Source organism: Gobio gobio (genome assembly GCF_949357685.1).
Source record: "Gobio gobio genome assembly, chromosome: 13".
Classification (NCBI taxonomy): Eukaryota; Metazoa; Chordata; class Actinopteri; order Cypriniformes; family Gobionidae; genus Gobio; species Gobio gobio.
The window spans coordinates 17,763,641-18,044,641 of NC_137106.1; the positions used below are offsets into that span (position 1 = coordinate 17,763,641).

At 38.1% G+C, this 281,001-nt stretch overlaps 10 protein-coding genes across 12 annotated transcripts; 4 read left to right on the forward strand and 6 right to left on the reverse strand.

Moving 5' to 3' along the window:
• The first annotated feature begins 25,345 nt into the window (after positions 1-25,345).
• On the forward strand, positions 25,346-26,884 carry cinp (cyclin dependent kinase 2 interacting protein). Its single transcript, XM_079833547.1, has 4 exons — positions 25,346-25,743; positions 25,845-25,977; positions 26,055-26,184; positions 26,402-26,884. The coding sequence occupies exons 1-4, from the start codon at positions 25,577-25,579 to the stop codon at positions 26,602-26,604; spliced, it is 633 nt and encodes a 210-aa protein (XP_079689673.1). The 5' UTR covers positions 25,346-25,576; the 3' UTR covers positions 26,605-26,884.
• Positions 26,641-40,223, reverse strand: znf839 (zinc finger protein 839). The gene is made up of 7 exons (XM_079833546.1): positions 39,175-40,223; positions 37,444-38,331; positions 37,180-37,362; positions 33,907-33,999; positions 33,620-33,766; positions 33,403-33,537; positions 26,641-28,345 (listed from the first exon to the last, which is right to left on the reverse strand). The coding sequence occupies exons 1-7, from the start codon at positions 39,979-39,981 to the stop codon at positions 27,680-27,682; spliced, it is 2,919 nt and encodes a 972-aa protein (XP_079689672.1). The 5' UTR covers positions 39,982-40,223; the 3' UTR covers positions 26,641-27,679.
• A 3,184-nt stretch (positions 40,224-43,407) lies between these two features.
• Positions 43,408-50,642, reverse strand: vsx2 (visual system homeobox 2). Of its 2 annotated transcripts, none has more exons than XM_079832581.1 (5): positions 50,116-50,642; positions 49,614-49,698; positions 48,778-48,901; positions 45,659-45,839; positions 43,408-44,395 (listed from the first exon to the last, which is right to left on the reverse strand). In XM_079832581.1, exons 1-5 carry the CDS (start codon positions 50,534-50,536, stop codon positions 44,022-44,024), a joined length of 1,185 nt encoding a protein of 394 aa, XP_079688707.1. In that variant the 5' UTR covers positions 50,537-50,642; the 3' UTR covers positions 43,408-44,021. The 2 variants fall into 2 exon arrangements, with proteins under 2 accessions (XP_079688707.1, XP_079688706.1); XM_079832580.1 differs by having other exon boundaries at positions 43,408-44,332; positions 50,116-50,615.
• A 10,167-nt stretch (positions 50,643-60,809) lies between these two features.
• lin52 (lin-52 DREAM MuvB core complex component) lies at positions 60,810-87,049 on the reverse strand. The gene is made up of 6 exons (XM_079832721.1): positions 87,001-87,049; positions 86,361-86,435; positions 86,130-86,167; positions 85,972-86,038; positions 85,635-85,718; positions 60,810-61,190 (listed from the first exon to the last, which is right to left on the reverse strand). Exons 1-6 carry the CDS (start codon positions 87,017-87,019, stop codon positions 61,135-61,137), a joined length of 339 nt encoding a protein of 112 aa, XP_079688847.1. The 5' UTR covers positions 87,020-87,049; the 3' UTR covers positions 60,810-61,134.
• A 1,731-nt stretch (positions 87,050-88,780) lies between these two features.
• Positions 88,781-104,169, reverse strand: pomt2 (protein-O-mannosyltransferase 2). The gene is made up of 21 exons (XM_079834000.1): positions 103,653-104,169; positions 103,487-103,571; positions 103,281-103,385; positions 101,319-101,427; positions 101,125-101,233; positions 100,872-101,031; positions 100,233-100,339; positions 100,051-100,133; positions 99,853-99,962; positions 98,059-98,125; positions 97,915-97,975; positions 97,757-97,835; positions 96,716-96,867; positions 92,789-92,880; positions 92,615-92,691; positions 92,470-92,541; positions 91,027-91,086; positions 90,843-90,948; positions 90,632-90,772; positions 90,319-90,430; positions 88,781-90,125 (listed from the first exon to the last, which is right to left on the reverse strand). The coding sequence occupies exons 1-21, from the start codon at positions 103,922-103,924 to the stop codon at positions 90,020-90,022; spliced, it is 2,265 nt and encodes a 754-aa protein (XP_079690126.1). The 5' UTR covers positions 103,925-104,169; the 3' UTR covers positions 88,781-90,019.
• Positions 104,170-105,162: 993 nt separating this feature from the next.
• On the reverse strand, positions 105,163-106,342 carry dtd2 (D-aminoacyl-tRNA deacylase 2). The gene is made up of 3 exons (XM_079832934.1): positions 106,056-106,342; positions 105,897-105,966; positions 105,163-105,771 (listed from the first exon to the last, which is right to left on the reverse strand). Exons 1-3 carry the CDS (start codon positions 106,167-106,169, stop codon positions 105,449-105,451), a joined length of 507 nt encoding a protein of 168 aa, XP_079689060.1. The 5' UTR covers positions 106,170-106,342; the 3' UTR covers positions 105,163-105,448.
• nubpl (nucleotide binding protein-like) lies at positions 106,312-115,238 on the forward strand. Its single transcript, XM_079832933.1, has 11 exons — positions 106,312-106,703; positions 106,854-107,001; positions 107,128-107,162; positions 107,275-107,365; positions 107,471-107,510; positions 108,449-108,539; positions 108,772-108,865; positions 109,155-109,240; positions 109,380-109,500; positions 109,671-109,753; positions 113,960-115,238. The coding sequence occupies exons 1-11, from the start codon at positions 106,575-106,577 to the stop codon at positions 114,020-114,022; spliced, it is 981 nt and encodes a 326-aa protein (XP_079689059.1). The 5' UTR covers positions 106,312-106,574; the 3' UTR covers positions 114,023-115,238.
• A 6,595-nt stretch (positions 115,239-121,833) lies between these two features.
• Positions 121,834-171,437, forward strand: arhgap5 (Rho GTPase activating protein 5). Its single transcript, XM_079832680.1, has 7 exons — positions 121,834-122,132; positions 125,722-129,611; positions 130,143-130,296; positions 161,580-161,657; positions 164,660-164,791; positions 168,967-169,072; positions 170,232-171,437. Exons 2-7 carry the CDS (start codon positions 125,895-125,897, stop codon positions 170,545-170,547), a joined length of 4,503 nt encoding a protein of 1,500 aa, XP_079688806.1. The 5' UTR covers positions 121,834-122,132; positions 125,722-125,894; the 3' UTR covers positions 170,548-171,437.
• A 4,913-nt stretch (positions 171,438-176,350) lies between these two features.
• On the reverse strand, positions 176,351-188,456 carry abraxas2 (abraxas 2, BRISC complex subunit). 2 transcript variants are annotated; one of them, XM_079833756.1, is made up of 9 exons: positions 188,353-188,456; positions 185,827-185,917; positions 185,004-185,040; positions 182,759-182,825; positions 182,414-182,604; positions 182,099-182,218; positions 181,109-181,193; positions 178,073-178,190; positions 176,351-177,990 (listed from the first exon to the last, which is right to left on the reverse strand). In XM_079833756.1, the coding sequence occupies exons 1-9, from the start codon at positions 188,422-188,424 to the stop codon at positions 177,530-177,532; spliced, it is 1,242 nt and encodes a 413-aa protein (XP_079689882.1). In that variant the 5' UTR covers positions 188,425-188,456; the 3' UTR covers positions 176,351-177,529. The 2 variants fall into 2 exon arrangements, with proteins under 2 accessions (XP_079689882.1, XP_079689881.1); XM_079833755.1 differs by having other exon boundaries at positions 182,099-182,221; positions 188,353-188,444.
• Positions 188,457-189,151: 695 nt separating this feature from the next.
• eef1akmt2 (EEF1A lysine methyltransferase 2) lies at positions 189,152-195,027 on the forward strand. Its single transcript, XM_079833138.1, has 6 exons — positions 189,152-189,269; positions 189,514-189,579; positions 193,684-193,798; positions 193,915-194,022; positions 194,130-194,346; positions 194,420-195,027. The coding sequence occupies exons 1-6, from the start codon at positions 189,163-189,165 to the stop codon at positions 194,515-194,517; spliced, it is 711 nt and encodes a 236-aa protein (XP_079689264.1). The 5' UTR covers positions 189,152-189,162; the 3' UTR covers positions 194,518-195,027.
• Positions 195,028-281,001: the final 85,974 nt, after the last annotated feature.

Genomic DNA, 281,001 nt, shown 5'->3' on the forward strand with positions numbered 1-281,001 from the left:
GTCCCAGACAAGTCGATCCCTGCCCCAAATACTATACTTTTACATATTCTTCCATTATTGAAAAAAGTTGCTTTAATGACCTTGAACAAAACTGAAAATCATTTAGCAGATGTTTGTATCAAAATATAATCAATACTTTTAACGATTCTCGTTTGCTACTTAAATCTACAACATTTCTAAAAACATCAAATATTAGATCAAATTATAGCAATCACCTTTGTGCTGCTGCCTGCAATGTTTTTGTGCTATCTAGTGGTTTAGAGGAAAATAAAATCATTTTACCCCACCGTGCCTTTAGCTCCATTGTACCCTATATGCATATTCAGTATATATTTATAAAATAAACAGAAATGCAACACTGGAAAATGTTTGTTTCTCAAAAAAAAAACAAAAAACAACAACAACAATAACATTGAATTTTTATTTCTAAGTGATCAAATTATGTATATTTACACTACAAAAAGAAACAATGCATTTTGATTTCTAAGTGAACTAAAGTGAACTGATTTCTATTTTCACACATGACCATTGGGTGCAGGTAATCAGTAAATGAGTGCTATTGAAATGCCAGTGAGCTGTTATGTTTTAAGGTGTTTGTCTAATGTAGAAAACTGCATTTTGCAAAAAGTTAGTTTTATAATTGCAAACGGTGTTCAAAGCAGATATAAAACATAAAATATAAACATTAATTTCATTTTTTTTATTTTTCAGGGACTTCTGGAACTAAGGCAGCCAAAACAAGGAGCTCTGGTACTGAGGCAACCAAGACAGCGATGACAGGCGCCTCTGGGACCCAGGCACACATCTCTGGGACCTCGGACTCCTGGGCAGCCATTCCGAGAACCATTGAAATGTCCATGGCCAAAAGAGAGAGCACTAGGACAGCCAATACAGGAAACTCTGGGATCAGGACACACATACCTGGGAGTTTGAACTCCAGGGCAGCATTTATTGGTTAACATTTGGGGAGCTCTTGTAGCAGGGGGCCCAGACAGAGACTTTTAGTGCAGCCATTACAGGAATTTGTACATGGCAGTAATAGGAATGTCTGTAGTCGCCATGACAGAAAATTTTGGTGCAGGCTGAAGATGACATGGAGCTCAGAGACCAGAGCAGCCATTGCAGGGACCTTTGGGGAGCTCTTGTGGTGGGACAGCCAAGATGAAGAGCACTGGGACAGGCATGACAGGAGACATTGTGACCCACACATCACTGGGAGCTCGGACTCTGGGGGCAGACATTACGGCAGTGGTCTTCACTTTTTTTTTTCATGAGAGCCACACTGATAGGACAAAATCAAAATCGAGCCACTTTTACCGCAAATTATCAAAACAGCCAGTCATAAACAGCATGTCTGCTTATCAGTCTGTCATCCCTGAACATACAATATGCAACGAAATAAATACAAAAGGTAGACAGGGTATATTTCTGTTTAAAACACGTTTTTAATATATTTAATAATGTCATTATTTCACAATAAATCACAAAAATAATGGAGAAAAAACAAAGATAGTATATTTTAAATATTTGTTTAATAGCATCTTTTTATGAACGAAGGCCAGTTTCACTGATACTAGTAGTGATGATGTCTCTGATTTTCCTCCTAATTTTAAACATTAATTATAGCCATTCAATATTACAGTGTGATTGAAAGCTTTTTAACATTTATTAGGCTTCAAACTTATTATGAATTGAATATAGATTAATCATTATTAGGGGTGAAACGGTACACAAAACTGACGGTTCGGTACAGCAGTTTTACAAAATTGCATTTTATTTATTTTTATTCAACAGTGGTTTAATGAAAAAATCGTGTCTGTCCTTAAATGAATTCAATTATAACTAACAGTTTCTTAAAGATAAAGCCCTTACACATTACTATAATATTAAAGGTTAACAACAGAGCCCAAACTATTAGCCTAAATTCAGTTGCTATTTATTTTTAGATATAATAATCAACACTCATAAGCTTCACATAAGGCAGTTTTTGCATTCATTTCTAAATCTAATTATATATACAGTATTTTTCTGGACACTGAACTGTGAACTAGTGAACTAACAGCTGTGGACACTGAATGAATGACTTCTGACTCTGAGCTAACAGTTAAATCTAAATGTGATGTTACGTGACATTGTTTATAAGCTGTTTTATTGTCTTTCCGCCGTTGAAACACAGATTGAGTGATTACACGACATATGATACATTTCTTTAAGTTGTAATGTATCCTCAACATACCTTAAGAGATATTCATTTATGTATATTTTTAGGAAGAGATGATCACGCGCCGCGCTGCCGCTTGAAGTGCCGCTTGAAACTTTACATTTCACTGCCAGTTGTATATTGTGTATATAACTGTGTATGTGACAAATAAAACTCTTGAATCTTGAAGTTGAACTGACGTGTCTATACAGCGCCAGTAAATATTAAAGTATTATTTCATACTTTATTTATAATTAATAATTATTTAAGTATTATTATAAAGTATATTTAAATATTAAAGTAAATATTTCAGTAAATATTAAACTTAAATATCATAAAGCAAGTTTAAATATCCTTTCTAGTCTGTATTTCTATCTTGTAATGCCGCTGTTTTGGGGTATTTTTTAAATATAAATTACTTGTAATAGAGCAGACACTTTGCGTTTTTAATGGGTTATGTTATAGCCCTGCTTGTTTTTATGAAATATATGTATTGACTGCATGATCATTTCACCGCATTTACTGCCATGCAAGCCGCAAATTAAGCTGGACGAGCCGCGCAATGAGTAACACTGCATTACGGGAACCATTGAGGTTTTTGGGGAGATCTTGTAGTGGGACCAACAAATTATGGTGGAGGGTGGACATGACATGGAGCTCAGAGACCAAACCAGCCATTGCAGGAATCTTTGGGGAGCTCTTGGACAGCCAAGATGGAGAGCACTGGAACTGAAGCAACCAAGACACAGAGCACTTGGACCGGCATGACAGGAGACCTTGTGACCCACTCCATGAAGACGAAAACTCTAGGACCTGGGGCACACATCACATGGAGCATAGCATTAGGAAGAGCCTTGACTGAGCAGACATGAACCTCTCTGAGTGGACATTACTGGAACCTCTGGGACCCAGTTTACATCACAGGGAACTCGTAATCCAGGACAGTCTTTTGAGAGTGTGCACACATGACAAGGAGCTCTGAAACAGGTACCCACTACAGGAAGATTTGGTACCAGGTCAGCTGAGACTGGGAGCACAGGTGGAGACTGAGAACAGGGTTCCCACTCTTTTTCAGCAACCATTTTCCAGTACTTTTCCAGGACATTTTCAATTTTACTACGGCGGGAATAAAAGATAAGGATCATGCCAAATATTGCTTTCTAAGTCTTTAAACGCCGTACAGTTTATTGCCATTACTTAACAATCCATCATTTTTCAATATGAGCTCTTAATCATACATTATGAGTATGGAAGCTTGTTTACTCCACAGAATTGCGATTTTACATATTTGTGATATAAACGCGAAAATTGTTGCAATTCTTTTTTCCTCAGAATTTGACTTTATAACTTGCAATTGCAGTTTAGATCTCACAATTCTGAGAAAAGAAGTCAGAATTGCAAGATATAAACTCGCAACTGCACAAAAAAGTAAATTGTGAAGAAAAGACTTGCGAGTTTATATCACGCAATTCTGACTATATCTTGCAATTCTGACTTTATAACACACAAATGTGACTTTATATCAAAATGATGTGATTAGGTAGCAGCTTACGAGTTAACATTCACTGCATACATTTGAGCAGTTAATAGCATTAGACAACAGACAACAACAAGATTTTCCAGGACATTTTACATTTTCTCTAATCTTCCATGTGTTTTCCAGGACTGGAAAATTTGTCATCAATTTTCCAGGTTTTCAAGGTTTTCCAGGACGAGTGGGAACCCTGTGAGAACTCTGGAACCGGACAGACATTATGAAGAGCTCTGAGATGAGGATGGCCATTACCTTTGAGCTGGCTGTGGCAGGAACCTCTGGTGAGCAGTGCAGATAAGACAGGATTGTGGAGACAGTGACGGGACATCTGCATGTAAAAAAGACAAAAACAGAAAAACAGAAAAACTATGTACATATATGCACATCCCCAAGCAAGCAGTACCGCCAGACGCAAATATCGCTGCTTCAAGCCATGGCGCCAGACGCAACCATGGCCTGCCTGCTCCGCAAGACGCTGAGGCATAACAGAGGGATGGAAGGTCTTCCTGTAAGCCCGCAAGACGCAAAGCTGACAGAAGACTGGAGAAATGTCTGGGGTATCCTCATCTCCACAACTTATATGGGGACCTGAAACAGAAGAGAAAACAAAACATTAGCCCAAATACATTACTCTTGACATTGTAATTTCTACCCATTAAAAAGGGAATGAAATCTAATTTTTTTCGGCTCAAACTTGAAACCAGTTGTGGCGAAGGATCTTCCCCAGATCGCGCCGCTGCTTAGGCTTGTGCTGCAGGAGGCTACAGATCAAGTGGCAGCATTCTGTGCAGAAAGATGAAAGAGACATTTGATTATGACCATCAGCTTTTACATCTGCTCTATTCATTCTAGTCCTTAATATCTCATCTGGAAGAACATGTGTAGACTTCTTGTGGTGAAGATCTCACCTTTTGACAAGCCAGGCTCTGACCAGAGGTGTAGATCGGCCTTGTGCAAGTCATCGCTGGCTGGAAAACGGCCGCACAGCATTGTGAACAACATCACCCCCAGAGACCACGCCACTGCAGACTTCCCATGGTACTTGCCCTTGAGCTTGTACTCAGGAGGGTAGTACTCCATGGTGCCTAGAGGAAAGAGATTTCAATTCATGTGTAAGTTTGCCTTACCAAAACACGTCTGTCAGCTTTGAGGGATAATACATACCATACAATGTTGTGTAAGCTGATTTCCTCATGATGTTTCCACAACCGAAGTCAATCAACTTGACCTGAAGGGTGTCCTTGTTCACAAGGATGTTTTCCAACTTGATATCGCCATGGAATACACCACGGCGACAACAAGTGAGAACTGCCTGCGTTGCCTGCCGCATGATCTGGCGCACTAGACCCTCATCGATCCTGCCATCATGGCCATCCATGTAACTAGCCAAGTTCTCGCAGGGTGACGGACACTCAAGGACCATCACGTAGTTGTCCCGACGGTCCTGCCAGTCCAGTAGCTTGATAATTCCTGGCACGTCCGGTCCCTTGTTGGCCAGGATTGTGAGAGCAATCTCCAGCGGTAGGGGGTTTGGATGATTAGGCTAGAAAACAGATTTTAAGGTGGTCTTGAATTTGTTCTATTGAAAGCCATTTGTAGTCTGTGATTATTGTTCATTAAAGGCGGGTTACACTGTTAAAGACTTGGATTCCCATGCTAAACATGGCCAAAGTTTAATAAAAATAAGTTGGACGTTTGATGGAGTATTTCTGTGCCTGAAATACTCCTTCCGATTTCTCACAAGTTTCGGAAAGTTTTTTTCCGAGTATGGGCCTATGTGACGCCAACAAGGGCGGAATATCCTTGTACGGGCCGTACGGACACTTCTCGGAAGGGCGCACGCACACATGTCGACCAGGGAGGGAGCAAAAGCAGGCCCAGGAAGTAGTCGGTTGCGCTGCACAGTGCACAGGTCACGTGACTTTACAAAATCCCTGTTCAGCTTCCCAAAGAACCCAGCGTTAAGGGGACAGTGGATGGAGTTTTTTTTTCTCCGGAGCAGCAAAGGAGTTGTGCAAGTGTTTTTGTTGCACATCAAGTAAACATGAATGTATAGTTAATTTATCAACGGAGCATGCGATGTGTGTGTTTAAATACAGTTGTTTAGCTGACCACTAGAGGCGTTATTATAAAACCACTCAAAACAACAATATACAAAAGAGTGGGAAAATATGCTGAACTAAATCAGTTATTTCTTATTAAACCTTATTAAATCACACAAAGCGCTTCTTCATTCAAATGCGCTGCTATTCCATTGTTTTTCTATGTAAACACACACTAGTCTGACATGCAAAACCGTTCGTTAAGTCACATACACTAGTCCATAAACCAAATCATGTCCTCATAAACCATGAGTAAACACACACAAATGTTGTAAAACTCGCGCATGACATTGTGTCCTAAAACCGCTGGGCTCAAGTTAAAACCATTTCAACTTTGAAAAAAACTGGTCTCGAGACCTTGCGTTATTCCCCATTACACAAGCCGCTAAGCAGATACAGTTACAGTACATAACGTTACACATAGAGACGTCCTGCTGTAGTCGTTGTTGCCGCTGCTCCTCTTCAATTTCAACCTCTGAATCTGATTTTGGGTCATATATGTCTGGCTGAATCTGATTGATAGCCATCGTTTATTTAGGACAACGTTTTTTCCACGTTTTCTAAGGATGTTACAGCTTTCAGACGCTCTCAACGCAATAGCTGCACGCGCTCCTGGCTCTTTAGCCCCGGCCACACGATACGCCTCCAGCCGCTCGGAGATAAAAAAGGAGGCAATACTACCCTATAGGAACTCAAGATTGACATTAGATTGACATAAACTGTGTGTGACCCCCACCCCACACACACACACACACACACCATTTAAGATGTTCTAAATGAAAAAAGTGACTGAGAGGAGAAAACAGAGAAAGTGCAGCTGACTTACAATTGTTAGGTATTCCATGTCTTGCGTCTTCATGACATCTTTAATTGCCACCTGATAAAAAACAAAACAACGATTCACATGTTTGCAGAGGTCATTTCATTCCACTCATTAAACCTGAACAGGACACAGTGAAAGGATGAAGAGAACACAGGGTAAAAACTATTTGATACAGCTGCATAAGTCCTCATTTATTTGTACTTACTTTAAGGCCATCCTCCACACGACAAGCTTCATGAACGACGCCAAACCCACCGACCCCCAGGCAAACACCAAGCTCGTAGCGGCACATAATGTGATCTATTAAAAGAGAAATAATTGCAGTTTACACTTTTTATAGTTATTTCAGGGGAAAGCCCAACATAGAAAATTAACATCTTATAATACAAGGAAATAACACTGGAGACTAAATAAAAATAGGTTTAAAAGCTCATCATATTTTAAAACCATTTTGTTGGGGGTGTTTTTTTTTACCATTAATGGATAATTAAATCTAGGAGTAAATGTGATTTTTTTTGTTCATACATTCACTTACCATCATTGTTGCTGCCTGGAGATGGTATCTCAATGACATGCACCTTATTCTGACCCAGGCGATTCAGACGTTTTCTGACAGCTCTGAGGAAAGAGTTCAGACTCCAGTTCCAGAACCTCTTTTTCCTCTCCTCCTCCTCCTCCTCCTCCTCTTCTACCCACACCTCCTTCCTCTCCTCCTCTACCCACACCTCCTTCCTGTCCTCCTCTACCCACACCTCCTTCCTGTCCTCCTCTACCCACACCTCCTTCCTCTCCTCCTCTACCCACACCTCCTTCCTCTCCTCCTCTACCCACACCTCCTTCCTCTCCTCCTCTACCCACACCTCCTTCCTCTCCTCCTCCATCCTCTGGCCGTCTCCCTCACCACTAGCATCAACAGGCGTCTCATAGCACGGAGGATGTTGCTCCGCCGTGTCGTTGCCGGGTGTTGGGAGGGGTGTAACGTTACTTCGATGGTGATCGCACACCTCGCAAGCATCGCTAACTCGAGAACTTCGATGTCCCATAAATCTGATAAACGCAAATCACTTTCGTCTTCGCTACTACAAACACACACAATGTTTCACAGATTTCCATGGATACACTCGCGCACGCCACATTCAAAACTTTCAAACGTCAATATTTTTATTTAAATATTTTAGTAACACTTTACAATATGGTTTCATTAGTTAAAGGGTTAGTTCACCCAAAAATGAAAATAATGTCACTTACTGACCCTCATGCCGTTCCACACCCATACGAACTTCGTTAATCTCCGGAACACAAATGAAGATATTTTTGTTGAAATACGAAGGCTCAGCGAGGCCTCCCTCCATAGAAAGCAAAGCAATTTACACTCTCAATATCCATTAATGTACTAAACACATATTTAAAGCAGTCCGTGTGAGTACAGTGGTTCAATATTAATATTATAAAGGACGAGAATATTTAAAAAACGACTTATATAATGATAACCGATTTCAAAACAATGCTTCGGAGCGTATCGAATCAGCGAGTCGATTCAGTTGTTAGGATCGCGTGTCAAACTCCGTAATAAATGACATTATTTTCATTTTTGGGTGAACTAACCCTTTAACTACTTTAGTTAACATGAACTAACAATGAACAATAGGCCTACTTCTACAGCATATAGGCCTATTAATGTTAATTTCAACATTTAGCTACTAATACATTAATAAACTTCAAATGTTGTATTTGTTAACATTAGGAAATGCACTGTGAACATGAACAACTTTATTGTTATTAACAAAGATGAATAACCTACTGTTACACATGTATAGCTCATTGTTATATGTTACATTAATGTTCACAAATATGACCTTATTGTAAACTGTTACCAATATTTTTTTTAACAAAAGGTAGCCTATAATATGTATATGCTAGTCAGGTATAATGTGTATTTGAAAAGTAGAAAAATTGTGGAGACTATGTATTTAGATTTTTTTTAAAGAAAAAAAAAGAAAGCTAAACCAGCAAAAAAAAAGAAAGAAAAAAAAGGGTAAGAATAATAAACAAATCATACAGACAGTACGCCTATTAATTATATTTTGAAGCTGCTGTCCGTAACTTTTTTTGTGTTCAAGATTTACAAAAAATATATAATGAGAATGTAGGCTACAACATGAATCCATTTTCCAAACCGTGTTTTGCCGATTTGCCTACAGTTTTTAGACAAACACCATGGACGTGTGTTAATTTAGTTACCGTCCGAAACCACATCTCTGAGTTTTCAAAAAGAGATCGCTTCAAAATTCACCAATCAAATTAATTAATTTAGACTGAAAAATTACGACTGCATTAAATAATGTTATGAGATTTGTATTTTTGAATATACAAATAAGAAATGTTTAAACATGAGACTAAACCACCAGTAGGTGGCAGCAGGTGACCGTCTTAATGAGTGAGTCATTGAGCCGATTCATTCAAATGATTCATTCCGATGGCTGATTCATTGAAGATTGAGGCAGGCCCTGTCCCAAATGGAACCCTAAACCCTCACGGTCTTCCTCTGAGTCCGCACTTTCACGACGTAATGTCGCTTTGACTGTCGGGCACACTTCATGTGCACTTTCGGTCTTGTGGACTTACAATGGCCGCTGCGTGTGCGTGTCCGTTAAGTCCACGAGACCGCAGGGTGTCCCATTTGTCATTTTAGGTCTCAGAAGGGTGCTCACGAGCGCCCCCTTTGAGGTCGATATGCGCCCTCGATGCGCACTGGTGCGGGTTACGCAGCGGACTTCTTCCCGACAGTCAAAGCGGCATTACCTTGTGAAAGCGCGGAATCAGATGAAGACCCCGAGGGTTTAGGGTGCCATTTGGGACAGGGCCTAATATGCCCTTCACTTGCTAACTTCCCTCCGTCTCGTTCACTCGGATGTGCGTCATTTCTTACGTTGCATGAGTGCTCCATTGTACCCTATGTGCATATTCAGTATATATTTATAAAATAAACAGAAATGCAACACTGGAAAATGTTTGTTTCTCAAAAAAAAAAAAACAACAACAACAAAAACATTGAATTTTTATTTCTAAGTGATCAAATTATGTATATTTACACTACAAAAAGAAACAATGCATTTTGATTTCTAAGTGAACTAAAGTGAACTGATTTCTATTTTCACACATGACCATTGGGTGCAGGTAATCAGTAAATGAGTGCTATTGAAATGCCAGTGAGCTGTTATGTTTTAAGGTGTTTGTCTAATGTAGAAAACTGCATTTTGCAAAAAGTTAGTTTTATAATTGCAAACGGTGTTCAAAGCAGATATAAAACATAAAATATAAACATTAATTTCATTTTTTTTTTTTTTTTCAGGGACTTCTGGAACTAAGGCAGCCAAAACAAGGAGCTCTGGTACTGAGGCAACCAAGACAGCGATGACAGGCACCTCTGGGACCCAGGCACACATCTCTGGGACCTCGGACTCCTGGGCAGCCATTCCGAGAACCATTGAAATGTCCATGGCCAAAAGAGAGAGCACTAGGACAGCCAATACAGGAAACTCTGGGATCAGGACACACATACCTGGGAGTTTGAACTCCAGGGCAGCATTTATTGGTTAATTAATTTGGGGAGCTCTTGTAGCAGGGGGCCCAGACAGAGACTTTTAGTGCAGCCATTACAGGAATTTGTACATGGCAGTAATAGGAATGTCTGTAGTCGCCATGACAGAAAATTTTGGTGCAGGCTGAAGATGACATGGAGCTCAGAGACCAGAGCAGCCATTGCAGGGACCTTTGGGGAGCTCTTGTGGTGGGACAGCCAAGATGAAGAGCACTGGAACTGAAGCAACCAAGACAGAGAGCACTGGGACAGGCATGACAGGAGACATTGTGACCCACACATCACTGGGAGCTCGGACTCTGGGGGCAGACATTACGGCAGTGGTCTTCACTTTTTTTTTTCATGAGAGCCACACTGATAGGACAAAATCAAAATCGAGCCACTTTTACCGCAAGTTATCAAAACAGCCAGTCATAAACAGCATGTCTGCTTATCAGTCTGTCATCCCTGAACATACAATATGCAACGAAATAAATACAAAAGGTAGACAGGGTATATTTCTGTTTAAAACACGTTTTTAATATATTTAATAATGTCATTATTTCACAATAAATCACAAAAATAATGGAGAAAAAACAAAGATAGTATATTTTAAATATTTGTTTAATAGCATCTTTTTATGAACGAAGGCCAGTTTCACTGATACTAGTAGTGATGATGTCTCTGATTTTCCTCCTAATTTTAAACATTAATTATAGCCATTCAATATTACAGTGTGATTGAAAGCTTTTTAACATTTATTAGGCTTCAAACTTATTATGAATTGAATATAGATTAATCATTATTAGGGGTGAAACGGTACACAAAACTGACGGTTCGGTACAGCAGTTTTACAAAATTGCATTTTATTTATTTTTATTCAACAGTGGTTTAATGAAAAAATCGTGTCTGTCCTTAAATGAATTCAATTATAACTAACAGTTTCTTAAAGATAAAGCCCTTACACATTACTATAATATTAAAGGTTAACAACAGAGCCCAAACTATTAGCCTAAATTCAGTTGCTATTTATTTTTAGATATAATAATCAACACTCATAAGCTTCACATAAGGCAGTTTTTGCATTCATTTCTAAATCTAATTATATATACAGTATTGTTCTGGACACTGAACTGTGAACTAGTGAACTAACAGCTGTGGACACTGAATGAATGACTTCTGACTCTGAGCTAACAGTTAAATCTAAATGTGATGTTACGTGACATTGTTTATAAGCTGTTTTATTGTCTTTCCGCCGTTGAAACACAGATTGAGTGATTACACGACATATGATACATTTCTTTAAGTTGTAATGTATCCTCAACATACCTTAAGAGATATTCATTTATGTATATTTTTAGGAAGAGATGATCACGCGCCGCGCTGCCGCTTGAAGTTGAACTGACGTGTCTATACAGCGCCAGTAAATATTAAAGTATTATTTCATACTTTATTTATAATTAATAATTATTTAAGTATTATTATAAAGTATATTTAAATATTAAAGTAAATATTTCAGTAAATATTAAACTTAAATATCATAAAGCAAGTTTAAATATCCTTTCTAGTCTGTATTTCTATCTTGTAATGCCGCTGTTTTGGGGTATTTTTTAAATATAAATTACTTGTAATAGAGCAGACACTTTGCGTTTTTAATGGGTTATGTTATAGCCCTGCTTGTTTTTATGAAATATATGTATTGACTGCATGATCATTTCACCGCATTTACTGCCATGCAAGCCGCAAATTAAGCTGGACGAGCCGCGCAATGAGTAACACTGCATTACGGGAACCATTGAGGTTTTTGGGGAGATCTTGTAGTGGGACCAACAAATTATGGTGGAGGGTGGACATGACATGGAGCTCAGAGACCAAACCAGCCATTGCAGGAATCTTTGGGGAGCTCTTGGACAGCCAAGATGGAGAGCACTGGAACTGAAGCAACCAAGACACAGAGCACTTGGACCGGCATGACAGGAGACCTTGTGACCCACTCCATGAAGGCGAAAACTCTAGGACCTGGGGCACACATCACATGGAGCATAGCATTAGGAAGAGCCTTGACTGAGCAGACATGAACCTCTCTGAGTGGACATTACTGGAACCTCTGGGACCCAGTTTACATCACAGGGAACTCGTAATCCAGGACAGTCTTTTGAGAGTGTGCACACATGACAAGGAGCTCTGAAACAGGTACCCACTACAGGAAGATTTGGTACCAGGTCAGCTGAGACTGGGAGCACAGGTGGAGACTGAGAACAGGGTTCCCACTCTTTTTCAGCAACCATTTTCCAGTACTTTTCCAGGACATTTTCAATTTTACTACGGCGGGAATAAAAGATAAGGATCATGCCAAATATTGCTTTCTAAGTCTTTAAACGCCGTACAGTTTATTGCCATTACTTAACAATCCATCATTTTTCAATATGAGCTCTTAATCATACATTATGACTATGGAAGCTTGTTTACTCCACAGAATTGCGATTTTACATATTTGTGATATAAACGCGAAAATTGTTGCAATTCTTTTTTCCTCAGAATTTGACTTTATAACTTGCAATTGCAGTTTAGATCTCACAATTCTGAGAAAAGAAGTCAGAATTGCAAGATATAAACTCGCAACTGCACAAAAAAGTAAATTGTGAAGAAAAGACTTGCGAGTTTATATCACGCAATTCTGACTATATCTTGCAATTCTGACTTTATAACACACAAATGTGACTTTATATCAAAATGATGTGATTAGGTAGCAGCTTACGAGTTAACATTCACTGCATACATTTGAGCAGTTAATAGCATTAGACAACAGACAACAACAAGATTTTCCAGGACATTTTACATTTTCTCTAATTTTCCATGTGTTTTCCAGGACTGGAAAATTTGTCATCAATTTTCCAGGTTTTCAAGGTTTTCCAGGACGAGTGGGAACCCTGTGAGAACTCTGGAACCGGACAGACATTATGAAGAGCTCTGAGATGAGGATGGCCATTACCTTTGAGCTGGCTGTGGCAGGAACCTCTGGTGAGCAGTGCAGATAAGACAGGATTGTGGAGACAGTGACGGGACATCTGCATGTAAAAAAGACAAAAACAGAAAAACAGAAAAACTATGTACATATATGCACATCCCCAAGCAAGCAGTACCGCCAGACGCAAATATCGCTGCTTCAAGCCATGGCGCCAGACGCAACCATGGCCTGCCTGCTCCGCAAGACGCTGAGGCATAACAGAGGGATGGAAGGTCTTCCTGTAAGCCCGCAAGACGCAAAGCTGACAGAAGACTGGAGAAATGTCTGGGGTATCCTCATCTCCACAACTTATATGGGGACCTGAAACAGAAGAGAAAACAAAACATTAGCCCAAATACATTACTCTTGACATTGTAATTTCTACCCATTAAAAAGGGAATGAAATCTAATTTTTTTCGGCTCAAACTTGAAACCAGTTGTGGCGAAGGATCTTCCCCAGATCGCGCCGCTGCTTAGGCTTGTGCTGCAGGAGGCTACAGATCAAGTGGCAGCATTCTGTGCAGAAAGATGAAAGAGACATTTGATTATGACCATCAGCTTTTACATCTGCTCTATTCATTCTAGTCCTTAATATCTCATCTGGAAGAACATGTGTAGACTTCTTGTGGTGAAGATCTCACCTTTTGACAAGCCAGGCTCTGACCAGAGGTGTAGATCGGCCTTGTGCAAGTCATCGCTGGCTGGAAAACGGCCGCACAGCATTGTGAACAACATCACCCCCAGAGACCACGCCACTGCAGACTTCCCATGGTACTTGCCCTTGAGCTTGTACTCAGGAGGGTAGTACTCCATGGTGCCTAGAGGAAAGAGATTTCAATTCATGTGTAAGTTTGCCTTACCAAAACACGTCTGTCAGCTTTGAGGGATAATACATACCATACAATGTTGTGTAAGCTGATTTCCTCATGATGTTTCCACAACCGAAGTCAATCAACTTGACCTGAAGGGTGTCCTTGTTCACAAGGATGTTTTCCAACTTGATATCGCCATGGAATACACCACGGCGACAACAAGTGAGAACTGCCTGCGTTGCCTGCCGCATGATCTGGCGCACTAGACCCTCATCGATCCTGCCATCATGGCCATCCATGTAACTAGCCAAGTTCTCGCAGGGTGACGGACACTCAAGGACCATCACGTAGTTGTCCCGACGGTCCTGCCAGTCCAGTAGCTTGATAATTCCTGGCACGTCCGGTCCCTTGTTGGCCAGGATTGTGAGAGCAATCTCCAGCGGTAGGGGGTTTGGATGATTAGGCTAGAAAACAGATTTTAAGGTGGTCTTGAATTTGTTCTATTGAAAGCCATTTGTAGTCTGTGATTATTGTTCATTAAAGGCGGGTTACACTGTTAAAGACTTGGATTCCCATGCTAAACATGGCCAAAGTTTAATAAAAATGCCTAAAATACTCCTTCCGATTTCTCACAAGTTTCGGAAAGTTTTTTTCCGAGTATGGGCCTATATGACGCCAACAAGGGCGGAATATCCTTGTACGGGCCGTACGGACACTTCTCGGAAGGGCGCACGCACACATGTCGACCAGGGAGGGAGCAAAAACAGGCCCAGGAAGTAGTCGGTTGCGCTGCACAGTGCACAGGTCACGTGACTTTACAAAATCCCTGTTCAGCTTCCCAAAGAACCCAGCGTTAAGGGGACAGTGGATGGAGTTTTTTTTTCCCCGGAGCAGCAAAGGAGTTGTGCAAGTGTTTTTGTTGCACATCAAGTAAACATGAATGTATAGTTAATTTATCAACGGAGCATGCGATGTGTGTGTTTAAATACAGTTGTTTAGCTGACCACTAGAGGCGTTATTATAAAACCACTCAAAACAACAATATACAAAAGAGTGGGAAAATATGCTGAACTAAATCAGTTATTTCTTATTAAACCTTATTAAATCACACAAAGCGCTTCTTCATTCAAATGCGCTGCTATTTCATTGTTTTTCTATGTAAACACACACTAGTCTGACATGCAAAATCGTTCGTTAAGTCACATACACTAGTCCATAAACCAAATCATGTCCTCATAAACCATGAGTAAACACACACAAATGTTGTAAAACTCGCGCATGACATTGTGTCCTAAAACCGCTGGGCTCAAGTTAAAACCATTTCAACTTTGAAAAAAACTGGTCTCGAGACCTTGCGTTATTCCCCATTACACAAGCCGCTAAGCAGATACAGTTACAGTACATAACGTTACACATAGAGACGTCCTGCTGTAGTCGTTGTTGCCGCTGCTCCTCTTCAATTTCAACCTCTGAATCTGATTTTGGGTCATATATGTCTGGCTGAATCTGATTGATAGCCATCGTTTATTTAGGACAACGTTTTTTCCACGTTTTCTAAGGATGTTACAGCTTTCAGACGCTCTCAACGCAATAGCTGCACGCGCTCGTGGCTCTTTAGCCCCGGCCACACGATACGCCTCCAGCCGCTCGGAGATAAAAAGGAGGCAATACTACCCTATAGGAACTCAAGATTGACATTAGATTGACATAAACTGTGTGTGACCCCCCCCCCCCACACACACACACACACACACACACCATTTAAGATGTTCTAAATGAAAAAAGTGACTGAGAGGAGAAAACAGAGAAAGTGCAGCTGACTTACAATTGTTAGGTATTCCATGTCTTGCGTCTTCATGACATCTTTAATTGCCACCTGATAAAAAACAAAACAACGATTCACATGTTTGCAGAGGTCATTTCATTCCACTCATTAAACCTGAACAGGACACAGTGAAAGGATGAAGAGAACACAGGGTAAAAACTATTTGATACAGCTGCATAAGTCCTCATTTATTTGTACTTACTTTAAGGCCATCCTCCACACGACAAGCTTCATGAACGACGCCAAACCCACCGACCCCCAGGCAAACACCAAGCTCGTAGCGGCACATAATGTGATCTATTAAAAGAGAAATAATTGCAGTTTACACTTTTTATAGTTATTTCAGGGGAAAGCCCAACATAGAAAATTAACATCTTATAATACAAGGAAATAACACTGGAGACTAAATAAAAATAGGTTTAAAAGCTCATCATATTTTAAAACCATTTTGTTGGGGGTGTTTTTTTTTACCATTAATGGATAATTAAATCTAGGAGTAAATGTGATTTTTTTTGTTCATACATTCACTTACCATCATTGTTGCTGCCTGGAGATGGTATCTCAATGACATGCACCTTATTCTGACCCAGGCGATTCAGACGTTTTCTGACAGCTCTGAGGAAAGAGTTCAGACTCCAGTTCCAGAACCTCTTTTTCCTCTCCTCCTCCTCCTCCTCCTCCTCTTCTACCCACACCTCCTTCCTCTCCTCCTCTACACACACCTCCTTCCTGTCCTCCTCTACCCACACCTCCTTCCTCTCCTCCTCTACCCACACCTCCTTCCTCTCCTCCTCTACCCACACCTCCTTCCTCTCCTCCTCCATCCTCTGGCCGTCTCCCTCACCACTAGCATCAACAGGCGTCTCATAGCACGGAGGATGTTGCTCCGCCGTGTCGTTGCCGGGTGTTGGGAGGGGTGTAACGTTACTTCGATGGTGATCGCACACCTCGCAAGCATCGCTAACTCGAGAACTTCGATGTCCCATAAATCTGATAAACGCAAATCACTTTCGTCTTCGCTACTACAAACACACACAATGTTTCACAGATTTCCATGGATACACTCGCGCACGCCACATTCAAAACTTTCAAACGTCAATATTTTTATTTAAATATTTTAGTAACACTTTACAATATGGTTTCATTAGTTAAAGGGTTAGTTCACCCAAAAATGAAAATAATGTCACTTACTGACCCTCATGCCGTTCCACACCCATACGAACTTCGTTAATCTCCGGAACACAAATGAAGATATTTTTGTTGAAATACGAAGGCTCAGCGAGGCCTCCCTCCATAGAAAGCAAAGCAATTTACACTCTCAATATCCATTAATGTACTAAACACATATTTAAAGCAGTCCGTGTGAGTACAGTGGTTCAATATTAATATTATAAAGGACGAGAATATTTAAAAAACGACTTATATAATGATAACCGATTTCAAAACAATGCTTCGGAGCGTATCGAATCAGCGAGTCGATTCAGTTGTTAGGATCGCGTGTCAAACTCCGTAATAAATGACATTATTTTCATTTTTGGGTGAACTAACCCTTTAACTACTTTAGTTAACATGAACTAACAATGAACAATAGGCCTACTTCTACAGCATATAGGCCTATTAATGTTAATTTCAACATTTAGCTACTAATACATTAATAAACTTCAAATGTTGTATTTGTTAACATTAGGAAATGCACTGTGAACTAACATGAACAACTTTATTGTTATTAACAAAGATGAATAACCTACTGTTACACATGTATAGCTCATTGTTATATGTTACATTAATGTTCACAAATATGACCTTATTGTAAACTGTTACCAATATTTTTTTTAACAAAAGGTAGCCTATAATATGTATATGCTAGTCAGGTATAATGTGTATTTGAAAAGTAGAAAAATTGTGGAGACTATGTATTTAGATTTTTTTTAAAGAAAAAAAAAGAAAGCTAAACCAGCAAAAAAAAAAGAAAGAAAAAAAAGGGTAAGAATAATAAACAAATCATACAGACAGTACGCCTATTAATTATATTTTGAAGCTGCTGTCCGTAACTTTTTTTGTGTTCAAGATTTACAAAAAATATATAATGAGAATGTAGGCTACAACATGAATCCATTTTCCAAACCGTGTTTTGCCGATTTGCCTACAGTTTTTAGACAAACACTATGGACGTGTGTTAATTTAGTTACCGTCCGAAACCACATCTCTGAGTTTTCAAAAAGAGATCGCTTCAAAATTCACCAATCAAATTAATTAATTTAGACTGAAAAATTACGACTGCATTAAATAATGTTATGAGATTTGTATTTTTGAATATACAAATAAGAAATGTTTAAACATGAGACTAAACCACCAGTAGGTGGCAGCAGGTGACCGTCTTAATGAGTGAGTCATTGAGCCGATTCATTCAAATGATTCATTCCGATGGCTGATTCATTGAAGATTGAGGCAGGCCCTGTCCCAAATGGAACCCTAAACCCTCACGGTCTTCCTCTGAGTCCGCACTTTCACGACGTAATGTCGCTTTGACTGTCGGGCACACTTCATGTGCACTTTCGGTCTTGTGGACTTACAATGGCCGCTGCGTGTGCGTGTCCGTTAAGTCCACGAGACCGCAGGGTGTCCCATTTGTCATTTTAGGTCTCAGAAGGGTGCTCACGAGCGCCCCCTTTGAGGTCGATATGCGCCCTCGATGCGCACTGGTGCGGGTTACGCAGCGGACTTCTTCCCGACAGTCAAAGCGGCATTACCTTGTGAAAGCGCGGAATCAGATGAAGACCCCGAGGGTTTAGGGTGCCATTTGGGACAGGGCCTAATATGCCCTTCACTTGCTAACTTCCCTCCGTCTCGTTCACTCGGATGTGCGTCATTTCTTACGTTGCATGAGTGCTCCATTGTACCCTATGTGCATATTCAGTATATATTTATAAAATAAACAGAAATGCAACACTGGAAAATGTTTGTTTCTCAAAAAAAAAAAAACAACAACAACAACAACATTGAATTTTTATTTCTAAGTGATCAAATTATGTATATTTACACTACAAAAAGAAACAATGCATTTTGATTTCTAAGTGAACTAAAGTGAACTGATTTCTATTTTCACACATGACCATTGGGTGCAGGTAATCAGTAAATGAGTGCTATTGAAATGCCAGTGAGCTGTTGTGTTTTAAGGTGTTTGTCTAATGTAGAAAACTGCATTTTGCAAAAAGTTAGTTTTATAATTGCAAACGGTGTTCAAAGCAGATATAAAACATAAAATATAAACATTAATTTCATTCATTGCACGACGCAATGTCGCTTTGACTGTCAGTTTTGGGTTGTGACCTTTTCATCAAACTTGAAGTCAACCTTTGTATATCTATTTTATTTGTGTGTCTTTGATAAAATAACCGTTCCTATCCTTTCAAAAATATGGGAAAACTTTTTCAAATTTTTTTTTCAAATTTTTGTTTTAAAATAATATATTGAGTTTTATGTTTGAGTGACGAAATTTCCTCTTACTGAATAGCCAACCGCGTCCCCTTTGACGCGATCGCAGGCAGCAGCGCAAAGTTGATTCTGCACTCATTTGATCTAATATTTGATGTTTTTTTTTTAAATGTTGTAGATTCAAGTAGCAAATAAGAATCGCTAAAAGGCCCCTGCTTGTCAGTTTTGTTCAAGGTAATTAAAGCAAGTTTTTTTTTTTTTTTTTTTAACGGAAGAATATGTAAAAGTATGGTATTTGGGGTAAAAGGAACCCCTGCTGTTGAGGCAAAAGGCACCATATTTAACATAATAAACAGCTTGCTGACTTTTCCATGTGTTGACATTACATGGTTAGATTCAGATTGTAAGTATCATGTATAAAGGGTGTCCACCTTAGAGATAACCAACATATTTATAATTAAACCATATTTAAAAATGTGATATTAATCGTATCATATAATAAAATATAAGTTATTGTTACTACTGTACATCTATATTAAATTATTATGGGATCTCCTTCAATGCTTTCAGAATATTTACTTTTTTGAACTATTTTGTTTCTATATTTTTCAGATATATTTCTATATTAACATATTTTAAAGAATATTATTGATCAAAAATGAATTATTTTATTAATCAAAATAAACAGAAAATAGTTTTGATTGTTTTGAACAAGTATTAACTTAGACATTATAAAAAACATTATTTTAGCAAAAGTATTTACTCTACACCCCATACATCTTTAAAATAAAATAAACCACTTTTATGATTTAATTTCACAATCTGTTGCTCCTTAAATGTTCAATACAAACATATATATTTTTTCTGTATATCATACACTATAGAAGTAGTGAAAAGCACATTTTTCATAAGATGTGCCTTTAGCCCTGTTGTACCCTACAGCTCTGTACATCAAAAAGTATCTTAATCATTTGCACAAAATCACACATTACCCCCCCAAAAAAGGCTGATCAAGTACTTTATTCCCCGACATGCACTGAATGTTTTAATAGATGAAACAGTTTGAACTTTTCAAAATTTCAACCAGTCAAAAGTATCCCTAAATGAAGAATTAATATGAGTATGCTGTATTTCACTTAACAAGCTTTTGGTTGATATTCCTCTCTTTAGATCAGACTTCTCTATAGGACATCATCTGTAATGTAGAGGACAATGATCATCAGAAGCCCCCTCCACTGTCGAGGACATCCGACCTCAAGATCAGGACAGTCCAGTGAGTCCGTCAGCTGGGACTGTGATAAGATCATGAGTATCGAGGGTGAGTTTACTATCAAAACCTACAATATATCATTTTCTGTGTATATGTTTAAGTTAAAGTGTATGTTTTACATATAGTACAAATATTCCATATATTTCTGAATGAATATGAGGTCATTAAAAGTACAATTATAAGAGTGATATGAGCGAAGTCAAAATAGATTTGGAATATGTATCACATGCCACACTGCTTTCACGAGTTCACACTTACATATAATTTATGGAGAGAAGTTTAACTGCGTATTTGGCGTGCTGTCCGGGGGAGGGCTTCGAGCTCAGAATTTGGCCCGAACCCAGAGTACCCCCCGTATATGTAAGTGGCTGATAAAATAAAAGGTGGAGAAGGGGTGGTGGAGGGATGCTAGAAAACTGTCAATGAATGGAGGTAAGACTGCTGCGTGTATATATATACCTCTTACTGTTGATTAGATGAGTGCTCTCCACCTGTGTCAATTATCTGAACGTGCTCCTCCCGAACTATGTTTATAAAACATTATTTATTAGAAAAATCTACTATTATGTTTAAATAGACCACATCTGCTGGAAATATGCCATCGGAAAGAAGATGGGGGAAGGAGGATTCAGCTCTGTCTTTGAAGGGACCCGTTGCGAGGACAGCCTTCAGGTGGCTATGAAAGTCATAGCGAATACGGAGAATGTGCAGTACATCAGCCTTGCAAGTCAACTGTACTCTCTGTGCCATCTCCTCTCAGTCACTCTTTGTATTTATAACATAATTAATGTAAATCTCAAATATTTCAAAATGGGCTAAATCCTTATTTGAAAAAAAAAAACACTTCTGTCTAACCATTATAAAAACCAACTTTCTTCTAGCCTGACCATCCCAGACCAGCTCCTCTAGAGGTGGCCCTGACAGTCATGGCCAATCAAAGCCAGAGCTTCCACTACATCATAGAGTTGGTGGACTGGCAGGACCATCCAGACCAGTAGATCATGGTCAGCCCTCGCCCTATGTTGACATGCACCGTTTTTGGCAGCATCACAGCGAACTCTTCAATGAGGAGCTGGTGCGTCATTTCATGTGGCAGACGATTGACGCTGCTGCCTTGTGCTGTTCCCGGGAGGTGTTCCATCGGGACATCAAAAAACTAAACCTCCTCATTAACACTGAGAACCTGGAGGTCAAATTGACAGATTTTGTGTGTGGAGACCTCCTGAAAAGCTCTTTCCACAACACCATCTCTGGAAGGCTGTGTATCATCTCCCAAACATGTACTTTGGGACTTAAATTCTAGTGGCCAATTACTTTGAGAAGGGCGAAAGTACCACAGCAACCAGGCAACAGTGTGGTCGCTGGGGTGCTGCTGTTTGCCATGATCACCAGCCTTTTCCCAGACAGCAGTGATACAGATTTGATGGACGCTGATGTTTGGTTCCAGCCAGGCTTCTCAGATGGTGAGAATTTCATTACAGCAAAGGAGGACAATTGCAATTCTTAATCAAACAAAACAGAAAAAGCAGTGGCTTTAAAAAAGACGGCCTTATGGATATGTAGGAGTCTTTCACAGCTTTATAGCAGGTGTGAAGTTGAAGGTAATAATCAGAAATCTCTTCCATCTTTCTGCACAGAATGCTGCAGGTTCATCCGGGTTTGCCTGAAGAGCGACCCAGCTTCATCTAGAGGAGATGTTTTTCCATGACTGGCTCAAGTAAGATAAGATAAGCTAAATGATTTTCATTACATACTGACATTTGGTTTTTTGTTCGTCTATTAATTTTTAGGGCTTTTTGTTGGTTTGGTGAATATCGGAGTATGGACATCAGCTTCCTTACTTTACCATTCAATACCTGCTGCAACATTTTTATTTTAATTTAGTCAGTCCTCATATACTGCAATATACTAAATACTTTATGAAATATTTTTGTCTAATTTGTACACTTTCTGATTCTGTTTCAGGTCCTACAGTAAGTCATGGAGAATAGAGCCTTGTGTCTGGCGGGCTGAGCTGGATGAGGCCCTCCATCTCTCCAGCCTTAGCGTCTTGCGGGGCTGACAGACCTCGGCTGGTGCCTTGGCTTGAGGTGATTAGTTTTAGTGTCTTGTGGAACGATTCGCCTAGGGATGTGTACATTTTTTAAATAGTTTAGATTTAGTTAGTTAAGTTAGCACAACCACCATCTCTCCAGCCTTAGCGTCTTGCAGGGCTGGTATCTGCCGCCTTGGCTTGAGGCGGTAGTTTTAGCATCTTGCAGAACTAATTGCCTAGGGGTGTGTATCTTTTAGAAATAGTTAGTTAAGTTTTAGTGCACTACCATCTCACCAGCCGTAGCGTCTTGCGGGGTTGACAGACCTCGGCTAGCGCCTTGGCTTGAGGCGATTCGTTTTAATGTCTTGTGGAACTATTCGCCTAGGGATGTGTACATTTTTTAAATAGTTTAGTTTTAGTTAGTTAAGTTAGAACAACCACCACCATCTCTCCAGCCTTAGCGTCTTGCGGGGTTGACAGACCTCGGCTAGCGCCTTGGTTTGAGGCGATTCGTTTTAGTGTCTTGTGGAACTATTCGCCTAGGGATGTGTACATTTTTTAAATAGTTTAGTTTCAGTTAGTTAAGTTAGCCACCATCTCTCCAGCCTTAGCGTCTTGCAGGGCTGGCAGGCCTCGGTTGTGTCTGGCGTCTTTGCTTGGGGCGATAATTTTTGCATCTTGCCGGAACTACTATTTGCCTAGGGATGTGTATACATATAGTTAGTTGTTAGTTAAGTACTGCACCATCCAATCATCCAATAATGGAGTCACTTAAAGCTACCCAGAGTATGGTTATGGCCCCAGCCACATAACTCTCTTGCTTAGCTGCCTTGGGCCCAAGGTTCCTGTAAGGGGCGTTGGGCCACATGTGGCGAGGAGGACATCCCGAAATAAGGGCCACTCCAGAAATCACCCTAAAGTTTCCTGACACTGCTACTCCTGTCTGAGGTCAGGTGACAGGTCCCTGTCCAGGCCTGGAAGTTCCTACTGTGGTTCCTGACATGACCGACTCTCTGCCAGAAAGGTTCCTCCCATGATGCTGCAGAGATTCATGGCAAAGCTGCCTAAAAGGTTCCAGCGAAGGCCCACAGAGGATCAGATGAATCTCTCACAACCCCAGCATTTCCTGTCACCGGTGTGATTCCTCCAAAAAGCGATTACACCTGTGTGCAACATTAAAAACACCATGTTTGTGAAAAGAAAAGAAAAAAATTGTGAAAGAGGTTTACATTTATAAATCTGAATGTTAATTTGAACAATGAACTCACCAGATAAGTAACTTTTCAAAGGGAGGTACATTATGTGGCCCTCCATTTACTATCCGAAGGCCAGTGTATCAGCATGTTATTCAGCCGCAGACAGGGTCCAAAATTAACTGTTAAAAAACAAATGGCTTTGGGGAGGAAATAAAACTGTTACATGGCAGATGCCTTTACAAACTACAACAAAATATTAGATTTAAATAAAACTTAACTTGAGTTAAGTGACAAGCAATTCACATGGAAGACATACAAACCGCCCACTAAATGAAAGGTACAAAATGTCTCAGTGGCAAACACAGATAGTTTTAATGTTAGAAGCAATTATTTTACCTCTGTTACCTTTATATAATATTGCCAATGTAAATTCATTTTAAATATGGGATAATGAAACAAAAAGTGACTACTTATTTGAACTAATTATCACAGTAAAATACAGTAGCTAGCTATAACAATGTGCCTTCAGAATACAGTGTTAGTTTAAATTGTTTTTTTTTTTTTGTTTTTTTTTTTTTTAAATGTCCCCCAAATGCAGTGCATTAATAAATGTATACACATTTCAATACTGCTTTGTCATGGTCATGGCAGTTATTCTGTGTGGCAAATACCTTGATTATAGACAGGTGTGTAAAGGGGCATTGGGCCACATGTGACTGGACAAGCTAATGCTCTGATGCTAGGGAACAGTAGCGCAGTGGCGAGGAGGACATCCCGAAATATACAGTTGACAAGACCAACATCATACATTACAAATTAGACGACGTGTCTCTTGAACACACTCAAACCTACACATACCTTGATATAAACAACAGCAACACACGAAACTTCACCATGCAAGGCTGTTAATGACCTAAGAGGCAAAGCACAAAGCTTTATTACAAAGTTTGTAAAGAGAATGTAAAACATGATTAAATAAATTATTAAGATTGACATTCCAATCATCTGGCTCTAGAACCTGCTCTGTGGGTGCGAGGTCTGGAGTAACGTTACAATAACAAACCAAGAGTTCACTAAATAGTAATAGGCTGCACTAAAGATTTAAATAATTGTATAACTCCTTTAAAAAAAAAAAAAAAAAAGTATAGCTCCTACCTGCATTCAATCAAGTGTAGGGATCAATGGACTCAGGAGGACTCTCAAAATGGCGGCTCGAGACAGGCAAATGTCCAGACCAGAGGAACTAACTTAACTCCATGGAGACGATAGCAGTGTCTCAGGCCACAGCTAAACTTCATTGCCAGAATCCCATTGTGTTTATCTAGAGCTTCTCTGTGACGCAGATGACCATATCTGGCTAGGAGGAAGAGCAGATACCGCACCAAAATCCAGATTCAATATTTTAATACGATTTCATTATCCTCAATTAACGTGCGCTTACCGCTAAATACTCAGTAAGGGGATTGTAATAACATGTAATGACATCTCTGTTCCACTAGATGGCACTAACGGACTCTGCAATTGTCATAGCATGAAACGGCAGAAGTAGAGAAGAGAAGAAACACGTGAGTTCTGCGATGTTTTTGATTGTTACGAACCAAAATTCTTGGATTGAATGAGGGAATTAAATGACAACTATACAGAGGAGACGAATTTGCAAATAAGTAATTTGCTCGCAGTTAATATATTACGATATGATGAAAAGCACAACCTAATTCAGCTGCTGTTGTTGCATTGTACATAATAATAAATGCAAAATGTCGGAGTCCACGACCCCAGGAAAAAAAGGCAATTTGACTGGAAGTGCAAGGAAATTAAAGGACAACGCCGCAGATTGGCATAATCTCATCCTGAAATGGGAGCGGTTAAATGACGAGGGCTCCACAATTGCGACTAAAATTGTTAATCTGGGACTAAACAAAAAGTAAGTTGAATGTGTCTATTGAACTATAAATATAAATAAATGGTAGTATACATTCAAATATTTGCAAGCAATCATCTGTTTCCTGTCATCTCTGTTCCCAGATCAAATATGGAGTCTGATATGGTGATGGAAGGAAGCAGTTTGACAGCTGGAGACCTTTCAGAGAATCTTAAACAGAGCAACAAAGAGCTTGAGGAAGAATGTGTGAAGTTACAAGACGTTGTAGATAAAATGGTACATTTTTGGAGAAGGAACATTACCGGTATTTTCTTTTTGACCAGTTTTATGTAGTCTAAATTGTTTCACCAAAGGCAAACATACTGTCAAAAATGGAGAAGATGGTCCATGCTGACCGTGGGATCTGTGAGCTAGAAGCATTCCAGTATGGAGAGAAAGGAAGAGCAGAACCACTGTTTCACACTTGGCCCACTCAACAGTTTGGTAAGAGAAAGAAAGGCTAATAATTACCTGTAAACTTTAGTAGAATTCGTTTGGTTCTAAATACTGATTAATATAGGAGTGCAGTCATCATCTGCTTACCCTGCAAATGTAACCCCTGAAGAACACCATGTCTAATCATATTATTTGCAAAGATTAGTATCTGAAATACACATAAATGTAACTTTTTAAACGTGTTTCTTTGTCCTCTTCATGGCAGCTGAAGTATCTTCTAAGCTTTACGAGTCATACAAGCAGGAGTTGGCGCTGAAGAAGACCATACTACAGGAATTGGCCCACACTTCTAATGCTGATCTTTCAATGGTCTACCTGTCATCTTGGCTGTATCAACCCTACATTGAGGACAGTGGAAAACTGCTGCTAGAGAGTTTGCTATTAGAAACAGGTCACAGACCTTTGTAATCTATGCACGAGGACAAATTAAAAGCATATCACGGCATGTATATAGCTTTAATCTGTTTAACCTGCTCTCAGAAAAAAATAAAATGCTCTTTTTATACTGTAATACTTTCTCGTTATAATTACCTTGTAACCATACAAAGTCTTAACTCCATAAACTCACTCACAAAAGTTTTAATGTCATATTTGAACATGTCCCTTTGTATTAAAAATGCTGAGATGTTTCAAAAACACAGAAACCAGAGATTATATAAAAAGTAATAAAATAGTGCAACAACTTTTCAAATGACTTGCACTAGACAAACAACTAAATATAACGGAAACCATGGAACATCTGAGGCTGCAGTTTTAAGATTATAAGCACCTCAAGTCTCAGTTTGTTTTACAAATCTAGAGCATTTTCTCACTGCTTAAAGCGGCCTGTTATGAAAAACATCCCGTTTTTGGCCAGACCTCTGGGGAACGACCACTTTCAGCCTCAAGAGTTCATTTTCGAACAAAATGTTTGAATAAATAAAAAAATGTCATGGGGTACCAATTTAAACTGTATTAGAACTACAGCCTGGGTTTCTAACATAAAGAAACGGTTATGTACAGATTTCACCGAGTGGACACATCACAAAAAAATCTTACCACAGCTTTACTGAACCTTGCTGGAGTCCACAACTTAGTTTTGGCAAATAGTATTTTCTTTCCTCCCATTTGTGCATGTTGTGAAAGAATCATTTTCCAAAATGAAAAGCACTGGATTCCCTCCAAAATTTAGTGTGTTGTCACATATGCAAAGCATTTGCCACCGCGTCGTCACTTTCCCCATGAGACACGTAACAAGCAGCTACATAATCATTGCCTCTGAAACCAATAGTTAAGATATGCCAACATAAGTGAACATTGTCTAAAATTTGAAATGAACAATGACGTTTGTTGTATAAACAGAAAAAACACTATTATATAATAATACTGTTTTTATACAAATTTACAAAGAATGCAATAAAAGTTCATTGAAAAAACACCAGTACACAGAACATATGTATGGTGTGAATAATGGACAAAAACAGGAAGTGAAGATGCGACTCCATTAAGTCTTTCTTTCGGTTTCGATGCCCAGCAGGGCATGAACGGTCTCTAAAGGAACCCCTTCAGGTGCCTCAATGTGCATCATTGTGCCATCGGGCCCGTTGACAATGACGATGCCTTTGGCGGCTAACTCTTCTGCGCTCTGCATGACAAGCCCCTCTGCTGTCTGGATAACAACCGGAGATTCTTGCTGCACCACCTCGCTGGCCTCGAGTTCTTCGAGAGCGTCGGCCTGGTCTTCTTGAAGCTCTTGCTGAGCGGGTTCTTGCGAGTTCTTAAACTCCGAGTCAGTGCTCAGAGCTTGTTCCAGCTGTTCCATCTGATCCGCGATATCGACGGCTACGGTGCTGTTCAGGACCTTGGAGATCTCTGGATCTTCCACGGTTTTTGTAGCATCAGAATCCGAAGACGGCACTTCCGTCTCCATAGGCTCTTCCTCTGTCCTCGGCGAGCTGGCGTTTTCTGCGCTCTGCGTTGTGTCGTCGGCCGTTAGATCTACAGAAGTCAAGTTCTCCAGTCTGGTCAGCACCACCTGAGGCTTTCGCAGCACAGAGCAGTCAACAGTCTCTTCTTTCTGGATGCCATTCTGATTAACTTGATAGCCGTTGGTTTCTTCATTGCAGTTTTCTATTTTAAATCTTTTTGCAGGAGGCAGCATTTTGGCATTCTAAGGATAACATGAAGAGTAGATAAGATTACCATACAGAGTCAACAGTGTTTTGTCAAGTATGACGAGTAGCACACAACAGCTCAAAGTGGAGAGGTAATGTTATGAATCTAGGTAAATCAAAAGGCTGCAGGTTCAAATCCCTCAAATTATGATAAAAAGGAATAAAAGCGTCTACTAAATTAGGGGTCTTCAAACACATTGGAACATGCAGTCCATGGATTGTTTAAAAAAATAATTAATATTGTTATTCAGCAAAACTCATCAAGTTGATCAAAAGTGTCAGTTAAGACATTAATGTTAAGGCCTGTTCACACCGGGACGATTTTCGCACGCGTTTATCGCCGACGTTTAACGCCTCGTGACTAAACAATGGGCGCCAATGTGAGTGTGCACACCGTCGCGTAAAACGCCAGGCGTAAAAGCGTCATTTAAAAAAAAACGCCTCGGGTTCGTTTTTTTATTTTGACGCGGCGCGTTAAAAACTGGCCGACCAATGAGATCAGCGCTTTTGTTCACGTGCCTGGAGCTGCTGAAGTGACAGTAAAACACGACTTGGTGGCGCTCAAGCACAAAACGGTCTTGCCGAGCACGCATTGATACGAAGAAGTAGTAGTAAGTAGACAAAGAAGAAGTTGGGCTGCTAATGCCGCTTGCCAGTTAGCAAAAAGTGTGTGAATGGTTTTACCATAGACATAATATATCTGTGGTTTTGGCAAGCACATAAATACTGTCTCTCCTTTTCTTCTGTGTGACAAGCGAGTGTCAGAAGCGTAAGTGCCGCAGCACCACCTTGTGTACCGGGAGCGCATCTACTGAATGTGCACGTTCACTCGGCGCATCGCCAGTGGAAATCGCTTGGGTGTGAACACTCAAGACGCGCCGAAAAACGTCACGAAAAACGCTGGCGATAAGCGCGTTCGATATTCGTCCCGGTGTGTACAGGCCTTTAGACAGGTTTATTATTTCAAATAAACGCTGCTCTTTCTAAATTTCTATTAATCAAAGAATTCTGAAATAAATTTGTCATGGTTTCCACAAAAATATTAAGTAACTGTTTTCAATATTGATGATAATAAGAAATGTCTCTTGAGCAACATATCAGCATATTAGAATGATATCATGTGACACTGAAGGCTGGAGTAACTTAGCTTTGCCATTACAGGAATAAATTACATTTTAAAATATATATAAAATACAGATATTTTAAATTGTAACAATTACTTTTTACTGTATTTTTGATCAAATAAATGCAGCCTTGATGAACGCAAGATGCTTTTTTTTAAACATAAAAAAAAAAAAATCTCAACTCAACTTTTAAACAGTTCTGTAGACAAAAGATGATTAGCACAACTTTAACCATGTTAACCCTATTTGATATTACATTTAATTTTGCTTTCTAAAGGCAGATCAAAAATCATGAGATTAATCAAGATTATTTACTAAAAGTAAATAAATAAATAAAAATGTTTTGTATTTAAATGTTTATCTTACATTACCCAAATACTGGGCATAAAAATATTTAAGTCAACAATGTAAATATTGTCTTTATAAGATCACAATTGCAGTTTCTCTTTATACATGAAAATGGTTACACTATACAATAAGGTCTCAATTGTTAACATTAGCTAATGCATTAAAACATATATTTGCTTTATATAATATATTCGTTAACATATAATATATTTTTACAGAATTTTTAACCTTTGTTAGTGTTAGTTAATAAAAAAACTAAATGTATTTATGTTAGTTCACAGTGCATTAACTAATGTTAAAATCCACTAGTATATTCTGAGATTAAGATTATTAAATGCTGTAGAAGTGTTGTTCATTGTTGGTTAATATTAAGGCCCCTGACTAGCAACTAAAAAGAATGATTATTTCTGAAAAATACCTTTAACTGAGCAATGTGACTTCACTGGAATTAGTGACTTTAAGCAACAGCTGCTGATGGAACAGCAACTGCGATCGTAAACTGTCATAGCCAAAGAATGCGAATGCAAAAATCACTAAGCAACAATAAAGAGGATGGTGAAACGAATCATTTAATCATTCAACAAACTAAATTTTAAAGCAAGAAAGGGGTTGCTCTTGGCAATAAATTATTTACAATAGTCTGTGTTACTGGTGTTCAGCCCATAGACTGTTAAAAAATAAAAAAATGGACGTAGTGTCTGTGACGTCACCTATAGGTTTCCAAAGAGCATTTTTTTAAGCCTAAAAGGGGCGGAGCCAGCCGTCACCATCTTGGCAGCACGTCACTCTTGGAAAACTGAAAATTAGCAAAGAGGCAGGATGTGGGTGGGGCTGAGGTGCCTGGTTGCTGAAACCACGCCCGCCAAGCTTGACAAAAGTGGCAATCCACCTGTCACTCAAGTGGCCACGCCCTTAATTATGCAGAACCAGACCTGCCAACCTTGAAGAAACTTTATGAGTACACCCCCCACCGCGTGCCCCCAGCGCACCCGATAGCCCACCGCCAATGTACGCTCCACCGTTGTCCACCCACCAGTAAGTAATCTATGAGATACCTAACACTAAAATACATAATATACACAATATACTTTCACCAATTACGATTTATTAGTTACTCCATAACCAAATACAAGTAGACCATAAATGTTATACAGTTACTGCACACCCATCATTGTGTTCAGGATATCATATACAAAAAAGGCTGATGATGGTTAAACGTCATACAAAAATAGACCCAAAGACAGATTAAACACAAATAGTAAGATTAATAACAAACTACCGTTTTCAATAGCAAAAGTGTTTGTTTTCCAGTGGATGGCAGCAATCTTCCACTAAACTATGGCACATTTCATATTTTCACTATGAATGAAACTGAGTAGTAGATATTTTATTTGAATTTGACATAAAATGTTGCTATTATATAAATAGACTATTATTACTAATTTACATGTACATTTAATTTAATATTTAATCAAATTAAATATGAATTTTAATTAATAAATAAAAATGTATATAATTTAACACAACTACACAAAACTACACAACTGTAGAGTAAAAACATCAATAAAAAACTGATATTCCATGCGTTTAAAAAAATCTGACAAGATTAAGGTAAAGTCACACTGTCTGGTGCCTCTCTAGACAACCCAGCACAATTGTTGGCATAAAGTTTAAGGTAAAAATAACTGCCATTAATTTACTAGTATCTTAATACTATGCAATTAGATAAACTGTTCCTTCTTTACATCACTTTACCTCTGTCTTTATCCCCATTTTTCATTTTCCCAGCATCAGAGGGCTTTGGTCTTTTTGATACTGTAGGGTAGGCTATGGGAGACTATAATGCTAATTTATAATGTGTCATGTGAATTCGACCATCTGTCACAATCAGGTAACTTTTTGTCTACTGGCGCGAGTTAAGCACCCTCAAACGAAAGCAATGCTTTCTACATTGAATGTGGCAAGACGCGACGCAATACAACACAACAGTTACGTCAATTCATTTTATACCAGCAGGTCAAACAAAATCATACAAGAAACTAATTATGGAGCTTTGATATTACAGAAACACCAACTCTATTCATTCATTAAAATTCACTGAAAGTCAACGGAACAACTGTGCAACGTGCATGTTCACATTTTAATTAGCCATAACAACCCAAAACTTGCCCGCTTGCCTTGCACATCTGCTAATAAACGATGGGCAAAGTTTTTCGACTATTTTTTTACCTTTTTTTTTTTTTTTTTTGCTATGGATGTTATTGAGCTTGTAGAAGTTTAGCTCTTGGGTTCTTCTGAACATCTCGCGCTGCCATTGCCCGATGCCATTTTATATCACTCCATAATCTGTCTATGTTTTAAATGCCTATTCCCTGAGGGGTAGGCTACAACGACTGGCTGTTTTAAAATATCTATGAGAAGTAACTTAGCCTAGGCCTCCATACTGACAGCTGGGCTCATAGCTTGCAGGTTTGCTTAGTGCACTGTAACAATATTTAAGAATGCATATATTTTTTTCCATTTGATTGGTTCAACCGCCACTCGCCCAAATTTATTTAAAATATAATTTTTCGTCAAGTCATCCGCGGCTGTAACCGCCAACAGCGTATCTCTGTGAGGCGGTTCAGCCATGGCATGCAAGCCTGCAGTTATCCGGCCTGCCTAGCTTGCTTGAGGCACTGAAATGAAACGAACGCGCGCTGCGCGGACTCGAAGCATTTGTCTAGAAGGGGCGGGCATGTAAGTGGAGGTAATGAAGCGCTCTGATTGGCCGAAAGCTTTTCACTCCACTTTCACGCTGTGGCTCAGCAGCAGAATCAACGTCATAGATTGCACTGAAACCGGCGAAATGCGAGATGCAACAAAATGCGTACATAGAGAGCAGCGAATCGTACAAGCGTACCAAAGGGTCAAAATGCGTGCCGAGTACGAAAAATGCATACATGTTGGCAGGTCTGCAGAACTTTAAGGCTTAATATAATTTAAACGGATGAATTATATAAAATATATAATTTTATATATTTTAAATATATAATTTAAAATAAGTTATATATTTAACGGTGCCCCCCCTCACAGTTGTCATGAAGGGCAAATTTTGAACACATCATTCAAGTAATTCACCCCCAAATTGCCACTAATTCTAAAGTGAACGTAAAATGCACACGACCGCTCGGGCATTCCGTACGGGTGGAGCGAGCAGAGCGAGTGTCTTCTGTTCATTCATATGGAAGCTCAACTTCCATAATAGAAAATACTCACGCTGCTCCACACCGCTATGAATGCCTGTGTGGCCATGCTTGTTTTACTCTCGGGTTAAAATTAGTGATTTAAAAGCCCCCGCCGGTGATCGATTAAACAGTGGGAAAATTCTCACCGTCACATCCCTAATACAGATACAATTAAAATGCCACATAATATTTACTTATCGGTCACATATCAACGACAACGGCAAATCAGCTGTTATAGTAGAACGTCACGAAGTAGCAGTTAAAGTCATGCACGTGCAATAGAACACCAGAACCCTGTTGCATTCAATCAGAAGCCGTTGCTTAAAGTCCCTATTATTTGTGCACAGAACGTACCTCAATACCCCGTAGACTCTTGGTGGCCTGGTTTGTTCTTGGCTCTGACTGATTTGTCTTTTGACTTTGTTGTCCCTCAGAGGAAGTCAGGAGTTTCAGTGCATTGGGATCGGTTATACCCAGAGATTGTAAAACCTGGATCAACAGTACATTTTTATGGCATGTACTCAAGTTTGATCACAAAGCTGCAATGATTAAATATCTAGCAATTACTTACTCCCATGTTGTTGACCTCTATAGCTGGCCGAGAGGCTGGTGAAGTGTGCAAATATTCCAGGGCCATCATCTTCACTTGACTGTGTAGTTGCTCAAATTCATGGTACACGCTCGGGAACTGTTGCTTTGATGGGTAGCCCTTCTCCACCTAAAGAGACAAGGACACTGTAAGCGTGCATGAAATGCTAGCACACATAATAACATGGTATTTTACATTTTGATTCAACAGTGAGAAATGGACAAAGCGAAATTCAAAAATTTATCACATTTCAGAACATCCAAACATACCTTCATCAGCACAAACTCCCATACAGTCATGACTCTGGCCAGACGGGGAAGAACAATCTCCATGAGATCTTCATCATCATACTGTTTAATAAACTGGAGAAAGATGAAAGATACTCAATACCCACAGTATAGTATTAGTGATTTAATTCAGTTTTCAGTTTTTGGCAGCCATGAGAATATTTACCACTGCATTATAATATAGTAGAATAAATGTTTCACTTTAAAAGCTTAAACAAAAAAAAAAGTAAGAAATGATCTTCAGGCAAATGCATTTTAACTTCACAGTCGGGGGGGGGTCATAAGTGTCAAACATACAAAAGTGTCAGTTCTATCTAAACATTCAATAGGGTTTAAAAGTATCAGTTCACACAGAAAATCTAGCAGTTAAAATCTAATATAGACAGTTAATGACTTAAAATATTTATGTGTTATTCTAGATCCTCAATTAAAATTTGATCTGCATATAATGGGTTGTGTAGGACCATCAGAACAAACTTGAATTGTTTTTATTTGATTAGGCCGTATATACCCCTAAAGGCAGCGAAGTTATACATGCATGCAATGATCTTTTCACATTTATCTTATTGTGTGACTGTCTGGAGTCAGGTTTCTCAATAGACTATCAAACCCGTTACATCCCTATATAAACAAATGCTAAAAATCTTGGACAAGAAACCAGTTAGATGGCATCTTTGTAATATTTTACAAAAGTATAATCTGCTTACCTTTGAAAATTTTATAAATTTGTCTCTTATTAAAATGTTTTTTAAATGTATAAACAATCTTGCTCCAGATATCACATGGCAATTAGTAACAAAACAACATATTAAGAGAATTGCAATCAGAATTGCAAAGTACCGAAGAGGAAAACTAAATTTGCACAATCCACATTTTCGGTTCAAGGTACACTGCTTTGGAACAGCCTGCCAGTTGAACTAAAAATGAAAAATGAGTTAAACATCTTTCAAACAAATATAAAAAAGTGGATCAAACAAAAGCAGGTTTGTGAACATTGATGGTTATACACAGTCTTAGATTTCTTTTATCATTGTTTTTTATACATACATTTTTTGTTGTTTGTGCGATTGTTTTATTGTTGTTAAAAAAGCCTAAACAGGGACTGGGGCTGAAAATTAGCCTTTGGCCAGAAGCCTATATGTGGAGCATCGGCTGCTTGAAATTGTAGCAATGTCTTTTCTGCATTGTCCCTGTCAAATAAACTAATAAAAAAACATGGAAATATAAACAAAGTTATAGGATTATAAAAAATGTGAAAGATATCATGAAGCATTTCAGATTCAGGACCATTTCGAAGTCATTTATCAAATAAGCAAATTTGTAACATTGATCATGTGAATTTGTTTAAAAAAAATTTAAACATAAAATGAAAAGACTAATAAAAGAACCTAAAAGGTGTGTTTAAACTACGAACAATAACTATAAAGTTTTAATAGTAATTCTAATTTTATGAGAATAGGGAAGTCAACAACACAACTATAACGACACAGAATCACTCGTTGGAATCACTTCCAGAGCGATTTCATTTCAGCTAATGAATAGGGTTGGGTATAATTTGGTTTTTTTTACGATACCAGTGCCAAATTTATACTTTTAAAACGGTAACGGTGCCTAAAGGTTTATTGTTTTATTTTTTTAAAGAGCCACAAAACGACAGTGGGTGACATTAAAGAATGGCTTTTTAATTTGAAAAAAAAATCTTTAAATTGAACAATTTATTAAAAGTTAAGTATACTTAAATATAAATAAATACAAAACCTAAAATAAAACCTAACCCAACTATAATAGTCCTAATTTAACACTAAATAACAGTAGTCGGTATTCTTGGTATGCTACAAACCAGCTTCAAGTTTCAGCAATTATATTGCAGAAATAAGACCATATTGCCTTCTCTGGCTAAATATTTTAGAACGCATCGCCTTTATATTTCCATGGCGAAGCGTCATGCTTCTCAAGTGACACACCACAGCCACAATAGTGCTGTATGACAGATGTATCGCTTTTTATTTATTTTTTATTCAAAATATTCACAAACTTGTTAACGATGTCATGATCTGATATTCTGATTTTCAAATATGTGTAAGCGAATGTGTTTTGTCATTTAAAACCCTTTATAATGATCATGTTAGTTGATCTATAATGCGCAACGGGTGCCGCCATGTTAGTTTGCGCCACAATTCAGAGAATCGGATCTGTCGGATTCTCATCACAAATTCATCCACGTCTCACAAAATACATGAAAGTAAGTGAACTGGGAGAAGAATAGAGTAAACTATAAAGTTACATATACAATGTGTATCTGATATAAATATTTTTCTACCACTGCATTATAATATATTATTTGTGAAGATAGGAGAATAAAAGTTTCACTTTAAATGCTTAAACAAAAAAAAGTAAGAAATGACCTTCAGGCAAATACATTTTAAAATCACTGTCAGGGGTAGTCAAATTATAACTGAAATGATTGTTATTGCGCTTCCATAGACATCAGTGTGTATTTAACAAACTATAAATGTATTTTAGCTAGTACTTACTGTATGTGCATCTAAATGTCTGAAACCTAAAATAAACATTATGTGGTTGAAAACACTGAATAGCTGTGATGTGTGACAAGCGCAAAGCATGTTTGAATTTAAGTGGCATGGAAATGAGGCACCGAAATCTGCGTACCGATTTGGTCCAGTTACATACTGGTTATATATGTACTAGGTATGTGAGGTAGGGTTTCAGTACCCAATCCTATTGATGAACACTAAAAACATTGACAGCCAATCAGAATCCATTCTGCTTTAAAGAGCTCAAGAGTTTAAAGCATCAGACGACATAACTGCAGTGTGCTATTAATAAACAGCATTATTGTGCATTAGTATAGATGCTAATATAATTATCATACTTGGTGTGAATGGGCCACATAAGACATTATGGAATTTAAGTCAATTCAAACTTCACGGTTTCTTAATTTGTAATAAAAAAAAGAAGCATTTTCACAAGTGGACTTTTGCACCCCACTGTATCAAGCAAAATACTGTTATAACATTATGTTTATATCACCCAGCCCCCACCATTAGCATTTTACTCAGTAGTTACATAATGCCACTACCTCATAAGTGGAACGCATCAAATATTTGAGAGTACAAACCACAGAAATAATGGTGAAAAATCACTAAAACAAAGCATTATTTTTAAAAACACCACCTAGAATGGAGGTCTAAATAGAGCAAGCTATACACAGATGTATAGCAATCTAGATCATACTTCTCTTAGCCGATTTCTCTGTCTTTGTGCTTGCTGCTCCAAGCTCATTCCTCTGGGGTACTTGGGTGGCCTTCCTGGTCGTCCTCTCTTAGGTGGCCGCCCAGGCCTCCTAGGACGGCCAGGCCGTACTGGTCCCCTGGGCCGCCCAGGTCTCCTGGGTTCTACCGTGCCAATTTCTTGAACCTGAAATATTGTTAACATGCGATTATTTGATGAATCGGAAAAATACACCAAGTATCAGGCAAGCAAAACAAATCCTCTTACTTTTTGAGTAATGAGTGTTTTCACATGACTAGTATCGGTAACTTCAGTTCCTGAAGGTTGTTCGTCTCTAGTTTTGGAGAGGTCTTCTGCTTGAGGTGGCGTCGGGTTCTTGTCATGTGTGGGATTTAGCTTATAGTGTCTGTTCAAACCGGCGACGCCGATGTATGCTTTATCACAGGTGTCACATTTAAAGGATTTGTCACGGAGATTGAGGGTTACATCTGAGCTCTTCTTCCGGTGTTCTTCTCCTTCCTCATCCTCCACACTTATCTCAGAGTAGTCATCTGAATCGGATTGGTGGCTTTCTGCCAAGTCCTCATTCTTAATAAACTTGTAGTCCTTCACCTTGTGCTTAGGTGGTCTAGACACCCGACCAGAGCGGGTCTGGATTTTTTGAGGCTTCTTCTGGCGATTCTTAACTTTCTGTGTGTCCTTTTCAACGGCTGGAGTTGAAGTTTTTGTTTCCACAGTAATAACTTTGGTAGGCATTGTTATCTTGGCTGGAGGAGATAAAACTTTCGGAGACGGCACGAGGATCTTTGGGGTAGGAACAACTGGCTTGGCTGGTGGACTCTTAACTGTGGCAGGTGCAGGGACGTGAACCTTGCTAATTGGGACAGAAATTGTGCTAACCACAGGAGTCGGTTTCTGAAGGAGAAGCTGGATAGGAGGATCGCTTGGGTTTTGTAAGAAATATTGCTGCTGTCCAGGCACAGGGGTGATGTGGATGATCTGTGGGCTGCTTAATGTGCCTACGGTTGAAACCTTTACCAGAGGCTGACCGGTTGAGAGATTCTGTGACTGTAAAATTGTTATTGGAGTTGTCTGCCGTTGTTTATTATCTTGCTTCAGAGGTGCCTGCACTTGAATTTGGATGGGCTCAGCTGCCTGTGAAAAACAACATTGGAGATAAATGGCTAAATAATTTGCTTACAGTCTGTGGACTAATTCAGTTCACGCATATTAGAATATCTGACTGATTTTATGCAGAATACTAAACAGAAGGTAGGAGGACGCATTTGACATCATAATATTACAAGAAGAAAGAATTGGTTTGACTTACAAAAACTTAGTAACCATTATTTCTGCACAAATACCACAATTATTATACAACAGTGGAAACCAAACCAAAAAATTAATATAGGATCTCATGCCAACAGTCTGACAGGATCTTAAAGAACTTGATAATTTGTATATTTTCTCTATGTAATACATATGTATGGAAGGAAAGGAAGACACAAAAGGGAGCGAGGGAGTACAAGGAGGAAAAACTTGTGTAAGAAAAAGTATTCAGAAGTAAATGCTTGTGAAAAAAATGTACAGAGAGACGTATGGAAGGAAATCTGAGAGAAAGAGAGGGAGAATTTACAGGAGGACAATTTTGGAAAAAAAGTATAGAAGGAAGCATGTGCTAAAGAAAAAGTAGTACGCCCACATAGAAGCACTGAAAAAGTAAGTACAGAACGAAATACTTGTGGAAAATGGAAAGTATTTTTTTGTGCAGAAGAAAGGAAGTACGTGTGGAATGAAGTAGAGAAGGAAGGAAATGCAGAAAGAAGGGAATCCTTGTGGAAGAAATGAATATACATGACAGGAAGTAGGTAGGAAAGGAAGGAAAAGGAACTACTTACTTAATAGATTTACTGAGAAACCCTTCAGTCCCATTTGTGCACTGTAAATAATTGAGTCTTGTCATACAATCTCTCTGACTTATGAAAGACTCTATCGTACCTTCTGGGTGGTCGTGTTGGCTCCATTCTGCGACTGCTGCAGCGCGACCTGTTTGGCGACGCTCTGCAGCTGCTGCGACGCGTTCTGCACGATACTGACGGGCTGTGGCTGGATCGCTGTCGCCAACTGCAAGTTACTGGATTCCAGTGTAATGTAGGACGTCGGTTGCGCTGTGACAGATCTCTGTAGTATCTTCGGGGTAGTTGTATGGGTCGTAGCTGGCTCTGCCTGGGCGATCACCTGTGCTTTACTCACTATAACCTGCTGCACGTCCACGATAGGGGCAGTGGAGGGTTTAACAACTGTCTCAGTCCCTGCCACATGGACTAACTGTTGTTTCGATAGTTGCTCGATTAATTGCTGCTGCTCCTCGGCCGTTAAGCCCGAGCTTTCCACGAAGCTGCCGTCGGGCTGAACGTAAATGATGGTGGTCGTCGGTGCAAGAGCGTTTAAGACATCGCCGCTTACAGTGGTGCATTCTGCCGTCATACCGGCCTCTGCGGTAGCCTGGACGTAAGACGTTATGATGCTCTGATCGGTTATCACCTCACCGCTCACGATCTGCACCTCCTGCGTACCATCCACAACTCTGACATCCAACGCCGACTCGCTGTGCATTAACTCGACGAGGCCTTGATCAACGCCCCCTTCTGCGGTGGACGGCGTGTTGCTGGCGTCTTCTAGATTATTTTCCCCTTGGGCTTGTGTCGTATCGGGCTGCGGCGGGGGTTCGCTCGCGTCGAGGTTTTCCATTTTCGCTGCAGCAGATTTGGACGCAGAATTAATATCGTTTTCATTGTCCGCCATTTTGTTTACAGGAGCAAAACTTGCTAGCTGACGTAGGGATCCTCACAAGAGCGCGAAAAGAAGCTGTTTGCCTGCAGGCGATTAATACTCAAAATGTGAGTAATATGTGTGAGATTGATTCAAAGCCCGGCCCAAAACATTTCTAATTTGGACTACGGTTATAATCCAGAGACACTCACGAAGGTAACGGTAGCCAGGCAATTGGTTTTCTCGTCCATGCCACCGATGACGATAGCACGGAGGATGGGTAATAACAAAATACGTCATTTCCGCTTTTAGCGCGCCGTTCTCTTTTTTCTCTTTTTAATACGAAAAATGTGATAATCTTTTATCTGGTTACCGCGCTAATATTGTCCTACTGCCTTTACACTGGAAACTATGAAAAATATATTTTATAATATTTTTTTTTCATTATTGACTGATGGAGAAAAAAATGTGAGAAGTATTAAATAACTTTGGGACATTTAGTCAAAAATCCCTTTTTACATTTCGTATTCCATGCACAAAAACTGCTGTATTATACTTATATTATTGTATGAATCGTATGTAGCCTACATATCCTACACATTTTACAATTTGTAGCCTATCTCCATTTTTTAACCCAACATATGCATTGGAAGCCCGTTTCCGCCACAGTTAAGTTAAATATGATTCAGTAAATCATAAAAGAGAAATGTTCTCGTAACGATTAAATATCCCATAATAATTAGAAACGTTCTCGTAATTATATAGAATAGGCTATATTTACCTCAGTAGCCTACATAGGCTAATTTGAGATGCGTTGGATGGTGTTCTTGCTTTCCAGAAGAAAAAAAAACAGAATTCACTTGTACCTAATACACGTATACACACTGTTGGACATTGTTAGTGAAAAAAAAGGATATTAATGAACAATGAGAGTGTAAAAAAAATCAGTTGAAGAATAACCAGAGAACGCCGTTTTGGACCTAGGCTCCGCACAATCCCTAAAGAAATCCCTACATTCATTACCAAAGAAAACACCAGTAGTGTAGTGTTGGTGGGTGAATCAAATTATGTATTTCCTATGGAGTAAATTTACCTACATATTACAGCAAATCCCCAGCAGAGGGCAGGAAGGGACCACTTTTACATTTCTTAATCCACATTTCATGGTCTCTTTTGTCATGCTCAATCACTAATAGGAAACTCCTTTTTATCACATTATTGCCATTATTTTAATGGTCCAAAATACCCCCAAACCGAGGAACACCTATAATAATAATAATATAAAAATCATCAAGTCCACTGAACAAACGATAGGCTATTATTCAACCTTTATCATACATTAGAATGCTATTGAGTCACAAAGACATTACAGTATGAAACAAAGTAGCTAATGCACACTAAAACACCTTCGAGGTGGGAGAGAGAATTTTCTTTCAACCTCAAGCACATATTGAATGTCCCAACTGTGCGACACTGAGATAGATTGTCATACGTGAAGAGTTTATCATGTCAGCAATGTTTTGATCAATGTAAACAGAAAATCATTTTCTAGTTAATTAAAATAATTCTCAAAGGCCTGGTTTCACAGAGAGGGCTTAGATTTAGCCAGGATTAGGCCGTAGTTCAATTAGGATATTTAAGATTTTATAAACGTAGTTTAGAATAAGCCTTGTCTGTGAAACCAGGCAAAATAGTTTTCAAATAATAATACTGATTTATAATATTACATTATTTTTAATGATCATGCATTCATTCATTAATTCAGCCAAATGTTATATTATTCACATTTTGAATTTATATTAAGATTATTAGTAGACTGTGGGCCAGCATGAAAAGATTAAAGGATGCAGAAATCAATTAATAATTCAAATCAGTTTGATGGATATCAGAATGTTTGACTAATGTATGATATCATCCTTTCTTATTTTACTATTTTATCAAACCCCCTAATTACCTATGTCGCTTAACGTGCAGAGCAGCTTGGTGATCACCACAATCTGATTAAGAAATCACTCAAAGACAGCATGGATTTGCCACTAAGATAAATGATAATCTTCATATCACAGATAAATCCAGCTCGTCCCTCAGTCAGCCCTCTAATGGCCACCATTAGTGACATTGTGGGATTAGCCTGCATGAGTAGATTCAGGATTCTCTTAGTGAGAGTGCCTGAAGCCTGAGAGCTGCGATACGTCCTAAACAAAGAAACTGGTATCGCCACAAACAGCTCACTCTGTCACTCTATAGATCAAGATCTAAATATCTATTAAAATACGTATCACGGCATAAAAACAGTGAGTTTATTTCAGTTTTTGAACAACATTTCCTTTTTTAAACCATAAAAGGCTAATATGCCTGACAGGATCAGATGGGTCACAGAGATGTCAGAAAAGCGGATAGAGATACAGTATATAGCCTAGCCTTATCACCCCAGATGTCAACTAATTAATTACGCAGACACTAAGTAAATTAAATTACAGTGCGTATCAATAATCTGTTGACAGGCCTTGATAATAAGGGCATGGAAAGGATCAACAACCCAGATGAAATAGAGAGCGTGTGCAACATCCTTTTGGACGGTTCTTCTAATCAGCACAAATCCTGATTGATTTCATAATTTACAGATTAGCCAGACGAAGACCTATATATTTTCATTTATTAGGTTTAAGGGGTCATCTTTATGGCTAATATTTAATTATGTACAGTTCTAAGATAATTAACATGCTTTTCTCTATCCTGTTATGTAAGGATTTTTAAATGCTAATATCACCCAGAATGACTGTAATCCTGGGTCCTGTTCATTCAAAATATCAGTGCAGTAATTCTGGAGAACTAGATAGATAGATAGATAGATAGATAGATAGATAGATAGATAGATAGATAGATAGATAGATAGATAGATAGATAGATAGATAGATAGATAGATAGATAGATAGATAGATAGATAGATAGATAGATAGATAGATAGATAGATAGATAGATAGATAGATAGATAGATAGATAGATAGATAGATAGATAGATAGATAGATATAGATAGATAGATAGAAATAGATAGAGATAGATAGATAGATAGATAGATAGATAGATAGATAGATAGATAGATAGATAGATAGATAGATAGATAGATAGATAGATAGATAGATAGATAGATAGATAGATAGATATGCATACAGAACCAGCCTCAGTGAGAGCGCCTTATCTAGGGCTGCTTTCATGCTTTCTCCCATATGTCTGTTATGCATCAGTCCTGCTGTTTAATCTGCCCAGATTGAGTCCTCTCAACTGTGTCGGATTACACTCAGTGACACAGAACCGTTTGGGCTACATATAAATGATTGTTACTCCAGGCTTGATAGAGCAAAAACATTGCAAAATGCAACAAAGAAGTACTGCATTATTAGCGTCATTTATGACATACCATTTAACTGATGCTGAATGTAAAAAAAAATCAGTTTGTTAAAATGCGTTCTCCTTTAATTACGATTTAAAACACAGTTGATGTAAAACAGGTTAGCATTGTTCGTCCTTTTTTTTAATAATTTGTATCGCATTTTACATGTTACGAAAAAAGCACATAATAAGACTACAGTACATTGATGTATAGTTCAAACAATACTGTAGCAGGCTATCTTAATTTACAATATATACAGCAATACATTCTATTACAACTTTTAACCACTGAGAGTTTGACGGGGTTCTGTACAAAATGAACAGGAAAACCACTGAATACTGTTATTTCAAAGCTCAGGTCTTGGCAACATAGTAATCTTTTGATGATAAAGGGGCCCTATACTTCACAGTATTCATAAGAGTCTGGAATTTTTGTAGGCCTATATTTAAAAAAACAAACATTCTATCAATCACTGGCATGATGGACTGATGCTACTATCAAAATACTGGGAATTTTAAGTGGTTTTGCTAAATGAAATAAAATGCAGAGTAACACTGAGAATCAAAAGTCCGGTGTTATCACGGAAACAGTGCAGGAATATGAGGAGGAGAAAATAGCCCGGATATTTTCACACCAATCCTATTTTATGGCATTACGAAGAGATGAATTACAGTGCATAATCTAAGAACTCTTTTCCTCTTCTTTTGCGTCTGACTGTTCGCTGGACTTCTCCTCTGTCACCGACGTCTCCATTTTGTGCTCTAGTCTCTCGGAGGAAACTGTTCCCAGCACTTTGGCACTGTGCTCCTGTGCTTTTGCCCTGAGAACGGCAATACTGTTCTCCCTCAGTTCCTCTTTGGACATAGGTGACTCTGTCCTCCTTTCCTCAGCCTCGGCCTCATCCGGCTTGGGATTGGTCGGTTTCATCTGGGTGACATCTGACTTCTCGTTTGGTTGGACTGCAGCAGTCTCCATGGACTTCTTGTGCATCCCTGCAAAGAATGGTGGGTATTCGTGTTTAGAAAAGCAGCTGGTGGTAGGAAAACCATCTTGAACTGGAAACAGCAAGAGACAGATTTTAGATTTAGTAACAGCGTATGACTAATCTGAGCCATGAGAGTCACGAATCGCATCAAAAATAAATGGATGATAAGAAAAAATCCTTAGTATTTTATTTTAAATATTAGAATAGCAAGCTTACAGAGACTTCAATTTAATGTATTTGCTGTCTTGCTTCCAAAAATGAAATGTGACACTGGACCACAAAACCAGTCATATGTTGCACGGGTATATTTGAGGCAATAGCCAACAATACATTGTATGGGTCAAAATTATCGATTTTTCTTTTATGCTAAAAAATCATTAGCATATTAAGTAAAGATCATGTTCCATAACGATTTCTTGTAAATTTCCTACCGCATATATCAAAGATTTATTATTAGGAGTAATACGCATTGCTAAGGGCTTAATTTGGACAACTTTAAAGGCGATTTTCTCAAGATTTAGATTTTTTTGAACCCTCAGATTCCAGATTTTCAAAGTTGTATCTCAGCTGAATATTGTCCTAACAAACCATACATCAATGGAATGCTTATTTATTCAGCTTTCAGATGATATATAAATCTCAATTTCCAAAATTTGACCCATATGATTGGTTTTGTGGTCCAGGGTCACAAATTATTCTTGGTTTATCAAATATAAGGGTCAGTACACCATTTTTGTAACACATAGATTTGTATCGTTTGTGTGTGTCTGCTGTTGTATTTTGTTCATTTTATGTATTGTCTGTCTTTAAATGTGGACCCTCAGTCTGTAATAAAGTTTGATGATGATAATGAACAAATTTTTGTTGTTATATTATTGCAATAAAGCAAATCATTGCTTTAAAATAGCTAAATGCAATTTAAAACATTCCTTGAGCTATTTGCTAGGGTAATTGATTTGCTAAAAAAAAATTAACATTTGAATTATGGACTGAGAACATTATTGTAAATGTAGTCAAACTGCTGTTAAAATTCAAAATCCATGTACTGGTTAGGCAATTTTGCTACTCTCTAGCTACTTGCTAATATTTCTACTCTCAGTCGTTTTGATTCATAGCGTTCATGCATAATGTTGAAATTCAGCAGTGCTGGGTGACAAATGAAATACAGTAGGCTATTCAGAGTTTAAGCAAGGAGAGAGGACTAAAGATTTATAAAAGAGACTATAAAAACATTTTCTTTCTTTTTTAAATGATGTCATTATGTTATGATGCATGATGAGTTATAAAGGTCAATTCAAAGGAAAATAAATTGTCTTAATCTGCTCTGGCATACCTAGAAGCCAGGGGGCACAGGAGTCCATGATGCCATCTTTAGCAGACTTCAGTATGGACTCGGGCAGCGGGATGGAATGACGCACCATTGCGCCGTAGAGCCCGTACTCCGCCATCACGCTGCTACGACCCCAACACTTCTCCCGCTTTCTCCACTTGGCTCTCCGATTTTGGAACCACACCTGTACACAATTAAATGGGATTTGCATATAGTTTATTAATAAAGACGGTCAGAAAGTAGTCTGTAGTATCTTATAGGCGGAATGACAGACATTCATTAGGAAAAGATTGAAAGTAAAAGGTGAATTGGGCTGTCAGTGATAAATTATTAAATAACAATTTTAATTTTTGGGTGTAGTAACCCTTTAAATTAGTCTGGAAAGGATCATCAAACAAACAGCATGCAGTTTTTTTTTAAACAAATAGCTAGCATTTAAATTTCCTTTCCAAAGTGTGAAAATGGAAATCAGGCTAATTGTTATGTTTAATCCAATGGTATGATATCAACTACAACTGACTATCACCTATCATTTGCCATAATGTAGTCATATGTGAGCCTGTTACATGATAGAGCAAACAGTTTAGGCAGATTGGCACTTTTTCAGGCTAAACGACATGACGCGTAAAGTGCCTGCGGTTCAGTTCTGTCACGACGCGACGCAAACGCAGGGTGATCAGCAGTTAACCAGCAATTGCCCTTCACTAACACTATAGCAGAGCTGACGGGGGAGAGGGAGGAGGAGGAGGATGAGGAGGAGGAGGGGCTGTGGGGTCCAGAGAGGCCAGACATTGGATAAGAAATTATCAAAACCATTTTCCAATCTTTTCTGGTAATGCCGATGATGATAGCCCTCATTTCATGCACGATACTTTTTGAGTTGAAATTGGTTATCGGGCACTCAAAAGAAAGCGAGTGGAGACAGCGATGAGAGACGACCCCAAGGGCACGCAGAAGCTGATTGAAAAATAAGTTAATTTCGAGCCCAATCGATGGTGGACAGGCGGGCAAATATCACGGGAAATTAAACGAGCAGGACCCAAGAGAGCAGCGCCATTGACCCGTGCTAATAAATTCAATGTAGTTATTTCATTTGAACTCCCCACATCTCGCCACATCCCTTCCCTTGGAACACGGCGGGCCTTTCTCATTTAACTAATTACACTCGATGAGAAAATTAGATGTTAATTTTACTTTGGATTGAAATAGAATTATTTATTTATTTCCTTATTATTTATTCACTGAGAGGCACCGTAATGAGAAGGAAATTAAAAGGCGTGCCAGCAGATGGATGGTTCAGGTCACACAGTAATCTTCTTCCGCCTTGATTGCTTGATTAGGTCGTTAGCGCCTCTCTCTCTCTCTCTCTCTCTCTCTCTCTCTCTCTCTCTCTCTCTCTCTCTCTCTCTCTCTCTCTCTCTCTCTCTCTCTCTCACACACACACACACACACACACACACACACACACACACACACACACACACACACACACACACACACACACACACACACACACACACACACACACACACACACACACACACACACACACACACACACACACACACACACACACACACACACACACACACACACAGCAAATTGTTTCACATCCAACTGAGGCTGATGAGATATTATCTGTCCGAGTGTGATGCTTGATCGATATAGTCAGAGTGCGAATTGTACAATGACTTTTGGGGTGGTCGACTATTTTAAAGGGATTTCCATGGGCTTTTTTTTTTCTTTTTTTTTTTACAGTATTAAACATCTTCCAAATTATTATAGCCAATAAATAGTCCATTGAAGGTTATTTTCGAGGCGCCATTTTTAGGTGCGAAAATTGTATATTTGCCACTAGGCTACGTCTGTTATATAAGATGCTTGGGATATGTACATTTTTAATAAATAGATAAGCGATAACCTAGTAGACTATTTGTCATGCTTTATTGACTTAAACTGAACTTGTAGATTAGGCCTAATAACTTGAATAAAAATCCCCTCTTAAAAATAAAGGCTCCTTTTTGGTTCCATAAAGCTACATTCAACATCAATGGAACCCTTTAATTCAAAATGTTATTTTAAGTCGGAAAAAAAGTTCTTTAGATTTTTTAAATGTTCTTCACACTAGAAAAAAATGGTTATTTTTAAGAACTGTTCACTGAAAGGTTCTTTGAGGAACCAAAATTTGTTTTATATTGCATCGTTGCGAAACCCCCCCTTGGGAACCTTTGGCCTTTTAAGAGTGCAGCATGGGCTAATTAAAGTGCTATAACTCCCATAATTCGCACCACTGATACCTTGTGCTGCTGACCTCAACAAAACTAACCCTTACACAAACCACTAGCCGATTAACTCAATACACGCAACATACAGAACTACAAACGGAAAATATAGCCTATAGGCCTATACTTCATGCACAATTTCCTCAGATCACCCTGGCAGAACCTCCTGGAGAGGTCAGTTCTCTGAGGAACCAACAAGTTTCTGCACGAACTCTAAACACTAATGCATCAACAATTGGTCATGCGAGGAAAGGTTTTGAGGCACTTCAAAGTTAAACAGGCCCACAAAAAGCATCTTCAAAAAGGGCATCTCTGAAGGCATCTGAGGTACCTTAATTTTTTATAGCATGTAAAATATAGATTATCATATGTTCAAATAATAGAGACCCATATTTATCAAAAGATTCATTTATTTTATTGCATCAGTCCTTTTTTTGTGCTCAATTCTGCTTTTTTTTAAGTGTTAAGGTTATTATTTTTTTTAAGTAATTTAAAACAATATGTTGATACCCAACTAGTCATAGCCTATTGATGTGAAATTAGGAAATGCATCAATTTTGCTAAAGAAAGAAAGAAAGAAAAGGTTGGCGTATTTGCGAGGAATTTTACAAAACAAATCTTAATAAAAAAATAAATACAATTAAAAACAACAGTCATAACAAATAGGCTTGCCTATATTTATGTCAAATAACACAATAGAAAAAGATCACATAGGCCTACGCCCGCATACAGCAACAATTAGCTATAAGAATCTGGCTTTTATATGATAAATAAAAGCGCGTTCGATTATTGTCGTTCCGTATTCTCATTTCATTGAAACGGCGAGTGTTCGTTCCTCACCTGTATTCTGTCCTCGGGCAGCTCGGTTTTCATGGCCAGCATTTCTCTGGCGTACACATCCGGATAATGAGCCTCGTTAAAAGCCTTCTCCAGTTCTTCCAGCTGGTAAGATGTAAATATTGTTCTACAAAAGAACAACATTCAATTGTCATGGGAAATCAATATTAGAAACATCACGCATACATTGTATTTCAATAACTACTCAAATCGAGTGGACCAATGTCGAGTAGCCTACATGTTTTCGTTTTAAAAGAAAGAACAAGACAATTGTGTGAGTGAATTAATTCATTAATGTTGTTTGAATATTTAAAATAGTCTATTGAAAATAATAATTAGCTAGATATTAACATTTCTAACAGTAATTGAACCAGATCTTTAAAAATAAGCTATAATAAAATACAAATCACAACGACAATGTAGGCTGTTATTAGCCTATTATTATTACTATTATTATAAAGAAAAATAGATAGGCTCCTTGCTTTATAAAACCATCGAACATTTAATTAACTCGTTACGAAACACACACACACACACACACACACATATATATATATATATATATATATATATATATATATATATATATATATATATATATATATATATATATATATATATATATATATATATATATATATATATATATATATATATATATATAGGTATAATTAGCTCTCAAAAAGGGAAAAAGATGTTATTTTGGTATGAAATCTTGCCAAACCATCGAGATAATTTTACAAATTCCTGTTTCAAATATTTCTTTTCGGAGACCACAGAAATAATGCTTTAATTTCTGTTATTTAGGCTAAATGAATTGTTATTAGCGTTCAGCCTACCTGTGTCGTCTCTTTTTTCTCTTCTTGCTCTGGCTCAGTGAAGACTTTGATATTTTCCTTTCACTTGAAGAGACATCCTCTGAATCTGTAACATCGGAGGAAGTGTTATTCAAAATGGCTGAGACATTAAAAAAAAATGTAAAATAGCCTATTTTATAGCCACTTAATAGCTCTTTCATTTGAAAAACCCAGGCCTGTTTGACGTTTTCGACAATGATGATAATCACTTGAGATTGGGAGGAAAATATAATGTAGGCCTATTAGCCTATTTTAAATAATGAAAATAAAACAGGCAACAGCAGACTTTTTATTGCACATTTCCATCTTGATAAAAATTGCAATAATAGCAACAACCAAAAATACTATTGAGCCTATTATTATTATTATTGTTAAGGCCTTTTTCCCTTGACAGGGCACTAAAACAGCAATAAGAATTTGGACATTTGTCTTACAAAGCACAAACCCCGAGCGGGAAGTAAAAGTGAATTTGGCAGGCCTATACCTGAGCTGGCAGACTGGTTATTTTCCAGCGGGCCCACTGTCCTATTGAGCGGCTGTAGATGGACGTTCTGCGCGTCTGACAGCACCTCCAGAAACGCGGGCTGGCTGTAGAACGACGGAATACCTCCATGGCCAATTAAGCCCATCCCGACCCCGACACCAACACCAGCCGGACCGAGCATCGACCTGCTGGCTAGAAGGTGCGCCCCGGCAGGGAACGAGTCCAGTGTGCTCCGCGGAGCCGAGGACGGCTCTTTATTTAGTCCCAGGATCTCCTGGATGCCGAAGCCCGTGCATTTGGGCGGATGTGTGCTGCTGCTCTTTGACAGATGTGGATTGTTATTTCCCCCGTTCTCAGCGGCGCACACCGATTTTGATTTGTTCAAACTTTCCGACAAAACAGCCCCATCCTTTCCTGTCATGGTGCCTCTGAGACTATTCCCTTCTTCACATACGAGTCGGTCCCTTGTGCACAGGCATCCACGGCGCAATACGCATGATCCCTCTAGAAATTCTCCTTTTATCCAACAGGTCCTTCCCAACAAGGGTCAAAACTCAACAGCCAATCAGCGGCGAGTAAGTGATTTAGAATTCCAGAGGATACAGGATGCTGCTCTCCCCGTTTGTCATGCATGATATCATTTCATTCACATCACATTTTGCTTGCAATTATGTGTTAATCAGACATTCAACCAAAATTAGCAAATAAAATGAGATCACTAAGAAATTATATTTCGAATTAAATTCACATGTAATTTAAGTAATAATAGGCTAATAATATTAACAATAATAATAATAATAATAAGCTAATCTTCGATACTCAAATGTTTTCTGTTTGCTTCAACATTTTAGAAGTGTTGTCTATTATTAACGGCTTTAGGAATCTGTTGCATATAGATGATAAAATAAAGGAAATACACAAATGTCTGAAATCAAAAGGACACATGGACAACGGAATCGCACAGCCTAGACACATGCACATAGACTAATGTCGTCAGCAATAGCATTACAACAATTGTTGTGAGGCAGACACTAAATCAAATAATGAATGAAATGATCTATTACAAAAAAATCAACATTTGATGATAATAATAATACACCGTATAATAATCTTATAAAACTATAATATAATAATATATCTTATAATAACCTACATCTAATAAAACTAATTTAATCATTAAAGATCGAATGTGTCTAGTTGAGATTGCTTAGTTTTAAAGTAGGCCTACTCCCGTTGCAAATATTGAAGGGTTCAACAAAGAATGCCATGCTAGAACGTGCGAGGATTTCCAATTCCTGTAGATCGCTAAATATTCTTTCTTTGCAACAGATAAAATCCCTTCTAGGTTTAAAATAAAAGGCTTATAATAACAACACATTTTTTAAATAATAAATACAATTACATATATATATATATAAAATAAATAATAGATTTAAAATAAAATAAATAATATATATATATTCTTATCACATGACAACAAAATGGCTTCCTGCATTGCTTTTGGGGATTTTTTTTTAAAGACATAGTAATAAAAGTTAACCTACATTTTTTCTAGAAATTCAGCTTTTTAATGAGTTTTTTTTCTCTTACTTCAACCCCCCGAAATCGCAAACATGTTATATATACTATAATATAAAAGGTGAAATTTAGCATTTATTCATCTTCATCTTATACCAAATTTTAAAAAAGAGCCCCACTGACCAAAATATAAGTGCACCTAGACTCATCATTCATGCACTTAAACAGAGGTCATGATCACATCACTGTAAAATTTCAGAAATCAGCTTAATATAATGCATGTAGGCCTACAGCATGACCTGGCTTAATTGTAGAATATTAAATTGATATTTAATTAATCTTGGTCAATCGTAAGGAGAAAGCCAGCAAGTGAGTGTCCAATATTAGCCTATGTCCACAATAATGTATGCTTAGCTTATATAAAAATAAATGCAAAGACGTTTTTGGGTATTTAGTGCATCTTCCATTATTCTTCATTATTTTTCAGAACTGTTAGCGGTATATAAAACATAGCTGTCCCGATCTGAACAGACTGCAAAATATAGCTTATTCTAATTACATCCAAGTTTCTTTAATACACCGAGGTCTAATCAGCTATTACTAAATTACAGTGGGATTTTGATTCGTTTTGCAGATAATTTGTGGCACAATTTGGACATCTGGACAGATAATTACTGGGAGATAATTTATGGAAATGAGCAGCGAGCCGTTGATGGAGACAGAGATAACACCAATCTTATCAAAGTGCCATGTGCTGATGCATAAATAAACGTCATGATTCATACAACACCAGCAGAACGTCAGGCGCGTGGCGTCAGACACACACATGAGGGAAAGATTCCGAGCGCGCGCTCCCGAGAGACAGCGCCTGATCTGTTGCTTTTCTGGCTAATTAATAGCCACATTGAACACTTGGAGATGTTTTTATCGTGCCGAAGTGGCCTGATAACAACCGTGCCCTGAATTTTACCCACAAAGGTGCACCGTAATCCACGTTGAACAGCTTAAAAATAGGCCTATACAGAAAAGCCATGCGATGTTGTGGCCTTGTGAGACATTATTCAATTACCGATCCATGCTAATTCTTTGTTGGCCTGGCTCCATGGCAATTACATGAGATGATCATCAAAACTGGCAGCCGCACAAAAGTAAAGTTTAATTACATATAGGAATAGCGCAAACGAGGGATGTGCACATTTAGACACATTGAGAAAACAAACGCGCAAGTGGGTGCAAGAGAATGAAACTTCACGGAAGAGTTTCCGCCTCTCTTCAAAGCATTAAACTCCTCGCCGCTGAGCTAAATATTACAGCTGCAATTACATGAGCACCAGTTGAAACTAATTAGAAGCCATTAAGTGGAAATTTCATTAAGGGTAATGAAGAAATCAATGTTATCAAGATATGCTAATGACACATCACCCGGTCTAGATAAACCCATCTATTCACAAGACTCGCGCTCTGTCAAAGCAGCCTGTCAATTACAAACTGCTTCCTGCCCTCTCGTAGCCACCGCTTCTGCTGTAATCTGTGCCGGGCTTTGTTGTTTATTGTGAGCTGGGAAAAAAACCCACTCTCCCTCCACGGCTTTTAATAATCCATCTACATATGAAAATGACTGCATCCTGATTTACATGCATAAGAGGACAAACTAATAAGGCTGTAGATTAAGGAAAGATTTAGTTCAGTCATTCGTGTAGATTGGGTGGCCTATCAAAGACTGAAAGATCTGATGGTGGCAGATTAAAAGGCAAACAGCTGTTGCAAAATTTGTTTTTCTCCCCTCTCTCTCTCTGAATATTTGGTCTCTTGTGGGCTCATGCCTATTGCACTTATTTAAAGTGAAACACGCCATCTCCATCATTCAAACACAAAGCTAGAGGTTGAGATACTGAAAAAACGATTGTGTTAGTCAAACAGATGGATGGTAAATTGCACCGTTGCCTTGACCTCTGTGCAAAATGGGACTCAACACTTGTGTACTTTTTCAAAGCATGCTAAAATGAGAGTTTGTCCAAACTCGTAACAATTATAGCGTAATGCGATGCATACAAATGAAGACCTCTCTTATATTGAAATGCTTGACGGCTATTTGTCTTTACGAAGAACTTGGAAGGTCACCGCAAGGTAATGAGCTTTAGATGGGGCTGTATTAGGGACATTGTATTGCATTAGTCCGGCCCTATACACAGATTGCTGGTGCTTGATCTTCTCATGCCAGGCAATCTAAATGAAGAATCACTTGTGCTCTTCTGGTCATAATTCTGTATTTGCAATGTATTGGAAGTGATGAATTGTTTTTAATGTTGCATTTTGTTTTTGTACACCAAGCACACACAGTCTGCGGCATAGAGGAGTGTCTCTCAGACGCACACCCCCGAAGACCCACTCAAGAACCCCTTCATCCAAAACCTCGCTGATATTGTACTTGATATTATTCAGCATTAATCTTATTAAAGTGTCCATTATTACAATAATTCAATCAACAGAAAACAATCAATACTCTGCCTGAATAGACTTATGTTGCTTCTCCTCCCTTTAATGACATATCTGAGCTTGTAGTCTTAGGTTTTCATGGTGAAAATGCAATACAGTTAAGTCATCATTTCTGTTTTTATACACTACCGTTCAAAAGTTGGACGTTTTTTAAAAAAAGAAATCAGATTTTAAAGGCGCATTAAATTGATAAAAAGTGACAGTAAACTCATTACAAAAGATTTCTATTTCAAATAAATGCTGTGCTTTTGAACTTTCTATTCATTACAGAATCCTGGAAAAAAATGTATGATGGTTTCCATGCATGCACAAAAATATTAATCAGCACAACTGTTTTCAACATACAAGGGATAACTCACCAAAAAAAAAAAAAAATTCTGTTATTTACTCACCCTCATGTCATTCCAAACTTGTATGACTTTGTCTTTCAAACAATGCACAAAAAAAAAGATGTTCAACAGAATGGGGGACAATGAATATGCTCCAAAAAGAAACAAGCCATGGTCATGATTCAACTTAAATTCTATAAAAAACAACTTGGACATTCTGTCACTCCTTGTGAAAAAGAAATGTGCTGAACTGTATTGAATGCCCACTTGTAGAGTACATCAAATGTTAACATTCAGTACATTTTTATGTTTTAGTATCTTGTCAAACTTGAAAGTAGTATACTTATTTTGATGTGTTCACTAGCATATATAAAGTACTTTATATGTTATTTGATTAAATTTAAAGTTAATACATTTTAAAGGTACTAAATTACAACATAATTTAGTTAGGCATTAAATGCTTGTCAGTACATAAAACCGTTATTTTTTTTTAAACTATATTGCAAAGACAATAGAAGTAATAATTCTTGAGCAAGAAATCAGCATATTAATGATTTAAAGGAACATTTGAAAGCTATACATTCTATTTTAAAATATATTCAATTATGCAAGTGATTTTAAATTGTAATAATATTTCAAAATATGATTGTACATTATTGTATTTTTCAAATAAATTCAGCCTCGGTGGGCTTCTTTAAAAAACATTTATAAAATCTTTATTACCAACCCCAAACGTTTGAATGATATTCGTTTAAAGTAGTGCTGGGCAATCGATTAATCAGGATTAATCACATCCAAAATAAAAGTTTGTTTTCACATAATATGTGAAGAATAATAAACATTTATATATTAAAAAACTAAATAGATACATAAATTATATAAATATATAATACATTCAAATGTATATTTAATATAAATATATAATATAAATTTATACATGCAAACATTTCTTACATGTACACATGAAGGAGTGTGTATTTATATATAAATCATAATTATACACAGTACACACACACGTATATTATGTGAACACAAACTTTTATTTTGGATGCGATTAATCGCGATTAATCGGTTGACCGGGTGATGTGTCATTGGGTTCAATACAAGTTAAGCTCAATCAACAGCACTTGTGGCATAATGTTGATTAAAATGTAGCTTCTTTGCTTTAAAAACAGCAACTTTACAATATGAAGTAATTGTTTGTGTGGGGGAAAAATCACTTATTAACCTTTTCAGGGTAAAGTTACACCCAATTTTACAACTTTGCTGCCATGACAAGACAGTGCCATAAACCCTAAAGCAACAAAAATGACAACAACTTTACGTAAGCAAGAGGATGTGCTGTATTGTGAATAAGTCACGGCTGAAGGGTGTTTGCCTGCAACCCCATCAGCTGTGACTTATTCACGATACAGCACTAGTCTCGAGGACACTATTGCTTTTATACTACAGTTACCACACAATACAAATATAAAAGCCACAAAATATAAAAAAAAAAATTTTTACCTGACGGTGAACAGCAACAGAAGTTATATTATTACGCCATTATATAGCGGTAAAGACTGTCTTTATGAGTAAGTCGCTCAATAGCGAAGACTTTTATATTGAAATGACTGAAAGTTGTGAACACGGGAACAAGACTCAACTGACAAATGCTTTGACTGGCGCTGTCAGTGTCAGGACACGGGAAAACCCCTTAAAACAATTGTCAAAACAAACTCCATTCACAGGAAAACAACTAAGAACGCTGTATCCTGCTGCCAGGCCATTAGATGACCATGAAACACTATAGACTGTATACGTAATACACATGTGCATGACATCGTTTTCACAGATTCGCGTTTTTGTTGTTTACACAGAGACATTTTGTGTTTTCAGGCACCCAAAACGCAGTTGTCGTGTACATAAAACGGCCAAAACGCATAAAAAGTTTTACGTTTTTAGATGAAAACGATGTGTAAACAGCCCCTAAATCTCTCACTCACAATACTCTTCTACATAATACAGTATTTATACTTCAATGAACAATATCAATTGAGAACAAACATATGTGTACGTTGCTAAGAGTGGTTGCTAAGGGTGTTGTGCACTGATACACAGAACCTTGGGTCAAGCGGTCATAGTATTTTATCATGAATAAAACACAGCTATTGACCAATCAGAATCAAGGACTGGTACTAGGGCTTTTATAAAGCTCAAATAATGCACAAGCTTTACCTGAAGAATTATTGTAGGTGATTTCATAAAATGATAAGCTTCACGTTTCCATTTTTATATATCTTCCCTCATCTACTTACATTGTAAGCGCCTCAACATTACTTAAGATTTTTGTCTAAAATCATTTTTGTGGTAATCAACGTAATGCCACAAAATATTTTTGACCGAGTTTAACCCGGAATATTCCTTTAACAAAAGCAAAATAAAAAAAGTACAGGTCATTTAAAAATCCTGTCTCGACTTAAACTGAAATGCCCGTGAGGCGTTTTAAAGTTACTGCTAAGGCTACTGGGAAACTCCTTTTCCTGAGACTAAGGATTTTCAGAGCGGATACTGAGGACAGCAGTCTGATAATGGTAAACACCTTGTGCTGAGTAGGTGAAAAAAAAACAGAAAGTGTAGAGTTTTTTCCCCTCACGAACCACAAAGGGTGCCATGACCCCCTGATGCAGAGTGAGTTTGCTAGCTCCAGTTTTCTCATACAGCTCCCACAATAGCGTGTTTGGAAGCTGCCTGCCGGCATTGCTTAATTAGGCGAGGAGTTGATTAATTTGCACTAATTGACAGCTAATTAAAGGCCTGAGGGCACATCGGATTGACGTTTGTTAGGGCAGCAAGGCCCGTCGAGGTCAGGGCAACGGGTTGTTTATGGCTGCTCTGGTGTTTCTCCTTTCTTCCCTCCGTCCTGGAGACAGCCCCTCTGTGGGGAATGACCCTCATCTTAAGGAGGATGTCTGGACAGGACCTATTTGACAGGCAGAGACTACTGGCGGGTGCCATTATGTGAACCGCAGCTTCCGTGATGTCAGTTTATTGACCGGTCCATTCGCAACAGTCATTGCGCACATCACTACTGTCACAATGTATGAAGGCAACAAAGTGTAACAGACGCAATTGTACAGAACCAACGAGTGCAAAGTTCTGTCAAACTTCATAGAGTCTATGACTGTAGACTTAAAGTCAACATGAAATCAGAATGGACAATTCTTGTTTTTTAGGGAAAATTGCAGTATTTATCATAAATGATTTATCGCGAACATCATTATTTTTAACACAGTCATGTGCCCTCATGTTTAATCAAAATAACGTCCTCTCCCCCTTGCAATGACATCTCTTCTCTGATGATGCGTTTTTCGGCATTGAAGGAGGGACAACCTGTCAGCGATCAAATCAATTCCCGATGGATAAAATCAAGTCTAGCCCTACGTTATATTCTTATTTGAGAAGCCATTTCACTCGGATATACGTCACAACAGGAAGAAAATACTATGGCAACTTCCGTTTCAAGCTGACTTCAAGGCCCTAACATAATCATGGCAAAGATCTTTTTCGTTCTTGACTTGGGGGTAAAAAAAAAAGTTTGAAATACCTGAACAGCGGTATACTGTTAGCATCCCAATGCCCCACACGCGGCTTGGAGTGAAATTTAGATGAACATTTAAACATGTGCTGTGGGCTTTCCTCAAAAATAATAATAAATAAAAACGGCAAAAATGACAGCGGTGAGAAAACAGCAGTTAAGAAAGCATCTGAATAATGTGAATATATTTGCACGAGCTCCGCAATTCCACACTTCTGTCAAGTATTTCACATTTATTTAGCACATTACACAGTAGATTGCTTTAAAGCAAGTTGCTTTACTCTGCGTTCACGCTGCTGCCGGCGAGAGCGTCAAACTTCGCTCTGGCCGGCCTGCCATCGACGCTGTAGAAAGATTCGTGGACGCGCTGCCACTCTGACGTAGTTTGAATGCTTGGTCTTTTTTTAAACTGTATTTAAAGCGGCCACAAAGCAAACAATCATATTGATCGGCATTTGTGCAGACTGACCACAAGTAGGGTATACCCGTATAAGATAACCTCACGAAATAATTTAAATGTGAAAGTTAACTTAACAATTATAGTTGCATGTTTGCTAATATAGTTGCATGTGTGGCTTTTGTGTTCATGGAAGTGCTAGTCTAATTTCAACATGCAGTTTATAGGAGACGTTTTCCTTGGTCTTTAACATTAACATTAATTTGTGTGCAGCCTACTTTACAATAACTGTCCTGGTTTAAGTGCAGCATTAATTGGTCAAATCAGTGTTGTTTTGAGCAAATTAATTGCATTCCCGCTGAAAAAAAGGCTTTCTAGCGCGAAATATGCATATAAAAGGTGTTGCGCGCCATCTTATCAAATTTACATCACTATGGATGATCAAGTTGTTTCATTTGGTGTGACATTGCTCTACCTGCGAAGAAGACAATTTCAGACACCTTGGTCCACGCATCATTTTTTTTATTTGTGTCCCTGTACGCAAACAGGGACACGTCGTAAATGATCGGGAAACCCGCTACCGCAATGATCAACCTCTCCTCCATTTTGCTTGGGAACTAAAGTGGTCGGAACCAAAGTTTCTAGCACTGCGTTCTCTGGAATCATTTCAAGCGGAGCACTTCTACATTCCCATTGGTTGCCGCCGAACCGCATCATAGCTCATTACCATAAAGTCGACCTGATTTCAACTCTCCTCGACACCCAAATCGTCCAAGATGCGCCGCTCTTGCCGGAGCTCACCGCCGGAGCTCACCGCCGGGCTCCCATTGAAAATGAATGACTTCTGGCCACTTTGACGCTCTTGCCAGCGGCGGTATGAACGCACAGTTACAGTATTAAACGTGAAAAAGAGTGTCAGTAGCTATGTTTCCATACACCTATTTTTATGTGCATTTTGGGATATCACAAAAACGCTGGATGGAAACACCAAGATGCGCATTAATTCTAAAAATGCACATACATTTTTTTATCCCATAAGACGACATGCACATAAACTACGATGGAAACACATTTACTGAGAAAAAATTTAAATCACTAATTGTGTAACAAAAAAACTTGTGTAACTTTGCCTCAACAGTGGATGTGATTGGATAACTGGACTAACCAGCTGACCAATTTTATTGCACAGCATCTCAAATGTTGGTTTGGTCATTCTAAAACGCTCACACAATTTCGTTCCCAATCACCAACATCCGAGTGCAAGATAACATGATGGTGTTTATTGCGTTGTGTTTGTGCGCTCTGAGACGCTTTAAATGAGTCATTTATAATGGAGGAAAAAAGCCACAGTTTCTTCCCCAATTGCAGCAACTTCCTTAGATATTTTGTGCCAATTGTGCCAAACACGAACGGCCTGATTTTGCTTGAAATTATGTCACAGCAGTTTGTTCTTCGATTTTGCTTGAAGTATATCAGGGGCTTTAGTAAAAGATCAACAGGACAGAAAATATATACCTTCATTCAGCTAGTATGTGAGACTATTTGAGTTTAAGGTTGCTTGCAAGAGAATTTCAAAGCTCACTTCACTTTAAACTTGCAAGAAAAAAGCTTGTTTAGACAGTTAAAAAAGAAAAGAGAGGCAAATCTAGGGCTTCCAGAGCGGGATCAGACACCAGTAGTTTTGCAGGATTTAAATCAGCAGCTTCCTTGTTCTATGTGAATCAGAAAGACAATTAGGGGCTTATTAGACACTGGGGGAGAGGCGCACCCCTAAGAATTGGTGGGAGCAGGAGCGAACACTCGCCAACCGCAGCCGAAGCCTCTACAACATCTCCAGCCGAGAACAGTCCTGGCCACTGTCTCACCTAATTAAGCTCGCCAGAGCGTTCTTTGTTTGCCGTTCAACATGCCTGTCTGATTCCCTTTTCTCCCAGACCGTTCGCGCCAATGTCCCTGGAAGTGTGCTAATTAGAGAAGAAATGGCCCTAGTAATTATGTCAACTCTTGTTAACAGGGATGACAATGAGCAATATTATTTTTACGCAATGTTTTGTACTGGGGGCCTTCAAAACTTCCAATTCCCATTAAATAGAAAAAATGGCCTTGCACTGGTGTGGAAGCACTCTCATGTCAAAGCCTTTTACATGATCGGAGCAAAAGAGGGACGTTAATGGAGCAGTCGATGGAGTGGCACAGGCATGAAGTTATTGCCCTAATTAAAAGTTTGAACGCCACTTCATGAACTCCCTCATTGTTTCATGGAAGCTACTTTCAGAAAACATCATTGGCTGGCCAATGGGAAGCAAAGCCGCACTAGCTGATGCCAAAAGCAAAAGTGTTTAAAATGTAACAAAAAATGAAATAAAAAGATTCATTTAAACAACAATGAATTTTATTAAAACAATTAAAGTTGTATTAAACTGTATTAAACACAGCAGAGTGAAAAATAAATACATTTATGAACATTTATTGAATAGCACACCACTATCCTACCCTTTCTACTCGGCACCTATCATTTAAAGAACGTTTTGCGAACATATATACAAAAATGATGCATTGATGTTGTGATGTTTTGACCGCAAATCAGTCAAATCTTATTGAAAGCATTTAAAAGCTAACGTATCATGCTACTGTTTTCTGCCTTACAAGATCACAATCCGGTGGTGGCTGACCCGACAGGTCAGCGGTCGCCATCTGGGTCTTCACTTTTTGGGTCTCTCCAAGATGTTCAAGAATTTCCCTCTCGTCATTTCTCGGGCTGGAAAAAGACAATAAAGGCAACAGGTTATTGCACTATAATATAATAGACAAAGTCTCCAAACCTTATCAGATCACATTAAGTAACTGCACGTGGCACATTATTTTAATGAGGGAAAGCAAGATCCTGAGTAATTATTGAAGTAAATATAATGTATTACATTAAAGTGTTTCTAATGAACCCACTATTTCATCTTCATTCTCAAAACTCCATCAACATAATCTACAGCACACTCTCCTTATCATTTAGAAATGGAGGTGTAACAGCCATGACCCCTCCTGTGGTCACGCTGACACAGGCACTGATGAGCTGTTGGGTGTGTTTTTCAGGCAGGAAAATGATGGGTGTGAGAGACAGGGTAAGCGCCGTGTTGGGCGGCAGCTAATGAAATAATGTGGTGGATTGTAATTTAGATGAGTTGCCCTGTGTGGCGTGTTAATGACAGGAGCAAGTGTCAGTGGCAAGTGGATTCACCTTCAGCTTTCCATCACTGGATTAAACACAATGCTTCCTGGATTTAGATTCAGAACTTTATACGATCTCATTAAACATTGAGTTTAAACGTCAAAGAAATGAGCAAATCAAGATTTGTTAAAGTTTGTGTTAAATTTTTGAAAGTCAATAATATTATAAAATAATATTGTGAAACACTATTACAATTTAAAATAACCATTTTATTTTTCTTAATATATTTGAAAATGTAAATAATTTTCAGCGTCATTACTCCAGTATTCAGTGTTACATGATCCTTCAGAAATCATTCAAACATTTCTTATTATCATCAATGTTGAAAACAGTTGTGCTGGTTAACATTTTTGTGGAAAACGTGATACATTTTTTTCAGGATTCTTTGATGAATGGACAGTTCATATCAGAACAGCATTATATTATCATTCATGAATTTGAAACTGAAATCTTTTGTAACATTATAAATGTCTTTACTGTCACTTTTGATGCATTCTTGCTGCATAAAATTTATTAATTTGTAAAAAGAAAAACTAAACTAAACAAAAAAAACTAACTGGCCCCAAAATGTACTAACCTCACAACATCACATTTATTTTACTAATACTTAAAAGGCATTTTAGGACATTAACAAATTAATTTGAATATTCTTTTTAAATTACTTTATATTTCTCACACATACTTTGAATGTAACGGTGTGTTCTAGACAGAACAAGCATACTACAATAATATATTTTACATTAAAAGTGCATTGTATATCAAAAGTAATATTCACAGGAATAAAGAGCAGTTTGATTATTTCTATTTTCCTTGGCATAGGTTCAAACAGTAGACACATGAACATCTGACTCGCATTAGATCCCTGATAAAGCTATGATTAAAGCCTGAAAGTCATCTTAATCTTTAGTATTTTTATACAACGCATATGAACATAAGTGAAAAACTTAAAGGTGCTGTATGTAAGAATGACAGCTAGTGAATGAAATGGGTACTGCAGTCCAAATTCAAAATATATCATTTGCCCCGCCCCCTCCTCCTCAGAATCGATGCTCACACGGGTTGCCAGTTTGAGGACACACAACGGGAATGAGCACAATTGACAATGGAAGGTGAGGAGTTGATTTTTCCGCATTTTAATGTGCTTCCGTTCATAGAGATTTTTAAATGGATACTGAGGCTTTTTAGGTCAGGTAGAATCTGTGATCTCTAGTTTGTTTGCTGGCTTCCATGGCTACAATACACTGTGTTTTCCGCCAACTGGCAACCTGTGGTGTCGAAATACTATTGGGTTAACTGGCAACGTGCGGTATCGCACAAACCAAAACAAAAACATTCCGTCACGGAATGCACATTTCAAAGTAGAATAACTGGCTGAACCTTTGTATTTCAGAGTAACAAGTATGTGAACTTAGCATTTTTCCATCTGCAAACATACTATGGTATTTTTATACTTTAGTACAGACAAAAACTTACATACAGCACCTTTAAGTAATGATGCGCATTATAAGATATTACATCCCACTGCAGTCTCAATGTGAGAGATTAGTGCCTTAAGTACTTTCCATAAGTATATGTGTGTCTTAATCCCAGGTTTAATGTCAATGATAGGGCAGCTAACGATTTGTTAAATGGGCCACTGGTTTCTGGAGGGGTCCACAAACAGGGGGAAAGAGCTTCGTCATAGCTGAACTAACAACCCTACTCTAGCTCTTACTACCCCTCTCCCAATCTCCCTCACATGTTCTGTCCAAAACAATACAGGAGTCTGTCTGGCCAAGCATTCTCCCATGAGACCCCTTCACCAGAGTGCACCCCTCTGATCCACTCATTAATTAGATTTCCATTTATCCTCAATTCCCGTCAGAGCAGAAGGGAAATGATTTGCATTGAGTGAGTTAGATTAAAAAGGGAGTGTAGAGGGTCCTGCCAGCAAGCCTTGCTCAAACACACACACAGACAAGTATGTGCATTTACACACAAGCACAAAGCTGGTGCTGTCACTGGACGGGGTAGATCAATACTGATTAGCAGGAGTTAGAGATTTGTTTAGTTGATTAGAAAGGTCAATTACTAATTCTGTACTTAGTTAATCAGCAGCTTGTTGCTGGTGACAGCCATCCTAAATGGCACATTATGGATTCCAGAGGCCATATTATCTTCTTGATAGTGTATGTACACTCGTACTTCATATTTGAAGGAAGCAAATATGCTTCATAATGAGTTAATAGGCAAAATAATTGTAAAAGAAACAAGCCGATATACAGTATAAGCAAAATCAAGTGACATACAAACGGTTAAAGAATGTTTGGTTGTTTTAAAATAATGTTATACACACATCTGTAATTTAAACATCTTAATATCATACTCATCACACCAATACATTTTATATTTTTACAATATATTATAGCATTTATATATATTAAATAATGCATATGTATATTGTATAAAATATGAGCAATTGTATGTTTCTATTAACGTTTTGTCTTTCAAAATGAATGCAGTTTAACAGTCATGAATGCTCTTTTATCGTGGGAATCTTTTAGAGGCCATTAAAGCACATCTGGGAGACAAGATGGTTTGTTTTTAACCCCAAGGAGAAAATGAATTCCTGGACCTTAAACTGAATTTTCTCCAAAAACCTGACTGCCCCAATTCACTTTCATTAGAAGTCAAACACACTAATCGTGCCCCTGTTGCGCATCTGAAACGGCCACTTGGCTATTACGGGGAGTAATCTTTATTTAATAGATTTAACATCCATTCTCGCTCCCTAAACCTCATGGGACGGGGGAGGACAGACACACGCTCGCACACAAACCCACCCTCTCGTCCCCGCGTTGGAACACATACACCTGATGCTCATGTTTGTGTTCAAAATTCAATTACCTACTTATTGATACTTCACAGAGATATTTAAGATGCAGACATGGTGAGTGATTTCCCAAGGGAGCCACTGCTTCCTCTTAATGTCCCAGCCGAGAGCTCTCCTCTTCTCACCCCTCCCTCCAACCGCTTGACACCACGAATCATTACACACATGCGCTCACACACACTGCCAGCCCTGCCACAGCCTATCCCTGTTCAAGAGGTGTCCTTATTAATAGGCAATCAGTCAAAATTCATTCATTAAAAACCCTAAAAGGTTTCACACAGGCGCTATGATTAGCTGGGAAAGAAAATCCAATGAATTCCTAATGTATTTATGGAAATAAGGTGTCATTTCCGATCTGTTGACAGAGGTGGTGGCTAGGACAGAGAAGGGAGAGCGATTTAGATGAATTCCCTCCACTTTCTCGCTATAATGGTCCAAATTCTAAGCTGGGCTAGGGTGCATCTGTGCAGTCGAAGAGTCTGAATGACGCCATAGGATGTCAGGGTCAAAGTTTCTTACTCCGTATTTTTTACTTGTTTTACAGTGCAAATATTTAAACGTTATTAAAAGAAGATAAATATACTTGAGAATCAAAATCATTTAATGCGTTGAATGAAAATAATTATCATCATTTTTCTCAATCTCATGTCGTTTCAAATCCCTAAGACTGTCGCTCTTCTTCGAAAACACAAATTAAGAAATTTTAAATGAATCAGAGATTGCTGTCCCTCCATTGACAGTCCACGCAACTACCACTTTGTCGTTTTACAAAATGTCATAAAGAGATGGTAAAACTTATCCATCTGAATGGTTTAGTCCAAGATTTGGAAGAGACTGGATGGCTTTATATGATAAACAGAATTAATTTAGGTTTTTATTCACATATAAACATTGATCAGTGAACATAAACAAGCTCAACCGAACCTGCTTGACATGCGACAACAAACCTTATAGGTTCTTGCGTAAACTTAAACATGTTGCGTAACACTTGAGAATGAACCTCATTGGTTCTTGCGTAAACTCAAACATGCTGCGTAACACATGAGAATGAACCTCATTGGTTCTTGAGGAACCTAAAACATGCTGCGTAACACATGAGAATGAACCTCATTGGTTCTTGCGGAAGCTCAAACGTGCTGTGTAACACATGAGAATGACACTCATTGGTTCTTGCGGAACCTAAAACATGCTGCGTAACACATGAGAATGAACCTCATTGGTTCTTGAGTAAACTCAAACATGCTGCGTAACACATGAGAATGAACCTCATTGGTTCTTGCGGAAGCTCAAACATGCTGCGTAACACATGAGAATGAACCTCATTGGTTCTTGAGTAAACTCAAACGTGCTGTGTAACACATGAGAATGAACCTCATTGGTTCTTGCGGAAGCTCAAACGTACTGCGTAACACATGAGAATGAACCTCATTGGTTCTTGCGGAAGCTCAAACATGCTGCGTAACACATGAGAATGAACCTCATTGGTTCTTGCGGAAGCTCAAACGTGCAGCGTAACACATGAGAATGAACCTCATTGGTTCTTGCGGAAGCTCAAACGTGCTGCGTAACACATGAGAATGAACCTCATTGGTTCTTGCGGAAGCTCAAACGTGCTGCATAACACATGAGAATGAACCTCATTGGTTCTTGCGGAAGCTCAAACGTGCAGCGTAACACATGAGAATGAACCTCATTGGTTCTTGCGGAAGCTCAAACGTGCTGCGTAACACATGAGAATGAACCTCATTGGTTCTTGCAGAAGCTCAAACGTGCTGCATAACACATGAGAATGAACCTCATTGGTTCTTGCGGAAGCTCAAACGTGCTGCGTAACACATGAGAATGAACCTCATTGGTTCTTGCGGAAGCTCAAACGTGCTGCATAACACATGAGAATGAACCTCATTGGTTCTTGCGGAAGCTCAAACGTACTGTGTAACACATGAGAATGAACCTCATTGGTTCTTGCGTAAACTCAAACATGCTGCGTAACACATGAGAATGAACCTCATTGGTTCTTGTGTATACTCAAACATGCTGTGTAACACAGACGAATTAACCTTATTGGTTCTAGCTTAATTCAAACATGCTGCGTAACACATGGGAATGAACCTCATTGGTTCGTGCGGAAGCTCAAACGTGCTGCGTAACACACGAGAATGAACCTCGTTGGTTATTGCGTAAACTCAAACGTGCTGCGTACCACATGAGAATGAACCTCATTGGTTCTTGCGGAAGCTCAAACGTGCTGCGTAACAAATGAGAATGAACCTCATTGGTTCTTGCGGAAGCTCAAACGTGCTGCGTAACACATGAGAATGAACCTCATTGGTTCTTGCGTAAACTCAAACATGCTGTGTAACATGAGAATGAACCTCATTGGTTCTTGCGGAAGCTCAAACGTGCTGCGTAACACATGAGAATGAACCTCATTGGTTCTTGCGGAAGCTCAACGTGCTGCGTAACACATGAGAATGAACCTCATTGGTTCTTGCTTAATTCAAACATGCTGCGTAACACATGGGAATGAACCTCATTGGTTCGTGCGGAAGCTCAAACGTGCTGCGTAACAAATGAGAATGAACCTCATTGGTTCTTGCGGAAGCTCAAACGTGCTGCGTAACAAATGAGAATGAACCTCATTGGTTCTTGCGTAAACTCAAACATGCTGCGTAACACATGAGAATGAACCTCATTGGTTCTTGCGCAAACTCAAACATGCTGTGTTACACACGAGAATGAACCTCAATGGTTCTTGCGTAAACTCAAACGTGCTTTGTAACACATGAGAATGAACCTCATTGGTTCTTGCGTAAACTCAAACATGCTGCGTAACACATGAGAATGAACCTCATTGGTTCTTGAGGAACCTAAAACATGCTGCGTAACACATGAGAATGAACCTCATTGGTTCTTGCGGAAGCTCAAACGTGCTGTGTAACACATGAGAATGAAACTCATTGGTTCTTGCGGAACCTAAAACATGCTGCGTAACACATGAGAATGAAACTCATTGGTTCTTGCGTAAGCTCAAACGTACTGCGTAACACATGAGAATGAACCTCATTGGTTCTTGAGGAACCTAAAACATGCTGCGTAACACATGAGAATGAACCTCATTGGTTCTTGCGGAAGCTCAAACGTGCTGTGTAACACATGAGAATGAAACTCATTGGTTCTTGCGGAACCTAAAACATGCTGCGTAACACATGAGAATGAAACTCATTGGTTCTTGCGTAAGCTCAAACGTACTGTGTAACACATGAGAATGAACCTCATTGGTTCTTGCGGAAGCTCAAACATGCTGCGTAACATGAGAATGAACCTCATTGTTTCTTGCATAAACTCAAACATGCTGCGTAACACATGAGAATGAACCTCATTGGTTCTTGAGTAAACTCAAACGTGCTGTGTAACACATGAGAATGAACCTCATTGGTTCTTGCGGAAGCTTAAACGTACTGCGTAACACATGAGAATGAACCTCATTGGTTCTTGCGGAAGCTCAAACATGCTGCGTAACATGAGAATGAACCTCATTGTTTCTTGCATAAACTCAAACATGCTGCGTAACATGAGAATGAACCTCATTGGTTCTTGCGGAAGCTCAAACGTGCAGCGTAACACATGAGAATTAACCTCATTGGTTCTTGCGGAAGCTCAAACGTGCTGCATAACACATGAGAATGAACCTCATTGGTTCTTGCGGAAGCTCAAACGTGCAGCGTAACACATGAGAATGAACCTCATTGGTTCTTGCGGAAGCTCAAACGTGCTGCATAACACATGAGAATGAACCTCATGGGTTCTTGCGTAAACTCAAACGCGCTGCGTAACACATGAGAATGAACCTAATTGGTTCTTGCGTAAACACATGAGAATGAACCTCATTGGTTCTTGCGGAAGCTCAAACGTACTGTGTAACACATGAGAATGAACCTCATTGGTTCTTGCGTAAACTCAAACATGCTGCGTAACACATGAGAATGAACCTCATTGGTTCTTGCGTAAACTCAAACGCGCTGCGTAACACATGAGAATGAACCTAATTGGTTCTTTCGTAAACACATGAGAATGAACCTCATTGGTTCTTGCGGAAGCTCAAACGTGCTGCATAACACATGAGAATGAACCTCATTGGTTCTTGCGTAAACTCAAACGCGCTGCGTAACACATGAGAATGAACCTAATTGGTTCTTGCGTAAACACATGAGAATGAACCTCATTGGTTCTTGCGGAAGCTCAAACATGCTGTGTAACACATGAGAATGAACCTCATTGGTTCTTGCGGAAGCTCAAACATGCTGCGTAACACATGAGAATGAACCTCATTGGTTCTTGCGGAAGCTCAAACGTGCTGCATAACACATGAGAATGAACCTCATTGGTTCTTGCGTAAACTCAAACATGCTGCGTAACACATGAGAATGAACCTCATTGGTTCTTGTGTAAACTCAAACACGCTGCGTAACACATGAGAATGAACCTAATTGGTTCTTGCGTAAACACATGAGAATGAACCTCATTGGTTCTTGTGGAAGCTCAAACGTACTGTGTAACACATGAGAATGAACCTCATTGGTTCTTGCGGAAGCTCAAACATGCTGTGTAACACATGAGAATGAACCTCATTGGTTCTTGCGGAAGCTCAAACATGCTGTGTAACACATGAGAATGAACCTCATTGGTTCTTGCGGAAGCTCAAACTTACTGTGCAACACAGAAGAATGAACCTCATTGGTTCTTGCGGAAGCTCAAACGAGCTGCGTAACACATGAATGAACCTTATTGGTTCTCACATGTCAAGTGAACATGCTTGAGATTCCCGCAACTGATTTGTGTGTTGATGAATGTTTATGTGAAAAGATGCCTAAATAAAATCTGTTCATCATATAAAGCGATCATTTAAGTGGACTGTCAATGGAGGGACAGAAATCTCAGATTTCATTCAAATATTGTGATAAGATGATGAACGAAAGTCTTACGGGTTTGGAACATGAGAGTAAAAGATAACAGAATTTTCATATTTGGGACCTTTTACTTAAGGTATTAAGAGGTTTAAAAAAAAAAACAGTTAAATAAGTTAATCAAAATTAAGTGAGTTTATATTATATTTAAAGCAAGAAAAAATATCTGCCAATGGGGTAAGAAAAATAAATGTGATTCAAAATGAAAACAAGTTTTATTTCCCCCCATATTTGTTCTTTTTTTTGTCACTTAATCCTGGTCTTTTTTTTCACGTTTTATCTGGTATCTGCTATCGCACCAGAAAACACGTCACAGCGTCTTACGTCAGCAGCACTGTGGTGTCGTGAACGCGGATTCAAACAAAACAATAGGTTACTTGCGTAACCCCGGTTCTCTGATAGCATTAAGTGAGGTGTCTCACTATGGGATACGCCCCTTCCGCGTATTCCTCAGAAGCCCTATTACATTACGCCAGCCCCAATTGGCTGGCAGACGTGACGTTGTGTCTGGGAGTGGCCTCCCCCTCCCTCAGTATAAAAGGGGCAGCACAACGTCACAACGACATTCAAAACAAGCACACCTCTTCCTCGCTTCACACAGCAAGGAGGGTGATCTGGTGAGACACCTCACTTAATGCTATCAGAGAACCGGGGTTACGCAAGTAACCTATTGTTCTCTTTCAAGCATACGTTTCGGTGTCTCACTATGGGATATCCTAACTCCCGTATTGCCAGATAGCCTGCCTTGAAGTCTCCTGCCAACCACCATAACTATATTCAGGGCTGAACAAGTCATGACTCACGACTCACATTCCTACGCTCAATACTGCATGTGCTAACGTTTGAGCTGTAACATCCAATTTGTAGAATCTTGCAAATGTATGCGGCGAGGACCAACTCGCCGCTTCACAAATATCCTGTATCGTGACTCCTTTAAAAAGAGCCCACGACGTTGACATTCCCCTCGTTGAGTGTGCACGTAAACCAGACGGGGGCACAAGACCCTTGCTAGAATATGCCAATGAAATAGCCTCCACTATCCAGTGCGATAAACGCTGTTTAGTAATCGGTTTCCCCGTACGTGGTTTCGCCCAAGACACGAACAGCTGGTCATTCTCCCTGAACCCTCTGGTTCTTTCTACGTAAATGCGTAAAGCGCGCACTGGGCACAGCGCATTCGACTTTTGCTGTTCTGATGACGCAAAAGGCGGTGGGGAGAAGGCTCTCAACTCAAGAGGGATGATAGAATTCATTATTTTAGGCATGAATGCAGGATTAGGTTTCAGAATTACCCCTGCATCCGCATGCATGAACTGCATACACGCTGAATGCACCGAAAGTGCATGGATCTCGCTTACGCGCTTCGCTGAAGCCAAAGCTAACAGCAGCGCTGTCTTAAATGACAATATTTTTAAATCAATCTTGTCCAACGGTTCAAATGGGGACATTGAAATAGCATCAAGCACCAATGCCAAATCCCATGAAGGAGAAAGCGGTTTTGAAACTGGCAACGCGCGGCGTGCGCCCTTCATGAATCTGCATACTAAAGGATGCTGCCCAACAGTTTTGTTATCAAAACCTATGTGACAGGCAGATATAGCGGCCAGAAACACTTTTATGGTTGAAAACGCTTTCCCTTGGTCTATCAAATCCTGCAGAAATGATAGAACGACCGCCACCGAACACTGAAAGGGAATTTCGTGTTTAGCCGTGCACCAACGTTCAAACACGCCCCATTTGCACTCGTAAAGAGACCTAGTAGACGAGGCTCTAGCATTTTGTATGGTCCTGATAACACTGTCAGACAGACCAGTTGTGTTCAAATTAAACCACTCACTGGCCAGGCCCATAGTGCCAGGCGTTCTGGATGAGGTTGAAATATCTCCCCTTCTGCCTGGGACAGTAGATCTCTGCGCAACGGGAGAGGCCACGGATCGTCGTATAGCATATGTATGATCTCCGCCAGCCAGTGTTTCCCTGGCCACCTTGGAGCTATTAGTATCAGCCTCAATCCTTCCGCCCTCACTCTGTAGAGTGTTGGGGATATTAACGCTATCGGTGGGAACGCGTAAAGGAGAGTGCGAGGCCATTCGTGCGCCAACGCATCTATCCCCAGGGGCGCGCTCTGGTCCTTCAGTGAGAAGAACAGAGGACACTGAGCATTGTCGTGAGACGCGAACAGATCCACTGTCGCTCTGCCGTATATGCTCCAAATCTGTTCGACCACTTCCTTGTTCAATCTCCACTCCCCGTATAGAGGATTGCCCCTGGACAGCAAATCCGCACCCTGATTCATTACACCCTGTACGTGCGTCGCTCTCAGGGATAGAAGATTGACATTGCCCCATAAGATCAGTTTGCGTGCTAACATGTGCAAGGGAAGTGATCTGAGACCCCCCTGTCGATTTATGTAAGCCACAACCGTAGTGTTGTCTGTTCTCACAAGGACATGATTTCCCTTCAGAAAGGGAAGGAAATGCTTCAACGTCAGAAGAACGGCAAGCATTTCCAGATAGTTTATATGAAGATCGGCCAGATGATGACCCCATCTCCCATTCACTATCCTGCCCTCGTGAATGCCCCCCCAACCTGACAACGACGCGTCCGTTGTTATGACTTTCCTGGCTTGAACCACGCCCATGGGTACCCCCTGAACCAGAAAGGTTGGGAGTCTCCATTGACGCAGTGCCAACACTGCCTCTGACGTCACTCTCACTCTCCTTCGGGAGTGCCGTAGTGGATCCAGCCTCAGAGACGCTACCCAGCGTTGAAACTCTCTCATAAACAGTCTGCCTAAGGAAATGACTATCAGGGCTGAGGCCATCAGTCCCAATAGCCTGAGGCATGTGCAGAAAGAGACACTTTTTCCCTTCTGAAATTCGGCCAGGCACCGAGTGAATTTTACCCCCCTGTCCTCCGACAGTCGTGCTCTGAATGTCACCGAGTCCAGTGACAACCCCAGATATGTTATGGACTGCGTGGGAATTAAAACACTCTTTTCTGTGTTTAGTTGTAAACCCAGCTTCTGTATGTGTTCCAGAAGCATAGCTGTATGTTCTCTCGCATCCTGCTCTGACTGAGCTGTCACCAGCCAGTCGTCTATGTAAGTAGCGAGACGAATACCCTGTTCCCTGAGCGGAGTCAGGGCCGCTTCTGTGCACTTTACAAATACTCTTGGGCTGAGAGACAGGCCAAACGGGAGAACCAGATACTCGTATGCCACGCCAAGGAAGGCAAATCTCAGGAATTTCCTGTGGGGTGGGTATATCTTTATGTGAAAGTACGCGTCTTTCAGGTCGATCGACGTAAACCAATCGCCCTGGCGCACTATTTTTAGGAGTGTAGAATGAGTGAGCATTCTGAACTTGTTCAGTGCACGCAGATCTAATATGGGACGAAGACCCCGAGTTCCCTTCTTTGGAACGAGAAAGTACCTCGAGTAAAACCCACTGTGGCTTTGCTCGGGTGGGACCACTCTTATCGCCTTCTTGTTCAACAGAGAGGAAATTTCTTCCTGAAGAACATGCTTTAATTCTCCCCGCACCTGAGAATGAACTATCCCTTTGAATTGCGGGGGAGAAGTGACAAATTGCATTCTGTACCCGTACTGTATCGTTCTCAATACCCAGCGGGACTGTGTGCATTCTCGCCACTTGTTTATTTGCAGTGTTCTGGTGCCATCGTGTGGCTGAGTCGTGAACGAGTCTGTGATCTGTACTGCGCATGCGTGGGCACTTCGCGTTTGGACAGAGTTTAAGTGTCTCATCACCTCTAAGGGGGCGATAACCCCCTGAGGAGATGTAATATTGTGTTCTGTCAGTATGTTTTACAACATTTTTTGTGGCGTTATGTTTTCCAACATGTTTTGGGGGTACAGTGAAAACTTTATTGAGTTTTGAACATGGAAAGTGCTTGTCTCTCCGTCTCTCGTTCTTTTCACCGCTCTGCTTCCCCTGGCCCAGCCGGGCTCTGTTTTCCACACAGAACATCTGGAAGTGGGAACTTCGGAACTCGTTCCTTGTCGAACACTGAACCTTTGAGGGTCGGGAGCCAGCGAACAGGGGGGCTGTGGGCTCCCGTCCCTGAGGAAGGTCCCATCAAACTGCCTTCTTCTTCCTCCTTGCTCCCTGATAATGGGCATGAGGATGAGGTTGAGGAGCTGGCTGAACCGTCTGAGCTGTTGCAGGCGGATAGTTCTTTCTAGCCCAGGCAGTTCTCTGTTCCGGTGCTCCGCCCTGACCCGCTGCATTCACGTTCGGTCTCTGCCGTTTAGGAATACGAAAGCTGGGGGGTGGTCGGGCCGCGGCCTGTGCGAAGGTCTGCCGAGGTGGCGGAGGGGGTGCAGTCTGCGACTTTCTAGGCATGCAGAGTTGCAGAGTCTCATCGTCCCTCTTCTTCTCCTCGCATCTTTTTTGCATCAGTGACAGTGCTGAGCCAAAAATGCCCTCTGCGACCACCGGTGCGTCCAGGATGGCTTCTTTCTCCCTGTCAGAGAGATTGGCCAGGTTAAGCCATCTTCCTCTCTCCTGAATTACCATCGTGGCCATGGCCTTGCCCGCGGCTTGAACCGCGCATCTCTGAAGACGTAGAGAGAGATCCGTAACGACACAGATCTCTTCCCAATGTGTCTGACCTGGCATGGTCGACACTTCGTCCTGCAGCTCCGCTTGGTATGCGGTAAGCATAGAGATCGCGTTCAGAGCTCTGACAGAGAGAGCGACTGCTTTGTAAGCGCGCTCCGTCATGCTCGACTGGAATCTGTCCGCTTTGGATGGTAAAGTCGGATTTGCAGCCGCCGTACGCTTTGGTTGTAAGTGCGCGGCAACTAGTGGCTCCATGGGGGGCATTCGGAGAAGGCCATCCTTCTCCATCCCTTCCACATCAAGAGCGGATCCTCCCTGCACGGGCATCTTGCTTGTGAATGGTTTGTCCTTCCATGTCACCGCAACCTCCTCCAGCAGCTCTGGAAATACTGGAAGGAGCTGTCGTGCTGCCCGTTTCGCTCTCGGCAGCCTCTTGCCCTCATAGCGAGACTTTGCAGTCTCTGCTACCACGGTCGGCCACGGAATATTTAGTTTATCTGCAGCGCGTTTGCACACATCTTGCAGATCAACACTGAGAAGCGGAGAGGATGGTGCCCCGCCCGCCTCTTCCGTGGATCCCGCCGCGACGAGGAGTCGTGCAGAGTGCGCAGGGGGAAGGAAGGGGGAGTCCTCGAAATCTTCCTCTTCCTCAGAGAGAAGATAATCGGATTGTCCCTCTTCCTCGAAATCGAGCGCGTCCTCATCCTCGTCCGTGCTGAGCACACCAGGCAGAGGGACGCACGCGTCAAGCTCTTCACTCCAGGACAGAACTGCCGTGGTGGGCAGCTCTACTGCAGGAATGGTTACCTGCGGAGTGGCAGCTGGAACAGGGCTAGGTGACATGAGGGGATCTTGGCCTGACAGGCTAGCTTGGCGTGCTAGCCTGCGGCGAAGGCTCTTCATGGTGAAGCGTGCGCAGTGTTCACAGGAGCCGGGGTTCTCGATCGCCAATTGGGCATGTTTCAGCCCGAGACATGCAGAGCAGACCTGGTGTGTGTCCTTGCATGAAATTTTGTTCCCGCATGAACACAGTCGCACAGAATCTCCCTCACTAGCCGGGATGGTTTGCATTGCTGCGGCCATCGTTGTATCGAACAATCCTTGCAATCGGCTGGAATGCAAATTGAAGGAGCCAGACGAAAAACGGCGTGGTGGCCAGTGGTTCGTCCAGAGGTTTGTTCTTTGAAAAGGTAGGCTTCAAGGCTTCTGGTGTGAAGCGAGAAGAGGTTTTTGAATGTCGTTGTGACGTTGTGCTGCCCCTTTTATACTGAGGGAGGGGAAGGCCACTCCCAGACACAACGTCACGTAATGTAATAGGGCTTCTGAGGAATACGCGGAAGGGGCGTATCCCATAGTGAGACACCGAAACGTATGCTTGAAAGAGAACCGGAAGAGTAGACAATGCTTAATAAAGTCTTAGTTTTTGTTATTTTTGGACCAAAATGTATTGTCGACGCTTCAAAAGAGTCTAACTAACCAAATGATGTCACATATGGACTACTTTGATGATGTTTTCATTACCTTTCTGGACGTGAACAGCAAAGTGTGCTTACACTTACATTCAAAGGACTGAAAGCCCTCGGACTAAATCTAAAATATCTTAAACTGTGTTCCGAGGATGAACGGAGGTCTTACGGGTGTGGAACAACATTGGGGTGAGTCATTAAAGGTGAACTATGTAGGATTTTTACAGTAAAACATCCAGAAATCACTAGGCCAGTGTTATATATTTTGTTCAGTTGAGTACTTAGAATATCCCAAATGTTTTCAACTATTTGTAAATCGTGAGAAAATTGCTATTTTAACCAAGGAGCCGGGACGTGTGAGCTATGCGTGTGAGGGAGTCGCCTGTTGATTGCGTCATATCTGCGTCACCCTCGGTCTCCGGTTTTATTCAGTGAAACACTTTACTCTCACTGCAGAGTGAACAAGTGTCATAGCAGCCGCCGAGCGAACGTCATAACTTCCTTTTCAACACACTCAGATATATCTAATACGATAAACAGAGCTGCGTTACCTCACACTCAGCACTGGAGAAGAGGAAGTGCCGCCGGCAACCGTGTCATAATAAAAGTCCCGACAGCGACTATGCCATAATAACAGTCCCGCTCTTCAATCGCTCCTGCGGCCTTGCTCAGCTCCACAACACTCGGTCCTGCTCTGCTTCACTACAGTAATGTTAATAATCGCATCCATGAACATGATTTCTGCCCGAGTCCTATCCTGACTGTTTTCCACCGGCTGTGGGGTGAAGACCACATGTCCCAAGATTCTGCGCTCAAACGTGGCGTCATCAAACTACGCCTTTGTTTTGAACAGGCGACCTCTAGTGGACGGAAAAGTTACATAGTGTAGCTTTAATGGAAGAAATTTCATTTTTGGGTGAACTAACCCTTTAACATCTTGTCATTTTGCTTCCCAAGCAAATGTATCTTGATTTAAGAATGTTTAGGTATTTTACTGAAATTAAGAGAAAAATATTCATTTCATTTTCACTAATTTCATTTTTTGCAGTGTGAAGTTAAGGATTAATTCTGCCCATTCTGCCACCATATCAGCCATAAAGATGCAGGAAGTGAGCAGGACTGTGTGAGGGGAGGGGAAGATGAGAGGCCAGGAAGACAGAGGAGAGTAAAGTCGAGGAGAGCTTTCCCCCAGCTCAGCCTGTCATCTAGCAGCACTTCATAACTGCTTGCCCCTGCGGTCGGGTGTCTCTGATGGATTGATGGAAGCACATTACTAGGGTAGGGTAGCATCACTGCAATCATATTCAGCGACACACTCCGCTTAATAGAGAAGAGATTGATCTAGGGGAGGAGGCAGTGAACATTGGGGCCATTAGCGCTGGACGGGTCTGACCTTCATACTGGGTGCAAGAACAGATTGAACAGCAGGAGGTTCTTGAATGCTGCAAGCCAGAGTTTTGTTCCTTTCTGAATCTTTAACGTTTATCATATGCATTTCAACCAGTTCACCTCCAATATAAAGCCCCATCTGAGTCAATGATATGACAACCAGTTTTTGTGCGAGGATTACAAATGCAATTCATGTACACAATCACTTGAATATACCTCCTCTGAGCAGGTTTTTAAATTTCTGTATTAAAATTAATTTAGCTCTTTTTTGGAGGTAAGGAGGTCAAAAACAACAAACTGTCCTGGTACTATATTGAAGGAAAAAGCCTCATTAATTATTCTTTTTGCATATTCTTATTATTTCTTAGGAAAAATATTTTAACAAAACGTCTTTAATGCTAAATAATATTTTAAAATGTTTTGTTCACTAAATCAATGTGATTCAACCAACAAACAAAAAAACAAAACAAACAAACAAATAATATTATAGAGAGGTCCCTGCAGACACTCATGAGTGCATGTCAAGGTCAACAAATCTCTAAAATATCAGATAATTTGGCCTTTTTATTAAAAGGCAAGGCTCGATTAGGCTGCAAAATGTCAATGTCATTGACTCCTCAAAAAATATCATAAACAATATATTTATGAATAAATAATTCATTATATTTTTTTATACACACATATACAGTAGTGGCAAAAGGGATGTCTGGCCTACGAAAATTGACACCTTTACCCTTTGTTAAAATATTTTTAAATTAAGCAATTGTTGTATTTGAGATAACGCAATGAAATGTAAATTTACATAATTTGTACATCATTTCTGCACAGGCTGTCGTACAAAGAAATTATGAACATATGCAAAACATGAGAACCACAAAAAAATGGTTCTTGGCTCGAAATCATAGGGGAACCATTTTAGTGCTATATAGCATGACCTCAGTCATCCCAAAGAACAGATGAAGAACCACTGAAGCACCAAGATTTGGTGCTATACAGCACTTAAAGTGCTCTATCTATCTATCTATCTATCTATCTATCTATCTATCTATCTATCTATCTATCTATCTATCTATCTATCTATCTATCTATCTATCTATCTATCTATCTATCTATCTATCTATCTATCTATCTATCTATCTATCTATCTATCTATCTATCTATCTATCTATCTAACACACTCGCATGTATTCAAAAAGGAAATATGAAAATAAAATAGCTTTTTACTTTACACCACATTAAATTTCTAGCCCTTGAGAAATTTCTTTGTACACAAAATATTTTTTCAAAACGAAATGAAACCAACATGATTACAAACAGTATATCTATTCTTTATTGTAGACACTCTTATTTGTCATTGAGCCACATATGCTCCTACCATAGCATCTGTAATAAATCATGATATCTACCCAGGGAAACATTAGACTAACTAGATTACTACATTTTCTGAAGAATGCACGCCGCCAAGACACTAGAATGGTTGCCAGAGTTTTAAAAAGGTTTTTAGTACCGGTACATTCCTGAATCGGATCACTTAGAAAAGTAATATAGCCCACCTCTCCTCAACAAGCTACACGATTTGAGGTATTATTCATGTTTAATCCTCAGGGTTAGGGAGTTTTGAAAACCCCTTACTGGGCATTATTCTATATATTCCTATTTTCCTGCTGCTTATTTCGGTTCAAAACAAGCAAAAGATGCAGTTGTAATCTTGTTAGACCTACAAAATACTGCCAAATTGTTTAACGCCCCATTTAAAAAAAACACCCCCACAATTATTCAAGTAGAAACAAGTGTGTTACATCATCTGTGCAATCCACCGCAGTGGAATCGGAGGTATCATCAGCATCGCCTGAGGCCTGGCTGTCCCAGAGGAGCACTCTCCATTCAATTACCTTCAATAACAGTACTTATCAGTGTAGTGACTGGTCCTGTGGGAGCGGATGGGCCTGATGACCATGCTCAGCAGCCCCCCGACAGCAGCATTCATCACGGCCTGGAGCAGATGGGTACTGGTGGGGGGCTGGAGGGGTAGGCACGCGTCAGGCCCTCCCACAACGACCCTGATCAGCGTCACTCAGCCAGGAGAGGAGGGGGTAAACGTCCCCAAGGAGACTGGTGTGGCACATGTCACGCTCACACACGCAAATAAATACACACACGCACATGATATCCTTATCTGCCTATCGTCGCACCCCCAAAAGGTTTACGCACCACAGTTAGCAGTTACAGATGAAAATGTGCTGACCCACTCAGCACCAAGCTATTAAAATACTTAATATACACTTATTTATACGTTTTAAGCTTTAACATAAGTCCACGATTAATCAAAGCTTAATATATGCTGCAGTTGATCATATTTTTCCACCCCAAACATATGCGGCTAATGCATCGAAAGGCTCGGCATCTACATGTGCCTGAGCCGAAAAACTAAATAAATATATAAAACAAATGTGTGGCTGATAACCTTGCCTTTGGGGTGAGTTTTCACTGCCTGATTGCATTATCCCCATTAACTAGACCACAACTTTAATGGCCGTCGAGCCAAAGGTGCAGTAAATCTTCCTCCTCCTCCTCCTCCTCACCCTCCCGTCTCCCAACACTACCTCTCGTCAGCTCGTTTAAAGGCGCTGAAGAGAGAAAGAAACATGATGAAAAAGTAGCTCAGATTTACAAGGCTTCCCCTGACAGCTAGGAGAAGGAAGAAAATTAAACCACACCACATTAAAGGGCGCTGCGTTAAATGCTGCTCTGAGCCGAATGATAATCATAATTTCATATCTGTCTCCTCAGAGTAGGAGGCATTACATACCAGTACGCTTATTTAAAATATATCTTTATGGTATTGAAATATAGAATATTGAAATTATGCGGAACAATATAATAAATTGATGTAAGCACAGAGTGAATTAGTTGTCCTACATTCATGTTACACATATGTGCAAAGTAGGGTCCAAACACCTGAAACCATACTGTTAATCGACTATTGTTTTCATTTAAGCTGCACATTAAAAAAAAAAAAATTGTAATACAAAGAAACATTATAATATACACTTCTGTTCAAACGTTTGGGGTCAGTAAGATTTATTTTTGAAAGAAGGCTTATGCTCACCAAAGATGCATTTGTTTGATTAAATATTTTAAAATGTAATGTATTCTATTTTCAGCATCATTACTCCAGTCTTCAGTATCACATGATCCTTCAGAAATCATTCTAATATGCGGATTCGCTGCTCGAAAAAACATTTCTTATTATCATCAATGTTGAAAACAGAGCTGCTTAATATTAAGTGGAAACAGTGATATTTTTTTATCTATATATTACTATACTATATATATGTTTTTTTTTATCACATTCTTCTATGATGAATAGAACGTTCTATTTGAAATAATCTTTTGTAAAATTGTACGCATCAATTTAGCACCTCTTTGCTGACTGAAAGTATTAATTTCTTCAAAAAGAAAATATTTGCTGACTCCAAATTTTTGAACAGGTAAAATGTTTATGAAATATTTCTCTCTAACGAACTAATCCAAGTAAATTTGTGAAATCATTGTGTGAACGCCTTTGTACTGATGGTCAGGTTTTCTTTCTTCCATTGGAGAACATGATAATTTGGTTTAAAAGGGTTTTTAAAGAACTTTTTTTTTTCTCAGAGTATGGCCCTGTATGACGTCATAAAGGGCAGAATTCCTTGTATGGGCACTTCTCATGGATGAGCATGTGCGCACATCAACGAGCTTCGGTCGGGTAATGCAAGCCATCTGCAGCTCTGTCATTGTTTTTAGACCATGAAATCAACAATGTCACTAAAGAAGTGTGTTTTTGGTTGTGAGGTAGTGTTGTAGTCAAGACCACCTAATCCGAGACCAAGACCAATGTGTGCTGAGACCAAGACAAGACCAAGACTTTGAGGGGTTGAGACCAAGACAAGACCAAGACCAAGGCAGGACCAGACCGAGTCAAGACCAAGACCAGACCAGCACTTCATAGAGATCCACATTACCACCCGAGAAATGACTTATAACTTATAATAAATTACTTATAATAAATATAATTCGAATTTGTGAAAACAGCTCTCTTGCTCGTGATATTGGTTAATTATATCACGTGTTATAAATCCAGATCTCAAGAACTTTTTGCAACAATATCTTGAATTTTGTGATACATTTTTGGTGACATTTTTGACACCATCCCTAATTAATTTCTGAATCGGCACAATAAATAAATCAAATTAGTAATTGATTGCATCTGAAGCAGTAAGTTTTACATCCAATCACATTAATGATGTTAATAAATAAATCAGGCAATGCACTGGCAATTTAATAATATCCCAGCAGTTGTGGTCTTGAAACAAAATCCAGAGTCCTTGACAAGATCGAGTACAAATGTGGTCGAGACCGAAACAAGACCAAGACCAATGGTCTACAAAAAATGGTCTTAAGACCGGTCTCAAGTTCTTCAACACTATTGTGAGGGAAAGATAACCTTGTTCATGGGGGTATTCCAGAAAGCAAGGTTAACTCACCGTCACATATACCCTGAACTCTCGGTTGATTAACCCAAACCTTGCTTACTCGAGGTATGCTGGTTCCAAAAACGAGTCCGGGAGTAAGTTCAGCCAACTCAGAGTATGTTCCCGGTTAACACACAAGGCATTCTCAACAGAGCGATAAATCGATGATTCACCATGGAAACAGACGCTAAGAAAGTGTGCCGTTCTACTTCCTCTTCTTCTTTTGTTTAATGGCGATTTACATCACCAAATAGGTGGCGATGTGCACTAAGTAGGTTGTTATGCAATCATTTTTTCGTTTAATAAGTAATCTTTAAAAAATTATATTGTTTGTTGGATGCTAATTAATTGAAAGCAGATCCATGTGTGAGATGACAAAATAAATAATACATACATTTTAAACTTATTTTTAATTTATTTTATATTCTAATTCTTTAGAATTAATATATAATATTCTATATTATATAACTGAAACAAATTTGGTTATATTAATAACTGAATACCTCTTAAGCAAACTAACCCTGAAACATAAGCAGGTTATGTTCAGACAGTGAGTTGCCATGGTTACTTACATACCCTGGAAGTTACCTCCATTTTTGGAACCGAAAGTTGAGGTTAAACATATCCGGGTATGTCACATAACCTGCTTTCTGGTATACCCCCCAGCTTCCCAAAGAACCCAGCGTTAAGGGAACAGTGAATGCAGTTTGTTTTTCCGGAGCAGCAACGGAATTCTGCAAGTGTGTTTGTTTGTTCCCGGTCATAAGTCAAAGGTCAGGCGGTGAGTGAAATTGCATCAAATGTCTGTTTTGTTGGCAATCAGCACGTAAGTGCATTATAATGTAAAACACACAAACATATAGAGAATCCAGGGATAATGCCATGATGTATTGTGTGTGTGTGTGTGTGTGTGTGTGTGTGTGTGTGTGTGTGTGTGTGTGTGTGTGTGTGTGTGTGCTCGTGACTTTTTAGCTCCGCCCACTGCATGCATCCACGAGTTTGGCTGTTTTCAGAAAGAATCGGTACAGAATCGGGACCTTGACCTTGTATCTGTCTTTTATAAATATGATAATACTAAAGACTCTTCTGCGATATGAAGGATGCAATACTACTCTATAGGTACTAAAGATTAACATGAGATTGGTAGAAACTGTGTGTTATGTACCCTTTAAGCAAAACTTGTGGAGTTTATGCAGCTGACTATTTTCTAACTATTATTTCGCTCAATGGCATAAAGCTGTGACAAATTACGCTTGGCATAATCTTGGTTGAACGAGCCTGCTTTAATCATGCGTCTTGATGGAGATTTTACAAATCAACAGTGAACTCACAAGGCGACCTCTCATCACTTCACCAGTATATTTTCCACATTACAGCACCAAGTTTGACCAAAGACTTAAGCAACCAGTGGGTGGGTATAGCCAAAGATATATAAGAAACAAATGTGAAAACAAACTGACACTAAATCACAGTTTTGTCATAAACAGGTTATATATATGATGGAGAGGACCTGCTTACAGCATTGGAAATTAATTTTCTTACTCCTTTTTAAAATAATAAATGTCTTGAAGTATGTTGCATTCCTACAGAAGTCACCATGAAAAAGCAGAGGACAAAATGACTGGAGGGTGGAGACATCTAGGTTGACTTATTACACTGCTAGGAAGCCTACTGAGTGCAAAGTCGAATATATTAAATGGAGGCAGAAAAGACTCTGGTTGTCCTTTCTACTTGCCATCTTTACATAGAAAAGGTGGCATGGAAGCCAAATCCAAAAATGGCATATTTACCCCAGGAATTTACATTTAGACAACATTAATGCACTTTCACAAAAAAAAAAAAAAGAATTGCTATGGGATATTCTATATATTAAATGATGCATTAAAAAAACGTGAAATGATGCATTAAAAATATTCAAAAAAATTACGGCACTTATGCTCCGTGTCTTAAAAAAAAAAAAATCACTGAATAAGAGAGGAAAGTATATGTTATTATTAGTGCTGTCAAATCAATTAAATCGCATCCAAAATAAACGTTTGAATAAATAAAATTTTTCTAAGATGGAAATTTTTCAAGAAAATTGAAGCGGAAGTTGTCATAGTTAAGTCAACTTCTATAGCAGTGAATGAGAGACAGGTATCATTTTTGTATTTCCATAATAGCAAAAGTAAAAGCCCATGATATAGTTTCTACGACTTTCCAAAAGAGGGAAAACAATATTGAGAGATTGATTACAGCAGTCAAATTTGCCATCTCTCCCACAGCTGTTGTATTAGAAACACCCACGCAGCAGCAATCTTTTTTGTTTTGTTTTGTCATTTACTGACAAGGTAATATCACAATCTACAATGTTATAAATGTGTATAAAAATTTAAATATGTGAAACTTTACTAAACGCGTCATCACTGTCCGAAAAGGGTCCATAATAAGGTAAATTTATACTTTGACTTTGAGATTTTACCTGAAATAACCCTTTATTTCTCATTGAAGGAAAGCTTGTTGAGGGCCGTTTTTGCACACGCCACACAAAAGGTCAAAATGTCAGATAGAATGCAATATATTTGAAACAAGTGTTTACAACTGGTTTGCAGTAGTCACCTTTAAGTTGTGCAAGATTTGTACATCTGATGCCCATTTTCATCTGGTAAATCATGAAAACACTTATCTTTCCTGTAATCCTGCCAGTATGGATTATGACTATATCTAGCAATTCTGTGATATAACATTTCAGAGCCACTGGGCAACAAGCCAGTTCTGTTTAAATATAGAGTGGGGATTCATTTGAGACTTATCAAATAAAATACATTTTAAAAATTTGTTTTTTTTTTGTCATTTTAAGTCATTTTTCAGGTAGGTTTAAGTTAGATTTATGTTGTAGATTCTTTATAATAGTTTATATGTTATAAAGAACCTACAAATCTAACAGAAGGGACTTTTTTTTTTTTTTTTTGATTGATTGACAACACTCCTGGGCAAAAAAAAAAAGGGGCAAAGCCAAATGGTCTTAACCATTTTAATTACAAATCAGTGGTCAGGAAATTAGCAAGAACTGCAAACATACTGTAGATAAAGTAGCTTAGCACAGAATAGCCTTCTTCTTGGTTTTCTTTAAGTGTTTAAGCCGTGTGGATAAACTTGCAGACAGCATTTTACAGGAAGAAGAGTCTGTGTTGTTCCACTCAATGTTGATGGCTTCAAACAGTTCATGAGTAGTTGAAAAATGTCTCCCAGTTCATTTGCGTTTAATGTGAGACCAAATATTCACTATAGGGTTCCAAAACATGAACCTGATGGACTCGTTCTCAAGCCACTTCTTGGTTGTCTTTGCAATTTGGGCAGGAGCATCGTCTTGTTGAAAAATATCATCTGATCATTTCTCTTTAGATAACAACTTTTCAATTGTGGGACGCAAGGCATTCTGAAAAAATTACTCCAAAGCATTAAATGACTTTTCACAGTGAAGTATCTCACCAATACCAGCAGCTAAAAAGGCTCTCCATAATGACACCTTTCTTCCATGCTTCACTGTGGTAGAGATGCATTTATATTTCTCAGCAGACTTTCGAAGACACCGCTTTGGAGCATCACCATGCAACTCATGTTTCATTGTGATTCATCACTCCACACAAACTTCCCATATTCTGCCAAAAACTTCATTCCATCTTTCATGTATTTCTAAAACAGCAATGGCTAAGCAGTGAATTTGCTTACATTTTGCTAATTTCCCAACCAAAAATTTGTGGTTAAGACAATTAAAACCTTAGTGTTTAACCATTTTTGGCGCCCAGCCACAAGTGTAGATGTGTAAAATGTCTTAATACCATATGTAACAGATGCATTTGCATTTGTTTTTTGTTTGGTAATAACGCCATCTAGTGGAGGCTTTACAAAATCACAGCATAAACAGTGCACTGATGCATTGACTGTTTCTAAGAAACTAAGGCCTGGTTTTACAGACAGGGCTTAGATTAAACCAGGATTAGGCCTTAGTTCAATTAGGACATTTATGTAACTTTTATAATCGTGCCTTAGAAAACAACATTACCGGTGTGCATCTTGAAACAAAACAATGGCACTGACATATTTGAAGATATGTCAGTGCAAGTTTCTTTCAGTTAAAACAGCTCAAATATACATTTTAGCCTGAGACTAGGCCTTGTCTGTGAAACCAAGGGCAAGATTACTTACACTCCTCCAAGCCCAACTGATAAGCCAGATTCTGCAGTCCCTTCACCTTCTCCATCAGATTTGCTGTAGTCAAACTTCCTAATTCTAAAACAAAACAAGAAGACCAATCACATTTAATCTTTATTGGCCTATGCCAATGCCAGAACAAATAAACTATTGAAAATGACCATACTTTTCTAAATTCAATTCAGATTGAAATTTTATCTAATCATTATTAAGTGTTTTAACTGAAGCAAACATGTCACATAGGACCATAACAATAACATAATAAAATGCTAAATGATGCATCAAGAGGCCCAATTTTAATTTGATGTAAGTGATGAAAAAGGCAGCAGACCTTTCAACATTTCAATATCTTCTGACTCCAGTTCAGCCATCCATTTGGGCGGAGAATTTGTGATAGGCTGGAATAACAAACAAATGTCTTAAATTCATCTCTCATGTTTCATGTTTAAAAATAATTGATTAGGCAATAATAAAAAAAAAATTACTCACATTTTTAAAGGATGCAGCAAATTCTGAGACACCCGGTACTGTTAAAATATCAAAGGAGTGTGTGGGGCATTCAAACAACATTCAAAGATACATTTAAGAAAAGCTATTGTAATAATCTAATGCACTTCGTGTATTTCAACCAAAAATAACTTTGGGTCATATGTGGAAACATCTGTGAATATGACATATTTTAAAATACTATTCAATTACAAAAAATAAAATCAAACTTACACTGCTCTGGCCACAGGTCAGGTGAAGCCCGGTCAAGTTTTTCAAAACTCAGCAGAGAGGACTCAAAGTCCTCACCTATATGTATAAAACAATCATATATACTTTTAAAAAACAAAACAATAAGCACACATTTATTACAACAAGAACACATATTAGTGCAGTAATAATCCAGGTGAGTTTAAATTCTGTAACTTTGGGAACAAAAGTCCTCATGTGCAATAATATTTAGTGTACAAGTAATGTTATGATTGGTCACAATGGAGGGGGTGGTTAAGTTATGATTATTCAGTTGTGCATTGTTGTGATCATGCTGAGCTAGCTGCATTAAATAGCAATGCTTGTCAAAAATATATATTTAAAAATAGAAATAAGATACAACAAAAAGTCATCTTTTTTGCATCATTGCATTCGTATAATATTTAATACAGTAACTGGTGTCGCTTGAGACGTAGCTTGCTAATGATTGACTCCAAGCAATTTTATGACGCTATTCCCAGGAAAAAGCTTATTTTGAAACTCAATTCGTTCATTTTTAAAGAGGATATGTTAAACAGCATCACGGGTAACATGGTTTAATCGGTCCGTTGCGGTTCTACAATTACAACTATGCTGAGAGGAAAAAAGAGGAATTAAAATTTACCTCCATTCGGAGACGCCATCTTGACAACAACACACGTGATTCAAGGCAGCCAAAGGCTGAAGGCCGTGGATACATTAGCCCCGCCCTCTCATGTTGTGCTCTGTCGCAACCATTGACAGAGAAATAGAAAACATTGAAACAATTGGTAAACATGTTTCAGATTACTCGAAAAGCAACAGTTGTTTTAACTTAAGAGTTAATTTAATAAAATTGAGTACAAGATTCGGTCTGAGTTAAGCAGGATATGTTTAAGAAAACAATGAAGAAAAACGATTTGGTTAAACTTGCCAAATATACAGCCCCTCCCCCCCCAAAACGCAAGTAACTCAAGTTGGTGGAAAGTTTACGTGATAAAGTTTTAAATATGAATATTTTTCTTACACCAACGCATAGATTCGCTTCAGACGGCCTTTATTAACACTCTGGAGCCGCGTGGAGCACGTTATTTGATGGACAGATGCATTTTTATGGACTTCAAAAACTATGAATCAAATTCTAATGCTTGGATTAGCCTGGACTTTTGTAATATAACTCCGATTTTATTCGTCTGAAAGAAGAATGTCATATACACTTCGGATGACTTGGGGGTGAGTAAATTATGGGCTAATTTTCATTTTTGGGTGAACTATCCCTTTAAAAGCATTGTTGTTTATAAAAGTATGTTATATTTTCAGTAAAATACCTATAAAAGTTTTTGCTATCAAATAAAAAACTCTAATGAATGCTCATTTTTGCAGTGTATTAATTTTAGTCAGTTATTGATCTGCATTTAAAAGGAATAGTTAATCCAAAAATGAAAATTACCCCATGGTTTACTCACCCTCAAGCCATCCTAGCTGTATGTGACATTCTTCTTTCAGACAAATACACTCAGTTATATTAAAACATTTCCTGGCCCAAAATTTGAAGTAAAAAAAAAGTACATCCATCTATTATAAAAGTAATCCACACGGTCCTATTTTAACCACCCAGAACCGTATGGGTTTGGATGGATGCACTTTTTTAAACTTCAAATATTTTAATTGTATTTGTCTGAAAGAAGAATGTCACATACACCAAGGATGGCTTGAGGGCAGGCCCGGCTCCACGGGGGGCCAACGTCAAATAACCGATTTCAATATTTCAGCTCCAGATTTAGAGAGAGATCATGGTTTTCGGTTGCTTGTCATCAAAAATCTGCTTGTTATTTAGAAACTAAAGCCTGTTTTAAGTCTCTTTTTTCAGTCCAAGACGATTTTAAACCGTTAACGGAAAGACGTGTAAGAACTCGCCATAGTGGGGCAGAAATATCACCAGAATGAGTGAAAAACAATCTATTTAATGAGTTCTTGAACCACTGCGTCTCTGAGCAACACTGTTTTATTCCTCAAAGAATCAGCGTATTTGAACGAATCATGAGTAAATGATTTATTTAAGCTACCCATTCATAAATACAATTTGCAATTTGAACGAATCGGTTGAATGAAGGATTCAACTCACTCAATACAGCACCATGATGAACATTTTAGTTTCATATTTAAAAAGTAGCCTATTATTTAATTAATTACTAGCTAGGCTAATTAGGCTACATCTTCAACAGTGTAATTAGGTTACTTTACTATTTACTCTCTTTCTAAAAAACATTCCATTCCACTTGTTATTACTAAGTAGCCTACTTTCTAAAGCCTCGACCAGTTGAACAATATAAAGATAGACATGAAACTGCTCTTTTAATTCTATCAAATAAATAATATAAAATTTCATAAATTATTCTTGAACTGACCAAAGTATTTAAAGGGTGAAGGTTACATTACATTTTAATATAAGATGTAAAATTTTGATTTGACATAAGAGGACACAGATATGACATTTAAAAATACTGTTCATCTCTGGCTTTATTGCGTTATTTCAGGGTTTTGATCTTCTCTTGACTCTTTGACTAGGCTAGGCATGTTGCATATTAATTGTTCTTGGAACCTCAATGTATATTACATTTTTTTGTGTATTTCTTGCTACTCTATAATAATGCTCTAGTTGAGGTCATTTGTAGCGTATAGGGCCCAAACATAAACTCAAGCCCAGGGCCCCCCAGTCCTAGCCTGATTCTATTTATTTGTGCGACTGCTTGTAATTTGTTCTTATTTTAGTACTGACTGTTTACTTGTCTTAATATTTATTAAAATACTAATACTTTTTTTGTGGTGGGGCCAGTGCAAATTGGATGAACCTGTAGAAAAGCTCCGTTGCATTGAGCCTTGCAAATATAGAGTTCCTTTCAAGACCTGCCTCTTTTGTTATACAATTATAACAAAAGGGGAAAAAATTATGTTAAAAGTATGGGCCCACCAGGAATTTCAATTGGCCCACGCTGCAACTCAAAGCTGGAGCCGGGCCTGCTTGAGGGTGAGTAAATCATGGGGTAATTTTCATTTTTGGGTGAAATATCCCTTTAAGGCAACAATTACAGACAATACAAGGCAATAATGAAAGCAAACAGCAAAAAATCTTCAAATAACATTATTATTCCAGAACCACATAGCCAAACTACCAACATGAATCCAATTGAAATTCTGTGGCTATTTAATTTAACAATTAAACACAACTTGGGTAGCTTAGAAATAATATATTGTGATCCATATCAAATGTTACCTGTTTTTTAATACACAAATTCATACATTTCTTCTTAAATAGAGAAAAAGTATGTAACAAATGATATATAAAAAACACAATCAAGAGAGTGAATACATTATACAGCACCTTTAAATCTGAAAGGCACTTTATTACTTCTATCCGTTTATTTCAGATCAGCAACAGCAGGTAGACACTATAAAAATTCATGACTGTAAAATACTGTAACTTTGAAATACTATTTTAAAAAGTTAAATCACAGCATAACAGCAGCGTAAAGGCTGTCCTTCAACAATGAAATGATCCAGTCAACATGTAACAACTAAAATTGTTAAAACATTTTAAGCCCCAGGATAAAGGGTCTAAAACGGAACAGAAATAAAATGGTCTAAAAATTGAATAAAAATGTTGTCTAAAATTCCCAGGATTCCATCCACCTGAGGCCGGCCATGGAGGAGGCAGGGTCATGTGCCAGCGGCCCCCTCATGCCATAGGAGAGAGGGTGAAATAGGTAAAAGCTGAAACAAGTCAGAGCGAGATAAGTATTAGAAATGGACTGAACTTGTGACCCAAACAAACATTATACATAGAATATTTATACAATGCACAATTTTGGCAATAAAATAGCCTACTTTATTCATTTCCGATGGGACATTTTATAAAGAGTTAAGAGATGTGACAACTAAATTTAAATATTGTAGAGCTTATTACCTGTAGAAGAACCCTAACAAGAGTATAGATTGACCTCCTCTCAGAATATAACGGGATATGGATGAACTAAAGAGAAGTTGAAAATTCTGAAGGAAGACGTCCAGAGTAATACCTTAAATAAAGATGATCATTAAATGTGTTAACTGTAATAATGTTGTGCCAACAATCAATGCTGACCAAAACATTTTAAAGACCAAAGTAGGCTTTATATCATTTACATAGGGCTAATTATTAATCTTCAGTCCATATGAAAACAGTATGATAAGAATATCAGCAGATTTCTACCCTTTGGTTATCTGGTTTGCCTTTGTACCTGTGAGCATACTGCTGAACAGCATGGCAGGAAAGTAATGGTGGTAGTACAGTATGCGACCCATGATGTAGAACGGGAGGTAGTGTAACAGCCAGCCCAAAAGCAGCATCCCACCACCCTCCATGAGAGTGTGACAGTGCACTGAAAGAAAACATCAGCTGTTTTAGACTTCGGATTGACTAAATACTGCACAATCTGCAGTGCTGCTTACCTTTCCTCATTCCCTCCATCTCCACTCCTCTCTGTACAGCTAAAGAAGCCACTACCAGCATGACAACAAATAGAGCCAGACTCAATAGGTTCAGCCACCAGATGACCTGAGGATGAAATATGATGTTTTGGCAGTGGCAGGACAAAAGATCTTTGCAAACAGAGGGCATAAAAATGACACTTACTGGGTTGCCGAGGAGATAAACACGGTACTCTGTCTCATTCACTCCAGAAAACCTCAAACCCTATTAAGAATAATGATGAGATAGTACACAGATGTGGATCTTCAAAACAGTAACTAAAACAAATTTAAAACTGAAAAAATAGAAATGTTGTTCTAGTAACTAAAATAAAATAAGTTGAAGTACTAAAATGAATAAAACTTAAAGTGCCCCTATAATGCTAATTTATTAGGTTAAAGGTCCCGTTTTTCGTGTTTTTTTGAAGCTTTGATTGTGTTTACAGTGTGCAATATAACGTGTTCATGTTTCGCGTGTAAAAAAACACAGTATTTTTCACACAATTTACTTATCTGTATACTGCTGTTTTCACTGTCCTCAAAACGGCTTGAAAGATTTCCCTGTTCTATGAAGTCCCTCCTTCAGAAATACGTAACGAGTTCTGATTGTGCCAGCGGTTCCCGTGTTGTGATTCGACAGCAGCTTAGGGCACGCAGAGCGCACGTTACCGGAAAGGTCTCTAAGTGATCTCTAAGTACAGCGTCCCTGGGAAAGCCAAACAAAGGTGACTTAACTCCGGGATGAAAATAACAGCGTCTCGACGACATGGCTACAAACAAACTATACGAACGCAACCGAACGCAACACTTCCTATTCTCCACGCGGGAGCAACAAGACCACGCCCCCTTTTTCGCACGTTCTTGTGGGCGGAGGTTAGTCGACATACTGCTCTACTGACGTAATTAAAGCAGGAAATACCAGGATGTAGTCCTAACCAGCCGTTCGCTGTAGGCTTTGAAAGGGAACTTCTGTTAAATAAAATATCTCGCTTGGCATTGAACTTTGAGCTTTATAATTTTACAGGTATTATAAATGCTCTAACAGCAACATTACACACTAACTAAAGTTTGAAAAATGGGATCACGAAGAACAGGACCTTTAAAATACTACAATAGGTTTACATGTACCCAAGGTGGTAGGAAAAAAAAAAAAAAAAAAACCTTTTCTCAAATACATTGTCGTGACATGACATCCTTTCTGAAAGAGTCTGAAAATGCTTCGTGGGCAGACCATAGGAAAACAATAGGCTGGCATTCTGCAAATTTGTTACAAACATATGTAGGTTCGTGGAGGAAGTAAGACTAGAATTGCTGAAGACTCGTTTTGGCAATTCAGAATCAGTTCTTTCTTTTGGGAGACAATCTTTGAAAATTCACAAATATTACACACTGCATGAAAGATTTGAAAAAAGCATAATAGGGACACTTTAAAGCTAAATATAAATAATACATTTATTTAAAACAAACTAAAATTTGAATAAAATGAAAATAAAAGCTAATTCAAAATATGATTAAATACTATAATAGTATATAAATAATACTAAAATAACACTGCTAATGAAAACATGGCTTTTTCTTTAAACTGTCTATCAGATTTTACACAATATACCTGATAGTTGATGGGCCAGTGCCAGGGCTTAGAGTTTACCTCGTTGTCTTTGGGCTTCAAACCACTGTTTCCCTAAACAAAATACAATTATTTAACTTAATCCATATAAATTAATTAATAAATCATTCCCATGTGAAAATCTTACCCTGATCATCACAATATGAGACTCCCAGAGGATCTCCAGGAAAGTGGGTTTGAGCACTGAAAGACTGATATTGGGCACTACAAATACACAAAAACATTGCACAAATAGCAGAGAAAAACCATCCAGCGGCACATTTCTACCTATATATTTTAAAATGTGACAATATGGACATACATTTAGGGTTGATGTGATCCTCAATGTTCCACTGCGAGTTGAGGGTCTCTTTGACATATGGGCTACACGTGACCTCCACTTGTTCCCATCCCCTGTTGAAAAGTAAAAAGCAGTTTAAAAATATATATTTTTGTGATGCGTTATGCGCTACTGACTAGAGGTGTGTTTCCTGTATGACAATATAACTCACTGATTAACTACCATAGTACGATGCATCGTTGGAAAAACGAATCAACTAGTCACGACTGTTTCCCGAAACCATAGTAACATGGTTTTACATGGTCCACATTGGTTCAACATCGTTAAAGGGATAGTTCACCCAAAAATGAAAATTAGCCCATGATTTACTCACCCTCAAGTCATTCGAGGTGTATATGACATTCTTCTTTCAGACTAATAAAATCTGAGTTATATAAAAAATGTTCTGGCTAATCCAAGCATTATAATAGCAGTAATAGTTGCTGTTTTTGAAGTCCATAAAAAAATGCATCTGTCCGTCAAATAACGTGCTCCACGCGACTCCGGGGTGTTAATAAAGGCCTTCTAAAGCGAATCGATGCGTTTGGGTAAGAAAAATATTTTCAATGGCTCTGCATCAGCCGTCCCCGAGCCATCAGTTCTGGCAAATAAGGTCAAAATGCGGCTCGTGGCGTTTAATAAGGATTCATATGTCTATGTGTTTTTACTTTCATTGCTCTCATACTCTAAAATATCCCCATTGACATGCATTATACGACTATCACACAGCAACGGTTGGAGTTAAAAATCATCACATGTGTTCTACTGAAGAAACAAAGACACCTACATCTTGGATGCCCTGGGGGTAAGCAGATAAACATAAACAAATCGTTTTTGGGTGAACTATCCCTTTAAGATGACTGTTAGCTTGCTTATTGCACCCAAGAGCATGATCTACTGCATTTAAAGGTCCCATGGCATGGCATTTTTCTATTATTTTATAGTGTTTCCTGAGGTGTACTTATATTGTTAGTATGATTTTTACATCATAAAATGTCATAATTTAGAAATAAAAGGCATTTTTTCTATACTGCTGTTTGCCCTGTGGCTGAAGGCCCTGTTACAAGAGGCGTGTCTGCTGTGAGACTTCAGTAAAAACGCCCACTGTTGTGATTGGCTGACATCTTTGCATTTTAAATGAGCGGAGGGGGCGTGGTTTAACGAGGCACGAGCAGGCACGAGTCTGCCAGAGATGGACCTGTGTTCACTTCTCATCAGTTCTCTCAGCATGTCTCAGTTCAGGGTGAACTGTTGTAGTTACTAGAATATACTTCAGGTTATTAGTTTATTTCTAGTCGGAGGGGCTGTCACTCATGTCAGAAAGTTAGTAACTTTAGTAAATTATGGATCAGCGCTGATTCGAGACGCGAACCGTTTACGATTCAGTCCGATTTGGTGAACTGGTTCGGTTCACTAAAAAGAACCGATTCAAAAGAATGATTCGTTCGCGAACCGGACATCACGGAGACGGAGCGATTGCTAACAAAGTTATTTATAGTAACTACTGAGTTATGAGAGCGCTGTCTGTCATCGCGAGTTTATTGTGTTTGTATCTGAGAGTTCTGAATAAACACGAGTCCCAGTCACGCCGAGTCCGTCTTCATCATTATTACCAACTTTGTAACACATGCAAAGTACCATTACAGCGAGATGAACGAGTTAGTAAGTGTTGAGTATAGTATTATTTCTAGATATGTTCCAATCATATGAATAGTATCAGTGACGCGCATTGAGTAACGTTACACAGCGCAAACAAAGACACAACAGCAGTAATCGAATGTAATCCAGTTTATTGTGGGGAAAGCTGGCTAGCCTAGCCGGATACCCTTACGCTTACCCCCCTTCTGCTTAATCTCACGCCGCATTTGGTGCCTCCGCTGTGGGCCAGATGCAGTACTGGGGGTCGGGGATGTTGAAGGCCGAGCTTCGGCGTGTGTGAAGTTTATCTCTAAAGATGTGGCTCTGCCGATGTTAAGCAGAAACTCCCGACTGTATGCACATTTTAGAACAGATAGACGCGACGAGGACGTACAAAAACACTGACTCACAAGATAGAAAACACGAAAACACCTTTCTGTCGGGTATAATAAATAATTGCACGAATAATAAATAATTAGCTACACATCAGAAATCAATGATCACAGATCAGAAGGAACTGAAGAAAGACTTCTGTTTTCATTTGTACATCCAAACACTGAGAAACTGCCAGCATTCACTCGTCCACAAGCAATGATCTCTCCAGGACAAATATAGCGTTTGCATGGGCGTGCCAGATTCTCTGGGCGGAGGAAAGGGAGGAAACCGTTCCTGCTTGGACGTCAAACCAGGAGACTTCAGGATTGGCTCGTCTGGCCTGTCATTTTCTCAAAGGCAGAGAAAGACAGACAGAACTCGGTTTTACACCGATTAACATTTCTATCCACTTGGGGACAATATTCAGGCTAGGGGACCTTATATTAATGTTGAAATACCTCATAAAATGAAAATTTCATGCCATGGGACCTTTAAGTCCACGTCATTTAACAAAAAAAACTATGTTTCTAATCACAGCTTGAGAGCTGTAGTTCCAACCATAGACTGTAAAAAAAAAAAAGAAAAAAGATGACGACACACCTTCACTCTCTTCCATTGTATAAGTGAAGCTGCCAGTGTCCAAATATGGCCATGACATCTCGAGTCTCGAGTCTGCGCAGTAGTGAGTGCTCCCGCCTAATCAATCACACGCCCCTGAACTGTTTGTGAAATAAACAGTTATGGAAATGTAGAAATTCCCCAAAAAAGTATTTTGGTGCCCCAGTGAACCTACACTGCATCCAGCCACCTGGGGGCGATCAAGACACTTTGGCTTCACTTTTTAAGACTTGGCATGCTTGGTTAGGGATGTCACAAGTACCGGTACTTCGGTACCAAGTCGATACTGAAATTATAAAAATGTGACAATACCAGCATTTCTGTAGTATCGGTAGTACCGACTCCCGAGTATATTCGGTACCCGCAGCTGCGTTTAGTGGCTTCTGTGTTTATCTAAGCGCAGGGCTCCAGACTGTAGTCGAATATATACAAGTGTCTGTGGATATTAAACTGCAAAGTACTATTTAAATATTACTCCTCCATGTTCTGCGTCTCTGTGTGAATGTCGGGGCACAGGGGCGCAGGCGGGCGCGCACAAGCGCGTGACACTCGCTCGCTGTCTTTGTAGTCTCTGCCATGTGTCACTATATATATTTTTTATATATACATCTAGTCTATGGTCACTATATGAGGACACGAACGCATAAACCGTCCCTTCATAAGAATTTACCGTTTCATTTGAGAAAACTGTCATATCATGAACACAGACACTCAAAGGTCACGGCAACCCGTCAAAATAAAAGTTTGATTTAAAAAATTTAAATTGACAGAATATATCAGGCTACTGTTGTAGCCTAGAGTAGATTTAGCTATATGTAATAATAATAATACGTCTCTACTAATAATAATAATAATTATGCCTAGATGGTTGATTATTTTTCACTTGATTTATAAACAATGTTTACTTTTAAACAGCATACAGCCTTTAAATGTTTGTATTATTTACTTATAATGATTATCATCATAAATAATAAACTTAATACATTTAATTTTTTTTTCAAATAGTTAAATAAATAAAAAAAACATTTAGCTGTGGTACCGAAATTGGTAGAGTACCGTACAATTTTTATGGTATTGGTACGGACTACTGGAATTTTGGTACCGTGACATCCCTAGTTCCAAGTTCCAACCATGCAAGTTTGCGACATGTTTGCAAATGTTCTTTCGCACTATGGTTTCGGGAAACGCCAAAAACAGAACTTGCAACCATAGTTGGCTAAAGACGCTTCAGGGAAACACACCCCGGATCTAAGATTTTTTCTGAACAAACACTCTTACCACTTAGGAAGGGTCTTTCCAGAGGAGCAGAGCACGCAACCCGTGGAGCGATGGAGAAAGCGAACTTTGCTACGCAGCACCTTCACTGGATCTCCCTTCCTCCCTCCACACACCTCCACCTGCCACAAGTCATTCATATCTCCGCTACCATTCTGAAATGAAAAGTGATTACGTTAGATGATGCTACTGCCTTTGAACTAATATAAATGAGAGATTTAAAGTTGTGCTGAAGTTCGCTGTTATCGAGTAGTATGACATCCTCCTTTTGCTGGCGATCTGATTGCACACAAAATATGAATTACTACTTTAACCAAAACAAACTGAATCTATTAGACTGATAAAACATAAAACCTCCTGATCAACTGACAGGTTTCTTTAAGGTTTAGTTTCTATAAGGTGCAGCATGGATGACGTATATTTGTAGGCCAAAACTTGTAAACGAGTGCACTTCTGCTTCCATTGTCCTGAAGTTAATGGTTTATTTGAATGGGTTTTTGGTTGAATGCCTGAAATAAGCTCTGTGGTTAAGACAAGCTCAAGATATGTTCACGTTTTATTTTATACACTTAAAATACAACAGTAATAATAATCTTTTACCTGATAAAAAGTGGCTAAATGGGACTAGAGGTTGTCAGGGACATCAAACGTCATTAGACTGAACAGCCTCATTACGTTCATAATCATGCTCTTGCAAACTCTACTATCTCAAACTTTCAGGGAAAAACTTTTTTAAATAAAGAAGCTTAGTGATTGTGACTGAAGTCGTGCGACCTTGGTGTAGTTTGTTTATAGCCTACGTTTAGCTTTTTACTGCCGCAGATTGAATTTAAGTTTCTGTTGTGTTCATTTGTGAAGATTATCATGATAAACATAGTGTGCAAAAAAATGTTATCCAATAATCCAAAAGCCAATGGAAACATCATATTGTGTTTTTGTCGAAGGAACCAGGGGGATGCTATAACTTCCGAGTTAAAAAAATACATCACTGCAGCACTCTTTAACACCTGTAGTACATGAACTGTAACTTCTACTAGTACTCACAATGCCGTATCCTGTGACCTGCAGGTGTTTTTTGGTCAGTGGAGCTTCATGGAAATGACTGTGAAGATTCCTTGTAGTTCTGATGAGGAGAATCAGGTGTGCACTGTTACTATTATTGTAACTTTTACTTTCAAAAATAAAAAAACCTTGATGCTTACTCTTTGTGTTCCAGTCTAATGATGTCACCATGTCGGACCAGTTCTGGTGACCCTGTGAGATCTTAGCAGAGAACAGGAGTTATTGAATCTTGTGCAGTGTCGATATAGAATAGTTAAGTAGTGCAAACATGTAAAAGAACTCACCGTCAGAGTTGTCAGGTCTCTTGACCAACCACAAGTTGTTATAATCTTTGTGCAAATAGGCTGTAACCTACATGGGTGAAGATACAAAATAGATTTATAGATTATTTATTGTTACACACTACTTAAGAGAATAAAGTTCTAAATACAAGCCACATACAGTACCAAATATACACATTTGGATACTGTACTGTTCAAAAATGTTGGGTCAGTAAGGTTTTTTTAAAAATGTTTTGAAAGAAGTCTTTTATGCTCACAAAGGCTACATTCATTTAACCATAATATTGTGAAATATAATACAATTATTTTATTTTTAATACAATAAATGTTTTCCATTATAATATATTTTACATTTTAATTTATTCCTGTAATGGCAAAGAAGAATTTTCAGCAGCCATTACGCCAGTCTTCAGTGTCACATGATCCTTCAGAAATCATTTTTATATAATGATTTGCTGCTTAAGAAATATTTCTTATAATTAGCATCACTGTTGAAAAGCTGCTTAATAGTATTGATTTGAAATTAAAAATCTTTTGTAACATTACAAATGTCTATGTCACCTTTGATCACCGCTAAAGTTGTATACAATATTAAACTGAATAAAAATCTTACTAATCCTGCAAATATAAATTATAGAAAAAAACCAGGTCAGATTTTCACCTTGAAATCTTCCATATAATGTTGTCTAACTGTTTGGGTTTGGTAAGAGTAGGGCCTTGTTTACACCTGGTTTTAAGATACATTTTGGTCGACCGGATCACAAGTAGACGAGGGAGACAAATACCCGTTTACAACTGGGGCCAGATTGACTAAACAGGGCAAATTAGCACGAAAGTACAATTCCAAAAAAGCGCAGATGGGAGTGGAAAGTTTGGCACGTAATCTACTGACGATGTGAAAATTAAAGAACACAGACGCAGCCGGATCATTTCCATTTTGACCAACGCAATCTACCAGTTAATATCTGGTTTAACATGCTTTTTTGGGGGCTGTAAATAATGGTGCAAACATCAGTTAATTGACGAGCGCAAACCTTAGTAAATCACATTGCATGATTCATTTAAATACTCTCCTCCCAAAAATGTTGCATCTCAGCCGCAAAAATAGCTGCCCACACCGTTTCAGCGTTAATTTTTTACTGTGTGTCTTTAGTGAATCCTGATAGTAGTTTAACACCAAAAAAGGGTTTGCATTTGTGCAAGCTGATAGTAAATCTGGCCCGATGTGTTTTAATCTGTCTCTTTTGTCCACTTTCAACCACTTCTGTCCTGATTTCTTTGATTTCCATATATCCTGGGCGGTATATACATTATACGTATATATAATGTATATAGCGATCTAATGGAATGCACCAACATATGAACGCACCCAGAAATGACGGAAAAACACACGGAGAGCTTTCATTTCTGCTCTGATAGCCACAGGACCACTCCGAACACAGTGAGTGCGTGTTAGAAATCATGGTGAGAGAACTTGGTGCTTGGTACGTTTTTCATCTTCAAGCCAAACGTAGGTCTTCATCTGACAAAGTTTAAACCCCGTCCTGACTAGCGCACTTCCCATAATGTTTACACATTAAGTAAGTAGGTGGAGAGTAGGCAGTCTTTTGCGGCTGTTGGAAAGCATTCCACCACGTGAGCATTTACACTATGAAAGCAATCCCGTCAAATGACAAGCTCAAAACGTTTTAGACCACGTTTACACCTGCATTTAGCGCCGTCCACTTGTGATCTGATCAACCAAAAGCATCTTAATACCAGGTGTAAACTGGGCCTAAACGAGGGTGGTGAACTGACCTGCTGCTGATGAGCTCCAACCCCCTCTGGGTAAAGGTGCCAGTGAGAGTGCAGATATCCTCCCGCAATTCGCAGATTCTTCACTGTTATGACAGAGCCATATGCCAGATCTGTGCAGAAGGAGGAGTAAATGCTAAAGTAATAAAAGAAACACAAGCAGTAAAAATGTCAAATATTAAGCTTTTAAGTTGTGCTTACACTCAGGCAAGGAGGCGTTGTGTAAATTGTTTCCAATCAAGCGAGACTGGAAAGCAGAGCTAAAGAAACCATCCCCAGGACCGCTGTGTATGAAAAAGAAGGCTGTTAAAATTATATTTCATTGTATTAATTACCAACTGCTTTTAGAATAGAACTGAATATCAATATTGGCACAAACATACCTTCTGTTTAAGACAATGAAGTGGACGGCAAATATTGTAGTGTACAGAAACATTGGGAGCATTATCAACCCGAAAACTCGAGCAAGTAAGTGCTTCCCAAAATCCACCTAGAGAAAAACAAGAAACAATTTTCAGCATACATTACGATAAAAAAAAAAAAGATTTTTAAAAATAAATTAATACTTTTATACAACAACAATACATTAAATTGATCAAATATGAGAGTAAAGACTTAGATAGACTAGATAAATGCTGTTCTTTTGAACTTTCTATTCATCATTGAATTCTGAAAATGTATCACGGTTTCCACATTAATATTAAACAGCACAACGGTTTTCAAAAATGATAAATGATTCTGGAGCAGAAAATCAGCATATTAGAATGATTTCTTAAGGATCATGTGACATTGAAGACTGGAGTAATGATGCTGAAGATTTAGCTTTGCCATCACAGAAATAAATTACATTTTGAAATGTATTAAAATAGAAAATCATCATTTTAAATTGTAATAATATTTCCCAATATTACTGTCATTTTAATTTAACAAATGGATCCTTGGTAAGAATAAGAGAAAATCTTGCAGACCCCAAACTTATATGTTTGAAACTTTCAATCGTGAAAAAAGGTTCCCATTTATACCAGAGACAAGCTGAGTTCCCCAAGTAGCCTCCACAGATCTAATGCTGTGTTGATTCCCACCAAGAGGATGACAAACAGCCCCACAAACTTCACTCCCAGAGAACCAGAGAGGCAGACCCCTGTCAGAAGCAGCCAGAGCCACCACGAGAAGCTGAAAGACCTGAAGAAAAGAAAGACGATTTGTATTCCTGATATATTCATTACACAAACTCAAACAATAAAGCTACATAGAGAGATTCCTCCTCTACTCTACCTGAGTCTCTGTGAGTTGAATCTGACCATGCACATAACAGAGCCCATGATGAAAAACATTAGAATGGGATCCAGGAGAATGTACTGAGATAGGGTGATGCAGCCAGTGTCTGTTGTAAAATAGACCAGTTGATTTTTAGATTATCATCATTGAATAGAGCTCACCTCTGTGTTGATGATCACTACCACACTCACCAAAAATAAGAAGAGAGGCTGCTATTAGCGCCGCTGGTGTAGAATGTGACAGCTCCAGGACAATTAGAAAGGCAAAAGGAGGAAGACAGGAACCAAGAGCTGCACAAAACTACACACAAATGAATGAAATCACAAGAATTAGAGCTTACACTTAAAGAACGATTGAATTGTGCATGGTTAAATAAAAATAAAAAGATACATTATATCTAGATTTAGTAAGCCTTCTAAATAATTTAAACTATTACATTTAAATAAGCTATACTACAATACTGACAATATTTTTCTAGAACTAAAAAATAAAAAGTGTATATATATATATATATATATATATATATGTGTGTGTATGTGTATATTTATATATATTACTTTACTAATGCTTACTATATTGCAATACTAACTGTAACTACATATACATATATATTATATTATATATATATATATGAATGTATGCATGTACGTATATATGTACAGTGAGGAAAATAAGTATTTGAACACCCTGCTATTTTGCAAGTTCTCCCACTTAGAAATCATGGAGGGGTCTGAAATTGTCATCTTAGGTGCATGTCCACTGTGAGAGACATAATCAAAAAAAGAAATCACAATGCATGATTTTTTAACTATTTTAGATTATGTCTCTCACAGTGGACATGCACCTACGATGACAATTTCAGACCCCTCCATGATTTCTAAGTGGGAGAACTTACAAAATAGCAGGGTGTTCAAATACTTATTTTCCTCACTGTACATACATACGTACATGCATACATACATTGCCAGGATGCATAAAAAAAAAGGACTCAACAGTGAAGGGGTGAATCTCTAAAACATCAAGAGTGCAAAACAGACAAAAACACACACACACACACACACACACACACACACATAAACACAATTAGCTTTTGGAATGGCACCCGTTCATTTGTGTGTGCGTGTGTTTTTGTGTGTATAAGTGTGTGTGTGTGTGTTTTTGTCTGTTTTGCACTTTTGATGTTTTAGACATTCACCCCTTCACTGTTGAGTCCTTTTTTTCTGCATCCTGGCTGATTTGTAGTCCCATTTATTTCCTATGGGGGACTTTTTTTTTTTACGACCACTTAGACTTTTCAAATCCTGTCCCCAATTTTTTGGGTGTTCATATACCAAGTACCAATAAAGTCACCAAGTTTCGGACCATTTTTTATAAAACGCAAGATCCACTATAGTGGTAAAAATGTGCTATTGCGCGATAAAAATGCTCAATGTGTCCACCGGATGGCACCGATCTCATTTAAAAAATTGCTTTCATGAGGCCAAGGCTTGACTCTAAAATTAAATACAGCTTTAATAAAAAAAATAATATATATATATTTTTTTTATTATATTCAATGGGAAAAAATGGGTCATAATAATTGCATAAATGTTAATAATAAATCATAAAATTATCTCAAAACACCAAAAAAGAAAATAAAAAATATTATTGAACAAAAATATATTTTTCTTTGATTTTACTCAAATCTTTTTTAGCTTAATCCCGCCCTTCGGGTCATTTTTGACCCGAAGGTCCTGAGTGTGACCCATAAATGAAGACCCCCAGAGGGTTAAACAATCATGTAGGAAGACACATCATGGCCATATTCCAGGATGACAATGTCAAGATTCATCAGGCTCAGATTATAAAAGAATGGTTGGGAGGGAGCATGAAGAATCATTTTCACAAATGAATTGGCCAGGCCTTAAATTCATTGAAAGTCTTTGGGATGTGCTGGAGGAGACTTTACAGAGTGCTTGACTCTTGCATTGTCAATAAAAGATCCTGACCAAAAATGTATGCACCTCTTGATGGAAATAACATCACAACATTTATTATCATCAAGAGGTGCATCCATTTTTGGTCCAGATCTTGTTGACATTTACAATTTAAAATAATTTACATGATTCTTATAAATCTGCATGAAATTAATTGGGAGACAATTAAAGGTTTACCGCTCTCATTCCCCAGTAGTTGTGCTGCTCATATTTGTCCCCTGGTTTTATGAAGGGAAAGGTGCCATCATATCCTGTCAGGTACCCAGCAAGGCCGATCAGCATCTGAGTGAGGAGTGTAGATGCATCCTTTTGAGTCACAAACTACACAAAATAATTCAGATTATAGTGGAGCAACAGGGGTCTAGATGCAATGAAATCTATACCTTCCCAAGTGGTGGATGGACATCAAAGAAGAAGGTGCGATTAATGTAATAACTTCCCATTTTCCCGAAATGAGTCTCATCCCAACTGCAACAATGGACCATAATATTTACCGATCGTGTGCTGATATTAAGTTTATCATCACAATTCTACAGATCTAATGCTTACCATACATGTGGAGGCTCATTGATCTTGTAAAAGCGTGTACATACAGAGAGCACAAGCACCAAGACCAAAGTATAAACGGGCACATGATCATCTCTGCAGGGAGAACTGAAGTGTCTTCCTCGCTTGGGGATCCTTTCACTTGCCCCGTTAGAAGCCCCATTAGAAGGTTGGGAAAGGCATTCGGCCTCCTCCTTTACCTTACATGTTTTTCGATGTCTTAAAGCAGATATGTCTTGTCTTTGTGTGTAAAGCTCCTTCGGTCTGCCGTCCATTAGCAGGTTTTTTGATGTAGACAATGAGTCATTATTAGAGTGGCAAAAACACTATAAAGACAGTGCCTTCAGACGCAGAGTTCATGAACATTGACTCCTTACAGCATTTAATATCTTGCAGCCTGGTCGTGTTGACATGTCGCTGAATGAGACACTCTCTTGCTCTTTAAATAATGCAATGCTCCTTTTGCTTTCCAGCTCATGTTTGGTGTGCAACTGTTTTGAATTGTTGGTTGGGGAAGTATTGGGATTGTCTGCACTTCACTGTCACCTGCTGGACTGGAGAGGGACATGCCGCCACAGAAGAAAACGATTCAATATAATCAACGTTGTTGTTCCTTTATTGTACATAATAAGAATTATAGTGACTTTTCCCATGTTGGCAGACAGGGTCCTATTACTTTGAATATTCCTATAGCAGGTAAATAAAGAAATGTCAAGGTTGATTTATGGCTTGTCTGATTTTTAGGGTATGAGTACAATAAGTCAAGATTGAGAGGGTCTAATATACGATTTAAACGAACAGTGTGTCTATTTTAAATGTAATATGGAATTTAATTAACAATTAGTTAATTAGTAGTTCATAGGATTATATGTTATTCATTTATGTGTATGTATGTGTAAAATAAGTTGTTATCCTATGCACAAATAAATTAATTTAAATATTATTTTAAATAATTTTAAACTATACAACTACTTCTATTTTAATAATAACAAAAAGTGGCACACATATGATAGGATATTATAGTTTGGATTTTTTTTTTTTTTAAAGTTACGGCCCAGAATTATAGGCGAATAGGTGATTACTATTTTCAAAAAACAGTGCGTCTATTGTAAATTTAATATGGAATTTAATTAACAACCCTTATGGGATAATTTCCATTTTAAGCAGTTTTTAAATCAGTCTTCTGAGGATTATATGTTTTTAATGTATGTGTCAAATAAAGTTATTATCCTATGCAAACAAATAAATAAATGTAAATATTATTTTAAATTAATTATTTTAAACTATATGACAACTACTACTATTTTAATAAATAATAATAAAAACTGGCACAGATATGATACTGATGAGGAAACTATAGTTACTATAAGGATACTTTTAACTATACGACTACTATTACTATTTTAATAATAACAAAAACTATAAGGATACTATAGAGATACTATAGGATACTTTAAACTATACGACTAATACTACTATTTTAATAATAACAAAAACTGGCACAGATATGATAGGATATTATAGTTTGGATTTTTTTAATAGTTACGGACCAGAATTAGGCAAATAGGTGATTAACATACTCACAAAATCACAGCACCCACGAAGATAACAAAAACACAGACACACACACACACACCAGGCTTATGCCTTGCACTTTAATCAGGAGTGGAACTATAAATGTGCATTAATATCTTTTGTTCTTCTGAAGTCCATATAGGTCCATGTCCTTCTACCACCCATATATTACCGATCACTGCTGCCTGTGAAGAAGATTCTACAAACAAGTGAAAAAGTCATTCTTAAAACTCCATTAGATGAGTATATGGTCCGTTTGTATCCAGCTTCAGTACTTGTCGGTTTCCATACGTTCCATGTTTGACCTCTGTAACAGTGTCACTGTTCTTACAGGCAGAGACTTCACTTTGACAGAGCGACACAAAGCTGTCGTAAAGCTGCAAGCCTTCATCTTTCCCAATGTTGCCATGGTACTGCATCCCTTTTCCCTTTGGCTTTCCTCCAAGTGTGGCTTGGGGTACTATGAGAACACTGCCAGGGAGTGCAAGGACTGAGGTATACTTTCCAGATTCTGTCTCACAAAGCTTCATGTTCAGCAGAGTGTTCACTGAGACGGGGGGAAACAACTGTGAATTAAGCTCTTATTGAATAGCCTATACATTTAATTATATTTCAGAATTCATGCATACATAATGTTTCATTGCAAAATGTGAGACAGGAGCAATTGCATACCCATTTTGGGGATTATATCTTCAGTTGCACCTTTGAAAAAGCAGATGTAGATAACCATTCCCCTATTAATCTGAATAATCAGAAATACACTATACAGATCATCATTTGGACAAAAACGGGAATTAATTAATATTAATTATTTCATTATTTTTCTGCTACCTCAACCCATTCAGCTTCACTCTCAGCATCTGGAGGTTTGACCTGCAGTCGTGCATGCAGACACTGCTGGAGAATCACTCGCGCTTTCATGTCGTTATCTGTTCTCTCGGACATTGCAACGAAATAAGCCGACAAATGACGGCTGCGATGACTGTGACCAATTTACTTCCGAGATAATATAAATAATATATATATTTTTGAGCAAACCACTATTTCATTCGTTATGGAAATGAACTCTGGAACTACAGGGGTTCCGTTTCCGCGTGTGAAGCCAAACATTATACGTCATAAACATGAGACAGAGCGGCGCTACTTCACGACAATTCATGCCATACTTATTTTGAAAAACTTCACTGTATTTGACAATTTTAATGTTTTTTTAAATGAAGAAATTGGTGCTCCATCGTAACCGAGTGCTAAACGAGTTTGACATGGAAACCACAGCGGTGTCAGTCTTAGTTTTGTTCTTGATGAAGTGACTATACCATCATAGTCTGGGATCTTTATAAGCTTTACAAGATGTTTAAATTACACAACTACAACAATCTTTTGCAAATATATAAAATCTCCTCAAATATTATAGGCACACCGCTATTGCCTAGCAGATTTGTTCCATCACATCAAAATATTCATGAAATCCGTTTCAAGGTTAGTAAATCTCAGAATGACATTACTATTAATGTTTTATAGCATGTATTTTTTGTTTTATTTTTAAACAAAGATGCATAAGCAGAGCTACATTAAATTAAATTATAGACTGTAAATCTGTTGCATATTCTCACACTTTATTGTGTTTAGACTTCAGGTGCTGGTGAACGAGCTCTACAGGAGAGACAGAGGCAGCACATGGCTCGAGGTTTGCCCAAACAGAAGCCCATAGCTGGAGTCAAGGAGGTCATTGTTGTTGCATCAGGGAAAGGAGGGGTGGGAAAGTCCACAACAGCAGGTCTATTGTCTTTTGCATTAATTGACCTTTGTTTGTTTCATTCCACAATTATGTAACAATAAAAATATGCCTGGGTTAACTGCCAATATTTCTCTGAAACACTCATTTAGTTTAATGTCTTTACAGTGAATCTTGCTCTTGGACTTATGGCTAATGATCAGGTAACATGCAGAATCCAAATAACCGTATTTTAGCCACTGTACTAAATCCACATAATTATTCCAGCTGATTTGCCTTCAATGAAATCTTCTTACATGCCACTTTTACATGTAGAGTAAATCGGTGGGTATTCTAGATGCTGATGTCTATGGCCCTTCAGTTCCCAAGTTAATGAACCTAAAAGGAAACCCCGAATTAACAGACAGTGAGTGATGTGGCCACATTTGCATTGTAAACAAAAATAATAAAAATGGTCAGTCTGTTAGTCAGTCATGTCTATTTTGTCAATTATTTTCCTATTTATTTTCAGATAACTTGATGAGGCCGCTTGTAAATTTTGGAATTTCTTGGTAAGTACATTACTGAATAATAGTGCGACAATGCTATTTTATATAGACTACTATTTTAAAAATTTTGGGTCGATGATTTTTCAAATATTTTTGATAGTAGTATCTTATTTTCCTCAGCATGGCTGAATTTATTTGATAAAATACAGTAAAACAGTAATATTGTGTATTATTATTATTATTTTTTTTTTAAAGGGACAGTGTACATTAATCAACATTCATGAATGTAAATGTACCCAAATTAGCCCAAAGGCTAGTTTTCATTGGTAGTCCCTTTGGCAGATGTTATTAGACCCAAAAACTAGAGAGAAAAAAACAACAACAAAAATAACAACAGTAGTAAAAACCAAAACTTGTAAACAACACTGGAAGAATACAATTAAACACACATCAAAAAAAAAAAAATATGTATTATTATTATTATTACATTTTTAAAAGAATGTTTTTTTTTTAAATAATATATTTGAAAATATATTTATTCCTGTAATGTCAAAGGTGAATTTTCAGCAGCCATTACACCAGTCTTCAGTGTCACATGTTCTTTCATAAATCATTCTAATATGCTGATTTGCTGCTCAAGAAACATTTTTTATTATCAGCGTTGGAAACAGTCTGAACGGCTTAATATTTTTGTGGAAACCATGATCCTTTTTTTCAGGATTCTTTGATGATTAGAAAGTTCAAAAGAACAGCATTTAAAAATATATATATATTTTTTAACATTATAATCTTTTTGTAACAACATATCTTATTTTAATGCGTCTTTGCTGAATAAAAGTCACTTGCTGAATAACTGTCATTTTTGATCATCTGTGCTGAATAATTTTTTTTATTTATTTTGAAAACAAACAAGCAAAAAATCCCACTGACCCCAAACTTTAAGTTATAAGTTATATTTTATTTTCTGCAAGTCTTACAGTTCGCTTCCCTGTCCTCTACAGCATGTCAATGGGCTTTTTGGTTGAAGAGGTTGCACCTATTGTGTGGAGGGGTCTGATGGTGATGTCAGCTATTGAGAAACTCATTAGACAGGTGTGTAATTTAGATTTAGAAATTTCTGTTGATAAGGGGATTCATCAAATATATATATATATTCTCCATTGTCCTCATCCAGCACAAATAGATGTAAGTTCAATTTCCATTCATTGGCATATCATGAATTGTTTCCATGCAAAATTGTGTCATTTTCTGAAGTCTAAGAAAATGATCCAATTTACTCAACATTGTTATTTCTTTCACTACTGTAATGACTTTTCCCTTGCAGGTAGACTGGGGGAATCTGGATTACCTTGTGATTGATATGCCACCTGGAACTGGAGACGTCCAACTGTCAATTACTCAGAACATTCCTATAGCAGGTAAATAAACAAATGTAATGGCAGATTTATGGTCTGAAAGAAAATTTTTACCTAATGTCAGTCACAACACAGCACCATGAATTTTTCAGATTCGGATTCTCATTTAAGGTTTGATTGTCATTTCTTCTACAAATGGATGCATTAACATTTTCTAGTATTCAGAACATTTATTATAAAATCAGTTTTTACTGCTCTAAATCACAATCTAAGTAGTAATTGACAGGTTTACTCATTAAATGACAAGACTTTCTGTGTACTTTATGCGGACTTATTCAGTTTCACCTCTCAGGTGCTGTGATAGTGTCCACTCCTCAAGACATTGCCTTGCTAGATGCACGAAGAGGTGCCGAGATGTTCAGAAAGGTTAACGTTCCGGTAAAGCATTTGCTTTTGTATTTAAAGGTTATACCTTTTCATTTATTTATAGTGTAAATAACTACGTTAAAGCAATGTGACAGTCCATTTTTTTATTTGGTTTATAAATATACATTTAATATGTGAATTGATTTTTCAGGTGCTGGGTTTGGTTCAAAACATGAGTGTTTTTCAGTGTCCCAAATGCAATCATCAAACACACATTTTCGGCTCAGATGGGGCTAAAGAGCTGGCTCATACCCTCGGTGTTGAGATGCTTGGTATAGTCATTCATCAAAAATATCACTTTATGATTGATTGTTTAGCATTTAAGCACATTTATCAAAAACTGTGACATTTATGAAATATAATACATAATATGAAGTCAAATTGCATGTCATTCGATTTAGCCAATCTGTGAGGACACACGGTTTCTCTGTTTTCACTGCAGGAGACATTCCTCTTCATCTTAACATTAGAGAGACGTCAGACAAAGGACAGCCTGTGGTTGTGTCGTCCCCAAATAGCCCAGAAGTAAGTGGATCATAATGGACTCCTGTCTTGCTTTTCATTGTTTTCCATGATGGTAGTTATTGTAAGCCTTTCAGGATCTTTGGGTGGCAAAATATGGCACAACACCACTTTGGTAGCATGTATTGATAAATTATAAAATGTATGTATTATTATATTATTTCTCAAACCATTTCAGTAGCATGTTTATTATAAAAATTTCAAACGACACTAAGTGAACTGCTCTCACTTGTGCAACATACAAGAGACTGAACGTTACATGATCCAATGCCCCAATATATGTAAATATGTGCTGTGCGCTTTCCTCTGAACAACAAAATAAGCACAACAAAAATGACAGCAGTGAGAAAACAGCAGATAAGAAAGCATCTGATCATAGTGATATGGATGTTTACACAAGCTCTGCAATTCACCGGCATCATGTTGACAGACGACAGATGCGGTAAAATTACACAATTATAGTGATAGTTTGATTATAGTCAAAAGTATATTTGAGACTATAGACTATATAGATCTGTCTATGTGAGACTATAATTTGAATAAATCTCCTTTTTTGCATGACACATTGACATTACTGTACAAAATGGCTCCTGAACATTGTATAAGCATTCATTTCATGTGTTATAAAACAGAAGAGAGGCTCTCGGGAGTCCTTCACATAAAAATCAGTCTACAGGTTTTCATAGACAACCTTGGAAGTTGTGGAAGGTCTTGTTTTTTTAAAGTTCTGTTACAAGCTGTTCACACATTGGCAATATAAAAGTAATGAAAATTTGTTTAGCCGCTTTAAATATAGGTATATATATATATATAGTGAGGAAAATAAGTATTTGAACACCCTGCTATTTTGCAAGTTCTCCCACTTAGAAATCATGGAGGGGTCTGAAATTGTCATCGTAGGTGCATGTCCACTGTAAGTGACATAATCTAAAAAATTTTTTTCCAGAAATCACAATGTATGATTTTTTTAACTATTTATTTGTATGATACAGTACATAAGTATTTGAACACCTGAGAAAATCAATGATAATATTTGGTACAGTAGCCTTTGTTTGCAATTACAGAGGTCAAACGTTTCCTGTAGTTTTTCACCAGGTTTGCACACACTGCAGGAGGGATTTTGGCCCACTCCTCCACACAGATCTTCTCTAGATCAGTCAGGTTTCTGGCCTGTCGCTGAGAAACTTGGATTTTGAGCTCCCTCCAAAGATTCTCTATTGGGTTTAGGTCTACAGAGCCACTCCTTGGTTATCCTGGCTGTGTGCTTTGGGTCATTGTCATGTTGGAAGACCCAGCCTCGACCCATCTTCAATGCTCTAACTGAGGGAAGGAGGTTGTTCCCCAAAATCTCACAATACATGGCCCCGGTCATCCTCTCTTTAATACAGTGCAGTCGCCCTGTCCCATGTGCAGAAAAACACCCCCAAAGCATGATGCTACCACCCCCATGCTTCACAGTAGGGATGGTGTTCTTGGGATGGTACTCATCATTCTTCTTCCTCCAAACACGTTTAGTGGAATTATGACCAAAAAGTTCTATTTTGGTCTCATCTGACCACATGACTTTCTCCCATTACTCCTCTGGATCATCCAAATGGTCATTGGCAAACCATGACGTCTTTGTGTATTACCAACAGTAACCTTGGAAACGGTGGTCCCAGCTCTTTTCAGGTCATTGACCAGCTCCTCCCGTGTAGTTCTGGGCTCATTTCTCACCTTTCTTAGGATCATTGAGACCCCACGAGGTGAGATCTTGCATGGAGCCCCAGTCCGAGGGAGATTGACAGTCATGTTTAGCTTCTTCCATTTTCTAATGATTGCTCTAACAGTGGACCTTTTTTCACCAAGCTGCTTGGCAATTTCCCCGTAGCCCTTTCCAGCCTTGTGGAGGTGTACAATTTTGTCTCTAGTGTCTTTGGACTGCTCTTTGGTCTTGGCCATGTTAGGCTGCATTCACACTGCAGGCTGAAACGACCCAATTCCGATTTTTTTGCCCTTATGCAACCTGTATCTGATCTTTTCACGACAGTCTGAACGACACAGATCCGATCTTTTCAAATGCGACCCAGGCCACTTGGGTATGTGGTCCAAATCCGATACATATCCGATCTTTTGAAATGCGTCTTCAGTCTGAACTGCCAGGTCACATGTATCCGACCCGCACGTCGTTGATACGCGACAAACGTCATCATTGTACGTTGAAGTAGGTGGGAATGAGAAGATAAACAACTATGTACCGACGTTGCTACCACTGCTCCACAAAACGCCATGGCCAAAAACCTTGCTCTCCTCCTCTTTTTTTAATTTTCTTCTTAACATGAGAAGGTTGTAATGGTGCTGGCTTCGTTGCGAAAATAACTTTAATAAAGCTAAACGAACTCCAATGCTGACACCCATATTTGGCTACTCCCGTAAACAACAAGTGACATCGTTGACCGTTGAGTACTCTTCTGCGCATGCGGGTCACTTCTGGGTCATTTAACGTTCACACAGGAGATCACAAAAGGTCGCATTTAATTGGAAATGTGAACGGCCTTGCAAAAAAATCAAATTTTTTCAAAAAATCGGAATTGAGCATTAAGCCCTGCAGTGTGAACGCAGCTTAGTAGTTGGATTCTTACTGATTGTATGGGTTGGACAGGTGTTTTTATGCAGCTAACGACCTCAACCTAGACATGTGCCGGTAAACGGTAATACGATATACCGCAATAATGAACATGCACAATATTGTTATCGTGGGCACTTCAAAATACCGTGAATAATTATTTATTACGAATTATTCAGATTTTTAGAATGTATTTTAAGAATACTTTACCCATCAACCTTTTAAAATGAACAACGCGTCAAAGAGGAACGCGCACTGATGTAAACAGACCGTTCATGAGCCGAGCACATGGCGGAACGAGTGAAGACGCACTGAAGTGCACATTCACTTTCAGACAGCAGAGGGCGCTGATGGAACAGCAGAAATACAGCCGTTTCCCCAGTAACCACAATCCGGTGCTCGTCATCACATAACCTAATCCTTAAAGACTTAAAGTCATTTTCAAACTTATTTTTTTTTTTTTAAATCACATGCCCTAGATATTGTTTGAATATGTTCTGACTGTTGTTCAATCACATACTTTACAATATGGCTCCATTATTTAACATTAGTTCATTCATTAACAAACTGACAATGAAAAATACTTCTAAAGCATGTATTAATCTTAGTTAAATGTACATTTCAGCATTTAATAACACATTATTAAAATCAAAAGTTGTAACTGTATTATTTAATGGACCTGAGCTTACACTAACAGTTGCTTTTTTAAACTAACATTATCAAAGAAGAATAACTTCTGTAAAAATGTAGCCATTCGCTCTTTGTTAATGTTAATGCATTAACTGGTGAGACATTATTGTAAAGTGTTACCTATTGTTCTGTATAATTCTTTAGCACTTTAATCTGTTTCAAATATTTGTTTACTTTATACATTTTTGTGTATTGCTTTATTGTATTTAAATGTTTGGTTCTTTTGTTATAAGGAAGTTTTTAAACCTGTTATAGTATGACAACACTTTTTTTGCAACTTTTTTTAAAATATCGTGATAATACCGTATACCGTGATAAAAACTTCAGCAATTAATCGCAACATGAAAATTTGATACCGGCACATGCCTACCTCAAACAGGTGCATCTAATTTAGGATAATAAACGGAGTGGAGGTGGAAATTTTAAAGGCAGACTAACTGGTCTTTGAGGGTCAGAATTCTAGCTGATAGACAGGTGTTCAAATACTTATTTGCAGCTGTATCATACAAATAAATAGTTAAAAAATCATACATTGTGATTTCTGGATTTTTCTTTTTAGATTATGTCTCTCACAGTGGACATGCACCTACGATGACAATTTCAGACCCCTCCATGATTTCTAAGTGGGAGAACTTGCAAAATAGCAGGGTGTTCAAATACTTATTTTCTTCACTGTATATATATATGAATACTAAATGATATTTCTCAAACCACTTGTGTTGAGATAAATGGCACAAATGACAATATAAATATTGTATATTTATTGTACATAATATATATTTTTACTTGAACTTGAAAGTTTAAAAGAGCATGGACATTTTAGACACAATTAAAGCTAAAAATAACCTAAACAACAGTCATTCAAAAAATGATTCACTAATTTTCTAAAGTAGTTATGCATATCTGTTTTGCAGGCCGAAGCTTACAGAAGAGTTGCAGCAGCTGTAGTACGGCAACTGGCGAAGCATCCAAGTTAAATTACTTCCACATTTAATCTAGTCTTGGTGACTTGAGGAAAATATCAGTATTGTATAATTTTGTCCTAAACAACTTATTAACCCATTTAAATTGGGAACACATGCTTATTATAATGTTATAATTTATGTTCTTTATTTATAGAGACATGCTGGTAATGTTATTTACAGGCATTCAAATAACTAATAAAATATTTTTGGGGGAAATGTATGATTTTATCACAGAGTTTAAGTTACAAAATAATTAAAATAAGACCTGCCTGCAATTCTGTTCATTAATATAGTGTCCCCTTTAGTGTGAAAATCTAAGGTGTGGATCTTTTCCCACCAGAATAGTTGTTTACCCGGAAGGAACTGGGATAAAGCACAGATTTAGTGTTGCTTCAATGTCAATGATGTGTCATTCCAGACTCTTTCTCTCAACATAAAAGATGGGCATTACAGGTCTTAACCACTTGATGGCACTGCAAACGTATTCATACATCTTATTGTGCTTTGTGTTTGATTTAAAGTGAAACGAGCTAAATTAGGCCTTTTCGTTAAACTGTGACTTTTCCTATTATGGTAGTTAACATGATTGGACTCTTTTCTTACTTAACTCCATTTAATAAAGATAAATGGTGCCAGTCCAGTAGGAAAGTGGGATGAAGTTTTCACGGGTTGAGAAAAACAGGGTCACTTCCTGCATATTTTCACAGCTCCCTTGACTCAGCTGAAACAGCCGTATTCAGTCCACCCCTGTGTAACAGGCCAGACAGACCAGTCTGTGATTCATCACCGCAATGAAGCTATTTTGCTTTCTTTTAGTGTCAATTGCTTAACTGTTCCCAGAAGGCCGACCCCGGAGTTTCAGCTGTACAATGACCTCAGCTGAATTTGGACAGTTACACATTTGGTGTTATTTATTTTCTCTTTGTTTTCATGTTAAAGGAAGCGTTATCCCGATAGCATGCCTTGTCTGATGTCACTGAGTGCAGTGGTGTGACTCTGCCATGAGTGTTTTATTGAGGTGTGTAAACAGCAAATAAATGAGATGAGGAATTCACCAAAATTCTGTTTGGGATTATTGTCCCGGAAAGGAAATTTCACAATGATCCTAGTTCAGACAACTTCCACTATCTGTTTGTCAGAGTCTAAGATGGCATATTCAGATTACTTGACAAGAAACTTGATTGAGCATGTTTCAGGTAATGCCCAGTTTTGCTGGAAATGGATTTCTAAAAAAAAAAACACGTCCCAGTGTCCTTGTGGTGTTATCAGTGGCGTTATAAAAGCAGACTTTGCCCCATGTGGTAAATACGGCTTATGGCTTCTACTTCCTAAGGCAATGGAAAAAAAATCAATAATTAAATGGGGTAGCTGTGCAGCCCAAGAGGACAGAGGACAGTCTTATTTCAGTGTCCTCTTTGATTCATGAGCAGACACTGTTAATAGAATAAGCTGAGGTGCAAACAAAAGAGATTTAAGGAGAAATCTTCATTTATTTATTTATTTATTTAATTTATGAATTTTACTCAAGAAAGATAACATGGAATGCATGTTGTTGGTCCCTTGACTGTAAATTGTTCTATTTACATTATTTAGAGTAAAACTGAACACACGTTTCAGTCAGATACATGATCAAATGACCTGCAACTAAGCTCTCTCTACATTCTTATGCAGGCTACATGGCTAAAGTATTGGCTTTATGCCTGTATATTGGCTGAAATGGAGATCTGCACATGTATAATAAAAGACATATGTATAATTGATTAAAATTATGTAAGGTACATGCCTTTTGGGGCCAAGATTTTGCAGCTCCCCCTCTCTGGATGAGCTTGTCATGGGTTGAGCTTGACCTCCAGGTCCACCTATGGATCTAATGGGTTGAGGGAGTTATGGGTAGGGTCAGGGTGTGTTTGGACCTTTTAGCTCCACTCATTACACCTAAATTACATCTAGAAATGGAGAACTGGACTACATGTTCCACCCATGGCTGTGCAGCGATCAGCCTCTCAAAAAATTTGCAAAAATTGTACCAATTGTAAGGAACAGCTTGTCACTCGGGTAGTATATGGGTACATATTATTACTCTACGGTAGGTTTGAACTTAGTTTAGTTTTAAGTTTTAGTAATTTTCTTTTTTTTTCTCTTTTTTTTTATAAAACATTTCTATACAGCTTTAATTTATTTTTTAATTAATTTCATTAGTAATATTACTAACATTTCGTTTTTGAAGTGTGCACCATAAAGATTTTTTCAATATTTTGTACACTACCGTTCAAAAGTTTTTGGATGGTAAGATTTTTAATGTTTTTAAAAGAAGTCTCTTCTGCTCACCAAGGCTGTATTTATTTTATTATTTTAAACAACAACTACAGCAAAAAAACAGTAATATTGTGAAATTTTATTAAAATGAAAAATAACATTTCTATTTGAATAGATTTTAAAATGTAATTTATTTCTGTGATAGCGAAGCTGAATTTTCAGCATCACTACAGTCTTCAGTGTCACATGATCCTTCAGAAAGATTTTGCAACATACTACCGTATGGGGTCGGTAAGAATAAAAAAAAAAAAACAATTGGGGGGAAAGAATTTAAATAAATTTATAAATGTATTCAGCAAGGATGCATTAAATTGATCATAAGTGACAGTAAAGACATTCATAATGTTGCAAATCTTTCTATTTCAGATAAATGCTGTTTTTTTTTACTTTATACTCATCGAATAATCCTGAAAAGAAAACTGTTTTCAACATCTAATATGCAAATCATCATATTAGAATGATTTCTAAAGGATCATGTGACTGAAGACTGGAGTGATGATGTTGAAAATTCAGATTTGCCTTCACAGGAATAAATTGCATTTTAAAATATATTCAAATAGAAAACAGTTATTTAAAATTTTTAAAATATTTCACATTACTGCTATATTTTAAGCCCTGGTGAGCAGAAGAGACTTCTTTTAAAAACATTAAAAAAATCATAGCCTCCAAAAACTTTTGACCGGCTGTGTATATTTAGAGCTTTCCTATTTTATTTATTCTGTAAAGTGGGATCTTTCTCCACCTGTCAGCTTAAATATCTACCAACTGAAGTTCCTCCCATTGAAAATACTCATAGGAAGCATGTACTAGAATTCTTCAGCACTTATTAAATGTTTCATCCTAGCTAAAAACAGCATTTTTAAGCTCTATAGTTTAAGATCAGAGAGACATTTTGATAATATTCCATGTGCGGCTGTACTTATTTGCATGCTATCTCTCCTGAAGCCTTTTCTTCAGTGACCCGGAAACCCAGCCCTTCCCACAATCCCAAGCGTGGATCCATAACCATGGCAATGTAGCTTTGCTGCTGCTCAGGGTAAATAGCAGCAGCAGCTGGTTCCAATTGCACTGCAGTGCAAGAGAACAGGAGGGGGACGATGTATGCTTAAAGAAGCGTCTGAGAGTTGCTTTTAATTCTCTAGCATTGGTCTTTACAATAAACTTCAGGGACATCTCTATAAGCAATATTAGCCGTATAAAATTATAATATAAGATGCAGTTTGTGTAATTGATTAGTCATTTATTTAAAAAACTTGGGGGAGACCATTTACCTAAGCTCTTGGCTATTTTAGATTACACTAAATCAACAGCGATGACTAGCCTAATCTTGCACAATCAGGCTTCACACAAAGGGTGTGGACACCAACGCTTCTCAGCAAGACTCCAAGCACAGCTGACAGTGAATCTGCAGATCTGAGGGGTGTTGGAAGGAGATTTGGGGGTGGGGGGAAGGTAAATAATTCATGATGTAAAAAAGAGAGAGGGAAGAGATTTAAAGGAGGCACGGCCAGACACATTAGAGAGGTTTGATGCTGAGCGTTTGATGTCCACATGTTTGTGTTTTGTGAGCAGTAGCTGCCCTAATGAACATTAATTACTGCTGCTCTGCATACAGCCTGTGTTGGGGAAGTTCAATCATTACTGAATTCTGTTCAATTACTGTAGCATGATAACTTAAAAAAAAAAAAAAAACAATAATTAAATCTCAATTAGTACTTTAGAATGAGGGATTTTATTGTTGACTAAAACTTTTTGTAAAAATATGCTCCGTAATTTAAATGAAGCTGAAATAAAATCACAAAAAATTCTAAAACTAAAATGAAACACAAAATATAAAAGCCAATGTAAAATATTTATAGTCTGGAGTACCTATAGAGTAGTATTGCGTCCTTAATATCTCCGAAGAGTCTTTAGCTTTATCATAAAAGACAGATATGAAGATTCTTTCCGAAAAAAAGCTGAACTCATGAAGGCCTGCAATGGGCGGAGCAAAAAAATCTCGAGCACACACACGCTCCCTGGAAAACTTTCAATTCACTATATGTTCGTGTTGTTTACATGCACTTACGTTCGCCGACTGCCAACAAAACATAGACATTTGATGCAGTTTCACTCACCGCCTGGGGTTTCGAACAACACAAACACACTTGCAGAACTCCATTGCTGCTCTGGAAAAACAAACTGCATCCACTGTTTCCTTAACACTGTGTTATTCGGGAAGCTGAACAAGGTTATATTTCCCTCACAACCAGAAACACACTTCTTTAGTGACATTGTTGATTTCGTAGTCAAAAAAGCTCTCGCTCTGGTTGATGTGCACATGCTCATCTGGGAGAAGTGCACATACAAGGGATTCTGCCCTTAATGACTTCATAAAGGGCCATACTCGAAAAAAACTTTCAGAAACTTGTTTGAATCCTGAAGGAGTGTATTTGGCACAGAAATGCTCTGTGATATGTCCAACTCGTGTTTTGAAATTTTGGCCATGTTTTACATGAGAATCCAACTCTTTAACAGTGTAAATAAGTCGTTCATAAAATAGCATTAGATACCTCCCCCCGTTAATACATATAGTATTTTAATCATACTAAAATAGCACTGTTTGAATCCAGAATGACACAAAAATAGATATTTCTTGGCAAACAGTTTCAATGGAATGAATGTTTTTAGACTAGAGGAAGTGTTGGCTGCACATGGCTGATGGCAGTAACATTTGAATGTCAAATACAGATACAATCATGATGACATTGTGATGAAATACACTCTGCAGGCTTTGAAATCATTGTTCAACAACAAAACAAGCTTTGGATGAAAGAGGTGTTCAATTATCTGATTTACGTATAATTTGATTTGAATTTGGTATATCCAAAGAAACCTGAATTTTTTTTTTCAACATTGATAATAAGAAATGTTCTTCAGTACCAAATCAGCATATAACAGTGATTTCTGAAGATATGACAATGAAGACTGGAATAATTCATCTTTGCCATTAAATTAAATTCCCTTTTATGTAAATGTATTAAAATAGAAAACAGTGGTAACACTTTATTTTAGGGTTCAATTGCTATTAACTAGTTGCTTATTAGCATGAATATAACTAGGATATTGGCTGTTTATTAGTACTTATAAAGCACGTATTAATGCCTTATTATGCATGACCATATTCTACATCCCTTAATCCCACCCAATACCTAAAATTAACAACTTCCTAACTATTAATAAGCAGTAAATTAGAAGTTTATTAAGGCAAAAGTCATAGTTAATAGTGAATGTTTTCCCCATATTAAAGTGTTACCAAAACAGTTGTTTTAAATTAGAATATTTCACAATATTATTGTTTTTACTGTATTTTTGATTAAACCAATGCAGCTTTGGTGAGCGTAAGATACTTCTTTCAAAAACAAAAAAATCTTACTGATCTTTTTGAACTTTTGAATTGTATATGCAGTAATATGAAATATGAAAACATGTAATAGAATACAAATGATTTGAAGCAAAAAAAATTCTACCCCCTAAAAATTAAAATATAAGTTTTTTTTTTTTTTATTAATAGTGGTGCCAAATTTACAACCTGCAGTGATAGGTTTCATTGCACTTTCTTTAAATGGATGGAAACAAAAATGTTGTTAACCACATGACAAAACAATGATTTCAGACCCAAAGTGGTCTGACTGACCATTTGCATTTACAAAAGAAGAAACTTGACATTTGTGTTGTATCTCGGGACAGGGAGGGGCCGACCGGTGACCACAGTAGGCGTTGTCTGAGGAACAGATGTGCTCTAAACCAGGGGTTTTCAAACTTTTTGTGTGTGTGGACCACTATTTGTAATCAAAAAATTTTGCGGACCACCTCATAACACACATAATAAAATATGTCTACACACAGTCCTACCTGAATTATTCCGCACCTCTAAATAGGCTTACTAGCACTAAAACTATAACTATTCATCACATCAGTAGCCTACAACAGGCTTGTTAAAAGAAAGTTTACTGCAGACAACGGCTGCTACATATTTAATTTATTTATTCTGGCTCATAGATGCATCCGACTCACTGTCAATCTCTTAATTTTTTGTAACTTCTGCCTCTGTCTCTTTGACAGATAGAACCTGTTGCTATCCACCGATCCATAACTGCACTGAACTTGAACGTCACGGCCGAGCGCCACTAGCCTATTTTTGTAATCGCACAATAACTTGACAATTAAATACAAATGTTATATCAATATAGGCCTACATATTCTTTTTACTTTTTATTTTTTATGGGAATTTCCTGGTAAAATGAAGGTAAAAAAATATTATTTTATTTTATTTTATTTTGCCTTTCCACGGACCACCTGCAGTACCCTCACGGACCACTAGTGGTCCGCGGACCACAGTTTGGGAATGACTGCTCTAAACAATAGATTTGTTGAACAGAGAATTATTTTATAAAACACAAGCACATCAAACACGAGAAGCAGCAGTGTGGGCTGACCCACCTTTATTTCTTAATCAGACATACCTAGTTCTACTGGTTAGTTGCAGGGGATCTCTCTGCCTGCTACACATATACCAATTCAAAATCTTTTTAGGTATGAGCACTGAAGGAGTATGGGGTATTAAATTATTTTGGATATGCTAGTGTCTGAAGCACAACTGAAACTCAAAATAAAAAGGAAAGAAATGTAGCTATGATATAATTTTTTTTCAAACCAATTTCAAATAAAGGCTCATAATTATGGGATCGTATGGGTCAGTTAACGTGGTAAACAATGTAACCTCTGGGTACAAAAAAACAAATGTTTGCTAAGTAACTACAGATGTTTGCTAAGTTCATTGTAAGCTTACACACTCTCTATGAACACTCATTGACATATTGATGAAGTAAAGGTATGATAAACTAGTTCATGATAAAAGCTCTGATGGGCTCAGAAATGACTTTAAATGTAGGCCTAACTTTAGACTTTGTGCCAAATCTTTCCATTAGATAAAAATTGTGCAAACAGGATAAGACCAGCCTCCCTAACCTGTGGTGTTTTCTGTTCCGTTGAAATAGCAGCTGAGCATTCACACAAACTGGCCAGACCAGAACAGAGCTGGTTTAAATAAAGTAAAATAGAAGAGATGTTGCAATAAAAATATTCCACAACTTAAAATATGCAAACAAATATATGTTAAAATATCACTTATATATTATCACATATGTATCACTCAGATAGATATCTATCTATCTATCTATCTATCTATCTATCTATCTATCTATCTATCTATCTATCTATCTATCTATCTATCTATCTATCTATCTAGATAGATAGATAGATAGATAGATAGATAGATAGATAGATAGATAGATAGATAGATAGATAGATAGATAGATAGATAGATATGCTTTTGTAATGGTTTATTTATTCCTTGCTTTTACTTACTTGTTATTCTCGCTATAGCATAGATCACATTAAGATATCATAAAGTATTAACCTACATGATCCCGAGAAGGAATCGTGAGCGCGCGTCGTGCCCCCGCGGTGAGCGAAATGGAAAAGTTAGTGTGGAGAGAGTGAGTGAGAGCCGGATCTATCCGTCGCCATTACTGACTGGAATGAGAGGGGAGGGGATGGCTCTCCGATTGCACGCATACCACTCTTACGGCTGGAAAGGCTGAAAACAACCACTTTAGGGAAAATTAGCCGATTATTCCAATCACCCACGGAAAACACAACCAAACTGGAATTTGTTTCGAAGTCGCATCCGTGGAAATTAAAGGAAATAGTTGGAATGCCACCTCCTAGCTGTGGTGTCGGGAGCTGGGAGCGACCATGTTAGGTAGGGGAATGCACACGGAGTGTGTGACTTTCTAGTATGCTTTTTGTCGTTTGCTTTACTGAATTTGGTAAATGTGTGATTTTTTTTCTATGTGTAAGCGATAGTTGTGTAGCTTTATGTAAATGCACAGATTTGCCTGTCTCGTCTACAGTGGGTTGTATCGGTGTCACACTTAACTAGCTCTGGCTAACTGGGAAGCTAACAAGCATCTAATGCCTTGTTAGAAGCAAGGCCCGTGTCGATGCGAATACAAATAAGCATATTAAAACACACTAAATGGATCGAAATCACCTTGTTGTTTAATACAACAATCGCGTGTGTGTAATTAATTTGCTGCGATAAAACTACTCTGACGTGAAATTCTAATCCTGGGATTTAAATGCAGTGAATACTATTGGGTTGAGGTGTTTCGAAGTGAACGATACACAAATTCTTAACAATCTTGACCCCACATTCAGTTCGTTGTCATAGCAATCATTGCGAATAATTCACTCGACTAGTTCTGGGAATCGCAGTGTAGCTCGCGACTCGCCGTAACAATAGCGCTGGTGCTCGCGTGCTGGTCGGAATTCCTCCTCACCTTCAGCAGATGCTTCTGTCTGCTTTACATCCTCGCTTGTGAAATACAGCCCGCCGTCATTTACAAACGCTTTTCAGACTCTGATGTCAAGTGTTTCCGCGATTTAACGCTCGTGAGGTCCAGTTTGTGGTGTCACAAATGCGTCGTTATTTATGACATTCACAACACAAAGGGATAATTAAAATGATTTTTTGGGTCATCATTTACTCCAGAGTTCCTACCGCCATGGCTAAATTGCAAATATATGATCATTTCAAAAAGTGTTTACTAGACCTGAAAAAAAAATAAGTCATGGACATTTCAAAAGTGAGATTATTTGCGATATTTCATCAATTAGGGATTGGTCTTGTATAGTGTGAATCGATTTGTGAGCCGATTGTTCTTTGGAGTCGGTTCTTTTCAATGAATTGGCCAAACCGGTTCACAGAATGGTCTGAAAGATTCATTAGAGAATTTGTGCTAATCGAAAAGTCCTTTAAAATTATCTATACAGTAATGATAAATGACTGAAATGGTATGGGGATACGTACAAAAATCTGCATGAGTTTATTTTTTACTGCGGAACACAGAATGACAGCCTCAGTTATCATTCACTTTCATTATGTGGAAAACCGATGCAATGAAAGTGACTGTCATTCTGTCTAACGTCTCCTTTTGTGTTCCACTGAAAAAAGAAAGTCATACAGGTTTGGAACGGCACGAGGATGAGTAAATTATGACTCATATTTCATCAATGCATCTCATACTCTTTTTAAAGATCCACTTCAGTCTTTATATAGCTCAATATTGAGTATATTTACATTTATGCATTTGGCAGAAGCTTTTATCCAAAGCGACTTACAGTGCCCTTAATACAGGGACATAAGCATATTATGCTCCCCTGGAGCAACATGGAGTAAAGTGCCTTGCTTAAGGACACACTGGTGGTGACCACTGGGATCGAACCAGCAACCTTATGCGTATCAGTTCCATGGTTTAACCCACTGGACCACCATCTCAGTATATGCATATTCAGAAGCGGTTATAGTTATGCAATCAGTGCCGACACTGAATTTAATGGCATTTTAATTTGGGATTTCTTGCAGTTATTTTGTTTATCATGAACAGAATGCTCTGAAGCATAAATTAGTTAATTGTTGCCTTATTTCATTTATTTATCAGTACAAAGCTTGTCACTGTCAATGACAAGTATAGCTTACATAATTAAAAAATAAACTTGGGTACATTCAGTGAAAGTTTATTCCAGTGAATGAGCTTGTGCCACAGTGTCGCTACTTCTATTTATATTAAGTTACATATTTCCACTGTTTGAGCTAGTTGAACTGTCATGGTACAGGAGCTCAATAGTCAGATGTGGATCATTGTGAAATTTTGTACCCAGAGCGGTTGTGGTTGTGTTTGCAGACTTTAAAAAGAGTATTAAAATGCAAATGCCGTGACCAAAATATTACTATTCTCTAGGGATGCTCCGATCGATCGGCCAGAGATCGGTATCGGCCGATAATCATATTTTATGACTCGATCGGTACTCACTAACTTGGCCGATCTCAAGAAACAAATCGCAATTTGATGACGTCATCGCGTGAGGGCGTACATGACGCGTGGGGTATTAGCAGTAGCAAATATTTAAACCAGAGCTTTGAAGGCAGAAGTGGAGAACGGTTCCATGTGAACAGCAGTTGAACACGGGTCAGTCGGTCCTAAGGGATGGGCGAACACCGTTCAGAAGAATAGCGGAGTACGCAGAGTGAGCTGATGCAGGGAAAGTGCATGATACAATTTGTCCTAAACATGACACATGCTTTATATTAAGGGCTTTAAAATAACTGGCAAGATATTGTTAACGCGTAACTTATAGTTTAAAGCAGCTTGTCCTGTCACTGTCAGACGCTCTGAGAGATACTTGTGCTGACAGACAGACAGATAAATACCTGCGGTGTTTAATGAGTTTGAAATGTGGTGCTTTCCTCAGTGCATAACTTACATGTCACAGGGATATTCTCTAAAATTCACATTCCAGGGGCTAAATATCACATAATTGGGATCTCTTCAACCCGCGGACATGAAAAACAGCAAGCGGCAACAGTGTTGAAGTAGCACAATTCCGCGGGAAATTGCGGACTTGGCAACACTGATCCGCGCCAAACAGACGGAGAGCTATAGGATGGAACGCAATAATTCTGACTAAAGTATACATATTTCTAAAATATTTGTTGTTGGACAATACATGTGCCATATGTAGAATTTTAAACCTACAAGTATGTATATTTTTATGGAAGTGACCATTATAATTGGGTAATCAAATATAGGCTAATATGCTTTTGTTTTTATTTTCATTTATAGTTCAGTGAATTAAAAAACAAAATGATTAATACATGCCTATATTACATTCACTGTATTTGTTTATAGCCTTCTATATCAACATTGTTTTTAGGACATCATTGGGCAGGATGTGAATAGATTTTTTTTTTTTTCAATTAGAAAAACATAGAAAATACCTCCCTATTAAGTATCCTGATATGCATAGTATTATGCAGAAACCCCATTTAAAAGGCATATTAAAATGTTCACTGTATACTGAATAATTTTTGTGATTATTTAGTACCCTGTTAAAACAAGTTACATTACAGTACATAATTACCATACAAAATTAAATGAAAAATATAATAATCTGATAAAAAGGTTAACAGTGATCAGAGAGCTTACAAATCAGTGAAGCATTGGAATCGGGATCGGTATCGGCCGATCATCATGACAAGAAATCGGTACTCGGTATCGGCAGCAAAAATCCTGAACGGAGCATCCCTACTATTCTCAATCGTTTTGCCTTAAATTTCAGCTATCAATAATTATGTTGGCTTATTATTCACGGCTTCAATTTTGGGTTGTGATTGTGTCTATGTTGTTAACAAAGTTATCAAATGCAGAATTTTAAATGATGAGTGTTCTGCTATTGGAAACATTAAGCTTTATCTTATTGTTGACTAATTTAATATTTTTGTATTGCAGGAAGGTGATAGGAGGAGAAAGAGCAGTCGTGCGGGACAGATGATCCAGATTAAAGCTACGTCGGCTTATTGAAAGTGAGACATGGAAATGTGCCTGCACTAGCAAATGGAAGTACATGCTTGCCTTGCCGGCATACTTTGCTTAGTGTAACAAGCAATGAGAGGGGCAATATAATGGCCAAGAATAAGGAGCCCCGTCCGACATACGCTGTCAGTGTCGTTGGGCTCTCAGGCACTGAGAAGGAGAAGGGCAACTGTGGTGTAGGTAAATCCTGCCTATGCAACAGATATGTGCACCCCAGTGCGGACTGCTACTACTTAGAGCACACTTCTGTGTTGAGCACAATTGACTTTGGAGGGCGTGTTGTGAACAACGATCACTTCTTATACTGGGGTGAAGTGTTTAATCGAGGGGATGATGGCCTCGAGTGTAGAATTCAGGTTATCGAGCAGACTGAGTTCATCGATGACCAGACCTTCTTGCCTCATCGGAGCACAAACCTGCAGCCTTACTCGAAACGGGCTGCAAATACGAAGCTTCAGTCTGCTGAGAAGCTGATGTACATTTGCACAGACCAGCTTGGGTTGGAGCAGGATTTCGATCAGAAGCAGATGCCTGATGGCAAGCTCAACATCGATGGCTTTGTATTGTGTATAGATGTAAGCAAAGGATGCAATAGAAAATTTGATGACCAGATGAAATTTGTCCACAGTCTTTATTCTCAAATTTCCAAGACGAAAAAACCCGTAATCATCGCTGCGACGAAATGTGACGAATGTGTCGAGCAATACCTGAGGGAGGTTCAGACGTTTGTTACAGGTAAAAAGAATCTCATGTTGGTGGAAACATCAGCTCGAGCATCTGTGAACGTGGAACTTTGTTTCAATGCTCTGACACAGCAGATGGACAAAACCCGAGGTAAACCCAAAATCATCTCTTATTTGGAAGCATACAAATCCCAGAGACAATTAGTAGCTTCGGTCTCAGACAAGTTTGAAAAGCTCATCGTTCAAACTGTCAGAGATTATCACACAAGCTGGAAAATTGTCAGCAATAAGTTGAAAAGCCACCCAGACTATGAAGAGTACATCAACTTAGAAGGCACCAAGAAGGCCAGAAACATCTTTTCAAAGCACATAGAACAGCTGAGACAAGAGCATATCAAGAGGCGGCGTGAGGATTATCTTACCAGTCTGCCAAAAATTCTTAATAAGTTGCTTAACAACCTGGAGGAAATTGAGACGCTGAGTTGGACCGAGGCTCAGAGCCTTATGAAGAGCAGGCATGAGTTTCAATACTGTTTCATTGAGTTAGAACAAACGCCATGGTATGAGACCGACCACCTTAATAAAACCGACGACAGAAGAGTCCCCTTCGATATCCTCAAAACCATGGAAGGAGAGAGGATTTATCAAAACCACGTCCAGCATTTGATATCTGAGAAGAGGCGGTTGGAGATGAAGGAGAAATTCAAGAAGACGCTGGAGCGAGTGCATTTCATTAGCCCTGGCCAACCGTGGGAAGAGGTCATGTGCTTTGTCATGGAGGATGAGGCGTACAAGTACATCACTGAGTCAGATCGCAGGGATGTTTACAGTCGCCATCAGCAGGAAATAGTTGAAAGGGCCAAAGAGGAGTTTCAGGAAATGCTTTTTGAGCATGCAGAGCTGTTCTATGACCTCGATTTGAATGCGACCCCGAGCTGTGACAAAATGAGTGAGATTCATGCCGTACTTAATGAGGAACCTAGATACAGAGCTCTCCAGAAACTGGCCACAGACAGGGAGTCACTTTTACTGAAACACATTGGGTTTGTCTATCACCCCACAAAAGAAACGTGCCTCAGTGGCACGGCCTGCGTCGATCTCAAAGTTGAGCAAATCCTTGCCAACAGGCTAGTTCAGCTGGATCACGGCCGCTCGAATATCTACTACAACAGTGCCAACATTGATAAGGTTAACTTGTGTCTCGTAGGCAGAGAAGGATTGGCGCAGGAGCTCGCAAATGAAATTCGAGCTCAGTCCACTGATGATGAATACACCCTTGATGGGAAAATCTATGAATTAGACCTTTTGCCTGTGGATGTCAATTCTGGCATGCTTTTGAACCATTCCTGGATATCGACTTTCAAGCCCCATGGGTTCTTTTGTGTCTTCAGCTCTATAGAGTCGCTTAATTACATTGGTGACCGTGTAAGCCGGATACGAGTTGAGATTGCCCAGAGCAGAAGGGATAGGTATAGCCAGCCAGTGCCATTCATTCTCATTCTAGCAAATCAGCGAGAAAGTGTTTGCAAAAACATGCCTATTTTAAGGCATCAGGGCCAACAGCTTGCAAATAAGCTACAGTGTACTTTTGTAGATATACCCTCCGGCACTTTTCCCAGAAAGTTTAATGAGTCTCAGATAAAACAGGCCCTCAGAGCTGTGTTGGAGGGAATGAAGCACAATTTCGACATGATGAGCCCCATGCCCTCAATTAAAGATCTCTCTGAGACAGATTTACGGATAGTCATGTGTGCCATGTGTGGAGATCCATTCAGCGTGGATCTCATTCTCTCACCGTTCCTGGACTCGCATTCCTGCAGCGCCGGACAGCCCGGGCAGTGCAACACGTTGATCCTGGACAAAATCATCGGCGACAGTCGCAGACGCATACAGGTCACTGTGATCTCCTACCACTCCTCAATTGGAATCAGAAAGGACGAATTGGTGCATGGGTACATTCTTGTTTACTCAGCAAAACGAAAATCTTCCATGGCTATGCTGAGGGCGTTCCTGGCTGAAGTCCAGGATGTCATTCCAGTTCAGCTGGTGGCCATTACGGACAGCCAGGCAGACTTCTTTGAGAATGACTCGATAAAAGAGCTGATGACTGAAGGGGAACACATTGCCACGGAAATTACTGCTAAGTTTACCGCTCTCTATTCGTTGTCCCAGTATCACAGGCAGACAGAAGTTTTCACGCCGTTTTTCAATGAGGTCCTCGAGAAGAAGAGCAACATCGAAAGCTCCTTCATGTTCGACAACAGCAGGGATGGACCCGGCACCGGTGAAGATGTCTTTCCACAGTCACCTCATAGCCATTCACCTGCCTACCAATACTACCCTGACTCCGAGGATGATGGGGAGGGACCGCCACCTTACAGCCCGATAGGCGATGATGTGCAGCTGCTGCCTAATCCTAGTGAACGGAAGTACAGAATTGACCTAGAAGGAAACGAGTACCCGGTTCACAGCACCCCTCTTGGTGATCACGAGCGTAACCACAAAGTGCCTCCCCCAGTAAAACCCAAGCCCAATGTGCTGCCCAAACCCAATGTTAAGAAGCTGGACCCCAACCTTCTGAGGACCATTGAGGCCGGAATGAGGACCTCCAGGTGGACGCGAAGTCCAATGATGGGTCACGGCGATGACCTTGAAGCATCCGACAACTATGCAGAGCCGGCTGACACTCTTCTCAAATTGAAAGGCTTCAGTGATGACATATACGCAGTACCGGAAGACGCGCATAGCAGATCTGGCAAGATCCGCAACTCGTTCGGTGGACTCGCTCTGCACGGGGATGAGGAGAATGGCTTTGACTCCATGTCTAAGTCTCAGGCTGGCAGAAGGCCTTCTAAGTATAAACATCGTTCCAAGATCCTTTTCAGCAAGACAAAAGCTTATCAAAGACGAGTGCACTCAGATGTAAGTGACGATGAGTCGGGGCCTGCCATGCAAAAGAAGAAGAAAGGAAGGGGCAACCGAGGAAGTGAAGAAGATCCGCTTCTCTCACCAGTGGATCCTTGGAAAGGAGGGATAGACAATCCAGCCATTACATCAGACCCAGAGCAGGAGGATAAGAAAATGAAGAAAAAGAAAGCACCAAAGATCAAGGAACCCAAAAAGGTGAGCTAGTATTATGTACTCAATTATTACTTTAAACTGAAATGAGTATGAATTGATTAGGATTAGGTTCCGCATAGGCTAATATTATAGATTTTTGTGTCGATATTGTGTATTTAATTGTGCATGCTTGTTTCTCTTATTTTAAGATATAGATTACCTTTGCTGTAATCTAAAGCGCACTTAGAATTAATCTATAAAACAATTTTAATAACACTTTTAAATCTGTACATTTTAATGTTGTGATTCCTGAATTAAAATTAAAATGAGTAAGTTTAGGTTTTAGTATTTAATTAAACTTATTTGTTTAGACAAAATAGTATAACATTTTAATATCATCATTTGCCAGAATTTTCATATCTGTGCACCCTATAAAAGATTTCCAAAAGATGTTCTATTATTTCTAAGATGCTTATGAGGAAGATGATTATAGAAAATAATTTCCAACACTCTAACAGCAGGCACATAGAAATGTGATTGTCGTCAGTATGCATTGTAGTGATCAAAGTATGTAATGTCATCTTTTCTCAACAGACAAAGACAATAAAGGCCACAAAGCCATTGTACCCACCAACCCGTAGGAATTGGGAGAGCAACTATTTTGGAGTGCCTCTTCAGAACTTGGTCACTCCTGATAGGCCCATACCTTTGTTTATTGAGAAGTGTATTGACTACATTGAGCAAACAGGTAAGTTTCCTGTTTTTCTAAAGCTGAATATCTAAATAGCATCTGAAAATGTGTAAACTCTCTTTTCAGTTCTCCATTTGAAGGCGGTTTGAGAATTGTATCGTTCTTGAGTTTTGCAAGCATAAGTGATTTTGATTCATTCATTTATTTAGTACAGGGGTTCTCAACCCTGGTCCTCGAGGCCCACTGTCCTACAGAGTTTAGCTCCAACCTTGATCAAACTCACCTGCCTGTAGCTTTCTAGTAATCCTGAAGAGCTTAATTAGCTGTTTCAGGTGTGTTTGATTAGGGTTGGAACTAAACTCTGCAGGACCAGGGTTGAGAACCCCTGATTTAGTAGATTGCAGTTTTAGTAACATTTACTAAAAATTGGTCGTTCCTGGTCCTGTGGGGCCTAACTGAAAATTGTACATTTGTGCGTTTCACTTTGCATACTTTGTGAGCCTGATACAGACTATATTTTAAAGCACAGGAAATTCTGTATGCGGTTCAAATACCATCAATGAGTAAATGAATGAAATCCATTACTCTGAGGTAATAAATTCTGACACAACAGGAAGTTGATAGGCAGGGGAGGAGGGAAGTCCATCTGGTAAATGATTGAATGGATTTTTATGGCACGTGTTATGATGATCTAATTTTTCCCAGAGCACTTTGTTCAGTTAGATTGTGGTTTGAATTTTCATGGACTCTGCAAGTGATGTGTAAACACTGAGGCCCAGCATATATCGTAGCCACGGGCTAGGTTTAACATAATTTATGGACATGACCATATTTGGACCCAAACAAAGTCTGCTTCATATGCTTAAAGCAGTGATAGAGGCCTTTTTTGACTGTTGCTGTTTGTTTGCTTACAACATGCCCTTCAGTAGTTTGTTCTGTAACTGTGTTCAATGGAAACTCTGACTAACACGGCTGTCAATAAACCCAGCCGACCAGTAATATAGCTTGAGGTTTCATTAGTGAGTAGGTGACACCCGCATACTGTTGTTCAGGTTGGTTGTGGCTATAGATCAGTGAAACTCGTGCATGGATGACATGCATTGATGTGGTTTCTTAAGGAAATTATTAAGCTGCTGTTTGTGGTTGTGGTTTTTATGGTATGTACTGGAAGTGGGCAAAGTGTCTGTGGTGAGTCTAATGCTGGGCCAATTTGCTGGTTGAACTGGTTATGTGTATGTGTGGCCATACACCCGTGAAGCCTATACGTGATGATCCAAAACACCTTTTTTTTTTTTGTTGCTCATCTCCTTGTTTTGATATCATATAGTGATGTGTGCACTGTTAATGTGCGGGACTGTTGATTTTGTTGGTGAGTGGCTTCTTTTTGTGACATGCAGGTTTGTGGACTATAGGGAAGCATTTAGCATTATCATCTTGCTTTACAAATTGGTGTAATTTATAAAATTATAAAGGCACAATATCAAAGTTTCTAAAATTCGAAGCCAATTTCATAGAATTTTCATATTATTGCTGAGGGCCGATAAATGGATGCTCTTGAAATTCGACACAAGTTTGTCTTACAACATAAGACAAAACAAAAATCATGCATTTTAAATGCTACAGGTGACAACACAACATGTACAGTATTAAAAATGGATATTATTTTGATATTTGCAAAAGAGTTAAAACAATTGTTAATTTGTAATAAATTAAAGTTTTTTTCCTTGAGAAAAATAGATATGTACTGTCTTGATGTATATCAAATTAATCGATATCGAATTAAAATGGGATCGATTCGAATCACAAGCTTGTGAAATGTGTGTCAATGGCTAGCCCTCTAAATGAGCATGAAAAATTATGTCCAGTAACAACCAATATACTGTATGTACAATATTGACCAACACTGATTTAAAAACAATATTAAAATATAGTAAATATTCAGTATTAATATTAAATATTTATTATATCTGGGCTATTACTTTAAAATCAAGCCGTATTGATCGTGGCTGAATCTGGGCCTTTTTTGGTTTCCACTGGAATGAGATGAGATGGCACATTGTGCCCGTGGCTGCATCTGAGCATCGCGGGGCTCTGTTTAAGAGCTTTTTGAAAGCATCTTGCTTCACAGAGCTGTGCAGATGAAAAGGTTCATCAAACACCCTGCCCCCCAAGCCAACGCTCACTCCCTCCCATTTATGCCCCTCTATCTCGCTCTGTACTGCATTGTGAAACCCAGAGGAAATTATAATACTTGACTCTATTTTTTTTTTCTGCGGTCAAGAACAAGTAGTCCAACAATCCACTCCTCCAAACATGGTTGTATGCACACACACAGTCCTTTATTTCTCGCGGCCCATCATTTCTGAAAACCAAGAGCCTGTGGCATTAAAAACTGTATGAAGAAAATGGACTTTATGGATGTTTCCTAATTGACTTTCATGGCTCATTTAGGCCTGGATGCTTCATTTATCCATCAGAAAAGTACCCCCATTGTCATTTCCTCCTTGAAGGGCTTCACAGTAATAATCTCCTCTGTGTGAAATGTTATGGATGTTTAGATATTTATATGAGGCACTAACTATGAAATAAACCATGAACTTGACAGACACTAGGGACGTATGATCAGAAAAACATTGTTTCCAGCAAATGTTTCCCAGTCTTAAATAGGACTGCTTGAGTGAATACATGAGCTGACCAGAATGGACAATCTTTGGATTTCATAGTGAAATGCTTCTATACATATATATAAATTTTGTGCCAATTTTAGAAATGTTGCAACAAATAGGATGCAAATTAGGTGCATTTTAGTAGACTTGATGTGTTCCCTACGGGTGCAGCGGTGCGTTAAACAGCTCTGTGGAAAGGAGGTAATTTACAAACAGTGCTTTCTTCCTTAAGTGTGCATGTTTAAATTGTTGTTGTGCAATACAGTTGGAACATTAGCTAATTTTTTATTCAACAAATCTTTTCCTGGAAATATATATTAAAGGGCTAGTTCAGCCAAAAATAAAAATTCTGTCATTAATTACACCACCCTCATGTCGTTTCAAACCCATAAGTCCTTTGTTCATCTTAAGAACACAAATTAATTATATTTTTGATGAAATCTGAAAGCTTTCTGACCCCACATAGACAGCAACGGTATAACTACTTTCAAGGTCCAGAAAAGTAGTAAAAAAAAAAAAGTTAAAATAGTCCATGTGGATTAGGGATCGACCGATATGGATTTTTTAGTGCCGATACCGTTTTTTTTTTCATCAGCCTTAGCCGCTGACCGATACGGGCTGCCGATTTTCTTGAGCCGATATTTGGAGCCGATACTGCTTTGCTCCCTCAATTTACATCATAAAAATGACACAATGATCATGATGATAACAATTAAAAAAAAAAAAAAAAAGGAACATTTATTGAACTAAAAAAAAAAACAATATTTAACAAATAGTAAAAACAGGTGAGGTAGGACAAGAAAAAAAGAGTTCAGTGGTGAAACTAAATTCTGAAAATAAATATTTAAGCATAAATAAAATAATTACACTATTGCACACAGTATCAACAAGCATGCATCATAATAAAGTGCACACTGACTGTACTATACTTAAAACTTTTAAAACTATTTACAACCTAGTCATTTAATGCTTAGGTGCACTTAACTTAATCTCTTGAAAAAAATTTCGGCGAACGCAGCAGCCTTGTATCGGCCGCTGCCGATAAATGTAAAAATCACAAATATTGGCCCGATATATGGGCCGGCCGATATATCGGTCTAACACTAATGTGGATACAGTGGTTCAACCTTAATGTTATGAAGCGATACTGTTCAAGTGAGCACCACAATGCATCCGTGTGATGCTGACGCAGGAGCTGACCAATACAGAGCTGATGTAGAACCTAGAAGCGCTGCAATGTGTTTACAACGTGAACAGCGTAGGAAACTGACACAGAACAGAAGAAATTGTTGTATAAAGTTGTTATTTTTGCATTCTCGTTGCTTCATAACATTAAGGTTGAACCACTGTTAGCATACAATTAGTTCATTTTCCAAATTTGAATATTAACTAACTAATTATTTATTCAACAAAGCGTTTGCTAGAAATGTTTGAATATTAACTAATTGGAATTTGAATATTAACTAATTATTTAAATAAATTATTTACCTCAAATATTGAAATATTAACTAATTATACAAAGTGTTACCTTAAACATTTTTCTTTCTGTGACTCGTAGGCCTGCAGAATATTTTTAGCAGAAGCTATTTAAATTATTCTGTGTAAAACATCACAACCCCTATTTCATATTCAATTGACATTGCTTTGCCAGCATAATTTGGTCAGCTGTCGTTGAAATCCACAACATGGACTCAGGGCTGGTTGAAAAGCCAAACACAAAGGCTTCCCTGTGGGCACATTTTGGTTTTAACTCGAATGGAAAAAAGAAAAGCCCAATAACTCGGAAGGCCTGTCTATGCAGCAAAACTGTGGCAGCTGAAGGCACCAATATCATAAAATGTCAGTTGCAGTAGACGATTGCAGAGGCTTCTGGTCCAAATTTGAATGTGATATGAATGCTGTATAAATTGCCAGAAATTACTGTTCCCAGTCTATATAGTCAAATGAAAGATCAGGTTTAAAAACCTGACTTGGCCAATGCACACGTGTGATCAAGCGCAGATGTTGCCCCATACGCAAGCTTAACAATACATTACCTCACCAATGACTGGATGCTACCAAGTGTGAAATAAGATATGTGCTAGAGAAGCTCATAGCTGAATGATTTCAGTATGCTTTGGCAGACTGGGTATGAGATTAGCAGAAAATGTCCTGCATAAGCACGGATAGCCAGCAGTTTTTGGCCGGACATGCTGAATTGCTTTGACTGAAGAAAAAGGCGAGAGTATTTGTACAACAATTAATCAGCTAACTAATATTTCATGAGTATTTCATCAAGACAGCACTGGCTGAAAGGGTCACAAGTGTGTTTTCAGACAATCTCTAAACCATCATTCTACAACATTGGACTGTTTTCCAAGAACGTTTGATGAATTGTGATGGGGAAATGGACAGAATTGTTTACAGCTTGTTGATGTTTCCTCGCAAGGTCTGTGTTTTAGTTTATTTACACTTTATGATACTATAAACTGCACTGTTATTACTGTCTAACAAATCATGAGACAGAACATTTCGTGAATACTGCGGTTTGAATAGCAGCCCAAAAACGCCTTTCACATGTTTATCACCACATGTGTATCACCTGGAGTATTACATTACAGCCTGTATGTGTCTATCGCTGTCTTTTAAAGCCTAGTGAGCTGGCTAACTAGACAGCTAGCTCTTTGTTTGCAATATTTGTACATCTTACTGTTTCAAGACATCTATACTGGTGACCAGGTCACAAAAGCAAGATGCTGCACATTTTCCAAGGATGCTGTTGCAATGATGCACTTTTTAAAGTGACTCTTGCTGTGAAAATGTAGGAGTCAGCCTTTTCACACGTCTTTAGCCCTTTAGCCCTTTAGCCTTGCTTTTCAATATTGTACAGCTTCCTCTCAGCCATAGGGATTACTTAACTCAGTGGGGAATAATTGTCATAGCCCGTTTCGGCAGTTTCAGACCTAGTGCTGCAGAGTATCACAACTCAACATGATGCATTGCATTTTAAATGAGGAAATAGCTCAATCTTATTAGATTTAAATACTGTGGTAACTATTTTATAGTTATTCCATTTATTGTTGCTACTGAAAAAACACAATCATATAAAACATGTTTAGATTTTAATTGATTTAATTTGTAATTACATTTTTTATTTAAACTGAGAAATTTTAGAAATATATCTGCCATTTTGGAAAAGTTCCTTGTTTTGATGGCTAATTGTGGTATTTTGGTGGAAACTGTTACTACTGTTTATTTCTGTTAGGGTATTATGTCATGCTTTTGTCAACTTAGACCTTACACCATGTAAAACCTGATATATGAAATAATACATTTTTATGGAACCATAAACTGCACTAGTATTACTGTATAACAAATCAGCAGAGAGAAAGTTTGGACAGCAGCCTAACTATTCAGATTTTATTTTAATGGAGCAGTTTATTAATAATTTTAGATAAAGATTTCTCTTTTTTTTTTTGTTTACTATCATATTTCATACATCAGGCTTTTATATCTTATAGTATGATATCAGAGACTATGGAGCTCACACTCAAGGAGGAAAAAAACTATGCAATTTAGTGCAGTTTTGAGGATGTTTATATGGCCAAAAAGTAAGATGAAATTCTGACATCTTGTAATGTAAATCATTTAGGTCTTTATAACCGTATAGCAGAATACATAAAATGTAAATATAAATAAATAGACAATAATATGTCTTTGTATGATATTAAGTATAATGGTATAAAAACGTTTAATGATTTAAAGTGCAGTACAATTATAATTGAGAGATTCTCAAAAGCCTGTTGTATCATTTGATTCTCGCATTTTGATATGATTTTCCTTAAATAATTAATGCATGGATAAAGTTAGTTGCTTCAGTCCAGTAAATGTTCTTTTTTTAAATATTATTACTAAGAATATGGAAGTTATTTTTATGTTTCCTTCATAAATATCAGATTTTACATCAAAAAGACGTGTACCACGACCTGAAGGGGGACATTTTTAGAATTATATTCAAAGGCCTTTTACTTACTAAAAAAGTTTAAACTATCAATCTGATGCTAGAAGGTATGTAGTACAACAGGTTTTTCAGCAATGTTTTGATCATGTTGATAATGTAGAGGCCTCTGAAATTTGCGTATCAAATATGATACAGTAGGCTTTATAGGGTTAAGTGTCATATCACTCTGGAGCCCTCACATTCAGACCACTTCCTCTTTAAACTGTTGCCGGCTGGTCGGCGCTACAGATCACTGAGCACCGGATCTACCACACGAATGGTTAAATTCCTCCAACTGGGCAATAAACATGTGCAATACACAACGCTATTTATACTCATATTTATTTATCATACCATACCTCTTATTCACATTCCCATGCATTGTATATACAGTCAAATAAAAAATTATTCAGACACCAGATATCATTTTTGCTAGTGGGTGCAGGACACTATCGCTAATTTATGTAAGTGAGGATAGCAAAAGAAAGTTAACTGACACATTATTCCCAAAAAATTCTTCATACAGTGGACTACCAGTAAAATTGATAAGAATTAGGACCAAAATTATTCAGACACTTTGACCTGTCCAAGTTTTGCTTAAGTGTTTTTTTCTTTAATTGGTCATGCAACATTTTTCACCACAGACTGAACAAAATGAAGCATTACTTAGTAATTGGTTGACCTAAATTGGTGTTATCTAATTGTGTACTTAAATTTAACAGCTGACTGGTTGATTGTAATCCATTACATACATTTCTATCAAAGTTATCTGACATTATCAAGATGAATGTGTTCTGACCCAGTTTAACTGAGTTATTGTCATATTTTATTACCATTTTCTAAACTATAGCGAATAAACTCTGATAATGTGAGAAAATGTTGAAGGTGTCTGAATAAATTTAGGTTTGACTTTGACATACCTGTACATACATACTGTATATTGTCTTGTCTATATATGTATTTATTTGTATTCACTTATTTTACTTTCATTATCTGTCTTGTCACTGTCGTTCTGTCTGTGCACTGGAAGCTTCTGTCATCATGACAAATTCGTTGTATGTGTAAGCATACTTGGCAATAAAGCTCATTCTGATTCTAAATCTGAACCGACAACATTGTTGAGCATAGAGACAGGAAATGTGGGATTTTAAGGTGATTTGCAGTTTGCCCCATTTCAGAGTATTGTAGTGTAGATCAGACTTTTTTAAAGTAAAAAAATCCCACGCCACACCACTATATAAAAATATATCAAAACTACACATGTATATTAAAACTAGATATTATATTAAACTGTAAACGTGAGTACTACTTTTTCTCAGTTTCTTTGGTACATTTCTTGAAACATCCTTAAGATTTGCAAACCAGTCGGTGCATTTCTTAAAACAATTCATACAAACAGCACCACACAATGGATTACCTGCAAAAGCCTGTAACTTGCTCAAAATCCTTAGTTCATCTCTCAAAAGTAAATGTTTATGTATATTCTCTGCTCTTCAAATACATAAAACGTTAACCTTTATGGACATAAAGCTTCTTGAGTAAAGAAAACGCTGTACTTACTCAAACAAACATCAGTTCTTTATTTACCCTAGCATTGCAAACAAGCAGATATCTCCAAACTGTGCGCAGCACATTCTAAGCCAAAGGAGTCACAAGGTTTAGTCACAACCTCTTTTAAATGCTTTTTATTGGATAAATATTTGTAAAAACCCATATACAGACAAAAAGGATGACCAATAGCATCATTTTTTTTAATTAAAAATGACTAATATGGAGATACAAGGTTTCGGCCTGACAGCAATGATATATTCTTATCAGCAGCATTTTGTTTTACTTATTTTTTGGAATTTGATCATTTTGAAACACTGCATTGTGTATAATCTACAGATGGGAATACAAATGTGAAGGTGTGGCTTATAATAAGTACCTTGACCTACTTGCTTTGCGTTTACATACACAGATTTTTGTCAGTCTGAATGAATTTTATTAGACTGCTGATTTCAAATTTAATGGTTATATGCAGGGCTTGACATTAACAACTGCCAACCCGCCAAATGCAAAATCCAAAATGCAGTCATTGATACTAGCCACTTTGGTGGCTTGAATTTTATAGGCGATATGATATATTGTAAATGTTTTTCAATTGTAGTCTTTTAAAAATGCATTTGAAATAATAAACTAAGTGCAAAATATATATGTTTTATATATATATATATTAGGGGTGTAACGGTACACAAAAATGACGGTTCGGTACGTACCTCGGTTTTGAAGTCACGGTTCGGTACGGATTCGGTACAGCAGTTTTACAAAAATGCTTTTTATTAATTTTTATTCAGCAGTGGTTTAATGAGAAAAAATTGTGTCTGTCCTTAAATGAATTCAGTTATAACTAACAGTTTCTTAAAGAGAATGCTGTAAACCAGTGGTTCCCAACCACGTTCCTGGAGGACCCCCAACAGTGCACATTTTGCATGTCTCCTCAATCAAACACACCTGATTCAGGTCATCAGCTCATTAGTAGCTACTCCAAGACCTGATGTGGGTGTGTCAGACAAAGGACACATCCAAAATGTGCACTGTTGGGGGTCCTCCAGGAACGTGGTTGGGAACCACTGCTGTAAACTATATAGGGAGCCCTTACTTACATATTGCTATTAAAGAGTAACAACAGAGCCCAAACTATTAGCCTAAATTCATTTGCTATTTATTTTTAGATATAATAATCAATATTTTTTTCTCCAATTCGTTATTGAAATATAATCATTTAGTGGGTGTAATTTTCATGACAGGTTTATTTAAACATGCATTAAATAAACAAGACATCACTAACACGCTAAGTAGTATATAATGAATATATATAGGCTAATATAATGAATATATAGGCAAATATAGTGCATGTTTTCAGTGAAAGAGTTAATCTCTCACAGCTGTGGACACTGAATGACTTCTGAGGTAAACGTGATTCTACACGACATTGTTTACAAGCTGTTTTATTGTCTTTCCGCGGTTGAAACACTGATGGAGCGATTACACAACATTCAGTAAGTTGTAATGTATCCTCAACATACCTTAAGATATGAATTTGTTTATTCTTTAGAAGAGATGATCGCGTTCACTCGCGCGCTGCTGCTTGAAGTTGAACAGATACGCGTCTATCAGTCACGTCACATTATAGAGCGTTATAACGGCATTTATCGTTTGAATTTCGTGATAAAATGGACTGAATACTCAATATGTTTGTGTGGGAACTAGGATTGAAGTGTGTTCCGCGCTTTAAACAAGCCGACTGTTAACTGTTAAAGATTGCATTCATAACCGTTCGGTACACACGCACACACGCACCAACCGAAAGCCCTGTACCGAAAAGGTTCAATACGAATACGTGTACCGTTACACCCCTAATATATATATATGCACTAATGTATCGGCCGATTTTTGATCAATTTACAACCATCAGCATATCAACTAAAGCATGAAAAAGGCTAATATAACAAAGCAATGTTTTATTAATTAACTGTGTGAAGGCACTGAGCTGTATAACGTATGCTGCATAATCCATCATTATAATGTAATATTCCTGCTGCGCTGCTGTCTGCGTTTTGATGTTAATCAAACAAAAGACCAACAACAAAAAAACAAAAAACACTCACTACTCTTGACTAAATAACTGTCATAAGGATTCATTTCCACGATGCGGAAAACGCAGACGGAATCCAATCCAGTCATAAAAACAGAATTTACTGCATAATGAGGAATGCCAGGAATTTGTCAACGTTTTGATGAATATATACTAGTGTCTGTGAATATTACGCCGCAAAAAGACTGTTTAAATATGAATCCTGCATGTTTCTGTGTGTCTCTCTGTCAATGAATGGCGCAGACGTGCGGTTTCATTTACCTCACACACAGAAACTTGCAGTGTTTTTCAGCCTCTGCCGCCTCAATATATGAGGACATGAATGCATGAACCTCATGTCAGTCACTTCATGAGCATTTTACCATTTCATTCGACAAACTCTATTGTCATAAATACATAGACTGGGTAAACCCAGCCTGATCTGCCGGCGATTTGATTTCACCCTGCAGCTCAGTCTGGAAACCTCTCCACACGAACGGTTTTCCTCAAGTGCATTTTGCGCTTGCATATACAGTTTTTCGGACGAAGGACTTGTTCACCCAAAATGTTCACTTCGACTTCATAGATTGACTGATCACAATTAAATATGTTCAGTGAATATACAATTTAAATTTTGAGTGAAGACATTAAGCTATGATTAGTACAATGCATCTTTTTGCATGGGGATAATTATTTGGAATTGGAAGTCATTTATTGGGCCAATATGTAATGATCAATTTTTCCAAACTTCTTTTTTTTAAAGTGTATGTAGGCCTGCTGAATGTTAAATGAATCCAGTCTTATGTTCATTAGACATTATTTGATAATGCAGCAATAAACTAGCTAGTAGGCTAAAACGTTAATGTATGTTGTTTTAATTTTTTTTTTATCTCTCTACTGAAATATCTGAAAAGCTTTTAGTTCTCACTTTCCGCAGAATATATAGACGATAGCAGTTGCGCTTTATTGCTCTCATCTCTCCAACAGCGTGTTGACACAGAACCCCGCCTCCCCTCGATTAGCCGTTTAATTTACTCTGGATGAATATTGTTGGTGTGTTGCAGGGCTTGAATTTCGGCGTATTGTGTATAATTTTTACTCATTGCCGCAGATTTTTTGCTCCCACCCAAAGTGCGCTCAGTTAAAGCTGTCACACAATACAAAACTGAGTTCTTTTTCACTGCTCATTGACCTCATTGACTGCTCATACACACAAAATAATGCCAAAATGTCGGTTATGTCGGTTATTTTCAATGTAAACGTTTCAAAGTTGAAAAAGAAAATGTATGTGTAACAGTATAATGGATCCGTGCATCAGGTCTTAAAGTGACAGCAGCTTAATATAACCTGCTGCCAAATTATGAGATATTACAAATATCTACATGTCCGTTTTTCCCATGGTATTGATGTCAAAATTTGGCCAGTGAAAATGTTGAGTGTCTAGTAACTTTGGAAAACCACTAGCGATAGTGTCTGGTGGGGAGCAAAAAAGTTAATGTCAACTCAAGACCTTGTTATATGTATCTTGAACCTATTGTTTTTAAAGGGTTAGTTCACCCAAAAATGAAAATTCTGTCATTGATTACTCACCCTCACGTCGTTCGAGACCCGTAAGACCGTTCATATTCGGAACACAAATGAAGATATTTTTGGTGAAAGCTGATGGCTGAGAAAGGCTTCAGATAGGCCTCCATTGGCATTCAGTACACTTATACTCCCAAGACGGATAAAAGGCACTCAAAACATCGTTACAAAGTCCATCTCACCACAGTGACTCTACAATAATCTTACGATGCGACGACAATAGTTTTTGTGCGCAAAAAAAATCAAAATAACACCTTTTTCCAACTTGTTACTGCCTTCCGTGTGTGCCTCCACGACGCATGCGCGAGAATATGACGCAGATCCGGCGTTCGGACAGATGACCCAGAAGTGATTTGTTTACAATCAGAGGAAGACGCGCGTATCTCAGCTGTTGGATTCTACATTGATCATGCTTTAGGTCTCGGCGTAGTGCTCAAAATGGGGTTAGAGTGTGCATTTCATGGATTCCCGAACCCCGGCGCTACGTCATATTCTCGCGCATGCGTCGTGGAGGTACACGCGGAAGGCAATAACAAGCTGGATAAAGGTGTTATTTTGATTTTTTTTGCGCACAAAAACTATTGTCGTCGCATCGTAAGATTATTGTAGAGTCACTGTGGTGAGATGGACTTTGTAACGATGTTTTGAGTGCCTTTTATTGGTCTTGGGAGTATAAGTGTACTGAATTCCAATGGAGGCCTATCTGAAGCCTTTCTCAGCCATCAGCTTTCAACAAAAATATCTTCATTTGTGTTCCGAATATGAACTGAGGTCTTACGGGTCTCGAACGACATAAGGGTGAGTAATTAATGACAGAATTTTCATTTTTGGGTGAACTAACCCTTTAAGTGAGTCCTGATATTGATTTCATTTTAATAAATTGATCTATCTACACTGCAAGTGCTGCAGAATTACTCTGATGAAGTAATATTTTTTCTAATTATGTAATTGTCAAGTTGGCTCTTCATGCCGATTGAGCTATCTGTCACATTACTATTGGTTTATTTGGCTGCATGTAATATAGTGTGTTTTTACCTTTTACAGGCAGAGACTAGATCAGTGTAAACGGACAAGCCCTAATTTGTTTGCCACCACTTCCCACACTTGATATGATACGGCTGAATTAAGCATATTAAGGATACATTTAAACTGCTAGCCTGCTCTGCAAGTGGAGTTCCCCTCCTGATGACTCTTGTAGGACCCTATAAAATCTGTTAGATTTTTTCCCAAATTCTGATTTTTCCTTTTAAATTTTTGCTAATTCCGTTTTTTCCGTTTTAATTTTTGGGAATTCATTTTTTTTTTTTTTTACCCTTAACTGTTATTTTTGTTGTAAAAAGAGTGTGCTTTTAATGTTAATATAATAGAACAAAATAGGAATTACCTTAAATTTATTGAGGTAACAAACATCACATTTACTCAGTACTTTTCAGTACAAATACGGCACTCTTAAGTACTTCAAGTCACAACAAAATATTAGTGCTGTGAATTGATAAAAAAACTGAATTAATCAAATTATTTTCTGTAATTAATCATGATTAATTGCAATTAAAAAACATTGGAATGTTTAATATTTTGATATTGTAATCATTTCAGTTACTCTCCAAATTAATGAAGAAACAACTTAAAGACAGCATATTTTAGATATGTGTTGTAATGGCATGTTTTTATGAATGAAGGCCAGAATCACTGATGTCTCTATGAAACATTAATGACGTTACATTACAGTGTAACTGAAAGCTTCCAATTTCAACATTTATTGGGCTTTAAAACATTTTTTTTTGATTGAATTTAACTTAAAACAATCGCTACATAAACCCATTATAATAATTGTTATATTTACCCATAGCCTACATAGAAATTGAATAAAGTTATCAACATCTTTCTTAACTGCCTAAATAGTTAGTGAAATATAGATTAATCATCGTTAAAGCTAAAATTTTCTCTGTCCCCGTTGTTCTTTGATGAACATTAATGACAAACATTATCAGTGGTGCTGTCACTTATAAGATCTACCGCTTCCGAACATGACGCAGATCAGACACTCTGTCCCGCGCATCTAATTTTCTCAAGTTCATTTAAGACATTATTTTCCATACAGTACATTAAAGTGCATTAAAAAGGAGGCAAAATACAGCAGGTACTCCCCGAGGGAGCTGCTCGGCTCGGCACTGAGGGCTTAGCGTTGCATTTCTTAACTTTTTCGCCGACGAAAGCAGAGCCGCGGAGAGCCGCTTCGCTATATTTTCATTGTTTTGAAGGGGGAGCTGAAATGACGGGAGGTGTTGTGTCGCCCAGATTTGCTTCCCCCGGTCTGCATTTTCCCCAGACATTCGTTCTTCTCCCACACAAAACAGCATTTAATTCCAAATATGTAAAATTCCACGAAATTCCGCGTTAACACTAGATTCCCGTTGAATTTCCCCTAGAAATTATAGGGCCCTACTGTTGCTTTGCCAACTGTAGACATGCACCTTGCAGGAGGTTTGCAAGGATGTTTTGATGACTCTGGCTTTTTGCTGCTTTGACACATTAAGGTCTCTGGCGAATGCTTAGCAATAAGTGTCCGACAACGCAAAGTCCTGTTATTCCCCTTGGCCTGCTACTGCTTGTTGTGCTCGAGAGGAGAGGATGTCAGAAGCACTTGGCTTTGACAGGCTGTCGCCACACATCAGCCAGTGCATCTAGACTCAGGATGAGGCTTAGAAAATGTAATGAAGGGGAGGGAGATGATGCCATAAGCTCTGGGAGTTTGTGAGGAAGCAAGAATGAAGCATATGTACTTGAAGAATTGACAAGCAGAACTTAACTTACTTTTTAAGCTCCCAATGTGCCCGATGGTGGTTGTTAGGGGCTACTGTCCATGTTCACATACGTAAGAAGTGCTGTTGATTTGTAACATCTAAATGGCATTGTGTTCAGAATAGCATTTTTCTTTATGCAGTTGATGCTCTATGCACATTTTGAAAATGTTCTGTATGCATAGAATTAGGTGAGCTACTACTACAACTAACAAGAACTGGTTTCACACCAATTGAGCTGATTCTTTTTAACAAATTAGTGTTACGACTTATGAATCAGTCAGTTATGAATCCGCTCTCTCAAAATTATTAAAGGAAATCGTTAATGGAATCAAGGAACCAGAATCTTTAAATGGACTTGGAATTGGAAGCAAAATTGTTACATTTTGTACTATGCATATTCCTGTATACTAAATTAGACAAAGTGTGCACTTTTCTTTTCTGTTTCCAGTGTGACAAATGAACTGGAAATAGTATCAGCCTTTTTTTTGTATTGTTTCTTTTTTTTTCTTTTCTTTTTTTTTACATATTTGATAAGTCTTAGAGTTAGCATACAGTAGGTTTGTTATTTTTGTACAAGATTAGAACAGATATGTAAAATAACTTTGATGGGACTTATTGAATTAAACATGTAACATAGAGATCATGTGACTCTTTTACCATACTACTGTTTGAAAGGTTAACCGTTGCATAATGTGTCCTGTTTTACATATTGATTTTAAAAGATAGTAAGCAGCAGCACAGCATAGTAGGCTATATTTTGCTCAGTGTTTTATTGTCAAATGTTAACTAAACAGACTTGCATAGAAAAACATTGTTTCTGGTTGAAATTTTGCTGAGGAGAAGTAAGAATGTAGCCATAATGCAACCAGTACTTTGGTTTAAATACACCTACTCCCAAACAGACATGGTATCTGCCACTGATTACGCAATTGCAGTAGTTTGCGGCTTAAAAAATGACTATTTTTAAGCATATCCCATCTGTTCATGATGAATTAAAGATGAGCTGGAGCGAATGATGCCATCACTGTTTGCTGAAGGGCAAATGTCCTGGATATGCCGGTCAGTCCATGTTCAAGCTGACCACAGCTCATCCGCCGACACATTAGCGCATGCATTACTGCTTTAAGTACAGACCCGAAACCGTGTCGCTGCAGTGGCCTCACAATGAGCCCTTGATGATAATTCACACTGAATAATTGAACATGCTTTGTTGTTTGCTTTTTTTTGATGGATTTGCTTTTAGTTCTGTCTTGTCTGGCTTTTTGCATTTGTTCCACAAACAGCTTGCTTATTTTCATCATATCAGAGTTTATGCCCATCAGCCCGCTACGCACCTGTGCCGCTTGCCTGTTCACTGCGAGCAGATATTCTACGTTAAATCAATGCCACATAGTTCTTAGGACTGTGCGAGGGGATGCCGTTTAGCTGCAGGCAGTAGATAAGGCCGTTCGGCTCTGCTAAATCCTCTCGACTGCCATGAATTTCTCATGGGGCTAAACACACGCAAACCCACCCCTCTTTGATAACAGCCAACTTGCTGCGCTCACAACTTAGATTGGACTCGTTTTTATTTTAAAAGCACTTACGCCACTCATGCAGCTGTCAACTCAGCATGACTAAATATGTCAATGCTTAATTTTTAACCACTTTCAGACAGTTTTTTGACTCCAGAATCTAGACATCTAAGCATTTATGCAAAAAATCATAGGCTTAGGACTTTGCATGCACAAAAATTTAATGTAGAATCAACAGTAACTTACTGGCAAGAAATAGCCAGCAAGCTTCTGTATTTTATACCACAGTGAAATTACTGTTATATATTCAATAACACAAGTTAATTACTTTACATCAACAGCTTTATTCAGGTTTCATATTTTACATTTCGTAGCTGAACTTGTATAAGAATATACAGATTTACCAGCATATTTACCATATTTCATCAATAAACGAAATACAATTATAGCCATACCAGTAAAATCATTATGCCAGTGGAAAATTAAAAGAGTGAAAAATGTGAAGAGTTCAAGTACTTAATTAGTAACAGTATACAACAATAATCAGTGAATACATATCGTTTGAAAACTTGTAAAGCCACATTCGGTAAAAGGTCTTCTTTATTGCGACAACTCTTCCCGCCAGTCTCATGATGGTTCAGCCGGTCTGTCAGCGCCGCTGCAGAAGGAAAATGCTAGTTAGCATGGCTTAAAGGTTCAGTGTGTATTATTTATAGCCGCGTTTCCACCGCAGGAACTTTACCCCGGAACCAGGAACTTTGGGGGGGAACTCTGTGTGTTTGGACCGCAGGAACCAGGGTCTAAATGAAGTTCCGGGTAAATATTTCCCCCTCCAAATGGCCCTGCTTGCGAGGTGGTACTTTTGAAAAGTTCGCGAACTTTCGGGGGTGGGACTTGGGCACTGAACATGCTGATTGGTTGAGCTCTCGCAGCATTTTTTTTTTCCACCGCAATATTTACAAGTCTTTTGCGATGTGGGTTTTGTGGGTTCTGCGTTCAGTAAATATTTTCTTTGCAACAATGGAGTTCAACAAAAAATTCGACCGATGGACCGACGACGAGGCTCAGGCTTTATTGAGCATATAAGCGGAGGAGGACATCCAGCGGGAACTGGAAACGGCGACCCGCAATGAAAAGGTATAACGTTACCTGAAGATATCGACTCGGTTCCAGTCACACTGGAAAACAGTGCAGAGAGAAGTTGAAGAAATTAAGACAAGATTACAAGAAATTAAAGGATAACAACCGGAGCGGTTCCGACCGGCGTATTGTTGGGACAGACCGTCCTTTTCTGGTACAGCGGTAACGAAAGACTCGGCTAGTGCATTGTTGGAAACCATCCAGGAATCCAGTGGGTTGAAGGTAAATATCTCATCTTGGTATCATCTATTAAACTCGTTGCAGTGTTTAAACACGTTGCAGTAACTTTTTTCAACGTGCTTTTCCAGGTGTAACGAGTGGCCCTGATGAATTGCAGGCAACGGAGACCAGCGTGTTTTCCCCCGCGGTCACCAGTACGTTAACCCCTTGTCTCCTGCCGAAACACACACACGCAGAGGTATAAAGCTGACAAAAATGTGTATATATTTAAAAACTGATGTGTAATCCTTAATGGTTTTGAGTAGTTTTGTTGTTTTTAATTGTAAACTTAAATTGCCCATGATAAAAATTGCACACTGGGCATTGTTCAAGCTGGGCAAACAATTGTTCATTATTTGTAGTGAAAACACTTTAAATAATTAATTGATGGTTTCTATTGTTTCATGGTTGCCTTGTGTATTAATTTCCATGTGTTTCAGTGCAATTTTTCTACTTAGAGAAAAGGAAAAGGGACTGTGACTTTCTTGATGCACTGAGGGACATGGAGGACGCTAACCGGGCCGTCCTGCAGCATGGACAAGAACAGCAAGACCAATATATGCAGCTGTTACTGGAGAGCCAGGCTGAGGTGAGATGAGGAGGCAAGAGTTGGCATTCCACCAGTCAGAAGCGGAAGAAAGCAGAGGGACTTTCAGACCGGGTTTCTGTCTGTTCTTGGACAGTTTGTCCAGTCGTTCAAGAAGTAGCCACAATGACCAGCCGCTTGAATGAAGCATTTGCACTACCACATTTGTACTTTATATATTGTACGTGTTGGCACAGCTCTTGGACAGGTTACTGAAAAATACAGTTTTTTTTATATTGTTGTTTTCACATTTTATATTTTCATTTTATTGTTCTAGTAATTTATTTGTCTTTGCACACTTATTTTAATTTTGTAAGAACTAATCTGTCTAAAATAAAGTCAAATGTGTAAAATGTCACTGTGTCTTTAATTTCCACATTCTAACTATATAACCACATTCTAATTGTATTCATATAGTGTAGGAAGCAAATAAAAGGGCTGCTGCTCGCAAGTCTTTCTGAATATGCACATAAACATATCTAGAAAACCCAAATATTATATTTTTAAATGTATAACTATGTGAATGTAGTATAATAACTTATAACCACAACTTAAGTGAAGCCATAAGTGTGGTCCTGCCTCATTTCAAATTTGAGGAAGAAGTCTCTAAAATTATGCATTTAATGAAGCATATTGTAATACTAGTCATTTTTTTTTTGTGAATGTTAAGAGATGTTATTGTGATAAAAAATAAAATACTTGCAGTCTAGTACCTAATCTGACTGAAACTTCATTATCCTTTTATAGAAAATATTTTGTTTTGGAATTGAGCTATTACAACACATTCAGATTTTGGATTGCCCATCATCCCATTTTGCATTAAAATGGTCAAACCAGGTGAAAGTGCACGTTTAAATAAGCAGTGTTGGTAATGTGTATGCAAAAGCAGCGCTGCTTGCATCTCCTCCACTTGTTATTGTTGCAGACAGTATCGCGCAAAAGTGATTCATGTCCGTCGGTGACTGGGAGAAGCAGTCGCGCGCATTGCCACGTCACCGGACTAAATTTGCCTAATCTCCCGGTACTTTAGACTGCGGTGGAAACGCAGATTGTAGCAGGTCTGGGGGAGAAAAAGTTCCTGGGAAAAAAGTTCCTGGTACAAATAGTTCCGGGTAATTTCGGTGGAAACGCGGCTTATGAGGATCTATTGACAGAAATGTCATAATTGTTTCATAAATGTTTTCAAATCAATGCTTACATAATGTACCGTTATGTTTTTATTACCTTAGAATGAGCCATTTCTATCCCCATACACCGCGGGTCCCCTTACAGTGAAGTCGCCATTTTGCGTCGTCATGTTTCTACAGTAGCCCTAAACGGAAAAACTTCTCTACAGAGCGCTAGTCGCTCTCTGCTCTCTCCGGCGACAACATTTTTGTCCTGTGTCGGCCCCCGTAGCTTCTCTATGTGAGCGTTGCAATTCACAACCTCACCCCTAAATGCTGCTAAAATTCACACACTGCACCTTTAAATGGGAATTGAGCACCCGCTCTGATGTTCTTACAGATATGTATTACACCATGCAAATAACATCTGTATAAAACAAATAAGGCAATTACAGGTGTGTTGGAGTATCTACCAATACTCCTAGGACTTTCATCGTCACAACGCTGCGGAAGGAAAAGGCCATTTAGCACAGCTTTAGCTCAGAAAATGAACGCTTGCTCAGATACTCTAAAGCGTAGCTTTATATTTTGCGAATAAAATCAGAATAAAAGATACAAAGCATTTTAAAAAGTCTAAAAATGAAAGTTAACCTACCATACTCTTGTGGGCTTTCATCGTCATGATGAATCTGTCACAGAGCCGTTGAGTGAGAAGGTGTGTGGTGGTTTTCGCGGTCATTTAGTACTGTATTTAGATTTACAGTAGGCTAATATTTTCCCTGAATGCATTGAAAAAACTACAGAGAATCCCCTCTCCATTCTTTACAGTTGAATGGAAAATAGAAGCCAGCTTGTTCTTCAAAACTTGGATGATTAAAGTCATAAAAGTTTGCAACAGCTTTAGGGTGAGTAAGTGATGACAGAATATTAAGTTTTGGGAGAACTATCCATTTAATAAAGGGACGTTGTCAACATGTTTTTTTTCTTGCATAGATTTGGGAATCAATAAAAGGAAAGCTGATACGCTTTGATATTTTCCTTCACATCTGCCGCTTTGATTTATAGGCACCAAGAGCTGCAGAGGCAATTATTATCACAGTAGTGTGAAAATTGATGACTTGACTCAGATTCTGCCCCCTCTACATTCTGCAAGGTTCGATTTCCAGAGTGGCTTTTGTTTGCGGAGTGACTAAGTGACACTAATGTTGGCATTTGAGGCTTCGCGTCTCACATTGCAGAATCAACCCTGACCTGAGTTTATTTCCTAAACCTCGTTAAGTATATTGAAACCCTGTGAGGAATAAGGTTAATAAGGGTTGGTATATTTTTAAACCGATTTCCTGTAGAATGAGCATGTGAGTCGACGCTTCCCCTCTGCTGATTTATTATCGTGTGTTAGTGGAATGCTGAGGCAATGGCTTTGAAACTCACGTTTGCCCCCTGCTAACACAATCATACTGTAGCTCATGGAGCATTTCTTCACCAGGCGTCTGCACTGACGGATGGAGGTTGGTTTAGAAAAGCACTTTCCCTCCATGTCTATTTGTGGACCCTGATATTTGGTCTTAAACTCCACCATAGCGGTGGGCGTTATGGCAGAATAATTAAGCAGATGGTGTCAAGTGATTGTGTATAATGGTTTAGCATCAGCACCAGATGCACAAGATCTTTCATGTAGTCATTTCCCTTCATTTGAATGGTTATGGGTGCTGGAAAGATGCATCGGAAATCACTCTCAATTCCTGCCAACATACTTGCTCTGTTCCAAATTGTAGTGAGCCACCTTGCTCCATACTGCCTACATAGGCAGCATCCTTCTAAGTTAAAGGGTTAGTTCACCCAAAAATGAAAATTCTGTCATTAATTACTTACCCTCATGTCGTTCGACACCCGTAAGACCTTCGTTCATCTCCGGAACAGAAATGAAGATATTTTTTAGTTGAAATCTGATGGCTCTGAAAGGCCTCCATTGGCACAATGCACGGTTCACTCTCAAGACCCTTAAAAGGTACTAAAGACGTTGTTACAAAGTCCATCTCACTACAGTGGTTCTAAAGTAACTTTATGAATCGGCGAGAATAGTTTTTGTGCGCAAAAAAACCCTAAATAATGACTTCTATAGTGATGACGATTTCAAAACAAGGCATCATGAAGCTTCGAAGCGTTATGAATCAGTGAGTCGAATCATGATTCGAATCGCGTGTCAAACCGCCAAACTGCTGAAATTTGGCGATCCAAACAGCTGAATCGACTCACTGATTGAACGGAATAATTATACAGCCAACCTTTTAAAGAGTCTTAACACCATATTTTACAACAGAGCTGAAGTGCTTCAACAAAGATTTAAAATTCTATATTTATGTAAAATCATTTTTCACACAAGCTGTCCTAGTCTGGGTGCTGTAAAACAGGTGCAATCTGGGTACCTGGAAGGAAGACACATCAAACATTGGATTTTACATCAGATTCCTTTTAAGCTTTTCAAACATTTCAGAATAATAAGATAAGATACACAAGATACAATTCCTAAGAAAAGGTGTAGCATGTAAAAAATGGATCAAAGCAGCATACTGGGAATACTCTTTGTTGGGTTTACACAGGCCTCTGTGGAGGAATGAATCTTTTGATAGCGGCCCATCCCTGGTGTGTTCCTGTACAGGCACGCCCTTTTCAGAAAGGATTTGATGACAGCACTATAGTGAAAAGGTTGCAGTCCCGGTGTGACTTTCGTCCCAGCTCTGAAGCAAGAACATTGATTTCGCACAGACATGCGCTGTAGCATTTACAGAAGCTGTAACCCTGAGCTTTGCCCTTTTATTTTGTACGACCCCTTCAGGACATTGTGGTAACATGGGAATGCGATGCATGACATTTGCCACTATGCTCTAGAGTCCAGCCTAAACCGTTAAGGTCGCGAGATCACAAATAAGATGTATTACCAGTAAAAATACGATGTCATTGTATTTTGACAAGAAATCAGTTTTCTTACTTCTGAAAATGAGTCACTCACAGCAACATTAACTTCTTTTCCACACTCATCTACAGTATCTCACAACAGATGGATAATGTGGGCTCCACTGTCTTCACTCCTATAGAGCGCAACATTCGGGTTCTGGAAGTTAATATCCCATTCACTTTCTCCACGGAGAAATAGATGTGTATCAATAATATAGGCTTATTTTGTTAAATAAAAAAGGTTATTAAATAATAGATTATGCTTCTATGGAAACGAGAAGTGTGATTTACTATTACATGTTATAGTATTAAACTACGCAACCCACTATCCTGAAGCAGACAGCACCCACCAATGATTAAGAGTAAAGAATGAATGCTGTTCTTTTGGCTTTGCTATCACAGGAATAAAAAAAAAAATTAAACCTGTATTTTACTGATTAAATAAATGCAGCTTTAGTGAGCATACGAGACTTTCAGAAACATAGAAAAATCCCCAATCCTTTGAACGGTAGTGTATTTTACCATTTTGCAATAAATATACAAATATATTTTAGTATTAGAATAAAATCATGATGTGGACATTTATGCACGTTTATTCTAAGTACATCATGCGTAGTGTATCATGGGCTGCGTAGTTTTAAAACTTTGATTTGAGGCAGTAATGTAAAGGGGTTCATTTCAGAATTGGTTGGTTTTGGTTCAGGCAAATACTCCTATTAAAAAAAAATGTTCCCAGCGGTCACTGTTGTGCTCTAGTGGTAGTCGTCGCATTGCAACGATGCTCATTTGCATAAAGTTACAACTGAACATGCTTGCATTGTCGCTCATGTCACTGGAAATCACCAAGTCTCATTGAAAAAAAAAAGGGCTTGGGCTGTGTTCACACTTGACGTCTTTTTTGACAAGAAAAAGTTGACAAGAGCGCTCTTTTAGTAAAAAAAAAAAAAAGCTGGCAGCAAGAGTGCTGTGTGGTGCTTTTGAAGTTAACAGGGAGGAAAATGTCGGTTCACAACAACGTTTGTGGGTGCATAACATTATACGGGGAAGAAAACAGTACGGTGCTTTCTAAAATTGTGTCCAGGAGCTCCGGTTGGATGATGCGCTGTTTGCGGCATATTTTAGACTTAAAGGTCCCATGACATGGACATTTTTACTTTATGAGGTTTTTTAACATTAATATGAGTTTCCCTAGCCTGCCTATGGTCCCCCAGTGGCTAGAAATGGAGATGGGTGTAAACCAAGCCCTGGGTATCCTGCTCTGCCTTTGAGAAAATGAAAGCTCAGATGGGCCAATCTGGAATCTTCCCTATATGTCATCATACGTGAAAAGGTTACCTCCCCTTTCTCTGCTTTGCAGGCGCAGAGAATTTGGAGAAAATGGATTCATTCAGTTTATTTTTTTACATTTAATTCAGTCGCAATGATTCGTTAATCTCGACAGCTAGCCTGGATGCCAGCCGAACTTAGCCCCACCCACAACATTTGAGGTCGGGATGTTCTGTCTCGACTTGATCCGTTGTGAAGCAACTATGCTCGACACAGGTTTCGGACCGAATCGGATCAAATTTCCAGGGTGGGCTTTATATGATGATGGACAGATGGTCAACAGTATATGTAATCATCCACGTCACCAAAGACCACAAGAGGGTTGAATTTGTTCTAATCCTAAACGGAGAACTTGTTCGTATATGCGTTCACCTTTACTATTTCTCTCAAAAATGAGGAACGTGTTGGCAAGTACTCCGTGTATCCTTAAATTCTTTTTACAACACCGGCAAAGATCGTTTACACTCATCTTCTTCTTCTACTTCTTCCAGCGTGCGTGCAGTTGAGTTCTGTTGACAACTATGTGTCGCTCCGTTGCTCTGATTGGTTGTAGGTCTATCCAATTGAGTGCAGAGGCATTTTCTTTCCTGGTTCGGTTGAAACTCGCCTCATAATCACAGCCCAATGGAGCAGTATCAGACTCAAATTCTGATTAGAATTGAGTATGACAACGTCAGGCTACTCGACAGCTGTAATAGTAAAAAAGGTTCTACATGTAATATGCATTTCAAATGCAAAGATGTCAGCCAATCACAACAGTGGGCGTTTACACCTGAAGTCTCACAACAGACACGCCCCTTCAAACAGAGCATTCAAGCCAGAGGGCTAATATCAGGATAGAAAAATGCCTTTTTTTTCTCTAAATTATGACATTTTATGATGTGAAAATAATACTTACAATATAAGTACACCTCAGGCAACATTAACAAAAATCAGTTCGAAGACCTGCTACTGCTGTTTAGTCGATCTACCGGCACCTTCTCCAGCTGTCAAAAAGTCGCTTGACGTGGGGTGTTTTTATCAGAAAAGTTGAACTTTTTTCAACTTAAAAAGACGCACTGAGCTGCAGAAAAAGTCGGCATTGGCGTTTAAAAAAGCGTTCACGACTTTTTTGAAAACACCATGTACTCCAGAGGATTATAATGTAAAACAGACGCCGGTAGCTTCAAAAAAAGACATCAAACACGCCCTTAGTTCTGCTTTTATTATGAAGGCTTATTGCTCATTGTGAAAACAAATACTCATGAACGACCTGACATTTTAGTTCCCCTAATGAAGCATCTGACATGCAGAGTCTGTGTGCGGTGCACTTTTTGTGTGATATTGTCTTCTTCCTGCTGTGTAAACACTTCATCAGGAGATAAAACCGCAGTGCTCATAATGGCAGGTTTTCATTACCACGCTGACCTTTTTTTAAATATTTCGTCTCACATAATTACAAGCCAGATTTGAAATCACATCTATTGAAGGAGAACTGCTAAAACCAGATTCTGATTGATAAATCTGTTATATTGTGATTTCTGGGTTTTATATGAGTGCCTGATTTGATTTATGGTCTGTTTTTGCATATGTGCTCTATTTTGACATTTCCTATGTTGCGGTTATGTGTGTGTGATTTCCTGTATCACGGTGGCCTTTTGTTGCCTCTGAGGTTGAACGTGATGGTAATCTGCTGATGAGGAGGTGCAGATAAAGTCCAACGGTGAATGGGAAGGGCTTAGAGGGGACAATAGACATGCATCCAAATTAAGATCACTTCCCTTAGTACGTCTTCCTGTTACTGTTTTCACCACACTTTTGACATTGACCTTCCTTACAGCATTTGACTAAATAAGATCATCACGTCTGAAATTACTGACACGCTACACAGGATCAGTATGCTGACTCTGACTGATTTGACTTTTTATGGCTAGCAGCTGTTAGGTGCTGATTATTGCTGCACTCAAGTCGTATTTACGAGTTGGGAAGTTGTGATTTAATGCTGCCTTCATGTGCTATCGGAAATGTCAAAATTCCCATAATCCCCAAATCGTGATTAAGAGCTTTTTGCATTCAAGTGCTTTGTTGTCAGAATGAACAGGAACCATGTTTATTCTTGCCTATTTATTGGGAAAATCTTATTAACCAAAATTATATGTAGTGACGCATGCACTGACAACCATATAAACATTTACAATGTTATCCAGATTTTGGTCAAATGCAGGCTAGTATTTTCGCTGTGTATAAAACGGCAATATGCTTCAGATGATTACTCATAAATGACAATATGCACTACATTAATGACAAGACGAGACAATCTAGCTGTTTTATGGCACTCCCATCTTGGGAATTTGGGTATCAAAATCATGTGCAATTTTTACCTAGGAAACTCGTATTTACGATAATTTCGATAGCACGTGAAGCCAGCATTAAACATTTGGTGCATTCATATCACTTTGGGCAGCGCAAGATGGCGATGCACTTTTTCTACATAAAAAAAAAAAAAAAACCTGTAGTGAAAATACATTTTTTTATGTTGTTTATATGTCTTTGTGGTGGTTTTAATATGCCTTAAGACAAACCATGTGCAAATTCATTAGTCAACACCATTGTTGTGTATTTTCTTACTAAACTGCAGTGTACCAAAGACTTGCTCAAAAACGCCCCTGCTCGCTACTATCACAAGCATGTAAACAATCCCGTCAACGTGCGGGGCAGGGCTTTTCCTATCATTAAGATACTGATTGTCTGACTGTGAGATAGCGAACAGGAACATGGTTTGTGTAACACTACGCAATGGTTTTCAACGTTTTTTGGGACAGCGCCATCCACCCATTATCTTTTAAAAAGACAGTAAAGACATTTATAATGTTAATAAAGATTTCTATTCTAAAAAAATTCACATTTCTATTTTCCTTTGAATCTTTCTAGTCATCAAAAAAATCCACACAATCCAAATTGTATAAGTAGGACAACCATTTTCAGCTACCAATAATAATCAGAAATATTTATTGAGCACCAAATAAGCATATTTGCATGAAGGATCATGTGACTGAAGAAGTGTCATAAAAGGAAAAAATACATTTTAAAAATATATTCAAATAGAAAAATGTTATTGATATTTACTGTATTTTTGATCAAATAAATGCAAAACACAAAAAATAAAATAAAAAAATACCCTTACAGATGCCAATTTTTTTATCTGTGGTGTAAATAATTTATTTTTATTTATAATATATTTTCTGGTGTATTTTATTATTATTATTATTATTATTATTATTATTATTATTATTATTCACCTATATATCATTTAAAAAAGATTGTCATTGAATGCCACATAACAGATTTGATTTGATAGTTGAAATTTCATTATCATTAGTTTCCCATGGAGCCAAAAAAAAGCCATGCGAGAAAATCTAAAGAAACGCTAGTATGACATTAGCAACACATTATTAGCTGTTTGATAATGCAGTCAAGCCAAAGGCTAATAATATCAATTACCGCTATGTTCGACATTGTAGAGAGCGATACATAAAACGCATTACCATTCTGATACATTAACTTGTAGACGACCCTGTATAATTCGCTCGTCCTCTTCTACTTCTGAATCATTTTCTGGTTCAAACGTATATGGCTCATTTAAACCAACATTTCCACTTGCCATTGTTAAGCGTTTGCAGTTGATTAAGTGGATCAGGTAGTCCAAGCTAGATTGAGTTTCCGACATGGCTGTACCACACTGAATGACATTTTAAAGGGGACATATCATGAAAATGTGACCTTTTCCATGTTTAAGTGCTGTAATCGAAAACGTGAAAAAGGACAACCCAGTAACTTTGCTTTGGTAAGCCTTTTTCTACAAGCATGTGAAAAAAAACGAGCCGCTCAGATTTCTCTCCCCTTCTGACGTAGGAAGGGGATCTATTATAATATTATCGCCCCTTAATCTGCACGTTCCACACACTGCGCTGACAGACTGTTCTGTATTAGCATAGTTTCCGCCCTCAGCCAGTTGTACACTAGTCCAGCTTATAGTCTCCGGAACGATACTGGTCACGGCAGTAATAAAATGAAGAGTACGCACTTTATAAAAGTTTATCTGAGTTGTTTTACAGATATAAAGTTAGGCACCCCCTGAAAAAGCATATGGTCTGTATATATTTGTTTACTGTTAGTTGTAACGTGTGTTTTTATGTACTTCGCTGTGTATGCTGATGATAATGGAAGGAGAGAGAGAGTGTTTATGGATAAGACTTCAATGTGCACTTCTTGCACTGTTTTATTCAGCTCTTACGGTGATTTCAGCAGTGAAAACAGATGCTTCATATTTTGTGTAAACTTCATAAAATTCATCAGTAAAGTTTTGGCCATCATTCGGACAGGGTTCGCTACAACATGCTTGTACTAATAGTGGATAAAAGCAACGGAATTAAACAAAACTATACCTGATCTATCTCCATGCAGCATATATTCTCTGGCTCTGTAGGCATTATTGTCAGAGTCCGGTTCGAACCGAACAGTTTCTGACATGTTCTGTTGTTGTTGCAGAGCTCTTGAAGCTCCGCCCTCTTCTTGAAAGAACAGGCAGGGAGCAGCAGCTCATTTGCATTTAAAGGGACATACACAAAAACTGTGTTTTTGCTCACCCCAAAAAGTGGTTTTAACTGGCTATAAAACATGATCTGTGGGGTATTTTGAGCTTAAACTTCACATACACACTCTGGGGACATCAGAGACTTAAAATGTGGGCATAATATGTCCCCTTTAACATTTTATGTGATTTTGACCAGTTGAAGCTTGTTTTTACTGTACATTAACTTATTCTCCAAGGTGGCTAAAGCTCAAAGAAGTGTGAATATCTGTATTTACTGTCTATTTGCATGTACTGGGCTTTATCCGCTATCTTAAATAGTAAGCTGACACGTTCCCAAGCAGACTGACAGTTCTGTACGTGTGAACTCCTTCAAGGTTTGGACTTAGATATGGTACAGTGCGATTATTATCCATGTGTTCTTGCACTTGTAAGTGAGCTCACATTCTGTTCACAGTGTCAGGCAGGGCATAACACCACCAGGCCAGAGCTTCACGCTCTCACATGTGACAGGCCTGACAAAAAGGGTTGGATCCAAACCCACGCCGTTGCATGGTAACCTCACCAAACCATCACTTAGTCTCCATGAGTAATCAACGGCTCGCAGATGATATCACAATAGCAAGCAATTGTGTTTTTTCGGATATTCTCATGAGAACAGTCTTAAATTAGTTAAATAACATCTTAAATTAACTTAAAGAGTTGTGAGAAAATGAGATGCGCGACATCCATGTCAGATCTACGTCATGTTCGGCAGCGGCAGATCTTAAGGTCACAGCAGCCACTAATGCTGTCTGTAATGAATGTTAATCAAAGAACAAAGGTAACAGAGACAATTGTAGCTTTAATAAGGATTCATCTCTATTTAATGCAATATTTGTGCAGTGCAGACTGTTTAACTTTATTCAATTTCTGTATATTTCCTACTGTTAGACATGTAAGAAGGCCACATGTGAAGACTGTTTTAATTTCACTTAAATTAAAAGTTATTTTTTAAAGCCTAATGGTGAAATTGATATAGCTTTCAATTATATTGTAATGTTAAATGTCTATCATTTAATGTTTAAAAAATCAATTTCATAGAGACATCAGTAGCAGTATTAGAATCAGTGATGCTGGCCTTCATTCATAAAAAGATGCCATTACAACCAATATTTAAACTATACTGTCTTTAAGTTGTTTCTACATTAATTAAAAGTAACTGTAAAATTATAACAATATCAAAATATTAAAACAATGATATCGATCGCGATTAATTACAGCAATTTTTTTTTATCGATTTGACAGCACTATTAAAACTATATACTTTTTGCACAAGCTCTATCGACTCTATTCTCAGGATAATATATTTAATAATAGAATATTGTGGTGTTGTTTTTATTTGTTCATTATTTTTTTACGCTAGCATCTTATTCACAAGTATGAGAGCTGAGAGCGTCGAACCATTCGAGATGTTTTAATATCTTAAAATATAAAATATCATGAAATATTTAATATATAAAAACTTTCTCTTTTTTTTGGCCAATGAATCACTCAAAATGCAAGTGTAGGGAGGCAGAGAGAGAGTTTGTAACCATAACAAAAGCACACAAAAGTACTTGCTTTTAGAATATATATTTAAAAAATGTTATACTCTATTTAACTAGATCGCTCAGCCCTGAACTCCATCAAACATGTCCAGTAGAGATTTTTTAAGTTAAATTCTTTTTACCAGTTTGAGGGAAAATGTACCAAGGCAGTAAAACAGCCCACATTCGTTACTACACACCTGCCCTTTTCCGTAACAACACAGTGGCGAGTTAAGAGGCAGGCGCCTCTGTGTAGCCTCCCACCTCTCTGGAGGAGGAACCGGCTCTGACATGTGGGAGCATCTCAAGAATGCACAGCGGTTTTGACTTGTAGCAGTTAGCAGCCCACAAGGCTTTGAGAGTGGCTGTGGGGGCCCTGTGTTTTGCATCAGTGCTCTGGAGCACTGCAGAGCTGCACAAGGTCATGGCTTCACAGAGCTATCTTTAGATTGATAAACGGGCTTTAGTAGATTAGGCATAATGAAAATAAAGAGATACACGCAGCGTTATCGGTAAGGGAACGGTGAAGTGTGGGTTGAATTCTGCCGCATTATCTGCATTTCTGGCCTACTTTTCTCTCTGTGAGATCAGCTCGTATGTCCACTCATCCATCTGGAGTGGCCCAGTTTACTGGGTTGAGTGCATGATTTTAAATATTTGAGCAAAGGTTGTAGGAAAAGAGCTGTTCTGTGATAAGGGAAGGCTGTAGATCGAGTGGCTTTCCTGCTCTCAGTAATATGTTTTTCTGTGGAAGATTTACACCTCTGTAATGACAGCATTGTGCGGATGTGACACAAACCGGTTGAGTTTTGGCAGACGCTTTCTTACCGGCGACTGACGAGAACATCCATATAGTGTACTGTCACTTCAGAAAGTATCAAATACTTGATGGATACAGAAGCCAAAGTATTTGTGCTAAGAACGACAACAGCAGAAATACAACTAGTCATTTTTATATCTTTAGCTGGAAGCTGCTCAGGCTAGCAGGGTTATCTCAATCTTGAAGTAAAACTACTATATTGGCATATATTGATCTCAGAATGATTTTGAATCTATACTTCAGGGCCTTGTAGAAGGGTTTTATTTCAAATTATTAGTTTTTTGCGACTCTGTGTAAAATATTTTTAATAGTTTTTTATTATGTGTAAAATAATTATTTAAATTGTTTTATTTATTATTTGTCATTTATTTTATAATTGTTTTTAATGATTTATTATGTGTTCATTAATGACGTTTTCTACAGTTCAAGCTATGAATAAGCAGATGATTTAAATAATTTCTTTTGAAACCATAGTATCTGGAGTAAAATATCCAACTTTTGTTGAATTGTAGTCATTCTCTGATAAAAAAATTAATTAAAAAAATCTAAATACCTGAATGAATTGTTTGCATTCAAGGATCATCACAGAGAGTTCATAAAGATGCATTTTGCTTCAAAATCAAAATGATCAAAAGCACCATTTTCTTTACAACTTGTGATTTGTCATCCTTTACTGTTTGTTCCACGGTGTTTCTTAATTTGTATTCACTCAAAATTTAATAAGAAACTGGAGCTTGACACCCTTGTCGTTAACTTTTGCATCCTTTTATATGGTTGCTTCAAGTCTTAGCTGTTTTTTTAGAACACTAACTGCTTTGTTCCACTGAGGTTTTGTCACATAACCTTTGCGGGATTGATTTTAATGAAGTGTTGCTCTTAATTTGCAGGTCTCACCACAGAGGGCCTTTATCGAGTGAGTGGAAATAAGACAGATCAAGACAACATTCAGAAACAATTCGACCAGGGTATGTACTGATTTTAACTGGGCTTTGTGGGAAATTAGGCTTCATTTGCAGGTGTTTGATGGCATGCGGCTAGGAAGATGTTGGAAGATCTTTCACTAATTGGATAGGAGTCCCTGATAAACTCCAGTTTGAAGGGTTAATTTATATATTTGAACTTGCCCTCTTCACAAATCTTGTCACCATTTAGACCCATAATAGGTTAAGACACTGCACAGTAGTATTCATCAAAAACAGTCTCAGGTTTCTTTTCTGCATCAGTTGTTTACTTCATTTTAATTTGCAATATATTCATTATAAGGAAAAATATTATGTATGCAAGTGCATGTATATGTGTGTGTGTGTGTGTGTGTGTGTATGTATATGTATATGTGTGTGTATGTATATGTATATGTGTGTGTATGTATATATATATATATATATATATGTATATATATGTGTGTGTGTGTGTGTGTGTGTGTGTGTGTGTGTGTGTGTGTGTGTGTGTGTGTGTGTGTGTGTGTGTGTGTGTGTGTGTGTGTGTGTGTGTGTGTATGTATATATATATATATATATATATATATATATATATATATATATATATATATATATATATATATATATATATATATATATATATATATATATATATATATATATATATATATATATATATATATATATATATATATATATATATATATATATATATATATATATATATATATATATATATATATATGGTTTTACTGACATTTTTACATTTCACACATTTAAATAGCCTATACGAGTACTAGCAAAACAATACATTTATACAGTGATGTCTATGGAAGCAGCAATAACAATCCACTGACTACGTGATATATTCATATCAGATACACATTGTGTAAGTAACCAGAAAGTTTACTCTATTCCTCTCTTCCACTTTACCGGCCACTTTCATGTATTTCGTGAGAAGTGGATGAATTTACTTGTTGTAAATCTGACAGATCCGATTCTCTGGACTGCGGCGCAAACTAACATGGCGATGCCCATCACGCATTATAGATCAAAAAACATGATCATTGTATTTTTCAACAACAAAACATGTTCACTTACTTAAATTTGAGAATCGGAATATCAGGTAGTTGGTGACATAGCCAGTAAGTTTGTGAATATTTTGAATAAAAAACAAATAAAAGCGATACATCTGCCATACAGCACTATTGTGGCTGCGTCATGGAAATATTACTTTAATAAAATAATTAGATTTGCTGCCGCTAGGGTGGGTCTAGATTTCTAGGCTAGTAAATTGTAATATAAATATACATATTCAATTTTTATTTCTTATTATTAACTAAATTATATTAACAGATATTTAATAAAGAAAGATTATATAAAACAGTTTAATATATAAATAAATGATATATGTTGGGTAAGTTACTCTACTAAAATTACTAGCTACTAATTACATCTTCAGCAGTGTAATCCTATTACTGTACTAATTACTCTCTCCAAAAAGTATTGCATTACTTATTAGTATTAGTAATTACTTTCTAAATCGCAAATTAACCTCAACCACTTGAACAATACATTTTTAACATTAAACATTACATTTAGAGGTTAAATTGGTTTATATAAAATTGTTGTATAGTCTATACAGTATTTAATGCAATTACATCAGAAGTAACTGTTATTAAATTACTGAAAAATTAAGAGTAATCCCTTACTTTAATTGAAGGAAAAAGTAGTTAAATTACAGTAATTCATTACTTTGTTGTGAATTACACCCAATACTTATTGTATGTAATAATTTCGAACTATCAAGACTAGTGAACACTCCCCAACATTCACCAGCATGAGTGATGAGAAACAGGCCCTGAATAACACAATAACACAGTTATTATGTGTCACTGTAAATGGACCATTCCTGTAAAAACAAACTTGACATTTGTGGATTCTGACTGGCATGGTGCCTGCAGGCCTCCATCAAGCTGTGATTCGTACTAGTTATTAGCTTATGCAGGACGTTTTTAGCTTAAATCTCCTTGTGACGCATTAAAGTGATCTGTTATATTCTCTTTTCGAAGCTCTGGATTAAATTGTCACTACTCTGACAATATATTGAGGCATTTTTTCATGTCATGAGTAATGTTTTTTCACAGAAACAGTTTATATCATAATGGAGTTGCAAATTTAAGGGAAAAATGGCTTATATATTAAATAACCGTGACTATTGTAGATAATGCAGTGAATGCAATCTTTTGCTTCATCTCATTAAAAAAAACAAAAGAATTCTTTGGAATTTGATGGACAGGAACCAATGATAAGATGATTCATAACAAATGAAGTCTGCCATCCTTGCAAAAGCAGCTTTTAACATGTTATGTAACACTCAAATTTTTTTTTGCTGTGCTTAGCAAAACCCCCAAGTTCTTCCTCATTTGACTTCTTTGTGATGTATTTCCACATTAACTATATTTGCATTGCTTTTTCTCTATCGCTCTCATGTACCCTCATAATGGTCACTATTACAGATAATAAGTTTATATTGTTATTTTGTGGCCAAATGAAATCCACTGTTTTCATATATCTTTCAAATCAAACACTAGTCATGGCTGGTGAACTGTGGAGATGAGTGGGTGGAAAATCTTCAGCCGAGTGACCACATTATTCATTCAGTGAGCCATCGTTTGCCCAAAAGAGCCACTATAGGCATCAGTCTGCCCACTGGCCTGGAGCCATTAGTCTGACTCTCTTTTTCTCTTCTCCATCCTCAAGATACTGTGAATTGGGTGCTTTTTACCCCTTCTTGTGTTCATTCAGTGCCTTTGCGGAGAGATCTAATCTGACAGCTGTCATTTCTCCTTAAACCCAGCTCTTACAGCCACTCTTTCTCCTCACCATCCTCTCTCATTCCTGTTTATTTAAATTTTTTTCCTTCTATTCTGCTCAGTTCCGTTAAATCTGTTTTAGAGGCTTTACCAACACTGATAAAGGCAGTTGGATGCTTACACAAGCTCACACTATTTTCGTTCTTCTCTCAGACCACAGCGTTGACCTGGTAGTGATGGATGTAGCCGTGAACGCTGTGGCTGGGGCCCTAAAGGCCTTCTTTGCCGACCTCCCCGACCCCCTCATACCGTACTCTCTCCATCCAGAGCTAGTGGAAGCAGCCAGTAAGTATCGACTCATTCAATTTCTCCATCGCTTCCTCTTTTGTCTGAGGTTTGTGGTAATGGACTGCTTTGGAACGGTCTCGTTTTACTAGTTACATATTGTTTCAAAACGTTCATTAAACCTGACAGGTATGTAGCATTCAGTGGCATGCTTTGTCAAGCCTTAAGTAATAAAGTGTGGTGAATTATTATTATTGATTAATTAATTAATTATTATAGCGTTCGACACTGACACCCTTTCATCTTTGAGCTTAACATTGTTTTAGAAGTTTAAAGGCCTGTTCAGACAATATTTCATGTGATTTACTGACATTAAAGCTACACTGTGTAACTTTTTTAGTTTATTCTTAGCTAAAAACACTTAATTCTTTCAAAAATATATGTGCTCATTAATGTATATTTACTTCTTTCAAGTAATAAAGTATTCTCGTAAATTTATAATATGCCGTTGAAAATACATACGGGTGAGGGGTTCGAATGCGGGTCGCCATATTGCCCCTCCATCTTGAAAGTACATTACCCAAAGAGGGACATACCCGTAAATTCAAGCTTCGCCTTTCGCGTTTTAACACTCGATGGCACCGTGTCGAATGTGGTCGACTAGAAGCCAAATTAATCTTGGACTAAATCAGCCACCGTAGGAGTTCAAACGAAATCAGTATTGAGAGGAAGAGAAACTAATATTCACTGGATGGTCATATATCTTTTAACCACTAGATTGGGGAAAATATCACACACTGTAGCTTTAATAAAATATTTGCAGTAGGGGTGTGACGAGACACTTACGCGATTGGGTTCACGAGAACGAGACGAGACGAGATTTTGACATAGTATTTTTAAGAAATCCTTAATGATGAAATGCATGACTAGAAAATTGTTTTCAGGTGCATTTGAAATGATTTAACTCATCATCTTGTAATGAATGTAATTTCAGTTCTACTTTCTGAGTGTGAATTATCATATGCAGTAAAAGACAACAATACTCAAGCACTGTAAAGGTTTTGGCAAAAACTCAACTGGCTTCTTTCCTGTATGATTGTCTCTTCAGACCTCATAACTGCACTTGAGCTTCTTTTGACCTCCTAACTGAACTCCTTCCCACAAATTGATCATAGATTTTAAGTGCAAACAATAACCATAATCAAATTACTCAATATTCAAAGTGCAAATAGAGACCAAATTTATCTTCAAGCATGATACAGAGCAAAGAGATGGTTACAATGGGATAGCTTTCATATTGGGAGATATTCGCGTGCCTCAAGGAGCCGCTTTCAAACAGCGGTAACGTATTGAAATCGCGTTTGAATGCGCGCTCGCGTTTAATTTCACTTTGAATTTCGCGATCGTGCGTACTCTTGGAATAGACTCAAACAGCTCGTTTTTGGTGAGCTGATGGAATTGAAGCGACTGTTATCCGCCTGAATTAAATAGTTTTTATTTATTTAAAAAGCAAAACTAGAGTGGATGTGTAATGTAAACGTAGTGTTGACCTATTCTATCCTAACTTCACCCTCACACGCCGTCATGACATTATGACACGAGACAGCTTTTCACCTCGACGAGAAATCTCGTCACAGTTTAGTCTCGCGAGGTCTCGTGGCACGAGATCTCGTCACACCCCTAATTTGCAGTCATTTTCACACCAACTGTTTACGCAGAGTCTGGTAAAATATATTTTAAAATGTAATTCATTCCAGTGATGGCAAAGCTGTATTTTCAGCAGCCATTACTCAGAAAGCTGATTAGGTGCACAAGAAACATTTATTATTAGTGTTGAAAACTGTTAATATTTGTATGGTGATAGTAACTATGATAGTTTGGTTTTCAGGCTGATTTTTTTTAAAAATAGAAATATTTTAACAATATAAATAACAACTTTCTCTTGATCAATTTAATACGTCCTTCCTGATTAGTATTGAAGGGAGAGTTCACCCAAAAATTACCCCGTGATTTACTCACTCTCAATCCTAGATGTGTATGATATTCTTCTTTCAGAAGAATAAAATCAGAGTTATATTAAAATATGTCCTGGCTAATCCAAGCTTTATAATGGCAGTGAATGGGAGCCCAAAATTTGAAGCCCAAAAGAGTGCATCCATCCATTATAAAAGTACTCCACACAGCTCCGGTGGGTTAATAAAGGTTATAAACTTTAGTTATAAACTAAAATATCTATAGACCACCTTCCGTATTCAACTTACGGAAAACATATGACATTGGACGTAGCGTAAACGTTTTGAACTGCAAGAGGCGTTACACTTTCTTCGAAAGTTGAATACGGAAGGCGGTCTGGCGGAACTCCCTTTAACAACTTGTGAATGGTAGTGTATATATATATATATATATATATATATATATATATATATATATATATATATATATATATATATATATATATAATATATATATATATATAATATATATAAAAACATTTATAAATAAATGTTTCAATTTTGGCAATGCTATACATAATTTGCACAAAAACGATTTCAAATATAAAGGATACATTTTTATGAAACAAAATACAACTGTTTGTCCACAGTTTAAAAGCAGAGACTTGCTGACTAATAGATTTTTGAAATTGGATTATTTTCATTATTCATTATATTTATGATAACATGTTATAGATGCGTTTCAGCCGGTCTAGGTAAAAGTAATTGGGCCAATTTTCACATTTCATGTAATGATTGAGAAAATTTTAGCTGAAGATCTGGGTTAGCACTTTATTTTATTGCCAGGGTAAGGAATTTTAAGTGTCAATCTGTAGTTGACTCCACCTGTAATCATGTGTCTGACTCTAGCTCTGACCTCAGCCTCTCATTCATACATTAGTCTTCACATACAGCAGGTGTGCGGCAGTGTGTCGAGGCAAAATGAGCTGGGTTCAGGGAAACAGCCTTCACCTGTCACATCAGCACAGGTTGCGGCTACAAGAAAGACAGGAAATATGTCTGCTACAACTATGAGAACAAGTAGAGACCTGCTTGTGCTATTTCATCGTTTGAACAGTCAAGTTTTTTTTTCTATCGTACTCGGTTTCTGCTTTCAACTACGTTCAATATTAATCCCATCACCACACCGTCTAATCCCAGCCCAAGGTAGCTGAGAAGTCATTTAAATGCATCTGCATTTCCGTTTGATGCTTCCGAGTGCTGAATCTAATCCAGGGCCCCCCTGTGACGTTCTCCTCATTATTTCTGATCCACACTGCTGTAGATAAATGACATTAAGAGCTGGGATGTTGTTCTCTATGAACGTACTGATATTTCATCTTTATCTTTTTCCTTCCCTCGCATGTTCTCGGCCAGGCAATTGTGGCTCATTGCAGAAATTACTTTGACAAATCTTCTTAATTGTCTTTCTGCTGGAAAAGATAAAATGTTTCAAATCAGATCTTTGTCACATCACCAAAACACAGGAGTGTAGTGGTGGGTGAATGTCTTAGGTACATAATACAAAACATGCACAATACAGGATTTATAAAATACAGAATATACACACATACAAATATACCATACCATATTCAGTGCTTGTTGAACATCACCGATTGCACATCTCTCTGAATGCTTGATTTTGATGGGTCGATTTGCGCGTTAGATTGTATACATTAAATTTGTATAATATATAGGGATGTACAGATATTGAGATTCTGGCCAATAACAATAATCCAGTGCTTTTAGGCAACTTATAGCACTTCTGTGTTTTAAAAATAACACACTAAAAACTAAAATTATTTAAATGATACAAGTGAAGTTATGCATCACAGCATTATATAATGTACAGTATGAACAATGAATATTAATTGAATTTCATTTAACAGTGTTATGAAATAACTAGTGCTTGCAAAGATTAACAAGATAAATATAAAAACGGGAAATTATGTACAGTTAAATATCTAATATTCAATGTGGTGCAGATATATAGTGCGTCCTTAAAACTAACAATATTTGTAAATGACACTGAATGATGCAAGGCATAATATCATTTCTCACCTAACTCAAATCATGTCTTTATTTATTAATTTATTAAATAATAAGCAGGTTAATGCCAGGTAAGACAAAATAAAGCCTAACAGGAAGGTTTTGAATGAAAATGAAGGGGCCGTACCTATTTCAAATTCAGAATGTTTCCTTACTTCTCTGTCTAATGAGTTTGTTAAATGTGTCCTTTTCTAGAAATTGTAGATCATTACGAAAGACTGCAGGTGCTTAAGGAAATCGTGAGAAAATTTCATCCTGTGAACTATGAAGTTTTCAAATATGTCATCACTCACCTCAACAGGTAAAGCTTCGGTTTCCCGCTGTTTGGTAAAAATAGTTCATCTTTCTTAAAGGGATAGTTCACCCAAAAATGAAAATGGTGTCGTCATTTACTCACCCTCAATTTGTTCCAAACCTGTATACATTTCTTTCTTCTGCTGAATGCAAAAGATGGGTCCATGACATGTATTTTTTGTGTCCGAATTCATTATTTTCCTAAAAAAAAACAAAAAAAAACAATACATGTCACATATCAAATTGATCTACAATATTTCTCTTTTAATTTTTTTGAAATTCAGTTGACTTTTTGAGTTGTGGTGTTTCAAAGACCTAAAATGTCTGGTAGTGCGACTAGCAAATTTACATTTAAAAGTATAAATTCCCACTGCAATTGCAAAATGAAGTAAGAAATATAAATGTAAACCATTATATAATGTATACAAATAAAAAAACATAACTCATTATGGAAAATTGTGTTCTGAATACATAGAAAAGAGTCCGTTTATATGAATTGGACTAAAAGGGCAATACATAGAAAAGGGAAAGGGAATTTACCATGTGATATGCATTTTACAATAATTCATATGTATATTGTATATGTATATTATTTTAAATGAATATATGGTCGAACATAAATCTTGTTTAATAATGATTTATGCTGTTTTAAAAGCTGTAAAACCAATATGAATCAACGGCATACATTTTTTGGACATAAAAATGCATTTTAAAACTCTTGCTTAAATTTTTTTTTTTTTTATCTAAAAAAAAAAAAAGTATTTTTTTTCTTATTTGTCATTGACCCAGATATATGATAGAATTTGTTAACAAAACAATGAAAAACTAAACCTAAATCAACTGTTTGGTTACCCATATTCTTCAAAATACTTTCATACAGTTTTCGAACAACTCGAGTAAATGACACAATTTTCATTTTTGGGTGAACTATCCCTTTAATGTCCTATGAGTAATTCATCCCTTTATTTATAAATAACATTATGAAAATATATTATGCAACACAAACTTGTGTAATATGTGGAAATATATATGTGAAAAAGAAAATGTCCTATGAGTAATTCATCCCTTTATTTATAAATAACATTATGAAAATATATTATGTAACACAAACTTGTGTAATATGTGGGAATATATATGTGAAAAAGAAACTCTCCTTTCTCCACCAGGGTAAGTCAGCATAGTAAGACCACGTTGATGACGGCCGACAATCTCTCCATCTGTTTCTGGCCTACGCTCATGAGGCCTGACTTTGAGAACAAGGATACGCTGTCCACCACCAAACTCAACCAGTCCGTCATCGAGAGCTTCATCCAGCAGTGCCAGTATTTCTTCTATGGTGGTGATATCACAGAGCCCTCCAGCGCTGAGGGGACTCCTCCTCCACACGGCCACGGCTTGGAGTCACTGCTGGCCCTGCAGCTCCCTCCTCCCCTCCAACCACAGCAGATCCAGCACCCGCTTCCCCCCGAACCGCTCATATAGACCCCCAGCTCACTGCAACACACGTGTGTGTCTGTGTGTAAGCCTCTTAAAATAAGAAGTGAAAAATAACTCTTTCTTTTATACTAAAGATGTGACTTGCACATTTTTTCCCTGTTTTTTTCCTCCCCTTATTTTATTCCTCAGCCTGACTGAATGAGAGTGAATAAAAACTGTAAAGAAAAATTGTAAAGAAAATGTCAATGTAAATTTGACAGTAAATGTGCACATTGGTTAATTTCAAACATGGCGAACGTAAGGAAGATATATTTATACAACTGTTTTTTTCTTTTTTTTCTTTTTGGAAAGACAATGGAGCTGTCAATCATTCACTAAAACCAACACCACATGCACGACTTGCCATAATGGCAAAATGTGCCATTTTTTTCCTGCTTGTTTGTCCCTTTTTATTTTACAATGGACTAAAGATATATTTTTAGGATATTTTTATCTTAAAGACAGCAGTCGTTGTCGGGGTGGTGGTATCCCATGGCGTTTGGGATTGAACTAACACGAGTTTATGAAATCAGGGGCGCCTGCCTAGGATGCACTTTGTCCTACAGACATTGAAACGGGAGCCCCTCGTACTCTGGAAACCACAGAAAGGGAAACGGCCCACTGCAACCATTTGGCACATCTCAGAGATCCAGGCCTCAGAAGACACCTGGTTATCTCCGTCTCGTTTCATGTTCGTTCGTTTCGGTTCCGCAGACACCTTTGGAATTTCTATGGTTCTGTTCATTCATTTCGTGAACTGAATTTGCATGTTCTTTGCCACTTGTAATAACTGAAAGAGTAATGCGGAGGAAAACGGTAAATGCTAAACTGTTTTTATGCAAGACTTTTTTTTAAACCTAACTTGTTTAAGGGAACATTAAAATGGGGTAAAATTGTTATATTTGTTTGTTTGTGTCATGCCATAGTTCCACTTTTAATATCATTATTTTGGCTTTAATTGTTTCCCTAAAATAGGAAAATATAAATATCTCTATATATACAATATATATATATATATATAAATGTCGGCATCATTTGATGGCTGATGAAACAAAAATCACGGGGTACTGGAGCTCTGTATAATCTTGTAAAACCTGTAATCAGATCTCTGTGGTATGATGTATTAAAATTTGGGGTTAGATCCATTGACTGTACTTAATTCCCTGTATGAATAAAACTTTTTTTTCTTCTTTTTTTTTTCAATTTTTTTTTTTAAATTAGATGGTACTGAATTTTGTTCCACTGTAACAGATACTGTTTAGAAAGCTTGCAGTCTTTATGTGGAATACAGCACAACTCAGAGATGTTTAGTGTGATGCAGGAGCTTGTATGTGAATGGATGGGAATAAAAATGACAAAATTTATCTCAATTGACTCACTAAAATGGAGGAAAGGGCTCAATAGGGTAAGTGTGCAGCTGCTAGGATCCCATTTAGTGTAGTTTAAAAACAGAGCAACATTATGTTCATATGACTGCCTCATATGATGTACAAACTAAATATTTTAACATCATCTGCTATGTATTATAGTAAATAAATGATTTTGACAAATGATGTTTGCCTGATGTTATTTTTCAGTAGCAAATGATATGAAGAAACAACCAATGGTAGCATTCCTGTAAAATGTCCCCTGCAATCAGTGTTGCCAGGTCTACGTAACAAAATCAAGCTGTTCCAAACCTGTTCTAGTTTGTTTCGACTATTAAACAGAAAAGAAGATATTTTAAAGAATGTTGATGGCAGCAATTGTTTTATGGAAGTCAATGGCTACTGTCAACTTTTTGTGTTCAACAGAAGAGAAATTCATACAGGTTTGGAACAACATGAGTAACGCGAGTAAATGAATACTGTTTAAAATGGATTGCTCATAGATCCTTTTCACATTTCCGGGTTTCTCAGAGCGGAAGTCGTCATAGTTGGGTTAAATATTATAGTTGTGAATGAGAGAATACGTTAAATATTTTTTGTGTGCCCATTTGCTCAAATAGCAAAAACAAAATGCCACAATAGTGATTTCACAACTTTCAAAAAGAGGGAAAAAATGGAGTGAGATTGATAACGGCAGTCAAAAGAGAGAAATGTGTACATTTTACCATCACTCCCATAGACGCTGTATTAGACACCCTCACAGCAGCGGTAACTTGTTTTTTGTAATTTGATGCAAAAGTAATAAAATGCTAAGTATTAGTGTTATAAATGTACATATATTTTTTTATAAATGAAAATACAAAAAACGTTGCAGGATTTACGGATTGACCGTTAAAACCGTCATCGCAGTCTGTGAAAATTGTTAATGCATAAACAAACGTTAACTAATAGGAACTTATTGTAAAGTGTAACCAATAAAATCATCATACCTTAAAGGCACAATATGTAATTTTCACCACTGGAAGTCGCTTATTCAAAACAAAGGTGCAGCTTGATGACATGTGATTTTGCGAAATCATGGGAATTGTTGTCTACACCTCTACAGCCAGTGGAAAATAATCTGACGGGACTCAAGCAGAAATCATATTCATGGATGAGCTAATGTATTAGCTCATGGATGAGCTAATTTATTAACATTACTGTAGTATGAAGCAAGGTGGGGCTGAAAGCTGTTTGAGCGGAACGAGTCCGCTGGAGCGATTGCTAATGAGAGACAAGCGCGACACACTGTTCCAGAGCAGTGGAGCTTTTTGTTATGCCACAGATGAGCGCCTCTGCTTCTTCCGGTCATGCATATGTGGGGTAACGCAGCGCTGTTTCATCATATTAGATACATTTGAGTGTGTTGGAAGTTATGTTAATTCACTCGGCGGCTATTATGAGACACTTGTTGCACTGCAGTAAGCTAGATCGATATTAGGCATGGTAAAACATGGTACTCATGGTAAATCAAGAAAACAAGTTTTGAACAATTAGACTAGCTGTGTTAAGCTATATAATGATTCGTTTTCTGTCGATTAATGTATTCAAACAGTTGCTCACCTGTCTAATAAAACACAATATATATTATAGTGTCTTTTTCCATGGTTTCTACAAAATAAAACCAGAAATCGAGTGGGTATGATGTCAATTTCTGGTTCTCTGGATTTAAACATTCTTGGGAACATTTGGGATAATGTAAATACACAAGTCAACAAAATGTATAACATTGTTCTAGTGGTTTTTGGATATTTTAATCCAAATATTTTGCATATTGTGCCTTTAAGATTGACAGCTGGTGAACAAAATCCTTCACTCCTTTATTCTTGTACTTTAAAAAAAAGTATTTAATATTTTGTTATGATTCTATTCTAATTCTTGGTCTGTCACTTTTATGAACCCAAGCCCCTCATCAGTCATCTAGTACAGTTTTATCTTTGGATAAATACAAATTGGGTATATTATTATTGTTATTACAAGCATTTCAGTCAAATTTATTGTATGCAAAATGGAAAGTTTAAAAGGGGGGAGTAGCGAATTTCGAACGAAAACGACGGAATTGGCAACCCTGCCTGCAATGTTGGTTTGTTAGAGACATATTTGTCACAAAGCGCCGCTGCAGACCTGTGGTGGATGAGGAACGTCACCCTCAGGTGAAGTTATGAACTACACTACTCAATCCAGCAGTGCTCTAGCTAATGTTACTGCACTTTATTTGATTTGTTTACATTATTAGGGAGTAGGCACAATCCCTAACGTTACGTGTTTATGTTTTGTAACGAAGATGCTAACACAACTAGCCTCAAACACAAAAATGGGCGTATATGATCAAATATCTGACATTTCTTTGAAACGAAGTCAATGTTCCACCTGGCTTACTTTCTCAGGAGTCCTAGTGTGGCTGAGAGCTTTTGCCATCAAAGGTGAGAATTGAAAACGGCCACATTACATGAAAGGGGGGTTGTTCTCATACATTTGATCGCTCAGATCACTTTGCTTTGTGTAAAGAGCAAGAAATCAAACGGTTATTCTTGGCTGGAGTTCTTGTGAAATATGAGACTAGCAAATCACGTTAAAATTTGTCGTTGAGTGCTAGTTTTTACAGACCGCAAGACAAATGTATATTCGTAATTATTTAGCAAATATTTGTCTAAGAAAAAAACAACCCCCACCCCCACCCAATATATATAATAGTTGTAGTAATATAACTTTAATAAAATTATAAAGAAAAAAGAAAAATCTGTCATAATTAATTCTCTTATGACTTTAGAAACCTGTATGAATTTTCAAGCTGCTATTTTCCATACTATAAAAGTGAATGGTGTCATCATGACAAAGCTATAATAAGGCTTCAGAAGATTTACAATACAGTGCATTAGTCATGTAGACCAGCTTTATTACGTGTTTATATTGTTGTTGTTTTTTGTCCTTTATGTATGGCGCTTGTGTGGAAACAGTAGCATGAACAATCTTCAAAATATCTCCTTTTGTTCTACAGAAGAAAGAAAAGACTTGGAACGACATGAGGGTGAGTAAATGATGGCAACGGGCAAATTAGCCACAAAGGATGCTAAAGATACAATATGTGTTTGCTGAAATACTGCTGACTGTATAATTGGGAATTTGCATCATATTTGTAAACATGCTGGCAGATTAATGACAGAAGTAGATGGGAATTGTTAATGCTTGCTGCAGTAGTGCAGCAGCCTGCCAACCACACACTGCACTTGTAAAACATGGAATACTTCAGTTCAATTCTGATGGGAACAATGCTAGTCACTTAAAGCAGCTCGATCGTGAGGAAACAATCATGTCTAATGTACAGCTGACTATAAAAATGACAATCACATCATTGCTATTTCCCCATTAAAATGGCACACAGCCACATTTTGATTTATTTCGTTATCAGATTTGAAAGCATCTGTAAGGAGAGGGCAAAAGGCAATTTGGCAGCAGGATCGATTGACACTGAATTAGTTGTCTTGAGCTGTTCAGAAGAGATCACTGTGAACTGACTCATGATTAATCATAAATAGTAAATATTTGTTGAAAAAAATCAAGACTGTATATGTATATATATATATTTTCCTTATCTTAAGTGACATTTATGCTCATTCAGAACTTTCCAAGGAACACGTTAGTATGATAAAATCACATTTTTTAAGACTGGCTGCCAGCTGTCCAAACAAGCCCATGTCAAATTTAAATGTGGCATTTATCCACATCAGTGTCAGTGTTCACTTGTAACGCTTACAGATTTGTGCCGAAAACCATGGGTGGTGGTGTTTTTTTGGCCTTACACATGAAGATGGATGCCAAAGGCAGAAACATTTAAAGCAGACGGTCAATGCAACATGATACAGCTGACTAAAACATCTCTGTCCGTGTACTCTCATTCACACTCATGCCAGGGAACAAACATTTGTTATTTTTTTGTCCTACACAGAACTGGAGAAATATACTGAATGAAAATTGAGACATTCTCGGCCTCTGCCAAAATAAATGTCAGAGCGTCAGATCCTGAGATAAAACAAAGAAATACGAATTTTGGAGTCTTTGGGTGAAAAAGTCCAACAGCTCATCAATCGGATTCATTTGCCCAAATTGTTGGCAATATGCACTACATGGGTGAATCTCACAACAACATGTCCTAGTCATATTTTACATATATATGTATGTATAGAAAACAATAAAGAGAATGTTTTTGTACCATTAAGTTAAGTTTTTTTTTTTTTTTACTCCCCAAATCGGATATCTAACTACTTTATTGGATTTTTTTTAATGAGTATTATTTTTTTATTTGAATATTATGAGAATGACAAATTTATATATTTTAAAATCAATATTTTACACAATATACAATTTATATAATATTATTAAATGGTCAATTCTTATTATTTAATGGTTAATGGTAAAGTGACCCAGACATGTTTTTCTGAGACTCGTACACATACAGACTTTTGAGGGGAAAAAGCCATTTTGGTTTGATCAGACATAGCGAAACATCCACTAACAAAACTGTGCTTCTACCCTTTAAGTTCTGCTGCATATGGCTGAAATCTTTATTTCACATTATCATAGAGTGCTAAACTGATCCACCGCTGCATTGCTTTAAGTAAAGCAATCATATCTTCTCAACTATTGAACAAGTGAACAAGATGATGATAGAAAGCAACAGTCCAGGTACTGTAAAAGAATCCTGAGATCGATGATGCTGCATTTTGACTCTTGACCCTTCCAGTTTCTGATTAGCTCCATCAAACCGCACGACCAGCAAATTCAGTTAAAGCTCAATGGTAAAAGTTTGAAGTGCAGCAAAAAATAATAGCTATCGGTTCACTCATCAGGAACAAAACGTGTTTGATTCAAGCCAATGAAATTAGTAGTGATCTACAGTACGTCATAAAAATACAAGCACCCCTTATCAAAGTAACTTATAATCATTGACCAAAAATCTTTTTTTATTTTTTTATTTCTTATGAATAGGCCATTATATTACTCAATCAAATCAAATATAACTAATAAAACCAAAAATAAAATACATTTTCTAGAACAAGAACTGATCATGTGTCAGGCAGCTGCAGTCCCAGCACTTATTATAACTGCAATTTTTTTTTCTTTTTTTGTCCATTCAGATTTATGAAGCGAGACAATGAACAAGTCATGGTTTAAGCTCACACAGAGATGTGTTTGAAGGCCGCAAAAAAAGACGTCTTTCCCTTTGCTAATCTATTCAAACAGATCAAATAAAGGCAGAACAGTGCAAGAGGTAAATGGTGCAAGAACCAAATGTCTCCAGACGCCAAGATAAGCAGGATGCACCTCTCCACCCAAACAAAGAGCATGAAAAGGAGAAAAAGGGGTCCGTCGTCCACATAGATGGGGACATCATTCCATCGCCACTTCGGAGTCTGTCACAACCCGATGATGTCCCCTGCACAGAGCTGATAAATGTGCAAAACAGGACAGCATTGTCATAACTCACAAAAGGCAAGTGCTTGTTTGTGTTCTGAACACCGCCGGCCTTACAATCACACATAGTTCAGTTCGTTTGTCAATTTCTCCAGTGGTTTGTTCAATTACTATGAGCCCGGAGGGCTGTGGGCGTCTCCGTCGGGCCACAGGGTAGCCGGTCGTCCTGATGTAACAGCTTCCGATAAGGAAGGTGGCTGCAATTGCTCGCTAACTAAATTTTCGTACTCGCTACTGTCCTCGTCGTCGTCATCCTCATCCTCCTGGTCTTCCTGGCCGGTGGCCTGGCGGTTCAGGGAATCTGAGCTCGAGCCGTCTCCGTTGCCCAGGCCCAAACTATGAGACGGGTGGCCGGGCGAGCCCACAGCTTGGGGCCGCGGTAGCAGTATAGCGCTTGGTGAATCTGGAGGCAGTGTGGTGCTGTAGATTGGTGGAGATGACGAGTTCACGGGTCTCTCTAGACTGGGCTCCACCGAGGGACCAGAGAGCACGACTTGAGTCAGTGAAGAGTGTGAGGAGTCGGGAAGGGCAGAGTTATCGGGAAGCGTGACAGCGGCTGCCTCTTGGAGTCCTGTTAAGAAAATACAGAAGTTATTAAAATAAATGGTTTCCTTTTTTTTTTGTTGCAAATTCGCAGAGTCATCAGCACATACTTCTCTCTTCCTCAGCGCTGTTACGTTTCCTGAGAGCGATTTCCTCTTTGAGTTTGTTCACTTCTTCTTGGATTTTCTCCCTCACTCGTTCACTTTGATCTACTTCACAGCACACCGCCTGCGGGATGACAGAACATTTGTAGATTCGCATTCTCAGCATTATGCTAAATATTCTTCAAGTATTTCTGACTGTATTTATTTAAAACATATCAATGTTATTATCAGGGCTTGACATTAACAACACCTGACAACACGACAAATGTGGGTGGATTTCAAAAGAGGTGGGTTGAAATGATATTCAATTAAATAAATCTATGCAAAGCACAAAAAAGTGATAAATAAATTAGTCATTTAATTTGACGCTTAAATTTAATTTAATTCAGTTAACATGTTTTTTTCCAGTGGCTATTTGAATTAAATGTTGCTTGGCCAATATTAAACAAGGATCATGCTGTAAAGTGCAACAACAACAACAACCCAGTATCGTGTATAGCAGGGTTTTTCAAATCTTGCCCTGGAGGGCCAATGCCCTGCAGAGTTTAGCTCCAACCCTGATCAAACTCACCTACCTGTGATTTTCTAATGAACCTGAAGACATTGATTAGCATGTTCAGGTGTGTTTAATTAGGGTTGGAGCTAAACTCTGCAGCGCATTGGCCCTTCAGGGCAAGATTTGAATAACCCTGGTGATTAGTCTTGTGAGCTAAGTGTATCATCACAGTAGAGGTCTACACGGGTCCAAAAAGAGACCCCCGAACCCAAAGAAACCCAGACCCGTCAATTATTTCAAAAGCTGGACCCAGACCCGTGCAGATCCGGCAAATGCCAAACAAATTTGTACCCGGAACCGACCTGGACCCGTCTATTATTTAATAGCTGGAACCGAACCCGGCTGGAAGACACAGACCGACTGGACCCGATTGTCTCATATTCCACAATAAACTGCTATTAACAAGTCGATAAACAAGTTGCGAAAAAATATAACTTTTTGTCTCAGCCTACCTAAAGCTGTCGTCTCCCTTTCTTGTACCTGATTGTGATTACAATCCTTGCCAAAAGAAAAAAGTTCTATCCACGTTATTCCTCTCTTGTTATTCCAAGCATGCTTAATTCACTCATCATTTCAGCTGTAAAAGTCCACTTTATGTCACGGTGACAGATAAAAAATGCGACTTTGCAGATTTGCATTTCGACTCGAGTTAACTCGCATAATATAACTTTTGACTGTTTGCCCTTTTTAACTAATAACGATTGCTCGTTCGGTGCCATGGCCGCTGACGTTAGCATTATTTACAGGGTTCCTGCAGGTTTCACCAAGTCAAATTTAAGACTTTTTAAGACCTTTTTAAGACCATTATGAATTAAATTTAAGACCTATATCACGCAATAAAAAAAACGTACAAAGATATAAATCATATATATATGATTTACGTACATATATATATAATTTTTTTTTTTTTTTTTCTGAGGTCAAAATTACTGATTTTGTTGTGGTCATTTCCAGTTTTGTTGTTTTTTTTTCATAGGATGCCACATTTACCATATTAGATGCACAATAGTCACACATGACAATAAAACAAAAAAAATGCATGAATCTTGTTTGGTATTACAAAAAAAGGCTGGTCCAGTTGTGTGCTATCTAGCTTTAATAACATTATCGCTAGGGTGGGAAATATGACCAAAATCTTACAAGCAATTGCTTAATATAAGTAGAAAGTTCTCAAGTAAATGGTCATTAATAAAATAAGAACTTATTAACCAATTACAATAGGACAAATAAATACAACCTAAAGACATGGATACAAACAGTGCTTTAAGTTGAAGTACCGTTTTTTTCCTGTTGTTGTTTGTTTAACATTAACACAGACAGGAGCGGGTATAAGCTAACGTTATATTAGTATGCTTTCACTTTAAGAACTACAGTAATGTGAAGATCCAATACTGACACACATCCCAAACTTTTTTACTCAAGACATAACCGCCAATAAGATCATAGGGATATGAATGTGTGTATGATCGTTCAAGAGTAAGCCTAGAAATAGACACATTCGGTACACTCGCGCAAACTGACAGGCGGCAAACGCGTACACAAAATCCACAGCCATTCTGACATTGAGTTTGTGGTTTACATCGCTTTTATTAACTCTTTTTAGTGCTATCGGACTTATCATACTTTTATTTGGTCATTATGCGAGATGGCAGGTGAGAAAGATTCACCTTTGCGGTCACGATCGCGTGAACTGGAGAGCTGAAGCTGAAGAATAAAATCCGTTTGATGCGTCTGTGGTACAATCCGAAAGAGACCCGCGCAAATAACATGAAAGCTGATTGGCTGCAATATAAAATGCATGCTGCTGGTCTCATTTGTAGTTTTAATACAGCGAACTATAGTAGGACTAGCGAAAGAAAGAACTACAACAGCCCGGAATAATAAAAAACCACACACACACAAAAGCGCTGCTTAAGCATTTCAATGAGCATTAGAGGTAGCGTTACATGGACGTAGGATAATTTAAGACCTGTTTAAATCTATTTAAGACCTAGAACTCAATACTTCAGAGAATTTAAGACTTTTTAAGGCCTAAAATTTAGATTTTGAAATTGAAGACATTTTAAGACCCCGCGGGAACCCTGTATTTATTTGCTATAATCTCCTTAAGCCGAGTCTGACCTCCAAAACTTTAAGATTAAACAAGACGGTCCATTCAAATTATTTTTAAAGTCATTACAGTCACTGCGGAAGCTCGGGTTGCCATGGAAACATGACACGCACTTTAGACTGCACTTGCGCGTTAGCTGGCTGAAATATTAGCTTTTTTACGCAATTTAAGCGTAAAAACCATTTGACCATATAAAATATAGACCCGAACCCGTACGGGTCTTGGGTGCTCCGTGTAGACCTCTACATCACAGCCCTAACGTAATTGTGGCCAGTGAAAATGATGAATGGGTAGTAACTTTGGAAAACCACTAGCCCTAACCAGCATCTCCTGGATTGAGCTTAAAGTTAAGAAGCAGTATAATGATGCAACTCACCTGCACTCTTTCTTGAAGGGCACTGTACACCTGAAAAATAGCTCGAATGTCTTTCATCACCCCATCCTTATCAAAGAAGTCAGTCCTATAAATAATACAAAAATGTAAAATAATTAGCGATCACATATTCAAGTATTTACTGCAGCGAAAAGTGTTACCGTTTTATGCTGTGTAGTTTGCATTAAAACTCATGATGTGAGCTGTGCACATATATGGCCTCAAAGACAGATATATAAACAAATCTCATCTTTTTCTCTACTGATAGAGTAATGTATACTGGCAAGGCTGATTGATCTGAGAATAATTAGCAATTCTGAAACTAATTCTCTAATACAGTGGATTAACAGGATTGGTAATTTCTTTAATATTGAATTAATAAATGTTGTGTAATATGTTTAATGTCAGCAAATTTGAGAATGCCTTATTTGCTAGACAGATCTTTAGATACCAGTGTTTTGGGCAAGCACTACTTTTTCAGTAAAAAATACAGTTCAAAAGTTTGAGTTCAGTAAGATGTTTTGTTGTTGAAAAAAATCTAGTATGCATTAAACTGATCCAAAGACATTTACACACTTTACAAAATATGTATATTTCAAATAAATGTTGTTCTTTTAAACTTTATATTCATCAAAAATGAAGAATCCTGAAAATGATGCACCACATTTTCCACAAAAATATTATGCAGCACAACTGTTTTCACCATTGACAATAATAATACATTTTTACCTGAGCACCAAATCAGCATATTAGAATGATTTCTGGAGGATCATGTGACACTGACGACTAGTGTTATAATGGTTGCTGAAAATTCAGATTTACTATCACAGGAATAAATTGTAATAATATTTCACCATATTACTGTCTTTGTATTTTTTATCAAAGAAACTTTTGAACAGTAGTGAATAAAACAAAGTAACCCAATAATTTACTATTGCTACATTCCGTGACACGGCTAAAAAAATATTGAACATTGCAGTCAGGTTGCCTCACCCATGTTCTTTAATGACACTGGCGTAGTTCTTGGAGGTGTTCGGCACTGATGAGACTTTATATTCCTGTTGACTGGTGTTGCCCAGGTTTGGGATGCTTAGAGATATCCTCTGATTATACCTGCTGGTATAAATAGCAAAATTCCAACAGAAACAATCAGTTTCTGAGCGCCATTTGCAACGGTATTATGAAATAACAATAAATGAAAAAAGTCTTTAAACAGTTCAAATGAATCATGATTTTGTCACCCCACCCCACCCCACCCCCACAGGATTACATATCTCCATAACTTTGTATTAAACAGCTTGTACATACTTTCTGTTGGGCCTGAAGAGCACATACTCCAAAGCATGCGTGGAATTATTGGCTGTGGAGATGAAGCTGAAGAGGAGGAATACCAGATCTGGGATGCCAAGTATATTGGTCAACTGCTTATGGATCACCTGCTCCCTGAATGACATCTGCTGTTGGGTGTTCCTTCGAAACCGGTACCAGCCGATAACATTCTGCACAGGAAGAAGAAACATTGTGAAGTGGGTCGGCTGAATTAAACACTAAAAGAGGCACAACATAGGACAAAGAACCCGTCAAGGTACTGTGAAGTTAATAAAATACTTTTCTGTCTCGCATTTTTATGCATATTTCATGGTAACTACTTACTTTTCTTCTATCCTTGAGGATTGTGTTGAGATTTTCTTCATTGACGTTACCTGCATAGTCATAAAAGCTGCAACATGCAAGACAACTGTAAGTTAGAATTTTTTTTTTTAAATAAAGAAAGAAATATATGTTATCCTATAACATTCAAAAGTTTGGGGCAGTAAGATTTTAGAAGATTTTTTTGTTGCAAAAAGTGACAGTAAAGATATTTCACGATTTCTATTTAAAATAATGTTCTTTTGAACTTTCTTTTCATCAAAGAATCCTGAAAAATTGTATCATGTTTACCATAAAAATGTTAAGCAGCACAAAATGTTTTCAACATTATATTACATAATAATAATAAATGTTTATTGAGCAGCAAATCAGCATATTAAAATAAGGATCTGAGGATCGTGTGACACTGAAGACTGGAGTGATGATGCTGAAAATTCAGCTTTGCCATCACAGGAATAAATTACATTTCAAAATAGGCCTAAATGAATATAGAAAACAGTTATTTGTAATAATATTTCACAATATTACTGTTTTTACCATACAAATAAATGTGGCCTTGGTGAGCATAAAAGACGTACCGACCCCAAACTTTTAAATGGTAGTGTATATTTTCATAACACAATAAATATTTAAGAACATATCTACAACCCCCATTACAGAAAAAGTTGGGACAGTATGGAAAACGCAAAAAAAATAAGAAAAAAATAAGTGATTTCTAAATTTACTTTGACTTTTGATTTCATGTTTTGTCTGGTCAACTTCATGTCATTTGTAAATATGCATCCTTTCCTGTCATTCAGACCTGCAACACATTTCAAAAAAAGTTGGGACAGGAGCAATTTAGGGCTAGTAATGAGGTAAAATGGTTAAATAATGATGTGATTTGAAACAGATGATGTCAACAGGTGATTGTAATTATGATTTGGTACAAAAGCAGCATCCAAGAAAGGTCTAATCCTTTAGGAGCAAAGATGGGCCGAGGATCGCCAGTTTGCCAACAAATACTTGAAAAATTATTGAAATGTTTAAAAGCAATGTTCCTCAAAGAAAGATAGGAAGAGATTTGGATATTTCACATTAAACAGTGCATAACATAATTAAAAGATTCAAGGAATCTGGAGGAATTTCAGTGCGTAAAGGACAAGGGCGCAAGCCTAAGCTGAACAACCGTGATCTCCGATCCCTCAGGCGGCACTGCATCAAGAATCGTCATTCATCTATAAGCGATATCATCACATGGGCTCAGGACTACTTTGGCAAACCTTTGTCAAGTACCACAATGCGTAGTTACATCCACAAATGCCAGTTAAAACTGTACTGTGCCAAATGGAAGCTCTATGTTAACAGTGTCCAGAAGCGCCGTCGACTTCTCTGGGCTCGGAGGCATCTGGGATGGACCATCACACAGTGGAAACGTGTACTGTGGTCAGATGAATCAGTATTTCGGGTATTTTTTTGGAGGAATGGACGCCGTGTGCTCCGGACCAAAGAAGAAAAGGATCATTCAGACTGTTACAAGCAACAAGTCCAAAAGCCAGGGTCTGTCATGGTATGGGGTTGTGTCAGTGCCCTTGGCAAAGGTAACTTGCACTTCTGTGAAGGCACCATTAATGCTGAAAAGTACATAGAGATTTTTGAGCATAATATGCTGCCTTCAAGAAGACATCTTTTCCAGGGACGTCCATGCATATTTCAACAAGACAATGCAAAACCACATTCTGCACACATTACAAAGTCCTGGCTGCGGAGGAAGAGGGTACGGGTACTTGACTGGCCTGCCTGCAGTCCCGACCTGTCTCCAATAGAGACTGTGTGGCGCATTTTGAAGCACAAAATGCGACAACGAAGACCCCGTACTGTTGCCCACCTTAAGACTTGTTTGCAGGAAGAATGGGACAAAATTACACCTGAAACACTTCATCACTTGGTGTCTTCAGTCCCTAAACGTCTTTTAAGTGTTGTGAAAAGGAATGGCAACATTACAAAGTGGTAAATGCTTTACTGTCCCAACTTTTTTTGAAATGTGTTGCAGGTCTGAATGACAGGAAAGGATGCATATTTACAAATGACATGAAGTTGACCAGACAAAACATGAAATATTTTGTGTTCATATTGTCTGCAATGAAATACAAGTCAAAGTAAATTTAGAAATCACTTCTTTTTTTTGCGTTTTCCATACTGTCCCAACTTTTTCTAATTTGGGGTTGTAATAAATCCTACAAAAAGTGCAGATGCAGAACGTTCTTACCTAAACAGTTGTGCACAAGGTTCATGATTATGGACCTCTGAAAAGCAAGTAAATGCAAGTGATCAGTTATATCACCATTGGAGTAAAATAATCATGCAGTGAATGATCAAAAGGTCTACATTTAAATATTCATATGCATTCAGACAACATTAACTTAGGAATGGACAAAGGAAAGTATGCAGGCAGGTTGCTTTCATTAAAAGAGTTGTCTAGACTCTAGAGGACAAAATGACCTTCATAATGGCTTCTTACGGCAAATATAAGATACTATCCGGACCCACTTTTAATGTTGGAGGTCCTTTGTGAAATTCTTTGTAAAGTGATCAGAGATGAAGGGATCTGGGAGCAGCGCCAAACTCAGAAACATGATCTCTTAATGTTGGAGAGGAGCTATTTCCAGCATTTCTGAGCAAAAAAAAGGTCTACATTGATGTATGAGGCTTTATCTCTCAGGCCTTTACTCAGAAACACAAACTTAAAAACACAAATCCAGTCAAACAGTTGAGTGCTTTATCAGGTTATTGACAACTAGGGCAGTCTGCTACAGTACTTTGAATGGTTGAGAATGAACAGATTACAGTAGCCATATCTTGAACTGATAACACTTAACTGCTCCCACAGGAAGGTCATCACGTCCTCACTATGAAACATGTTATGTCTGTGATCTGAGACTGGAATCAACTGAGGTTTCCACCAAGGATTTCAGTGATGAAATGCATCATGTTTTGATGAGCAAGTTTCCCAAACTTGAAATGGTCTTAAAAAACTATACATTTTTATCTGTAGCTTTAGGACAGAAATAAATAATCAAACATGGTTTTACCTATTACATTGAGGAATTCTGAGCTACCGATGTGCGAGTCGCTGATGCTTAAAGTTTCCTCTTGTCTCACTTCTCCCAACAGGAAGCCCTCCTAAAAGAGTCAGTAAACAATTTTGCTGTACCATTTAAATGGCATTTCAAATGGCAAAGATAGTGTAGTTAAAATTTCACCATGAAATCAAAATGGACAATTCACTTGTTTAGTTGTGGAATACTGCAGTATTTATTATAAATGATTTACCTGTGCACATCATTATTTCATTTTTTAAAAAAATACATGACAATCTTGAATCAAAATGAAGTGAAGGCGGGACATCTTGTCACTCACATGAGAACACAGCAATAGCAAACATTCCAATCAATTCCCAATGGACATAATATTTTTTTCTTGTTCGAGAAGCCATTTCACTCAAATATACACATCGCAAAAGGGAAAACAAGTCAATTGTAACTTCCGTTTCATTCTGGCTTTAAGATAGGATGTTAATATGGACATAACTGAATAGGCACCTTCCACAAACAGGGCCTGCAAATGTTTAAAAATTAAGTATTCATTACTATTTTTATTTTTGATGACAGCCCAATTACTACATACAGTTTAAAACAGTTGTATAATTTAGAAATGTCCTAGCAATAAACTAGGGATGCACCGATATGAAAATTTTGGCCGATACCAATAACTATTTATAAGCCGCTAACCGATATATATGCCGATAAATATGAATCCAAATTTTTATATAATTTTTGAGGAGCATGATTACAAAAACAAAAGTCTCACCATTAAAAGCCATGTCCCAATCACACAATTATAAATTATAATTTTATGTAGCCTATATGACACTTGCGCTGCACTTTGGACTTAACCGTATTTTCCTTTTTGAAGTGATTTAATTCAATTCAAAACCATCGTGGTGTGAACAGTGCGCATCTGAAGTGTCTCAGCTGAAGGAAATAATACATTATTTATTGGCTTTAATATATCGGTCATATATTCTTATCGATATGGTGGCCGATATATCGTGCATCCCTACAATAAACATAAAAATTACAGAAAATGCTTGTTTCAATGTTAAAATTAGGAGTTATTCTGAGATTAGTCAGATATGTGTCAAAGTAATGGCAGTTATATGGCAGTAATATACGGAGTGGTTAGTAAAACATCATGTATTCAGTTAAGCAGACACAACGATCCAGTTAGGTAGTTATTGAAAAACTAATACAAATAATATAATAAAAAATGGTTAGATTTTATTTCCTTGCACTAACCCGCAATATGCCGTTAAAAAAAGGGATACAGATACTTTTGGTGTTTAAAAAACAAACAAAACATTAGAAATGTGCACTTCTAATGGTCATGACATACCAAACTACGTTAGTCGAATGTGCCCAGAATTCATGCAGTAAATATGTTTAAAAAAGAATGCAAGTTTGTACAAAGATGTCTGAAACAGAAATGTCACTGATGCAACGAGAGAACAACAGAAACACTGTTCTCCAGGCATTCAGCACAACTTCACCAGTTGTTTACGTGCTCAGTTTGAGTAACTAGATCACACTGAAACTGCTGATTATGTTTTCCAATTAAAATAAAATGAGGTCATGTAGGTGGTTTAGAATTAAAAGCCCATACATAAATATTATAGATGTTGACAGACCATCCCATAAACTAAATGTTCAATTTAAAACTTAAGTGGTTGGCATTTAGATATTCAATAAGGACAAACGGTAAAAAAACCCGTCATATCTTTGACAGGTTGAAAACCGGTTAAGCATAACACCTGACTAACCAGCTGAAAACAACTATGCGAAGCCTGCAGGGTCAATGGCAGATCACCTACTTCCTAATGCCTCAAATACTATTAAGAGAGAATGACACGGAGCAAAAAGGCTATAAAAATGACCATTATCCTGTTAAGCAATTTGTGAATACTTCATTCAATATGTCTGTTAGACATTCAAGTTTGCATTTGACAGTTGTTGCTGATAAACAAGTTAGCCAGTCAGCTAATGTGCCTAATTTGACGCATTGACGCCTATAACACTACATCGACGAGATTTAATTCACTGAACGCTAACAGGCAGTATACATTTATGAAAGCGAACGATGATAAACTGAATAAACGCCACTAGCTGCCAAGCTTGTAAAATCCGTCGGCTTGTAGGTTTGCTAACTGTCACCCTAACTGCGTCTCAAACCTAGTAAGCTGTCTACCTAGACCGCGTCAAAGGCGTGTTCTGTGTCAGCTCTATTAAACTTATGATATCTAAAATGCCACAGACATGACACACTACAAAAATGTCAAAGACTCGGAATCCTGAATGTTCTAACGCACCCTTGACGCTTACACACGCTGTCTAGATAGACAGCTCACCAGGTTTTGATACACAGCCATCCTGTAGCCACACCAGGAAGATGACACCGGGAAATGAATTAATTCTGATTTGATGGAATACACTGTTTATTGTTTCGCCATGCGATCGTACCCTTCAACATTTAGCCTCAAAGTCAGGTGACAGTGTACTTACATGGTCCGAATTGCTGTTAGCACTGTGATAACACACAGAACTAAAAGTGTATCCCGAAATTGACGCCGCCATGATGGAAACATACGCGCCGAGCCCACAATCCTTTGCGCACTCACTGTACATCAGCCAGCCCATGAATAAACAAACCTACTGTTGAGGTAAAATATCATATAATATATATTTTAATTATTTTCTTCCTCTTCAATTTCTTAGGAAATATTTTTCAATAGGTTAATTAGGCTTCTTTATATAATTTATAATAAGCCATAACTTGTTCATTATTTGAAAGATTGTTTGTATGTCATTGTATCCTCTGTTTGTAAAATTGCAATAAAAACAGAAAAAAGGTAAAAGATCATAATGCTGACCCTAAAAAGTTTACAGGCTTTTTGTGTTTGACTGGATGAATTTTGAAAATGTCAAAATAAAACAGATGTCAACACACATTATTGTTCAAAATGCTAAACTTAGATATAGATGAGAGAGAGAAAGAGAGAGAGAGAGAGAGAGAGAGAGAGAGAGAGAGAGAATTTTTTTTGCATTACTTACATAATTGCAAATTCAATAACTGTTTTGAAGTGCACCATTTGTCAACTGTGTGATGTTTTTATTTATTTTAATATATATATATATAATTTATATTTTTATATTATTATTCTATATATATATTCATGCCAAATTTGGATCTCTTTGCATTTAATTTTGAAGATGCAATAAAATTGTTCAACTTTCAACCTTTAATTTGAAGTGTCACGTCGATTGTCACGTTTTGAATACGTCACCGGATGTTGTTGAGACGGGACGTCATGCATGATGGAATCGTCAGAGAACAGCACACATGGGGCAGGAGACTGTCTGGTGCAGTGTACAGATTCAGAAGAAGACTTTGCTCCTTCAAAACTCGGAACAAAGGAGTAGTAAGAGATTTTGCTTGATTAGTTCGCCCTGGTATTAGTCGCTCTCATATTGTATGGAGAAGACCAGCACTTAGGATACATTTATGTTTTTGCTTCTATGACACCACACATGAATATATTCTTCTATCTAGCAACTGCTGCAAGTGAAATGTTACACCTGTGTGTGCTTTGAGTGATTACTTTGAATGAAATCTGACTTTTTACTGGTGATTTAGTGATTTTTTAAAATCTGTTTTTCTTGAAGCTGGGATGATGCTTATAAGAGAGAGCTGCAGACTTACAAGGATATTGGAGATGTGGGAGAAATATGGTAATTTTGCTGTTTTGTGTCACATACTTGTTTACGAATGCCTGTCCATGTTGATTTTATATTTGATAGTTCACACAAAAATGGAATTTCTGTCATCATTTACTAATCCTCAAGTTGTTCCAAACCTGCATGAATTTCTTTCTTCTGCTGAACACAAAATATGTTTTGAAGAATGTCTGAAAACTATTTGTTTTGTACCATGGAAGTCAATAGGGCAATTCTTCTAAATATATTATTTTGTGTTCAGCAGAAGAAGAAAAAAACATTCAGCTTTAAAGGTGCTGCATGTAAGATAGTGATGTCCGTTCTTTCGAACCGATTCTTTTTAGTGAACCGGTCGAACCAGTTCACAAAATCGGACTGAATCGTTCTAAACGGTTTGCGTCTCGAGTCAGCGCTGATCCACAAGTTACTAAAGTTTCTCACTTTCTGACATGACAGTCCCTCCGACTAGAAATAAACTAATATCCTGAAGTATATGTTACTAGTAACTCCAACAGTTCACTGAACTGAGACATGTTGTGCTGAGAGAAATGATGAGAACTCACGAGCAGCTGATACTGAGCATGCGCGTGTACTACCGAACGTACAGCGGTTCTCGAGTTAACAGTTCTCGAATCCAAACGAACCGTTTCTTTCGGACACGTTCGATACTGAGAACCGATGATCCGATGAGCTGAGCATGCGTGTACTACCGAAGGTACAGCGATTTTTGGATCACCAATACAGAATCGAGAATCGTTTCTTTCGAACACGTTCGATACTGAGAACTAGTGTTAATTTTGTCACCTATTTTTAATTTAGTCTTAGTCTTAGTCTTGTGCCAAATGTCCTTGTTTTAGTCATATTTAGTCATTCACATATCTTTTTTTGTTAGTCAAGTTTTAGTCGACTAAAAGTCTCGTCATTTTAGTCTAGTTTTAGTCAAAAGACAACTCAAGGTATCTTAGTCAAGTTTTAGTCGACCAAAAGTCTAGTCATTTTAGTCTAGCTTTAGTCAAAGGAAAACTCAATATATTTTGTGGCAAAATAAGTTACATAAAGTACATATAACCTGCATAATGTTTGTGCCACAACACCATAGCTAACTGGTTGATTTACAGCGTAGATGCCTAAAATCAGCATTAGCTTATGAGACGATGGGCACAAATATTGATTTCGATCTTGATTCAGTATGAATTCATATGTATATAGCCTACTCTACATATAAGGGAAAATACGTTTTTTACACTTTTTTGGGGTTATATTATATTTGCTTGCATTCTTTACTATTCACTATTATTAACATTTCAAAATGTCACAAATAAGTAAGCAGTTATGATCTGCAATACTTTGAGCAACTAGACTACATGTATATTTATTAAAGAGCCATACAGGCTCCAGTGGGTAATGGCATTACAAGTGAAAGTTTTTATTTTTCCAGCCACGAAATGGCTCTAATTTGCCTCTTTGCAGTGGAATTCTCTATTTTAACCTTAATTAATACACTAATTGTAATATAAATAATAAAAATATTAGAAGAAAAATATTTTAAGTGGTCATTAATGGACCATAAGTATTGCACAAATAGTATTTAGTACCAAAAGATCTCCTCAAAATATAAAATAAATATTATTGAATTAAAATATAGGCTATTTATTTTTAAAATAGTTAAGGTGTATGGTCACATTTGACCATCAATGAGTATAAGTGTGACTTAATTAGTAAGGAATACCTGAGGGCTAAATACAAGAAAAACATTAATATTAATGTTCACAATGTTGCATCTCCACCACTCTCCATAATAAAACAATACTGTAAATGTGGCTGACGCACACTATGCTGTACGGTTTACCAAACATTGCTGCAAACACCTGTATAGTGAAGCTGTTGTGTAACTTACGCGGCTTAAGTCATTCACATGTACTGACACAGCGCTAGAAGTGTTGAGCGCTCCGGGAACCACGTGACCATGCGCGCCGCCGCGAGATGACAGGCGGAGTCTGAGAGAGACCTGCACTCGAGCTACAGCGGGAACTCTTTCTGAATATTTTGAACAGCTGAATATTCATCTCATGATGAAAAAGTAGAGACAATTGTAGACGAAAATGAAGAGAGATTTTATCTTAGTTTTTATTTTATGCAAAACATTTTAGTCTCGTCCTTTTTCGTCAACAATAATGCATGTTAATTTAGTCTTAGTCAGTGTTTTTGGACATTGGTACAGTCTCGTCATCGTCTCGTCTTCGTCATGGAAAAAAAGGTTGTTAACGAACATATTTAGTCTCGTCTCGTCTGACGAAATTAACACTACTGAGAACCGGTGAGCTGAGAATGCATGTCATTTGTTCAGAGGAACGAAATGCAGCTTTCAAGTGTATAAAATTAATCATGTTTGAAACATGTTCATCACATAATTGCTGTCTTATCACTATTATTTTAAAGTTTGGAAACAAAATTAATGGATTGTAAAACGGTCAAACTAACATTTATTTGTTTTATCAATAATGCATGATATTTTCAGGAACAGCTTATTTAAAGGAATACTCCTCTTTTTTTGAAAATAGGCTCATTTTACAAGTCCCCTAGAGTTAAATAGTTGAGTTTTACCGTTTTTGAATCCATTCAGCCGATCTTTGTATCTGGCGGTAGCACTTTTAGCATAGCTTAGCATACATCATTGATTCTGATCAGTCCATTAGCATCTCATTAAAAAAATGACCAAAGACACTTTCAATATTTTTCCTATTTAAAACTTGACTCTTCTACAGTTACATTGTGTGCTAAGACAAACTGAAAATGAAAAGTTGCGATTTTCTACACCTATATGGCTAGGAACTACTTTCTCATTCCTGCGTAATAGTCACGGATCTTCGCGGCCGTACCATGGCTGCAGCGGCGCAATGATTCGTTGGTATTCTGTGAAACATGGTGGTACTAGTAGAATACACTTTCGACTTACTATCACAGCCCTTTACAACACACAGAACCATGGCTAATCACACAGGTAAATCCACAACACAATTTGTCGGCTGCAAGCCTGAAACTTTCTCTGCAACTACACAAACTTAGTGCCGGTCACATTTAAAGTTACCTAGCTGGGGACTACTTTCAGGCGCTGTAATATCATTGCGCTGCTGCAGCCATTGTACTGCCGTGAAGATCCGCGACTATTACGCAGGAATGAGAAAGTAGTTCCTAGCCATATAGGTGTAGAAAATCGCAACTTTTAATTTTCAGTTGGTCTTAGCACACGATGTAACTGTAGAAGAGTCAAGTTTTAAATAGGAAAAATATTGAAAGTGTCTTTGGTCATTTTTTTTATGAGATGCTAATGGACTGATCAGAATCAATGATGTATGCTAAGCTATGCTAAAAGTGCTACCGCAAGATACAAAGATCGGCTGGATGGATTAAAAAACGGTAAAACTCAACTATATAACTCTAGGGGACTTGTAAAATGAGCCTATTTTCAAAAAAAGTGGAGTGTTCCTTTAATTTCTAAATAAATTGATATAAATCTTAAAATGTATTAATCAAAACAGTAGTTTTGCTATAGACTACATATTCAGCTTGCAGCAGTTCTCAGCTCAGCACACACTTTGGCTGTATAAAACTTCAGATCAGGTTTTTTTTCTAACTTACTAGAGGTGCAGAACGTCATATGGCAACTTTTCGGGACTGCACCAAGCAAAAATAAATAGTAATCATTACAAAGAGTAAAGATAAAGCATCTTACAAGGCCTACGGTCATTCATTCTAATGGCTTGTTTTCCCCCACGGCATATGGCGGATATGACGTTTTGTTGGGCGTTCCCAGTAATGCCGACCAAGTCTATCGCACAGACCAAAACAAGAACATTCCGACTCATTTTAAAGTAAAATAACTGGCTCTAGCTTTGTTTTTCTGAGAAACAAGTATGTGAACTATGTGAGCACTATCCTAAATATCCGCAAACATACTATGGCATTTTTATGCTTTAGAACAGTCAAAAACTTACATAAAGCACCTTTAAGTCTGTTGTGAATATAAACCAGCACTGTCTTCTGGTGTATTAGTTGTGTTCTGCAATTTAGGACTATAATATAAAGACTAATTCCTATATGCCCCTGGTCGACCTTAAGGTTTGGTGAGGAAAGCATGGACAGAGTGATCAGATGGATGACAGCACAACATTTATCTGAAAATGCTGCCATACTTGACGTTGGGACTGGAAACGGCATGTTTCTTGTGGAACTGGCAAGTCAAAAGATCAATATATAACTGCATTTAGTGATGTACTGTATTTTTTATTACTCAATACATTTTGGAATTACAAAGATGTAAATAATAATCACATGAATTATCCCTTTAAGGCCAAGCATGGCTTTTCAAACCTTACTGGGATTGACTATTCCAAGGCTGCTGTAGAGCTCACCATAAATATTCTGGAAGAGGAAGGTTTAAAAAATGTTAAAATTCAGGTAGTGCAAGTGATATGTTTTTAACCTACATACATTCATTTCTCAACTAAAGAACACAGAATGGAGAAGGATTTCTGTTTGTCTTTGTGTTTTACGCGTGACTTCAGGTGGAGGATTTCTTAAACCCCAGCAAAGAATTGAAGGGCTTTGATGTATGTATAGATAAAGGCACATTTGATGCCATTAGTTTGAGCCCAGAGGACAGAGAGGAGGCAAAAAAGTGCTATGTGACCTCTTTAAGAAGTGTTATGCAACCAGGCGGCTACTTCATCATCACCTCCTGCAACTGGACCAAAGATCAGCTGCTGCAGATCTTCAAACCGGGTACTAAAGCACATTTCTTTAACTAGCATTGTCTCAAATACTGCAATGATTTTAAGAGAGTTGTTTCTTGCAGGTTTTGAGTTGGCACATGAGCTGCCCACCCCCCGTTTCCAGTTTGGTGGTGTGACGGGTAACAGTGTGACAGCTTTGGTATTTAAACGGATTGACTGATCTTCAACGGTTAATTTTTTTTTGCATTATAATAACATTAATGTCATTTTATAATAAACTCTTTTTTGGAAAAAATGCTTGTTTCCTTTACTATAAAGATTATACAAAGTAATAAAATGTTGATGTACCTGTCAACATATAAAGTGGTGTAGTGTGTTGAGAGGAACACATGAGGGCAGTATTGAGCTAAATTTAATTTTAACATAATGTCCATTTTGATACCGTTCTCATAAAGTTGATGTCTAATATATGGCAGAAACATTGCTCTGTACACTGTTAGATATTGTATGCTGGTTTTTGTCTGAAGATTTGAGTAATACTTTTTTTTTTAATGTATTCTGAAACTATTGAAGGAATTGAATCTAATGAGAGTGCCAGTTGTAATGAAGTGGAGTGGAATTTGTTGAATAGTGTTTAGATTTAATTGTTTGTTTTTAATGCCAAGTTTTCAGGCAGGACTGCAAAAGCCAATTTAATAGCGAATTATAAAATCAATTTAACTAAATAACCAATATTGTCAAAAAGCCCCTTTATTTGTGATACATAATTTGTTTATCCATTTACTAAACATCCAGGAATTGAGCAGTTTTCACGCACCAGAGCTTCACCCTGAAGCTTTCAAGCACTCTTGCTAATGTCCTTACGCTGGTGTGACTGTGCGTCTCAGTGTTTTCCACTGAAAGGACTGAACAAATGTCTCTCGCTTAATATACTGGGTCACACTGTATTGACACCTCAGGAATAGCATCAATACGGTCTCTGTTACCTCTGTTTCTTGGGGATATTTCTCTTTCTCTGATGGATCATTTTTAAGAAAAAGTCTGACAGCTGCACCTGATAAGAAAATGATTGAGCATCCAGGACACGACCGCTACCACGACAACAGTGAGAGAGCAATAAAAGACTGGCTTTGGGCCATGATGCTGTGGTACTTTAAAGTGAGAGAAATCCCCCATACCTCTATGGTTATTACCCCGTCTGCTAGCCGGAGAATGAAATGAAAAACAAAGACCTGAATTTGAATCTCTCCTGGCACCTAGAGACGAAAACAGAAGTTTATATTAAATGGATCGAGGGTGTGAAAACTTAACACTTTTTTTTTTTCATGCATCAGCATTTCTTGTCAGTAAGAATCTGAGCAGACTGAGTATCCATACACCTTTTATTGAAGCAGAGATGCCGAAGAGTGAATTAATAGTGTGCGAGATCGATGGCTAGCCTGTGTATAGAAATGTGGAAATCAGCTGTGAAATCCACAGCATTGGATGAACTGCACCATGTCCACTGAAACAGTGACCTTGAGCTGGTTAGTAGCTTGCAGGCTTGCTGAGAGCAGATGGATTCTTGTTTTTTTGTTTGTTTTTTTTTCCAAGATAAACTACACTGTTGACAGAGGATCATTGTTATGCCATCAACTGCTAATACACTTTAATGTCTAAATTTGTAATTAGTAACGAGTAATTTGTTTCCATGGACAAAACAGATAATGGACGCATGTGGGGAAAAAAAACCCCAAAACAATAATAGTCATCGCAGTTAACCCTCATATATGATTGATGTACATGTACACATCAATATACGTGCAGGGGCAAAAAAGTATTTAGTCAGCCACCAATTGTGCAAGGTCTCCCACTTAAAAATATGAGAGAGGCCTGTAATTTTCATCATAGGTACATTTCAACTATGAGAGACAGAATGAGAAAAAAAATCCAGGAAAAACATTGTCTGATTTTTAAAGAATTTATTTGCAAATTATGGTGGAAAATAAGCATTTGGTCACCTACAAAAAAGCAAGATTTATTGCTCTCACAGACCTGTAACTTCTTTTTTAAGAGGCTCCTCTGTCCTCCACTCGTTACCTGTATTAATGAAACCTGTTTGAACTCGTTATCAGTATGAAAGACACCTGTCCACAACCTCAAACAGTCAGACTCCAAACTCCACTATGGCCAAGACCAAAGAGCTGTCAAAGGACACCAGAAACAAAATAGTAGACCTGCACCAGGCTGGGAAGACTGAATCTGCAATAGGTAAGCAGCTTGGTGTGAAGAAATCAACTGTGGGAGCAATTATTATAAAATGGAAGACATACAAGACCACTGATAATCTCCCTCGATCTGGGGCTCCACACAAGATCTCACCCCGTGGGGTCAAAATTATCACAAGAACGGTGAGCAAAAATCCCAGAACTACACGGGGGGACCTAGTGAATGACCTGCAGAGAGCTGGGACCAAAGTAACAAAGGCTACCATCAGTAACACACTACGCCGCCAGGCACTCAAATCCTGCAGTGCCAGACGTGTCCCCCTGCTTAAGCCAGTACATGTCCGGGTCCGTCTGAAGTTTGCTAGAGAGCATTTGGATGATCCAGAAGAGGCTTGGGAGAATGTCAAATGGTCAGATAAAACCAAAATAGAACTTTTTGGTAAAAACTCAACTTGTCGTGTTTGGAGGAGAAAGAATGCTGAGTTGCATCCGAGGAACACCATACCTACTGTGAAGCATGGGGTGGAAACATCATGCTTTGGGGCTGTTTTTCTGCAAAGGGACCAGGACGACGTGTAAAGGAAAGAATGAATGGGGCCATTTAACGTGAGATTTTGAGATCATCAGCAAGGGCATTGAAGATGAAACGTGGCTGGGTCTTTCAGCATGACAATGATCCCAAACACACCGCCCGGGCAACGAAGGAGTGGCTTCGTAAGAAGCATTTCACGGTCCTGGAGTGGCCTAGCCCGTCTCCAGATCTCAACTCCTTAGAAAATCTTTGGAGGGAGTTGAAAATCTGTGTTGCCCAGCGACAGCCCCAAAACATCACTGCTCTAGAGGAGGTCTGCATGGAGGAATGGGCCCAACTACCAGCAACAGTGTGTAAAAACCTTGTTGAGACTTACAGAAAACGTTTGACCTCTGTCATTGCCAACAAAGGGTATATAACAAAGTATTTAGATTAACTTTTGTTATTGACCAAATACTTATTTGCCACCATAATTTGCAAATAAATTCTTTAAAAATCAGACAATGTGATTTTCTGGATTTTTTTTTTCTCATTCTGTCTCTCATAGTTGAAGTGTACCTATGATGAAAATTACAGGCCTCTCTCATCTTTTTAAGTGGGAGAACTTGCACGATTGGTGGCTGACTAAATACTTTTTTGCCCCACTGTATATATATATATATATATATATATATATATATATATATATATATATATATATATATATATATATATATATATATATATATATATATATAATGTATATGTATAGGGTGTTGTATAAGCTCTTTTAAAAATTGTATTATGTTTTTTTTTCTTTTTTTTTTCGAAATGTGGTGACTTTTGTGGCATTTGCTATTAAAAGATAAATAATAATAATACGGACATGATTAGAAAAGGCTGGGCTAACTGCTCTTGTGTTTCGGATAACCTTCGTTCCCTGGGTCCCATCACCAAAGCATTTCTTTCTATATGACATTGAAGCAAATTGTTCAAAAACACTGATTTATTCTGAAATCAGTGTGTGATTGGCGTTTTGGCTGAATCTGCTTAAATTTGTCAAATTTGTCCTTAATTTACATATTTTTTATTTTTTACATTAAATCACAATTACAGATATCCTGTATCAATAACCTGTGACTGAATCACAAACATGGCTCTCTTGCTCATGTGATCTGATATATTCTTTGCCATCAGGAATTGTTTTGCCATGTAATGAACATTTGACAAAAAGCCCACTCAGTATTATTTAATAAAAGACTCTTGATTCTTCATGACTGTTGACCATTATCTACTTGAATTCAAGAACAGGGCTTCATTTGTCTCACATTTATCTGCATAATTAGATTGTTAAGCCTTTAATTTAACATAACCATGGGTTGCTCTAATGAAGAAAAATTAAGTGTTTAATTGAATTAATTTACACAAGTCTGCTTTCTCCCTATTCGGCTAAATACAGGCTGGATATATTTTATACTGAACATTTATTTTATACTGATTTAACACACTGGGTCTGGGTTTTCCAGGGGTCTGCAGCGGAAGTAAAATGCAGAGTGATGGAATAAAGGAGGAAAACTGGGCTGGAGGCTCTTCTGTAACATCTTAAACTCAATTCTTCTCTCGTCACACAGGAATGGGCCCCAGCAAGAGCGCAGACTAATGGCTGGACTAAAATACATCACCTTTGTTCAAAGAGAAGGTGAACTGTTCTGGTAAAAGATTGACCGATGCAGAGAAATGTAGCACCTGCTCTGTCTTCTCATAGCGATTGATGGGATCTTAGGGATGAAATTCTTTGAGATTAGGGCCTGTGTGGATACTAACAGGGCCAGGTCATTGTTCATACAGATGGACTGCAGTAAAAGTAGGACACTAAAACTGTGAAAAAGGAAATAAATAAGATTTAATCTATTCACTGATCAAGCATAACATTATGACATGTGAAGTGAATAACACTGATTATCTCTTCATCACGGCACCTGTTTGGGTGGGATATATTAGGCAGCAAGTGAACATTTTGTCCTCAAAGTTGATGTGTTTGAAGCAGGAAAAATGGGCGAGCGTAAGGATTTGAGCAAGTTTGACAAGGGCCAAATTGTGATGGCTAGACGACTGGGGACTAGTTCTGCAAAACTGCAGGTCAGTATCAAAAGTGGTCCAAGGAAGGAACAGTAGAGAACCAGCGACAGGGTCATGGGCTCAACTACCAAGGCTCATTGATGCATGTGGGGAGCAAAGGCTGGCACATGTGGTCCGATCAAACAGACGAGCTACTGTAGCTCAAATTGCTCAAGAAGTTATGTTAAAATAGCTGCCAGGTCATTCCACCATTAGGGGCCTATAGCAGAACCCATTTGGGATGTAAGCAAATGCTTTTGCCCTGTAGTGAAGAGAGGGAGCTTACAAAATTCCCAGACTAAAATATTGCCCTTGCTATGCTAGGCTAGCATATAGGCTAGTTTCTAACTCAACTTTAACTTTAACAACTTTAACTTCTGAAACAACGCCTGTTTTCCCATCAATTTTTGGACTACGCTTTTGTTGTTTGACGCACAATATTTCTGTTAATATTTCCGCAATCTTCTCCTGTGTTTCGTATTTTCTTTCAACGAATCAGTTAAAAAACTATGATTCATTTGTAACGAGAAACAATATGTACTACGAACACAAAGTGCAAAAAACAAACAAACTAAAACATAAAGTGAATTTTTTTTAACATATTCCACTCTATTGAAAACTAACCTGAAATGCATACAATCATTTTTAAAACAACATTAATCAACATTAAACATTGCAATGTTTACTATTTTTTTTATAAACGCACCGTTCCTGACAATGTTTATATTTTTGCATTTGTCAGAATCGTAAGTTGTGTGTCTTGGCTGTTTAGATGATGATTCACGAATTAATTACTATTCAGTTATTTTCAATGAATCGCCAATAAATCACTCTTTTGACTCGGTTCATTTCAATGAACACATGAGTCACACAGATTAGCGAAGCTGAATCGGTCAATGATTCTGAATCATTCAAACCACTTACTCACTGAACATGCATCCCATCGTAATCGTTTGCCAGCAACGAAAAAGCACTTCAACACTTCCATGTGCAGCTTGTGAACGAACGACTCCGTATGACAGGTAAAGACTAACTCTCTACTACACCACACACACAATGAACATGTCGTCCTGTTGTAAGCTACTTCTTTTGGAGACTTTTAAATTAAATAAGCATTAGATAAAATTACAGCTGACTAAAAGCTTTTTTAAGGGTAACGTTACGTACCTTTTAGCTTATCTTATCTGTAGAGGTGTCAGTTAGCATTGGCTAGTAAGCAATTTTTTTTTTTTTTGATTAGCTTGCCCAACATTGTGAATATGGTTAATAAGAACCATTCGAAGGACTGGTGTGTTATCTACTTTGTGAGCCAAGATCTTGGAAGTAGGCATACTAGGTGCCAAATTAGATGCATGCAAAGAAGAGGGAGTTGGGAAATTTAATGAGCAGTCAGAAGTAACGTTAGCCTGTCCGACCCCAACTCAGTCCAAAAGAGATTTAAAAACCTAACCGTTCATTCATATCAAACATATGGCATATAAACTCAATGGCTCGACAGTAACCCACTGCCACAAAATCGATAAAGCTGGAACAGAAAGTACTTGGCCAGTGCTTGAATTATGCTGCTAGCCCTCGGTCAGATCACAAGTGTGAGTTATCTCTGCAAAAAGAGTTCACTGAGCCAATTTCCATATTATAACTAGATGCTATAGGAGCATCTGCAACTCCCAGTGGTCTGCATCTGGGACTGTGCAGACGAATGTGCCATTATAGTTCTGGACAGGACAGATGCTTCAGACATGCCTTTTTGTCTGTGCCAAGGACTGGCAAAGTAAGGCAGTCCCTAAGTTAAAGGGATTGTTCATGAAAATTAAATTTGTCATCATTTACTCACTCTCATGTAGCTGCAAACCTATTTGACTTCAAAAGAATTTTGGGGTCCAAAAAGCATTGGACTTTACAGACTTTCATTGTATTGTTTCATTTTATAAAACATCTTCTTTAATGTTTCACATGAGAAAGAAAGATGTACATGTTTGGAACAACATGAGGGCAATTTTTAAAAATTATTTAATTTAGTTTTGGGGTGAGCTATCCCTGAACATCTGTGTGAAGCAAGGTTATGATGGTTTATTAAAACTAAAACCATAAAAAAAGGAAAACATTTTGCTTCCTGAAATTAAATAAACGAAAATACTGAAATAAAACATAAAAAATTATTTTATTTCAGGTAGCTAGTTGCCAAAGTGACATTTCTTTAGCTACAATTAAAATGAAAAAAGAAAATCGAATAAAAACTATAATAGTTGTCTAATCTCAATGATACCACTGGTGTGAACTCATATATCTATTAAAATCTCCTTGGAATGAGGAACAATATTGAAAATGACTAAGGAGAGTGAAGTTAGATCATCATTTGCATGCACATGTCAAAAGATTTTATATATTTTTTTTATCTAATGCATTTATGTTTATACATTACGTGCAACTTGAGTATACGCACTGAAAACATAGAATGTTTTCAACATTTGAACTGGTAGTGAATCTTTTATGTAAAGGTTTATGATGAAGTTTTTGGATTTTTTCTTTAGATTAATTGTGTCTACTTGATGGAATAAAAAATAAATAAGGTATTTTTTGTAATGAATTGGATGGAACAGATGGAATAGTGATTAAAAAGCCAGCCAAGAAGTGTGCATGGGAATTCATTCAAAACTCAAAAGCATTGAGAAGAATCCTAGAATGTGTAGAGCTGTAATCCAGGCAATGGATGGCTACTTTAAAGTTCAAATAGATTACAGTTGAAATAATACAATTATATTTTTAAATAATAATAAAGAATGAATAACATTTGTTATTCGCTAATATGTCTCCCTGCTCACCTCTTTAAATTCTGGGGTATGACCCTTGTCTGCCACATTAGAGCTGCATTATAGTTCACCATTTCACCACCATGCTCAAACACTGCACTGCCCCTCCATCATTTGGCCTCCTGCTGATTTATTGCTTCGCATTAAAATCTGTGACACAGTTTTTGTCTCAGCTGAGCAATTGGCCGCTTAAGCAGCTCTGCTAATAGATCCTGTAAGACTTGTAAATCATGCTGGTGTTCCTCTTTTCTGTCTCTCACAGCCTGTGGATTAATCTCATTAAGAACTGCATTACACTCGCCAAGGCGCATTACAATGCACTTTTGCAGCGTCCAAGGGACTCTACCTCCATGGACTAACATGACTGAATTCTGCAGATGGCCGGCTAGAGACTATATTTAGTGGTCTTTTAATGGTCTTAACCATTTTAATCAAATACTGTAGATAAAGTAGCCTAGCACAGAATAGCCTTCTTCTTGGTTTTCTTTAAGTGTTTAAGCCGTGTGGGTAAACTTGCAGACAGCATTTTACAGGAAGAAGAGTCTGTGTTGTTCCACTCAATGTTGATGGCTTCAAACAGTTCATGAGTAGTTGAAAAATGTCTCCCAGTTCATTTGCGTTTAATGTGAGACCAAATATTCACTATAGGGTTCCAAAACATGAACCTGATGGACTCGTTCTCAAGCCACTTCTTGGTTGTCTTTGCAATTTGGGCAGGAGCATCGTCTTGTTGAAAAATATCATCTGATCATTTCTCTTTAGATAACAACTTTTCAATTGTGGGACGCAAGGCATTCTGAAAAAATTACTCCAAAGCATTAAATGACTTTTCACAGTGAAGTATCTCACCAATACCAGCAGCTAAAAAGGCTCCCCATAATGACACCTTTTCTTCCATGCTTCACTGTGGTAGAGATGCATTTATATTTCTCAGCAGATTTTCGAAGACACCGCTTTGGAGCATCACCATGCAACTCATGTTTCATTGTGATTCATCACTCCACACAAACTTCCCATATTCCGCCAAAAACTTCAATCTGTCTTTGATTTTTTTCTGAGACAGCAATGGATTTTTATGTAGTGCATTTGCTGAAATGTAGCACATTTCCTGGCCAATAATTTGTGGTTAAGACTTAGTGTTTAGCCATTTTGGACATGGCTTGCATACTTTTGCATGTAAAATAATATTTAAAACATTGCAGAGATCTTATATTAAAATACAATACGGCTACACTGCAGTATCATATTTTAAGAACATAAAATACAGAGACATTTTCTAAATATCTTTATTAATTTATAAACAAATGTTGTGTGTTCCACGGCAGTGAAATGATGACACAATTACATTTTTTTTGGTGTACTACTACCCCTATGATTCAGTCTTGTTGTTGTTAAAGCTGCAGTCCGTAACTTTTTGTGCTCTAGCGGTTAATAAACAGAACTGCATGCATCTTGCGGAAGAACATTGCAGCCGGAGCTACTTCTCTCTGTTTATGTCTATGGTGAGTCACGCAGGGACTGTGCTCCTCCGCAGCGGTTCCAAGTTGACCAGTCTGAAATAGTCACAATAAACACGTATTATAAGTGTACCATAATGATTCAGGTTAAGACAAAAACACGGTTTGGAAAATGGATTCATGTTGTGCATTCTCATTATATAATTTTTACAAATCTTGAACACAAAAAAAGTCACAGACAGCAGCTTTAACTAAAAAAAGAGAATTGTTTGCGGTAATTGAAATAAAGTTTAAATAATATATATAAAATAAATTAAAGCTAAATAGAAATATGAAAAAAAACTGCATGACAAAAGCAGATAACAAAATTACTATAAACTAAATAAAAATAAATAAATAAATAAAAGCTAATCCAAATTACTATGCGTAAACAATAGTAAAATAACAATGATGTGGTTTTGCCTGTAATATTAACAGCTCTAAAGTATCGCAGATATGAAAGGATGGTTTAGACATCCATGACATACAACATAAACAAACAAAAAAAATCACTGAGTGAGCGCACCATTAAGATAAGCATCATTATATAAAGACAATTATAAAATAATCATCATACTTAATTGCTCATTAATTTCTACAAAGTGATCAGTCAAATAATGGCTCAAATACGTTTTAACCCTTGCAATGGTAATTGGATAAGTGTCTCCTGAGCCTCAGATTTATTGGATGTCTGTCTTTGTTGATGAAGTAAACTATCTGTGTGCCCCTCCTGATCTAATGAGGAATCCATCACAAAGGCTGACTGAGACTTCTCTCTAGCTTATTATATGAAGTAGATCTGCTGTTCTTCGATCACCAGACTCAAGTCCTAAAACAAGCCCATTGATCAGCCTGGTGTTATGTTCTCTGTGATTCATCAGCCTCAAGGGGTGCGTTCTACTAGTATTGCATTAGTAAGCAGAGTTCCTCTTATTTTTTACACATTTGTGAGCTCCTCAATACACTTTCGCCTGAATAGTAAAAAGCCTCAATGGGGTTCATAGCTCATGTAGTGTCTATATTAGTCATCACAGAAGTGATAATGAACATGTCTGCCCTTATATCCCTGAGAAAAAGTTATTTCAGTCACAACGCAGCAAGATGTTTCAGTTGTGAGTTGTGACTCAAAAAGATCAATATTTCAAATCTATGTGATATTGCTTTTGCTCCATACTGTGAGCTCAAAAATGTAAATCATGAAACCACCAGGGTACATTTGGTTATGATGAAGTGTAGTTTTGCTGTCACCAATGTCATCAATTTATTAAATTGCATATAGCTTGATAGAAAATTCCCCTCTGAAATAAAATCCCCATTTACAAGTCAGTTAAACCCAGATCTGATTTTTTAAAAATCCATTTGCATTTGCATATGTGTATGATGAATATTCAGATGCTCAACCTTTATTTATGTTCTAATACAGTGGTTATATCTGTTTCAATAGCGTTCAAGTGAGAGCTGTTTGGCTCTAACAGGCAGCATTAGGACAGATATCCCAAATCCTTTTGCCGCAATTCAAGGCATGCCTCTTTCCAAAAGGCAGGCAACCAGCAAATTGAATTCTCCAAACAACTGAAGTGAGAGAGCTGCAGTGCTTTGAATGTAAGGTTCTCATTTAAGCCATCGGCTCTTATTGAAATTACTTGATGAGGGATATAAAGTAGTTTTGCAATGGCTACCCAGTGATTACTGACCGAGCAGGGTAAGATGCACCAGGTTTCGGTTGTCCTCTAGGTAAAGAGTAAGGAGATTGATCGATGATAAAGAAACAGAAATATAATTTCTAAATCATAATCCCAAAGCATGTGACACACTTTACCTCACAGCTACCATTTAACCAGGGCTCGACATTAAGCCTGTTCACATGCCACTGTAAAAAATACTGTGCCCGTTTTACTCAATAAAATTGAGGCAACTATTTGCATCAGCTTTTTGAGTATTTTAAACTCATTTTATTTGTGTTTATCCTATTAGACTTTGCATGTTTTCAACTTGGACTCTTAAGTAATAGCAACTCAATTTTACCAATTTAGAAAATTATAGTTTTATGTATATTCAATATCATTTTTAAAGTAATATTTACAAATGTCTCCTTGTAAGCTTTTCCAAGCTACTTTCCCCCCTATAAATTGTATTATTTTCTGCATTTTTTTAAAAGTACCATGAAACAGTAAACCAGCATCTCAATACAAAACATTTATTCACTTTAAAATGACAATGCAACAGTGCAAAACACAGTACAGCTTATTTTTTCACCTTTACATAAAGCTGACGTTATGTACTACAAGAGGTAGCAACAGTATTTCATTTTCGTATAACAGTTTTTTCAATGACCATTGGTCTGTTTAACCCACTGAGAACAGTAATTCAGTCATCTAATTAAAACAATGTTTTGAACAATGTTAAAAACATAAAATTCAAATACTTCATTATTACATTAGCTGATAAAAAAATAATCACTGAGAAAAGTGAACACCAATTTAAAGGGTTAGTTCACCCCAAAATGTAAATTCTGTCATTAATTATTCACCCTCATGTCGTTCCAAACCTTCGTTCATCTTCAGACACAAATGAAGATATTTTTGATGAAATCCCAGAGCTCTCTGATCCCTCCATAGACAACGTGATGAAAACTTTCAAGGCCCTAAATTATAGGAAATACATAATTAAAATAGTCCATGTGACTCCAGTGCTCTAAACTAATGTTATGAAGCCACGAGAATACTTTTTGTATGCAAAAACAAACAAAAATAACGACTTTATTAAGCAATTTAGCTTTAGCCTGTTAGCATTAGCAAGCCAAGCTGTGTAATTCAAGGCAAATGTAAGTATTTATCATTAATACAAACATTTAGCTTTATCCTTGCTATATTTAAAGCATCAACCCATTGAACAATTCATATTTAATGTCATTCTTACCTTTTTTTAGTGTCGTTGGGTTGCCAGCAGTGCAAATTCAGTCCTGTCACCCATCAAAATGGCGTCTGTCATGAACATTTGTGTTTTTGCAACAGCCAAATCCACTTGTTTAGACTTTTAAATAAATTTTATTTAAAAAGTATCTCGAAAAGGCACACATCTAAAAAGCCTAGTAAACATTATTCAAGATAATAAACGCACCATTTAACTGTAAAAAACATGTTTACAACAACATTATATTTAATAAGTTATTCAAAATATTTAGTAAAGTACCAAACAGATTTATTTGTTGAAAATATAGAATTTATTTTTGTTACAATTACAACCCCACAGAGTCATTTTTCCCAGTGTTGTCCTTCGGACAAGTAAATCTGTCAATCACTTGTCCGAGTAAAAAATTATCTTGTCTGGATTTTTTTGTTTTGTTGTAAATATAATCTATTCTGAAGCAATATTCTCACTAGTTTTTAATCAGCTTTGACATATTTAAATATGCATATTTGTGATATTTTTACCTTTTTATAAAGGGCATTTTTCCATAATCTTATTAAATACAGGATATCCTTCAGCTTTACTTTTATATTTTTAAATTTGATCTATAAATTAAATTAGAATAAGACACTATAGGCTGTTACCAATCAAATTAAATGATTTACACTGAAAAATTACAACTGCATTAAATAATGTTATGAGATTATTTTAAATATTTTTGAATATATAAATAAGAAATGTTGGAAGGATGAAACTAAACCACCAGTAGGTGGCAGCAGGTGACCGTCTTAATGAGCGAGTTATTGAGTCGATTCGTTCAAACGGATGATTCATTCAAGAATGGGGCAGTCGTTTATGAATAGGTCATTGAATCTTTGATTCAACTGATTCATTGAAAACGCTGAATCATTCAGTAACACGCTGTTGCTGCGAGATGCGTTACGTTTTTGTTGTGATCTTTGTTTGTAACTATTTTCGCTGCTGAAATAGAACAAAAACAGTCCATATTGCATCTAAAATGTAAGTGACTTAATGTTAATTAATTGTTTATGGAACTGGCATATGAAATCAACGTCATTTTCAGACCTGATGGTATTCAGGAAAACAACACACTGTTTGTGTGATGTTGCTTAACTGTATCATATATTATAAAGATTAAAACTACGCAATTTTTAACCGTGTATATTAACTGAGGTTCTTTGTATGAGCGGTGCTCATTTGTTTTCGATTTTCTCCTCGAGAGGCTGCGCGAGCCTCAACAGGACAACCTTGTTAACGTCAGTTTATTTATATTATTATCAATTATCGATCTCCATTTACACTAACTGAATGCAGAATCATTATTGCACTTTGGTGATTCCCTAGTTGGTTTTTGTTTTGACGTTTTAACCAGGATACTTGTCCGTCGGGCAAGTCAAATTATTTTTCACTTGCTCCTTCAAAAAATTCACTTGTCCCGGACAAGCATTAATGTCGAGCCCTGATTTAACAATGTATTATCATTTTTAGCTTTATAGTTGTATACATTGGTAATTCACCAAGACCTGGTATACTCTACCGTTGAAAAGTTTGGTGTTGGTAAGATTTTTAGAAAAATCTCATTATTATCAAAATAACATTTCTCATGTATCTCTGTAAAGTGACTTATCTAAAAATATAATCACATCACATGACACAAATTTGATTAAATTTGCTAGATTAAGGGGGTGACACATCTTACCCGCTCACAGATTTTACCCCACTCTCCCATACTTTGTCTGAATTTGCATATTCTCCTGCATGTTGTGTTCCAGTTAGTGACCATCTCTGCTGGCTTGCCTGTGCTCTGCTCTGATGTCAGTATGCTGTAGGACACTGCTGTTCTGTCTCTCTCAGGTGATGGATTTCAGTAGGGCTTCGACCCCTTTCATGAGTCATATATGCAGGACATCTGTCCTCAGTTAAGCAGCTGTGGCCAGCATGACAATCCAACAAACTTATGTATTGCATCGCACACACATTCTCTGTTTTTTCCCCTCTCATGTTTACCCATGCAAATTAAATTATATGAACCTTATTTTAGTATATTTTAAAAACTGACGTATTATTATATTTAAAGCTGTCATGATGCAATCATAGTGTGTGTTGAATATTATATATTCTGAATAAAAAAACGGGCTTTATCATGACATTTAAAAAGCACAGATTGTTTAAAGGATTAAGTTGTTTGCTTAGAGAACCTTTTTTTCCCCGGGACAAATGGCTTTTAGAAATCGATCACTTAAAAATAAGTGAACAATAAGTGACTCTACTGTAAGAAGAGTTATTACATAGTGATTTCCATTTAAACTCATTAGATATTGCTGTGGATGTCCAAACAGTTATTAAGTTTACAAATTAAAGATGTTTTGGAAGATATATCAATTTGAGATATTAAGCACATATAATATAAATAAAAAAATGATACATGTGTACAAATGATTTCACATCCAGTAAATGAATGTAAAGATATTATATACACTACCGTTCAATAGTCTTTTTTTGTGTTGGAAAGAAATGAATACTTTTATTCAGCAAGGGTGCATTAAATTGATCAAAAGTGACAGTAGCCGCGTTTCCATTACCCTTCAAATTGCGCAAATTGAAATTGCGAATTGAAAATACGCCCAATGGAAACGCGTCAATTTCGCAAAAACTCCCATATATCGCAAAAAAGTTTTTACGCTCACTTGAGGTGGTTTTTCAGGCAATTCGAAAAAGGAAATTTTCGCAAAACTGCAATGGAAACAGTTTTTTCGCATTTACAGGTCACCTGGTACGGTCGGTCACGCATTGCTCTCACATAGGGCCTACATATTTTTTTCCACTCAAGTATGTACGAGATCTTATGTCGACATATATTTTCTCCTAATAAGGAAAGTGGCGTAACTTTATAATGACGGACCCCGGTGCAACCACAAATATCATAACTATCTATAGGCATATACTGTAATTATGACATAGGCTATATTCAAGAAATGTATTAAAACAGAAAGACGCTATATAGTTTCAGCCTTGCTCAAAGACTTGGTCTATCCATTCCCGACGATCTTGGTTTGCTTCTTATTTATTAAATATAGCCTACAGCCAAATAGTTGTTAAACATTGATCAAAATTAAAATACAATTTATACAAAACAAAATTAATTTTAAAGAAAGACTTTCTCGAAAATACACTTCAATTGTGCTCAAAATCCATGTCTCCAGACATATGCGCATCTGATTATGTGCTTTACTCATGCTGCTCACTTTTCATAATCAACATATGCAATTAAAAGATTATAATATTTAGACATAGCCTAACTATATGAAACTAAATAGGCTATGTTTTCTTTAACCCTCTTTCCGACGAAGTCGTTGTCGCCTTTTGATGAATTTTTTCCTTAGGCTATTCCAGCGGAAACTCACAATACTCCGTCATTTTTAGCCATACAGATAAGTGCAAGACATAATTATAAACAGTTAAAGCTACACTATGTAACTTTTCCGTCCACTAGAGGTCGCCTGTTCAAAACAAAGGCGTAGTTTGATGACGCCACGTTTGAGCGCAGAATCTCGGGACATGTGGTCTTCACCTCACAGCCGGTGGGAAACAGTCAGGACAGGACTCGGGCAGAAATCATGTTCATGGATGCGATTATTAACATTACTGTAGTATGAAGCAGAGCAGGAGCGAGTGTTGTGGAGCTGAGCAAGGCCGCAGGAGCGATTGAAGAGCGGGACTGTTATTATGGCATAGTCGCTGGCGGGACTTTTATTATGACACGGTTGCCGGCGGCACTTCCTCTTCTCCAGTGCTGAGTGTGAGGTAACGCAGCTCTGTTTATCGTATTAGATATATCTGAGTGTGTTGAAAAGGAAGTTATGACGTTCGCTCGGCGGCTGCTATGACACTTGTTCACAATGCAGTGAGAGTAAAGTGTTTCACTGAATAAAACCGGAGACCGAGGGTGACGCAGATATGACGCAATCGACAGGCGACTCCCTCACACGCATAGCTCACACGTCCCGGCTCCTTGGTTAAAATAGCAATTTTCTCACGATTTACAAATAGTTGAAAACATTTGGGATATTCTAAGTACTCAACTGAACAAAATATATAACACTGGCCTAGTGGTTTCTGGATGTTTTACTGCAAAAATCCTACATAGTTCACCTTTAACTGTCTACTTTTATTTGTGTACACTCACGATAACAGCAAAGGCCGCGGACTCAGGGAACAGATTATTTTGCACTCCACTCCAAACGCTGTCTTCATTTCAAAAATATATTTTGTTTATTAAATGCAAAGTTTTTCATTTCAAAAGCATTTATAAATTCAGTTTATATTTCCAAAAAACGAAATTCCGAGCCAAAATAACGAAGTGGTAAAAAAAAAACACCACCATGCAAATTCAAACTTTTCGCTCGTCTCTGTATGTGGCAATGCGTCACAATAACCTGGGCTGGCGTATGTAAAAGTCGATCATTCTTTACAGATGATGGTATGTTTGGGCAGAAGACGAGTTCTTTATTAAACTCATAAAAAAACAATAGAATATAAAATGCCACAATTTATCATAACACCTCATATGTGCCGCTCAAGTATAAGGTGCTTTCCTTGCCATCAGTGCTATAACACGCACGTCTCTTTCCATTAAAAATAATGGCGTGCGGTGGCTGGGATATACATAAACCTAACAACATACGTAGCATGATTTTTGGAATGATTTATCACGAGAGGAAAAAAAATGTTTTAGTCGCATAACATCAGTTAATGGAAACGCTGTCATTTCGCAATATTTTTTTGTTGACTTTTAGAAAATATCGCAAAATTTTTGCGCAAATCTGTAATGGAAACGCGGCTAGTGAAGACATTTATAATGTCACACAAGATTTCTATTTTAAATACACGTTGTTTTCTATTCATCAAAGAATCATTAAAAAGACGTGTAATGGTTTCCACAAAAATAACAAAAATTAAGCAGCACAGCTGAACATTAAAAACAATAAGAAATGCACTAAAGTCTGGACTGAGGACACTGAAGATTACATTTTAAAATATATTAAAATAGAAAACAGTTATTTTAAGTTTTAATAATGTTTCACAACATTGCTGTTTTTACTGAATTTTTCATCAAATAAATGGTTTGGTGAGTGTAGGTGCCAGCAATAGTGCGATGTCTCTTATTTTGAAATTGTTCTTTTCTGTTTGGGTAACTTCACTTGGGGTGTAGGTGCTTATATTACCAGTTCATTGTGAATGGCAGACAGGGAAGGGGTGAGTAGCTGGGATGCTCACTTTCTGTTGACCGTTTTCGTACCATATATTTTTGTATTGTTATTTTGTTTATTTTATGTTTTTTGCTTTATTATCATTATACAACACTTGTCTGTTCCTTTAATTAAACTATCTTAATTTGAAACGAAACGCATCAGAGATGTTAATCCCACTACTTAGCCTCTCAGCGGCAACTGGCGGCCGCTATAGTGAGCAAAGGAGACTTTATCAAAGCTTCTCTAAATAGTCTTTCTGGCAAATGCGTTTACATGCAGAATTGATACACATATGACTAATCTGTTATAGAAGTAGTCAACCATCATGTTCAAAAATGTTGTGGTTTGACTAACTTAAAGGAACACTCCACTTTTTTGAAAATAGGCTCATTTTACAAGTCCCCTAGAGTTAAATAGTTGAGTTTTACCATTTTTGAATCCATTCAGCCGATCTTTGTATCTGGCGGTAGCACTTTTAGCATAGCTTAGCATACATCATTGATTCTGATCAGTCCATTAGCATCTCATTCAAAAAATGACCAAAGACACTTTCAATATTTTTCCTATTTAAAACTTGACTCTTCTACAGTTACATCGTGTGCTAAGACCAACTGAAAATGAAAATTTGCGATTTTCTACACCTATATGGCTAGGAACTACTTTCTCATTCCTGCGTAATAGTCGCGGATCTTCACGGCAGTACAATGGCTGCAGCAGCGCAATGATATTACCGCGCCTGAAAGTAGTCCCCAGCTAGGTAACTTTAAATGTGACCGGCACTAAGTTCGTGTAGTTGCAGAGAAAGTTTCAGGCTTGCAGCCGACAAATTGTGTTGTGGATTTACCTGTGTGATTAGCCATGGTTCTGTGTGTTGTAAAGGGCTGTGATAGTAAGTCGAAGGTGTATACTACTAGTACCACCATGTTTCACAGAATACCAACGAATCATTGCGCCGCTGCAGCCATGGTACGGCCGCGAAGATCTGCGACTATTACGCAGGAATGAGAAAGTAGTTCCTAGCCATATAGGTGTAGAAAATCGCAACTTTTAATTTTCAGTTTGTCTTAGCACACGATGTAACTGTAGAAGAGTCAAGTTTTAAATAAGAAAAATATTGAAAGTGTCTTTGGTCATTTTTTTAATGAGATGCTAATGGACTGTTTAGAATCAATGATGTATGCTAAGCGATGCTAAAAGTGCTACCGCCAGATACAAAGATCGGCTGAATGGATTCAAAAACGGTAAAACTCAACTATTTAACTCTAGGGGACTTGTAAAATGAGCCTATTTTCAAAAAAGTGGAGTGTTCCTTTAAAAGACAGCTAATAAACCTATAAGGTCACCCAATGTTATTAATGAGTTCACTGACTGAACTTGCTCAGGTTATGAGATCATCAGTGACTAATGCTGCCTTCACGTGCTATCGGAAATGTCCTAATTCCCACTTTAGAAGTCGTGATTACGAGCTTGTTGCATTCAAGTGCTTTGTTGTCGGAGTGAACAGGAATCATGGTGGACACCAGGTTATTCTTGCCTATTTATTGGGAAAGTCTTATTAAAACCATCATCATTTGTAGTCTCCCATGCACCGACAACCATAAACATTCCACATAGTCCGCTTTCTGCTGATTCTGTAATTTCAGTCAAATGCAGGCTATTTTCGCTGTGTACCAAACATACAATACACTTCATATGATTACTCACATGTAAATATGTAGTACGTTAATGTCAAGACAAGACGACCAAGCTGTTTTGGACCTGCCACAGCAGTCCAGTTCTCCCCGCCACCATGTTTAAAGCTTATGACACGCCCATCTCGGGAATTGGGGTATCAAAATTATTTCCGAACTTCCCAGTGGTAAACACGACATCAGAGGGCGTTCATGTGCAATTTTTACCTAGGAAACTCGTATTTACGATAATTCCGATAGCACGTGAAGGCAGCATAACTAATAATGTCAAGCCAAATGTCAATGTAATTAATGACTATATGAAGTTAGTTATGAAATCAATGCATCAGAGATTTAGCATCATTAGTATGTTCATATATGAATCCTTTGTGGCTGCCGCTGATGCGACTGCTGCTTTACACATATTAGCAAGACAGGATTCCTGTAAATCAGTAAACCTTGCTATAGCAACACATTATAATGTTATACAAACACTTTTTATATTGTTGGTAATCGGTAAAAGCTGTAGTGCCAATATTTGAAAAATGACTAAGATCAGCTTTTCAATTTAAAACAAAAGCTCACCTTGATTTTGTTATCTGGCTTTAGAGCATCATGCAAATGCTTCAGTTCTCTCTCAGTATGCACAGAATATACGTCAACAATTCTGAACAAAACTATTGGCATGGGTGAAAAAAATACAGCCAAATAGTTGTTTCCTCACTAATCCCTCACAAAAAAGATTATTGAGAGATTTGTATGTAATACGCTTTAACATTATAGCTTCAGGTGGTATAAGAGAACAAATAAACTGCTTATTAAATTTGACATATTCACTATTTTGTTTATACATTGTTTTTATCAAATGTATCACTAAAGGTATAGCCTCCCATATTTGCTCTTGATGTCCATATGAAACTCTAAAGGCAATTCATTCTCTATTAATTTCTCCTGATTGAAGCAAATTCTGTTTAGATGGATTCAAATACATATTGGCCTTCTGATAAATAAAATGCATTTTAATAGTGTCTGAAACTAGATTGATTCGAACAAATACATTTTTCCCCCCACTATTGTCAAAAGTTTATGTAAAGATGTCAACCTATGCTGTAGTCTCAGCCTCAGATGTCACGCCCACTGACCGTTGGCTGAACGTCTGATGCACAAAAGGTGCGCTCCATTCGAACGCAAGTGGACTGCGAAGTAGGGATGGGCGATATGGCCTAAAGTTCATATTGCGATATACATTGCAGCCTCTTGCGATAACGATAATATCACAATATAAAAATTATAATAGAACAGGTTACATAGACCTAGCCTGACGTCGTCATACTCAATTCTAGTCTGATACTGCTCCGTTGGGCTGTGATTATGGGGCGTGTTTCAACCGAACCAGGAAAGACCTCAATTGGATAGACCTACAACCAATCAGAGCAACGGAGCGACGCAAAACGTTAGTTGTCAAATGTCAACAGAACTCAACTGCACTGTGTTGCCAAGTCCGCGGGTTGAAGCGACCCCAATTATGTGATATACAGACCCAGGAATGCGAATTATAGCTGCCAGCCCTGCCAAAATAAAAAAAATTTACATCCCCCCTCCCCCGGAAAGCTATTGGGCTTGTTTTTGGCTAGTTTTGAGTAGCAATTGGGCGGTTTTGTTGTAAAAACTTGGCAACCCTGTCTGCACGCACGCTGGAATAAGTAATGTTAGAAGAAAAAGATGAGTGTAAACGATCTTTGCCGGTGTTGTAAAAAAATAATTTAAGGATACACAGTGTACTTACCAACACGATCATCATTTCTGAGATAAATAATGAAGGTGAATGCATATACGAACAAGTTCTTCGTTTAGGATTAGAACAAATTCAACCCAAGCGCCTTTGATAACGTGGATGATTACGTTACTGTTTATCATCTGTCCATCATCGTCTAAAGCCCGCCCTGACAATTTCATTGGTCAAACAGTTTCTGTTCGGGCATTTACTCCTCTACGGATCCAGACCGAACTGCCTGAGCTCAAATGTTGTGGGCGGGGCTAAGTTTGGCTGGCATCCAGGCTAACATAGACCCTAAGGAAAGCCAAACTGCTAAATGTATTTTTTTTTTAAAAGAAAGAAAGAAGCGTTGTATGTAGTTTTGAGAACATTTATTGTGCAAAACTGTAATTATACAACATAATGTTGCAGATAAATACAATTCAAGTACAAATTCTTTTGTGTAATGCACAGATACTTTAAATAAAAATATATTTAAAAAATATGTATCCTAATGTAACGCATTTGGTTTTAAATATTTTGTTCTCTTAATGAATTGAAAACTGATGTCTTGTTAATATAAAAAATATAATAAATATTACATATAATATATAGAGATGCATTTATCTATTTAGATGTATGGGGATCTATTTTGATGTCCTTACCAAGCTGGACACTATTTTGATAGTGTAACCCTAACCCTAACGCAGTGTTACAATTGCCCCCGACTTTACCACCCCATGACAAGCTACCCTGCTAGCTAGAAACAATAAAGCTAATGTTTGACAAAGATATCAAATGTTAGACAACAGAATGGTCATGAAAACAAGACATTTAAATTCATAGACATGAATGGTTAAGACACTGTATCAGAACATAAAAAAAATTACTTTCATGCCTCAAAAATTTGTTTTTGTAGAAAAACTTTACCAATAATCACTCAGCAGCTTGTCCTTTGGCAGGCAGAGAAGGATCTCCACTGAGCACATTCAAAATGAGTTTCATGGTTCTGTCTCGTTTCTGATTGGTGTAATTTTAGATGTTACAATTGCCCCCGGTCTCCCCTACATAGAGACGTAGCTAAATCTACTGTAGGCTACAAAAGTAGCCTAATATATGGTCAATTTCTTCACGTTAAACCACGCTTTTATTTTGACGGGTTGCCGTGAAGACCTTTCAGTGTGTGTTCATTTCATGATATGTAAATTCTCATGAAGTGACGGTTTATGCGTTCGTGTCCTCATATAGTGACACACTGCAGAGACTACAAAAACAGCGAGCGAGTGTCGCACGCACGTGTGTGTGTGTGTGTCTGTGTGTGTGCGCGCCCGCGCATCTGCTCCCGTCATTCACACAGTCCAAGTCCAAATAATGGATGTTGCAGCACCAGTCTTTTTCACCAGCTCCTCCGTTTCGCTTTCAGCTATGTTTACTCAAGATGATGAATACGATGATGCGTTGCAGCCACTTGCAGCGTTTGGCTCTAAATTTCATGCGTAGATTGTCATCAAACATGCATTATCGCGATAGAATTAAAATCTCTATCGTAGGCCAATTTTGTATCGTTTATATTGCATATCGTTTATATCGCCCATTACTACTGCGAAGTGGACTTCACAGGGTATTCCGCCATCTTAAGTGAGATTCCAATCCGAAGGGAGGGAACATGTTCAGTTCGAAGGGCACTCTGAATAGTGTAGGAAATAAGGGAACATCGATACATCACTTCACAGGAAGTGGAGAGGGAAAATCACCCAACTGTCACCAGACAGAACTAATGATGGAGCAGAGCCTTTGGAAGAGTTTTTAAAAGGCTCTGCGATGGAGGAGTTTACATATGCATTTGAATATTCATAGTTATTATTAAATAAAAAAACTAGAGTATTTATGAATGGTTATGGCAATGACTGCTATATTCACATATTCTATTGTATGAATAGGCTATGTAGGCCTAAACAATAATTTTACTTTATTTACCTCAGCAATGTTTACTATGCAGCTGGGAAAGAAAGCGCACGAGATGTTAAAGCTATAATTATTAAGACCATTGATTAAGAACACATTAATACATAGTTAACCAAATCAAAATGTATTTTCATATTGAATGACAAAACTGCGATAGAGTCCAGACCTTCTGCCGTCAGTCTGAAGGTCTGGCTATGCGAGACTACCCATGCTGCTTCTTTAGCAGATTAGTAGCATGATTATTAAATCACAGTGAGTTTAAACAGACAACTAAATGGATTAACTGCCTTTGCTCCATATTACCGGTTAACCAATTGTGTGCATTATGCGGTTGCAACAAGCTTCATCTTTAACCTTACAGTGCAACAATTGACCATGACTAAGCTTGAAAAATGGCCTCTGTGCAGACGCTGTTATGCTATACATTACGAATCTTTTAACAATTTTGCAGTTATGAATCAAGTTGATGGCTCACGCGGGGGTGGGAGAGGGCTCTCATCGCCATGGAGATAAGAGTGCTTTATTTTTTGCGTGAGTGGAGTGGCTTGTCAAGGTCAGAACCGAAGTGTTCCTGTGCCGTCTCGCAGCCCACACAAGAGAGGGAGGAACAGGGCACACTGGTAATTGTTCACCGGGGAGGAAACCTACTCTTAAGGGTTTGACTGTAATGACAGGGATGGACTGTAAATGGGGACGTTTTTCTACTGTATTTCCTCCAGTCAGTGCTTTGATTATAATTTAGTATTGGGCTTTTTGGGCATTAGAACAAAAGCTCTGTGTTATCTTCATTAGAAGTAAAAACTAAACCTTACTGAGTAGTAGTATACTTTGTGCGTTTTGCCATTTTGTAATCTAATATGAATGGTAAGAGTCCACTTGAAGGATGTCTGTATATGTTTTGTACATTTTTATATATGCAAACATTTACTTTGTTATTCAGTAATGGCAATAGTTCAAGGTATTTGGCTCCAAAATAATCATTACTATTGCAAACATGTGTTTTATGTGTCAGATTGTTGAGAGAAGCCTACGGCTTTTGCTCCAGTGGTGAGGGCAGATGGAAGAACAGCCATGTCTGTAATTAAATATGATTATGTGTCGCATCGAGTGGGAGGGAAGGCGAGCTGTGGTTATGTAATTATTAATCAACACTGTCCATAATCCTCCGCTGGCGGCCAGGTACAGTGGAGGCCCTCATCAGCTCGAAATGTAAGAGTTCTTTAGGTGATGAGAGACTGCTGTCATCAGGCAAATATAGATCAGAGGACATACCCGTATCTCTGCATGCATGAAAGTTGAGTTAGAGTAGAGGGACATTTAGATATTTAATATCGTTTTTGATAATGACTATTAATATATTAATAATAATATTTAATTATAAAACAGTATATTTTATTTGAATAAACATAATCATAATAAAACATGTATTATTAATAATAATAATAACGTTGTCTTCTTCTTCTTCTTCTTCTTATGTTATTATGAATAGTACCAGTAATAATAACATTAATGAAAAATAACAGCCATATATATATATATAAAATCTGTATTGTTTTTATATAATGTATTATTATTGCTAATAATAGTGCTACTACTACTACTAATAATAATAATTATTATAATAACTATAATAAATCAAATAAATAATATAATAAATATTTATTGTTTTTATAATAGCACCTTTCACATTGTCTCCAGAAAAATCTAGTTGTTCTTAAGGGTGTATAGCAAGGTGTTTATTATTTCCAGAACAAGTAAGAAGGTTATTCGCATAGTCTTTCTATAAACCTCATGATGTATCATGATTGGCGGTTTTCTGTGTGTGGGTGTTACCTATTGACCTCTGTAGTCTCATATGGGAGTCTTTGATGGCCATAATAATATAATAATGAAAGCCATTCCTTTCTAAATGACTGCCAACCACCTCTTGATGTCTCTTTTTTATGATTCATTCTATAGAAGGACATTGAAAGGACTAGTTGCTTAAGACAGTAATAGTTGGGAATATATGACGTTTTTGACTAGATATTCACCCCACAGGAGATTTGGAGTGTGAACCCAAGCTTTTGTGTGCTTCACCCATCTATGCCCATTCACCCTGAAGAAGTTTTCTTGTGTTGTGAATGTGTATGTGTGTACGTGTGTGTTTGTTGGGTGCCCTGGCTATCAGACTGGAAAGCATCTCTGGGATCAGTATGCTTCATCTCCCTCTGTAAAGTGGAAACAGGTCCAGTTCACTGATTTACAGTCTCACTGGTTGACACACACACACACACACACACACACACACACACACACACACACACACACACACACACACACACACACACACACACACACACACACACACACACACACACACACACACACACACACCCTGCTCTCTTTGCCCCCTGCTGTTTGGAGATAGCCCTGAAACAACCTCTCGTTTGGCCTGCTGTGAAGGGTCTCGAGAAGATGGGGTGCTACCCGTTTCTTCAGAAGAGCCTATAATTACAGATGCTTGGGTGCCCTACTACTGGTGCACAAGTGAATAATAGGCACAATTTGTCTGAATAAATGCCCCCTGTAAACCGATGACACTGAGGGAAGACAGAAGAAGCAAGAGGAGTGATGAAGGGATGTTTAGCTTAAATTGAGAGACTGTGGTTCTTCACTATTATCTCATTTGGTTTAAATCAGTCAGAGGCGCAAAAAACATTATTAGGCTTGTGTCTCTTTTCTTCTGTCATTCTAACATGGCAAATGTGAAAAATGGATGAAAAATGGCAATCTGTATCAAAAGTTGTATTCTATCTATCTGTCTGTCTGTCTGTCTGACAGTACCCCCTTCCCCTGCTTACCCCTGATTGTTGAGTTTACAATTAAACACCTAAATGTCTTTCTACACACCTGATGGCTGTGTTTGATCAATTGGTTTATAGGGGTGGTTTTTTGGAAAGCAGTGCCTTGAAATGGCAAAGAAGTGACATCAGGTTAGATTTCTGTGTCTAATGTAGAGTAAGTGTGTGTAGTAGGGGTGTAATGGTTCACTAAATTGACGGTTCGGTACGCACCTTGGTTTTGAAGTCACTGTTCGGTACAGCGGTTTTACAAAATTGCTTTTTATTTATTTTATTAAACAGAGGTTTACTGAAAAAAGTGCCTGTCCTTAAATTAATTAAACTAAAAGTTTATTGAAGATAATGCGGTAAACTATAGAGGGAGCCCTTACTTGCACATTACTATAATATTAAATGTTAACAACAGAGCCCAAACTATTAGCCTAAATTCATTTGCTATTTATTTTTAGATTTAATAATCAACACTCAAATAACACACAGTACGCAAACATGTAAATTCACACAAGGCAGTTTTTGCAGTAACTAAAATAGTTTTTTTCTCCAATTCGTTGTTGAAATATAATCATTTATACACAGTGGCTGTCATTTTCATGAACATGCATTAAATAATCAAGACTTCAGTAACAGGTTAAGTAGAGTATAATGAATATATAGGCTAATATAGGTCTTATGTTTAGTGAAAAAGTTGATTTTTCTAGTGAACTAACAGCTGTGGACACTGAATGATTTCTGAGGTCATGTGATGCTGCATGACATTCTCAAGCTGTTTTAAAGGGGTGGTAAACCACGATTTCACTATTCTAACTTTAGCTAGCGTGTAATGTTGCTGCTTGAGCATAAACAACATCTGCAAAGTTACAGCGTTCAAAGTTCAAAGGGCCACAACCTGTAAGTCTGATTTATTTTTCATCGATGTGTTTTCCTGTAATAGGTTGTACATTGTAGCAAGGAAGTAAACAGATGACAACACTGTTCTGCAAACCAGTTTGTTAAATGCTCATTCATACTTAACGTTATCCGACGAACACCTATCGTTACAAACACTAACGTTAAAATCTCAACAGCGAACTTGGCATTAGTGTAAATGATTCTTTGATTAGAGCTTTTATGTGTTGTTTATCTACAGGCTTGCTAAACATGGTTCTGTGTGTGATTTGGCTAACTTACTAGTAAAGCCAGTGTTTAGTGTTTTGAGTTAATAGTTCTTGCGACAGATATTTGGCTATAATCGTTCTAAAAAGACAAAAGTAACAGTGCCATTCAGTAGCGATCACTATAGATCCACAGTCTTTACTCTTGAGGACTGAACAGGTTCTGCTCGATCATCTTCACTAAAATGTTCTGGGTCTGATTCGGGCTCAGATTGGTATGGTTTTATTGACGCCATCGTTTATAATACTGACCAAAGCACAGTCTACCGGTAAGGGGCGTGACGTTTCCGATAAACGTACACTGCGGTTAGCGAATCACAACACACTGGGCCAGCTAACCAATCTGAGCCCATTGCGTATTTTTGAGGGACTGGCTTCATACAACCCGGAAAGCATCAGACCGTTTTACAAGGAGGGACAGAGCAGTGTAGAATAAATGTCAAATATATGAAAAATAATGATTTTTTTTTTTTAAACGAAGCATGAACACATGTTACAGTGCACCCCACAAACACAATCAAGCCTTCAAAAGAATGTGTTTTACCACCCCTTTAATATTGACGTCTTTCTGTGGTTGAAACACTGAGCGATTACACCACATATGATGTGATTCAGTAAGTTGTAATGTATCTTTAACATACCTTAAGATATTAATTCATGTTTCTTCTTTAGGAAGAGATGATCGATCACGTTCACAGATGATTGCGTTTCACGCGGCCGCTTGAACTGACGCGCCTATTCAGTCACGTCACATTAAAGAGCGTCAAAGCGGCATTTATTTTAACGGAATTTCATGATAAAATTAACTGACTGCTTAATATGTTCGTGTGGGAACTATGATTGATGTGTGTTCCGCGCTTAAAACAAGCTGACTGTTAACTGTTAAAGACTGCATTCGGAAACCGTTTCGGTACACGCGTGCACCGAACCGAAAGCCCCATACCGAAACGGTTCGATACGAATACGCGTACCGTTACACCCCTAGTGTGTAGTGTTTTGCAAAAAGTGTGAGGCTGAGAACGTGCTTATAGTTGTGCAGATCTGGGCTGAGGTTTTGCTCCTTGAGTGTCAGTTTAAATAAAAACTGTAATCATAACTAACAGTGAAAACACAATGTAAAAAAGAGATTCCTTCATTATTAGACAAGAGTCCAGAACTCAGTCACTGATAAACTCGGTTTTAAACCGCGTCCTTTGATCACTTTCTATATATAATTTAATCAGTTTAAAGTTTTTAAAGTTTTCGCTTTGGTACATTTCTCAGATCAGAATTGAGTTTCTTATTTCTTTGAACAAGTTGCAAATGCTTTGGTACATCCATGCAAATGATTATGTACAATTTTCTGCTGTTTCCTACATTATCAGTTGCTTATGTCATATTGATCAAAATGTATTATAATAGGTCTCTGTTGAATAGTCTCACCCCCCCCACACACACAACAGTTAGGCATTAGTTCATAGCAAAAAAGACTTTACATGCAAAATGGTTAAACAAGTTGTCATAATATTTCCAGTAGCCTTTTTTTCTAAAGATATTCGTTGTGATGTGGATGAGAATTTGTGGCCCAACAGACAGGAACGTCAAGAGGTATAGGAAGACTGCACTGTAATTCCTACAACACTGCATGTAGTTTTCCCTAATGAGATTGTCCTACTTTTGTTTTCTTTGTGCTATGCAGTGCTGTCTTTTCCTTTCTGTATCGCAATGACATGGTCTGTCAACAAATTATCTTGTCCAGTCTCTTGCAATCAAACTCCCACATACACTAAGGTGTAACCTTCAATTTGCAATAATTGTCATCAAAACTTTAGCCATAGTTTACATCAGAACATCCCTCCAGAGTACACCGTTGTATTGACAACATGACTAAGCAATTTGACTGTCTTTTCTGTACACAATGACACAAGGACAATGACATGTTCATTGACACAGATAAGAGATGAACTAAGGATTTTGAGCAAGAGACTGGCTTTTGCAGGTAATCTATGGTGTTTTGCTATTTGTACGAATTGTTTTGAGAAATGCACTTACTGTTTTGCAAATGTAGCATGATTCGAGAAATGTACAGATTTTCATGCTACTTTAATCCCTGGTTTGATTTACTAACACAAAGACAAAGAACATCTTACTATACACGAATCATTACATATCAAAAATTACTGGTCACAGATCAGGCATTAGAATTAACGCAGTTACTTGCATATTGTCGCATTAATGTCGAGTCCATATCATAAAAGTCTGTTTGCAAAGCCTGCACCAAAATGTTGACTGATCCAAAGAATCCACAGTGAAATGTACCGAAAAAAAGAAAAAAAAAATGCTCATCTGAGACACTCTCATTGTTGAAAATAAATAAGCACATTCCTAGCTGGATATTTTGGAAGGTCCTTCTCTCCTCGTCATCTCACTAACACACCAGTGGGTGGGGCCAAAGTTGCAATGATGAAGTAGGCTTTGATTTAGGTAGTCTTTCACTTATCTATTATTCCACATTATTCTATTATTCAAGTTATTCGCTGGGCTTGATTGCAATAAACGCTGTTTTTGGACTAAAAAGAAGGATGTTTTTAATTCTGAAACTTACAGGATATTCTTATAGTATGATGACCTCTTATGTCAAAAGCTCAAGGAAAATTATTTCTCAGATCATGACCCCTTTAATTTTAAACTCATGAGATTAGCAGCAATAGTCTCTGGAAGCTCAGAAATTTCCAGCATGCATCTGACTCCTGTTTAATGCATATGCGGCCCATGATGTCAGAGTACACAATGTGTATGAATTTTTGCCCACCTCTCGTGCTCTTTGAGGATGGCTCCGTTTATATTTTTTGCGATGAAGGAGAAGATGAATAATAAGTGGCACCTCTTAATGAGGGCACTGATTACACACAAAGCGCATCATCAATCAACAGGAGCATTTCTGCTTTAATAGAGCCAGACAAATGCAAAAGAGGTCAAATCAAGAGCTGCTCACCAACGGGCCTTCCAGCTTTTATTAGTCACTCTGCAATGTTAATATGAATTATTTGTGCCATTATACCATCGAAAGAGTCTCCGCGCAAGAAAAATCTGGTTTCTTTTTTTAAAAGACTTTCCTTAATGACTTTTGTCAGGAGAATCACACAATCACATTAATAATAGTAGTCTAATCAATGACCATAAACTGAGGTTACTTGTTATGTGTAGCATTGATGAATAGCATTATATAGTAACACAGTTCAGCGTGATATAGAAATATGATCCTATATAATACAGTGCAGAACATTATAAAATTAACAGTGCGATACAGCAAACTATTTAGCTGTGAAGAGTACGGTCAACGATAAAGAAGACGAAAAAATATTTTATTACTAAATCTAGTTTAAAACAAGTTCTTAGAAATGTACTCTTTTTCTGTTTTACATGGTTATGAAAAACATGTGTACCATTTTCAACTAACCTGAGCCATTTCAACCAATTCCATTTAATGACTCTAAAATGCCATGCCATCAAGTAAAAAGCAAATCCTTTTTATTATTTTCAATATATATTTAAAATCGGTATATAGTTTTTGTCTTGCATTACTGAAGTAATATTTAAAAATGGTTACATTGAGAATAATTGTTAATTGTTAATAATTTAAAAATTGTTAATTATTTAATGATGTTAAATTGAGAATATTTTATTTAAATGAACATAATAAATGTACAGACATGTCTCTTCTGGTTAACCAAAATAATTATGGCTATAGAACACAATATAAACAGTAATAAATGGTAAAAATAAAATAATAAAATTTGCCCGCAGTGACAAAAGAACCTATAGTAATAGATAAAATAAGTGTGACTCTACAACAGCTTTTTTTTTTCGTGAAGGTAACCCCTAAGCTTCTTAAGTAGAGCTATATGGCTTAGATTGTCTATTTAAAAGTTGTCATGTTCTGGGTTAAGGGAAGTCTAACTGTTTGTGTGGATAACACCATATGTTTGTAATAAACCAGAATGGAAAAAGAGATTTGGATAAATCTCGCAGGATCCCTTTTATATGAGCTATTCGATTTGATAATCCTCCAGTACTATTATGGAATATCTGAAAGAGGTTGAAAACACTTCTGTATTGCTCTGGCAACCATCTCCACGGAGAGTCTGGTCTTTAAGTAGCCATGCCTATTTGGTGGATTTTATTTCAATGAGTAAAGCTCTGGAAGGGAGGTTCTATGGGTATACACAGCATACAGGCCTCTGAAGATAACGCCACTAATTAATGTACATTGTAAGGAGGACTGTCTGTAACAGTTTGAAATTATTGATTCACTAATCTTAAGGTTGGGTTGGGCTTTTTGTTTATGAAGTCATAGTTCCTTACATTTTGGTGGTCCTTTACATTTTGTTTATTCATTCACACACAGAACAATGAAGGGCTTATTTGAAACTATTATATATATATACATAATCTTTCATGACACCCAGAATATTTTGTTGTATGAATATCTGAACATGCAATATATCAAAAGAAATAACAGAGCCTCTGCTTTAAAAAAAGTTTTATTGTAGCTTCATGCATTTTTTTTTTATCAACACTTGAATGTGGGTAAGTTTCATATAAAAAAAACATCATTTTGAACATTTTCCATAATTCTTTTATGGAAATAACACCACAGCATTTATTTTCATCAAGAGGTGCATTCATTTTTGGTCAAGATCATGTATTGACAATGCAAGAGTCAAGCACTCTGTCAAGTCTCCTCCAGCACATCCCAAAGACTTTCAATGAATTTGAGGCTTGGCCAATTCTTGTGTGAAAATGATTCTTCATGCTCCCTCCCAACCATTCTTTCAAAATCTGAGCCTGATGAATCTTGGCATTGTCATCCTGGAATATGGCCATGTGTCTTCCTACATGGTTGTTTAAAGGGGCTATATGGGTTTTTCTGAAATTTAAACTCGCGACTGACACCTGTGGCCAAAAAACAGAACTGCTCTTATTTTCTGCTCGCTCTCGCAGCGGTGGTGACGTCACATCCGCAGACAGCGCGGGAAAAATCCGACCCGACAGAAAATAGGAAAAATAGGATACAGGCTTATAGGTGCACCCACTGTGAGCGGACAAGGTGTCAGTATGCTCATCAGGAGATGTTTGAGTCATAAATGGTAAAATAAAAAGGCTATTGTTACGTTTATTTTGGGGAAAAAGTTGCATATAGCCCCTTTAAGAAATGAAAAGCTACACACTCTGTTGCCAAACATATAACATGCTAACATAAAAATCACTGCAATAAAGATCCAATGATTGATTATTTAGCATTTGCCAATTTAAATCCAAACAGCGACTTTTTTTCTTTTTTGTCCGGGCAGTGTATATAATAATAAAATATTTTAGAGCATTTCTAGGTTAAACCAAAACAAAATCTGTAACTCCTCCATTGAAAAACAAGATGCTCTTTGGGTCATTCTGAAGTCATACTGGATAACATGATTCATCAGGTTTTACACAAACTTTCTAACTAAAGATATCTAATTTCTTAGGTATGTCCCTTTTTGCTTCAAAATGGACATACCTAAGAAATTCATATACATTTTCATGTACATGAGCAAAATCTTGTCACAAACTCTAATGCTGGTAATATAATTTACAAAGAAAATTGCCATATTAAATAGAAAAGAATGCAAACTAGAAGCCTTCTCAGCAGTGGTCTTTTGTATCCCACTGCAACCTTAAGCAGGATGCCTAGGCTATGTGTTGCACATACTCCATAACTTTAAAATATATATACATTAAATGCAGAGGTTGTCATTGATCACAACTGGTCTGATTCCCAGAAGTGAAGCCTCCCATAGGCTATACAGCTTGACATAACTTTAGACTGAGACAGACTGACAGTGCATCGATAGTAAGGTATGAGAAATGCTCTTGGCTACTGGTCACTACATCACTGTATTGATCATTGTGCTTTTTATGAGGTTCAGTGAAGAAGAAGCCTAGTCAGCCAGAACAGATACATGACCTCCACTCTCCCCTAAAATAGGTGAGGTGGAAATTATATAAATTAGGAATAAAATACTGCTTTTGGAGGCCTTTGCTGCACTTTTGTTAAGTCGCTATGAAACAGAAGTAGCAACAGATCTTTTCTTCTGTATTTTGACATACGTCAGAGTGTAGCAGATTATTGATAAAAAAAATGTTGGGAGGGAACTTGGTTCTATGCATTGGTTGTTGAATGGATTTTCAGAAAATTTGGCCATCTAGTTATGACATTTTGTACATTTGAGTATGAGGCCTGTGTGTGTGTGTGTGTGTGTTCAAAAGAAAATATTCAAGTATGAATTGTTCACAATAAGACCTAAAACATGTATTTAGAAAATAAATGAGATGAGTTTTCATTTCATGCTGAATTTTCATTTCAAGGTAGAGCTAAACCTGAGGAACAATTTGAAACTTAAATATTTTGTACTTGGCTACAAATGACAGGGCTCTGTGATTTTCTATTACTTACAAAATCCTAATCTTTACAATAATTTATTTTAAATGTACATGTCTTGTTGAATATAATATAGTCTTTACATTCTGGTAAAAGTACTTTTTTTTTTTTGAAGTGCACAAGCTGAACACCTAGACACTTGGTGCATACAACAGGTGCAATAAAGTGAGGGTCCATCAGGGAGTACCTTGCAAAGACTCCCCAGGCACACACTCATATGTTACCTTACTAGCCTATGCAAGCTTAAAGGGATAGTTCACCCAAAAACGGACATTTGATGTTTTTCTGCTTACCCCCAAGGCATCCAAGATGTAGGTGTCTTTGTTTCTTCAGTAGAACACAAATGAAGATTTTTAACTCCAACCGTTGCCATCTGTCAGACGTATAATGCATGTGAATGGGGTTCAATTCTATTAGAGTAAAAAAAACATGCACAGACAATAGGGCTGGACCAGAATATTCGAATATTCTTTCGATTGGCTGGTATTCGATTTTCAGATTTGTGATTCGAATATTCGTTGTTGTTGTTTTTTTTGCGAACACCTGGCATCCCGCTCAAAACGGCTCTCATTCGTGCTTGCATATGTTTTGCACTATAAAATCACTATAAAATACAATACTTTTTTTCAATTATCTTATAGCCAAGCCATTTTTAATAGCCTCGTTATACTTAATAAATATATTTGCTTCTTCGTAGTGTTCAGTGCACCAGAGCGCACAACTGCACAAGCTTATATGGCAGAAGCCAGGTCTGAGCTTGCATTTTGGGTTAAACTGCGTTCGTTTGACATTGTGAAAAATAGAATAATATAATCAAAATGTATTATCCTTTTTATACGTTAGGGATGTGACGGTGAAAAAATTTTCCCTCACCGTTTCCCTCATTGCTGTGCTTTTGCACTGAGTGGCTGAACGCAGCCAGCCCTGCGCCGTGTTTACTATCGGTTTGCCAATTCAGGGGCGGGTTGCTTGAATTGTGGGTTCATTAGCTATTATTCTTAATTGAAAAACATAGCAACAAAACAGTACAATGACAAACTCCCTTAAATAGGCGCTTTTACATCGCTTTGAAACCAAATATTCCGCGATCATCTTGTAATTTAGCTCCTCGCTCTCGTGAAGAATATAATCTGCTGCTGCTGATGTGCTGAGACGCCCGTTAGTTTGGCTCAAGTGGCACGTTCAGTTTTTTAATTGTAGTTAGTCTTAGAGCCCTGCACGGGCCTCAAATCTAGGCCCTAGCCCGGCCGTGTCCGACAGCTTACCAAAACTATCGGCCGAGTCCCGTGAATTTTTTATCCTCCCTATTAGGCCTACACATCGTTGCAGCCATTAAAATAGTTCAGTTTTGTTTTTAATGTCAAAGTAGTTTTATTTAGTTTCGTTTCTTTATTAAGTTAATTTAGAAAAATGTTTAAAGCATTTTTTTTGTTTGTTAAATTAAAGTTTTCGTTTTTTTAATGACCAAGCGGCCAGCGGCTGACAGTGAGTTAACCGCATGTTTGATCAATTTAGCCTCTCAAATCAACACTGGACTTGTCTTACTTATAATAAAATCCATAGATATAAAACACTAAGCATCACAATGTTGGTTTAAACATTTAACCTACTATCACCACCACCACCACCACAGTAAAAAGGCATTTTTGACAAGCTGAGGCAGGCAGATGCTGCTCGCAACGGCGCAAATGAAACCAATAAAGTGAAGTGACGTGTTTTTTTTATTTATTTTTTTATTTTTTTATTTAATTCGTTTTTTTTTATTTTAGTGCCATATAGAACCTTTTTTTTTTAGTAAACATTCCTCCCTATTAGCTACACATCGTTGCAGCAATTAAAATAGTTCAGTTTTGTTTTTAATGTCAAAGTAGTCATTTTGTTTTGTTTCTTTATTAAGTTAATTTAGAAAAATGTTTAAAGCATTTTTTTGATTGTTAAATTAAAGTTTTTAAAAAAAAGTAACGACCAAGCGGACTGAGTGAGTTCACATGTTTGATCCAGTTATCCTCTTAAATCAACACTTAAATTGTCTTGCTTATAATCAGTTTTTTTTTTTGCTGAGGAAACGTGTAAAAAAAAAACAAAAAAAAAAAATTGGCATGGGTTGTCTTAACTTACACCTCTCCGCAAAATGAATAAAAATCCGATCTTCATTTCTTGCGCTATATGCACATTTAACGGAGTTCACGTCAACGGAATCAACAGATATGAACTGCATTATAGGCTATTCATCAGCTCATTTCAAGATCAAAGACCGCAATATCAGAACAAGTGACGTAAGCACTGTAAGATAATTGAGTCTCATTCGTTTTAATGAAGAGGATTCATTGGCAGTTTGCGTGTTGGCTTGCTTTACTCATTTGCGGCGATACTCTCAACACTGTGCGAGCCGTCTTGACAGTCGTGGTGTCATGGTCTCATGTTGTTTCCACCAGCGCTGCACACCTCATTGTTTCTTTTAATTAATGAATGTCTAAAATATAAAATGAAGGAAAAAGCCTGCGTTTGAGGTATAGCTAACGTGAAAATTGGCCCGAAGCCCAGCCCCAGGGGCAGAAGTAGGGGCTCTTAGTCTGTTCTATAACTGAACAGAATTATTTTTACTAGCTACTATAATATATCAAAACTGGGACATAACGGATCTGTGTGTTTTGTATCACTAGTTCATTGCCTGTTCGCGGAGCATATAGTGCCCGCGTGAGGTGCGCCGCTTCTCCAGATTCCAGCCTTTATTAGAGAGAAGGATATGTTCAGCTCCTTCCCTCCGAATCTTCAAATATTCGATGTTGTTTACTACCAAAGTTTCGAAGCTCAAAAAATGGTATTCGGACCAGCCCTAACAGACAACTTCAAATTAAAGTTGTGGCCCGTGGCGACACATTGATGTCTTAAGACACAAAATGATCGGTTTCTGCGAGAATTTATGCTATTATTTCACCTATTATCAGACGAATGTCATCAGCTCTCCAGACCGTCATAACTTCCTGCGAATAAGGTCAAAATACCGGCGCGGTCATATATATATACATAGATGCCGGATACATAGGATCGGTCGAATGAGGAATCTACGCATATATTTCTATGATCGTGCTGGTATTTTTACCTTATTCGCAGGAAGTTATGGCGGTCTGGAGAGCTGATGACATTCGTCTGTATACGAGGTGAAATAATAGCATAAATACAGTTTGGTTTCTTGCAGAAACCGATTGTTTCGTGTCTTAAATGGATAGTTCACCCAAAAATGTAAATTAGCCCATAATTTACTCACCCTCAAGTCATCCTAGGTGTATATGACATTCTTCTTTCAGATGAATAAAATCTGAGTTACATAAGTCCAGGCTAATCCAAGCATTAGAACTGGATTCATAGTTGCTCTGTTTTTGAAGTCCATAAAAAGTGCATCTGCCCATCAAATAACGTGCTCCACGCGGCTCTGAGGTGTTAATAAAGGCCTTCTGAAGTGAATCGATGCGTTTGTGTAAGAAAAATATCCATATTTAAAACTTTATCAAGTAAACTTTCGACCTACCGCCTTCCCTGTTCAATTTATGGAAAAATTGTTGAAAGTTCCTCAGCCGATCGAAAGACTAACGCGACCAGGTACGCTCGTCATGATATCACGTACGCTTCTTAAGTTTCACTTTCAACATTCAACACTTTTCCATGGAAGGCAGTCGGTCGAAAGTTTAGTTGATAAAGTTTTAAATATGAATATTTTTCTTACACAAACGCGTCGATTCGTTTCAGAAGGCCTTTATTAACACCTCAGAGCTGCGTGGAGCACGTTATTTGACGGACAGATGCACTTTTTTTGGACTTCAAAAACAGAGCAACTATGAATCAAATTCTAATGCTTGGATTAGCCTGGACTTTTGTAATATAACTCCGATTTTATTCGTCTGAAAGAGGAATGTCATATACACCTAGGATGACTTGGGGGTGAGTAAATTATGGGCTAATTTTCATTTTTGGGTGAACTATCCCTTTAAGACATCAATGTGTCGTCACGAGTAAGAGAATAAGAAAGAAAAGCATGTGTAGGTCATCGCCGATGTACTTTTCGTCAGAACACATTTCACACAGCAGGATTTTGAATCGCAGACAGGTCCAGATATTTTGTAGGCTAAATATCTCATAGGCGATGCATCAGCATTTCTCTCAGATTGCGTCTTTGATAATTCACACTGCGTGATTGTCACTCGAGTGAATGAGCACCGATTTCTTGTATCGAGTGAACGAGCACCGATGCTGTCTTCATTGTCAATATATGCTGCATACAGAGGATTGAGGCCCTTATTGACCTGTAGAGATTCAGGAACATAACCGACGTCATCTAATCAATGATTCATGGTATCAAGAGAAAATGAAACTACTTTTTTTTGTTTGATCTTGCTTCATTTCGGAAAGCTTCATGATTGCTGCAAAAAATGTTTGTTCTAGTCTGCCCTCACTGTCATTACGGAGTGTTACAGCCCTATGTGTCGTCCCTTTGAGTGCTCTGCACTTATAGTGAACCAGTGCCTGGTCGAGATGAAGGAAATGGAGCTATTAAAAATGAATAGGAGTTCCTGAAGAAGATCCTTAAAAGATATTGTCAGTTCTGTAGCCAAGAGAATTCTGGACATCATGTCCGCTTAGTGCTTCACAAAATAACTGCCCCCCCCCCACACACACACTCACACGCACACATTCTCTCTCTATTCATCACTGAACAGGCTTCTCCAATTAAATCAAAGACCAATAATTCATGTCCGGAATAAGTTACCTATTAAAAATGTGTTAATGACTAAACTCTTGTAAATGAATGTCCTTGCTAAGTCCTCCACAGATGGATTGATACGTGCTGGAACAAATAAATCAAACCTCAGTGACCACCATATCCCGTTGTGTTTCTTGCTGTGCCCATATTTGTCAGCGGTGACACAAGCTCATTTTTACTTTTTGTAACACTACTGCACCACTGTGTTGCTGCAGCGTGAGAACTTTATATTAACATGCGACTCTGTGCTTATCTCAACAAGCCATTACTCTTTCTTCTTCATATTTGCCTGACTGTCACCGTACAGTTAGACCAAGCCTCCTTTTTCCTCCTGACAGGAAATGAAACTCAGGGAAGGCTGAACTTTACTTGACCTTACCATCTGTCTCCATGGTGATCAATTCGTACCCTACCATGGTAACTGTGTTTCCTCAGAGTATGCTAGTCTTGGGCTGATCCAGAATCATCATTTACAATTCGGTATATTTTACAGTACATTGTCTCATCTGGTGGAGAAACTCACACCTGCTACTGTTGTTCCTCCTTCTACCAGCAGGGGCTAACTACATCATGCTAACCAACTAAACCCAATGCCTTGGATATGGAAGAGGATACTAAACAATGCTGGATGAAAAATGCTGCATTTCAGCTTCGGAAGGAAAGATTCTTAATCCCCCTCCTTGGAAAAATGCAACTGAACGGCATCTGAATTTGGAAACGTAAACATGGTGGCACCAAGGTAAATGTACATGAGGAATTTTAAGGAAAGAACATGTGTAAATATCTCAGAAATTCCAGCAGAGCGCTACAACAACCATAATGAAATGACCCTTCACAATAGATAATGCTTTACAATGAACTCTGTTAGAGAGCTACATATGTCATCTATCTGTTAAATAAAATACTTTACTCACCTGTTAAGTAATAAAAACGCCATCTCTGCGTCAATTTTACAACATTTCAAATCCCTCAGTTCTCGCCATCTCTGAAAAGCCAAGCTAATGTTGCGTTGTTTTTGCCTGAGAACTCCCCAGCAAGCAATTTTGTGTTTAAAAGACGTCTAATAGCTGTCCAAACACAGCCCTAACGTCTAGGCTAAAACCAGTCAAAATTTGGGCTGTCAGTGAAAATTTAATAGACGTCTAACCATAGCCCCAAAATAAAACCTGTCCTGGGTTTTAGTCTAACCCTCAACTGCACATTTTGTGTGTTTTGACCTCAATCACAGCGGAAATAAAAAAAAACTGAACACACCAGAAGGACTACAGGCGACTGTCAACTAGCATGTGCATTCTGCACCTGTTTGTGAATGAGATAACTGTCTATTTAAGCAGATATGTATTCGTTTATATTCGTCATTCAAAAATGGAAAGCAAAACTAAGACTGCAGGTATACAAACTATAAACAAAGCAGCGCTTGCTTACCGTTTTGAATATCAATGACATTCTTTATTCCACTCCGCTCATGTTATTGTAAGGCAGTGTATTGTGTCATCCACAAGAGGCCGCTATAACGCCGTTGCGTTATAACAGATTCGAGTAACTTTAGCGCTTTTTGAGCCTCTTGATGTACCGTAGTGTTGATGCGTTTTTCAGTTCATTTGATCAACTCTATAGATGCTGTGGAATAAATTGTCAAGCCACGATACCGAACCCCTCTGTGTCCGCGTCCTCTCCCTCTACCACCATCCACGAACATACATAACACAACGCAGAGTAGCAGCGGCGGTGCTAGAGACCAGTAAACGTACCGGAGAGAGAGCGAGGGCTACATCATTGGTGCCGTGACCCGGATGGGAGGGAGGTTTAGGGGGGTGAGTGTAATGAAGGCCAGGTAGTAGTTGATGTGCGAGTAAACCTTACTCCTGTGATCTCAAGAGACGCTCTAGCGACTGACACTAGAGGTTGCAGCCTTTAGCCTCCTTGTTAGAGCGTCCAACTCTCATGCCGGCGGACCCGGGTTCGAGTCCCGCTTGGAGTGGGCGGTTCGAACAGGAGGGGTTACATTGTTATGAAAATATTTGCGCAGTGTTGCTCAGGTGAGATGACGTAAAATTATAAGAGCCTTCTGTCTATTCTGTTTTGATTTACTTGCTCACTTTCATCACTTTTTCTCTTATTCTCGGGCAACAGACGACATACGACTAGAGCCAACAATGCGGAACACACTGAAAAAACTAAGTCGGCCGATGCTCAAAAATGGCCCGAAGTTGCCCGACTGCCAAACGGCTTGGTGTGTCCCTGGCTTAACATCTAGTTGAACAAACGCCTCTTAAAGGAACACTCCACTTTTTTAAAATGGCTCATTTTACAACTCCCCTACCACCAGACCCGGAGATCGGCTGAATGGATTTGAAAACGGTAAAATTCAACTGTTTAACTCTAGGGGAGTTGGAAAATTAGCCTATTTTTTAAAAAAGAGGTGTGTTCCTTTAAAATAAGCATCCGGAGGATGATTTCAAAATCCGGGGATTTATTTATTTGTATTTGTAAAAATCATACTAACAATATAAGTACACCTCAGGAAACACTATAAAATAATAGAAAAATGCCATGCCATGGGACCTTTAATACTGGTCTCATGAAAATTAACCATAGTTTTTCTACAAAAAAAAAAAAAAAGATTATTGTAGCTTAACCATGGTATTTGTAGTAAAACTGTGGTAATACAAATGGTAATCAATCCATAAAAAAAAATGGTTACTACATTTTGACCATAATAAAACCATGGTTAATTTTCAGGTGTTTTATGGGTCAAATTCATTTAAAAATGTAAATTCAATAGTTATGAAATATGATCAGTAAGAGAAAAACACTGTTAATGAAAAGACAAGCATTTATTATTCAGAATGCACATTTGGAAGGGAACATTTCAGCAGGTTGAAGATATGAGATGTAAACAAATATGATTCGAAATGCATAGGACTACTACACACGAACATAGTTCCGCGTATTATTTTAAAACGGAATTATCATGTAGGAATGTCCCACACATCCGACTTTGAATAGAGCAAACCGGAAAGAATGAGGAAGCCTCAGACAAAGATGACAGGTGTGTGGGCACATTGTGGACCAAGACGTGATTGTGTTAAGACCAGAGATGAAACTGGAGATTTGCGTGGGAGCCTGCCAAGAACAAAGCCAATATGCCAAGAAATAGAAAACTTTGTTGACACACACATACACATAAACAGTATCACAGTACTTAAATCGGAAACCACACAAGTTTCTCACAGGCGGCCAGCCACTGCAGTGCTCAAAGGAGCTTATCAAAAGACAGCGTCAGTCAGAACTGACTCCGGGATATTTAGACAAGACTAATCAAATTCAAGAACTCTGCAAATATTTCTAAGCTTCTGCAGATCTGAGAACTGGTCTTGTGTGTGATCCAGTAAACCAATAGCCTACTGCTCTATAAGGCTTTTGCATAATTCAGACTAGCACTTTATCTTCATATCTCAAGGCTGCTTCACGCATCTGCATACTTGGAGATAATCTCTCAATCAAAACTCAGCCTTTTGCTTCATATTCTAACAGTAATCAGGTTGGCATGGATCAATCAGTCAAACATTTGCTATGAAGATGTAGCTACTTGTGAGCATAAAAGCATAAAAACGCTCAAAATATTAGCATAAACAACATTTTAGACAAAATTTCCAATAACTGTCTGAAAACACAAAGTTTAAGGAAAATTGACCATTGCGCGTCTCACAAAGTTGTTTCTTTCCTGTTTGAATCAGCATTTTTAATAAATCGGTTGGGTAAATGATTCAGTGACTTGCTCATAAAGGCAGTCAGTTGTGTAAGTTTTTGAACAAATCAGTTGATTGATTCAATGACTAGAGATACTCGTTGCCATCTACTAGTGTAACCTATGGAAACAAACATTGAAGACAGTCTGTCTGGACAAGGCATCAGAAAAAGCGGAGTGATACAAACAGTGAAAAGTCCCAGTCCTATCTGAACCTCACTCAGCCTTATATCAAATAACTTAGTCACCATGAAATCAAAATTTTTATGGAATGTTACAATATTTCACTTGGAAATACGTTACAATAGGGAATAAAAGACTATTACAACTTCAGTTTCATGCCGACTTTAAAGGCCTGGATACAAAGTGAAATGTTTTTTTTTTTTTCTATTAAAAATAACAACAGAGTTTAATCCGGGACTAAGCTTAGATAGAGTCTTGGAAAACAGTATAATTTCAGAAGGTAAAATTTTAATTTCATGCTAGTGGCTGTTGAAATAATGCAATACAAGGATTCTGATTAATGCATAATACAAGCTCATGGCAATGTTTGCACACATGTAATAATTTAAATTGATATTAGTTTCATGCAGGCAATGGGAAATAAACATAAGGGCAGCCTTATTCTCAGAATGTCTGTAAGGCAGAGGCCTGATATGATGTATATGGTGAGAAAAGCAATATACATAAAATAAAAAAAGTCAAAGAAAACCTTAATGAAGTTTCTACATGATGGAAACGCATTCTTTTTCATAGGAGTGACTGTAAAAAAGAGAAGGCCATGTTTAATATTCCAGGAATGAATCTATGACTTCACACCTCTCCTTCCGCTCTGCTGAGCGCCCATTTCTTATTATGCATATCATTTTGCATCTGAATCCACTGCCTTTATTAGTATCCTGGGGATAGAACAGACATAGAAAACCCTCATACACAGCCTCACCAAACATCAGCTCAGAACTCACTGAGGCAGCGATACCTACATCTGCCATGACTGTTTTTATAAGAAGCACTGTGAGTAATTTACTCATTCCTAGAAACAGGAGCATAATACACTGAAAAAAACAAAAAAATAGTAAAATGTACTTAAAAAATGTGCTTCCAAAAACTTAAGTACATTTCACACAATAATAGTGTAACTACGTAATAGTAGTAACGTGGCACCTGAACACCGAGACCTCAATACTTAGTACACAATACACAGTAGCTGGGTTTCCATCCAAACATGAAGTGAATCTTTTCAAAGTTCGAAAAATTATTTTCAAAGAATTGGGTCTGATTCCATCAAGTTGTTTTAGCGGATGACGGTGGAATTGGTAACCTAGTAACCAAGAGTAAATAAAACTCACTCAGCTTAACCTTAACGTGGCTTAGAAAGTGGTGTTAAAAGACCAAACTCTGTAAACACCAAACTAATAAAGTATATGTACAGAAAAGCAAATGAGTCCAGAATATGAACGTAATTACACGTTAAATGCTTTCATCATATAGAAAACCAAGAGTAAACGCTTATAGAAAACGCTTATAATGAGGCTTAATGGACCAACAGTTATAAAAAAAGAAAACATTGTACGTTATAAAAAGTTCAGTTATGAAACTCTATTAATCGGCGATTGGTTCTTTCAGTTCTACGACACCAACCAATCGGAGGTACTTCCTCATCTACGTGGCTTTACTTATACCGTATCCTAGCAGCTATCCGCATGCCGCGCAATTATGAGAACTCCGATAATCCCTCCTCCACCCCAGTGCCACCTGTAGAGATCTGCTTGGGGGTTACATCATTCTGTAGCATTAATATTCTGTAGGTAATATTTACGCTTTAATTTCTACAAGCTTGAATTGAGTACTAATGTAGAATTTACTTTGTTTTTTAAAGTCTTGGCTGAATGAACCTTTTTCATGTAGAAATTACATTTGTTTTTTTCTGTAGTATTTACTTCACCATTTGATCAGTGTATAATCTGTTGAAAAATGAAATGTGTGCTTGCTTTTATCTGTTGATGAAACTAATTAAGAAAGCTATGATAATACAACGACAAAATTATAGCTTTAATGGTCCATTAGGTTGATCAGTTGCCCCCTGATATCACTGTGTTGGTTCAGGGTCATAACGTGGTCCTCTTCACTCATTAACATCCGCTAAAATGAGCTATAAAGCACCATTAAACTATGTCCTTGTAAAATATTTCACTTTTTTCTGTTTTTGTCAAGGTCTAAATTCCCTTAACAGCTGCTGCAATGACAAAGTAGTTGCAAAACATCAGATTTGGGCAGCTTTGTAATCCATCTAGACCTCTGGCACTCAGTTCAGACCCTGAAGCCAGTGTAGCTGTTTGTCTTTGCCTCTGCCACAACGTGCATGGTTCATTTACTGCCAATAACCCATAACCCATGCACATAATCTCACCTAGCATGCACAGGGAGCGTCTCCATCGTTCTAACATGGCTATATAATGATTTTAGCATGTGACACTGATCCATACTGAGGTAAATTTATGGATCTCACTGTAGGAATACTGTCTGCTTATTCATTTTATTGTGTGCTGGGAGATAATTGCCCATTGACTGTTCATATACCCTCTGGAATGAGCAAAGTAAATAGCAATGCCGGGGCTTAAGCATCTGAATGCATGAAACTCACAGGTAATAGGCAATTATTATTTTATAAGCATCTATCATACTTTTTTTGCACTGGATCTATATTACATATAGATATTACATTAAATATTGCTGATATTTGTTGCATTTAAAGAGGAATGTCTGTAGAATAAATAATGTTTAAACTTTCCCTTTTACACAATTGCATAAAACATACCCCTAGGAGTACCAAAAATCCACTGAAAATGGTCAAGTTGAGGCACATCAATCATTGAATCAGTTTAAGGGATATTTGGAAGATGGAATTTTGTTCATTTTAACAGCTTCTGAAGCTACCAACACGTTACCACATTGGCATCCCTATACTCTATCTATGGGATTGAAGCTTAATAAAATAAAGATTACAATAGAAAAGTTTCATAAGAACACAAATCTAAAATTACATTAAGATATCTTAAATACATCTTGGATTAATGATGTATGTACATATGTACCTTTACATGCACATGAACTTTAATGACATCCCATTCTTATTCTGTAGGGTTTAATATGGATTTGGCCCACCCTTTGCAGCTATAACAGCTTCAACTCTTCTGGGAAGGCTTTCCACAAGGTTTAGGAGTGTGTTTATGGGAATTTTTGACCATTCTTCTAGAAGCAGATTTGTGAGGTCAGGCACTGATGTTGGACGAGAAGGCCTGGCTTACAGTCTCCGCTCTAATTCATCCAAAAGGTGTTCTATCGGGTTGAGGTCAGGACTCTGTGCAGGCCAGTCAAGTTCCTCCACACCAAACTAGCTCATCCATGTCTTTAAGGACCTTGCTTTGTGCACTGGTGCGCAGTCATGTTTGAACAGGAAGGGCCCATCCCCAAACTGTTCCCACAAAGTTGGGAGCATTAAATTGTCCAAAATGTCATGGTATGCTGAAGCATTAAGAGTTCCTTTCACTGGAACTAAGGGGCCAAGCCCAGCCCCTGAAAAACAACCCCACACCATAATCCCCCCTCCACCAAACTACACTTGGAGACAATGCAGTCAGGCAAGTACCGTTATCCTGGCAACCACCAAACCCAGACTCGTCCATCGGATTGCCGAGAAGCGTGACTCGTCACTCCAGAGAACAGGTCTCCATTGCTCTAGAGTCCAGTGGCGGCGTGCTTTACACCACAGCATCCGATGCTTTGCATTGTACTTGCTTGGATGCAGCTGCTCGGCCATGGAAACCCATTCCATGAAGCTTTCTACGCACTGTTCTTGAGCTAATCTGAAGGCCACATGAAGTTTGGCGGTCTGTAGCTATTGACTCTGCAGAAAGTTGACGACTCCTGCACACTGTGCACCTCAGCATGCGCTGAGCCCTCTCTGTGATTTCACGTGGCCTACCACTTCGTGGTTGAGTTGCTGTTGTTCCCAATTGCTTCCACTTTGTTATAATACCACTAAAAGTTGACGTGGGATATTTAGTAGTGAGGACATTTCAAGAATGGACCTATTGCACAGGCAACCTATCAAGGTACCACACTTGCATTCACTGAGCTCCTGAGAGTGACCCATTCTTTTACAAATGTTTGTAGAAGCAGTCTGCATGCCTAGGTGCTTGATTTTATACACCTTTGGTCAGGGAAGGGATTGGAACACCTGAGTTCAATGATTTGGAGGGGTGTCCCAATTATTTTGGCAATATAGTGTATATTGAATACACTATGAGTTACAAGAATGCAAAGTTTGGAAAAACAATATACTTATGGCACTCAGACTCAGGTATGTTCTATGCAATTGAGGTGATAGAACAAAATGAGATTCTAGTTTTTTAACCTTATTTTTTCTTCAGATATTCCTCATTAAATATAAAAAGTATCAACTGTATCCAAATTTACCCACATTTGATTTTCGACCACTGAACCTACCAGTTCACCTCATATCAGTCACATTAAGATCTCCATATCTCTTGGACTAAACCATCGAGGGCCTATAAAATGGAGTTTCCAAAAGAAAAGTTTACTAAGGATCGGAATCAAAAGGGATATTAAGATATCTTTAATACTCCTTGAGTTACAGGCATTCAAACTTGAGACAAAAAATACAAGAAGTGCTTTTTCCCCATTTTTGAACTTTTAACGTTGGCATATAATGCAGCAAAGATTGCTAAAGTCAACAAATAGATTTGATTTGACTAATATACCTACCAATCTCTGTGTAAAAATAAAATAAAAATTATGCTGCCATCTTTCTAAAGTAATTTTTACCCAAAAATAAATAAATAATGTAATTTGGCTCCAAATCTCAGGTGAAAATTGTAATCACCCTACTAAACAGTAGCCTGGCTCCGCCCTCCAACGTACTTCCGCTCAATTTTCATTTTCCTTCAGTACTACGTTTGGGACTGCGGTATATTCTTAGGTTTTCTCCCGAACAATTTTTGACCGGTCCAATCAGCGAACAGAGGGAGTGGCTGAGAGCGATGACTTTGATGTCGTGCGCTAGTTTGAGTTGTAGTTCAGTAATGGCGGCGGTGAAAGATGCGAGTGTGTGGCACCGCTGACAAATGTCCAGAAGTTAAAGCCGGAGTGTGGCGAGGTGGACGAGCGAGCGAGACGAGTCCTCTCATGAGGGAGCACAGAGGCATATAAGGACGAGCGACACCGGTGAAGGACGAGAGAGGACCAGGCCTGGATTTTAAGTTGTGTTTTGTTTACGTTTTGTTATGTATGTGCTCGGCAGTCGTCCGTGTTACTTTCATTTTGTGTTTATTATTTGATTAAAAGTTGTTAAACGTTCGCCGGTTCCTGCCTCCTTCTTCCCTGAACAAATGAACTCCGTTACACGGAGCAAGAACAATCACTGCTGAGTTTTGTTGGTGGCCATGATGTTGTGGTCCGGGAAAAGTATTTTTCAGCTCGCTCCGTTAGTGGTGAAGGAGTTGGCTGAAGCCGCCCGTCTCCCACCACCCGCAAAAAAAACCCAGGCATGTATTACCGACTGCTTTTGACAAACACCAAGGTCGTGTGGTAATGTAATTGCTCTCCGAATCCACATCTCTGAGTTTTCTTATAACTTCAAAATTCACTGTTTATATCCTTTTTAGACCCCTGCAGAGCACCGTGCGGTTGTGTGCGCTGTAATTTGGATGCATTTCTAGACTTGTATTTCTTTAAATGCTGGCAAGTGTTTACAAGAGCAAAATATTTCATCACTGCTCAAAAAATAAAAGAAGAAAAGCACGTAAACATTTGAATTTGGCTGTTATTTACGGCAGCATTTATGTACCAAGCATATGACATTTTATTTACAGCATATACAATCATGTTATGATTGCACGAGATATGCACCACGAGAGCAGCGCATTCCGATCACAAAACTCTCCTCTCCACCGGGAATAAATCACAATCCGAATGCACAAGGTTTTATCACTGACACTGAGGTGGTGTGCACAGTTAATGTGAGAATCAAAGGTGAACGGTGCGTGACATACGTCACGACCAAACGTTAGCGAATGGTTAGGCAGATCCAGAGTGACTCTTGGCATCCAATAGTTTTTAAACTTCAACAGAGTTCCTGCCTTCAAGGAAGTAAACGCTTGTCAATGGAGAGTGGCCAGACTCTATGTACAAATTAAATGTACGAGAGTCTGGTAAGACCAGGCTAACTAAACAGTGGATTACTCAATAAATATACATTTGTGATATTTAATATTTTGGCTTCCATCACTATTTATGTTTGTCTTTCTACCAAAAATATTAACAAAATAAAAAATATGAACACGGAATGACCCATTAGCAATGCCTTGGCATCACATGCCAGGTCCTCTAACATTTTCTTCAGAAAATCATAAAAGAGTTTTTAACATCTTGTTCATTGGTAAATACTTGTTCATTGGTAAATATTTGCAATTGAATTGAAAATACAAATTGTGGAAATTATTGTACATTTCGCTACTGCTACTCTTTCTACTGACTACGCAATAATCTTATTCACATGGATCATATATTGTGTCAATAAATTAGCAGGTAAAGACTGCCATGAACATGATTATAGGTCTCAAATTGCAAGACTTTTTAGATGCTGGGGTCTCATGCAACAAATCTGCCCCTAATTGACCCCTAATAACATTACTGACATGCCGTGCGCTAGCCAATTAGACAAATACTTATTGCTTTAGTAAATCACTCCCTTGGATCTTATTCCCAGTGATGTTTGCTATCACAAGCTCCTCATACATTATTAAATTGCTTTTCAAAATTTGAGGCTTGCTTCTCAGCAATACTGCAGACCGTGTTCAAAGATATACACCATATAGGTCTAAGGTCTTTATTTCATCTGGAAATCCATCAGATTAATGTTGAATTAAAACCAACTTCAAATCCAATGGAAGCAAGTTTCGATTTAGCTGAGCTGAGCACATTCATTCCATGTTAAGTGAAGTTCAGTCATAAAAGTACATTATTCACCTTTTTTTTAAAGACTGACACCTTACAAGCTGAAGCAGTCCTGTAGATTTATTTAGTATTGCTGCAGGCTTAAGACAGACTCACTCAAAATGATCTGGGATTATGATTACGTTTCTATCCTGCCTTTTACTTCTCTCTCTATTCTTCACGCTCACTCGCTGTCTTTCTCATGAAATCAATTTTACACACATCCTGCCAGGCGATTAATTGAACTTCATGATATTTATGGTACAGCAGATTTATCCTGCATATAGTCTGTCTTTGCCTGATAAGAAGAATGGAGAGCATGTACTTTAACAACAGCTTAGTGATACGTCAAAAATAACCCTGATGACGACGAACGACATGCAGCAGACAAAAAAAAATTGAAAATCAATAAATATACATATAAATTACATACATTAAGTTATGTTAAATGGGTTATTAGGTAATGGATGATGAACCTGGAAGTCGTTCTAAAAGAACTTTGGGAATTGTACCCTCTTAAACTTCTGAAAAATGTGTAATAAGAAAGGTCATAAAAGTTTGAATATAGGCCTACATAAACTACTGAACTGTTCAGCATTTTATACTTGTTAATGACTTATAAATGAAAGATGTTATAAGTGTTTCCCCATTTTGCTATCATAACACCAGTGATTAATTTCTGATGTCATCCATGTTCACACAGCAGGACACCTTGGATAAATTACTCTTCATTCACTATACGTGGGTGTCTGGATCCATATGCTGCAAAAATCTGTTCATTTTTTAAACGGTGAGCACCATTTTGCATAAACCAACTACTTTTTTTCTTTATGTTCAAGGGCACTTATACACCTTTGTACCATGACAACGCTAGCGGTGCTTCATGGTAAAAAAAAAAAGTTCAAGTGGATGAGTGCCAACTGTCAGTGAGGTTAATGTGGTATCTGTTCTCCTCTGTGCTCAGTGTGACAATGTGCTGATTGTAATTGCTGAGCACTAATAACAAGGAGGTGCGGCTGTGACTGTAGCACTAATTAACTCTCTGATGCAGATTACAGAGGGAGAGGAGAGATGAAAACACGCACACTCCTTTCGGCCCCAAGAAGCAACTTCTAAAACATTTGATGCTGATAACTATAACTCATGTACACAGGTACACCACATTGCAGATATTTATCGAGTGTCTTACTGGAATACTTGATCCCAATTGGTCAGTACATTCTAAGTCATTGAATCGTTCACTCAATCAATTCGTTCAAAACAGAAAAGCTGTGTCAGAAATCTCGGTACTTAATTTTAATAAGTAATTACTTTGCAACTATTAAAAAAATAGGTTCTGTATAGTATGAATGTGTTTAGTATGAATGAAATCCAGATGTATTATATCCACCATGTTGTCATTGTCGTGTGACCTAAGGTGTCAGTTGCGTCACTTCACTGCCACTTACAACTCCTCTCCTGTGGTCTCTTTGGACAGAAAAAGTGTCCATCAGATGCCCACTTCAGAATATAATAGTAGTAGGAAGTAGGAAGGAATTAGTAGGTCATTAGTTTGTATTTGTTCGCCTACTGTTTTATGAATACATGTTTTTTGCCTGCTATGTAGTAGGGAAGCAGGCCTATTCAGATGAAGAATCTTTTATAAGTATATCACTGAATCATTCACTGAACAAATTAGTTAAATAACACTGATTCGTTCAGAAACGAAACGCCACTACTGTGTGTTGCTTGGAATGGTTAATACAGCTTTGGCCTGGTTTTCATTTGCAGAGGAAAAATACACAGCATAACTTAAAATAGTGTGTCTAAAAAAATAAGTTACTCCATATCAACATCTTGTTTATTGAGCTATTGTGTATAAGAAATAAGCAAGGTAAAGATGGGTGACTTAACGTAATCCCAGGATCTTTGATAACAGAGTGAGGTGTTTCATTATGGGGATCACTTTGGGCATGACCTACTATGGTGGTCATTCTCTATCAAAAGCATTACAGAGAGATTTCTTCCCATTCCTGTGCAAGGTGGGAAGTGTTGGTGAAACCTCTGCATTTATATACTAGAGATAAAGCATCTACAATCCAGTAGGACAGCCCAAGACTTAAACATCTGGTCCTTCTTTCTGAAACCTGCTGTCCTGTCCACATATACACGAAGAGCCTGTACTGGACATAACAAATTCAATCTCTGATCCTTCAGAGAAGAGAATAGAGGAGTGTGGAAAGCTGTAAGTTCTGTAGTTGGACATCTATAAGCCGAGTCCACTACTTTAGGTAAAGCTAAAAGCTTAGCCTAGAAATCTAGACGCACCCTAGCGGCAGCAAATGTTATTTGCAGCCAGGGTCATCTAGAAACTCTCTGTTGGCTTGCGAGCTTGAAAAACCAAACTCTAGTCAGGCCAATCACATCATGTATAGAGTCGTGGGCGGGCTTAACAGCTCCGGTGGTGGGAAAACGCATGGGGCTCAGCCATAACCCGCTTGTGATTGTTGTCTCACCACTGATGGTTGGTTGTAGCACTATCCTATTGCGTGCAGAGGGAATTTGAAAGACAACCATTTATCCTGCCCCTCGGATTGAGCCCTGCCAATGGTGTGTTCCCAGACCCAACATCTTGATGTGGGTCTGGCTTGTCAGGCTAATAAAAGCATGATTTAGGGCGAAAATAAACCTTTGTGAGGCCTGGAGCAAACTGCAAACAAGACAGACTGACAGACAGGGCTTGAAAGTCACTCAAACTACTGTCACCAAATCTACAAGCAGTGCCATCTTAAGAGAGAGAAACTTTAACCCTATGCCTTCCAATGACTCAAAAGTGTGTTGAGAAAGAGCCTCTAAAACCATTGACAAATCCCACAAAGGGACCATCTGACTTGACACTAGCCTATTACGGTGTGCCCCTTTCATAAAACAACTTGTTAAATGGTGCTGGCCTGCCTTCTTGCCACCAAAACCAACATGACAGACAGAAATAGCTTCTAAATATACCTTCAAAGAAGAAAAAGTCTTCCCTTTATCCAGCAGATTCTGGAGAAAGGCATAATATGTCCCTCACTTAGCATTGGAAAGGGACTCTGTCCACACCATTCTTCAAACACTCGCCATTTATTACTACGAAGTGAGCGAATGAAAGAAGCTCTGGCACTCCGTATTGTGTGTATGACTGATGGGGCAGACCTGCTGCACTCAAATTCCACCTCTCATGGGCCAGGCCTAAGAAGCTATCCTGTCTGGGTGAGGATGGTAAATGTTTCAGTTCTAAAACACTGCCAGTAATTTATACTCCAAGGAATCAGTTGCGGAGGCCACACACTGTTCAAAGCTCTGCCAATTAGAGTTGCTCCCCAGCTCTTTAATGACCTGTCCGTTGTCATAGTAGCTCTTGTCGGCACCGCCCCTGTTCTGAGAGTCGTGGGGCTTTTCCAATGTCTGAGCACTCTGACGCATGCATGAATTATTCTCACATTCGACTGAGTAGGGTTTAATATGGAGTTGGCCCACCTTTTGCAGCTATAACAGCTTCAACTCTTCTGGGAAGGCTTTCCACAAGGTTTAGGAGTGTGTTTATGGTAATTTTTGACCCTTCTTCTAGAAGCACATTTGTGAGGTCAGGCACTGATGTTGGACGAGAAGGCCTGGCTCTCAGTCTCCGTTCTATTTCATCCCAAATGTGTTCTATCGGGTTGAGGTCAGGACTCTGTGCGGGCCAGTCAAGTTCTTCCACACCAAATTCGCTCATCCATGTCTTTATGGACCTTTCTTTTGTGCACTGGTGCACAGTCATGTTGGAACAGGAAGGGGGAAATCCCCAAACTGTTCCTGGCAAAGTTGGGAGCATGAAATTGTCCAAAATGTCTTGGTATGCATTAAATGTTCCTTTCACTGGAACTAAGGGGCCAAGCCCAACCCCTGAAAAACAACCCCACACCATAATCCCCCTCAACCAAACTTTACACTTGGCACAGTGCAATCAGGCAAGTTCTGTTCTCCTGGCAACCGCCAAACCCAGACTCGTCCATCGGATTGCCAGACAAAGAAGTGTGATTCGTCACTCCAGAGAACACGTCTCCACTGCTCTAGAGTCCCGTGGCGGCGTGCTTTACACCACTGCATCTGACACTTTGCATAGCACTTGGTGATGTAAGGCTTGGATGCAGCTGCTCGGCCATGGAAACCCATTCTATGAAGCTTTCTACGCACTGTTCTTGAGCTAATCTGAAGGCCACATGAAGTTTGGAGGTCTGTAGCTATTGACTCTGTGGAAAGTTGGCGACTTTTGCACACTGTGCACCTCAGCAAGTGCTGAGCCCTCGATGTGATTTTACGTGGTCTACCACTTCGTGGCTGAGTTGCTGTTGTTCCCAATTGCTTCCACTTTGTTATAATACCACTAACAGTTGACCGTAGAATATTTAGTAGTGAGGAAATGTCACAAATTGACTTATTGCAAAGGCAACCTATCACGGTAGCACGCTTGCATTCACTGAGCTCCTGAGAGCAACCCATTCTTTCACAAATGTTTGCAAAAGCAGTCTGCATGCTTAGGTGATTGATTGTATATACCTATGGCCATTGAAGTGATTTGAACACCGGAATTCTATGATTTGGAGGGGTGTCCCATTACTTTAGGCAATATAGTGTAGATGCGTTATCCAGCCGCTTCCACACATTTGCTGAAGATGCTCGGAGCTAAAGACAGCCCAAACTGAAAGGTTTGAAATTCATAAGCAGTGCCAAGGTATGCAAACCAGAGATATTTCCTATGAGACAGGTAAATGTGAATATGCATCTGACAGATCTACTGAGTTAATACTTTCAAAGGTGCTTGTTGATGTGCTCCCTTTCTTTGGAATCACAAAGTAACAGGAATAGAAACCCTGACAGCTCTTCTTTTTTGGCACCACTCTGATGATCCATTTGTTTAAAAGAGGGTCGATCTCAGCTGTCTTCCTTAGTCACTTCCTCTCCCATGCATTGATAATGTTATTACTGTCACCACCCTGGATCCCGCAGGAGGTGAAACTAGAGAGATACTTTTTATGTCCTTGGATTTTTTGCAACATATCTCCCTCAGCTGTTTGCCTGGCTGCGATATTGTTACATTTATTAATGTGTCTAATGAATTTGGGTAGCATATCGCTCTTAGCCTGTGGCTTCGTTGCGATTAGTGCATTCCTTATTTAGTCCTCCTGAACTGATAGGTGCTTGAAAACACTGTGTGAGTGCTTGGTGGCACTGATGAAGGTTCCCTTGTTTTTCTGATCTTGAGGAGAACTCACCGTAAGAGCCCTTACCGAACTCAGAACAACAGGGCTGTACCCCCCTCTTCTCTTTGCAGGCGGTGAGAGAAGGGCAGGGGAACATTTGCATGACAGGATGCACGCTTATTCTTCCGTTCCTCTGGGTGGGGAGGACTGTTAGCTGCAGATGAATGCTTCCCCTGTAGTCCAGAGCCATGCGATCTCGAACCAACTTGCTGCTCGTTGAGGGCAGGTCTTATATGCCCCTGTTTGTCTTCCACTTGCGGCTGCCGCAAAGCCTTGTCATGGTGCTTGCATGGTAAACAGAGGTTAAATGCTTCACCCTTTTGTTTCCTGAGGGTGCATGTTTCTCTCATTTTCTTGAGAGCCAGTCCAAACAAACCTTTAGTGGGGTCGTACACTGCACCCATCACCTCCGCTTTCTGAGCATTGCTCAATCCTGACAGGTTTATCCATAACACTTTCTCACCTGACACAGCCAAGCCCATAAAACGGCCCTAAAACCGCTCTATTGGAAGATTGCAGAATTAAATAATTTACCACACATATTCTGTCCCAGAGTGCTGGGTTCAGCACTCTTGTGTCTGGCTGCCACCCCATGCCCTTCAAAATCTCTGCTTAATACACTGACAGTACAGTCATTGCATTCAGCGAGCACATGAACTGTGCTGCATATTTATACATTCTCTGATAGATGGACACAAAAACTGTGCAGCGAAATATTAGAGGAGGTAGAAATAGAGCGCATATTCAGATGGAGAGGATGAGCCACTAAAGACTCTACCGCTGGGGTTCCAGATAATCCTATCTGTCCCATCCCTTGAATCTCCAGTTTATATATCCCTTGGCAGGGGCTAGACCAATGACTAGACATCACCTTCATGCAAGTAGGAATGGCGGGCAGGAGTTGTCTCGCTGTGGGCTGAGCAGGTGGCAGCCTTTTTCTATCGTAAAGGACCCTCTCTGCTACTTCTGCATCTTGGGTCATAGGCCAGGCTAGGTCCAGTTTCGCTGTGGCTTGTTTACACACCTCGTCCAGGTTACTGTCTTCCTGGGAGGCAGAGTCGGTAGTGCTAGGGCAGGGATGGGCAAACTCTGTCCTGGAGGGTCACTGCCCTGCAGAGTTTTGTTCCAACCCTGATCAAACTATCCTGCTTTGTAACTTTCAAGTAATTCTGAAGGCATTGATTAGCTGGTTTAAGTGTGTTTGATTAGGGTTTGAACTAAACTCTGGAGGGCAGTGGCCCATCCCTGTGCTAGGGGGTCTAGACTGTTGGGCTGGGAAGGGAGAGTTGTCTTTTTCTGCCTCGTCATCCATGTCTTGAGGAGGTCAGAGTTAGCATTGCCCTCTGGGTCCTCATCACACGGTCCTTCCTCCTCCTGTGCGAGAACGCCTTCAAACAGAGGAGGCATATCCACGAATTTGGCTTCCATCATGTCTGCCCAGCTTGTGGTAGCTCGCATACGATGGTCAATAGCTGTAGATATTGCGGCAGCTCCAGACAAACATGGGTCTTGTTGGTTAGCCACTGCCACTCTCAGACTTCTTTCTAAATTTTTCACCGGCATTGACGCACAGTGGATGCATGTTTGTGGGTCCGCAAGTGATGGCCCATTCATGCGATGCACATTGGGTGAGAGTCCCTGCCTAAGATTATTGCTCCACAAGAATGCAAACTTCCTGCTCTTTGACTCATTCTCTTTAGTATAGGGTGATGAATGTCGACAATGCTTTTAGAATATTCCGTTCATGTTCCCGTTTTACATGTTATAGAACATAGATCGATTAATGGTACGTCATTACGTCCCCATGCCACGCTACGCTGTCCGACGTCCAATCATGGGCGCGACTTTCGTGGGTCTGTTAAAAACATAGGTTAAAATCAATGGGCTCAGGCAAACCGCTGTAACTTTACCTGCGGGTGTTGCTGTTGGACAGTGTTCCTTTATAAAAAAGAGTGAATTTTATTACTTGTGTATATATATATATATATATATATATATATATACACACACGTTGTTTTATTTTTGTAATAAGAGACACTGCCCATCTTGCCTCTTTCTTGACAGCCTACATTTCGAAGAATAGCTTTGATTAATGAGGAAAATTAAGGTTTCAAAATCGTGATTGTTTGGATTGTTTTTTTTCTGCCGTCGAGCCAGGCATTCACTGAATGGCCATATGACTTGCGAGCCTAGAGGTTACCGACCGCTGTTGTAAGCAGACAATTATGAATCTGGGATTACATACAAACTTATTGTATTTTACTTTTACAATGAGCAGAATTATTACAACACAAAGAAAAAAATATAGAGGAGCGTCAGAATGAGCAGTCAAGCAAGACACGGACCATAGCAACACCTCATGGCAACGACATTTCAGACTGACAGATAACGTTACGTAAATGATCAATGGGAGCGCTTTGTTACTGTTTTGTATGCGCTGTTCTATTAATTATAATTCAAATTCTGTTTTATTGGTCACAATATTATTGATGATTGATGAGAGGGGCACTTTTGATACATTTTTAAAAAGGGCAGGAGCTCGAGCCCCCAAAGCCCTCCCCTCTGCACTTGCCTGGTGTGTGTGTGTCCTGTCACAAAATGCGGCGAAAACTCCTACACTGCGTTAATAGTTAGATTAAGGTGTGTACATGTCTACAATGCACTTCGATAATGAGACTAAAATAGGCATACTCCACATGTCTTAATTCGATTTTTGTTTAATTCGAGTATGGCTTTAACCGGATTAAGGTAATTAGAAATAGCTGTTTACATGGTAGTTTCTTAATCAAAGTAATGGTCTTAATCAGATTAATATCGGAGAATTGTTGTCCATGTAAACGTACTGAGTGACAAAATAATTAGCTACTGTTCTCTGTGTTACATAAATTATTATTTGTATTTGTGCAATCATGAGCCCAAACTGCCATTTTGCTTAATTTTATGTGGGACTTTGGATGAAACCAGGCTGCTTCAGCTGTTCATATAAAATAATAGAGCCATGATAACTTTTCCCCAAGCTCAGATGATCTTTCGCATGAATTAAGCATGTGGACAGTAGCTAAATGAGCTTCTGTTACAATGCAAATGTTAGCTTTGCGTTCCACAGACACCAGATCAACCATCAATGGAAATTGATGTTTCAGAATGTACCCCACGTGAATGCTAGTTTGAAACCACAATTCTCACCCCTGATAGCAGCAGAGCTCATTAAAAAATCATGTGTGCTTCTTTAATTTGTAATCCAAAGCTGAGAAAGGTTCCACATTACTGAGCCTCATGACATTTATGTGGGTGTGCGGTTGGTGTTGTAGAAATCAAATTGTCCCTAGCGATGTCATTATGTGACAAGCCGAAGCTCTCAGTCCACAAGGGTCAGTTCTGTCCATTGTCAGGGGAATACACTCAATCTCACTCAATGAAGCTGTTCGTTCACTCGTTAAATCTAATTTAAGGGCCCCAATTACGTTCTAACAGACCAGGCAGAAGAATAACTCCACAAAATTGCCTAAAATAAGTCATATTTTTTTAAGCCACATTTTTTCTGAAACACAATATAATTTAGATGAGAAATAAGATGACTAAGCTCTATTGTAACGCGCGGCGCAAGTGCGACCCTCCCTCCCAAACAGTGAATAACGGAAATGAGCGGAAAAGGAATACACTATTTCTAAATTTGAACCAGCGACCAGAAGAATCAGATTCGCTCAAGAGACTGTCAGCAACAAGGGCAGAAGGAATGACGACAACACTGGCTGCATTAGAAACAGGTAAGTTGTATTAGTAGAATGTTAATAATGCAATAATAAAAATAATAATGATAATGTCAGAGATTCAATACATCAAAAACAACAAAGAAAAGAAAAGAGAAATAGTGACCAAAAAGGGGTAATGGATAATAAAATAAATATAGGAATGAATGTATTCTTATAATCCTTATATATTTAAATTTCTATTTAGTTTTAGTATTTCTTATTAGTTATTTATATATCTATTTTTTGACCTATGTAGGTTCAAGCTAATAAGATTTACTGACTTTTTTTCACCTATTTATTCAATTTGTTTCTAATGAGCTTATTTAATATTGAGAATAACCAGAATATGAATACAATTTACCCCAAATGACACCTTGAAATACCCTTTCACTCTGGCTCTTCAGAAAAACAACAACAAAAAATAAAATGAAACAAAATATATAAATGAAACAAAAGAACAGTGGAATTGAAAGTAGAAAATCAGTAGAAAATAAAATAAAATCACAATGAATCAATCTTACTGCTTACAATAACAATCCAAATGTGAATTAGGGTTTCACTGGAGTTCAGCTCCCGTTCGATGCTGTTTACACAAGATCCTTCTTCCGCAATTTAGTTCTGAGCAACACAGTTCAGGTCAGAAAAGCGAAGGAAAAGCGTGTGCACAATCATACCCAACCTTGTAAAAGACAAGGCCAAAGATACAGTTAGACAATTCCGTTCAAGATGTACATCATCACAGCAGCTAATCTGCGAATAAACAACATTTCAACATATTTAACTTCATGTTCATTTAACATTAACACATTGAAATTGCATACACATGCTAAGAGCATTTTTCAAATGTATTACGTGCGTCACCATCCGCCATTTCACATGACTCAAATACACGACAAAAAACCCATTAAAATAACACTTGTAACTACTTAAAGTAGTTTTAAACCCGAACATTGGTTATTTTAACAAATTCACTCTATATAACTCCGTTTTAAACGGAGGATTAGCTTTTATCAGTGTTGGGGGTAATGCATTACAAGTAACTTGAGTTACGTAATATTACGTTTTCAAGTAACTAGTAAAGTAACTCATTACTTTTCAAATTTTCAAGAAAATATCTGAGTTTTTCAAAAAAGTAACGCAAGTTACTTTTTCACATTTATTTGACTGACAGCTCTCCTGTCCCCATGTTGAGAAAAGTGAGAGTAAGTGCAGAGGTGTTGTGTGTAAATGTGTTATTGTAGTTCTAGACTAAATGTGAGCATTTACTCATCTCACTTGCACAATGAAGATTCTGTACTCCTCAAAATTAATAAAATCAGTCAAATGCAAAATCAGAGTACTATGCAAACCTCAAATATATAAATGTTAAATAAAACGAATAGTTTTATGCATTTAAATCTACCTTTATTGACCAATGTCGTGATGATTTTGATGATTCAGTTAAGCCATGAGCAAAAATTACTAGATTTTTGTTTTTATTGGTAAAACTTTTTTCTCCTGCGTCCTATTCTTCCATTATCCAGAATGGCAACACATTTTTACCTCAGCCTGAGGCCTATTATTTAAATTTTGGTATGAAGAGGTCTTTACATTTGCACAAAAAATGACTTTTTTTGCTTTAAAAAAACAAAATAAAAAAGCAAGCCCATCCCAGGTGAGAAAAAGTAACGCAAAAGTAACGTAACGCATTACTTTTCTTAAAAAGTAACTAAGTAACTCAATTAGTTACTTTTTAAGGGAGTAACGCAATATTGTAATGCATTAATTTTCAAAGTAACTTTCCCCAACACTGCCTTTTATGCATCTTTTTATGCACTACTGCACATAATATAACCATATCTGATAGTTAAACTAGCCTAGAAATCTAGACGCACCCTAGCGGCAGAAAATCTAATCTGCCGTGAGTGTAGTCTAGCAACTCTCGGTAGACCTGAGAGCTGGAAAAACCAAACTCTGGTCAGGCCAATCAGAGCGTGTGTAGAGTCAGTGGGCGGGCTTAACATAATGACGGTACGTCACGGCAGAGTTGCGGAGGTTCCGCGTGCTACTCGTAGAAGCTGGCGAACAGTGGTCTTTTGAATCGGCTTTGGCCGCGACTCTGGAAGACTTGGAGTTAAGCTTTTATTTGAGAAAAGAACAAAGAACGGCACTGAAGTCATTCTTAAGAAAAGAAGATGTGTTCGAAGTTTTGCCGTCTATCAACTAACGTTAGCTCGGCTTCACCTTCTTTGCTCTAGTTGGTTGTGGCGGTCATGGCGCTATCCAATTGCATGCAGAGGGAATTTGAAAGACAACCGTTTATCTCGCCCCTTGGATTGAGCCCTGTCAATGGTGTGTTTCCAGACCCAACATCTTGATGTGGGTCTGGCTTGTCAGGCTATAGTTAAACACCATTTTCAGAACATATATACAAGAAAATCTCTGTAGTTGAGGATTTAATCACTTCACTTACCAAGAGAATTTGAATTTTCTAGTTAGGAAGTTTCTAACCAGGCGAAACTCCAACCTCTGGAAGTTTCTCTCTCCTCAGTAACAGCTTGCGCTAGCACCAGCCGTGATGATCGACTGACGACGTTCAACGCACACTTTTTTTCTCAAAATATGTTGTTTCTCTTGACACACTCACTTATTTTATGTGTTTTTACTCTGTTTCTCCTTTCTTTTTCAGGACCGTGTTGGAACTGCTGCTTCTCTCTCATGCATCGAGCATTCTCTCTCGTGCATCTCTCCCACAAAGCTCCGATCATAGGGCGGGGCTAACTCTACGCTCTCCTCATTGGTCCAATCTGCACTGTGTTTTATTTAAACATCAACTTTTCAAATGAATTTGATTTCTTTCTTAATTTTATGGATTTTTCTATTTCTCAAATGCTATTAAAATAAAGTACTGACTTTACATATTCGAGTGCTATAGTTTTTATTCAATTTTCTATTTCACATTAATAGGGCTCTTGGTAACCTGGGTTACACCATACAAATGGTATAGAGTCCCATTTGGTCGATAGGTTTCATTCATTTTCAAAGGTATTTTTACATTTGAAGAGACACTGAATTGTACAATATTGCATTGCATTGGAATCAACATTGGCTTGACTTTTCGGAGATGGCGAGAACTGAGGGATTGGTAATGCATTTTATATATCGCTCTCTACAACGGCGGACACATAATGGCAATTAATACTTTTAGCCATTTGCTTGACTACGTTTACAAACAGCTAATAATGTCTTGCTAATGTTACACAAACCATGTTCCCATTCGCCATCTCAGAGCTGCCTTCTAAAAATCAGCATCCTTAGAAACACTTTGAACAACTTTGAACATCAGCGGAGAAATGCATGTAGTTCATTATAACATTGTAATATACACTATATACATAATACACCCGCTATATTGTTAAATGTACCTAATTTTTCATATCAACAGAAAACAATATACTGGGATAACCTGGCTTCTCTTTAGACTCGGCTGCTTCACAGCATAGTAATGATATGCTAAAGCTTGCCAGCAAGTTGACGTGATTGGTTACAATGTAGTTTGTGACTTAGAGAACACAGGTGATTTCAAACCGTGTTTTTTTTCACTGTAGGTTTAAGGAGAAAATACTCAGCAATGGTTGACATGAATTTGCACATGGTTTGTCTTAAAGCATATTACAACACCGCATAGACATTTAAACAACATTAAAAAACACAGTTTCACCACAGGGGGTCTTTAACATTTCTACTTCTCCAAAGTTGCATATGTGCAAAAGGAGTTATGTGAAAGTGCTGCCAATGTTGCTGTTGCGCAATTCAGTATCAATGTGTGACAGATCCACACTTTACACACAAATTCCATGTGATCATTTTGCAGCCAAATGCTGTCACTTTTTATATTTTATGTGTCTACCTAATTGTTTTTTTGCTATGGCATTATGATACAACAGATCCACCGTAAGAATAATGAATGCCTTGTTATATGTTTCACTGTCTCATGATTTTTTTTGTACAAATGTTAAGTAGGACTCTGTTTGTGCCTCAGGCTATATTCTGACTTCAAGAGGAAAGAAACAAACTCTTCTCTCAAGCTATTATGTAAAGAATGAGAGTGAACAACACCATACATTATTTATCAAAATTTAACACAAATGATTTACTCTACTACACATCAAAATCAAAACTGCATGGGCAATAAGAAACTCCCAAGTAACCACTAACATACAAGCCACATCTATGGTCATGACCTGTCAGAGAGGACAAACACTCCACCACTGCATTACAAAAGCACAAGCATTTTGCTTTGTGTGTTAACAAAGGGACATTTGACAGCATTGAAACGCTCTCCAGGACTCCTGCTTTTACAGCAAAGCCTCCTCATGTGGCGAGATCTGTTAGATAGCAAAGCTCTCATGTCTTGCCAACACGCTTCAGTGCTTTGTGTTTGTATCTGCTCCAGGCAAAGATTTACAACCAGAACAGTTATGTTAAACAGATGTATAGTTGATTCATAGTTTATGGGTAAGTTGACATGATTCCCGTCGCTTCTGTTCTGTGGATGCTCTGACAAAACAATTTACTGGCAGTGCTGGGACGCTGATTTAAAACTGTAGAATGGGAAAGAACAAGCTATTTATCATTTAAAGTCGTTAAATGACAGTCAAGTTACTTTAAAAAACAAAACCAAAACCAGTAGCTACTTACAAAAAGTAGCTAATTGAATTAAAGCAATTTAAAGGAACACTCCACTTTTTTTGAAAATAGGCTCATTTTCCAACTCTCTTGACACTTCTGTAGTTATATCGTGTACGAAGACCGACGGAAAATGAAAAGTTGCCATACAATATGGCTAGGAACTATACTCTAATTCCTGCGTAATAATCAAGGAACTCTGCTGCTGTACCATCAGTGGCGTCTTGTCAATAGAGCCGCCCCCATCAAAATCCCACAAATATACATGTATACAAAAATGATATAAAAGTGAAATAAAAATAAAATAGTTTACTCATACGACGTGCCGGCTGTTAGTAAGAGCCTCAGCATTTAATAAACTGGCTTTGATCAGTTAACTATTTTATATGTACTTCAATATGTTTCATACGGTTTCATGGGTGAGGGACGCCGGACAAATGGATGTCTATCTGAGTCCAAAAATCAAAAATTGGTTTCTTAAAGATCCTCCTCCGGACGCAGGTTGCTGCGTCCCTGGCGAATCAGAATTGGATGCGTGTTATTTTATCCAATCTGATTGGTTCTCGTCACCTGTCATTCAACCTTACGCTCTTGGCCATTAAAGGGAAGGGGGGGGGGGATCAACCCATATTTGCATACTATGTTAATAGTTGTAGGACTCCCTTTCTTTGTCATAAACGTTGCAATGGCTAGATTTTTGCGTTTGCTTAATGCAAAACTCGGGTGCTTCTTTGTTTATGCATGATTTTCCAGCACTATTTTTCCTTCATATTTAACTGAAATTTTGGCAGGACACAAAACACAGGTAGCGGAGAACGGGTCTCCTTGGGGGTGGGCCTTACCCATTCAGAAAAGTTTTCTCTTTTCGCCCAGTCTGAGTTGTAGGTTGTAAATCGTTTTTTCTTTGACACTGGCGGTGGCTCATCCGATTTTGTTGTGTTATCCTCCTCGTCCGTCTCTCCCCCCATTTCACAAAACTGAGTTAATATAAAGTTTAAAAAAAAAACTATAGCAACTGAACACTGTTTTATCCTGCATGTGCGTGGATGGATGCGTGTGTGCGACAGACTGACAGCACAGGCAGTTGCTAGGCGATAGGTTATAAATTTAGCCCGTTTACGGACACAGGATTGGATACATGACCATGAAGAAAACAGTAACAGTATAAGGAAACGGTTTAATTTGAAGTAGCTACATTTTCACAAAAAAACGGGACAATTTGTTCAAAAAGAGAACAATCCCTGGAAAACCGGGACGGGTGGCAACGCTAGTCACAGCGTGTACAAATAACAAGGTTACATGAGACACAGCCAAATTATAAACGTATACACACTGGGGACTATATTCTCAGAAGGCGCAGCGCTGCTCTACTTCTGCGGATGGCGGAGTGATTTGCTCGCAGGACCGGAGAAGCCCCGCTGTTACGTCTGTCAACAAAACCAACGTGACTAGGAAGATAGTAGCGAACGTGACTGTTGCATGGCTGACTTTGAGGAATTGTCAGAGGATTTTTACTTTGTATCCAACCAAAATCCAGAACCATATCGTTTTGAGCCAGAATACATAGACAAGGAGTTACAAACTTTGGAAGCTGATAGACAAGACGCCGAATTACCTCTGGCACCTCAGATCGCGTTCGTGACAACACAATACTAACATTACAGGGGATACATGGAGCACGGGAACAACTGCAATACAGCAGTGATCACCCTATTCATGTAATAGTGTCACTAACGGTACATTAGATCTAGCTAATGACACTGTTACAGGAGGCTAGTCATCTAAAAACTTAACGGAACACTTACCGCAGCCACAGGTGGGATGGCCGTATCCTTCAGCTCACGTTTCATGATCCGTGTGGCAAATTCCATTTTTTCAAAATAATTGTCCTCGTTTAAATGTTCAGAGCAAACCCGATGGTAGGCTACTTGATGATGGCTACAGGTGTCTTTGGATTCAGAGCAAGCAGCTGCGTTAAGTACTTCCTTTATGTTTTTAGATGACTAGCCTACTGTAACAGTGTCATTAGCTATACATAATGTACCGTTAGTGACACTATTACATGAATAGGGTGGTCACCTCTGTATTGCAGTTCCCGTGCTCCATGTATTCCCTGTAATGTTAATATTGTGTTGTCACGAACGCGCTCTGTCTGTCACAGTAACAAATGAGCGGTGCCAGAGGTAATTCGGCGTCTTGTCTATCAGCTTCCAAAGTTTGTAACTCCTTGTCTGTGTATTCTGGCTCAAAACGATATGGTTCTGGATTTTGGTTTGATACAAAGTAAAAATCCTCTGACAATTCCTCAAAGTCAGCCATGCAACAGTCACGTTCGCTACTATCTTCCTAGTCACGTTGGTTTTGTTGACAGACGTAACAGCGGGGCTTCTCCGGTCCTGCGAGCAAATCACTCTGCCATCCGCAGAAGTAGAGCAGCGCTGCACCTTCTGAGAATATAGTCCCCAGTGTGTACGTTTATAATTTGGCTGTGTCTCATGTAACCTTGTTATTTGTACACGCTGTGACTATACACATCACAACATGTAAATAGGAAAATGGTGTTATTTTGTCACTTATTGAGCAGTAGGCTAGCTGGAGCCATATACCTCCAGTCTTTGTGCTAAGCTAGGCTAACGGTGGGTGCGTCAGACAGAGTTATGGGATGTACGGAGATGAGAATGGTATGTATGGACTTATCTAACTCTGGGGGATACAGTGAATAAGCTAAAGTCTCAAAAAAGTGGAGTGTTCCTTAATAGAGACTAGGCCTTCAAAATTAATTTTTTTTAAGGCAGATTAGCGCCCTCTTTTGGAATTATTTAAGAAACCATGCAACCATGTGTGTAATCACTAGAGGTCTCAATGGAGAATTCCCTAGTACTGTTTCGAACACATTTAATATTTTTTTTTGATGGCTTTGAATATATATTAAAAAAATCTCAAAGACTACTTATTATAAAGTTTTAGATATTTTTTTGTTTGTTAGAAATATAGATTTTTTCTGTGAATTTGTGTTTTTGCAGATTTCTCATTCATTTCTTATGGTGTCATTTTTGACCGAAGAGCACAAGTGGGAGTATTTTTTTACGACCACTTAGCATGCTCGAATCATGCCCTCAATTTTTTTGTGTTTACATACCTAATGCTAGAAAAGTCACCAATTTTCATATAATTCTGATGAAGCTGTGCTTTTTATATTGTGTGTGTGTGTATAAGTGTGCGTGTGTGAGTGGATGTGTCAATATCACACTCTTGATGTTTTAGAGTGTCACCCCTTTACTGCTGTGTACTTTTTTCAGCATTGTGGCCGATTTGTAGATTGTACACACAAATATTCGGTGAATTTTTGTGTTTTTGACGATTTTCCATTCATTTCCTATGGGGGTCGTTTATGACCGAAAAGCACCAGAGGGTTAAACCAAATTCTTTCACAAGGCGTTCGTTGGAAGAAAAAAAAGGATAAAGGATCCCAAACCGGACCAACGTGATTTACAGATCCAGCAGCAGGCCAGTGACAGAGGATGAAGCTGCACTCGGAGCTTCACGCGCTTGTTATGAGAAACGTAGCAATGCCCTTTATTGCTTTCCCTGTCTTTTATTTCAAAGTGTCGGTACTGAAGTTTTGTGGACAACAACGGGGGTAAGAGACCTCAAATATTTGACTGAACAATGCAAACGTCATGACACTACTGAGATGACTGACTTTAATCAGAGAGTCATTGAGAAATTTGCTGGCCAGAAAGAAAGGAGAGCAAAATTTATGTTCAAGTAGTCAACATGCTAGTCTGTTGTTGCTGTTTTCTTTTGTTTTTCCTTTCCTCATTCAATTATATGTGGGAATGAATGTGTAAAAAGATAAAAGTGAAGACACTGTTTTCTCTTTAATGCTTGAATTTAATCAACATGCATCTTGATACTTGAAAAACGCCCCCCCCCCCCCCCCCCCCCCCCCCAAAAAAAAATAATCACCAGCCGCCACTGGGTACCATAAGTGCAGTGGCGCAATGATATTACGCAGCGCCTGAAAATAGTCCCCAGCACGCTCTCTGTGCAAGCAGGTTGTCACTTTGGTTAAGTTAACGGAAGTTAGCCTATTTTCAGGCGCTGCGTAATATCATTGCGCAACTTTTCATTTTCCATCGGTCTTAGTACACGATTTAACTACAGAAGAGTCAAGTATTAAATAGGAAAAATATCGAAACTCTTTAGTCATTTTTGAGCGAGATGCTAACGGTCTAATCAGATTCAGTGATCTATGCTAAGCGATGCTAAAAGTGCTACCGCCAGACCCAGAGATCGGCTGAATGGATTGGGAGTTGGAAAATGAGTTGGAAAATCTATTTTCAAAAAAGTGGAGTGTTCCTTTAAGGGTGCAATATTTGATTACAAAGCAATATTTTTCTGAATTAATCTTGAATGGGGTGAAAGAAGCCGAACTTGATCAGACAGATTTACATTACATACCACAACAAAAATAATGACTCTGATTCATTAAGAAAGATACTGACTTTTTAAATCAATGTATTTTTAACTGAAAGCTGTTATATCATCCAAGGCAAAGAAAAAAAAAAATCACTGTTCTCTCGGAAGGAAAAGTGACATTAATCAAGATGATTTTGTTTGGCATTTAGACATATTGGAGAAAGTCTCTACTGCATTATTAAATATGATTTTAATTGCTTTTGATAGAGGAAGGTCAGTCCCTGCTTTTTAAAATCAACTTCACAGTGTCAGAGTCAGCGGCTTTTGTCACTGTCACTGTATTAAAGATAGACTTTTTACTGTTTAATGACTTTCTTGGTAAAAGTCAGTCAGCTAAATCCAGACATATACTCAGAGACTAAATGCTGCACAGATAGGATACATTTTAAGTCGACCCCACTTCTCTCAGCGGGTTTTGCATGTAATTACTTAAATCCATTATTTGTAATTTCAGATAAAGCTGAGTGATTTGAAAGCAGGATCGTGAAGCTTAATGGTTAAAAATCTGGGGCCGTATTCACACAAAACATTTTATCTTACCACTTAGAGTTCTCCTAAATGGCAGTAAAAGTTCTTAGTTAAGAGTTTTCTCTTAAAACCTATCCACAAAGCTGCTGAGATCAACTTTTACTAAGGAATAGAGAGAAGACTTAAGCTAAGAGTAAGGGCAGGGTTGACCTTGTGATTTAATTATAGAAATATTTTGTTGAACGAGGTTTCATGTGGCTATATTCAAATAAAATCTTTAAAATAAGAATGTTGAACATATTCAAATAAAGATTTTAAAATAAAAATGTTTCCATATTCAAATAAAGATTTTAAAAAGTAGGCCAAGTGTCACTAATTAAACTAGTATATGTTCAGCTAATTATCCACCTCTTACATGTCTGGATCTCGAGAGATTGCAGAATTCAAGCGAAAATTATGTTTTATAAACAAAGTTTGTGAGGATCACGTTCAAATGGTCTATCTAATCAGCGTGAGAGGAGGTATATACACAGCTGAGAGCCGACTAGTTACCTCAACAGATTTCTGCATCCCTCCGCCACCCCGCTCCTCACTCATGGTCTGCAATGCGAAGCAGAACTCTGGGCTTGGGCTAAATTCCAAGCTCGGACTTGGAGCCCTCGATCCCCTTGGACAGTGCCTCTAATATGCTTATATTTTTTTACTCTATTTTATTATTTGTAAGAATTAACTCGTAAAAACAACTGCCACAGGTAATCTTACATTATTTTTGTTATATTAAAGATACATTTATTATCACTATTGCCTCAATGTTGTACAGTGTCTTTGGGCGGATTGCGGCAACAGCCAATTTGTTGACTTAGGAGCCCTCTTGACTACTCCTGGTGTTTCATGGATTTAGAAGCTAGTTTTAGTGCTAAAATGCTTTGTGAAATACTCTTAAAGCAAAAATTTAGGAGTCTTAACAATAGGACTGACACGCCCATTATTTTTAAGAGTTTCTCCTAAATCGGCAAGTTGGGAGCTACTTTTAGATGTTTTGTGAATACGGCCCCAGGTTTAGTCAAAAGACTGTTGGTTCAAATCCCACTATTAATACCTGTGTCCTTGAACAAGGAACTTAACTTAGCAAGCCACTTAACTTTTTGTTGCTATGAATGATTCAACTAAATTAGTAGATGATCATTAAAGCGATCCTATTCGCAATTTAAAAAATCACATGATCAGTCTTTTGCTCTGTGCCAGTGTTTTTGCACTTTCACAGATTAAATGTGCTGTAGCCTTTATAAGTTTATGTACTACAGCATAAAAATACCATAATATGTTTGCAGATATTGAGGAAATAAATACACAGAGTTCACATACTCGTTTCTCTGAAAAACAAAGCTACAGCTAGTTATTTTACTTTGAAATGTGCGTTCCGTGTCAGAATGTCTGTTTTTGTTTTGGTCTGTGCGATAACTCGCGTTGCCAATTTACCCAATAGTATTTAGACTCCACAGGTTGCCAGTTGACGGAAAATACAGCGTATTGCTGCCATGAAAACAAACAAACTGGGTCAGAGATTAGGGGCTTCTTCGTACGTTGCTTATTACATCTGAGATGATTTGACAGATCCCAGATCTTTTAATCGAGATAACTGATCTCAGGCTAATTTGGTTCTTCAAACGAATTTGCGGATTGGATTAAAATATCTGAATTAAATGATCTAAGATTACTGAGCGTTCTTGTGTTCCCTGAAGAGGGCAGATGCATCGATACTCGAAACCACGATCAGCAATGCAGCGATTGGCTGGCGTCAAGACAGCAACGTAATGACATCATATAATTAAAAAATCCATGCAAAAATCTTGACAAATTATACAATAAAAACCCCACGAATGTCTGGACCTTTATAAGGAAACAGCCAAACCAACATAAAAGTTATAATAGATAAATGATAAATGTTTTTTGTTTTTTTAACATGATTACCAATTATTTATATTCACGATTTTATACAGTATTTGTACACCCTTTACATTTTTATTTCAATGTTGTAATTTAATTTTTAATTCAATTTGGAGCAGATTTGTAACGTGACAGTATTAAAGTTTCTTAAGGGTCAAGATCAAATTATCTGCATCTCTTGCGCTGCATCAAGCCACTCCCATAATATCCGTGATCACTTAAATGAATGCACGGCTCAGATTAACTATACAACATGTGTGTAAACCTCCAATAAAATTATAAAGTAATTATTCCATCAAAAATAAATCGCTCAATCAAGTGGCTGTGTCTATATTATTATATACAACATTATAATATTATATACATTCTCATATACATAAACAATATAACATTTTTATATTATTATTATTATTTAAAATTATTATTACTGCCCCTGGTTCAGTAATGCACTCTTGTAATAAAGTAGCAGTGGCTGGGACAGATTTTAAGTATCACCTCAAGATGCAATCTAATCCTGTTTACATGAAATAAGCCTGCTCATGAGCAGGTTTACGATTACGGACCTGTTGCTATGACAGCAAGTCCAGGATGAGCTTCGAAGAACCAAACAATCCGAGATCATGTAAAATCGTCAACAATCAAATCCAGCTAACTGAGTTAGCGAGGTACGAAGAACGGGCCCAGGGATGGAACGATTACCGGTTTCACAATAAATTACGATAAAATGTACTGACAGTTAGTAATATCGTTTAAAATGTAATTATCATTAAAACCGCATGTTTATCACGATTTTGAAAACTCGCTGTAAATCCTGTCCAGCCAGCGCCAGTCTGGTGCAGGCGCAGCGTGTAATGCTGTTTTTTGAATGAGAAGAAATGGCAGAAGGCAGTGACAGCACTCAGGGGATTGTTCAGCCTTCTAAAAGGACCAAATCTGAGGTGTGGTCATATTTTGTCTTTTACAAAGTCCTGAGTGAAACTTAATCAAAGAGGGTCACCCTGTCTGCAGAACATGCCAGAAGAAAGTCGCTGCATTTACATTTAGTCATTTAGCAGACGCTTTTATCCAAAGCGACTTACAAATGAGGGAAATAGAAGCAGCTAGAGCAGTCTAAGGGCAACAATATCAACAATATGCAAGTGCTGTAACAATTCTCAGTTAACAGAATTTTTATTTTTTTAATAAATAAATTAGACAGACAGACAATGAATAGAATGATAAGTGCTATTCTCGATCGGTCAGGTGTTGCTGGAAAAGATATGTCTTTAGACGTTTTTTGAAAATGGCTACAGACTCGGCCGCACGAATTGAGATAGGCAGGTCATTCCACCAGGTGGGAACGGTCCAGGAAAAGGTCCATGACAGCGATTTCATGCCTCTTTGGTATGGCACCACGAGGCGTCGTTCACTGGCAGAACGCAAGTTCCTGGAGGGTGTGTAAGTCTGAACGAGCGAGTTTAGGTATGTTGGTGCAGAGCTAGTGGATGTTTTGAAGGCGAGCACCAGTGCCTTGAATTTAATGCGAGCGGCTATTGGTAGCCAGTGCAGACTGATGAGGAGAGGCGTGACGTGTGCTCTCTTCGGCTCACTAAAGACCAACCTCGCCGCTGCATTCTGGATCAGTTGCAAGGGTTTGGTAGTGCATGCCGGAAGGCCCGCTAGAAGAGCATTACAGTAGTCCAGTCTGGAGAGAACAAGAGCTTGTACCAGTAGTTGTGTGGCATGATCTGATAGGAAGGGTCTAATCTTCCTAATGTTGAATAGTGCAAATCTGCAGGACCGGGTTGTTGCAGTAATGTGGTCAGTGAATTTTAGCTGATCATCAATCACAACCCCAAGGTTCCTGGCTGTCCTGGACGGAGTTATGGTTGATGATCCTAGCTGAATGGAGAGATTGTGATGCAGTGCTGGTTTGGCTGAGACCACAAGCAGTTCTGTCTTTGCAAGGTTGAGTTGCAGGTGATGTTCCTTCATCCATGCTGAAATGTCTGTTAGGCAGGCAGCGATACGAACACCAACCGATGGATCATCAGGTTGAAATGAGAAGTAGAGTTGAGTGTCGTCGGCATAGCAGTGATAGGAAAAGCCATGTTTCTGAATGACCGATCCCAATGATGACATGTAGATGGAGAAGAGAAGTGGTCCAAGCACTGAGCCCTGGGGAACACCAGTGGCTAGATGATGTGGCTTAGACACTTCACCACTCCATGACACCCTGAAGGACCTACCTGAGAGGTAAGACTTGAACCACTGGAGAGCGGTTCCTGAGATGCCCATCTTCATGAGAGTTGACAGGAGGATCTAGTGATTAACTGTGTCAAAAGCAGCAGACAAATCCAGTAAGATAAGTACTGTGGATTTGGAGGCTGCTCTTGCCTGTCTCAGTGCCTCCGTAACTGAGAGCAGGGCAGTTTCAGTTGAGTGGCCGCTTTTGAAACCGGATTGGTTGATGTCCAGGAGATTGTTCTGTTCAAGAAACGTAGAGAGCTGATTAGACACAGCCCTCTCAAGTGTCTTTGCAATGAAAGTTAGAAGGGATACCGGCCTGTAGTTTTCTAAAAGTGCTGGGTTTAGAGAGGGTTTTTTAAGCATTGGGGTTACCCGAGCAATAGGGGGAAACACTTCAAATCCACGAACGCAAGGCAAGTCTGACAAGATGGCGCCGCCGTGCTCGGTCGCCGTTCAGGTCGCTCCGCTAAGACTTTGCTTTTATTTATTATTCTACTCTCTTTTACTCTCTATTTTTTCCAACGGATCATCTGCTTTGATCTGTTACGACAGCAAAACACTTCTGGAAATTGGTTACCGCTACACTGACCTGTTTCAGGACACTTTCTCCAATCTTCCATCTGAGATTCGCCGGGACGCCGAGTTGAACAATGGCCACTCGAGTCGACGGCGAAGATTCAAAAAACACCGCGGGAAACGCGCTGGGATCCGCAACAGACTGAGAAAAAGAGCATTCAGTCCTCCTCTCCCGAGCATTTTGCTCGCAAATGTCCAATCCTTGGAGAATAAGATGGACGATCTTAGAGCCAGGATAAGTTTTCAACGGGACATGAGAGACTGCAACATCTATTGTCTGTCCGAAACATGGCTCACGCCAGCGGTCCCGGATACAGCCGTGACGCCGTCCGAGAACTTCTCTGTTTTTCGGATGGACAGAACAGCCGAGACCGGGAAATCTAAAGGCGGTGGAGTGTGTTTCATGATAAACAAGAAATGGTGCGATCCTAGGAACATCTCCATTCTTTCGCGATCCTGCTCGCCTCACTTGGAACATTTAACTCTCATGTGCCGGCCTTTCTACCTGCCGAGGGAGTTTTCCTCGGTCATCTCCACTGCCGTTTATATTCCACCACAAGCAGACACGGGGCTGGCTTTATCTGCCCTCCATGATGTGACCAGCGGCTTCATAAACAAACACCCCGACGCTGCTTTCATCGTCGCGGGTGATTTTAACAAAGCAAACCTAAAGAAAGTATTGCCAAACTTTCACCAGCATGTCTCCTGTCCCACACGAGGAGCAAACACACTGGATCATTGCTACTCTCCGTTTAAGAACGCCTACAAAGCTCGTTCACAGCCAGCTTTTGGCAAATCGGACCATGCCGCCATTTTCCTCACACCGGAATATAAACAAAGGCTCGTTCAAGAGCCCCCGGTGAGGAGGGAAGTCAAACGCTGGTCATCCCATTCAGTGATCACGCTACAGGCAGCTCTTGATGACGTCGACTGGGACATGTTCCGCGCGAGTTCTGAAGACGTCAGCGAGTTCACAGATGTGGCGCTCTGCTTTATTAACACACTGACAGAGCAAGCCACACAAACAATAACTATAACGTCCTTCCCTAATCAGAAACCGTGGGTGGACAGTTCAATTCGCACTGCAGTAAACTCGCGCACCACCGCTTACAATGCCGGTCTCCTAACGGGGGATATGAGGGAGTACAAAGCTTCATGTTACGCCCTCCGGCGCTGGTGAACGAGTTAAACTCTTTCTACGCTCGCTTTGATGGTAATCGCGGCAGCGCGACTCCGGCGAGTGACGCGTCAGAGAGAGTCCCTCAGAGCAGCAACGGTCACGTGATCTCTGTCTCGGAGGACGAGGTTCGGAGGGCACTCAAACGTGTGGATGTCAGGAAAGCTGCTGGGCCGGATGGTATTTCAGGTCGTGTTCTGCGGTCCTGTGCTGATCAGCTCGCAGGGCTCTTTACATCCATATTCAACGAGTCCCTTGCTACATCTGTTGTCCCCACCTCCTTCAAACGATCCTCCATCATCCCTGTACCTAAGATCAGTAAACCCTCTTGCCTAAATGACTATCGTCCAGTGGCTCTCACATCTTTAGTCATGAAGGTCTTTGAGAGACTCATTAAAAACAACATTTGCTCCTCCATTCCTGACACTTTGGACCCTCTTCAGTTTGCCTATCGTCCCAATAGATCGACTGAAGATGCCATTTCTCACGTCCTTCACTCCTGCCTCACTCACATCGACAGCAAAAGTGGGAACTATGTCAGGCTGCTATTTATTGACTATAGCTCAGCCTTTAACACCATAGTTCCCATTAAGCTAACACACAAACTCCTGGATCTAGGCCTGAATTCTTCTCTCTGCCTCTGGATTGAAGATTTCCTCACTGGCAGACCCCAGGCGGTGAGAGTAGGCCAGTTCACCTCCACCTCCATCACCCTGAGTGTTGGAGCTCCACAGGGCTGTGTGCTGAGTCCCCTGCTCTACTCTCTCTACACCCATGACTGTTTGTCCACACACAGCTCCACCTCGATCATCAAGTTTGCTGATGATACTGTTGTCCTGGGTCTCATCTCCAACAACAATGAGACGGCATACTTGGACGAAGTGGAGCAACTGACATCATGGTGCCAGGACAACTGTCTCTCTCTGAATGTTAACAAGACCAAAGAACTGATTGTGGACTTCAGGAAGAGACAGCATCGGTCATACTCCCCTCTCATGATCAGCGGGACACCGGTAGAGAGAGTGAGCAGCTTCAAATACCTGGGTGTGAACATCTCCGAGGATCTGACCTGGACTACACACATCCAGACACAGGTGAAAAAAGCCAGGCAAAGACTGTACCACCTGCGCCAGCTGAGGAAATTCAGGGTTTCACCAGCCATCCTGAAAACTTTCTATCGAGGGGCGATAGAAAGTGTCCTGACTCAGTGCATCACAGCGTGGTACGGGAACAGCACCAGTCACGACTGCAAAGCCCTGCAAAGAGTGGTGCGCTTATCCGAGCGCATCTCAGGCTCAGCTCTCCCGCCTCTGCAGGACATCTACACCAAACGCTGCAGAGGTAGAGCTACTAAAATCATCAGAGACATTAATCACCCTGCAAACTCTCACTTCACCCTGCTGCCATCTGGTAAGCGCTTCCGTAGCCTGATGGCAAAGACTGAAAGACTCAGGAGGAGTTTCTTCCCCCAGGCCATCAGACTCCTGAACTCAGTCACGTGACTTCACTTCACCCCGCACACGCATAAACATACAGTTTTTTAACATTAACATCCACATACTGCCATTGCACTGCACTTTACGTTCCTATTGTTACTGCGTAACAACCTGTAATAAACCTTGCACATTATACTTCTTTATATATACATATTATATATTTTATGTTAACCACTTATTTTTAAGTCTACAGTTTATCTCACTTATCATATCCACATATTTTTTATATTTTTTTTATTTTTTATATTTTTTTTTTATCTTATTTCCTATTTTTATCTTTTACTTGATTTATTTATAATTCTACTTATGTTAATACTTTTTATTCTAATTTTATTCTATTTCTATTTAATTTCTTGTAACTGTTATTTGCACTGTCCATGGAGCGGACCTGTTTACATTTCACTGCCAGTTGTATATTGTGTATATAACTGTGTATGTGACAAATAAAACTCTTGAATCTTGAATCTTGAATCAAGTGGACTTTGACCTCAATAACAAAACTACGTCTGGGAAATAATAAGGTGAAGCTTGAGCCAAAGACTAACAAACAAAGTTCAGACAAGACTAGGGTGACATAATAATCAGGGCTCGCCATTTGCGGGTGTATTTCGGCTGTGGCGTGTAACACAGTCACTCACACTAGCCACTTTGACGGTTGAACTTATTATAGTCTTCTCAAAAGACATCTGTTATAATCGCGTTGCGCATTATAACCAATCACACGTGTTTCTATTGAGTTTATGAATGCAATATCTAATAATCAGAGGCGTTCAGATTAGCTGGAGTTTTGTTCAGAGCGCGCTCTCACTCACTGAAATCTGCACTCAAAGCAGAGATGAACGTGCAATGTAAGCAGGAGATTCATTCATCATACCATGGTTGACTGTTTTTGTTCTATTTCAGCAGCGAAAATAGTTTCAAACAAACACAACAGAACCACAGCGCATCTGATGTGACTGGCATAAAGTTGGCTTGATGTGCGTAATTCGCGAATTTAGGGACCGTCTCTAAAGTTACATACAACATTGATATACACGTTTCTAACTTCAAGAGCATTTGAAGAGAATGACTTAGTCATAAAACTGACTGTAAAGTGTTCATCTAGGTGTCAGGTATGATGCACACCTTTTGGATTTTTGATATTTAATAAAATAAACTGTCAAATCATGTGAAAATATGTATATGCATTATTTCACTAGGATACTGTTTGGTCTCATATACAAAATATGCTAGATTTAAATGCGTCATAGCTGATAGAACACTGATGAGAATATTGCTTGAGAATATATTTACAGAGATAATATTAGAGATTATATTTACACCAAATTATTATTATTTTTCTTTCCAGACATGCAACTATTAGTGTTTCTCTGTCTAGATTAAGGAGCGTTACACATAACCTTATCAGAGCTAAATAGGCCTATTTGAAGACCTGTCATGGTATACATTTCATGTAGACTTGATTTGGGTGTGTACAATGCTCATATACATATTACCAACAACAAAATTAGTTTTCTGTTCTTTTTGAACACTTTCATCTCATTTGAACAAAACCGTGATAATATTGATAACCGTGATAATTTGGGTCACTATAATCGTGATGTGAAATTTCCATACCGTTTTATCCCTAGTCAGAGATTGCAGATTCTACCTGATCTAAAAAGCTTTTGCATCCATCTAAAAAACACTATGAACAGAAGTACATTAAAACGTAGATAAATCGTCTCGTCAACTTACAAGTCTCCTCGCCTTCCATTGTTAATTGCGCTCATTTCTGTTGCGTGTCCTCAAACTGGCAACCCGCGTGAGTGTCGAGTCTGAGGAGGAGGGGGCGAGGAAAACAATTTGAATTTGGACTGCAGTACCCATTTCAACCCCTAGCTTTCATTCTTACATACAGCACCTTTAATCTACAAAGGTCATATTTTATCGGTTTGCAATTAAATGCGATGAGATAATCGAGTGATGAGATACACGAGCAAAGGATTTAAACCGATTCTTTTTAGTTAATCAAAAACATACAGCGTGATCAGTATAGTCCGATTCATGAACAAATGACTCTTATGAGTTGGTCCTTGTATTAAATCATTCAGAACATCTCACAAACCTTCTGTACTCTTTCACAGAAGTTTATGTAAAAAATGTAAAAAAAAAAAAAATTGTAAAAAGTGCTCCTGAGTTATAATTATGAGTTTTTTTGGGTTGTGTTTATTATATTTGTTACATTTGGGCATTGTTGATCATTTTCCAACTTAATATTTTCATAATGTCCCATATAAGAAGATTTAATGTATGATTTAGAGCTGAGAAAATTTATTTTTAATATGCGAGCATTTATACAGAAATATTCCCAAATGAATCAGAATCTAATTGGAATTGAATTGGAAAATCTGTATCCATACCCAGTCCTTCAGATTTAAAAAAAATTACATCTGAGAGGACAGGGTTATAAAAAGGAGGAAAAAACAAGGAAATTACATTGCTCGTGCCATACAGTTCAGCTGCAAACCCTTACCAAGTGTAAATGAGTCCCCTGAGAGTAAATATCTCACTCTAGCAGCTCTGCTTCCATTACTGTTATTAGAACTCTATGAGTACATGTTAGCCATACAGAGAAAGGACCGTGAGGATCGAGCAATGCCTTGTTAACAATGAAATTTAAGAGTAGAGAACACCCTAGAGACTTGCAAATTATATGATGCATGCCAGTGAATTTAATTACCAAGTCTAGAAACATTATACTGCCAAATCTACAGATTTGACAGACAGAGTCCTTTTTGTGTCAGGAACATGTCTCTAGCAAAGGGCACTTGGGCTAAATTGTTAAGTGCAAATATTCTGGTCAGTTGAGGACAGTGGATCTGCCCTTTATAGATTCTTTCCTGGATGCCTCGAAGGAATAATGCAGCATTCCGGTGATAACAAGGGGAGGTTAACGATTAAAGTGTGGTCAATTGTGCAGTCACCATCTGTGTCTAACTAGGCATGCAGCCTCTGTTATCATTGTGAGAAATCAGTGTGTGTGTGTTTAGACAGACTAGGTAAAGGGAGATTACCGAAGGTAGGGGGCAGCAACGCTTCAGTAGATGTAAATAGTCCAAGACACCTGCTTTGTTTTTTATACACACTGCTACACATGCACATACAGACAACCCCACACACATGCTGCCAAGAGAGCTGTGTTGACACCATAAAGCCAGAGAACAGGTTTAAACAACCACCAGTGATGCTGTTAATCACAGTCAATCTCCTGTGCACCACGCTTCACTAAGCCCGAAGAACGTCTAGTGTCCTCAGTCCCTCGGCACCCGTAACATCTGCCTACTCCCTCCATGTAGCACTCATGAAAAGCACACAGTACATACTCCTCACCCCACTCTATAATAGCAACCTTTGTTCATTCTTCCTCAAAATGTAGAATTACTAAAGGATTTGTGGAAACATCCTTTCAGCCAAGGTTGATTCACCCTGACAGTGTGCTCTGGAGAATCTCTTATTTCCATTACAGTTGCAGCCTTACTTTGTATTTGCATAAATATGAGGGGTTGAAAATCTGGGATATTTAAACTAGGTAAGTTTCAGGATTGAAATAAATTGAAAGTTGAATGAAGATGTAAATGCTGAAAATGAATAATAAATATTGCACTATTTATAGGCCACTAATCAAAAAATCAGTCAGCAAATTAATTTGTAACTCTTAAGACCCCAAAATCGAAGAACAAACTGATATGATGTCATTGCGAACAAAATAGGCCAAAATGAACTTCGTTTAGAGTTCAAAACAGCTTGCCAAATAAAATTTTCCAGAAAAGCACCTTTGTACTACCATTGGTCCGTGGCAATTAGGTAGGCGTGTGCTGAAGCTCCGCCTTCTTTAATGTGGAAATCTATTTTGGTTAAAAAAAAATGTGTTCAGTCCATCAAGGTTAGACAGCCACAAGAGAAAACATGAACACACTGGAGAGCTGCTTTTTAGTAGAAAATTAAGATGTATTTCTGATGAAACAAGACACTGACACTGTTTTTCATGTTTCATACTGTAAAGCTGCTTGATTTTAAGCAAACTATTGTATAAAGTGCTATATAAATAAACTTGACGTGACTTTACTGGAGTGCCGAATTGCAGAGCTTGTGCAGACAGATCCACGTTGCTATGATCAGATGCTTTTCTTAAGAACATACCAAAATGTAAATTGCATTTTTCGCCAAATTCTAATGCTGATAATCTTCAGATCCACAGCTAAAGTCATATTTGAACCTGTTTGTATTATAAATGCGATCAGATAACCACAAAAATAATGGCCAGGAAGCACAGCTTTTTATTGAGCTGTCCTTACAATCTGCATGCAATAAGACAACGCAACCAGGAGAGATTCACAAACAAATTATTATTTTTGTTAGTGAATCAAAACTGTGTGAATAGTGTAATCCAATTAATGGGCAAATCATTCTTTTAAAACATTATTTTTAGTGAACCAAAAACACAGCACGACCAGTGTAGTCCGTTTCACGAACAAATTTTGTTGTTGTTAAAGGTAGGGTAGGTAAGAATGATCTAAAACACTTTTGTCCAAATTTGTTTAAACTTTCTTTATATGTCAATACATAATTAAAATGTAAGTACTCTGAAAAAGAGAGTATAAATATCGAGTGACTCTAGACTTTTTAATCTGCAATAAACACCGCTCATTATTTTCGTTCGGGCCGAAACAAATGATTGGCTTGGGCGACTGTCACTCTCTCTCGCTACCATGGCTACCACCGCTTTTGCTCCAGGATCTGCCCACATGCGCGCACCCCAGTGTTGCCAAGTCGGCTACTTCAACACTGTTGCCGCGGGCTGTTTTTCATGACCGTGGGTTGAAGCGACCCCAATTATGTGATATTTTGCCCCGGGATTTGCGAATTTTAGCAGGCAGCCCTACCAAAAAGACACATATTTTACCCCCCAAACGCGATTTTTACCGGAGAAACACGATTGGGCTTGTTTTGGGCTAGTTTTGAGTAGCAATTGGGCGGATTTTGTTGTGAAAACATGGCAACCCTGGCGCAGCCGTTTGATTTGAGTTCAAGAGGCTGTATTTCAGCTGGACAGGTAATCTTTCATTTTGATTATACATTTTTTTGGTTTATGTTTTCATGAAGCATGTCTCACTAACACACGTAGCTGCCTAATATAACTAACATAACATTACTTAGCATAAAGTTACAATGTTATACACTTAGCGAACCATTAGTAGAGATGATAAATACTCAATATGCCTAGCTCAAGTTGATCGCTGTCGTGTTGAATTTCGCAACATGTAACTTTAGATAACAAAATGCATGTGTAAAAGCTAGTACACCGCATCCAGGAACTTTTTTTAGAACTAAGTTAGCTTTAGCCACTACCCTCTGTCTAAACTCTTTTATCATGTTCACCGGGAACTTTACCTGCACGTTTATTTCGGCCCTTGGTTTGTTTTTATATACTCTACCAATGTTTATGTTGATGTTTTTATCTTGTATCTGTGTGTGTCGTAGACACTGTGTTGTGTGTGTATTTTAAACTTTACCAGTATCGTTATTCTAGCTTGATAGTGAGTACTAAAAGACATCTTATTTGTTTATATTCATAATGATAAAGTAAGATTTTTTATTACATGTGATTCTGACATGATGTCCCTACATGCACTTCTTCTCCGCTCGCCTCAGGTTAATAATGCGTCTTTCAGCTGAGCTGATCGTGGTCGGCGTAGCGCGTTCATGTGTTTTGGGGGCGTGGCTTTGGAAAGAGCCCAGAAGGGAGAAGGTGGAGTGAATGGAAATAATAAGCTGTCTTTAAAACAGTCGTGAGAGGTCTACAGACACTACATTTGTATACTTTCTTTTTCTGAGTACTTACATTTTAATTATGTATTGATATATAAAGAAAGTTTAAACAAATTTGGAAAAAAAGTTTTTTAACCAAATTCTACCTACCCTACCTTTAATTTTACATATTGTTTTAATAATAATAGATTTACACAAGAAATGCAACTTAAAGTTTACTTCAGTTGTTATAGAGGGTGTTTATTTTATTTGTTAAACAATTAGCGATTACTTAGCCTAGAAATCTAGACGCACCCTTGCGGCAGCAAATCTAATCTGCCGTGAGTGTAGTCTAGCAACTCTTGGTAGACCTGCGAGCTGGAAAAACCAAACTCTGGTCAGGCAAATCACATCGTGTATAGAATCGGTGGGCGGGCTTAACATAATGACGGCACGTCACGGCAGATTTGCAGCGGTTCCACATGCTACTTGTAAACAAAGAAGCTGATGAACAGTGGTCTTTCGAATCGGCTTTGGCCGCGATTCTGGAAGACTTGGAGTTAAGCTTTTCTTTGAGAAAAGGACAAAGAACGGCACTGAAGTCATTCTTAAGAAAAGAAGATGTGTTCGGAGTTTTGCCGACCGGATATTAAGTTTAAAGGGGTCATATAATGCCATTTTTGTACAAGTTAATATGATTCTTTAGTGTCTAAATGAAAAGTTTGTAATATACTTTCATTAAAAATTCTCATTAGTATTGTAAGAAAACACTAATTTTACCTGGTCAAAAACAGCTCTGTTTTCAGCAAGACATTTCAATGCTTGTGACTTTAAATGATAATGAGCTTTGCTCACCCCGCCCCTCTGCTCTGTGGGGCGTTCGGTTCGACAGCACCACAACACACGTGGAGTGTTGCCTTGACAACAGTTGAGGGTATATTTTCGAGAAATAATGGCAACGGGAGACTCTCAGGACACATCTGAGCAACCTTATCATTTTGAACCGGAGTCACACCAGGAACAAGATGACGAACCCAACGAAGTTCAAACAGGACGTTTCTGAATGGTTGGTTAACGTCATGTCACTTTGATCTATCTTTGTACTGGCAGAGTAGTAGTGAGATACGAATGCTATGTGTTTACTGATGTATACGTTAGTTCACTGACTGATTGATGTTATGTTATAAGATTTTTTTTTTTGACATTACTTCTTAATCAGTAACAGACACCGTTATAAACCATCTAAGTTACAAAAGTAAGCTTAGTGTAGTGTTAACTTTAACTTTATCACCCGCGTACACAGTTTGTAATAACAACCATAACGCGTTGTTCATTATAAACATGGGATTATGAATTATATTGAGAACGTCATACACAGAAAGCATGCCGTAATGTAACTTACCCTGTAAACTTTAGCCTCATTCATCGTGAAGCGTGCAAGCGATTCGCAAAGATTAATATAAAGGTTTAAAAAACGTTACACTCACATCTTCTGAAGGTGCAGCAGGAACACGATCCTTTTTTCAAGAGCAGCTTATTAGCAAAACCTACTTTATACTGACCCTCGTTTATAAAGCAGTCTGCTGAGAAATGATTCGCGCAAACATTGACGTTGATCGGGGGAATATTCCCTTCGAAAACAAAACTCAGCAGCCACTATGTCTTCAGCGGTTCGGATTTAGGAACATCAAAATGACTGCTGTGTTTGTTATTACACCCAAGAACAGAACACCACAATCGCTTAGACGCCATTCTGCTCCAGCGTATCAACAATGGCGGACTGATGACAGCTCGCTCAGGGCGGGTCTGTGTTGAAACGCTGCTATCAATCAACAATCGTGGGAGGGGTGTCCGACCGTGTAACGTCACACGGTCAGACGGCTCGATTTGAGCCAGGGGAAAACATATAAGGAGATAAAAAAAAAACACTGGATGGATTTTTATCATTATAGGATGGTTGTGTATAGGCACTGCCAACACACTTTTCCGTATAATCAACTTGTAAAAGTGCATGTACCATTATATGACCCCTTTAATAGTTTAATCTATGAACTAACGTTAGCTCAGCTTCACCTTCTTCTTTGTTCTGGTTGGTTGTGGCTCTCATGTCACCATCCAATTGCGTGCAGAGGGAATTTGAAAGACAACCGTTTATCCTGCCCCTCGGATTGAGCCCTGCTAATGGTGAGTTTCCAGACCCAACATCTTGATGTGGGTCTGGCTAGTCAGGCTAGCGATTACTGCATAGTTTTGCGAAAAATTTTTTTTTTCTAATTTTGGAATGTCCCACGTAGAAGGTTCCTTGTATAATTTAGAGCTTTCAGGAGTTTTTGAGACAGTTTCTGTGAGTAAAATGGATGATTTACACTTACATTTGAGAAATACAAGAAATTTAGCTTAGAAATCTAGACGCACCCTAGCGGCAGCAAATATAATTTGCAGCCAGGGCGTCTAGCAACTCTCCGTTGGCTTGCGAGCTGGAAAAACCAAACTCTGGTCAGGCCAATCACGTCGTGTATAGAATCGGGGGGCGGGCTTACCATAATGACGGCAGAGTTGCGGTGGCTTTTCTTTGAGAAAAGAACAAAGAACGGCACTGAAGTCATTCTTAAAAAAAGAAAGATGTGTTCTGAGTTTTGCCGACCGGATAGGGCAAAAGTTGAATCTATCAGCTAGCTCCGCTTCACCTACTCCATTGCTCTGGTTGGTTGTAGCACTATCCTATTGCGTGCAGAGGGAATTTGAAAGACAACCGTTTATCCCGCCCCTCGGATTGAGCTCTGCCAATGGTGTGTTCCCAGACCTACAAGAAATAAATGTTATATGACAAAAGAATGCAAAATATATATATTTTTTCTTGTGATCCTAGACTGTGGACACATCTAGATAAAATAAAAAAGAAGAAATATTCCAGGGTGTGATTTTAATTATAATGCTAATTGGTTTTTATACCTGTTTGAACTATAAAAGGATGGAAATTAAGTCACCTAAAGGATGGTGAGAAAATTCTTGGAGTTTATTTTATTATGCAGAGTCAGAATATATATGCAATGGGATCATACAGTCTTGAGGGATTATGCATGAACATTATGAAATTAATGAGCAGAAGGTGATCTGTTCCTGTAACAATAAGAGGAAGCCCAGCGGCCTTCAGTGAGAGCTGAGCCAATGGGAATCAAGCAGTGAAAATGACTCTTAGCTGCGGCAGGAGAAGAAATCAGGAGGATGTGCTCACAGCACATAGATTTTCTTCTCTCTTCTTTCATTCCTCTGATTAGCCCTGCTCAGTAATATAGGCAAGCACTCAGTGGTGCCTATCAGCAAACATCTCAGCTGTCTCTCTCACTGTTTCTTTCCTTCATATCCAGACTCACACCTCAGGGCATGTTCAGATCAGCGTTAAAACAACCAGAAGAGAAAATGATTCCCTTATGTTGTTCTATTGTCTGCTGTTGACACCTTTGAATTCGATTTTTGGCTTCTATGCAGAGAAAAATCAGTCTTGACAGGCGAATTGAACCATAATATATCTGGCTCATAATGCTATGAGGTGGGCCTCGCATAGTGGGCCCCAACGCACCTCATGGGATGTATGTCCTGTGCGCCAATGGGCACATTCTGATTTCATTGTAACTTTAAAAGAGCTGATATGTATATGCTGCAGGCACCAAAGACAATTTGAATTGCACAAGACAAACCTCAACAGAGCGTGTCCTGAAACCTGCAGAAATTCCATTTAAAAGATTTGACCTCGCTGAAAGTCACTGTATAATTTGCACACTGACTATTACCACTTAGGACATTCTGGGAAATGTCATCTTGAAACACTTCCCATTTTTAAAAGGGGGGGGGGGGGGGGGGTAACCCCACATCATTAAGGGGGTTACCTTAATGCTATTTCATGCATTCTGACTTATTTACACTCTTAAAGAGTTTGATTCTCATGCTAAACATGGCCAAATTTTCAAAACACGAGTTGGACATATGACATATGAGTATTTCTGCGGCAAATACACTCCTTCAGGTTTTGAACAAGTTTATGAAAGTTTTTTTTCCCGAGTATGGCCCTGTATGACGTCATAAAGGGCGGAATTCCTTGTATGGGCACTTCTCCCTGAGGAGCGTGTGTGCACATCAACCAGAGCGAGAGTAAGAAGGCGCCCATAAACGAGCTTTGTTCGGGTAATGGAAGCCGTCACCCAGCATTAGCTGCAGTTTGCTTTTCGGGGGCAGCAACAGAGTTCTGCAAGTGTGTTTGTTTATTCCCGGTCAAACCGCAGGCAGTGAGTGAAACCGCATCAAATGTTTTGTTGGCAATCAGCGCATTCTTGCATATAATGTAAACAACATGAACGTATAGTGAATCAAAAGTTATCCAGGGATAATCCCAAGATGTATTTTGTGTGTGTGTGTGCTCATGACTCTTCAGCCTCACCCACTGCAAGCCTCCACAAGCTGGTCTTTTTTGGAAAGAATTGGTAAAGCGTATCTGTCTTTTAGTTGTAAGCACAGGTAGGAATACCTACAAGGCATTTCTGACACACCTCCGACGGTGGCATTTGGGCTGGCTGCAAAGTCGTCAGCCGGGAACCACCCTCCGTTGATGTTTCGCTCCTTTAATCCAGGAACATCTCCGGGTGGTGGAGCAACGGCAGGGACGTCTCACTACCGCCCCCCGCAGCCAGCCTCAGGATCCTTCTCTCCCCCACACCTTGTCCTTTCTCCAGAGCCAGAAGCTCCGTTGCTCTGCCGTCTCTGCTATCTCTTTTAGTGTCTTTGACAACCTGACACTTCTGACACCTAGAGACTTCAGGAGCCGTTGCATGGAGGTTCCAGTAAAGCCTCGACAGCCGACTTCGACTGGGTACGTGACAGCATATCACCCTGCCTCTGTGCATGCAGCTGATAGGTCTGCATACTTCTCTTTTTCCTCTCAAAAGCAGACTCTAGGCCGTCTTCTTCCCATGGCACAGTCAGGTCAACCATGATAACCGTTCTTGTGATGGTTGACCAGAGCACAATGTCTGGCTGGAAGGAGGTTGCGGTGATCCGCTGTGGGAACTTCAGTTGGAGATCAAGATCAGCTCTCAGTTCCCAGTTGCTTCCGAGGAACAACAAGGACCTGTCCTTTGAGGTGCTGCTTAGCGCCTCACCCCCTTGCCTCACAAACTGGATCAGCCCGTGAGTTGCTGCTGGGCTGGCCCTGTTGGCTTCTAATCTGTGTGCCACGATGACTTCAGCTACTTTTACCTGGTCGTGACGCCAAACATAACGTCCTTGGTTCAGTGCTGTTAAGCTGGGGTTCTGATGGCCACAAAGCTGGCAGATCTCCTCTGAGCCATACCAAAGGTGCAGATTTTGGAGGCTTGGTAAGGTATCGTACGTGGCCCTGATTAGGAAGCTCAGCCTTGCCTGAAACATCCTCCACGAATAAGCCCACGTCACAGCCCTGTCGATGACAGCCTCCCAGGTTGTCCATCTCCCTTGTTGGCATTGGCTCACGGCTTTGATTTTGTAGCCCTCCTCTTCCTCCACAACTTCAGAGATCACCAGTTTTTTTCTCTCTACCTTTGAGGCTTTGGACCACATCTTAGGTGGTGTTCCCCAACAAAAGCCTGCCCTGCCATATTGCACCAATCCGACAACCTCCTGGTGTTTCAGGCGGGTAATGGCCTGGTGTACTGACTGTGGCCTTGGTGTTTTGCACTGCCGGATCCGGTGAGTCTTTCAGCTCGAATACCAGCCACACCATCTCCAGCTTGTAGCCCAAGCTGATGGATTTCATTGGGAGCCTCAAGGTGTTTCTTCCAAACAGGGCTACATTTGACAAACATCGGGGAAGGCCCAGCCACTTCCGGATATAGTGATAAAACTAAAGACTCTTCGGAGATATGAAAGATGCAATACTACTCTATAGGTACTCAGGACTAACATGAGATTATTACCCTTTAACATCTCGTGAAAGGAGTCTCCCTAAAAGTACTTTTTGTTGTGTTTTCAAACTGTGTAAACTGTGCTAGCAGACAGAGTCTATATTCTTGCTGAATTATGAAAGATTTTCTCCTTCAGTAATTGGTGGAGAGAGCAGTTTTATTTTGCTTTCTGCTTAATGACAGCCGATGGCCTGAGGCACAAGGGAGAGAAGTTCCATTTCACAGACA

What these genes read in the sequence shown, in the direction of transcription:
- cinp (XM_079833547.1), top strand. Translation starts at nt 25,577, where the DNA reads ATGTCGGAGTCCACGACCCCAGGAAAAAAAGGCAATTTGACTGGAAGT. An exon ending in AAGACGTTGTAGATAAAATG is followed by an intron (nt 25,978 to 26,054) that starts GTACATTTTTGG and finishes GTTTCACCAAAG; the next exon opens with GCAAACATACTGTCAAAAAT. An exon ending in TTGGCCCACTCAACAGTTTG is followed by an intron (nt 26,185 to 26,401) that starts GTAAGAGAAAGA and finishes TCTTCATGGCAG; the next exon opens with CTGAAGTATCTTCTAAGCTT.
- znf839 (XM_079833546.1), bottom strand. Translation starts at nt 39,981, where the DNA reads ATGGCGGACAATGAAAACGATATTAATTCTGCGTCCAAATCTGCTGCA. An exon ending in CCAACACGACCACCCAGAAG is followed by an intron (nt 38,332 to 39,174) that starts GTACGATAGAGT and finishes TGTTTTTCACAG; the next exon opens with GCAGCTGAGCCCATCCAAAT. An exon ending in AGAGTCTACGGGGTATTGAG is followed by an intron (nt 28,346 to 33,402) that starts GTACGTTCTGTG and finishes TGTTATCCTTAG; the next exon opens with AATGCCAAAATGCTGCCTCC.
- vsx2 (XM_079832581.1), bottom strand. Translation starts at nt 50,536, where the DNA reads ATGACAGGAAAGGATGGGGCTGTTTTGTCGGAAAGTTTGAACAAATCA. An exon ending in TAACCAGTCTGCCAGCTCAG is followed by an intron (nt 49,699 to 50,115) that starts GTATAGGCCTGC and finishes CCGATGTTACAG; the next exon opens with ATTCAGAGGATGTCTCTTCA. An exon ending in TGCCCGAGGACAGAATACAG is followed by an intron (nt 45,840 to 48,777) that starts GTGAGGAACGAA and finishes AATTGTGTACAG; the next exon opens with GTGTGGTTCCAAAATCGGAG.
- lin52 (XM_079832721.1), bottom strand. An exon ending in TGACCTGTGGCCAGAGCAGT is followed by an intron (nt 86,168 to 86,360) that starts GTAAGTTTGATT and finishes ATATTTTAACAG; the next exon opens with TACCGGGTGTCTCAGAATTT. An exon ending in TTGCTGCATCCTTTAAAAAT is followed by an intron (nt 86,039 to 86,129) that starts GTGAGTAATTTT and finishes TTGTTATTCCAG; the next exon opens with CCTATCACAAATTCTCCGCC.
- pomt2 (XM_079834000.1), bottom strand. Translation starts at nt 103,924, where the DNA reads ATGGACGGCAGACCGAAGGAGCTTTACACACAAAGACAAGACATATCT. An exon ending in TTGGAGCTCATCAGCAGCAG is followed by an intron (nt 98,126 to 99,852) that starts GTCAGTTCACCA and finishes TCACCCATGTAG; the next exon opens with GTTACAGCCTATTTGCACAA. An exon ending in ATTAGACTGGAACACAAAGA is followed by an intron (nt 97,836 to 97,914) that starts GTAAGCATCAAG and finishes TCTCCTCATCAG; the next exon opens with AACTACAAGGAATCTTCACA.
- dtd2 (XM_079832934.1), bottom strand. Translation starts at nt 106,169, where the DNA reads ATGTCCGAGAGAACAGATAACGACATGAAAGCGCGAGTGATTCTCCAG. An exon ending in GTGAAGCTGAATGGGTTGAG is followed by an intron (nt 105,967 to 106,055) that starts GTAGCAGAAAAA and finishes CTGATTATTCAG; the next exon opens with ATTAATAGGGGAATGGTTAT. An exon ending in AGATATAATCCCCAAAATGG is followed by an intron (nt 105,772 to 105,896) that starts GTATGCAATTGC and finishes CCCCCGTCTCAG; the next exon opens with TGAACACTCTGCTGAACATG.
- nubpl (XM_079832933.1), top strand. Translation starts at nt 106,575, where the DNA reads ATGTTTAAATTACACAACTACAACAATCTTTTGCAAATATATAAAATC. An exon ending in AAACCCCGAATTAACAGACA is followed by an intron (nt 107,366 to 107,470) that starts GTGAGTGATGTG and finishes ATTTATTTTCAG; the next exon opens with ATAACTTGATGAGGCCGCTT. An exon ending in CCTCGGTGTTGAGATGCTTG is followed by an intron (nt 109,501 to 109,670) that starts GTATAGTCATTC and finishes TTTTCACTGCAG; the next exon opens with GAGACATTCCTCTTCATCTT.
- arhgap5 (XM_079832680.1), top strand. Translation starts at nt 125,895, where the DNA reads ATGGCCAAGAATAAGGAGCCCCGTCCGACATACGCTGTCAGTGTCGTT. An exon ending in AGATCAAGGAACCCAAAAAG is followed by an intron (nt 129,612 to 130,142) that starts GTGAGCTAGTAT and finishes TTTTCTCAACAG; the next exon opens with ACAAAGACAATAAAGGCCAC. An exon ending in TCAGAAACAATTCGACCAGG is followed by an intron (nt 161,658 to 164,659) that starts GTATGTACTGAT and finishes TTCTTCTCTCAG; the next exon opens with ACCACAGCGTTGACCTGGTA.
- abraxas2 (XM_079833755.1), bottom strand. Translation starts at nt 188,424, where the DNA reads ATGGCGGCGTCAATTTCGGGATACACTTTTAGTTCTGTGTGTTATCAC. An exon ending in CTAACAGCAATTCGGACCAT is followed by an intron (nt 185,918 to 188,352) that starts GTAAGTACACTG and finishes TGACTCTTTTAG; the next exon opens with GAGGGCTTCCTGTTGGGAGA. An exon ending in CTCTTCAGGCCCAACAGAAA is followed by an intron (nt 182,222 to 182,413) that starts GTATGTACAAGC and finishes TATTTATACCAG; the next exon opens with CAGGTATAATCAGAGGATAT.
- eef1akmt2 (XM_079833138.1), top strand. Translation starts at nt 189,163, where the DNA reads ATGATGGAATCGTCAGAGAACAGCACACATGGGGCAGGAGACTGTCTG. An exon ending in AAACTCGGAACAAAGGAGTA is followed by an intron (nt 189,270 to 189,513) that starts GTAAGAGATTTT and finishes TTTTTCTTGAAG; the next exon opens with CTGGGATGATGCTTATAAGA. An exon ending in GGAGATGTGGGAGAAATATG is followed by an intron (nt 189,580 to 193,683) that starts GTAATTTTGCTG and finishes GTCGACCTTAAG; the next exon opens with GTTTGGTGAGGAAAGCATGG.